The sequence below is a fragment of the Bufo gargarizans genome, chromosome 2 (genome assembly GCF_014858855.1).
Source record: "Bufo gargarizans isolate SCDJY-AF-19 chromosome 2, ASM1485885v1, whole genome shotgun sequence".
Taxonomy (NCBI): Eukaryota; Metazoa; Chordata; class Amphibia; order Anura; family Bufonidae; genus Bufo; species Bufo gargarizans.
In genome coordinates this window covers 722389076-722659130 of record NC_058081.1, presented here as the reverse complement: position 1 = coordinate 722659130, position 270055 = coordinate 722389076, and the positions used below count along the sequence as shown (strand labels likewise).

The 270055-nt window shown below is 44.7% G+C and overlaps 2 protein-coding genes across 2 annotated transcripts; both read left to right on the top strand.

Annotated features, from left to right (window-relative positions):
* Positions 1–100440: 100440 nt before the first annotated feature.
* LOC122929143 (sialic acid-binding Ig-like lectin 12) lies at positions 100441–251937 on the top strand. The gene is made up of 10 exons (XM_044282637.1): positions 100441–100552; positions 105830–105934; positions 129307–129681; positions 153178–153474; positions 186009–186038; positions 186504–186758; positions 219616–219724; positions 220011–220041; positions 220361–220432; positions 250793–251937. Exons 2-10 carry the CDS (start codon positions 105859–105861, stop codon positions 250883–250885), a joined length of 1338 nt encoding a protein of 445 aa, XP_044138572.1. The 5' UTR covers positions 100441–100552; positions 105830–105858; the 3' UTR covers positions 250886–251937.
* An 11565-nt stretch (positions 251938–263502) lies between these two features.
* LOC122926366 lies at positions 263503–269114 on the top strand (the record flags this gene model as incomplete). Its single annotated transcript, XM_044277741.1, has 4 exons — positions 263503–263686; positions 265244–266157; positions 266382–267683; positions 267984–269114. Coding segments are annotated over exons 1-4 (3531 nt in total), but the record flags the coding sequence as incomplete, so codon positions are not given.
* Between the last annotated feature and the right edge of the window lie 941 nt (positions 269115–270055).

The following is a 270055-nucleotide window of genomic DNA, read 5'->3' as shown; positions in this document are numbered from 1 at the left end:
TTATACAATTGTCTATTAAAGGGAATGTGTCATCAGAAAAAAAGACCAGAAGAAGTAGGACAGACTCGTTCTGGATGGGATGCTGGCCAGTTTGTATTTTCCAACAGGATCCAGTGATGCCACCTCTTGTTTGTGTTTGAACACTTGCGGCTTATTTTAATCCTGCAGATATTGTACATGGCTGTGGGTTTTCTGTGCTTGCATTGTGGATACAAAAAAATGCAAGCCCATGTACCATGTTAGCTACTAGTACGATGTCTTGATGCTATATAAAATATTGATGCTAAAGTAAAAATATTGTGGTTTTATACCTCTTAATGGCTAACTAAAATAAATGATGTTATAAGGCAAGCCTTCAAAACTCTCAGATCTCTTCTTCTTGCCAGAAAATGGTATCAAACTAAAATATTGTATATTGTTTTCTCTTTTTGAGAGCATCAAGACTCCTTGTGGAGAAAAAGCACTACATGGGAGTTGCTCGCACAGCGCTAGAGGCAGCCACATTGGCGTAGGGCTGGCACATTTTGAGCCTGCATCCACAGTATCAGTGGAATCACCATTTCCCGAGCTTACCACGATAGAAGCAGATCTGGCCTTACCAGTTCTTCTGGAGTTTTTGGCTGTACATTGCATCTGCTCTTTAGTGCCACCACGGTCACCACCCTCTCCCTTTTGATTTGTGTTCACCTCCTCAGCACCCAGTTTCACCCTCCCCAAAACTTTTATGAAACTGTGATCTATGAAGGCGGGCTCCTTCCCAACTACCTGCTCTGTATTTGTAGTACCCCAGAGTGACCCTATCATTCCCACTCCCTGCTTCTGTCTCTAATAGGCTAACCAATACTGTCATCTGTGTATTTATTCCAGGTCCTTTGATATTGTGCTTTAATAACATTGCAATGTAACTTATGTATTTTATAACTATAATATGCCTGGTTGTCTAGCACGTGGCAGTGTATCTGGCAGAGTACCTTTGCATAGAATGGAACTTACCATTACATTCTCCCCCCTTTTGGGCAGAAGTGAGCTAGTCATGCTTCCTACCAAGGGAGGGTTTCATGAAGCTACAGATAGTCGAGAGTGAAATTGAGAGTGGAAAGGAGATGAGGAGTACCCTGACTCCTTACAGTTTAAGAGACATAGTATCACGAGGGGTTTCAAAAGCCAAAGGCACCCCACCAAAGGTACCAGAACTGTGATAAAGTCCATCTAACCAGACCAAAGCCAGAGTGTAGCACAGCAGAGAAAAAAAAGCAAGGTATTCAAGTTTGCCTGCCAGTTTACCCCAAAACCTGCTGGAGCCAAGAGAAAGATCCCTTATGTCTGGATGCAAGTTTATTCAAGTAAAGTTGTGGAACTGTTACCCGGTCTGGACTCTTACTCCACCAACAATCACTCTCCCCTTTATTGCTACAGAGCCCAACCCTGGGGAGCAAGGGTATCCAGGTAAGATAACCATGACACACACAAAAACTAATAAGGCCACATCACTACACAGAATTCCTAAAAACCTGGGACACGATATTTAAACTATTCGCCCAATTTGATTTGTTCCAAATTAATTTGTTAGAAATCTCGATAAATATGGTATACCCTGGACACTCACACTAATCACATGCACCCCGTTATCGAATTTGCGATATGTCACGAATATTTTGCCGAATATTCGTCATATATTCGTGAATTCACAAATTCGAGATTATTTTCTTAATTGTGAAGAATTGGCAATGTAATATTCGGGTAATACAGGTATGGGGCACTTTTTCTACATTTTTCAAGCTGCTAGAAGTTTCCTGAGACTGGAGAAAATGGTTGGCACGGCAGAACATTAAAAATGGCTTTATATGCAGTTAGAATGCTCCACTATATTCGCAAATGTGCTAATCGGCACTAATGATGCAAATATTTTGGCGGAATACGTGACACCACATTTGTCTGTATGGATTGAAAGCAGAACCTATCACACTACCTAACACACTGCACTGCAACATCTACACTATATCAGGATATGACCCACACTGACTATCTCCCACTAACTATCTGTACTATACATCGTCAGATGACGTGATGACGTAGAGGACGTCACGCTCTCCGCCTCCCCACGGCTCAGCTGTCCCGCTGCCTTGAGCGTTCTGGCGTTCTCGTGCCGAACTTTCCCCGCATCCTCTCTATGACCGTGGGTTAAGCGCTACCGCGCTATAGCGCTATTGCCCTTCGTTTACTGCCTACTATGCTACTGTCCCGACTCCTGAGTTCGGACGTGGGGGCCTGCTTCTAGTTTTTGCTGATCCTGCCGTTCCTGCCGCTTCCTCCTCTCCTACTCACCGTGCCGTCGCGATCAGCTCGGTAATGCGGAGCTCTTCCGTGGAGTGCGTCTCCGGTTCCTGTTGATCCGCTGCTCTCCTCCTGGTGTCAGTGTGAGTAGCACCCTTGTGTTTCCCTTACCCGACGGTTTTGCTGGACAAGCTGACAAGTTGATGAAGCATACTTATGACTGCTGCCGATTCTCCTTGCTCTCTCCTCATGTTATTGTGCATGACCTGACCCTCTCCTCGTGTCTTCAGCTTTTCCCGATTTGTTCCCTCTCCTCTTTGATGTCGTGGTGACTAATCTCCCTATGATTGCTAACTCTAATTAACCCTGAGTGGAGATCGTTAAGCTGCTGGAGGATTCTTCAGGGGGCTTGTATGAAGCCCATGATATATTTAACCCTGTTTTGTGCCTTTAGATTTTGTCCAGTATTTTTGATCATTATCTTCCCCTTTTTTCCTTTATACTGCTGGGACTAATTCTATTGATCCTACTCTGACAGGCTGCTGGTGTCAATATTTTTTGGAAAATAAAAAAAAGTGAGGTGCCTATGATTATAAAAGAAGTGAACTATAGAATATAAAGTATAAGGCGGAAAAAAGGAAAAAAAAAAAAAAAAAGGGGGAGAAAGAGTATAAGAAGAGCGGACAATTAAAAAAAAAAGAAGGAAGAGAGAGGGTGAGAGAGTGAAAAGAAAAAAAAAAAGGAAAGAAAAGGGGAAAAAGAGGAAAGAAAACAAGAATAAACAAGAAGGGAGTGAAAAAAAAAAAGAATGAAAATGAGAAGGAAAGAAGGAGAGTTGAAGAAGAAGAGATATATATTCAAAAGGAGAGAAAGATGCGGAACAAGGTGAAAGAAAGAAAAAAAAGGAAAAAAAAGAAAGAAAAAATAAATAAAAAAATTAAAAAAAAGCAGAAATAAGATATGGCCCCAATAGCTAGTAGGCGTTCGACTGATCTCTCAGGTCAGAAACACGGGTCTAAAACTTTTGAAGTAACAAAAATAGATCAGTTCCTGAGGTCTCCGAGGGTTAATACGAGGGGCGGACAAAAGGAACCTGTCACAAAAAAAAATGATGACTCAGAGATGACTGAGTTAGAAACACAAAAAGCCTCTAGATACCCCGAAGAAGAAGAAGGTATAATGGGGGAAGCTATCCCTAATGACAACTCCTCTCCGCTAGAAGAAATACTCCTAGCGGTTAAACAGAACGGGGATTTAATACAGGCGGTCACAACCCAACTTGGGTTTATTCAAGTTGATGTGGGACTAATAAAAGATGATTTGTCAAAAATGCGAGACAGAGTCAACATCCTTGAGAGTTCCGTCGCCCATATACAGAATGAATCCAAAAAAATAAACACGGAAGTCTCCACATTTAAATCAGAATATAATCTTCTGAAGAAAAAGGTAGCGGACCTTGAGGATAGGTCACGAAGATACAATGTGAGAATAATAGGGATTCCAGAGGGTGTGGAAGAGAAAAATCCAACCCAATTCATACAGAAGTTAATCCTTGAGAACTTTGGGAAAGAGTCGTTTTCTTCTCTTTTTATGATTGAAAGAGCTCATCGGGTCCCAGGGGGAAAACCAATTCCAGGGAGACAACCTCGGACATTCCTTGCTAAACTATTGACTACAGGGGACAGAGATATCCTCCTGAGAAGGGCGAGGGAATCCTCACCGGTTGTATATAACGGGATTAGATTGGCCTTTTTTCCCGATTTTTCGAAAGATATACAAGAAAAGAGACGCACATTTATGATTGTTAAAAAGAGGCTAAGAGAAAGGGATATTAAATATTCTCTCATATTCCCAGCCAAACTGCGGATTGTTTTTAATGATAAAACTCTTTTTTTTGACACCCCGGAAGAAGCCGTGGACTGGCTTGACCGAAATAATCGATAATTCAATTGGGTTATGATCTGGCGGGAATAATAATTACTATAAGGGGCTTATACCCCTAAATGTATTTTCCTTTGCTTCCTAATGGGGGTGGCTGAGTGGGGGGAGTGTGGGAGGGATGGTCATAGGAAAGAAATCTACTACAATATGTGGTGGATTGCCTGTAGGAGGGGGGTGAGGGGAGGGGGGGGGGGGGCGGGGTTGGGCTGTGGTGCGTCAAAGTGGGGTGGTTTCCCTTTTTTTTTAGTTTATTTTTTTTCTCTCTCCTTTTTTCTCCACTTAACCATTGTTGATGATGCTGACTAGAATTATTGCTTGGTATATACGTGGTTTGGGGGATAGAGGAAAGAGACAAGAGGTTTTTGATTTGACTCAGGCCCATTTACCAGCAATAGTATGCCTGTTGGAGACCCACCTCACTGAGGAGACCACTAGAGTGGTCGACAGGGGATGGGCTGCGCACACGTATCATTCTACCTTCTCCAATTACTCGAGAGGTGTTACGGTGTTGATACATAGACTTATTGATTTCGTTTGTGAAGCATCCTCTGTCGACCAACAGGGGAGATTTATTTTTTTATATTGTAGGCTTGGGGGGAAGATATGCATTTTGGCCTTTGTCTATATTCCACCGCCATTTTCCTTTTCGGTTCTTAACTCTCTGTTATTATTCATGGATAAATGGCCAGAATGTCCAACATTGATTTTTGGCGATTTTAACTGTGTCATCGATCCGCTACGTGACAGGGTTTCTACGAGTGTTAGGAGTGACAGTCCGGTCCAGGGGTCTCCCCTGGCACGGTTTTGCCTGGAGGCTGGATTTGAGGATGCTTGGGAACATCTGGGACAGGGGAAAAGGGTTTTTTCATGTTTTAGTAAAGCAGGTAAATCGATGTCCAGAATAGATCTTGTATTGATAAGTAGTAAACATGTGAAACTGATAAAGCGAATGAAATATGAAACGAGGTCAATATCGGATCACTCCCCGCTATTACTTGAATTTTGCTTATCTCAGGAAAGATATACATCAAAACCTCCCTTTAGATTAAATCCTTATTGGCTATCAGTTATAAAGACACATGAAATAATTCAAAATGAAATAGGCCGATTCTGGGATATTAACTATGGCTCAGCAAAAATTCAAGTGGTATGGGATACCTTTAAGGCATATATGAGGGGATTGATGGTTAGTAATATCGCGAACCTGAGAAGGGAATATGGAAAAAAAAACAGAAAAATCTAGAAGAACATGTAGTGTTGGCGACAGAATCCTTTTACATGAACAAGACGGAGAAGAACAGGGAAAATATGCAAAGGGCCACACAAATATATTCTAAGTTTTTATTGGATAAGGCCCAACAGAACCTTTTCTTTAAAGGGCAAAAATATTTTACTGAGTCAGGGCGACCTGGTAAACTCCTGTCCAGAGTAATCTCCAATCAACAACCCAAAAAACATATAGATAAGGTTCGATTGAGTGATGGTAGGATAGTCACCAGACAGGGCCCGGTGGAGAAGGCCTTTCTTGATTACTTCCTTGATCTGTATAAAGCTGACTCCAACATCACAGATGATAAGATAGATTTCTATCTAGACAGGATCAATTTTCCAACTATTACTGAGACGCAAAAGAAAGCACTAGAATTGGAGGTCTCAATTCAGGAACTTGAGGGAGCTATTAAACTATGTTCAGCTAACTCCACTCCTGGTTCAGACGGGCTTCCATATGAATTTTATAGTAAATATGGGGACTGTATTCTTCCCAGACTGTTGGAGGTCTTTGCTGAATCAATGGAGGATGGGATGCTGCCAGATTCAATGATGGAGGCTACAATAATATTAATTCCAAAAAAAGGCAAGGACCCTTTAGATTTAGAATCTTATAGACCAATTTCACTGCTCAATGCAGATGTAAAGCTTCTTGCGAGGGTCCTGGCTACAAGGCTTTCTAGGGTTATTTCCTCCATTGTCCATCCGGATCAGAGCGGTTTTATCCAAAACAAGGGTACACATCATAATTTACATCGGTTCTTTTCTAATATTCAGGCTCCTGGGGGGACCGCCCGCTCCATCCTCTGATTAGATGCCTCCAAGGCCTTTGACAGGGTGGAGTGGCGTTTCCTCTGGAAGGTTCTTGCCAGGATGGGCTTTGGAAAAAGGTTTATACGTACTCTTAAGCTACTGTATAGATCTCCAAGGGCAAAATTGAGTCTTAATGGAATTCTGAGTAGTAGTATTGATTTAAATAGAGGCACGCGGCAGGGCTGCCCATTATCTCCCTTGTTATTCGATATTTATATCGAACCCCTTGCGATGGCCATCAGGCAGGATGATCAGGTTAAAGGATTCGGTACGTTAGGAACACAAGACCGTATCTCATTATATGCAGATGATGTTTTGTTTTTTATAGACCATACGGAAATTACTCTTCCTAGGATTATTCAAATGGTTAAAGTATTTGGTGAGGTGTCTGGTCTTCTTATAAACTGGGCCAAGACCAGTCTGCTCCCAATAGACCCTCTGCCACAGAAAGAGGTTCTCGGGACACAGTTGGATATTGTTGATACTTTTCAATACTTGGGTTTGACTATATCGCCTCGGGTTGAAAATTTTGTACAACTTAATTTGATCCCCATAATGGTAAAGATTAGAGCTAAAATAGGGATCTGGCTGAAACTTCCCCTATCCAGAGCTGATCGAGTTTCACTAGTTAAAATGGTGATATTACCACAATTTCTTTATGTGCTCAGGAATACACCTATTTGGATACAAGATAAATATTTTAAACTTATGGAAAGAATAATTAATGATTTAATATGGGGAAGAAAGCGAGTTCGAATTAAGCTGGAATATTTGTATAAATCAGTGGAGTGTGGGGGTTTAAATCTCCCCTACTTTAAAGGGTATTTTATTGCAGCCCAGTTATTGAGGTGCTATGAATCAGAGAACAGCGCACTGCTGGGGAAGTTGGTAACTAGCCACGCCCACAATAATATCTTTACCTTGTTGGAATCTGGCCTATTGAAGAGCTATGAGCGAGGCTACAGAGAGACTATAAAATTACTCCTGAAAGTGTGGGCTATAACTAGGACATGGTTGAAGGTTAAGGGTTCACTTACATTTACGCCCCTCTGGCATAATTTGTATTTACAAAGGCTAGATGATATTGCAGCTGACACATTTTGGCAAAAGAATAAAATTTTATATATCTCACAGGTAGTTAAAGATAGAGAAATTAAATCTTTTATAGAAATGACACATAATATAAGAAACCTTTCATGGTTTAGGTATTTTCAATTGCGATCTGTACTATCCAGTTTGGATGATAAGCGGCTGCTGGATATAGATAATTTATCTTTTTTGAATGATTGGGTAGGGGGTACACTTTCTAGAACAAAAATTTCAAATATATATAAGTTATTACTTAAAGCACGGTTTAGTGATACACAGTCACCAGGACAAAAAGCGTGGGAGGCGGATTGTCCGAATTTACAAATAGAAGGGTGGGAGAATATTTTTGGGAATTTGGTTTCACTATCCCAGAACTTTAACCATGTTCTAATATAATTCTATATTTGCCATAGATTATATATCACTCCTTTATGGATGAATAAATGCGGGTTAAGAGACACGTCCAACTGCCCCAAATGTGACACTGTAGGAGCGGACTTTCTCCATATGATATGGACTTGTCCAGAACTTATAAACTACTGGAATAGTATTAATAATTGTATTATGTATAAGCTAAAAATTTGAATTCCTTTTGAACCACAAGTATTTGTGCTTAATGATCTTTCCAAACTAAAAAATTACAAGTATCAAAAGATCTTCCTGAGCAGAATACTGATGTTGGCTAGAGTTTTGATCAGTCGGACCTGGTTTGCCCGATCCACTCCAGACATAAATACATGGATAAATTTAACTGATAAGGTAAAAAATTATGAGAAAATTATATACAAACGGAGGGAAGGTGAGGACCAGTGGAATAGGATATGGGGTGGTTGGAGGATTGACTAGTTGAGGTCAAATTGTTTTATTTATAGGGGTCCTACTTTGACGCACCACAGACTAGGGGGGAGGGAGGGGAGGGTTTTCTAAATGTAACGAAAGGATGAGTTGAATATATAAAAAAAAAAAAAAAAAAAAAACTATCTGTACTATACAGGTGAAACTCGAAAAAATGTAATATTGTGCAAAGTTCATTTATTTCTGTAACTTAAAAAGTGAAACTAACATATGAGACTCATTACATGCAAAGTGAGATATTTCAAGCCTTTATTTGTTATAATTTGAATGATTATGGCTTAAAACTTATGAAACCCCAAAGTCACAATTTTGAGGTCCCCTTGCTCAGGGGGTATGGATTAATTAGCTGACTAGAGTGTGACACTTTGAGCCTAGAATATTGAACCTTTTCACTAAATTCTAATTTTAAGCTGCATTAATGCAATTCCTTTCAATTTGAATTACTGAAATAAATGGACTTTTGCACGATATTCTAATTTTTTCGAGTTTCACCTGTATATATCAGCTAACTAACTATCTAATGTAGTGTGCCCCTGTATTAACCCTAATTCCCTGCATTTCAATATCACCCCTGCATCCCCCTGGTACCCCCTGCACAGTTAACCCCTGCTCCCCTGGATTCTCCTCTGTTATTTGACCCCTGTAATACCTCCCCTGGTATCCCCTGCTATATCACACCATCATCTACCCCTGATCCCCTGGTATCCCTTGATACCCCTTCACTGCTGCCCTGCCTACCTCAGCAGCAGCTGAGTGTGTGTTTACCCCCTCGTTACTCCCTTAGGGACAGCTTAGAACCAGGTTGGGTGGGCTGCTATTGTGTATATGAGTATTATGAGTAGTTAGATTTTGGGGTTGAATATTGAAAGTGGGATTGTGTCTAATGTAGTTAGTACCGTAGTGCTGTGTTGTTATAGTGTGTTTACATATAATATTGTTGTGTGGTGCTATAAATATATATAATTATAAGCAAATATTAGACTGTAACATGTAGTGTGTTAATAAATACCTTTTATTTAAGAACAGTGTGCAGTCTTTTGTTGTAGTAGGCGCTGCAGTAATAGACACAGGTTTGCAGTATAGAGTAGGGTAATCAGTAGTGTTTGTTTATTAGGCATAAATAGGCGGAGTCATCACTAATTGACTCACGCCTATTTATGAACATTTATTATTGAGATTAGCATAAATATCAATAATTAATATTCCCTTTAACAGCTGCTTTGTCGAATTTTACCCAAAAATTAGCGTGGTGACAAATTACTGCGCATTTGTTTTGTAAGTAGCGGTGCAATGACAGGGAGCTGTGATAGCGACACCCCCATCATTGTACCCCACAGATGCCGTGTTCATACATGATAGCGTTATCTGAGTGTAAAATCAAGAATCATTTTTTTTAAAATCAAACTTACCGCCTCCAGCTGGCGTGGTAACATATGACGTCATCACGCCGGCCGGCGTGATGATGTAATCTTGCGCCGCACTGGATCTTCAAGCAAGATGTAGACTGGCCGCTCGTCGCAAGGAAGTGGAGGAGGTAAGTTAGATTTTTTTTTTTTTTTATACTATTTCAGGTTAAATCGATTCGCTGACACGAAGCACGAATAAATTCGGCTTATAGGCATTTTGAATTTATCCTGAAATTCATATTGAATTCCACTTAGTGGAATTTGATTCCCTCATCTCTATAAACTATGTAAATATCTAGGAGCCAGCGCCATATTGTAATGGCTTCACACTAACATCAGTACAGCATACGTCATATACAGTCATGTGAAAAAATTAGGACACCCTTTGAAAGCATGTGGTTTTTTGTAACATTTTTAATAAAAGGTTATTTCATCTCCGTTTTAACAATACAGAGAGATTAAAGTAATCCAACTAAACAAAGAAAACTGAAGAAAAGTCTTTTCAAGATCTTCTGTAAATGTCATTCTACAAAAATGCCTATTCTAACTGAGGAAAAAGATAGGACACCCTCACATGTATTCCCTCTTAAATTGGCTCAGATCTCACACAGGTATATCACACCAGGTGCACATAATTAGTAGATCGTTACTCTGCATGTTGAATGAGGCTTGCCCTATTTAAACCTCAGACATTTAGTTTGGTGTGCTCCTGACTGTTGAAGTGAGAGTGAGCACCATGGTGAGAGCAAAAGAGCTGTCAGAGGACTTCAGAAAAAAGATTGTAGCAGCCTATGAGTCTGGGAAGGGATTTAAAAAGATCTCAAAAGATTTTGAAATCAGCCATTCCACTGTCCGGAAGATAGTCTACAAGTGGAGGGCTTTCAAAACAACTGCCAACATGCCCAGGACTGGTCGCCCCAGCAAGTTCACCCCAAGAGCAGACCGCAAGATGCTAAAAGAGGTCTCCAAAAACCCTAAAGTGTCATCTCGAGAACTACAGCAGGCTCTGGCTACTGTTGATGTAGAAGTACATGCCTCTACAATCAGAAAGAGACTGTACAAGTTTAACTTGCATGGGAGGTGTGCAAGGAGGAAACCTTTGCTTTCCAAGAGAAACATCGAGGCCAGACTGACATTTCCCATTGATAAAGTTGATAAAGACCAGGACTTCTGGAATAATGTTCTTTGGACAGATGAGTCCAAAATTGAATTATTTGGACACAACAGCAGAGGACATGTTTGGCGTAAACCTAACACAGCATTCCAAGAAAAGAACCTCATACCAACTGTGAAGCATGGAGGTGGAAGTGTCATGGTTTGGGGCTGCTTTGCTGCAGCAGGACCTGGTCAGCTCACCATCATAGAATCCACGATGAATTCTACTGTGTATCAGAAGGTGCTTGAAGAACATGTGAGACCATCAGTTAGAAAATTAAAGCTGAAGCGGAACTGGACCATGCAACATGACAATGACCCAAAACATACTAGTAAATCAACCAAAGATTGGCTGAAAAAGAAGAAATGGAGAGTCCTGGAATGGCCAAGTCAAAGTCCAGATTTGAATCCCATTGAGATGCTGTGGGGTGACTTGAAAAGGGCTGTACGTGCAAGAAACCCCTCAAACATCTCACAGCTGAAAAAGTTATGCATTGAGGAGTGGGGTAAAATTTCCTCAGACCGATGTCGAAGACTGGTAGATGGCTACAAGAACCGTCTCACTGCAGTTATTTCAGCCAAAGGAGGTAACACATTCGCTATTAGGGGCAAGGGTGTCCTATCTTTTTCCTCAGTTAGAATAGGCATTTTTGTAGAATGACATTTACAGAAGATCTTGAAAAGACTTTTCTTCAGTTTTCTTTGTTTAGTCGGATTACTTTAATCTCTCTGTATTGTTGAAACGGAGATGAAATAACCTTTTATTAAAAATGTTACAAAAAACCACATGCTTTCAAAGGGTGTCCTAATTTTTTCACATGACTGTATATCACATCAAGGAGGAAGGTCCTCTTGGGTAGGGCAAAACCTTTGTGCTTTGGTCCCAACTCGAGTACATAAAGGCGTTGTCTGAGATCTGGAGTATATGGGGGCCATCTTAGTTGATCAAGAATTATATCCACATCTCTATCAGTACTATACAGTCAGTATTACAGACAGCTGCAATTTATTGCCATCTACATAACTGTGCAGGGAACCAAGATTGATAGATAATCCCTTCTGTTAGCTATGGAATTACTGTGCATCATTATTACAGTTCAATAAAAGCATCAGGTCTAATTTATCACCTTGGGCTTGATCGTGCAGTGCCCCAACAGTTAAGTAGTGGCCCCATGACCAATTGGGGAGTGTGGCAGCAGTGGCAGTAACAGTGACAATAGTGGCCCCATGACAGAGTGGAGGGGGGGGGGGCAGCAGCAGTGGCAGTAAGGCTGTTTTCACATCACTGTTTATGTTTCTGTTCTTCTGATTCATCAGAATTACAAAAAAGAAAAAACAACCCTGTATTTTAATCATCCAAAAAGGTTCTTACCGACATAAAATGTGATGGAATTATTTCCATCTCATCTGTGTTTTGGACCCACTCCTGCTTTTTGTTTTACGAATTATGATCAAATACTGATGCAAAACACTGACCAAACACTGACACTCTGACTAAAAGAACATATTAGCCTCAAAGAACATATTATGATGAATTTGGGTCCAGTTGGTGATTTGTGTAGTTCATTGCAATAACCAACGACACTCCTCCGTATGACAATAATAATTTCACTTCTTTGTCTGTTACATTTTCGGGTCAGATTCACCAATTTTTGGGTGTGATGTACCACTGCTATACCTAGTAGACAGGTAAAAAAAAAAATAATAATAATTGGTCTGTTACATTTTCCGGTGAAATACACCAATTTTTGGATGTGATGTACCACTGCTCTACCTAGTAAACAGGTAAAAAAATAAAATTAAAATTGTCAGTTACATTTTCAGGTAAAATTCACAGTTGACAGCTTAATAAATTTCAATAATTTTTCTTTTACATTTTCGGGTGACAATAAAAAAAAAATCAATCAAGTAGTTAAAAAATTTCTGTAGTTTTTATGTTACATTATTGGGTTGACATTTTACAATTTTGGACGTGAATAAACCCCTGCTCTGCATAGGTGACAGGGAATACAATTTCAGAAATTCTTCTTTAATTGATGCGCGCCACCTCCTTTCATTCAATGCTTAAACTTTAACAAGTTGTACCACATTTGCGCTTCAAAAATTTTTCCCACATTTGCGCTTTAATAACTTTTCCCACATTTGCGCTTCAGTAATTTGTCCCACATTTGCGCCTCAATAACTTTTCCCATATTTCCTCTCGATCCCAATTTTTCAATGTCACACGGCATGTCACACGGCAGCGTTCAGCTCTCCATCTCACAAACATTTGAGAGAAAGCGTAAATTCCCACCTAGCCACCCTCGATCCCTGGCCCTGAATGCCAGCATTTCTAAACTACTGGCCTATGAAATGCTGTCATTTAGGCTGGTGGACACAGACAGCTTCAAACAGCTCATGTCGCTTGCTGTCCCACAGTATGTTGTTCCCAGCTGGCACTACTTCTCCAAGAGAGCCGTGCCTTCCCTGCACAACCAAGTATCCGATAAAATCAAGTGTGCACTGCGCAACGCCATCTGTGGCAAGGTCCACCTAACCACAGATACGTGGACCAGTAAGCACGGCCAGGGACGCTATATCTCCCTAACTGCACACTGGGTAAATGTAGTGGCAGCTGGGCCCCAGGCGGAGAGCTGTTTGGCGCACGTCCTTCCGCCGCCAAGGATCGCAGGGCAACATTATTTGCCTCCTGTTGCCACCTCCTCCTACTCGGCTTCCTCCTCCTCTTCTTCCACCTGCTCATCCAGTCAGCCACACACCTTCACCACCAACTTCAGCACAGCCCGGGGCAAACGTCAGCAGGCCATTCTGAAACTCATATGTTTGGGGGACAGGCCCCACACCGCACAGGAGTTGTGGCGGGGTATAGAACAACAGACCGACAAGTGGTTGCTACCGGTGAGCCTCAAGCCCGGCCTGGTGGTGTGCGATAATGGGCGAAATCTCGTTGCAGCTCTGGGACTAGCTGGTTTGACGCACATCCCTTGCTTGGCGCATGTGCTGAATTTGGTGGTGCAGAAGTTCATTCACAACTACCCCGACATGTCAGAGCTGCTGCATAAAGTGCGGGCCGTCTGTTCGCGCTTCCGGCGTTCACATCCTGCCGCTGCTCTCCTGTCTGCGCTACAGCGTAACTTCGGCCTTCCCGCTCACCGCCTCATATGCGACGTGCCCACCAGGTGGAATTCCACCTTGCACATGCTGGACAGACTGTGCGAGCAGCAGCAGGCCATAGTGGAGTTTCAGCTGCAGCACGCACGGGTCAGATGCACTGCGGAACAGCACCACTTCACCACCAATGACTGGGCCTCCATGCGAGACCTGTGTGCCCTGTTGCGCTGTTTCGAGTACTCCACCAACATGGCCAGTGGCGATGATGCCGTTATCAGCGTTACAATACCACTTCTATGTCTCCTTGAGAAAACACTTAGGGTGATGATGGAAGAGGAGGTGGCCCAGGAGGAGGAGGAGGAAGAGGGGTCATTTTTAGCACTTTCAGGCCAGTCTTTTCAAAGTGAATCAGAGGGAGTTTTTTTGCAACAGCAGAGGCCAGGTACAAATGTGGCCAGCCAGGGCCCACTACTGGAGGACGAGGATGAGGAGGAGGTGGAGGAGGATGAGGATGAAGCATGTTCACAGCGGGGTGGCACCCAACGCAGCTCGGGCCCATCACTGGTGCGTGGCTGGGGGGAAACGCAGGACGATGACGATACGCCTCCCACAGAGGACAGCTTGTCCTTACCTCTGGGCAGCCTGGCACACATGAGCGACTACATGCTGCAGTGCCTGCGCAAAGACAGCAGAGTTGCCCACATTTTAACATGTGCGGACTACTGGGTTGCCACCCTGCTGGATCCCCGGTACAAAGACAATGTGCCCACCTTACTTCCTGCACTGGAGCGAGATAGGAAGATGCGCGAGTACAAGCACACATTGGTAGACGCGCTACTAAGAGCATTCCCAAATGTCACAGGGGAACAAGTGGAAGCCCAAGGGGAAGGTAGAGGAGGAACAAGAGGTCGCCAACGCAGCTGTGTCACGGCCAGCTCCTCTGAGGGCAGAGTTAGCATGGCAGAGATGTGGAAAAGTTTTGTCAACACGCCACAGCTAACTGCACCACCACCTGATACGGAACGTGTTAGCAGGAGGCAACATTTCACTAACGTGGTGGAACAGTACGTGTGCACACCCCTCCACGTACTGACTGATGGTTCGGCCCCATTCAACTTCTGGGTCTCCAAATTGTCCACGTGGCCAGAGCTAGCCTTTTATGCCTTGGATGTGCTGGCCTGCCCGGCGGCCAGCGTTTTGTCTGAACGTGTATTCAACACGGCAGGAGGCGTCATTACAGACAAACGCAGCCGCCTGTCTACAGCCAATGTGGACAAGCTGATGTTCATAATAATAAACCAGGCATGAATCCCACAGGACCTGTCCATTCCTTGTGCAGATTAGACATTTATAACTACCTCCCCTTAACCATATATTATTGTACTCCAGGGCACTTCCTCTTTCAATCCTATTTTTATTTTTATTTTACCATTATATTGCGGGGCAACCCAAAGTTGAATGAACCTCTCCTCTGTCTGGGTGCCGGGGCCTAAAAATATCTTACAGTGGCCTGTTCCAGTGTTGGGTGACATGAAGCCTGATTCTCTGCTATGACATGAAGCCTGATTCTCTGCTATGGGACCTCTCTCCTCTGTCTGGGTGCCGGGGCCTAAAAATATCTGACAGTGGCCTGTTCCAGTGTTGGGTGACATGAAGCATGATTCTCTGCTATGACATGAAGCCTGATTCTCTGCTATGGGACCTCTCTCCTCTGTCTGGGTGCCGGGGCCTAAAAATATCTGACAGTGGCCTGTTCCAGTGGTGGGTGACATGAAGCCTGATTCTCTGCTATGACATGAAGCCTGATTCTCTGCTATGACATGAAGCCTGATTCTCTGTTATGACATGAAGCCTGAATCTCTGCTATGGGACCCCTCTCCTCTGCCTGGGTGCCGGGGCCTAAAAATATCTGACAATGGCCTGTTCCAGTGGTGGGTGACATGAAGCATGATTCTCTGCCTTGACATGAAGCCTGATTCTCTGCTATGGGACCTCTCTCCTCTGTCTGGGTGCCGGGGCCTAAAAATATCTGACAATGGCCTGTTCCAGTGGTGGGTGACATAAATCCTAATTCTGTGCTATGACATGAAGCCTGATTCTGTGCTATGACATAAAGCCTGATTCTCTGCTATGACATGAAGCCTGATTCTCTGCTATGACATGAAGCATGATTCTCTGCTATGACATGAAGCCTGATTCTCTGCTATGGGACCTCTCTCTCCTCTGTCTGGGTGCCGGGGCCTAAAAATATCTGACAATGGCCTGTTCCAGTGGTGGGTGACATGAAGCCTGATTCTCTGCTATGACATGAAGCATGATTCTCTGCTATGACATGAAGCCTGATTCTCTGCTATGGGACCTCTCTCCTCTGTCTGGGTGCCGGGGCCTAAAAATATCTGACAGTGGCCTGTTCCAGTGTTGGGTGACATGAAGCCTGATTCTCTGCTATGACATGAAGCCTAATTCTCTGCTATGGGACCTCTCTCCTCTGTATGGGTGCCGGGGCCTAAAAATATCTGACAGTGGCCTGTTTCAGTGTTGGGTGACATGAAGCCTGATTGTTTGCTATGACATGAAGCCTGATTCTCTGCTATGGGACCTCTCTCCTCTGTCTGGGTGCCGGGGCCTAAAAATATCTGACAGTGGCCTGTTCCAGTGGTGGGTGACATGAAGCCTGATTCTCTGCTATTACATGAAGCATGATTCTCTGCTATGGCATGAAGCCTGATTCTCTGCTATGGGACCTCTCTCCTCTGTCTGGGTGCCGGGGCCTAAAAATATCTGACAGTGGCCTGTTCCAGTGTTGGGTGACATGAAGCCTGATTCTCTGCTATGACATGAAGCCTGATTCTCTGCTATGACATGAAGCCTGAATCTCTGCTATGGGACCTCTCTCCTCTGCCTGGGTGCCGGGGCCTAAAAATATCTGACAATGGCCTGTTCCAGTGGTGGGTGACATGAAGCCTGATTCTCTGCTATGACATGAAGCCTGATTCTCTGCTATGGGACCTCTCTCCTCTGTCTGGGTGCCGGGGCCTAAAAATATCTGACAATGGCCTGTTCCAGTGGTGAGTGACATAAAGCCTGATTCTTTGCTATGACATGAAGCCTGATTCTCTGCTATGACATAAAGCCTGATTCTCTGCTATGACATGAAGCCTGATTCTCTGCTATGACATGAAGCATGATTCTCTGCTATGACATGAAGCATGATTCTCTGCTATGACATGAAGCCTGATTCTCTGCTATGGGACCTCTCTACTCTGTCTGGGTGCCGGGGCCTAAAAATATCTTACAGTGGCCGGTTCCAGTGTTGGGTGACATGAAGCCTGATTCTCTGCTATGACATGAAGCCTGATTCTCTGCTATGGGACCTCTCTCCTCTGTCTGGGTGCCGGGGCCTAAAAATATCTGACAATGGCCTGTTCCAGTGGTGGGTGACATGAAGCCTGATTCTCTGCTATGACATGAAGCCTGATTCTCTGCTATGACATGAAGCCTGATTCTCTGCTATGGGACCTCTCTCCTCTGTCTGGGTGCCGGGGCCTAAAAATATCTGACAGTGGCCTGTTCCAGTGTTGGGTGACATGAAGCCTGATTCTCTGCTATGGCATGAAGCCTGATTCTCTGCTATGGGACCTCTCTCCTCTGTCTGGGTGCCGGGGACTAAAAATATCTGACAGTGGCCTGTTCCAGTGGTCGATGACATGAATCCTGATTCTCTGCTATGACATGATGCCTGATTCTCTGCTATGACATGAAGCCTGATTCTCTGCTATAGGACCTCTCTCCTCTGTCTGGGTGCCGGAGCCTAAAAATATCTGACAATGGCCTGTTCCAGTGGTGGGTGACATGAATCCTTATTCTCTGCTATGACATGAAGCCTGATTCTCTGCTATGGGACCTCTCTCCTCTGTCTGGATGCCGGGGCCTAAAAATATCTGACAATGGCCTGTTCCAGTGGTGGGTGACATGAAGCCTGATTCTCTGCTATGACATGAAGCCTGATTCTGTGCTATGACATAAAGCCTGATTCTCTGCTATGACATGAAGCCTGATTCTCTGCTATGACATGAAGCATGATTCTCTGCTATGACATGAAGCCTGATTCTCTGCTATGGGACCTCTCTCTCCTCTGTCCGCGTGCCGGGGCCTAAAAATATCTGACAATGGCCTGTTCCAGTGGTGGGTGACATGAAGCCTGATTCTCTGCTATGACATGAAGCATGATTCTCTGCTATGACATGAAGCCTGATTCTCTGCTATGGGACCTCTCTCCTCTGTCTGGGTGCCGGGGCCTAAAAATATCTGACAGTGGCCTGTTCCAGTGTTGGGTGACATGAAGCCTGATTCTCTGCTATGACATGAAGCCTGATTCTCTGCTATGGGACCTCTCTCCTCTGTATGGGTGCCGGGGCCTAAAAATATCTGACAGTGGCCTGTTTCAGTGTTGGGTGACATGAAGCCTGATTGTTTGCTATGACATGAAGCCTGATTCTCTGCTATGGGGACCTCTCTCCTCTGTCTGGGTGCCGGGGCCTAAAAATATCTGACAGTGGCCTGTTCCAGTGGTGGGTGACATGAAGCCTGATTCTCTGCTATTACATGAAGCATGATTCTCTGCTATGGCATGAAGCCTGATTCTCTGCTATGGGACCTCTCTCCTCTGTCTGGGTGCCGGGGCCTAAAAATATCTGACAGTGGCCTGTTCCAGTGTTGGGTGACATGAAGCCTGATTCTCTGCTATGACATGAAGCCTGATTCTCTGCTATGACATGAAGCCTGAATCTCTGCTATGGGACCTCTCTCCTCTGCCTGGGTGCCGGGGCCTAAAAATATCTGACAATGGCCTGTTCCAGTGGTGGGTGACATGAAGCCTGATTCTCTGCTATGACATGAAGCCTGATTCTCTGCTATGGGACCTCTCTCCTCTGTCTGGGTGCCGGGGCCTAAAATATCTGACAATGGCCTGTTCCAGTGGTGAGTGACATAAAGCCTGATTCTTTGCTATGACATGAAGCCTGATTCTCTGCTATGACATTAAGCCTGATTCTCTGCTATGACATGAAGCCTGATTCTCTGCTATGACATGAAGCATGATTCTCTGCTATGACATGAAGCATGATTCTCTGCTATGACATGAAGCCTGATTCTCTGCTATGGGACCTCTCTACTCTGTCTGGGTGCCGGGGCCTAAAAATATCTTACAGTGGCCGGTTCCAGTGTTGGGTGACATGAAGCCTGATTCTCTGCTATGACATGAAGCCTGATTCTCTGCTATGGGACCTCTCTCCTCTGTCTGGGTGCCGGGGCCTAAAAATATCTGACAATGGCCTGTTCCAGTGGTGGGTGACATGAAGCCTGATTCTCTGCTATGACATGAAGCCTGATTCTCTGCTATGACATGAAGCCTGATTCTCTGCTATGGGACCTCTCTCCTCTGTCTGGGTGCCGGGGCCTAAAAATATCTGACAGTGGCCTGTTCCAGTGTTGGGTGACATGAAGCCTGATTCTCTGCTATGGCATGAAGCCTGATTCTCTGCTATGGGACCTCTCTCCTCTGTCTGGGTGCCGGGGACTAAAAATATCTGACAGTGGCCTGTTCCAGTGGTCGATGACATGAATCCTGATTCTCTGCTATGACATGATGCCTGATTCTCTGCTATGACATGAAGCCTGATTCTCTGCTATAGGACCTCTCTCCTCTGTCTGGGTGCCGGAGCCTAAAATATCTGACAATGGCCTGTTCCAGTGGTGGGTGACATGAATCCTTATTCTCTGCTATGACATGAAGCCTGATTCTCTGCTATGGGACCTCTCTCCTCTGTCTGGATGCCGGGGCCTAAAAATATCTGACAATGGCCTGTTCCAGTGGTGGGTGACATGAAGCCTGATTCTCTGCTATGACATGAAGCCTGATTCTCTGCTATGACATGAAGCCTGATTCTCTGCTATGGGACTTCTCTCCTCTGTCTGGGTGCCGGGGCCTAAAAATATCTGACAGTGGCCTGTTCCAGTGTTGGGTGACATGAAGCCTGATTCTCTGCTATGACATGAAGCCTGATTCTCTGCTATGGGACCTCTCTCCTCTGTCTGGGTGCCGGGGCCTAAAAATATTTGACAGTGGCCTGTTCCAGTGTTGGGTGACATGAAGCCTGATTCTCTGCTATGGCATGAAGCCTGATTCTCTGCTATGGGACCTCTCTCCTCTGTCTGGGTGCCGGGGACTAAAAATATCTGACAGTGGCCTGTTCCAGTGGTCGGTGACATGAAGCCTGATTCTCTGCTATGACATGATGCCTGATTCTCTGCTATGACATGAAGCCTGATTCTCTGCTATAGGACCTCTCTCCTCTGTCTGGGTGCCGGAGCCTAAAAATATCTGACAATGGCCTGTTCCAGTGGTGGGTGACATGAATCCTTATTCTCTGCTATGACATGAAGCCTGATTCTCTGCTATGGGACCTCTCTCCTCTGTCTGGATGCCGGGGACTAAAAATATCTGACAGTGGCCTGTTCCAGTGGTCGGTGACATGAAGCCTGATTCTCTGCTATGACATGATGCCTGATTCTCTGCTATGACATGAAGCCTGATTCTCTGCTATAGGACCTCTCTCCTCTGTCTGGGTGCCGGGGACTAAAAATATCTGACAGTGGCCTGTTCCAGTGGTCGGTGACATGAAGCCTGATTCTCTGCTATGACATGATGCCTGATTCTCTGCTATGACATGAAGCCTGATTCTCTGCTATAGGACCTCTCTCCTCTGTCTGGGTGCCGGAGCCTAAAAATATCTGACAATGGCCTGTTCCAGTGGTGGGTGACATGAAGCCTGATTCTCTGCTATGGGACTTCTCTCCTCTGTCTGGGTGCCCGGGTCTAAAAATCTGACAGTGGCCTGTTCCAGTGGTGGGTGACATGAAGCCTGATTCTCTGCTATGGGACCTCTCTCCAATTGATATTGGTTAATTTTTATTTATTTTATTTTTATTTTATTAATTTCCCTATCCACATTTGTTTGCAGGGTATTTATCTACATTTTGCTTCCTTTTGCAGCCCTCTAGCCCTTTCCTGGGCTGTTTTACAGCCTTTTTAGTGCCGAAAAGTTTGGGTCCCTATTGACTTCAATGGGGTTCGAGTTCGGGACAAAGTTCGGGTCGGGTTCGGATCCTGAATCCGAACATTTCCGGGAAGTTCGGCCGAACTTCTCGAAATCGAACATCTAGGTGTTCGCTCAACTCTACTTTCAACCTCTCTCAGGTTGAATGGGGACCGTCTGCCCACAGTATCTCTCGAGCTCCTAACCTTTCTTACAGATGCCCTTCTCCCCTGAGGCAGCCAGCATTAAGTAAAGTACTGGTTATTCCAAACTTCTTCAATTTAATAATTAAGAAGGCCATTGTGGTCTTGGGAACATTCAGTGCAGCAGACATGTTTTTGTCCCCTTCTCAAGATCTGTCCACACAATCCTGTCTTTGAGCTCTACAGCTGTTAAATAGACAACAGGGCCGTCTTTAATATTGATTGGACCCTGGGCAAAAAATTTCTTGGGCCCCCTGGATCCCGCCTTCCCACACCTTAGCATGCAATCACGCCCTCCACCACAACACACACACAAAAAATCCACACACCTGGTAGAGTACAGTGAATGACTGTAAATGCTTCCAGTTCTAAAGACTCCAGCGGCTCAGGATCAGTGCTCTGGGCAGCTGGGCTCAGGCTAGAAGTGGGCACCGCTCTGCAGCAAGGAGACCAGGGCTCGGCTCACCCCAGTGTTACAGTGCACCCCAGCACCCCACAGTATGCAGTATAGCACTCTATAGTATACAGCACCCCACAGTATGCAGTATAGCACCCCACACTATACAGTACATAGTAGAGCAGTATAGAAGCCCACAGTATACAGCACCCCACAGTATACAACACCTCACAGTATACAGTAGAGCAGTATAGCACCTCACAGTATACAGCACCCCAAACTATACACAATACAGCACCCCACACTATACAGCCCCCCACACTATACAGTACAGCAGTATAGCACTCCACACTATACAGCACCCACAGTATACTGTATACAGCCCCCCACAGTATACAGTACAGCAGTATAGCACTCCACAATAAACAGCACCCACAGTATACAGTATACAGCCCCCCACAGTATAAAGTACAGCTGTATAGCACTCCACAATATACAGCACCCACAGTATACACTATACAGACCCCCACACTATACAGCCCCCTCTACTATACAGCCCCCACACTATACAGGCCCCCACACTAGACAGGCCCCCACACTAGACAGGCCCCCCACACTATACAGCCCCCCCCCACAGTATACAGGCCCCCCACAGTATACCGGCCCCCCACAAAGTATACAGACCCTCACACAGTATACAGCCCCTCACACAGTATACAGCCCCCCACAGTATACAGCCCCCCAACAGTATACAGGCCCCCCACAGTATACAGGCCCCCACAGTATGCAGCCACCTACAGTATACAGCCCCCCACAGTATACAGGCCCCCCACAGTATACAGTCCCACACAGTATACACTCCCACACAGTATACAGTCCCACACAGTATACAGGCCCCCACAGTATACAGGCCCCCCACACAGTATACAGACCCTCACACAGTATACAGCCCTCACACAGTATACAGCCCCCCACAGTATACAGCCCCCCAACAGTATACAGGCCCCCCACAGTATAAAGGCCCCCACAGTATGCAGCCACCTACAGTATACAGCCCCCCACAGTATACAGGCCCCCCACAGTATACAGTCCCACACAGTATACACTCCCACACAGTATACAGTCCCACACAGTATACAGGCCCCCACAGTATACAGGCCCCCCACAGTATACAGGCCCCCACACAGTATACAGCACCCACTATACAGTAGTTTACAGTATATTAGCATAACAGCCCTGTCATCTTTTTCGGATGTAATCTTCACAAAAAAAGCTCCACAGTTAAGGCAAACTTCTCCTGCAACACTAGTGGTAGGACCTCTGATGACCTCATAGCCATGTGACCAGTAATATTGCTAGGTTACTGGTCACATTGTGATGATGTCATCTAAGGTCCTAGATCACATTCACAGCTCTAACAGCACGATGCCTGGACTCAGTGCCGGCAGGCATGGCATGGCAGCACCCCCTGTGAAGCTGACAGCCAGACACCAGGGCCAGTGGCTAGCAGGGCTCAAGAGGCAGCTGCCTTGGGGCCCAGTTGCCCCCCTTTTGTCCCTTGGTAAAGATGGCCCTGATAGACAGGGCTGTGTCTTTCATGCTCAATGAGCTGAATTTACCACGGGTGACTCCATTAAAAGGTGTATAAACATCTCAGAGGTTCCAAAGAAATGAGAAGCCCCAGATATAACTGTCAAATGTCAAAAAAAAGGGTCTGAATACTGGGACCGTGTAAAATACTAGTTTTTCCTTAAATTAGCCAAATTGTTTAATATTCTCTATTCACTTTCTAATTATGGGGCATTGAATGCAGAATGGTGGTAGAAAACTGGAATTTATTTTTATTTTAGCACATGGAGCAACATAACACCTTGTGAAAAAAGTGAAAGGGTCTAAAGGTAAATGCACTGTATTTATACAGTAGTGTACGGTATGTTCATAAAATGCCAAGAGTACTGATTCTTATGGGAATGTTATGTGCACTGGACTTGAATGAAGTGGACTTTTTTAAATGTCCGACAATATGGGATTCAGATGTTGGTTTTCATGCTGATTACTGGTAATAATTATCCTGTTTTATATTACAGCAGACAATGAAGTTCTAGGATCAGATGTAGGAGCAGCTCATGGAAATGTAAAAAAAATATATATTCTCTGCTAACTTTAAAGTGTTCCTTTTTGATCTCTCAGTATTCAATGTCCTAAGGACTGTTATACATGTTTTGCAAGTCTCCAATACATGAAATTCCAATAAATGAAGCTTAGACCCATATTGCTCAAGTAGCCAAGGAGAGGTAGACAGGTACAAACAATTGTCTGAGTTATGTAGCATCATGGTGCCAAAATCAAGTTTCAGTAAGTAATGTATAGTGTTGAGCGTGAATATTCGAAGAGCAAATTTTTTTCTCAAATATCGCGATTTCGAGATTTCGCGAATATTTAGAATATAGTGCTATATATTCGCGAAATCGAATATTCTTTTTTTTTTTTTTTTTAATGCTCCAGTCAGTGCCCGTTGCCGCTTCTGCTGACTTCCGTGCTCATGGAGCGTCCCCATCACCATGGAAATGTCTCCATATACTAGAATGTACTGTCGGATTTGAGAATTACGTTGAAATCGCAATTCTATTATTTCAAGTTATAATAATCGAATTGCGATTTCATCTTAACACTGCTATATTCCATATTCGTTAATTCTAGCCTAATATGGAATAAAGCAGTGCTAATTTGAAATCGCAATTCGATTATTATAACTTGAAATAATCGAATTGCGATGTCAACGTAATTCTCAAATCCGACAGTACATTCTAGTATATGGAGACGTTCCCATGGTGATGGGGACGCTCCATGAGCACGGAATATAGCATTACTAAGTTGAAATCGCCATGCGATTACTACGAGTTATATTAATCGCATTGCGATTTCAACTTGGACCTGGTTTACTATGGTTGGCTTCAATGACTTGGTAGAATTAGCGAATATGACGAATGTATTCATCATATTCCACAAAACGAATATACGAATGTATTTGTCATATTCCACAAAACGAAGATATTCTCCATCTTCGTTTTAGCTAACTATTCATCAACTTCGCGAATTCCAGCAATCATATAGGAAAGTTTACTATAGAGACAGCTAAGTTTAATTCGCTGTGCGATTATATTACTTAGCTTTTTTTTATAAATAGAATAACTATAATAATTATCAGGTATTATAATTATTCTATTTATTAAAAAAAAAAAAGATAAGTAATATAATCGCATAGCGAATTAAACTTAGCTGTCGCTATAGTCAACTTTCCTATATGATTGCTAGAATTCGCGAAGTTGATGAATTGTTAGCTAAAACGAAGATGGAGAATATCTTCGTTTTGTGGAATATGACAAATACATTCGTCATATTCGCTAATTCTACCAAGCCATTGAAGCCAACCATAGTAAACCAGGTCCAAGTTTAAATCGCAATGCGATTAATATAACTCGAAGTAATCGCATGGCGATTTCAACTTAGCACTGCTATATTCCATATTCGTTAATTCTAGCCTAATATGGAATATAGCAGTGCTAAGTTGAAATCGGAATGCGATTAATATAACTTGAAGTAATCGCATGGCGATTTCAACTTAGCACTGCTATATTCCATATTAGGCTAGAATTAACGAATATGGAATATAGCAGCAACCATAGTAAAACAGGTCCAAGTTGAAATCGCAATTCGATTAATTCAAGTTATAATAATCGAATTGCGATTTCAACTTTTTACGTATATTCTTAATATTGCTATAACTTCGTCTTTTAGAATATGACGAATATTCTAAAAGACAAAGTTGAAATCGCAATTCGATTATTATAACTTGAATTAATCGAATTGCCATTTCAACTTGGACCTGTTTTACTATGGTTGCTGCTATATTCCATATTCCATGAAATTTCGCAAAATACACATATAGACTGTAATTTAGCTAATATAGTGCTATAGTAATTTTTTTTAACAGTGTACATATTTTACAAAACTTAAGTTCAGAAGAGGCAAAAAAATTAGAGAAAAAAAAATTATTATAGCACTATATTAGCTAAATTACAATCTATATGTGTATTTTACGAAATTTCGTAATATTGCTCTAACTTCGTCTTTTAGAATATTCGTCATATTCTAAAAGACGAAGTTAGAGCAATATTACGAAATTTCGTAAAATACCGTTGCCTTATACTATTAAAAGAAAAAAATCGCAATACGCGATTAATTAAATCACATATTATTCGCGATAATTGGAAAAATTACAAATATTCGATTTCGACGAATATAACACGAATATTCAATCGAATATTCGCAAAATATCGCAAAATATGGCACCTCCCGCTCATCACTAGTAATGTAGTTTGTAGCACTTTCATGTCTACACTGTTTATATACACTCACCTAAAGAATTATTAGGAACACCTGTTCTATTTCTCATTAATGTGATTATCTAGTCTGCCTTTATGTAAAGTCCGGTCTAAAGACCACACTCCGTGAAGATATAAGTGAGGGACATGAACATGTGGAGTCACTGTGGGTAGAGATACATGGCGCTAAAAACAATAATAAATTACTAATAGGAGTTTACTATAAACCACCTAATATACCAGAGTCCACAGAAAATCTACTACTAAACAAGATAGACGAGGCGGCAAACCATAATGAGGTGGTTATTATGGGGGACTTCAACTACCCAGATATAGACTGGGAAACTGAGACCTGTACATCTCATAAAGGAAACAGGTTCTTGGCAATAACCAAAGACAATTACCTCTCCCAACTGGTTCAGGACCCAACTAGAGGGACGGCCATACTGGACTTAGTATTAACCAATAGGCCTGACAGAACAACAGACGTGCAGGATGGGGGACACCTGGGAAATAGTGACCACAAAGTAATAACCTTCCAATTATCATTCAAAAGAGCGTTTCTACAGGGAGGAATAAAAATACCAAACTTCAAAAAAGCTAAATTTAGCCAACTAAGAGAGGCCATAGGCCTAACTAAATGGGATAAAGTCCTCACAAATAAAAATACAGCCACAAAATGGGATATCTTTAAAAGCATCCTAAAATCTCAATGTGAGAGGTACATACCGTATGGGAATAAAAGGTTAAGGAATAAAAAGAAACCAATGTGGATAAACAGAACTGTAAAGAAAGCAATAAATGACAAAAAGAAAGCATATAAAACACTAAAACAGGAAGGTAGCACGGAAGCACTGAAAAACTATAAGGAAAAAAATAGAACATGTAAAAAACTAATAAAAGCGGCCAAACTAGAGACTGAGAGATTAATTGCCAAAGAGAGTAAAACTAACCCTAAAATGTTCTTCAATTATATAAATGTTAAAAAGTATAAATCTGAAGGTGTCGGCCCGTTAAAGAGTAATGAGGGGGGGAGTCGCAGAGAGCGACGAGGAGAAAGCAAAGCTGTTAAATATTTTTTCTCCAATGTATTCACTGAGGAAAATAAACTGTCAGATGACATGCCGAATGTTGAAATAAATTCCCCATTAAAAGTGTCCTGTCTGGGGGCGGAGCTAGCGCCGGAAGGGAATGGTCGCAAGCGCCTGAGCTCCGTTACATCGAGTCTCTCCTTACACAGCTAACGCTAGCATACCTGACGAATAATGGTGAAAATCGGGAATCCTAGAACTGGGGAAGCTACCCGCCACCAAAAGAACGTATCCGGTGAAGGAGATATGGATAAATTTATAAAGAAAGCGGCGGCGATATGCGCCGCTAAAGAATCCAAGATGGCGCCCGCACCTCAAGCTGAAGAAGCTACGAGCGACCATGAGGCTTCCGAAGCTGACAGTGATGCCGAAGAAACGAGAGGGTCTCAAAGCTTGCCGATCTCCAGGAAATTCCTAAAAAAGACGCTGGCAAAAGCCCTGGAACCAGTCGCACACGAACTGGCATCCTTCAGACAGGAAATGAGAAATATTGGAGGCAGAGTGGAGAATCTGGAAACAGCACAAACCTCCATGCAAGAGTGGCAAATGGCGGCGGCAGACAACTTCAGGAAATGCCAAGACCAATTGAACGCGGTTCATATAGCACTAGAAGATCAGGAAAACCGCGGCCGGAGGAATAACCTCCGGTTTCGAGGAATTCCAGAAACCATTACCGCCTCAGAAGTGCCATCAGCGGTCCTGGCTATATGCTCAGACCTACTAGGTCCTGAATACCCGACGCATATCATTCTTGAGAGGGCTCATAGAGCTCTGAGGCCCCCACCAACGGCCTCTGATCCGCCAAGAGATATAATTTGCCGCTTTCTTAGTTACCAAGATAAAGAAGCAGTCCTCTTTAAGTCACGCAACACTGCTGAGATAAGCTACAACGGGGCCCCTATAAGCGTTTTTCAAGACCTAGCCCCAGTGACCCTAAAGAAAAGGAAGATCCTTAAACCCTTGACGGACTGGCTTAGGGCTCACAAAGTTCCTTACCGCTGGACCTTCCCGTTTGGTCTCTCCTTCGCCGTAGAGGGCCGCAGGCATAACATCCACTCTCATGCAGACCTGGCCCCGATGTTCGACTGTCTGGAGATACAGCCTCTGAGAATTGAGAATTGGGACAACATTCAAGATCTAACAGCGCTCCCGAAAATCCAATACTCGGCACCATTCGAACCCAGAAGAACTCCTAAAGCGCAGCGTCATAAGAGAAAGAACTCCCCTCTAACACCCAGGAGGATCAACACGGACTACTTCTGATCCGGAACCATCTGCTCTTCAAGAAGACAGGAATCCATACTCCTAGATGTTTCGTCCATCAAGAAATTAAAGGACTGGTAGTATGACTTAGATGTCAAGTTTTCTGAGTTTTTCTGAGTTTTAGTATAGTCCCTATATGTTTGCTCAGAGTGGCATACTCCCAGGCCCATTAATGGGCCCTACTTTGGGTGGATAAAAGGGGAATGTTTTGTATGTTAACCCCTAGGTTTTGTTATATAGCTAGCTTCTCTAGTGGACCTAAAACTTTGTTAGCAGATATATAACTGGTAGCGGATCCACTACAGTACCCCTGCCGATAGCTAACCCTTTACCTCTGCCCTTTTCCCCCTTTAGTTGGCTATTGTATTTCATATATAATATTATCATAATCCTCCTACGATTTTACCTGCTTCCAACTTAGGTTTCCATTATTGGCAGGCGGCTTACCCAAATTTCTTGGCACATTATTTTCTAAGCTATTTGTTGATATAGCTTCAGGTGCAATATGTTTGTGATCCTTTCCTGATTTCTGATCGCTTAACTATGTAGAGTCGGGTACCTGGAGGAGGGGATGTCTGTATATTTACGGACTGCCCCTACCGACAGATATCTTATACTTCGTAGGGAGAGATTCCTAAACGAGTGGAATTCTCATCCCCCTCCCCTCAGATGACAATTGATTTTGCTTACTATTCTGTTTTTGTTTATGTTATTTATGTTGTTTTTTGTGTTCAATATGATCCTAGATCGCAGGGAAAATCTCAAGAGAGAATCAAGCAGTACTATATCAACCTTGTCACCACAGCCTGGTCAGTAATTTATCTTGTTCTATTTCAGACGTTACTTCATACATATGCTAAATTAGACGCCTCGGCTCTCCTCCACTCCCCTAATGGCAGACTTACGGATAGCATCATATAACGTACATGGCTTTAACTCGCCATCAAAGAGACGCCATATATTTGGGGTGCTGAGGAGAGACAGAGCTAACGTCTTATTCCTTCAAGAAACACATCTTAAGATTAACAAATTTCCCAACTTATCATTCTCTCAATACCCTCACTGGTACCATTGTGGATCCCCCTCCTCTAACTCGAAAGGTGTGAGTATAGGTTTCAATAGAAATATCCCCTTTCTCTTTAGTGACCAGATTAGCGACCCTGAAGGTAGATATCTAATGATTAAAGGGAAAATAGGACAGCAGTCTTATACATTCATCAATGTTTATGCACCCAATATTAAACAAACCGTTTGGATCAAAAAAGTCTTGTCCTTAGCTACTCCCTTTCAGGAAGGCATTACCATACTGGGGGGTGACTTCAATTTAGCAATTAACCCTTTATTAGACTCTTCTTCACGCAAATCGGCACACTCCCAAAAAGCTCTTAGCTCTTTAACAAACAAGCTTTGGAATTCGCATTTCATAGACTCCTGGCGCACACTACACCCTGAGACCTTGGAATACACTTTCTATTCTTCTGCCCACAACTCCTATCAACGCCTGGACTACTTATTTATTACAAAAAATCACATTGAGCTATGCTCTGAAGCAGAGATGGGACCTATCTTATGGTCGGATCACGCCCCGATCTACTTGTCAGTGTCGGCACCCCAACAAAGGAGCTATAACAAACCTTGGCGGCTGAATGAATCCCTACTGGGAACCCCAGAGACCAAAGAGCGCCTTCATCTCCTTTTAGAGGAATACTTCAATTTAAATAACACTCAGGATATATCACCTCAGATTCTCTGGGACGCCCACAAGGCTTTTATCAGAGGCCAATGTATTAACTTAAGCGCCTATCTTAAAAAGAAACGGGAAAATCAACTGGAATCACTATATGTACAAATTAGAAAGTTAGAGGGTTTACATAAGAATTCTCTTCTTAACTCGCACTTAGAGGAACTTAATAAACTTAGAACATCTCTTAAAAATCTTCTAAACACAGCCTCAGCTAAATACTACCTGCATTCCCAACAAAAGGTATTCGCACATGGCGATAAAGCTTCGAAGTATGTCTCCCAGAGGATTAAAAAAAGAAAACTAGATAACTATGTGCATAAATTAAAAGAGGCCTCAGGATCCCTGATCTTTGACCCCTCAAAAATTGCATCCCAATTTAGGAACTATTATGAAGCCCTATACAATTTAGACCCCCCCCCCAACCAACCGCTAACGCCACACAGGGAAGGCACCCGGGAGAGGATTTTCTGAAAGATCTATCATTATCAAAATTGTCAGAAGAAGCCAAAACTTCTCTCCAAGCCCCATTCACCAAAGACGAACTGAGAGAAGTCATAAAGAACTCACCTAAAGGGAAAAGCCCAGGCCCGGACGGGCTCCCAACCCCTTACTATCTAACCTTCCTCGACACTCTGATCCCATATATGCTTCCAATTTATAATGCGTCCCTAGAGAACAAACCTCTTTCGGCTGACATGACCAAAGCAAACATCATCCTTATCCCCAAAGAAGGCAAAGACCATACTCAGTGTCCTAATTTCAGGCCCATTTCCCTTCTTAACCTAGATCTCAAATTTCTCGCAAAGCTACTGGCTAATAGATTGGCGAAATTTCTCCCTTCGCTTATTCATAGGGACCAGGTTGGCTTTGTCAAGGGCAGAGAAGGTAAAGACAATACGGCTAGAGTCCTAAATATCTTACATTATACAAAGACAAAATCATCGCCAGTGGCACTTCTCAGTACGGACGCCGAAAAAGCCTTTGCCAGAGTCAACTGGTCCTTCATGAAGCAGGTCCTCACTTTCCAGAATTTCCCACTTGCCTTTTTACATGCCATTGATGCCATGTACTTTAACGCTTCCGCTTCCATTTCAGTTAATAGCACAATATCACGCCCGTTCAGGATAAAAAATGGCACCAGACAAGGATGTCCATTGTCCCCCCTGCTATTTGTTCTGACGCTTGAACCCCTTCTTCAAAAAATCAGAAACGATCCCACTATCAAAGGCATAATCCTCGGAGAACACAAAATTGCAGCCTTCGCGGATGACATGCTTGTTATGATCAGCAATCCAAAATCCGCGCTGCCCAGTATCTACCAACACCTGGAGAATTATGGAATTTGCTCCAATTTTAAAGTGAACCATAGCAAATCATTCATCATTTGCTCAGGACTATCAGCCTCAACAAAAAATAAATTGGCACAAACATCCCCCTTTAATTGGACAGCTCCTTTTCTGACATATTTAGGGGTCAAAATTAGCATAGATCCATCTCAGTGGTTTGCGCTGAATTATGATCCTCTGTTGGCGGAAATAACCAAGATAATTAAAAATCTTGAAATACCACTACTTTCGTGGTTTGGAAGGAAAAATATCTTGGCCTCATTTATTCTTCCGAAACTGACTTACTTACAACAGACCCTTCCTATTCAAGCCCCCTCCGCCTTCTATAGCAAGGTAAGATCCCTTTTTAGCTCATTCATCTGGTTTAACAAAAAACCCAGACTGTCTTACAAGGCATTGAACAGGGCAAAAAAATGGGGAGGCATTGCTCTACCGGACCCCGAAATTTATGGTAAAGCCGTCCTCCTAGCCAGAGCAATAGACTGGATGAGAGAACCCCCTAACAAGTCTTGGGTTTCTATGGAACAGGATTTGGTGGGTTGCAACCTTAGAGCCTTCTTATTAGGTCACAGAACGATTCAAACACTGCCCCCATCAGCTTCCTCCTTAATAAGAGCAACATTCTCTGCCTGGAAAAGGTTTAAAGATTCTCAACACGGTATACCCTTTCCCTCCATAACCCTACAAATTAGAGATATTATGAATTTGGCACCTAAAGCTTTGCTGGACAGTGTGATAGGCTCACTTAAAAATTCCACTACCCGTGTAAGGGACATAATAAACGAATCCCATCTTTACTCTTTAATAGACTTGAAAACTAGACTTGGTTATAACCACACAAATACCTCCCCTCTTCTTTTCCTGAAGGCATATCTTCAACAAAATATAACTGATAAGGAGCTCTCCCGCACACCGGTCTGGCTAGAAAACCTTTTAGACAGCACACAATATCCAACCAGACTAATTTCCCAGATATACGAGAAATTAAGATTGCCTAATGCTCTCTTTACACCGGCGTATATTAGATTATGGGAAGGGGATCTGAATAAAACATTCTCCAGACAAGAAATAGACAAGATATTGATCTCTCCACATAGAGCATCAAGATGTGTTAGAATTCAAGAGAATTGTTATAAAGTGGTGACAAGGTGGTATAAAACACCTGACAAAACCTGTCTGTATTCCGCATCAGCGTCTGATACATGTTGGAGATGTTTAAAAGCCCGAGGATCCTACATGCACATATGGTGGGATTGTCCTCCGTTAAAGGAGTGGTGGAAACAGATATTTGTAATTTGCAACAAAGTCTGTTCTTCTTCACTAGCACCTCAACCGGAGCTGGCGCTGTTAAACCTATTTCCTAAAACCAGTGGAAACCAGAATACCGGTTTATATAAACAACTGATTAACGCAGCTAGATACTTGATCCCGCTCCATTGGCTGTCATCTGAAGTTCCTTCTATTGATCAATGGTGCTCCAGAGTAGACCAGATTTATAGACTTGAGGAAATATCTAACTGGGAATGCAGAACTATTCAAAAGTTTAGATCTCAATGGTTAGCCTGGGAATCGTACAGAGGATTCAAGAAAGCGTAATCATAGATAGATCTCAATTAGATGGCAAATTTATTATTTCTCTCTCCTGACCCGATTAATATATGTCGTGTTGTATTTGTTCATAGTGGGTACATATATATTCTGTATGAGTAGCTTAGCCCATTTAGTGAAGCTTCTCTCTTGAAATTTGGCTGTCTGCTAGAATTTTGGCTACCTATTATTATACTGACGATAGTTATTTAAACAAATACTGCGCTGACTCTTCCTTAATCTGCGATCATACATGTATCATATTAATGTTGATTGTTTGTGTCTCTTGAGGTACAGGGAGAAATGTCATAACTCTCTTCTGTGCCGTGTTTATTTGTATTTATGCTTTTACAAATAAAAAAATATTAATAAAAAAAAAAAAAAAAAAAAAGTGTCCTGTCTGACCCAGGAAGAAGTGCAACAGCGACTTAAAAATATTAAAATAGACAAATTGCCAGGACCGGATGGCATACACCCCCGTATCCTAAGGGAATTAAGTAATGTCATAGCCAGACCCTTATTTCTGATATTTGCAGACTCTATACTGACAGGGAATGTCCCACAGGATTGGTGCATGGCAAATGTGGTGCCAATATTCAAAAAGGGTCCAAAAACAGAGCCTAGAAACTATAGGCCGGTAAGTTTAACATCTGTTGTGGGTAAACTGTTTGAAGGTTTTCTGAGAGATGTTATGTTAGAGCATCTCAACGGAAATAGGCAAATAACACCATATCAGCATGGCTTCATGAGGGATCGGTCATGTCAAACAAATTTAATCAGTTTCTATGAGGAGGTAAGTTCTAGACTTGACAGCGGCGAATCAATGGATGTCATGTATCTGGACTTCTCCAAAGCATTTGACACTGTGCCACATAAAAGGTTAGTATATAAAATGAGAATGCTCGGACTGGGAGAAAACGTCTGTAAGTGGGTAAGTAACTGGCTCAATGATAGAAAACAGAGGGTGGTTATTAATGGTAAATACTCAGATTGGGTCACTGTAACTAGTGGAGTACCTCAGGGGTCAGTATTGGGCCCTATTCTCTTTAATATATTTATTAATGATCTTGTAGAAGGCTTGCATAGTAAAATATTAATTTTCGCAGATGACACTAAACTGTGTAAAGTAATTAACACTGAAGAGGACAGTATACTACTACAGAGCGATCTGGATAGATTGGAGGCTTGGGCAGATAAGTGGCAGATGAGGTTTAACACTGACAAATGTAAAGTTATGCACATGGGAAGGAATAATGCAAGTCACCCGTACATACTAAATGGTAAAACACTCGGTAGCACTGACATGGAAAAAGATCTAGGAATTTTAATAAACAGCAAACTAAGTTGCAAAAAACAGTGTCAGGCAGCTGCTGCCAAGGCCAATAAGATAATGGGTTGCATCAAAAGGGGCATAGATGCCCGTGATGAGAACATAGTCTTACCACTTTACAAATCATTAGTCAGACCACACATGGAGTACTGTGTACAGTTCTGGGCTCCAGTGAACAAAGCAGACATAGCAGAGCTGGAGAGGGTCCAGAGGAGGGCAACTAAAGTAATAACTGGAATGGGGCAACTACAGTACCCTGAAAGATTATCAAAATTAGGGTTATTAACTTTAGAAAAAAGACGACTGAGAGGAGATCTAATTCATATGTATAAATATATCAGGGGTCAGTACAGAGATCTATCTCATCATCTATTCATTCCCAGGACGGTGACTGTGACGAGGGGACATCCTCTGCGTCTGGAGGAAAGAAGGTTTGTACACAAACATAGAAGAGGATTATTTACGGTAAGAGCAGTGAGACTATGGAACTCTCTGCCTGAGGAGGTGGTGATGGTGAGTACAATAAAGGAATTCAAGAGGGGCCTGGATGTATTTCTGGAGCGTAATAATATTACAGGCTATAGCTACTAGAGAGAGATCGTTGATCCAGGGATTTATTCTGATTGCCTGATTGGAGTTGGGAAGGAATTTTTATTCCCCTAAAGTGAGGAAAATTGGGGCGGAGCTAGCGCCGGAGCCGAGCGGACATGTGAAGCGCTGCTCTCCTGTGGATTATACCCTCAAAGCCTGGTTTAACAGCACTACTGGCCTCTAAAAATTGTCAAACTAGGTAGCCAAAAGTCTTCTGAACAAGCAGGTCAAGCCCGCTCCTCCAGCCAGCCCGGCGAAATGGATCGATTTATTAAAAAAGCTGCTGCTGCGGCAGTGAACAGAGATCCCAAGATGGCGCCTGGCACTCTGAGAAGCGGCAACTCCAGACCAGCCAGAGAGACCGCCGAAGCTGAAGGGGTAAGAGATGCTTCTCCTGACCCTGATAGCTTCCCTATCTCCCGATCCTACCTCAAAGAGGCACTTATAGACGCCCTGGGTCCTCTCAGCCAGGATCTAGCTCCATTAAAGAAGATGTCCGACACATAGGTAGGCGGGTGGAGGCCCTGGAAGAGAACCAGGCAGCCATCATTACCCATCAAACCGAAGCTGTTAACAGCCTCACTGAATACCAGAAACACCTTAACTCCCTATATACAGCAATTGAGGAACAGGAAAACAGAGGCAGGAGAAACAACCTGCGGTTCCGTGGGATACCTGAATCTGTGTCCCCGGTAGATGTCCCTCATACCGTTATACAAATCTGCCTTCAAATCCTGGGGCCAGAGTCGGTCCATGAAGTGATCATAGAAAGGGCACACAGGGCCCTTCGCCCTAAACCGCAGGCTTCAGAACCCCCACGGGACGTTATCTACAAGTTCCTACATTTTCCGGTCAAGGAAGCCATATTATCTGGAGCCAGACAAGCGGAACCTCTGAAATGGGAAGGAAGCACTATTGCCGTTTATCAGGATCTTGCACAGTCTACTCTGAAAAAAACGCAGATTTTTGAAACCATTAACGGAGTGGCTGCGCCAACATAACATAGCTTATCGTTGGTCTTTTCCGTTTGGACTGTCGTTCCTCCATGATGGTCGCCGCGTCAACATCTCGTCCTATGGGGACTTAGAGAAAGCTTACGCCCACCTAAAAATCTCCCCTCTAGACATAGAGAATTGGGAGATAGTCCAGAATCTATCATTTCTACCATCTCTCCCTGCTGTCGCGCATTGGGAAACCTTGCGCACCCCAAGAGCACAGAGAAACAAGAAGGTGTATATGGCATCTACCCCCAAGAGACTTTCTCTACCAGATAAATGAATACCCTGACCTCCCTAGGTCCCTGGCCTATTATATCCAGTAGTATTAGCTACTGAGGGTTATTTCTACCTTACAGTATAATGTTATACTTACAACCCCCCCCCCCCCCCCCCCCACACTGTCAGTGTGCCTAGTACTATATTGTATGCACAGTAATTCTACTTTTGAGTTTGATTATAAACTCTTGTTGAGTTTTTTGTTACATGTTCTTACCTTTTTTCATTGTCACAGGTATACCTCATCCACACTTAAGATGTCGCTCTCTCTCCTTACCAGTTATGACAGTAAGACTTTTTTTATGAATATTTTGCTTTTCCTTCCTACAGGACAGGCTACTTATGTAGGACTTATTCATCCACTCGCCCTCACCCTCCAAGGCAGCGCTTTCCTTGGGGAGACCAGATGGGCCCTCCGGCACTCCTCACCTTTCTCTACTTACATTAAATAATGGCGGATGTGCATCTGGTCTCCTACAACGTTAAAAGGCTTAGATCGCCTTCTAAAAGGTCCAGAATTTTTTCATTGCTGAAAAAGGAGAATAATTCTGTGATTTTCCTTCAGGAAACCCATTTCAAACATGGTCATTACCCTAATCTAACATACGCTAAATTCCCCACGTGGTATCACTGCGGAGCTGGTGGCACTGCCTCTAGAGGCGTGAGTATAGGATTCCGCAAAGATTTTCCCTTTACTTTCCAATCCCAAATTCTGGACCCAGAGGGCAGATACCTCATCCTAAAAGGTCTGATAGGTCAACAGGTTTTTACACTAGTAAATGTGTATGCCCCCAATTCCGGCCAAATAGACTGGTTTCTCTCCCTCCTGAATCTACTAGAGGAACATATAGAAGGCACATTAATATTAGGAGGTGACTTTAACCTGATCCTCAACCCTCTATTAGATTCATCCTCCTAAAAATCTTCAGTCTCCACTAGAGGCCTCAAAGCGCTCCAGGTTAAGCTGTTTACCTTGGGCCTAGTGGATGTATGGAGGTGTTTACATCCGGATGAACTAGACTTTTCCTATTATTCACTGGTTAATGACACATACACTAGGATTGACTATATATTTATCCCTAAAGACAAATTGCAATCTTGCAAATCAGCAAAAATTGGGGATATCACTCTTTCTGATCATGCCCCTATAACATGTGACCTACAATTATTGCCATCCTTCCCCAGAGCCCCTACTTGGCGCCTCAATGAATCCCTACTAGGCAACATTTCCCATAAGTCTCAGATAACCTCCCATTTAGAGGAATATTTTTCTCTCAATGATACCCCAGATATCTCTCCTCAAACCCTCTGTTCCTTTCTTAAAAGGGAATCAGAGAAAAAGCTGAACCACCTTTTGTCAAGGATACACTCCCTAGAGAAACAACATAAACAGTCCCACCTTGCTCTGCACCTGTCGGAACTCCTAAACCTCAGATGAGAATTGAAAAACCTCCTGAACGAACGTTCAGCAAAATACTTCTTGTCATCTCAACAGAAGTTTTATGCCCATGGAGATAAAGCCTCTAAGTTTATGATCCGGAAAATAAAACAGAGGAGGGAGGCCCAACATGTCCAGAGCATCAAATCCTCACAAGGTACCTTCCTTTTTAAGTCTGAGGACATTGCTGATCAATTTTAACTTTTTTTACAAGTCCTTGTATGATCTCCCCCCACAAGAGCTCCTTACCGAACCTTTTTCCTCCAAGGAATTGGAAGCAGCCATAAAAACACCCCCCTCAGGGAAATGCCTAGGTCCTGATGGCCTCCCGATTCTTTATTCCCTATTTACTCCCAATTTATAACTCCTCTCTGGAAGGTTCCCCCATCTCCGCTGACATGACAAGAGCTACCATCACTATAATCCCTAAAGAGGGGAAGGACCCCACTTCTTGCTCCAATTACCGCCCCATTTCCCTGCTCAATGTCGATCTAAAACTCCTTGCCAAGATGCTCGCCCTTTGCCTGAATACGCTCCTTCCCACTCTAATCCACCCGGACCAAGTGGGCTTTGTCAAGGGACGGGAAGGTAAAGATAATACCACTAAGGTCCTAAACTCCCTTTATTATGCCTCCCACAAACATATTCCCTTGACCTTGATTGGCACGGACGCCGAGAAAGCGTTTGATAGAATTGATTGGTTTTATATCTGCTACACTTTACAAAAATTCCAGATTCCAGACCCTTTCATCAAATCAATCTTCTCGATGTATGCCCATTCTTCGGCGTCCGTGTCAGTCAATGGGATCCTTTCTGCTAGTTTCCCAATCAAAAACGGAACCAGACAGGGCTGCCCTCTTTCCCCCCTCATTTTTGTCCTTGTTATGGAGACCCTTTTACAAGCATTGAGGCAGGAGGAAAACATACAGGGCTTACGAGTTGAAGGTATAGAATTTAAGCTAGCTGCTTTTGCAGATGATCTCTTAATAATCACGTCCAATCCCTATAAATCCATGCCCATCATCCTTTCATTATTGAATCAATTTGGATCTTTATCCAACTTTAAAGTTAATCCCACCAAATCTCAGGTTTTACACATGGGACTCCCACGCTCTACCCTTGCCTCTCTCAAGGCTTCCACCTCCTTCAACTGGGACACCCAACAATTGACATACTTGGGTGTTAAGCTTACTCCCTCTCTCACTAACCTTTACACCTTAAATTATAAACCTCTTTTATCTTCCATTATCACTCAATTGGACTCTCTAAATTTCCCCTTTTTATCCTGGTTTGGAAGGAAAAATCTACTAATGTCCCTAGTTATACCAAGACTCACGTACCTAATGCAGACTCTCCCTATAGAACTGCCTAACTCCTTTTTCAGTCTTTTAAATAAACATATCCGTAAATTTATTTGGCAAGGTAGGGCCCCTCGCATCTCCTTTTCTACCCTATTTAAGCCAAAGAAGAGAGGTGGGATAGGATTACCTGATCCTGAAGCATACATGAGGTCCATTCTTCTGGCTAGGATAGCCGACTGGATTAGGTCCCCCTCCACCAAGACGTGGATTAACCTAGAAAACTCTTTTCTGGATACTCCCCTCCGGGCCCTACTTCTGTCGGGTAAGCCCCTCCCTAACCTTTATACTATTCCTAACTCGATGATTAAGAACACCCTCAAAACCTGGAAGTGGTTTTCATCTTGGAAGAATTCCATTTCTATCCCTTCTCCTTTAGTGCTTACTAAAGATATAATCTCCCTAGCCCCTAGAGAGCTCAGAGATAGCTTCCCCCTATCTCTTCGTTCTTCTTCCATCCCTTTGGAGAAACTATTAAACTCAGAAGGGACATTACCCACAGACCAAAAATTACTGGAACTTCTCCAAATTACACAATGCAACCCCATCCCATTGAATTTCCTTAAGTCAGAAATCCTTTCATCCCTTCAAAACACTCCATCCCTCAAAGAACTCTATTGGTTCGAAAAGTTGCTGAGCACCACTTTACATCCTCCCAAACTCATCTCTACAATTTATAAGAACTTGAAGTCCGCAGCTTCTGTACCCAAACCTGCAATAGTAGGTCTATGGGAGAAGGATTTGCAACGGTCCCTGTCTGACTCGGAAATCTCCTTCATGCTGATTGCTCCGCACAGGATCTCCAGATGTACTCGAACACAGGAGAATAGTTACAAGATCCTGTCTCGATGGTACAAAACACCAGATAAAACGTGTCTTTACAACAAAAACTCTCCTGTAAAACAGCAAAAGGCTCCTATCTGCACATCTGGTGGTCCTGTAGCTTGATCAAACCATGGTGGGAGGAGATAGTTAAATGTATAAATAGGATCTGTCAGACTTCCATTACTTGTACACCGGAGTTGGTTCTCCTCTCCCTGGGGCTCCAGAAAATTCCAAAAAGTAAAGCCTCTCTTTTCTCCCTTATGATGGGAGCTGCTAGGCTACTTCTTCCGAGATTCTGGCTTTCCTCTGACACCCCTAGCCTCGAGAATTGGTATGCCAAGATTGACCAGATCTATAGAATGGAGGAAATTTCCCACTGGGAACTAAGAACGAGAGCTGTCTTTCTCGATGTTTGGGGCCCCTGGAAGAGGTTCAGAGGTTACTCCTGATCTTCTTAAGTATTCAGCTTTATCCCTTACCTTACCTGCTAACCCCTTCCCTTCCCCCCCCCCCTTTTTTCTCCCCTCTTGAAATTGATACGCCACTGTATTTCTGGAAGATGTAATGTGAGCAAGTCCTGTACCTGTACCTTTACAATTTGTAACAGTCATAATAATTATTATGCTCTACCATATATATGTCTATGCAATACTTGTGATACCTATACCTGTATTGTTCCTTGTTTTTGAAAATAAAATTATTAATTTAAAAAAAAAAAAAGTAAGGAAAATTGCCTTCTACCTCACAGTTTTTTTTTGCCTTCCTCTGGATCAACTTGCAGGATGACAGGCGAACTGGATGGACAAATGTCTTTTTTCGGCCTTATGTACTATGTTACTATGTTAACCAATCACATGGCAGTTGCTTCAATGCATATAGGGTTGTGGTCCTGGTCAAGACAATCTCCTGAACTCCAAACTGAATGTTAGAATGGGAAAGAAAGGTGATTTAAGCAATTTTGAGCGTGGCATGGTTGTTGGTGCCAGAAGGGCCGGTCTGAGTATTTCACAATCTGCTCAGTTACTGGGATTTTCACGCACAACCATTTCTAGGGTTTACAAAGAATGGTGTGAAAAGGGAAAAACATCCAGTATGCGGCAGTCCTGTGGGCGAAAAATGCCTTGTTGATGCTAGAGGTCAGAGGAGAATGGGCCGACTGATTCAAGCTGATAGAAGAGCAACGTTGACTGAAATAACCACTCGTTACAACCGAAGTATGCAGCAAAGCATTTATGAAGCCACAACACGCACAACCTTGAGGCGGAGCAGAAGACCCCACCGGGTACCACTCATCTCCACTACAAATTGGAAAAAGAGGCTACAATTTGCACAATCTCACCAAAATTGGACTGTAAACGACTGGAAAAATGGTTTCTTGAACATGACAATGAGTTCACTGTACTAAAATGGCCCCACAGTCACCAGATCTATTAGGACATTGTGAATTCATAGATGGAGGTTGCCTATTCAGGACACTAATTTTTTAAAGCAAAGATCAGTTACAAATGCTAAGTGTGCTATTATTTAACTTGTTCATTAATTACATAGAGGATGGGAGTAGTAGTGATGTTTCTATTTTTGTAGATGACACCAATAATACGGTCCAGTCTATGGAAGATGTTAACAAGTTATAAACCGAACTTACTATTTGGGCCTTCGCTTGGCAAATGAGGTTCAATATAGATAAATGCAAACTTCTGCACTTAAGGGCTATTAATCTGCATGCAGCATATGTCCTAATGGGAGTAACACTTAGAGAGTCACTTTTTCAGAAGGATCTGGGTGTACTAGTAGATAGTAGACTAAATAACAGTATGCCATGCGAGTCAGCTGCCTCCAAGGCCAACATAAATCTGTCTTGTATTAAAAGAGGTATGGACTCGCGGGACAGGGATGTAATATTGCTACTCCTACTCAGCTTCTTCATCCTCTACCGACTCCTGATTCGGTCAGCGTAACACCTTCATCACCAACTTCAGCACAGTCAGGGGTAAAGGACAGCTGGCAGTTTTAAAATGTATCTGTTTGGGGGACAAACCCTACACCGCGCAGGAGCTGTGGACGGGCCTTGAACAACAGACCGACGAGTGGTTGCTGCCGGTGAGCCTCAAACCCGGCCTGGCGGTGTGCGATAATGGGCGAAATCTCGTAGCAGCTCTGGGCCTGGCGTATGTGCTGAATTTGGTGGTGCAGAGATTCCGTAAAAATGACCCCGATATGTCAGAGCTGCTGCATAAAGTGCGGGCCGTCTGTGTGTGCTTTCTGCGTTCTCACCCTGCTGCTGCTCGCCTGTCAGCGCTGCAGCGTGCCCACAAGGTGGAACTCCACCTTCCACATGCTGGCCCGACTGTGCGACCAGCAGCAGGCAATAGTGGAGTTTCAGCTGCAGCACGCACGGGTGATTCACTCTGCGGAACAGCACCACTTCATCACCAATGACTGGGCCTCCATGCGAGACCTGTGTTCCTTGTTGCGCTGTTTCGATTACTCCACCAACATGGCCAGTGCAGATAACGCCGTTCTCAGCGTTAATATCCCACTTCTATGCCTCCAAAAAAACACTGCTGGCGACGATGGAAGAGGATGTGGCACAGGAGGAGGAAGAGGGATCATTTTGTAGGGTTTCCGGCCAGTCATTCACAAGTGGCTCAGAAGGTCGGTTCCTGCACCCACAAACGCCAGGTACACAATCGTCCAGCCAGGGCACAGTTCTGGAGGATGACGAGGTGGAGGATGAGGGGGAGGAGATGGAGGAAGAGGAACCTTGTTCACAGCAGGGTGGCACCCAGACCAGCTCATGGCCATCACTGGTGTGTGGCTGGGGGGATAGAGAGGACACAGACGATACACCTCCCACAGAGGACAGCTTTTCTGGGCAGCCTGGCACACATGAGTGATTACATGCTGCAGTGTCTCCGCAACGACCGCCGAGTTGCCCACATTCTAACTTATGCTGATTACTGGGTGGCCACGCTGCTGGATCCCTGTTACAAGGACAACGTACCGTCCTTAATTCCGTCACTGGAGCGTGATCGTAAGATGCGCAAGTACAAGTGCACGTTGGTAGACGCGCTGCTGGTGGCATTCCCACCTGACAGCAGGGGCACAGTGGAAGCACAAGGAGAAGGCAGAGGAGGAGGAAGAGGTTGCCACGCAGCCGGGGCACCACCAGCACCTTAGAAGGCAGGGTTAGCATGGCCGAAATGTGGAAAAGCTTTGCCAGCACACCACAACAACCAGCTTAACCAGCTGATATGGAACATCTTAGCAGGAGGCAGCATTTCACCAACATGGTGGAGCAGTATGTGTGCACACGCCTACACGTACTGAATGACGGGTCTGCCCCCTTCAACTTCTGGGTCTCCAAAGTGGGCACATGGCCTGAGCTTGCCCTTTACACCTTGGAGGTGCTGGCCTGCCCTGCAGCCAGTGTATTATCTGAACGTGTGTTTAGCACAGCAGAGGGAGTTTTCACAGACAAGCGCAGCCGCCTGTCCACAGCCAATGTGGACAAGCTGACGTTCATTAAAATGAACCAGGCATGGATCCCACAGGACTTGTGCAGAATTGACATGTTTACCGGCCTTACCCAGCCAATGTTATGCTGCAGCGCAATTGCTTATTCTTGTATTTTGGATATTTCCCACTCTTTTGGGGTGTACCCTAATTAAAAAATATATATTATAAATTAAAATCAAAAACCAGTATGGCTACCTCGTCTTCCTCCACCGCTGCTTCCACCTACACCGCTACGTCCACCGCCTCCTACTCCATATGGACCTCCACCTTATAAATCAAGTTGTTGTTTTTTTTATTTGTATTTATTTTATTTTATGTTAATTCACAAATTTGTCTGTTACATTACAGGGGGTGGAGGCAGGCAACTGGTGTTGAAATCTCGGTGGGGCCCGGTGCAGTCACTGTACTCTATTACAACGGGCCCCGCACACATGTAAACTGTAGGCAATCCATATGTAAACTGCAAGGTAGCGCTATTCACATAGTACTCACTATGAAACTCCCATACTAGCAGGCACTGCAGGCTGGCCGGTCACTCACTTCCTCACGCGCCTGTTCCACCTGCTATATTAATAAAGTGGGAGAAGCATGCGCGTGAGGAAGAGAGTGACTGGTCAGCCTGCCAGCTAGTACCAGCGTTTCATAGAGAGTACTATGTGGATTGCACTACCTTGCAGTTTACATATGGATTGCCTACAGTTTACATATCGATAGTCTACAGTTAACATTTGAATGCTGGTGTGTGCGGGGCTCGGTGTATTAGAGTTGTAGTAGAGTTGCCGGCCTCCAACCCCTTCTCGCTGAAATATCGCAGAAGGCTATGTATCAGTGTTAGCTGAGTAAAAATGTCAGCATTCGCCCCTTAAGACACAGGGGCACCCCCCCCCCCCCACCACTTTTGTGCGTCTTATGGGGCGAAAAAATACGGTATGTAATTTTTTTTATACAGTATATTTTAATTTTAGACACATTACTAATCAGGCACATTTATTGTAATTCACCTACAAATTGTTTTCATTGAATAATCACCTGAAATTGTATTTATATTTGTACTTGGCACCATTCACTTTTGTCATTGCTTGAGAAAAGTCCCATTGTGTTGACCGAAACGTCTCTTTTTGGTGAATAAACACACATTTTCTGGAGGAAGTGCCATGGCATTTGTTTATATATATATATATATATATATATATATATATATATACATATATATATAAATATATATATATATATATATATATATATATATATATATATATATAAACATTACAGACCAAAAGTTTGGACACACCTTCTCATTCAAAGAGTTTTCTATATTTTCATGACTATGAAAATTGTAGATTCACACTGAAGGCATCAAAACTATGAATTAACACATGTGGAATTATAAACTTATCAAAAAAGTATGAAACAACTGAAAATATGATCCAAAGAAGGTTGGCACTGCTCAAGAGGTGTAGCGGTGCATGTGTCTGCGGGCAGGGATACCAGTAGATAATTTGCAAACAAAGACCGGCACTCGCTGTTGATTATTCTTGTAGATTTATTCAGTCACATATTCCATAAACTGAAAATTTGTCATATTCTTGGTTCTTCAAAGTAGCCACCTTATGCTTTGATTACTGCTTTGCACACTCTTGGCATTCTCTTGATGAGCTTCAAGAGGTAGTCACTAGAGTTGAGCGAACACCTGGATGTTTGGGTTCGAGAAGTTCGGCCGAACTTCCCGAAAATGTTCGGGTTCGGGATCCGAACCCGATCCGAACTTCGTCCCGAACCCGAACCCCATTGAAGTCAATGGGGACCCGAACTTTTCGGCACTAAAACGGCTGTAAAACAGCCCAGGAAAGGGCTAGAGGGCTGCAAAAGGCAGCAACATGTAGGTAAATCCCCTGCAAACAAATGTGGATAGGGAAATGAATTAAAATAAAAATTAAATAAATAAAAATTAACCAAAATCAATTGGAGAGAGGTCCCAGTAGCAGAGAATCTGGCTTCCCGTCACCCACCACTGGAACAGTCCATTCTCAGATATTTAGGCCCCGGCACCCAGGCAGAGGAGAGAGGTCCCGTAACAGAGAATCTGGCTTCATGTCAGCAGAGAATCAGTCTGCATGTCATAGCAGAGAATCAGGCTTCACGTCACCCACCACTGCAACAGTCCATTTTCATAAATTAAGGCCCAGCACCCAGGCAGAGGAGAGAGGTCCCGTAACAGAGGATCTGGCTTCATGTCAGCAGAGAATCAGTCTGCATGTCATAGCAGAGAATCAGGCTTCACGTCACCCACCACTGCAACAGTCCATTGTCATAAATTTAGGCCCAGCACCCAGGCAGAGGAGAGAGGTCCTGTAACAGACAATCTGGCTTCATGTCAGCAGAGAATCAGTCTTCATGTCATAGCAGAGAATCAGGCTTCACGTCACCCACCACTGTAAGAGTCCATTTTCATAAATTTAGGCCCAGCACCCAGGCAGAGGAGAGAGGTCCCGTAACAGACAATCTGGCTTCATGTCAGCAGAGAATCAGTCTTCATGTCATAGCAGAGAATCAGGCTTCACGTCACCCACCACTGTAAGAGTCCATTTTCATAAATTTAGGCCCAGCACCGAGGCAGAGGAGAGAGGTCCCGTAACAGACAATCTGGCTTCATGTCAGCAGAGAATCAGTCTTCATGTCATAGCAGAGAATCAGGCTTCACGTCACCCACCACTGTAAGAGTCCATTTTCATAAATTTAGGCCTAGCACCCAGGCAGAGGAGAGAGGTCCCGTAACAGACAATCTGGCTTCATGTCAGCAGAGAATTAGTCTGCATGTCATAGCAGAGAATGAGGCTTCACGTCAGCCACCACTGCAACAGTCCATTGGCATATATTTAGGACCAGCACCCAGGCAGAGGAGAGAGGTCCCGTAACAGACAATCTGGCTTCATGTCAGCAGAGAATCAGTCTTCATGTCATAGCAGAGAATCAGGCTTCACGTCACCCACCACTGTAAGAGTCCATTTTCATACATTTAGGCCCAGCACCCAGGCAGAGGAGAGAGGTCCCGTAACAGACAATCTGGCTTCATGTCAGCAGAGAATTAGTCTGCATATCATAGCAGAGAATCAGGCTTCACGTCAGCCACCACTGCAACAGTCCATTGGCATATATTTAGGCCCAGCACCCAGGCAGAGGAGAGAGGTCCCGTAACAGACAATCTGGCTTCATGTCAGCAGAGAATCAGTCTTCATGTCATAGCAGAGAATCAGGCTTCACGTCACCCACCACTGTAAGAGTCCATTTTCATAAATTTAGGCCTAGCACCCAGGCAGAGGAGAGAGGTCCCGTAACAGACAATCTGGCTTCATGTCAGCAGAGAATTAGTCTGCATGTCATAGCAGAGAATGAGGCTTCACGTCAGCCACCACTGCAACAGTCCATTGGCATATATTTAGGACCAGCACCCAGGCAGAGGAGAGAGGTCCCGTAACAGACAATCTGGCTTCATGTCAGCAGAGAATCAGTCTTCATGTCATAGTAGAGAATCAGGCTTCACGTCACCCACCACTGTAAGAGTCCATTTTCATAAATTTAGGCCCAGCACCCAGGCAGAGGAGAGAGGTCCCGTAACAGACAATCTGGCTTCATGTCAGCAGAGAATTAGTCTGCATGTCATAGCAGAGAATGAGGCTTCACGTCAGCCACCACTGCAACAGTCCATTGGCATATATTTAGGCCCAGCACCCAGGCAGAGGAGAGAGGTCCCGTAACAGACAATCTGGCTTCATGTCAGCAGAGAATCAGTCTTCATGTCATAGCAGAGAATCAGGCTTCACGTCACCCACCACTGCAACAGTCCATTTTCATAAATTTAGGCCCAGCACCCAGGCAGAGGAGAGAGGTCCCGTAACAGAGAATCTGGCTTCATGTCAGCAGAGAATCAGTCTTCATATCATAGCAGAGAATAAGGCTTCACGTCACCCACCACTGCAACAGTCCATTTTCATAAATTTAGGCCCAGCACCCAGGCAGAGGAGAGAGGTCCCGTAACAGAGGATCTGGCTTCATGTCAGCAGAGAATCAGTCTGCATGTCATAGCAGAGAATCAGGCTTCACGTCACCCACCACTGCAACAGTCCATTGTCATAAATTTAGGCCCAGCACCCAGGCAGAGGAGAGAGGTCCCGTAACAGACAATCTGGCTTCATGTCAGCAGAGAATTAGTCTGCATGTCATAGCAGAGAATCAGGCTTCACGTCAGCCACCAATGCAACAGTCCATTGTCAGATATTTAGGCCCAGCACCCAGGCAGAGGAGAGAGGTCCCGTAACAGACAATCTGGCTTCATGTCAGCAGAGAATCAGTCTTCATGTCATAGCAGAGAATCAGGCTTCACGTCACCCACCACTGTAAGAGTCCATTTTCATAAATTTAGGCCCAGCACCCAGGCAGAGGAGAGAGGTCCCGTAACAGACAATCTGGCTTCATGTCAGCAGAAAATCAGTCTTCATGTCATAGCAGAGAATCAGGCTTCACGTCACCCACCACTGTAAGAGTCCATTTTCATAAATTTAGGCCCAGCACCCAGGCAGAGGAGAGAGGTCCCGTAACAGACAATCTGGCTTCATGTCAGCAGCGAATCAGTCTTCATGTCATAGCAGAGAATCAGGCTTTACGTCACCCACCACTGTAAGAGTCAATTTTCATAAATTTAGGCCCAGCACCCAGGCAGAGGAGAGAGGTCCCGTAACAGACAATCTGGCTTCATGTCAGCAGAGAATTAGTCTGCATGTCATAGCAGAGAATGAGGCTTCACGTCAGCCACCAATGCAACAGTCCATTGGCATATATTTAGGCCCAGCACCCAGGCAGAGGAGAGAGGTCCCGTAACAGACAATCTGGCTTCATGTCAGCAGAGAATCAGTCTTCATGTCATAGCAGAGAATCAGGCTTCACGTCACCCACCACTGTAACAGTCCATTTTCATAAATTTAGGCCCAGCACCCAGGCAGAGGAGAGAGGTCCCGTAACAGAGGATCTGGCTTCATGTCAGCAGAGAATCAGTCTTCATATCATAGCAGAGAATCAGGCTTCACGTCACCCACCACTGCAACAGTCCATTTTCATAAATTTAGGCCCAGCACCCAGGCAGAGGAGAGAGGTCCCGTAACAGAGGATCTGGCTTCATGTCAGCAGAGAATCAGTCTTCATGTCATAGCAGAGAATCAGGCTTCACGTCAGCCACCACTGCAACAGTCCATTGTCATTGTCATAAATTTAGGCCCAGCACCCAGGCAGAGGAGAGAGGTCCCGTAACAGACAATCTGGCTTCATGTCAGCAGAGAATCAGTCTTCATATCATAGCAGAGAATCAGGCTTCACGTCACCCACCACTGCAACAGTCCATTGTCATAAATTTAGGCCCAGCACCCAGGCAGAGGAGAGAGGTCCCGTAACAGACAATCTGGCTTCATGTCAGCAGAGAATTAGTCTGCATGTCATAGCAGAGAATCAGGCTTCACGTCAGCCACCAATGCAACAGTCCATTGTCAGATATTTAGGCCCAGCACCCAGGCAGAGGAGAGAGGTCCCGTAACAGACAATCTGGCTTCATGTCAGCAGAGAATCAGTCTTCATGTCATAGCAGAGAATCAGGCTTCACGTCACCCACCACTGTAAGAGTCCATTTTCATAAATTTAGGCCCAGCACCCAGGCAGAGGAGAGAGGTCCCGTAACAGACAATCTGGCTTCATGTCAGCAGAGAATCAGTCTTCATATCATAGCAGAGAATCAGGCTTCACGTCACCCACCACTGCAACAGTCCATTTTCATAAATTTAGGCCCAGCACCCAGGCAGAGGAGAGAGGTCCCGTAACAGAGGATCTGGTTTCATGTCAGCAGAGAATCAGTCTTCATGTCATAGCAGAGAATCAGGCTTCACGTCAGCCACCACTGCAACAGTCCATTGTCATTGTCATAAATTTAGGCCCAGCACCCAGGCAGAGGAGAGAGGTCCCGTAACAGACAATCTGGCTTCATGTCAGCAGAGAATTAGTCTGCATGTCATAGCAGAGAATGAGGCTTCACGTCAGCCACCAATGCAACAGTCCATTGGCATATATTTAGGCCCAGCACCCAGGCAGAGGAGAGAGGTCCCGTAACAGACAATCTGGCTTCATGTCAGCAGAGAATCAGTCTTCATGTCATAGCAGAGAATCAGGCTTCACGTCACCCACCACTGTAAGAGTCCATTTTCATAAATTTAGGCCCAGCACCCAGGCAGAGGAGAGAGGTCCCGTAACAGACAATCTGGCTTCATGTCAGCAGAGAATCAGTCTTCATATCATAGCAGAGAATCAGGCTTCACGTCACCCACCACTGCAACAGTCCATTTTCATAAATTTAGGCCCAGCACCCAGGCAGAGGAGAGAGGTCCCGTAACAGAGGATCTGGTTTCATGTCAGCAGAGAATCAGTCTTCATGTCATAGCAGAGAATCAGGCTTCACGTCAGCCACCACTGCAACAGTCCATTGTCATTGTCATAAATTTAGGCCCAGCACCCAGGCAGAGGAGAGAGGTCCCGTAACAGACAATCTGGCTTCATGTCAGCAGAGAATTAGTCTGCATGTCATAGCAGAGAATGAGGCTTCACGTCAGCCACCACTGCAACAGTCCATTGGCATATATTTAGGACCAGCACCCAGGCAGAGGAGAGAGGTCCCGTAACAGACAATCTGGCTTCATGTCAGCAGAGAATCAGTCTTCATGTCATAGCAGAGAATCAGGCTTCACGTCACCCACCACTGTAAGAGTCCATTTTCATACATTTAGGCCCAGCACCCAGGCAGAGGAGAGAGGTCCCGTAACAGACAATCTGGCTTCATGTCAGCAGAGAATTAGTCTGCATATCATAGCAGAGAATCAGGCTTCACGTCAGCCACCACTGCAACAGTCCATTGGCATATATTTAGGCCCAGCACCCAGGCAGAGGAGAGAGGTCCCGTAACAGACAATCTGGCTTCATGTCAGCAGAGAATCAGTCTTCATGTCATAGCAGAGAATCAGGCTTCACGTCACCCACCACTGTAAGAGTCCATTTTCATAAATTTAGGCCTAGCACCCAGGCAGAGGAGAGAGGTCCCGTAACAGACAATCTGGCTTCATGTCAGCAGAGAATTAGTCTGCATGTCATAGCAGAGAATGAGGCTTCACGTCAGCCACCACTGCAACAGTCCATTGGCATATATTTAGGACCAGCACCCAGGCAGAGGAGAGAGGTCCCGTAACAGACAATCTGGCTTCATGTCAGCAGAGAATCAGTCTTCATGTCATAGTAGAGAATCAGGCTTCACGTCACCCACCACTGTAAGAGTCCATTTTCATAAATTTAGGCCCAGCACCCAGGCAGAGGAGAGAGGTCCCGTAACAGACAATCTGGCTTCATGTCAGCAGAGAATTAGTCTGCATGTCATAGCAGAGAATGAGGCTTCACGTCAGCCACCACTGCAACAGTCCATTGGCATATATTTAGGCCCAGCACCCAGGCAGAGGAGAGAGGTCCCGTAACAGACAATCTGGCTTCATGTCAGCAGAGAATCAGTCTTCATGTCATAGCAGAGAATCAGGCTTCACGTCACCCACCACTGCAACAGTCCATTTTCATAAATTTAGGCCCAGCACCCAGGCAGAGGAGAGAGGTCCCGTAACAGAGAATCTGGCTTCATGTCAGCAGAGAATCAGTCTTCATATCATAGCAGAGAATAAGGCTTCACGTCACCCACCACTGCAACAGTCCATTTTCATAAATTTAGGCCCAGCACCCAGGCAGAGGAGAGAGGTCCCGTAACAGAGGATCTGGCTTCATGTCAGCAGAGAATCAGTCTGCATGTCATAGCAGAGAATCAGGCTTCACGTCACCCACCACTGCAACAGTCCATTGTCATAAATTTAGGCCCAGCACCCAGGCAGAGGAGAGAGGTCCCGTAACAGACAATCTGGCTTCATGTCAGCAGAGAATTAGTCTGCATGTCATAGCAGAGAATCAGGCTTCACGTCAGCCACCAATGCAACAGTCCATTGTCAGATATTTAGGCCCAGCACCCAGGCAGAGGAGAGAGGTCCCGTAACAGACAATCTGGCTTCATGTCAGCAGAGAATCAGTCTTCATGTCATAGCAGAGAATCAGGCTTCACGTCACCCACCACTGTAAGAGTCCATTTTCATAAATTTAGGCCCAGCACCCAGGCAGAGGAGAGAGGTCCCGTAACAGACAATCTGGCTTCATGTCAGCAGAAAATCAGTCTTCATGTCATAGCAGAGAATCAGGCTTCACGTCACCCACCACTGTAAGAGTCCATTTTCATAAATTTAGGCCCAGCACCCAGGCAGAGGAGAGAGGTCCCGTAACAGACAATCTGGCTTCATGTCAGCAGCGAATCAGTCTTCATGTCATAGCAGAGAATCAGGCTTTACGTCACCCACCACTGTAAGAGTCAATTTTCATAAATTTAGGCCCAGCACCCAGGCAGAGGAGAGAGGTCCCGTAACAGACAATCTGGCTTCATGTCAGCAGAGAATTAGTCTGCATGTCATAGCAGAGAATGAGGCTTCACGTCAGCCACCAATGCAACAGTCCATTGGCATATATTTAGGCCCAGCACCCAGGCAGAGGAGAGAGGTCCCGTAACAGACAATCTGGCTTCATGTCAGCAGAGAATCAGTCTTCATGTCATAGCAGAGAATCAGGCTTCACGTCACCCACCACTGTAACAGTCCATTTTCATAAATTTAGGCCCAGCACCCAGGCAGAGGAGAGAGGTCCCGTAACAGAGGATCTGGCTTCATGTCAGCAGAGAATCAGTCTTCATATCATAGCAGAGAATCAGGCTTCACGTCACCCACCACTGCAACAGTCCATTTTCATAAATTTAGGCCCAGCACCCAGGCAGAGGAGAGAGGTCCCGTAACAGAGGATCTGGCTTCATGTCAGCAGAGAATCAGTCTTCATGTCATAGCAGAGAATCAGGCTTCACGTCAGCCACCACTGCAACAGTCCATTGTCATTGTCATAAATTTAGGCCCAGCACCCAGGCAGAGGAGAGAGGTCCCGTAACAGACAATCTGGCTTCATGTCAGCAGAGAATCAGTCTTCATATCATAGCAGAGAATCAGGCTTCACGTCACCCACCACTGCAACAGTCCATTGTCATAAATTTAGGCCCAGCACCCAGGCAGAGGAGAGAGGTCCCGTAACAGACAATCTGGCTTCATGTCAGCAGAGAATTAGTCTGCATGTCATAGCAGAGAATCAGGCTTCACGTCAGCCACCAATGCAACAGTCCATTGTCAGATATTTAGGCCCAGCACCCAGGCAGAGGAGAGAGGTCCCGTAACAGACAATCTGGCTTCATGTCAGCAGAGAATCAGTCTTCATGTCATAGCAGAGAATCAGGCTTCACGTCACCCACCACTGTAAGAGTCCATTTTCATAAATTTAGGCCCAGCACCCAGGCAGAGGAGAGAGGTCCCGTAACAGACAATCTGGCTTCATGTCAGCAGAGAATCAGTCTTCATATCATAGCAGAGAATCAGGCTTCACGTCACCCACCACTGCAACAGTCCATTTTCATAAATTTAGGCCCAGCACCCAGGCAGAGGAGAGAGGTCCCGTAACAGAGGATCTGGTTTCATGTCAGCAGAGAATCAGTCTTCATGTCATAGCAGAGAATCAGGCTTCACGTCAGCCACCACTGCAACAGTCCATTGTCATTGTCATAAATTTAGGCCCAGCACCCAGGCAGAGGAGAGAGGTCCCGTAACAGACAATCTGGCTTCATGTCAGCAGAGAATTAGTCTGCATGTCATAGCAGAGAATGAGGCTTCACGTCAGCCACCAATGCAACAGTCCATTGGCATATATTTAGGCCCAGCACCCAGGCAGAGGAGAGAGGTCCCGTAACAGACAATCTGGCTTCATGTCAGCAGAGAATCAGTCTTCATGTCATAGCAGAGAATCAGGCTTCACGTCACCCACCACTGTAAGAGTCCATTTTCATAAATTTAGGCCCAGCACCCAGGCAGAGGAGAGAGGTCCCGTAACAGACAATCTGGCTTCATGTCAGCAGAGAATCAGTCTTCATATCATAGCAGAGAATCAGGCTTCACGTCACCCACCACTGCAACAGTCCATTTTCATAAATTTAGGCCCAGCACCCAGGCAGAGGAGAGAGGTCCCGTAACAGAGGATCTGGTTTCATGTCAGCAGAGAATCAGTCTTCATGTCATAGCAGAGAATCAGGCTTCACGTCAGCCACCACTGCAACAGTCCATTGTCATTGTCATAAATTTAGGCCCAGCACCCAGGCAGAGGAGAGAGGTCCCGTAACAGACAATCTGGCTTCATGTCAGCAGAGAATTAGTCTGCATGTCATAGCAGAGAATGAGGCTTCACGTCAGCCACCAATGCAACAGTCCATTGGCATATATTTAGGCCCAGCACCCAGGCAGAGGAGAGAGGTCCCGTAACAGACAATCTGGCTTCATGTCAGCAGAGAATCAGTCTTCATGTCATAGCAGAGAATCAGGCTTCACGTCACCCACCACTGCAACAGTCAATTTTCATAAATTTAGGCCCAGCACCCAGGCAGAGAAGAGAGGTCCCGTAACAGAGAATCTGTCTTCATGTCAGCAGAGAATTAGTCTGCATGTCATAGCAGAGAAACAGGCTTCACGTCACCCACCACTGTAAGAGTCCATTTTCATAAATTTAGGCCCAGCACCCAGGCAGAGGAGAGAGGTCCCGTAACAGACAATCTGGCTTCATGTCAGCAGAGAATTAGTCTGCATGTCATAGCAGAGAATGAGGCTTCACGTCAGCCACCACTGCAACAGTCCATTGGCATATATTTAGGCCCAGCACACAGGCAGAGGAGAGAGGTCCCGTAACAGAGGATCTGTCTTCATGTCAGCAGAGAATTAGTCTGCATGTCATAGCAGAGAATCAGGCTTCACGGCACCCAGACAGAGGAGAGGTTCATTCAACTTTGGGTAGCCTCGCAATATAATGGTAAAATGAAAATAAAAATAGGATTGAATGAGGAAGTGCCCTGGAGTCCAATAATATATGGTTAAGGGGAGGTAGTTAATGTCTAATCTGGACAAGGGACGGACAGGTCCTGTGGGATCCATGCCTGGTTCATTTTTATGAACGTCAGCTTGTCCACATTGGCTGTAGACAGGCGGCTGCGTTTGTTTGTAATGACGCCCCCTGCCGTGCTGAATACACGTTCAGACAAAACGCTGGCCGCCGGGCAGGCCAGCACCTCCAAGGCATAAAAGGCTAGCTCTGGCCACGTGGACAATTTAGAGACCCAGAAGTTGAATGGGGCCGAACCATCAGTCAGTACGTGGAGGGGTGTGCACACGTACTGTTCCACCATGTTAGTAAATGTTGCCTCCTGCTAACACGTTGCATATCAGGTGGTGGTGCAGTTAGCTGTGGCGTGTTGACAAAACTTTTCCACATCTCTGCCATGCTAACCCTGCCCTCAGAGGAGCTGGCCGTGACACAGCTGCCTTGGCGACCTCTTGCTCCTCCTCTGCCTTGGCCTTGGGCTTCCACTTGTTCCCCTGTGACATTTGGGAATGCTCTCAGTAGCGCGTCTACCAACGTGCGCTTGTACTCGCGCATCTTCCTATCACGCTCCAGTGCAGGAAGTAAGGTGGGCACATTGTCTTTGTAGCGTGGATCCAGCAGGGTGGCAATCCCAGTAGTCCGCACAGGTTAAAATGTGGGCAACTCTGCTGTCGTTGCGCAGGCACTGCAGCATGTAGTCGCTCATGTGTGCCAGGCTGCCCAGGGGTAAGGACAAGCTGTCCTCTGTGGGAGGCGTATCGTCATTGTCCTGCCTTTCCCCCCAGCCACGCACCAGTGATGGACCCGAGCTGCGTTGGGTGCCACCCCGCTGTGACCATGCTTCATCCTCATCCTCCTCCACCTCCTCCTCATCCTCGTCCTCCTCGTCCTCCAGTAGTGGGCCCTGGCTGGCCACATTTGTACCTGGCCTCTGCTGTTGCCAAAAACCTCCCTCTGAGTCACTTCGAAGAGACTGGCCTGAAAGTGCTAAAAATGACCCCTCTTCCTCCTCCTCCTCCTCCTCCTCCTGGGCCACCTCCTCTTCCATCATCGCCCTAAGTGTTTTCTCAAGGAGACATAGAAGTGGTATTGTAACGCTGATAACGGCGTCATCGCCACTGGCCATGTTGGTGGAGTACTCGAAACAGCGCAACAGGGCACACAGGTCTTGCATGGTGGCCCAGTCATTGGTGGTGAAGTGGTGCTGTTCTGTAGTGCGACTGACCCGTGCGTGCTGCAGCTGAAACTCCACTATGGCCTGCTGCTGCTCGCACAGTCTGTCCAGCATGTGCAAGGTGGAGTTCCACCTGGTGGGCACGTCACATATGAGGCGGTGAGCGGGAAGGCCGAAGTTACGCTGTAGCGCAGACAGGCGAGCAGCAGCAGGATGTGAACGCCGGAAGAGCGAACAGACGGCCCGCACTTTATGCAGCAGCTCTGACATGTCGGGGTAGTTGTGAATGAACTTCTGCACCACCAAATTCAGCACATGCGCCAAGCAAGGGATGTGCGTCAAATTGGCTAGTCCCAGAGCTGCAACGAGATTTCGCCCATTATCACACACCACCAGGCCGGGCTTGAGGCTCACCGGCAGCAACAACTCGTCGGTCTGTTGTTCTATACCACGCCACAACTCCTGTGCGGTGTGGGGCCTGTCCCCCAAACATATGAGTTTCAGAATGGCCTGCTGACGTTTACCCCGGGCTGTGCTGAAGTTGGTGGTGAAGGTGTGTGGCTGACTGGATGAGCAGGTGGAAGAAGAGGAGGAGGAAGCCGAGAAGGAGGAGGTGGCAACAGGAGGCAAAGAATGTTGCCCTGCGATCCTTGGCGGCGGAAGGACGTGCGCTAAACAGCTCTCCACCTGGGGCCCAGCTGCCACTACATTTACCCAGTGTAGAGTTAGGGAGATATAGCGTCCCTGGCCGTGCTTACTGGTCCACGTATCTGTGGTTAGGTGGACCTTGCTACAGATGGCGTTGCGCAGTGCACACTTGATTTTATCGGATACTTGGTTGTGCAGGGAAGGCACGGTTCTCTTGGAGAAGTAGTGACGGCTGGGAACAACATACTGTGGGACAGCAAGCGACATGAGCTGTTTGAAGCTGTCTGTGTCCACCAGCCTAAATGACAGCATTTCATAGGCCAGTAGTTTAGAAATGCTGGCATTCAGGGCCAGGGATCGAGGGTGGCTAGGTGGGAATTTACGCTTTCTCTCAAATGTTTGTGAGATGGAGAGCTGAACGCTGCCGTGTGACATTGTTGAGACGCTTGGTGACGGAGGTGGTGGTGGTGTTGGTGGTACATCCCCTGTTTGCTGGGCGGCAGGTGCCAACGTTTCTCCAGAGGCGGAAGAAGAGGCCAAGGCGGCAGCAGTAGAAGAGGCCGAGGCGGCAGCAGCAGAAGAGGTAGCAGGGGGAGCCTGAGTGACTTCCTTGGTTTTAATGTGTTTACTCCACTGCAGTTCATGCTTTGCATGCAGGTGCCTGGTCATGCAGGTTGTGCTCAGGTTCAGAACGTTAATGCCTCGCTTCAGGCTCTGATGGCACAGCGTGCAAACCACTCGGGTCTTGTCGTCAGCACATTGTTTGAAGAAGTGCCATGCCAGGGAACTCCTTGAAGCTGCCTTTGGGGTGCTCGGTCCCAGATGGCGGCGGTCAGTAGCAGGCGGAGTCTCTTGGCGGCGGGTGTTCTGCTTTTGCCCACTGCTCCCTCTTTTGCTACGCTGTTTGCTCGGTCTCACTTCTGCCTCTTTCTTCTGAACTGTGAAAGTCAGTGGCACGACCTTCATTCCATGTGGGGTCTAGGACCTCATCGTCCCCTGCATCGTCTTCCACCCAGTCTTGATCCCTGACCTCCTGTTCAGTCTGCACACTGCAGAAAGACGCAGCAGTTGGCACCTGTGTTTCGTCATCATCAGAGACATGCTGAGGTGGTATTCCCATGTCCTCATCATCAGGAAACATAAGTGGTTGTGCGTCAGTGCATTCTATGTCTTTCACCGCTGGGGAAGGGCTAGGTGGATGCCCTTGGGAAACCCTGCCAGCGGAGTCTTCAAACAGCATAAGAGACTGCTGCATAACTTGAGGCTTAGACAGTTTCCCTGGTATGCATGGGGGTGATGTGACAGACTGATGGGGTTGGTTTTCAGGCGCCATCTGTGCGCTTTCTGCAGAAGACTGGGTGGGAGATAATGTGAACGTGCTGGATCCACTGTCGGCCACCCAATTGACTAATGCCTGTACCTGCTCAGGCCTTACCATCCTTAGAACGGCATTGGGCCCCACCATATATCGCTGTAAATTCTGGCGGCTACTGGGACCTGAGGTAGTTGGTACACTAGGATGTGTGGATGTGGCAGAACGGCCACATCCTCTCCCAGCACCAGAGGGTCCACTAACACCACCACGACCATGTCCACGTCCGCGTCCCTTACTAGATGTTTTCCTCATTGTTATGGTTCACCACAACAACAAAAATATTATTTGGCCCAATGTATTGTATTCAAATACAGCGGGATATAAATTTGAGGCCTAGTATTTAGGCGCTGGGTGACCGGTATGGATTTAGTGACAGAATTAGACTTGGAAATGCACAGTAGCGTGTGTGTGAAGTTATTCTGAATGACCCTATGTGCACCTTGAATATTATATACCCTTTTAGGGATAGATTTCAAATAGCTCTGATATAGCAGAAACCACTAAATTATGAAATTGCTAAATTGGGAATTGTATTTCAACCCTGAACAAAAAATGTGCTTTAACGGACACTAAATAACTTGCCCAGCCACAACAGTACAGCGGTAACGACAGATTTAGCGGGATATAAATTTGAGGCCTAGTATTTAGGCGCTGGGTGACCGGTATGGATTTACTAACAGAATTAGACTTGGAAATGCACAGTAGCGTGTGTGTGAAGTTATTCTGAATGACCCTATGTGCACCTTGAATATTATATACCCTTTTAGGGATAGATTTCAAATAGCTCTGATATAGCAGAAACCACTAAATTATGAAATTGCTAAATTGGGAATTGTATTTCTACCCAGAACAAAAAATGTGCTTTGGCGGACACTAAATAACTTGCCCATCCACAACAGGACAGCGGTAACGACAGATTTAGCGGGATATAAATTTGAGGCCTACTATTTAGGCGCTGGGTGACCGGTATGGATTTAGTGACAGAATTAGACTTGGAAATGCACAGTAGCGTGTGTGTGAAGTTATTCTGAATGACCCTATGTGCACCTTGAATATTATATACCCTTTTAGGGATAGATTTCAAATAGCTCTGATATAGCAGAAACCACTAAATTATGAAATTGCTAAATTGGGAATTGTATTTCAACCCTGAACAAAAAATGTGCTTTGACGGACACTAAATAACTTGCCCAGCCACAACAGTACAGCGGTAACGACAGATTTAGCGGGATATAAATTTGAGGCCTAGTATTTAGGCGCTGGGTGACCGGTATGGATTTAGTGACAGAATTAGACTGGGATATGGCCAAAAAATAACCACACTATTGCTGGTTAAATGCACTTGGTGTGACAGCTTGACCAACCACACTACTGAGGGTTAAATGCACTTCGTGACGGGCGCAGCTTGCCCCTGATGTAGTATATGGTCAAAAAATGAACAGACTATTGCTGGTTAAATGCACTTGGTGTGACAGCTTCACCCTGATGTAGGCTTTAGCCAAAAAACAACCACACCATTGAGGGTTAAATGCACTTGGTGACAGGCGCAGCTTGCCCCTGATGTAGTATATGGCCAAAAAATGAACAGACTATTTCTGGTTAAATGCACTTGGTGTGACAGCTTGACCAACCACACTACTGAGGGTTATATGCACTTGGTGACGGGCGCAGCTTGCCCCTGATGTAGTATATGGCCAAAAAATGAACAGACTATTGCTGGTTAAATGCACTTGGTGTGACAGCTTGACCAACCACACTACTGAGGGTTAAATGCACTTGGTGACGGGCGCAGCTTGCCCCTGATGTAGTATATGGCCAAAAAATAAACAGACTATTGCTGGTTAAATGCACTTGGTGTGACAGCTTCATCCTGATGTAGGCTTTAGCCAAAAAACAACCACACCATTGAGGGTTAAATGCACTTGGTGACAGGCGCAGCTTGCCCCTGATGTAGTATATGGCCAAAAAATAAACAGACTATTGCTGGTTAAATGCACTTGGTGTGACAGCTTCACCCTGATGTAGGCTTTGGCCAAAAAACAACCACACGATTGAGGGTTAAATGCACTTGGTGACAGGCGCAGCTTGCCCCTGATGTAGTATATGGCCAAAAAATAAACAGACTATTGCTGGTTAAATGCACTTGGTGTGACAGCTTCACCCTGAAGTAGGCTTTAGCCAAAAAACAACCACACCATTGAGGGTTAAATGCACTTGGTCGCAGCTTGTGCTGGCGCACCACAAGACACAAAATGGCCGCCGATCACCCCAGAAAAAATTGACTGACAAACGGTCTGGGCAGCCTCAGTGAGCAATTGAGGATCAGCAGCTCAATGACCCACAGCTGCAGATCGATCAATAATCAAGTCCTTTGGAGGAGTTAATCTGCCTAATCTCGCCCTACTGTCGCAGCCGCAACCTCTCCCTACGCTAATTAGAGCAGAGTGACGGGCGGCGCTATGTGACTCCAGCTTAAATAGAGGCTGGGTCACATGGTGCTCTGGCCAATCACAGCCATGCCAATAGTAGGCATGGCTGTGACGGCCTCTTGGGGCAAGTAGTATGACGCTTGTTGATTGGCTGCTTTGCAGCCTTTCAAAAAGCGCCAAGAAAGCGTCACAAAAGCGCCAAGAAAGCGACGAACACCGAACCTGAACCCGGACTTTTACAAAAATGTCCGGGTTCGGGTCCGTGTCACGGACACCCCAAAATTCGGTACGAACCCGAACTATACAGTTCGAGTTCGCTCATCCCTAGTAGTCACCTGAAATGGTCTTCACTTCACAGGTGTGCCCTGTCAGGTTTAATAAGTGAGATTTCTTGCCTTATTAATGGGTTTGGGACCATCAGTTGCGTTGTGGAGAAGTTAGGTGGATACACAGCTGATAGTCCTACTGAATAGACTGTTAGAATTTGTATTATGGCAAGAAAAAAGCAACTAAGTAAAGAAAAACGAGTGACCATCATTACTTTAAGAAATTAAGGTCAGTCAGTCCGAAAAATTTTAAAAACTTTGAAAGTGTCCCCAAGTGCAATCACAAAAACCATCAAGCGCTACAAAGAAACTGGCTCACATGCGGACTGCCCCAGGAAAGGAAGACCAAGAGTCACCTCTGCTGTGGAGCATAAGTTCATCAGAGCCAGCAGCCTCAGAAATCGCAGGTTAATAGCAGCTCAGATTAGAGACCAGGTCAATGCCACACAGAGTTCTAGCAGCAGACACATCTCTAGAACAACTGTAAAGAGGAGACTGTATGAATCAGGCCTTCATAGTAGAATATCTGCTAGGAAACCACTGCTAAGGACAGGCAACAAGCAGAAGAGACTTGTTTGGGCTAAAGAACACAAGGAATGGACATTAGACCAGTGGAAATCTGTGCTTTGGTCTGATGAGTCAAAATTTGAGATATTTGGTTCCAACCACTGTGTCTTTGTGCGACGCAGAAAAGGTGAACGGATGGACTCTACATGCCTGGTTCCCACAGTGAGGCATGGAGGAGGAGGTGTGATGGTGTGGGGGTGCTTTGCTGGTGACAATGTTGGGGATTTATTCAAAATTAAAGGCATACTGAAGCAGCATGGCTACCACAGCATCTTGCAGCGGCATGCTATTCCATCCGGTTTGCGTTTAGTTGGACCATCATTTATTTTTCAACAGGACAATTACCACAAACACACCTCCAGGCTGTGTAAGGGCTATTTGACCATGAAGGAGAGTGATGGGGTGCATATTCATAGTTTTGATGCCTTCAGTGTGAATCTACAATTTTCATAGTCATGAAAATAAAGAAAACCCTTTGAATGAGAAGGTGTGTCAAACTTTTGGTCTGTACTGTACATATATATATATATATATATATATATATAGAGAGAGAGAGAGAGAGAGAGAGAGAGTTGCAACAAAAAGTATGTGAATCCTTTGGAATGATATGGACTTCTGTACAAATTGGTCATAAAATGTGATCTGATCTTCATCTATGTCACAACAATAGACTATCACAGTCTGCTAAAACTAATAACACACAAAGAATTAAATGTAACCATGTTTTTATTGAACACACCATGTAAACATTCACAGTGCACGTGGTAAAAGTATGTGAACCCCTAGACTAATGACATCTCCAAGAGCTAATTGGAGTGAGGTGTCAGCTAACTGGAGTCCAATCAATGAGATGAGATTGGAGGTGTTGTTTAAAGCTGCCCTGTCCTATAAAAAAACACACACTAGTTCTGGGTTTGCTTTTCACAAGAAGCATTGCCTGATGTGAATGATGCCTCGCACAAAAGAGCTTTTAGAAGACCTACGATTAAGAATTGTTGACTTGCATAAAGCTGGAAAGGGTTATAAAAGTATCTCCAAAAGCCTTGCTGTTCATCAGTCCACGGTAAGTCAAATTGTCTATAAATGGAGAAAGTTCAGCACTGCTGCTACTCTCCCTAGGAGTGGCCGTCCTGTAAAGATGACTGCGAGAGCACAGCGCAGACTGCTCAATGTGGTGAACAACAATCCTAGAATGTCAGCTAAAGACTTACAAAAGTCTCTGGCATATGCTAACATCCCTGTTAGCAAATCTACTATACGTAAAACACTAAACAAGAATGGATTTCATGGTAGGATATCACAGAGGAAGCCACTGCTGTCCAAAAAAAACATTGCTGTACGTTTACAGTTTGCACAAGAGCACCTGGATGTTCCACAGCAGTACTGGCAAAATATTCTGTGGACAGATAAAACCAAAGTTGAGTTCTTTGGAAGAAACACACAACACTATTTGTGGAGAAAAAGAGGCACAGCATACCAGCATCAAAACCTCATCCCAACTGTGAAGTATGGTGGTGGGGGCATCATGGTTTGGGGCTGCTTTGCTGTGTCAGGGCCTGGACGGATTGCTATCATCGAAGGAAAAATGATTTCCTAAGTTTATCAAGACATTTTGCAGAAGAACTTAAGGCCATCTGTCCACCAGCTGAAGCTCAACAGAAGATGGGTGTAGCAACAGGACAACGAGCCAAAGCATAGAAGTAAATCAACAACAGAATGGCTTAAACTGAAGAAAATACGACTTCTGGAGTGGCCCAGTCAGAGTCCTGACCTCAACCCGATTGAGATGCTGTGGCATGACCTCAAGAAAGCGATTCACACCAGACATCCCTAGAATATTGCTGAACTGAAACAGTTCTGTAAAGATAAATGGTCAAGAATTACTCCTGACCGTTGTGCACATCTGATCTGCATCTACAGGAAATGTTTGGTTGAAGTTATTGCTGCCAAAGGAGGTTCAACCAGTTATTAAATTCAAGGGTTCACATACTTTTTCCACCTGCACTGTGAATGTTTACATGGTGTTGTCAATAAAAACATGGTAACATTTAATTATTTGTGTGTTATTAGTTTAAGCAGACTGTGATTGTCTATTGTTGTGACTTAGATGAAGATCAGGTCACATTTTATGACCAATTTAGGCAGAAATCCATATCATTCCATAGGGTTCACATACTTTTTCTTGCAACTGTATATATATAAATATATATATATATATATATATATATATATATATATATATATTATTTATTTGTACAAATTTACTGTGTGCTTTACAATCTTAAAAAAAAACTTAAAATAAAAATTGTCATAGGAAAATATTGCATTTTGTATGCTTGGGAGTACGTTCCTGCTGTAGACGAAGAACCTGCTGGAGTCAGAGTTGTCTAAGCTTATTTTTTGTGTTGCCCCGGTCTGGCGGTGGCCCATTCCTGAGAACACATTCCTGCTGCAAACAAAAGAACATGCTGCTGTATGTTCCTGCTGTGTTTTGTGTAGGCTGAGCTATGTGTAGGCCTTATACTCAACGTAACCTTTACCTGCCTCTGCTGCTGTCTGTCCTGATCCTGCTCAGTTATGTGTAGGCCTTATACTCTACCAGTACCATTTACCTGCTGCTGTCTCTCCTGATCCTGCTGAGTTTGGCCAAGCTATGTGTAGGTCTTATAATACACCGTTACCAATTACCTTCTGCTGCTGCTGTCTGTCCTGATCCTGATGTTTTTGGCCAAGCTATAAGTCGCTTTTTTAATTGACCGTTACCATGTAAATGCTGCTGCTGCTACTATAATCGACTGTTACCATGTAACTGCTACTACTACACTATTACCAATTACCTGCTGCTACCTGTCCTGTTCCTGATGTTTTTGACTGAGCTATGTGTAGGCCTTAAACTCGACTGTTACCATGTACCTGCCTCTGTCTGTCCTGATCCTGCTGAGTTATTTGTAGGCCTTATACTCTAACATTACCATTTTTCTGCTACTATCTGACCTGATCCTGCTGAGTTGCCCGAGCTATGTGTAGGCCTTATACTACACCAATTACCTGCTGCTGCTGTATGTCCTGATCCTGATGAGTTTTCCCCTAGACTAAAGGGGCCTCACTGCAACCTTATCGGTTAAAATTGCACAAAAACATAAAAATATTAAAAAACGAAAGCACACATTAGAACTGAAAAAAAACTATGTATTAATAAGTTGGAGCAACAAATATAGCTCTTAATGGAACTGTTTGAGTTGGTTATGCAGGTCCAACAACTCCTGCATTCCATTACGGTGCAGCTCTTCCAACTGCTGCACATTCCTATCAAGATTCCACTGCTGCTCCTGTGTCTTCTGCTGCTGCTCCCTGTTCTCATGCTTGGCTTTCTTGTCCTCCTGCTGCAGCAATCTAATTTTTTGTTTTAATTTAACGAGTACTGTTAGGATTTAAAAAAAAGAAAATTATTTGCAATTCAGATTAAGTTGCAATTAGAGTATTGTGTGGAGTATTTGTTAAAGCATTGCTGATTTATATCTCAATTTGTTAGTTAATGATATTTATGATGATTATATAGTTGGTTAGTTAGTGATAGTTCAGTAGAGTATAATCTTATTTATTTGGTTAGTTAGTGATAGTTCAGTAGAGTATAATGTTATTTAGTTGGTTATTTAGCGATAGTTCAGTATAATGCACTAGAACACCTTCCCAATTAAAATATACCTTTTATTGGGGGGGCGGAGCCTGCGCCGGTCTGAGATGGCCGCACTTTGCTGAGCTCCTGCACTATCGCCGTCTAAACCACTAGCAATCTACAGCCATCAGCCTCACCATGGTGAAAATTGGCAACCCTAAACTAGGCGATCACCCGACTCTGCAAAAAACCCTGCCAGCGAGCGGTGAAATGGACAAGTTTATTAAAAAGGCAGCGGCCTCGCTTGTGGCGCGAGAACCCAAGATGGCGCCGACTCAGCCTACACAGCCTCACAGAGCCAGCGCGCAGGAGAAGTCCGACAATGAAAGTGACTCCGATGAGCCGCAAGGTAAGGGGACTCTCCCCATAACCCGGCACTACTTAAAACAGACCCTGTGCAAGGCCATGGAGCCTGTCCTGAGTGAGATAGCGGCAATGCGCCAAGACATGAGGCAAGTGGGGGACAGGGTGGAGGCCCTTGAGACCCAGCAGATCATGGTTCTGGAACATCAGAGAGCCACGTCTACCTCATTACAGAAGTGCAGCGTTTACCTCAACAAGCTGCATAATGCCCTGGAAGACCAGGAGAACAGGGGGCGCCGCAATAACCTCCGGATACGTGGGATTCCCGAAACTGTTGCCCCCGGAGACGTCCCAAATGCGGTCAAACATCTCTGCATATCACTCCTGGGCCCAAATTTCACCCCAGAAATAACACTGGAGAGAGCCCACAGGGCTCTACGCCCTAAGCCCAAAGCAGAAGATCCCCCCAGGGACATAATTTGTAAATTTCTGAATTTCCAAGTGAAAGCTGCGGTTCAAGAAGCGGCCAGAAACCGCCCTAATATCGTTTTTGAAGGAGCGCAAGTATCCATCTATCAAGACTTAGCTCCCTCCACACTCAGAAAGCGCCGGGTCATGAAACCCTTGACAGAATGGCTACGTGCTAATAGGATCCAATATAAATGGAACTTTCCGTTTGGCTTATCTTTTACTCAAGATGGACGTCGTTTTAACATTTCTTCACACTCGGATCTGGATGCAATGTACGACGTTCTGCAAATCCCTCCCTTCCAGATTGAGAATTGGGACTTATTTCAAGATGTTGCTGCACTCCCAGAGGTCCCAACCGTTACGCCTTTCACCTTGATGCATACTCCCAAAGCCCATAAAACGGGTAAGAGAGGGAAGCAACTGACTCCAAAGAGACTTACCCAAGACCGGTGAACTTTTTTCAGTCCATTCCTGTCTCTCGTTCGTTATATCCTGATTCTCAGAATTTCATACACCATCCTTTGAACGAACAACAACGGACATCTTACGGAACAGTCTTGTTTCAGCGAAACCCAGAGGAGTTTTGACCATTTGATGTAACCCAATGTCCGTTTGTCATCCCTTTTGTTTTTTCCACCCTCGCTTCCCCTGTGACCCTTCGTCACTGACTCACATCTGGTTCTCGCTCTCTTGTTTTCCACCTAACTGATCTGTCAGCTCTGTCCAATCTCTTAATGCAAATTTTGCTCAGTCCCTGCCACTAGTTAGCTGGCCTTTTTCATGAATACGCAACACCTTCTACCTTACTATAGGGACCTCTCATCTCATGTAGGCTGCTTATTATTGTGCTAGACGGCACACAATTTGGTCTATAGACCTTATTCCCCCCAAGATGAATAGCTTAGGGGTGACCCTATGCTTGAAATATTTTTTTCCTGTTCTAATGTTTTCTTTTTTTCCCCGGTTTGTTCTAAGGTACATGATTCTATTGTCACATCTCAGTAGAGGTTTCCACTCTAGCTTATGGATTTCATCCTTTTCTTCTGACCAGCTGACCGACGCCTCACCGGTAAGTGCTCTCCCCTGGGGGACTGACACATTGACGCGCCTCGATCCCCATTCACTAAACAACCATGACTGATCTACAAATTGCCACCTACAATGTGAGAGGATTTAACTCTCCTTCTAAGAGAAGTCAAATTTTGGCAATGCTACGCAAAGAGGGATCAGATGTGTTGCTTCTCCAGGAGACACACTTCCGGTTCAACCATTACCCCAACCTGGAATTTTCACATTATCCTGTATGGTTCCACTGTGGGGGTAATTCGTCTGCTTCCGGAGGTGTCGGCATCGGTTTTAAAAGAAAAATTCCTTTCAAATACTCAGAACATACTCAAGACCCAGAGGGGAGATATCTCTTAGTGAAAGGGAATATAGGCCCTCAGATATACACATTTATTAATTTGTACGCTCCCAACAACAAACAATTATCCTGCTTTACCAGCTTGTATAAACTAATTGAGTCCTTTAAAGAAGGTATTGTTGTGCTGGGAGGTGACTTCAATATTGCGCTCGACCCTCTGGTAGATATATCTTCCCATAAGTCAGCTCACTCCCTGAACTCACTGAGAAGGGTGAGAGAGGGTTTCTGGAATTTGCATTTGGTCGACTCTTGGCGTTCCCTCCATCCCAACGATGTAGACTATACCTTCTTTTCACATGTACACAACACGTACCATCGTATCGACTATTTATTTGTGTCCAAGGAGCACCTCCAGCACTGTTCAGAGGCCAAGATTGGATCTATCCATATATCCGATCACGCCCCTGTTTTCCTTACGGTCACGTCCCCTACACGCAACCCCTCAAGCTTTAACTGGCGTCTGAACGAATCCATCATAGGAGACCCCAAAATCATTGCAAAAATCTCTTCCCTATTAGAGGAGTACTTTAAACTGAATACTGACCCTTCTCTATCCCCTCAAACTCTTTGGGATGCACACAAACCTTTCATAAGGGGACATTTCATTAGTATTGGTTCATACATTAAGAAAATCAGGGAACAAAAGATAGCATCTCTTCTTACTAGAATTAAAAAACTAGAGACCCTGCATAAACGTTCCCTAGCCGATTCTCAGCGCCAAGACCTTTCTAGTCTCAGGGCAGAACTGAAAGCTTTATTGGATGCAAAATCCGCCAAATACTATTTAAACTCGCAGCATAAATTTTATGCCCATGGCGATAAGACTACCAAGTTTTTGATGAATAGAATTAAGGCGAGAAGAGACAGCAACTATATACATCAACTAAGATCCCCAAATGGTGATACCATTTTCGCCACAAACCAAATAGCCAATCAATTTAGAGCATTTTATGAAGAACTTTACAACATCCCACCCCCTCCATCATCTGAAACCCATCTATCTTTAATCTCCTCCTTTTTAGAGGCAAACACCCTCCCTCAGCTCACTGATAATCAGAGAACCTTACTGGCAGCTCCTTTCTCAATCGAGGAGCTTTCCGTAGCTCTCTCCCAACTACCCCTGGGGAAAAGCCCGGGCCCCGACGGCCTTCCGTCATCATATTATAAAGCTTTTAAGACCCAACTACTCCCACATCTTCTTAACGTATGCAACTCTGCACTACAGGGTAATGCCCTGTCTAGAGACATGACGTCTGCACACATAGCACTGATCCCCAAGGAGGGAAAGGATCCCAAACTCTGCGCTAATTACAGACCCATATCCCTTCTGAATTTGGATCTCAAACTGTTAGCCAAAATGTTGGCCAACCGATTGGCAAACTTCCTTCCCTCTTTGATACATGGGGACCAGGTGGGCTTTGTCCGCAATAGGGAAGGCAAAGATAACACTACGAGAGTTATCAACGCAATGTGTCATGCTAAACACACCTCTTCCCCTCTCCTTCTACTTAGCACCGACGCAGAAAAGGCGTTCGACAGGATCAACTGGATATATTTGAGACAAACTCTACTGGGCTTTGGCCTACCTGGTCCCTATGTTCAAGCGATCTTTGCTATGTATGCACAGGCCACTGCCCTTGTAATGGTCAATGGCAGTCTTTCATTACCCTTTCGTATACACAATGGCACCCGCCAAGGTTGTCCCCTGTCACCCCTTCTTTTTGTGTTGGCAATGGAACCCCTCTTATCCACGTTTAGGAAAGACCGTAATATCAGAGGCTTTACTTTGGGAGGTAGGGACCACAAAATTGCGGCATTTGCCGATGATGTTATGATCATGACAACAAACCCCACCACTTCCCTGTCTCATATACAAAATCGCCTACAACAATATGGCTCTATCTCAAACTTTAAGATAAATACTAGCAAATCGTTGATCCTTACGCTGGGAATATCCACTCACATCAAGTCCCTACTGATGAAGAACTCCCCCTTTAATTGGTCTTCCCCAACTATCACCTATCTAGGAGTCAAGATCAGCCCCCAAATTTCAGATCTCTTCTCCCTAAATTACATCCCCCTTAAAAATTCTCTAATTACAGCCATAGACGATTTACAATCCAGAGCGCCTATGCTATCTTGGTTTGGGCGTAAAAATCTTCATTGATCTTACCGCGCCTGACATACCTGCAACAGGTCTTCCCAATCCCAATACCCAACTCCTTTTACACATCCCTGAAACAGAAGTTTAGAAACTTCATATGGAATGGCAAAAAGGCTAGACTCTCCTACAAACTTTTGACCCACTCACGCCAGCTAGGCGGCATTGGCCTCCCAGACCCCGAACTGTATGGGAAAGCGATACTATTAGCTAGAGCAGTTGACTGGCTCCGCAACCCTGCTGACAAACCTTGGGTTAGTCTAGAACAATGCATACTAGACGTTCCTTTTCGGACAGCTTTACTAGGTCACCAATTTCCCCCACATATACCACTGCCTAACTACCCAATTCTAAAAGCAACACTGGACGCCTGGAGATGGCTAAACTCCTCCCATTGCTCAATTCCCTTCCCTTCCCCTATCCTGACGGTTGCAGATATCTTAGGTACATCCTCTCTGACACTGATGCAATCTTCCTCTAAACGTATCAAATCCTCCTCTTTGCCCATTAGAAACCTCCTGGACCTCCCGGGAAAGCTATTAGAGACTGAGGCTATACATACCTTACTTAACCCAAGCCCATGTGACCTTACCTTGATCCCTCACATTAAGTCTTTTCTAATAAGAAATAATGCGGGTGGTGAACTCCTACGTCCAATAGGTTGGTTTGAAGCCCTCATCACCAATCCTAAACCCCCGAGGAAAATAATATCGCAAATACATGGCAAACTGCGTTCCCCACCACTTATCGCCAAACCATCTTTTATACACAACTGGGAAAGAGAAACTGGGTTAACTATATCTTTTAATGACCTTCCCGACCTATTTAACACCCCCATAAGGTTTCCCGATGCGTGCGCATCCAGGAAAATGGATACAAATTACTGACACAATGGTATATTACCCCATCTAGATCTGCACACTTTGCCGTGTCTTCCTCGGACGAGTGCTGGAGGTGCTCCGAGGGGACTGGGACCTTCCTCCATATTTGGTGGAATTGTCCAGTTATTAGCAAATGGTGGGCGGACATCTTTCGCTTAAGCAACCAAATATGCCGTGAATCTGTAAAGATATCTCTACTTGGCGCATTGCTGTCTCACTATAAAGACGCTAATCAACCCCCTCCAAGTTATCTCTTCAAACAGCTCCTGATTGCAGCGCGTCTACTTATCCCCAAACACTGGCTTCAGACCTCATTGCCAACAATTGAACAGTGGAAGCTTAAGGTGGACCAGCTCTATCGTTTTGAAGAATTATCTGCCTGGGAATCTCGCACACACCCAGCTTTCTTGAAGCGTTGGTCACTCTGGTCCACCTTCAGGTTTTCCAATAGCTCATAGGCACTTTTCCCCACCTGGCCGCCTATACCTCCTATTCCAGATGCTCTGTTGTTATACCTCACATACAGCTCGAGTTTTTAAGCCTAGACTGACCCTTACGTTTAGGTTTGCGTCCGGCACCTTGACCCGAACAACATCTAAGCTAGTCAGGACTAGACAGGTCCGCGCATAGTCATAGGCCTTTGAACCTGATGGGAGAGCTTTCTCCACACACAAGTTGTTACTATGGCCAGAATAAACACACAATGTACCTGGTCTGCATCTGTTGGTCACTTAAATACGTGCTTCCTCTACATTGATGCCTGAATCTTATGCTACTGTAGATTATGTACCTTTTCCATGTTACATTCTACCCTGCAACCTACTGTCATGCTATACGGCTTTGAAAATAAAATAAATATGTTTAAAAAAAAATATATATATATACCTTTTATTAATAATGAACTAAAATCTGGCCTACAGCCGGACTACATATAACAGGAGAGTCAGCAAGACATACAATACATTACTATAATCAATGAGACAAGGGGTATACTGGTAGAACATGTGACAACATCCAATAAGGGAATCCTTGACATGTATATAGGAGACACCTGAGGAATCAATTGCGATACGATAAACAACAATTATAGCTCAATGATGACCTGATATTGGTGGGACCATCATAAAACAAACAGTAATGCAATATGGTCAATTGACTCAACATATATTTCACAGTTAGACACGGTTTGCTGAATTACTATGCATATATTCCGTGAAAATTCACGCTTTGACGAAATACACCCAGCCGCCACCCAGACCGCTGGGTGGCGGCCGTTGCTACTTCCTCTTCCTGATCCGATGCCAAGAATGGCTGCACATCGGTAAGGTCTGGGAATGGATGGGAAAATAATTCCTCTGACTCGAGTGGAGGGGCTATAGTGAGGAGGGTGCAGATAGAGAGGATGAGGAGGATGCAGAAGCAGAAGGCTGAGTGAGCCACTCAACCAACTCTGATGCGTCCTTTGACGTAATCACACGCACCTTCTCCCACTTAGGCCTGGTGCACCTGCCCGACCACTACCACTCCTGCGGAATGGCCTGCCTCTTCCTCTGCCTTTCATTTTTAAAATGACCCTGTGACAAAGTCCCTATAAAAAAGCAGTATTTGTGGAAGTGGGTATATTGCAGGCCTCAATCAATATTTGGTGGAAGACGATATATCAATCCTCTCTATCAGTATTTTGTGTGAACAGGTATATAGAACCCCTAATGAGTATTTGCTGGAAGCTGGTATAGAAAACCCTTTAATCAATATTTGGTGGAAGCTGGTGTATCGCAGGCCTCAATTCATATTTTGTGGAAGCCGGTATATCAATCCCCTTTATCAGTATTTTGTGGAAACAGGTACTGTATATAGAACCTCTTAATGACTATTTGCTGGAAGCCAGTATATCAAACCCCTTAATCAATGTTTGGTGGAAGCTGGTGTATCGCAGGCCCCAATCATTATTTGGTGGAAGCCGGTGTATCACACCCCTCAATCAGTATTTTGTGGAAGCAGGTATATCAAGCCCCTTAATCAGTTTTTTGGGGGGCAACAGGTATATCAAATCAGTTGCAATTAGTTATTCCAATAGCGTTTGTCCCTCTATCTAGCTGTGGTATCTCAGCAGAACCGAACACAACTGCTGCACAATACAAATGCACTATAATATACTTTCTATGTTAGATGGTATATTATAGGTACAGTATATCATACCACTCAATCAGTTTTTTTTATGGGGGGGCAACAGGTATATCACACCAGTTGCAATTAGTTATTCCAATAGCGTTTGTCCCGCACACAACTGCTGCACTATGTTAGAAAGTATATTATAAGTATATCACACCCCTCATTATGTCACACCTATCAATAGCACACCTATACCACTCCTTTTCTTTTCTTTTTTTTTTCTTTTTCAATATCTTTTTATTGATTTCAAGATAGAAAGGAGGGGGTACAAACAGTTTGCAGATCAAGTTTACAATAGCCATGGGGGGGCGGAGCTAGCGCCGGATGAAGATGGTGGTGTGTGTCTGAGCTCCGTCTGCAAGCATTGCTTTACTGTAGCCTACACAAGCTAAACCGACCAGAACATGGTGAAAATTGGCAACCAGAGACAAGGGGACACATTACAGCACCAGAAGCCTTCCGTTGCTTCGGGAGAAATGGACAAATTCATTAAAAAAGCGGCGGCAGTGCACGTCGCTAAAGAATCTAAAATGGCGCTCGCGGCTGCTCCTGTGGAAGAGTTCCAGAACTCAGAAGGAAAAGACAGCGACTCAGAAGACATAGGAGGACGTCAGAACCTTCCTATCTCAAGAAAATATCTGAAATCGGTTCTCACCAAAGCCCTGGAACCGCTGGTGAGTGAAGTCTCCTCCATGCGACAAGACATCAGGCATATTGGAGGGAGGGTTGAAGACCTAGAGACCGCTCACATCGCCGCACTAGACTTTCAGGCGGCTGCTTCAAACAGCCTTCAAGCGGTGCAAAATCACCTGAACTATATGCATGCTGCTCTTGAAGACCAAGAAAACCGGGGCAGAAGGAATAATCTGAGGTTCCGAGGTATGCCCGAATCTATTCTCAACTCAGAAGTGCCGGAAGCAGTGAAGGCCCTTTGCGAACAGCTACTGGGTCCCGATACCCCCAGCCCGATCATTGAAAGGGCTCATAGGGCTCTCCGCCCTAAACCGAAACCAGCCGAGCCGCCCAGAGACGTAATCTGTCGCTTTTTAAACTTCCAGGACAAGGAAGCTATCCTTGAATGCGCCAGAAAAAAATCGGAAATATTGTTCAGGGACTATCGCATCCACGTTTACCAGGACCTAGCACCGATTACCCTGAAAAAGCGCAAGATACTTAAGCCTCTGACAGAATGGCTTATTCAAAGGAAGATCGTCTACAGATGGACTTTCCCCTTTGGTATTTCGTTCCTTTATAATGGGAGCAGGTTCACAATCAGATCTCATGCCGACTTGGAACAAGTGTTTCAGCACCTGGAGATTCCCAGTATGGAGATTGAAGACTGGGACTTCATTCAAGATGTCGCCTCCCTGCCTGCTGTTCCTAAACCGCAACCCTTTGAACCTAAGAGGACCCCCAAAGCTCACCGTCAGAGGAAGAAGGCCAACGCGACTACGCCGAGACGCCTCTCCATAGACTCCTTTTGACTCACACAGAATACACCCTATCGGTGATTGTCAGTCCGAAAGCTACTCTTCCTGGGAAGAACTTGAAGAAAGACTCCGACCCTCTTCTCACAAGTATTCTTTAATGGACGGTTTGTTCTGATTTCCAGATCTGAGTTCCCCCCCCCCCACCCCACATTGTATAGAATCTTATAACAAGATAGATCCTGAAAGGAGAGTAATCCGTAGCTGTTACTCTTAGCTGTTACTTTATTGAACCCGGGGTCACCCTTCCTCCCCTCTCCCCATGCCCCAAGTCTCTCGATGCCCCCTACTGTTTTGGTCGGTAGACTCAGAGCGGGTAGTGACCCCTCGGTTCGCTCCCATCCTCTGGGGTTATATCATTCACCTCCCTGGTAAAGCTTTGCTATTATGAGGGTTCACCCAATTTCCCCCCTTATTGAGTGATGACTTTGCAGGTTTACTGCTTACGTTTTTTGTTTCTCTCTCTCTTTTATTACTTTAGTTACTATGTTCTTTTTGTTTACACGTCACCAGAAGGTTTCAGAAGAATGGATCTGGTATGGGCTGCATCTCAAAGGTCAGACCTCTCTTTCTCACTGGATATTATGGTCTCTTACCAGACGCTTACAGATCACTACTTTTCCATAACCGGTAAGACATCTGCCTTGCTCTGTGTCCCAAATGACTGACCTTAAAATAGCCTCTTATAATGTTAGAGGTTTTAATTCTCCATCTAAGAGAGGTCAGGTATTTGGGATGCTGAAGAGAGAAGGGGTCTCAGTGGTGTTCCTCCAGGAAACACACCTGAAGCTTGGCCATTTCCCTAACCTAACACACTCATACTTTCCCCAATGGTTCCACAGTGGCTCCAATACGTCTAACTCTAGAGGTGTTAGCATAGGGTTACAGAAATGTGTTCAGTTTCAACTTATGGACCAATGTTTAGACCCGGAAGGGAGATTTTTAATGTTGAAAGGCAAAATCTCCCAACATATTTATACCTTTGTCAACGTCTACGTTCCTAACAAGAAACAAATCCCCTGGTTAAAAAACATTATAGATAGAATTAGTAACTTCAGGGAAGGTTCCTTAGTGCTGGGTGGTGACTTTAACCTGGTATTGAATCCCCTATTGGATTCTTCCTCAGGAAAGTCTCCACACTCTCAGTCAGCTATTCGCTCCCTGACTTCTAAATTGTGGAAGGCTCAACTTATCGATGCTTGGCGCACGTTCCACCCAGACACTAAGGACTACTCTTTCTACTCAACTGTCCATGGCTCATACCAGCGTCTGGACTACCTCTTTGTATCTAAAGATCATTTGCAGTACTGTAAAGACACTAGCATAGGTAACATCCTCTTATCCGACCACTCCCCTATATACCTGACCCTCACCCCTCTGCAGAAGAATAAGACCTTTCTATCATGGAGGCTAAACGAGCAACTCCTAGGGAATAATGACTCTAGGCTGAAAATAGAAAAAGTCCTAAATGACTATTTTTATCTAAATGCCTCACCAGAAATATCTCTGCAGACCCTATGGGATGCCCACAAGGCTGTAGTCAGAGGGCAATGCATTAGCATAGGGGCTCATCTTAAAAAATCCAGGAACCAACAAATAGATGAACTACATGAGAAAATTAATAGACTAGAACAATCTCATAAAATATCCCTTCTCAGGGCCCACTTAGAAGAATTGAACGGTTATAGGAGGACCCTTAAGGACCTGCTTAATACCCTTTCAGCAAAATATTACCTTAACTCACAGCATAACATTTTTGCCCACGGTAACAAGGCGTCCAAATTTGTCATGAACAGGGTCAAGATGAGGAAGTCAAGAAACTTTGTTCACAAACTCACAACTGTGACAGGTTCACACATTTTTGATTCAGATTTAATTGCCTCGCAATTTAGAAGCTACTATGAATCCCTATACAATCTAGAAACTCCCACCTCTCCCCATCCTTCCCTTGAGATCTCAGCCCCTCTTTCTGCGTACCTGGAAAAATTACAACTTCCTTCTTTATCTGAGGAAGATAGAATACTACTGGCCTCCCCATTCACTGCATCAGAACTCCTAAAGGTTATCCGCAGTTCCCCCAAAGGGAAAAGCCCTGGCCCAGATGGCCTACCTATCTCCTATTACTCTACATTCCACGATATCCTTACTCGTCATCTTGTCCCACTTTACAACCTAACCTTGTCATACTCCCCTTTGTCCACTGACATGACCAAAGCACATATCGTTTTAATTCCTAAAGAGGGCAAAGATCCCACACTCTGCCCCAGCTACAGGCCCATCTCTCTCCTTAACATTGATCTTAAACTGCTAGCCAAAATGCTGGCAAATCGCTTAGCTTCCATTCTGCCTTCTCTAATTCACAGAGACCAGACTGGCTTTGTTAGGGGGAGAGAGGGCAAGGACAATACTGCGAGAGTCCTTAATATTCTATTCCATGTTAAGAAAAAAGCAATGCCTTTAGTCCTACTCAGCACAGATGCTGAGAAGGCTTTCGATAGGGTTAAATGGTCCTTCATGAAATCGGTCCTCTCCTCACAACACTTTCCAACCCCCTTCCTATCAGCTATAGAAGCTATGTACTTTAGGGCCTCCGCCTCTATATCAGTCAATGACACTATTTCCCCCCCCTTTCGGATTAGTAATGGCACTCGGCAAGGCTGTCCCCTTTCCCCCCTTCTCTTTGTTTTAACTATGGAACCCCTCCTGCAATCCATCAGAGCGGATAAAGATATCAAAGGGGTGAACCTTGGGGATCAGGATCACAAGACGGCGGCCTTTGCTGACGATTTGCTGGTAATGATTAGTAACCCTTCCATTGCCCTCCCCAAGATCTATCACCACTTAGAAACATTTGGCGAATTCTCAAACTTTAAGGTCAACCATAGTAAATCTCTAATTATACACACCGGCCTTTCTGCATCTCTGTCAAAACGTCTAGAACGAGAATCCCCCTTTAATTGGTCAAGCCCTCACCTAACATACTTAGGCGTGAAAATTAGCAACGACCCCTCCCAACTGTTTTCTCTAAACTATACACCCCTCTTGAACCACATCTCTACTACTTTAAAAAGCCTTGACCTACCAATCTTATCCTGGTTCGGCAGAAAGAACCTACTTATGTCATTAATCTTACCTAAGCTGACGTATATACTCCAGGTTCTTCCTATCCCCATCCCCTCTTCCTATTACGCCTCTCTTCGGTCATTATTTAGTTCCTTCATTTGGAATAAGAAAAAAGCCAGACTCTCATATAAAACCCTAAATAGACCCAAAGCACTAGGAGGTATTGCCCTCCCAGATCCGGAGTTGTATGGGAAAGCTGTCCTCCTTTCTAGACTTGTGGATTGGCTGAGAGCTCCTCCCCATAAATCCTGGGTCCAGATTGAACAGTCACTAACCAAATCCTCTTTTAAAGCCTTTTTGCTAGGTCACAAATGCTCTCCTCCCATTCTCTCAGATGTAACTCCCCTAATAAAAGCTACGTACAACGCCTGGAAATGGTTCCAATCTACTCACCTTCAAGTCCCATTCCCTTCGCCACTCCTCCGAGTTCGTGACATCTTACAAACCGCCCCTAAAGTGCTGCAAAACAGTTTACCTACATACCTTAGAGAATCGGATATTAGCCTGAGAGCCTTACTCATTGATAATACCTTCCTATCACTGCGGAGTTTGAATGAAAGCCTCGCAATCCCTCCTTCTCTTACGCTTAACAATCCAGTATATTTCATCAAATCTTACTTATCCATGCACGTCTCTCTGGGTGATCTTACAAGACCACTAACCTGGTTTGAGAGTTTGATAGATAGCCCGCAAGAGCCTAACAGGGTGATATCACAACTGTACAGTAGATTTAGGACCCATAGCTCTCCTGTCCTACCTTCTTTCCTAGGCTTATGGGAGAAAGATTTAAAGCACACCTTCACAGTCAATGAGATTGACACTATCCTAAAATCACCACACTTATCGTCCAGATGTGTACGTATCCAAGAGAACGGGTACAAAGTTATCACTAGGTGGTATAAAACGCCGGATATTGTCTCTAAGTACTCGTCATCAGGATGTGATAGATGCTGGAGATGCCTATCAGGCAGAGGTTCCTTCATACATGTATGGTGGGATTGTCCCATTCTCTCTTTGTGGTGGGAGAAGATATTTCAAATGACCAACCTTATCTGTGGGTCGGATTTAGATCCCTCCCCAAAAATCGCACTTCTGAATGTTTTCCCATCTGCTCGAAAAATCCCTAACAAGGGCCTTTTTAAACATTTGATAGCTGCAGCCAGATTTCTCATACCGAGACTTTGGTTATCTACAGAAACCCCTTCTATTGCACAATGGCTTTCAAAAGTAGATCAGATTTACAGATTCGAAGAACTATCCGCCTGGGAAATGAGAAATTTTAATAATTTCACGAAATTGTGGAGGGACTGGAAAACATTCAGAAACCTAAACCCCATATTCCAAACTCCTCTTCAAGTTTGAGGCCCTTACCCTCTAGACTTGAGGTCAGAAATTTTACCCTTTAGGGGCCCCCCCCTTTTTCAGCTTGGGTTTTTCGCCCCCAACCTCGACAGATGTTTGCCTCTGCACCCATGCCAGACCATTCCCTGGAGCTTCACCTTCCTGCTTTGGCCACCTGACCATTGACGGAGGGTGCCATTCTGTAATTTTATTATTTCTATTGCTCATACTTGAAAATGTATACATGGTGACGTAACTGTTACTGTTATTTGTTATTTTTATCTGGAGGCTGCGTCCTCCTATTGTAATGTCTTACTGATCTTCCAATAAATATTTTAAATCAAAAAAAAAAAAAAAAAAAAAAAAAAAAAAAAGTTTACAATAGCCATATACAAATACATGCAGGCAGTAATAGTAGCATATTAGCATAGTAGTGTGTAGTCAGGAATAGATCATACCCTGAAAATTTAAAACAGAGGTAACATGGGACTTTTACGCCCTCCAAAATTAGAAGAACTGGGATATCAGTCCAATGGCTTAAGATATTGCAGCAGGGAAAGTAAGGCAAAGAGGGTTATAAAGAGACTTCATGCCCTGGTATCTCCACCGTCCTCCCCTGTTTATGATTACCAAAGGTAACCATAGCTCAAGGTGATACTAGACTGTTAGGTGGGGATGTCGGCGGGGGTAGTCGGGATGCCCTGCTACCTTCTACACATGCGATGGTGGTTACAATCAAAAGAATAGGATATCATAACCTATAACGATTAAAGAGAACAAAGAAACAAAACAGGTGGGGGGGAAGAGGAGGGAAAGAGGGGGGGGGGAGAGGAGGGATAGAGGGGGGGGGGAATAAGGTACCTAGTTCAGGAGTTATATAGCAAGATATGTGAGTGTTATATATTGAAGTGGAGGAAATATGCTGGGATTGTGTCATTCAAGATAATCGTCTGTATATAGAAAGTTAATATTTATGGGTTAGTAACTTGCCCAAGCAGTAAAGTAGGGGTTAAGGTGTTGAGGATCTCCAGTTGTGCCAGGGGGACCAGATTTTCCTATATTTGTGGTGTGATCTCAATTCCCAATGAGACAATTCTTCCAATCTGGAAATAGATGATACCTTGTGAATCCAGAATGTCTCTGACAAAGGACAATGGTGTCTGTGTTTGAGAAATTAAATTTTCAAACCAAGAAGATTCTCTGGATTGGCATTCTTGCGTTAAGGCTAATCTTAGAGACTTCAATATGATATTGTGCTGAAGGTAGCTCAGTTTGGGTGTATCAAAATAATTTCTCATATCTTGGAGGTTCAATATAGCTCCATCTGAGTCTAGTAGGTCTGAGGGAGCAATATTACTGTTTCGTATTTGTGCTGGAAGAGTTGTGTAGCCTTCACCAATTGTAATGAGAAAATCATTGAGTTTACTTAAATGAGAAGGGGATTTTGAGCAAATGTCTCTTATATGTTTCATTTTCCAGACTGATAGGGTGGCATGAACTAACAAATTGTCCTTATTTACAAGGGGGGTTTTGAGGGGATCTGAAAACACTAGCCCTTTTAAAGGATACCTTGTTAGTTCTTTTTCTAGCGAAATCCAAGTTTTATGTGTAGAGTATCTCAACCAATCTATAATTCTGCTTAAGTGAACAGCATAAATGTACTTGTTTAGAGAGGGGGCGCCAATTCCTCCTTTGGTTATGGGCAATTTTCGAATATCGTGTGAAATCCTCGGTTTTATGTTGCCCCATATGTAATTAGAGCAAATTTTCTTGAAGTAGGTTAAGAAGTGTTTTGGTATTTTGATTGGGAGAACCTGTATGAGGTATGTTAGTTTAGGTAGGATTAAGGTGTTGAACATATTCTTTCGTCCAAGCCAAGAGATAAACGTAGGTTTCCAGGAGTTCAGAATATTTGGTATGGTTTTAATAAGAGGAGTGAAATTTAAGGTGAATAACCTATTAAGGTCAGGGGGGATGTTAACACCTAGGAATTTCAGAGATTTTTGGGTCCATTGGAAAGGTGACTCTTTCTCTAGAGATTTTAGAGCGTTGTGGGAATAAAGTATACCCATCGCTTGTGATTTGGTGATATTTATTTTGAAGTTGGATATTTCTCCGAATTTGTCTAGAATATCAATTATAAGAGGGAAAGCTTGTTTAGGATTTGGAATTACTAGTAATAGGTCGTCTGCATATGCGGCTTGTTTTATTTCAATGGTGCCGCATCTTAAGCCTTTAATACCAGGATTTTGTCTAATGGCTTGTAGCAAGGGTTCCATTGACAAAATAAATAGTAGAGGGGATAAAGAGCATCCCTGTCTAGTTCCGTTGTTTATGTGTACTGCCCGGGACAGAATTTCATTTACCTTTATATAAGCGCAAGGGGATGCATACATAGAGAAAATAGCCTTAATGAATGAGGTGGGGAATCCAAATTTCTCCAGGGTGCTGTTAATAAAGGGCCAAGCCACTCTATCAAAGGCTTTCTCAGCGTCTGTCCCAAACAGTACAATAGGAGTTTTATTCTTTTTAGCTAGGGAGATAGTGTTGATAATTTTGTACATGCCATCTTTACCCTCTCTGCCTAAAACAAACCCTGTTTGATCAGGATTGATTAAATCCGGGAGTAAGGGTTTAATTCTGGCCGCTAGAATTGTAGCATATATTTTCAGATCAAGGTTTAATAAGGATATGGGTCTGTAGCTGGAGCAGAGCGTGTGATCTTTTTGGGGTTTAGGAATTAACGTTATATGAGCACTTAATGTTTGAGGTGTGAAGGGTAAGCCTTTTAGAGTTGCATTGTATACCTGGACCATATGGGGGACTAGAATATATTTAAATGTTGCGTAGTATAGTGCTGGTAGTCCGTCTGGTCCTGGGTAGGGATGAGCGAACTCGAACTGTATAGTTCGGGTTCGTACCGAATTTTGGGGTGTCCGTGACACGGACCCGAACCCGGACATTTTCGTAAAAGTCCGGGTTCGGGTTCGGTGTTCGTCGCTTTCTTCGCGCTTTTGTGACGCTTTCTTGGCGCTTTTTGAAAGGCTGCAAAGCAGCCAATCAACAAGCGTCATACTACTTGCCCCAAGAGGCCATCACAGCCATGCCTACTATTGGCATGGCTGTGATTGGCCAGAGCACCATGTGACCCAGCCTCTATTTAAGCTGGAGTCACATAGCGCCGCCCGTCACTCTGCTCTGATTAGCGTAGGGAGAGGTTGCGGCTGCGACAGTAGGGCGAGATTAGGCAGATTAACTCCTCCAAAGGACTTGATTAACTGATCGATCTGCAGCTGTGGATCATTGAGCTGCTGATCCTCAATTGCTCACTGTTTTTAGGCTGCCCAGACCGTTTGTCAGTCACATTTTTCTGGGGTGATCGGCGGCCATTTTGTGTCTTGTGGTGCGCCAGCACAAGCTGCGACCAAGTGCATTTAACCCTCAATGGTGTGGTTGTTTTTTGGCTAAAGCCTACATCAGGGTGAAGCTGTCACACCAAGTGCATTTAACCCTCAGTAGTGTGGTTGGTCAAGCTATCACACCAAGTGCATTTAACCAGCAATAGTCTGTTCATTTTTTGGCCATATACTAAATCAGGGGCAAGCTGCGCCCGTCACCAAGTGCATTTAACCCTCAGTAGTGTGGTTGGTCAAGCTGTGACACCAAGTGCATTTAACCAGCAATAGTCTGTTCATTTTTTGGCCATATACTACATCAGGGGCAAGCTGCGCCCATCACCAAGTGCATTTAACCAGCAATAGTGTGGTTATTTTTTGGCCATATCCCAGTCTAATTCTGTCACTAAATCCATACCGGTCACCCAGCGCCTAAATACTAGGCCTCAAATTTATATCCCGCTAAATCTCTCGTTACCGCTGTCCTGTTGTGGCTGGGAAAGTTATTTAGTGTCCGTCAAAGCACATTTTTTGTTCTGGGTTGAAATACAATTCCCAATTTAGCAATTTAAAAATTTAGTGGTTTCTGCTGTATCAGAGCTATTTGAAATCTATCCCTAAAAGGGTATATAATATTCAAGGTGCACATAGGGTCATTCAGAATAACTTCACACACCCGCTACTGTGCATTTCCAAGTCTAATTCTGTCACTAAACCCATACCTGTCACCCAGCGCCTAAATACTAGGCCTCAAATTTATATCCAGCTAAATCTCTCGTTAGTGCTGTAGCTGGGCGAGTTATTTAGTGTCCGTTCAAGCACATTTCTTGTTCTGGGTTGAAATACAATTCCCAATTTAGCAATTTCATAATTTAGTGGTTTCTGCTATATCAGAGCTATTTGAAATCTATCCCTAAAAGGGTAGATCATATTGAAGGTGCACATAGGGACATTCAGAATAACTTCACACACCCGCTACTGTGCATTTCCAAGTCTAATTCTGTCACTAAACCAATACCTGTCACCCAGCGCCTAAATACTAGGCCTCAAATTTATATCCTGCTAAATCTCTCGTTAGTGCTGTAGCTGGGCGAGTTATTTAGTGTCCGTTCAAGCACATTTCTTGTTCTGGGTTGAAATACAATTCCCAATTTAGCAATTTCATAATTTAGTGGTTTCTGCTATATCAGAGCTATTTGAAATCTATCCCTAAAAGGGTATATAATATTCAAGGTGCACATTGGGTCATTCAGAATAACTTCACACACCCGCTACTGTGCATTTCCAAGTCTAATTCTGTCACTAAACCCATACCTGTCACCCAGCGCCTAAATACTAGGCCTCAAATTTATATCCTGCTAAATCTCTCGTTAGTGCTGTAGCTGGGCGAGTTATTTAGTGTCCGTTCAAGCACATTTCTTGTTCTGGGTTGAAATACAATTCCCAATTTAGCAATTTCATAATTTAGTGGTTTCTGCTATATCAGAGCTATTTGAAATCTATCCCTAAAAGGGTATATAATATTCAAGGTGCACATTGGGTCATTCAGAATAACTTCACACACACACCCGCTACTGTGTATTTCCAAGTCTAATTCTGTCACTAAACCCATACCTGTCACCCAGCGCCTAAATACTAGGCCTCAAATTTATATCCTGCTAAATCTCTCGTTAGTGCTGTAGCTGGGCGAGTTATTTAGTGTCCGTTCAAGCACATTTCTTGTTCTGGGTTGAAATACAATTCCCAATTTAGCAATTTCATAATTTAGTGGTTTCTGCTATATCAGAGCTATTTGAAATCTATCCCTAAAAGGGTATATAATATTCAAGGTGCACATTGGGTCATTCAGAATAACTTCACACACACGCTACTGTGCATTTCCAAGTCTAATTCTGTCACTAAACCCATACCTGTCACCCAGCGCCTAAATACTAGGCCTCAAATTTATATCCTGCTAAATCTCTCGTTAGTGCTGTAGCTGGGCGAGTTATTTAGTGTCCGTTCAAGCACATTTCTTGTTCTGGGTTGAAATACAATTCCCAATTTAGCAATTTCATAATTTAGTGGTTTCTGCTATATCAGAGCTATTTGAAATCTATCCCTAAAAGGGTATATAATATTCAAGGTGCACATTGGGTCATTCAGAATAACTTCACACACACGCTACTGTGTATTTCCAAGTCTAATTCTGTCACTAAATCCATACCGGTCACCCAGCGCCTAAATACTAGGCCTCAAATTTATATCCCGCTGAATTTGAATACAATACATTGGGCCAAATAATATATTTGTTGTTGTGGTGAACCATAACAATGAGAAAAACATCTAGTAAGGGACGCGGACGTGGACATGGTCGTGGTGGTGTTAGTGGACCCTCTGGTGCTGGGAGAGGACGTGGCCGTTCTGCCACATCCACACGTCCTAGTGTACCAACTACCTCAGATCCCAGTAGCCGCCAGAATTTACAGCGATATATGGTGGGGCCCAATGCCGTTCTAAGGATGGTAAGGCCTGAGCAGGTACAGGCATTAGTCAATTGGGTGGCCGACAGTGGATCCAGCACGTTCACATTATCTCCCACCCAGTCTTCTGCAGAAAGCGCACAGATGGCGCCTGAAAACCAACCCCATCAGTCTGTCACATCACCCCCATGCATACCAGGGAAACTGTCTCAGCCTCAAGTTATGCAGCAGTCTCTTATGCTGTTTGAAGACTCCGCTGGCAGGGTTTCCCAAGGGCATCCACCTAGCCCTTCCCCAGCGGTGAAAGACATAGAATGCACTGACGCACAACCACTTATGTTTCCTGATGATGAGGACATGGGAATACCACCTCAGCATGTCTCTGATGATGACGAAACACAGGTGCCAACTGCTGCGTCTTTCTGCAGTGTGCAGACTGAACAGGAGGTCAGGGATCAAGACTGGGTGGAAGACGATGCAGGGGACGATGAGGTCCTAGACCCCACATGGAATGAAGGTCGTGCCACTGACTTTCACAGTTCGGAGGAAGAGGCAGTGGTGAGACCGAGCCAACAGCGTAGCAAAAGAGGGAGCAGTGGGCAAAAGCAGAACACCCGCCGCCAAGAGACTCCGCCTGCTACTGACCGCAGCCATCTGGGACCGAGCACCCCAAAGGCAGCTTCAAGGAGTTCCCTGGCATGGCACTTCTTCAAACAATGTGCTGACGACAAGACCCGAGTGGTTTGCACGCTGTGCCATCAGAGCCTGAAGCGAGGCATTAACGTTCTGAACCTGAGCACAACCTGCATGACCAGGCACCTGCATGCAAAGCATGAACTGCAGTGGAGTAAACACCTTAAAACCAAGGAAGTCACTCAGGCTCCCCCTGCTACCTCTTCTGCTGCTGCCGCCTCGGCCTATTCTGCTGCTGCCGCCTCGGCCTCTTCCTCCGCCTCTGGAGGAACGTTGGCACCTGCCGCCCAGCAAACAGGGGATGTACCACCAACACCACCACCACCACCTCCGTCACCAAGCGTCTCAACCATGTCACACGCCAGCGTTCAGCTCTCCATCTCACAAACATTTGATAGAAAGCGTAAATTCCCACCTAGCCACCCTCGATCCCTGGCCCTGAATGCCAGCATTTCTAAACTACTGGCCTATGAAATGCTGTCATTTAGGCTGGTGGACACAGACAGCTTCAAACAGCTCATGTCGCTTGCTGTCCCACAGTATGTTGTTCCCAGCCGGCACTACTTCTCCAAGAGAGCCGTGCCTTCCCTGCACAACCAAGTATCCGATAAAATCAAGTGTGCACTGCGCAACGCCATCTGTAGCAAGGTCCACCTAACCACAGATACGTGGACCAGTAAGCACGGCCAGGGACGCTATATCTCCCTAACTGCACACTGGGTAAATGTAGTGGCAGCTGGGCCCCAGGCGGAGAGCTGTTTGGCGCACGTCCTTCCGCCGCCAAGGATCGCAGGGCAACATTCTTTGCCTCCTGTTGCCACCTCCTCCTTCTCGGCTTCCTCCTCCTCTTCTTCCACCTGCTCATCCAGTCAGCCACACACCTTCACCACCAACTTCAGCACAGCCCGGGGTAAACGTCAGCAGGCCATTCTGAAACTCATATGTTTGGGGGACAGGCCCCACACCGCACAGGAGTTGTGGCGGGGTATTGAACAACAGACCGACGAGTGGTTGCTGCCGGTGAGCCTCAAGCCCGGCCTGGTGGTGTGTGATAATGGGCGAAATCTCGTTGCAGCTCTGGGACTAGCCAATTTGACGCACATCCCTTGCTTGGCGCATGTGCTGAATTTGGTGGTGCAGAAGTTCATTCACAACTACCCCGACATGTCAGAGCTGCTGCATAAAGTGCGGGCCGTCTGTTCGCGCTTCCGGCGTTCACATCCTGCTGCTGCTCGCCTGTCTGCGCTACAGCGTAACTTCGGCCTTCCCGCTCACCGCCTCATATGCGACGTGCCCACCAGGTGGAACTCCACCTTGCACATGCTGGACAGACTGTGCGAGCAGCAGCAGGCCATAGTGGAGTTTCAGCTGCAGCACGCACGGGTCAGTCGCACTACAGAACAGCACCACTTCACCACCAATGACTGGGCCTCCATGCGAGACCTGTGTGCCCTGTTGCGCTGTTTCGAGTACTCCACCAACATGGCCAGTGGCGATGACACCGTTATCAGCGTTACAATACCACTTCTATGTCTCCTTGAGAAAACACTTAGGGCGATGATGGAAGAGGAGGTGGCCCAGGAGGAGGAGGAGGAGGAGGAAGAGGGGTCATTTTTAGCACTTTCAGGCCAGTCTCTTCGAAGTGACTCAGAGGGAGGTTTTTGGCAACAGCAGAGGCCAGGTACAAATGTGGCCAGCCAGGGCCCACTACTGGAGGACGAGGAGGACGAGGATGAGGAGGAGGTGGAGGAGGATGAGGATGAAGCATGGTCACAGCGGGGTGGCACCCAACGCAGCTCGGGTCCATCACTGGTGCGTGGCTGGGGGGAAAGGCAGGACGATGACGATACGCCTCCCACAGAGGACAGCTTGTCCTTACCCCTGGGCAGCCTGGCACACATGAGCGACTACATGCTGCAGTGCCTGCGCAACGACAGCAGAGTTGCCCACATTTTAACCTGTGCGGACTACTGGGTTGCCACCCTGCTGGATCCACGCTACAAAGACAATGTGCCCACCTTACTTCCTGCACTGGAGCGTGATAGGAAGATGCGCGAGTACAAGCGCACGTTGGTAGACGCGCTACTGAGAGCATTCCCAAATGTCACAGGGGAACAAGTGGAAGCCCAAGGCCAAGGCAGAGGAGGAGCAAGAGGTCGCCAAGGCAGCTGTGTCACGGCCAGCTCCTCTGAGGGCAGGGTTAGCATGGCAGAGATGTGGAAAACTTTTGTCAACACGCCACAGCTAACTGCACCACCACCTGATATGCAACGTGTTAGCAGGAGGCAACATTTCACTAACATGGTGGAACAGTACGTGTGCACACCCCTCCACGTACTGACTGATGGTTCGGCCCCATTCAACTTCTGGGTCTCTAAATTGTCCACGTGGCCAGAGCTAGCCTTTTATGCCTTGGAGGTGCTGGCCTGCCCGGCAGCCAGCGTTTTGTCTGAACGTGTATTCAGCACGGCAGGGGGCGTCATTACAGACAAACGCAGCCGCCTGTCTACAGCCAATGTGGACAAGCTGACGTTCATAAAAAGGAACCAGGCATGGATCCCACAGGACCTGTCCGTCCCTTGTCCAGATTAGACATTAACTACCTCCCCATAACCATATATTATTGGACTCCAGGGCACTTCCTCATTCAATCCTATTTTTATTTTCATTTTACCATTATATTGCGAGGCTACCCAAAGTTGAATGAACCTCTCCTCTGCCTGTGTGCTAGGCCTAAATATATGCCAATGGACTGTTGCAGTGGTGGGTGACGTGAAGCCTCATTCTCTGCTATGACATGCAGACTGATTCTCTGCTGACATGAAGCCAGATTCTCTGTTACGGGACCTCTCTCCTCTGCCTGTGTGCTAGGCCTAAATATATGCCAATGGACTGTTGCAGTGGTGGCTGACGTGAAGCCTCATTCTCTGCTATGACATGCAGACTGATTCTCTGCTGACATGAAGCCAGATTCTCTGTTACGGGACCTCTCTCCTCTGCCTGTGTGTGTGCTGGGCCTAAATATATGCCAATGGACTGTTGCAGTGGTGGCTGACGTGAAGCCTCATTCTCTGCTATGACATGCAGACTGATTCTCTGCTGACATGAAGCCAGATTCTCTGTTACGGGACCTCTCTCCTCTGCCTGTGTGTGTGCTGGGCCTAAATATATGCCAATGGACTGTTGCAGTGGTGGCTGACGTGAAGCCTCATTCTCTGCTATGACATGCAGACTAATTCTCTGCTGACATGAAGACAGATTCTCTGTTACGGGACCTCCCTCCTCTGCCTGGGTGCTGGGCCTAAATATATGCCAATGGACTGTTGCAGTGGTGGCTGACGTGAAGCCTCATTCTCTGCTATGACATGCAGACTAATTCTCTGCTGACATGAAGACAGATTCTCTGTTACGGGACCTCTCTCCTCTGCCTGTGTGTGTGCTGGGCCTAAATATATGCCAATGGACTGTTGCAGTGGTGGCTGACGTGAAGCCTCATTCTCTGCTATGACATGCAGACTAATTCTCTGCTGAAATGAAGACAGATTCTCTGTTACGGGACCTCCCTCCTCTGCCTGGGTGCTGGGCCTAAATATATGCCAATGGACTGTTGCAGTGGTGGCTGACGTGAAGCCTCATTCTCTGCTATGACATGCAGACTAATTCTCTGCTGACATGAAGACAGATTCTCTGTTACGGGACCTTCCTCCTCTGCCTGGGTGCTGGGCCTAAATATATGCCAATGGACTGTTGCAGTGGTGGGTGACGTGAAGCCTCATTCTCTGCTATGACATGCAGACTGATTCTCTGCTGACATGAAGCCAGATTGTCTGTTACGGGACCTCCCTCCTCTGCCTGGGTGCTGGGCCTAAATATATGCCAATGGACTGTTGCAGTGGTGGCTGACGTGAAGCCTCATTCTCTGCTATGACATGCAGACTAATTCTCTGCTGACATGAAGACAGATTCTCTGTTACGGGACCTCCCTCCTCTGCCTGGGTGCTGGGCCTAAATATATGCCAATGGACTGTTGCAGTGGTGGCTGACGTGAAGCCTCATTCTCTGCTATGACATGCAGACTAATTCTCTGCTGACATGAAGACAGATTCTCTGTTACGGGACCTCCCTCCTCTGCCTGGGTGCTGGGCCTAAATATATGCCAATGGACTGTTGCAGTGGTGGGTGACGTGAAGCCTCATTCTCTGCTATGACATGCAGACTGATTCTCTGCTGACATGAAGCCAGATTGTCTGTTACGGGACCTCTCTCCTCTGCCTGTGTGCTAGGCCTAAATATATGCCAATGGACTGTTGCAGTGGTGGCTGACGTGAAGCCTCATTCTCTGCTATGACATGCAGACTGATTCTCTGCTGACATGAAGACAGATTCTCTGTTACGGGACCTCTCTGCTCTGCCTGTGTGCTAGGCCTAAATATATGCCAATGGACTGTTGCAGTGGTGGGTGACGTGAAGCCTCATTCTCTGCTATGACATGCAGACTAATTCTCTGCTGACATGAAGACAGATTCTCTGTTACGGGACCTCTCTCCTCTGCCTGGGTGCCGGGGCCTAAATATCTGAGAATGGACTGTTCCAGTGGTGGGTGACGGGAAGCCAGATTCTCTGCTATGGAACCTCTCTCCAATTGATTTTGGTTAATTTTTATTTATTTAATTTTTATTTTAATTCATTTCCCTATCCACATTTGTTTGCAGGGGATTTACCTACATGTTGCTGCCTTTTGCAGCCCTCTAGCTCTTTCCTGGGCTGTTTTACAGCCTTTTTAGTGCCGAAAAGTTCGGGTCCCCATTGACTTCAATGGGGTTCGGGTTCGGGACGAAGTTCGGATCGGGTTCGGATCCCGAACCCGAACATTTCCGGGATGTTCGGCCGAACTTCTCGAACCCGAACATCCAGGTGTTCGCTCAACTCTAGTCCTGGGGATTTCCCTTTAGCAATTGTTTTCAGAACTTCCATGACTTCTACCTCAGAGATCGGTGCACATAAACTCAGCTTATGCTCATCACTGATTTTGGGTAGATTAAGCTTGTCCAAGAAGTCAGAAGCAAGTCTGCTTTTGTCCTGTTTGGTTATATCAGAGTCTGATGTATTAATATTATAAAGTTCAGAGTAGAAATCATGGAAGGCCTGGGCAATTGTTGGATTGTCTTTGTGTAGTAACTGATCACTCGATTTGATGGCTGAAATCCTAGATTTGCGTTTTTGTTGGCGGAGCACAGATAACATAAATTTAGAGGATCTATTGCCATGTGCGAAGAATTTTTGTTTTAAGGCTAGGTATAGTTTTGCTGTTTGTGCGTTAAGGTGAGTTTTCAACTCTTCTCTGGCTTCATTAAGTTTATCCAGGATATCATTTTTCTTGAGGTGTTTATGACAGCATTCAAGTTTGGATATTTTAGAGAACAGTTCATTGGTCTTTTTCTGCCTAGCTTTGTTTAAGTTTGAGGCCAGAGAGATAAACTCTCCTCTGATAACAGCTTTGTGTGCTTCCCAAATGTACTGTGGGGGAGTATTATCTTGGAAGTAATCTATTAATTTCTTGTTTATGGAGTCCTGTATATCTGAGGAACTAAGCAGGGTTTCATTTAGGCGCCAGCTAAAAAATGTTGGCATGGAGTTAGGCGTTTTAGAAGTGAGGAAAACTGGTGCGTGGTCTGAATGAATAATAGAACCTATCTTGGTTTCAGTGCAGAACTGTAGAATGTTAGTTGGTACGAAGATGTAATCAAGCCTTTGGTATGAGTTGTGCGGTGCAGAATAATGTGTGTAGTCTTTTACTTTTGGATTAAGAGCTCTCCAGACATCAATCAAGAGGCTTTTGTGTAGGGATCTTTTTATGAGTCTTAGGGATCTGTTTGGAAGAGCTGATTTGCCTGTTGAGGAGTCAGAGTGGGGGTTGATTGTTACGTTGAAATCTCCGGCTACTATGACTAACCCTTCTCGGAAAGTTTCAAATTCGGGCCAGAATTTATCTAGCCATTTCTTTTGAGCAGTGTTAGGGGCATATATATTAACCAAAGTGAACAACTTGGAGTTGATTTCTCCTTTGATCATTATATATCTCCCTTCCTCATCTGATTTGGTAGATTTGTGTAAGAAATCAGTATTTCTGTGTATTCCTATGCTAGTTCCGGATTTGTTGGAGGATGGGGAAGTGTTATGGAACCAAAGATTAAATTTTGTCTTGGATAAGTCTGGAATTTTGTTATGTTTATAGTGTTTCCTGTAAAAATATTATATTAACCTTTTCCCTATGTAATTGGTTAATGATTTGGCTTCTTTTCACGGGGGACTTGAAGCCTCTAACGTTATAAGTAGCAACTTTAAGTTCTGCCATGAAGAGAAGTATGTGTGATGTTTAGTGCATATAATTTACTCACTGATGTGATGCTCCGTTCTGCTTCTGCTGGATGTTCATATCCTCCAAGGACACTCATTGGTACTTTAGGTACAGGTGTGGGAAGGGATAGGTATGGGGAGGGGGATAAAGCCATTCTAAGAACATAAACAGTAGAAAGGGGGTTAAGTTTAAACATACAATTAGTAAACTTTCCCAAAAAGATATTTCGGTGTGGAGGATGGGTGAGAACAAACGTACAATAGGTCTTTAAAAGACCTAAGAGAAGGTGATGTAACAGGTATTGGAAAATCTTATTAAAAAACATATCATATTATATTCGACACAGGTATCAATATGTAGTGAGTACTAATTACTGTTAAGTATAATATCAACAGATTATACAATAATATAAAAGCATACAAAGGGTAGAAGGGTTTGCTGAGTGGCTCTGAGTATTGGTCCCGGGTTGCAGCGCAGGCGCCTCCTGGGGGTAGGAGGGGGAGGATGGAGGGAGGGGTTAGAGAGGAGGGAGAGAGGAAAGGAGGGAGTCCCACGCTTCACCCCTTGACCAGTACATGAGTATGCCTCCCTTTGGAGGTAACAGTGTATGTGATTGGGTGAGCTCAGCCAGCAACCATAATAACTATGAAATGACAAGATATTAATCTATCATAGCTTCAATCTTCGTCTGCCATAAGACGTCTGGGGGTCATCCTCCCTTGTCTTCTTTTATTCTTCAAAGCCTTGCTGGAGAGGACGGTTTCCCACGAGGATGAAGGTGTAACTTCAGGTGGTATAAGGACATCTGTTGTGATAGACCAATCTGGAATGTCTATATCTGTAATTTCCAGTGCAGCTAAGACATCTGGTAGGTCTTTCGGTGTTCTTATGCTGTATCTTCTTTCCCTCCAAGTGATCATCATCCCAAAAGGGAACAGCCATCTGAATGCAATTTTCTTGTATCTTAAATGGTCTGTTAATGGTTTCAGTAAACGTCTCTTGTTCAGAGTTACTGGTGCGATGTCATAGAATGTGTCGGCAGATAAGAACCATTTGGCCCATCTAGTCTGCCCAATATACTAAGTACTATGGATAGCCCCTGGCCCTATATTATATGAAGGATGGCCTTATGCCTATCCCATGCATGCTTAAACTCCTTCACTGTATTTGCAGCTACCACTTCTGCAGGAAGGCTATTCCATGCATCCACTACTCTCTCAGTAAAGTAATACTTCCTGGTATTACTTTTAAACCTTTGCCCCTCTAATTTAAAACGATGTCCTCTTGTAGCAGTTTTTCTTCTTTTAAATATTCTTTCCTCTTTTACCTTGTTGATTCCCTTTATGTATTTAGCAGTCTCTCTCATATCCCCTCTGTCTCGTCTTTCTTCCAAGCTCTACATGTTAAGGTCCTTTAATCTTTCCTGGTAAGTTTTATCCTGCAATCCATGTATCAGTTTAGTAGCTCTTCTCTGAACTCTCTCCAAAGTATCAATATCCTTCCGGAGATATGGTCTCCAGTACTGAGCACAATACTCCAAATGAGGTCTCACTAGTGCTCTGTAGAGCGGCATGAGCACCTCCCTCTTTCTACTAGTAATGCCTCTCCCTATACACCCAAGCATTCTGCTAGCATTTCCTGCTGCTCTGTGACATTATCTGCCTACCTTTAAGTCTTCTGAAATAATGACCCCTAAATCCCTTTCCTCAGATACTGAGGTTAGGACTGTATCACGGATTTTATATTCTGCTCTTGGGTTTTTACGCCCCAGGTGCATTATTTTGCACTTATCCACATTAAATTTTAGTTGCCAGATTTTTGACCATTCCTCTAGTTTTCCTAAATCCTTCTTCATTTGGTGTATGCCTCCAGGAACATCAACCCTGTTACAAATCTTTGTGTCATCAGCAAAAAGACACACCTTACCATCGAGGCCTTCTGCAATTTCGCTGATAAAGATATTAAACAATATGGGTCCCAGAACAGATTCCTGAGGTACCCCACTGGTAACAAGACCTTGGTCTAAATATACTCCATTGACTACAACCCTCTGTTGCCTGTCCCTCAGCCACTGCCTAATCCATTCAACAATATGGGAGTCCAAGCCCAAAGACTGCACTTTATTGATAAGCCTTCTGTGTGGGACAGTATCAAAAGCCTTACTGAAGTCTAGATAAGCGATGTCTACTGCACCTCCGCCATCTATTGTTTTAGTCACCCAATCAAAAAAATCAATAAGATTAGTTTGACATGATCTCCCTGAAGTAAACATGCTGTTTTTCATCTTTCAATCCATGGGATTTTAGATGTGCCACAATCCTCTCCTTAAGTATGGTTTCCATTAATTTCCCCACTATTGATGTCAGGCTTACTGGCCTATAGTTGCCCGATTCCTCCCTACTACCTTTCTTGTGAATCAGCACAACATTTGCTAATTTCCAATCTTCTAGGACGCTGCCAGTCATTGGTTAAATAAATCTGTTAATGGTTTTGCTAGTTCACCGCTGAGCTCTTTTAATAGCTTTGGGTGTATCCCATCAGGCCCCTGTGACTTATTTGTATTGATTTTAGACAGCTGACTTAGAACCTCTTCCTCTGTAAAGACACAATTGAATCAAAAGATTCATTAGTCTTCTTTCCTAACTAAGGTCCTTTTCCTTCATTTTCCTTCGTAAAGACTGAACAGAAGTATTCATTGAGGCAGTCAGCTAGTTCTTTATCTTCTTCCATATACCTTCCTTCTTTTGTTTTTAATTTTGTAATTCCTTGTTTTAGTTTCCTTTTTTCATTTATGTATCTGAAGAATGCCTTATCGCCTTTTTTCCCTGACTGAGCTAATTTCTCTTCTGCCTGTGCTTTAGAAGCTCTTATAACTTGTTTGGCCTCTCTCTGCCTAATCTTGTAAATTAGCCTGTCATCCTCGTTTGTTTTTTTTTATAATTCCTAAATGCTATCTTTTTGTTTTTAATGATTTTGGCCACTTCTGCTGAATAGTTGAATTGAGGCTTCTTCATATTCAATGCTTTCCATTTCCCTCGCTTTTTTTATTATTTCTTCTTTCTGAGCGAAGTTCAAGAGTTTACAAATTACGTCTCTGGGGGGATCACCCGGTTTTGGTTTGGGGCGTAAGGCCCTATGGGCTCTTTCTATGATAACTGGGTTTGGAGGATCCTCTGCTAGTAGAGATTTGCAAATTTCCTCAACTGCTTTGGGGATTGCTTCATTTGCCACTGATTCCGGAATTCCTCTAAAACTGATATTATTCCTCCTGCCTCTGTTATCTTGATCTTCAATGTATTCGTGGAGATGATTAATGTGTTGTTGATATTTAGAAAAGGCTTCGGAAACTTGTTTGGTGAAATTAGTAATAGCTGTTTGCGTGGTTTCCAGTGTTTCAACTCTATTACCAATCTGCCTCATTTCTCTTTTTATTTCTGAAAGTTTATCAAGCACCGGATTTAAGGCATCTGATAAGGCTTTTGATATGAATGATCTGGAGAAAGGTAGCTCAGTAGTAGGTTCTGTGAAGTCTTCATATTCACTGTCTCCATCAGTGGGGCGTATTATAGATTTCTGTGTGGCTCCTTTAGGAGTTGAGACTTGTGCCCCAGAGGAGGTCTGCGTCTTCTTCATTATGAATTTGTCCAGACCTGGTTGTGATAAATGTGAAGTTTTGGTAGGAATAAGGGAGTCTTGGCTAGTGCCTCTGAATCTTCCCACTTTTACCATATGTGCTTAGGATGGAACCACTTTGTGGAAGCAAATTACCTGTACCTGTGTCTGTATCGATTTTGCTAGGGAATTAATACATGGTCGGGATTCCCTGGTCAGTTACTTGAAAATACAAAGGAAAGCAAAGGTTGGAAGTATAGAACTGCTATGGAGGTTGTTCCGCTGGTGATTTGTGAGAAGTGCGGCTTGTTATGGAAGTTATAGTGTCCTCGTTCTGATGTAGAAAAGGAGCAGTTCGTATGGGGTCGCACAGTGAATTTGATGATAGATGCTATAAATAAGATGTTGTTCCTTTAAATATGCGACAAGAGAAGGTTTTCCTTAGGCACCTTTTAATTGCCAGGATAGATAATGGTTGGGGGGGGGGGGGGGCAAAGAAGAGTGATTGTCAAATCTAAATGAACCAGGTTATGATCAGGTTTCTATAAACATTCACTCTCAGTACTTTGCGGTGGAGCTCTCAGGGGATAAGATTTAGAAGCATGTTGCCCCAGATATTACCGTAAACGCATCGGATCAATTTCGCTAACTGAATTGCGATCTTGTTTCGGTGAGTATAGACCTCGATAGATTAAAGCGAGTGCTGAGCAGATCTGAGGTGTCTTTATGAGGTATTTCTCAGACTGAATGAAAACAGGCCAGTTTAGCTCTGTGACGCTAGTTTGCTTAAGCGCCGCTATGCAGAAATGACCCCAGGGCCCGGAGATAGAGTACTGCCTGTATCGGCAGGGTAAGAAGGAGCAGATCTTCTTACCGGTAGTTGATCTCCGATGATGTCGGGAGTTCTCCTTATGTTAGGCCCTGTTATCGGGTTGGTACTGGCTGATGTATGAGCGGGAGCTGTAGCGTGGGTCCGAGGCTCAGTGTCTCAGCTAGGCCGCAGATGGGTTTCGGCTCTCGATCCTCTTACAGGACCTATAAAAGACTTAAAATGATCCGGCTGGTATATGTAGTCCAGAGGGACAGGTTTGGTGTGTCTTCAAATCTTTATATTGCCTGGATGTCTCAGGATTGGGATTCCATCACAGGAGCTCTGGGTAGACGCTTCCTCCCTGTTCGGCTGTTGGCCACGCCCCATCTATACCACTCCTTAAAAGGACTTTTGTGGCCCTATTAGCTAGCATTTGGTGTCCCTAACAGTCTGTCCCTGCTCCACACAGCAACCTCTCCCTACACTGGCAAAAAACTGAATGTAAAATGGCTGCCAGATCAGGTTTATTTATAGGGTGGGTGTGTGTCCATGTGCTGAGACGTCTCAATTGGCTGTCCTGTTCCACCTGATGGATGTGTCATGGGTTAAAGTTTGGCGCTATGCAAAAAATTTGACGCATGTGAATAATGTTTGCATGTTCTACGAATAGCGAACAAGCAAAGTTTACCGTGAAAGGACCGCCGGGGAAACCGCAAGGCCATCTCTACTGCTCTGATGTTTCCTTCTCCTCAGCACCCCAATCCAGTGCCCAGGTAATGTCCAGCATGCAATTGTCATCAGAGTCCTCACCCTCCCTGCCACTTCTATCAGACTATGAAATTATGGTGGGTTCTTTGGCCCCACTCCCCTGCTCTGCATTTGCCTTAACTGCCACTGTCGCTGGAGTTTTCTTGCCACATCTTAGGAAAAAGAAAGGTGCTGTCACGGATGGTGTACAGGAAACACGGCAAAGCAACAAGTATAAACGACTCGCTGGATCCAAAAACTAAGGAACCAAGGGAGACCCATGCAGAAGACCTGGCACTTTCCCTGGCTGCTCAGCCTATGCAAAGATCCGAATGGTGGAGGTTTGCATATCCACGAACCTTGACTATAAAGCGAGGGGACACGACCACCGACTCCCTACACAAGATACGGAGGGAGTCAGGGTCACCTGGGATCCAGCAAACAGATAATAACAGATAAAGGTACAATACTTAGCTTTGAAGCAAACAGGAGGACAGAGTCAGCGTGCACACACACTCCAGGAAGTAGTATAAGCCGCCCAGAAAAGCCTTCTGGGGAAGAATTTAAAGGGAAGCAATTAGTCCAACCCATGACAGCTGAGAGAGGCTGATGAGAGGAGGAGCTGAATACCACAACACAGAAACTCAAGGAGGAGGTTCTGAAAGGCCTCTGTCAGAGCCTCTCAGCTGTCTGGTTGTGACAGGTGCCTCACTAGGAAGGGGCAGTGAAGACTGAGAGGCTTCTCTATGGCTGCAAGGTGAAAGAAGCAGGACAAATGGTGTGATTCCTGGCTCCACGGCATGCTGTCAGACTCTGAAGTCAACTCTATGTACTGTTGTGACTGAATGGAGGAGAAAGCCATCCAATCCACAATTTCATCCTCTTTATCCTTAATTATAATGTTACACCTTCTTGAAGCCAGCAGGGATAACTGCGGCCTACTTCTACTACTTCTGGCCACATAGCTGGTGCTGCTACTATCCCCAATCTGGCTCTGGGTTTTTTATTTTGAACCCTCCAGTAGCCCTGGCATATTTGGGCCTCTCAGATAATATTGTGCGCTCCCCTATGTATTGATGTAGTAATCACGTATATGCTGGTTTGAATATAATAAATAAATTTGATTGGAAATATCTGGAGACAGAAATATAGGCTGTGACGAAACCAACCTCGCCACGGTGTTTTGGAGGGGGCTGGTTGCTAGCCTCCTGCCTCAGGATTATGGCCCATACTAACTTTAAAGAAAACAGGCCGGCCGCACAGCTTAAATCTGTCTTTGGAATTGTGTTTTATGTTATTATGCGTTCGGTTAAATTGTATGTTATGTGAGGCACCCAGATAGCTAATATTATTGTATTCGTGTATTCTGAGTGCCATTCACCTAATGATATGCACTCAGACTTGAGCTATCTGGGGATATGTTAAATGTCTGTGTTTGCTGGGAGGGTGTGCCATTGTGTGTTTGGGTGGTGATTCCTGTCCTGTTGTCTCCACGTGTGTATTGGTGTTTTCCCTTTGTCCTGAGACATAATTGGATTGCTCCTCGGGTGTCGCCAGGCAGAGAGGAGGAAACCATGATGCATTGTGGGGATGTGTTGTGTCTGTGTATCCTGAATTTCTGCATATCTGTCCTGTGTCGCAGTCTCCATTCTGGTCCCCTAAGGGCGTGGCCACCAGATGGGGACCTGCATAAATACGGGCGGGTAGCCCTTAATAAAGTGTTCCTGTTTTATCCTTCATCATGCTGAGACTGGTGTTTGGATAACTGATCAAACTGGGGGATTGCTATACGCTGAAGATTTGCTATACTCCCCTGGCATAACTACTAGCTCTTGTAAGAGCTGTTCCTGCTCTCTGGCTGTAGGAGAGGTTCACCCACTGGAGCCTGGAGCCTTGTCGTAGGTCCAGCGTGGGTTGAGGACGGTGAGACCCCAACCAAGCTGCGGCGGTTCGTGGGGTCTGCAGGGCGTACGGTGTCAAGTGGAGTGCTTGGAGTCCTCGGAAAGCACTAGGAGCATCTATCGACGGAGGTACCCGGTCGGGGTGCTAGGAGATCCGTTACATAGGCCTAAATTCATTATCACTCACATGTACACATTTGGTGCACTACCCTATGTATTGGGGTACTGATCACCTATATGCTGGTTTAATTACAAAAAAATTGCAATTTTTTTTAATTACAATCATATGAAGATACAATATGGATGATTGAGGCCAGACACATAATATCACGTTATCACTCACCCTGTGTTTTCATGTAGTGATCACCTACTCACTTTTGTTGCCAGCAGTTTAGACATTAATGGCTGTGTGTTGAGTGATTTTGAGAGCACGTCAAATTTACATTGTTACACAAGTTGTACACTGACTACTTTACATTGTATCAAAGTGTCAGATCTTCAGTGTTGTTCATTGAAAATATATAATCAAATATTTACAAAAATGTGAGGGGTGTAATCACTTTTGTGAGATACTTGTTTATGCTGGTTTATTTAAATTGAAAAAAAAAAAAAAAATTACAGCAGTGTGTAGATACAATAAACAAAAACAGATGATTGAGGCTGACGCTTAATTTCACATTATCACTCAGAGGCAAATTGTTGCACTACCCTGGGTATTTGTGTACTAATCAGCTATATGCTACTTTAATTAAATTAAACAAGTCACAATTTTTTTTAATTACAACCGTGTGTCAATATAGAATAAATGGAAATGGGTGATTAAGGGTCGAACCTGACTCTTAATATCACATTTTTACTCACAGATAATTTGGTATACTACCCTGTCTATTGTTTACCCATTACCTATATGCTGGTTTAATTGAATTCAATAACCGTCCTCAAAAAAAAAAATGGATTTAGCCCTAATATTACATTATCAATCACTGAATAAGTCTACTTTTACAAATGTGCTTTCCATTTCCGCTATTGACATCGGAGGAAAACGATTAAGTTTTGTCCCCATTCATTGTCAGTGGGGACAAAACTGAACTGAATGGAGTGCACCAGAATGCATTCTGTTCTGTTGTGTTGTGTTCCCATGACGCACACAAAACCGCTGTAAGCAGCGTTTTTGAGTGCGTCATGGGATACTGATAAAGACGGATCCGTCAAGAAACACAATGTAAGTCAATGGTGACGGATCCGTTTTTTCGGACAAAGCCAGTCTCAGCTCCTTTTTCTCACTCCCTGGCTTACAACTTTCCCTGCCTGTCCCTATTCTACACACATTGGGGCACATTTATTAAGACCGGCGTTTAAGATGTCAGTCTTAATAAAGCCCTAAGCCGGCAGTGGCTCGCCAAATATTTGAAGAGGCAAAGGCATCTCCATAATTTCGGCGCATCCAGCTTCAGTCTAAATGTAAGACAGTTTCCGAGCTGTCTTAGATTTAGAGTTTTTCTACGCCTAAAAATGGCATAGAAAATGGTGAATGAGACGCGCCTGCCGGCCTGTCCCCTTCCCCATCCACGCCCATAATTTTAGAGCTGGTGTGAGCAGGGCGCAGTTGCAGATAGCACCACAACTAACCTTTGCGCCGCCATCTGCTACTGAAATACGTCTAATTTAGGCTTATTTCAGCATAGTAAATGACCCCCATAATTCTTCCTCTTCTTTATAATTCTATCCTTTCCCTTCACTGTCTCTGTCAGCAGATTACAAGCTTGATGGATTTCTGATGTCCCTGACTCCCTAAGATGGTTTTTCTGGCAGACACTGTAAGACCCATTCACCCTCATTCATAGCCCGGCACAGAATGGCGTTCTGCTCATTCTGCTAGGGCACCTCCCTGCCGGCTGCAGCATGGATCGGCTCATCCCGGATGTCTGTCAGCCTGGGAGCCAATCAGGACAAGCCCTCCCCCACACTTCCCCTCAGGGTCATGTGAGTACCCTTCTTCTGCCTCCCTACTGCTTTATTCCCACTGACATGTGCAGTAAAATAGACCTCCACGCCGTTGTACTGGATTCGTAAAACCTGAAAAGCTTCAAGTTTGGATGTGCTAAAGAAAAATTTGGAAAGTTTGCAATGAACCCGGTTTGTTACGAACTGGTTCACTAATCCCATTTCATTGCACTAATCCTCATGTAATAACTCACTGCATTCTTTTCCCTGCCTTCTTGCGGGATAACAGGCCGAACTGGATGGACAAATGTCTTTTTTCGGCCTTATGTACTATATTACTATGTTACTATGTTCTTGTCTTTCTTTAGTAGAGTGACATTAACATAGATCTTGTGAAGATGGGATGAAAATAAACATGACTCTCAATTTCCTTCTGCATTTTAGTTCACTGGTAACTCCCCAGTTCCTGCATAGACTTAGTAGAGATCAGAGCAGAGGTCAGAGAACAGCATATTGTATATAGCCGTGGAAGCTGGTGGACAATAAAGAGAGGGGACTATAAGAGGAGGCACCACATAGGAGAATTCGAGGTGAGAAACCAACGACCCTGAGGACACGGGGTATAGAGGCATTGTTCATAGCACTGCTTATTGCACTGGTCAGGACAGAATGGGTTAAAGATGATTTCCCAATATAGACACTTATTGTATTGGCAATGAGAGACTAGATGTACATGTGCTCCCTGTGCTGGGTGCCAGTGGGAATGCTGCATCCCTCTCTGCCATGGCCAGGACATGAAGACAGTAGCGAAGGGATCTGTTAATGAAGAAAATCCTAGTTTTGACTTTCGGTTCAGTACGGATGCTGAGGATACTTGTGCCTCAGCCCTGATTCCTGGCATACGTGGAGTCACTTTTTATTATAGTGGATGGGAGTTGGAGAAAAAGCTGTGTCAGCGCTCATTCGCAAATATCCATCTTACATATCGTGTACTGATCCACAGATAAGGAATATAAATTACCAGACACTATGGCTGCACTTACTATTCGGCTGTGAAGTGTCTGAGGGACATTTATCAAACTTTTCACACCCATATTGTGGCATGAAAAAGTTGCAAATTGTAGCACATGCTATAATTGCACAGTAGTTTGTGAGTTTTCACTTCTCTCACCACTTTTAAAAGCTGCACTCACTATTCTGCTGGTGGAGTCACTGTGTACATACATTACATTACTTATCCTGTACTGATCCTGAGTTACATCCTGTATTATACTCCAGAGCTGCACTCACTATTCTGCTGGTGCAGTCACTGTGTACATACATTACATTACTTATCCTGTACTGATCCTGAGTTACATCCTGTATTATACTCCAGAGCCGCACTCGCTATTCTGCTGGTGAAGTCACTGTGTACATACATTACTTATCCTGTACTGATCCTGAGTTACATCCTGTATTATACTCCAGAGCTGCACTCACTATTCTGCTGGTGCAGTCACTGTGTACATACATTACATTACTGATCCCGAGTTATATCCTGTATTATACTCCAGAGCTGCACTCGCTATTCTGCTGGTGCTGTCACTGTGTACATACATTACTTATCCTGTACTGATCCTGAGTTACATCCTGTATTATACTCCAGAGCTGCACTCGCTATTCTGCCAGTGGAGTCACAGTGTACACACATTACTGATCCTGAGTTATATTCTGCATTATACTCCAGAGCTGCACTCACTATTCTGCTGATAAAATTACTGTGTACATACATTACATTATTGATCCCGAGTTATATCCTGTATTATACTCCAGAGCTGCACTCGCTATTCTGCTGGTGCAGTCACTGTGTACATACATTACTTATTCTGTACTGATCCTGAGTTACATCCTGTATTATACTCCAGAGCTGCACTCACTATTCTGCTGGTGCAGTCACTGTGTACATACATTACTTATCCTGTACTGATCCTGAGTTACATCCTGTATTATACTCCAGAGCTGCACTCGCTATTCTGCTGGAAGAGTCACTGTGTACATACAATGCATTACTGATCCTGAGTACATACAATGCATTACTGATCCTGAGTTACATCGTGTATTATTCTCCAGAGCTGCACTCACTATTCTGCTGGAGGAGACACTGTGTGCCTGCAAAACATTATTTATCCTGTACTGATCCTCAGTTAGGGTACTTTCTCACTTGCGTTTAGTAATCCGGCAGGCAGTTCCGTTGCTGTAACTGCCTGCCGGATTCGGAAAAACATTTGCAAACGTAAAACATTTGTTTCCGGATCCGTTTGACAAATGCATTGAAATACCGGATCCGTCTTTCCGGTGTCATCCGGAAAAATGGATCCGGTATGTATTATTTTCACATTTTCAAAGGTGCGCAGACCGGAAGACTGGATCCGTCAATGCGGCAACTAATACATTTTAATATAAATATATATATATATATATATATATATACAGTACAGACCAAACGTTTGGACACACCTTCTCTCACCTTTTCTTTATTTTCATGACTATGAAAATTGTAGATTCACACTGAAGGCATCAAAACTATGAATTAACACATGTGGAATTATATACATAACAAAAAAGTGTGAAACAACTGAAAATATGTCTTATTCTAGGTTCTTCAAAGTAGCCACCTTTTGCTTTGATTACTGCTTTGCACACTCTTGGCATTCACTTGATGAGCTTCAAGAGGTAGTCATCTGAAATGGTTTCACTTCACAGGTGTGCCCTGTCAGGTTTAATAAGTGGGATTTCTTGCCTCATAAATGGGGTTCGGACCATCAGTTGCGTTGTGGAGAAGTCAGGTGGATACACAGCTGATAGTCCTACTGAATAGACTGTTCGAATTTGTATTATGGCGAGAAAAAAGCAGCTAAGTAAAGAAAAACGAGTGGCCATTATTATTTTAAGAAATGAAGGTCAGTCAGTCTGAAAAATTGGGAAAACTTTGAAAGTGTCCCCAAGTGTAGTCACAAAAACCATCAAGCGCTACAAAGAAACTGGCTCACATGCGGACCGCCCCAGGAAAGGAAGACCAAGAGTCACCTCTGCTGCGAAGGATAAGTTCATCCGAGTCACCAGCCTCAGAAATCGCAGGTTAACAGCAGCTCAGATTAGAGACCAGGTCAATGCCACACAGAGTTCTAGCAGCAGACACATCTCTAGAACAACTGTTAGGAGGAGACTGTGTGAATCAGGCCTTTATGGTAGAATATCTGCTAGGAAACCACTGTTAAGGACAGGCAACAAGCAGAAGAGACTTGTTTGGGCTAAAGAACACAAGGAATGGACATTAGACCAGTGGAAATCTGTGCTTTGGTCTGATGAGTCCAAATTTGAGATCTTTGGTTTCAACCACCGTGTCTTTGTGCGACGCAGAAAAGGTGAACGGATGGACTCTACATGCCTGGTTCCCACCGTGAAGCATGGAGGAGGAGGTGTGATGGTGTGGGGGTGCTTTGCTGGTGACACTGTTGGGGATTTATTCAAAATTGAAGGCATACTGAACCAGCATGGCTACCACAGCCTCTTGCAGCGGCATGCTATTCCATACCAATGACCCCAAACCTCCAGGCTGTGTAAGGGCTATTTGACCATGAAGGAGAATAATGGGGTGCTGCGCCAGATGACCTGGCCTCCACAGTCACCGGACCTGAACCCAATCGAGATTGTTTAGGGTGAGCTGGACCGCAGAGTGAAGGCAAAAGGGCCAACAAGTGCTAAGCATCTATGGGAACTCCTTCAAGACTGTTGGAAGACCATATCAGGTGACTACCTCTTGAAGCTCATCAAGAGAATGCCAAGAGTGTGCAAAGCAGTAATCAAAGCAAAAGGTGGCTACTTTGAAGAACCTAGAATATGACATATTTTCAGTTGTTTCACACTTTTTTGTTATGTATATAATTCCACATGTGTTAATTCATAGTTTTGATACCTTCAGTGTGAATCTACAATTTTAATAGTCATGAAAATAAAGAAAACTCTTTGAATGAGAAGGTGTGTCCAAACTTTTGGTCTGTACTGTATATATTGTAAGTGATCGTCTTTCTCACAAGGGTTTTCAAGCACAGATTTCTTCTTCAGACAAGGGTTTTAGTGTCCAAACAGTGCTTTATTGTGGCACACCAGCATAAACACAGCAAACAAAACAAACAGCTGCCCGTCTAGGCACTACCTAATACATAATATTTTCCCTGACTCACCTACAGAGCACCGTTCACACCCTGTCTCAGGTGCGGCTTTCCCAGCCCCAAGTCCATGAGCCTCCTGGCTGTACAAACACAGTTCACATACTGTCTCAAGTCCAATTTCTCTTGTGAGGGATTAAGGCTCAGTAGTCCGCCTGACTATGGCTCTGCGACCCTCCCAGGCGCCACTTCGTCCCCCAACTCTAGGCTATATCCAAGCCTTGTTGTCCCTCAGCCTAGTCCGGCTGAGACCAAACTCACAGAGCCACCCCAGTCCTCTGCTTCCAAGTCTCCACCCCCTCTCACTCTGAGGATTCCTTTATCCCCAGGTGATTACTGCACCTGGTCTTGCTTCAGACTTGGTGATTGTGGGGTTTAGGTCATACTAACATGATTGCAATTCAAAAGCAAACATTGCATCAACCGCCATCAGACAGATATGCTCCTTAGATGTTCCCATTTCACCCTCATTAGCACTCCTTAATCTACCAGACCACCACTGTTCTCTTAATAGATTCTCCCGACCTGCCCACCTACTCGCGGCTGCTATACTACTTATCCCTTTATATTGGTTATCTGAACAAGTAGCCCCTTTTAGTGATTGGATCAGTAAGGTACATGAAATATGTAGGCTTGAAGAATTATCCAGTTGGGAAAACTATTCTCACAATAAGTTTCTCAAATTATGGGGTCTATGGATTCAGTGGAGTAAGAAGACTACCTCAACCCACAGAAATGTGTAACGCATCAGCATCCATCACTAGCCCATATATCATTTTGCTCTTTTCCTGCACCTATTTTGTGGTCATGTACAGGATAGGCCTTTACAATATTGAGTTTTCTACCTCTTGCCACCTATTATAATATGACAACCACTATGTAAAATGTCTGTAATACTTGCATGACCATTCAGCAATGTTGCCACCCTTCTATAATTTTATGTCACATTTCTTGATTGATGTATGTTTGCCAGAAATGAAAATAAAGATTTGTTAAAAAAAATCAAACATTGCAAAAGTAATAACAAAAAGTAGCAGCACACTGTTACTGTATATGTGCAAAGACACATGCAAACAGTGGAAACATTAATAAATGTAAACTGATTTATTGCTATACTTTATACAATATGAAAATTAGAAGCCCCTTGCACAGATTTTTGGTCAGAATTGTGCCAAGCCCATCTACCAAAGACAAGGTGGCTTCCAACAGATTGGACCTCTTCCAGCAATGTATAATCCAGCTATATCACCCTCTGATTAATAGACCCGGGCAAATGGGCGGCAGTACAAAGTCCAAAAGGGGACAGCTACTCCCTCAAATGTACGAGAGGCATATTTGTTAGTGTAGGTTCCCTCTATTAGAAGTCACCTTGTCGCTGGTAGATGGGCCAAGCACAATTTCGATCAAACGTGTGTAAATAGCTTCTAAATTTTCAAAGAGTAAATATATCAGTAATATAGTCTACATGTATTCATGTTTCCAGTCTTTGCATGTGTCTTTATGCATAGATCAGTGAGCTCTTACTTGTAGTGTATATACAGTATTTAATTCACAAGTGTAACTGTATCATGTATTGCTTACCTATATAATCATGTTTACAGTATATCTGTTTCCTCTAATTTTATTCTTAGTAGTTACTCTGACATATTTTTCCTTTAGATCCTAGAGAATACAGTGCAACAAAGAATATGGAGAATAAAAAACATGTCTTTTCCATGTATTATGTTTTGGCTTTAGTTTTGATTGATTCCCAGCTGTGGAGCAGTAAGTATCTTATAGTCACTGTATGTGGTATATTACTCTGTATGTTATTATGTAACTTCCCTCATTAAAATATTAGTAACTTAGAGACAAAGGAGTGAGACAGATGGTAATGCTCTATGTAGAGAAATTCTCCCACATCTCCATTTTTTTATGCAAAAAGTGCTAGGATTGACTCTGAAGACAACCCAGGTCTACATGCCCTATTACAGCATCTGGACCTCATAGGGGGTGTCCCATTCTTGGGACTCCATGCCTCTGTAACAGAACACAGTCATTCTGACTCCAACCATCTGTGCACTACTACTACCATCTGTCTGGCTGTATGAAAGGTCCGGAGATATTCCCTGTGACAGCAGTAAATTGAAAGGGTTGAAGGATGTTAGTAAATAATAATCCATCACCTAATTCTAACTGGCTTGTGGTTTTGTGCTCCTTTTAATTGGGTGCAAAGTAGAGATGACGAAACAGTTCGTAACAAACTTTTTTTAAATTTTGGGCGGCAGAAGAATCCGAACCTTTTTCAGGTTTGTTTTGAACAAACGCACCATTTTAGTACATATGTCAGCAGGAAAAAAACAGTAGGGAGTAGTGATGGACTAACAAGCTCATATTTGCAGCCAAAAAATAATTACTAGAAGTGCACAAATAGTCCCACAACATGGACAGTGACACCAGATGTATTATTCGGATTTGCAATCTCCATTCATTATTATTTTTTCAATGCAAAATATCGGCAATATAATTTTTGCGTATGCGCAAATGCACTATACTGTACCCAAATGCACTATAAAGAAAGTATATTGGTATATAACACCCTGCTTCAATCAGTTTTTTCGGGGGGGGGGCGCCTGGTATATCACACCAGTAGAAATTATTTGTTCCAATAACGCTTGTCCCTCTATATAGCTGCAGTATCGCAGCAGAACCGCACACAACTGCCGCACAATACAAATGCACCATAATATACTGTCTAACATAGAAAGTATATTATAACATTGTACAAGGAAGGCAATCCACTAGAATATACATAAAGATAAAACGTAACCTATAATAATGTTACTATGAGGGGCCATTCAATGTCCGTAAGTGTTTTGCGGATCCGCAAAACACGGACACTGGCAATGTGCATTCCGCAATTTGCGGACCGCACATCGCCGGCACTATAATAGAAAATGCCTAATCTTGTCTGCAATTTTTTTGCGGAAACGGAAACACATTCCAGCCCCATTGAAAATGAATGGATCTATACCCGTTTCGTAAAATTGTGGAACAGATGCGGACCCATTTTGCGGACGTATGAATGGAAAGATATCCCTCAAAATGAAAATAAATTAAATTATTAAAGTTAAGCAAAAAGCATTGATGTGGTCGGCAATAACAAGTGCTCGGCGGCACCAAATCAGAAACCATATGTCCTACCACAATCCGGGGGGATCCAGTGCACATCCATGAATCCCGGAGGGAAAGCAAAAAACATCTATCTCTGGGCTAGATGATGATGTGGTATTGAAGGACAGGGTGGGCAAAGAACTGTTCCTGATATTGCCCTACAGGGGGGTGCTATTCTGACCCTGATAGCCTAACCACAGACCACCCGCCCTGATAAGAGCAACCCCATCTGGAAACGTACCCTATATAAATATGGCCCTAGTAGGCCTCTAGTCCCTAGGACCCTGATCACTATTTAGATCAGTGTTTTTTGTTTTTTTTATTATTTATTTTATTTTCATAGTCAATAAAGCGTAACAATAGGTTACAAAGTATAATGTAACATGGAGTAAGGTACATAATATCTGTAAAAGTAGAAGTATCCTGCATATATAGAGGATGGCAGACAAATAATTGGCAGATATCTACGAGTTAAATGTATCATGAGATAAAGCTGACTATACTTGTTAAAGCTTGTAAGCAGGAAGCGCTTTTCAACCAGGTTCAAGAGCGTATACAGGTATTTGAGAATGTATGAGCATAAAAGAAAGACAGGAGTAATAATAGGGACTATGATAATAATGCATCAGGAATATAACTAGGGGATTTTAGCCTATTCCACCTGGATGAAGCAACAACAAGTAGAGCGGCCACTATCAATGAGGTCTTAGAGGTCTTTGAAGTAGTAATGTGACTAACTGCATTAGCCTAGTTGTCAAGAGCTGGAAAATCTAAAATTAGACCAGAGTGACCAGCGCTTCAGGAAAGCAGGGTGTGTACGAGATTCCCAAGAGGACAGCTCCTCAAAACGATAGAGCTGGTCAACCTTGAGCTTCCATTGTTCAATGGTTGGTAATGAGGTCTGGAGCCAATGTTTAGGGACTAATAAGCGCGCTGCGCTCAAGAGTTGTTTAAAGAGGTAGTTGGAGGGGGAGTGGTTTGCCTCCGTAAAGTGGGACAGTAATGCTCCATATGGGGACATCTTTACTGACTCTTGACAAATTTGGTTACTTAAATGAAAAATGTCCGACCACCATTTGTTAATTGCTGGGTGTGATGAATACCACCCCTCGTGCCCGCTGATGTCAACCACGTCGAGCTCACGAGACCTGGTATGATCACAGGGTTTACCAAAAACGTGAAGTTACGCCCTCCAGAGGAGCACGTAAGGTCAGGCTGGTATAGTTTACACACACACCTCCTGTCCACGAGGGCACAGAGAGGCAACAAGCTGAGAGAGCCTTTTCACTGCCGCAGTGAAAACAGCACACACTCAGCCCGGGTAACTGCCACCAGTTTCTCGTTTGATATAAGCCCGGTCCGCTAACGGGATTATATAGGGTCAGAAACCAACCCGCAGTAGCTTATAACTAGGCCAAAACATGGACGTGGGGATTCGTGATCGAGATACAAGATAGCACAAGATTAAATTATAGATTTAATCGCTGTAAGAGCACACTAGATATGACACAATATACACAGACAATATATACAGTGGTCTGAGGTTACATATTACAGGTTATATGGTTACAACAGGGTTAAGCAGTGTGAAAGTCAGTTACCGAGTATGATGAAAGTTCCTTTGAGATGTTCTTTTGCTGGAGTCCACATGAAGGGCCGTGGTCTCCTGCTATTTCCTGGGTCCCTCTAAACACATGTGTAGGATGTGACCCCTCTTCAGAGAAAGACCCGCCTACTTGCTGGCACTATACTTTTAACCTATAGCTGGCCCATCCCCTCCCTGCCTCAGGGAGGGGTCAACTCCTCCTCTTCTGGGCTGGCAGCAAATGACCCACAAAACCCATTAGGGTTCATAGCTCCAGACCAGAGGGTCACAGGGAGATGGTTCTGGGACTAATGGAACTGCCTGGGTTCCGGCTACAAGTAGAGCCCAAACCCGGTACCGTTATGTGGTTTCTATGGGGAGATATGGGTATCTCCCTACCCCAACTGTGTACCAGCAAACAAAGACCATGGGAACGTACCTCGTGGCCACCGGGACACAAATATGTATCTGGTTTGCGCCTGCGATGGCCAGGCGTTTCATAATTCCTTATGAACGGTAGGTGCCAACATGTCTGGGAAGTCTCATTGATCCTGGGGAAGAGCAGATACCCACAGCAGGGGGTTTTCCTGCAGATTCAGGTGGCTCCAAACTGGTGCACAGAGGTGTGACCTTCTCCTTGAAGCCTGGACCCCCTGAGGGGTGTCTTCCTGGCCAAATGACACTCAGATGGCTGGGGGGGTGGAAACTTATTTTGCATGTACACTGAATCATGCCAAGAGGTGCATCACATTACAATCAGGGCTGGGGGCTTTGAAGCAGGGAAATCCTGTGGATTTCCCTACCTCTGCTGTCTGTCAGCAAATGGGGGTGTGAGGACATCGCTGAGAGTAAATATTAATCCATATTCCTCACACTGGGCAATTCCACCAGATATGGAGGAAGGATTCAGTAAAGTGAGAAGATCTAGCTGGAGTAATATACCATTGGGTTAAAATTTTGTATCCATTTTCCTGGATGCGTACGCATCTAGAGGCCTTGTGGGGGAGGCTGAATATATCTGGCAGTACAGTCATAGGTATGGTTATCCCTGTTTCTCTTTCCCAATTACGTATGAAAGGCGGTTTAGAAATGAGGGGTGTAGCACGCAGTTTGCTATGTATTTGTGAAATTAGCTTTTTTGGAGGTTTGGGAGTGATAATGAGAGCTTCAAACCAACCTATTGGACGAAGAAGTTCCCCTTTAGCATTGTTTTTTGTTAGAAATGATTTGATGTGTGGGATTAGGGTAAGGTCACATGGGTGAGGGTTAAGTAAGGCATGTAGGGCATCTGTCTTTAACAGCTTTCCTGGAAAATCCAGGAAACTGCTGATAGGTAAGGAGGAAGATCTGATCAGCTTGGAAGAGGATTGTAATAAAGTTGGAGAGGATGTGCCTAGAACGTCTGCAACTGTCATAATAGGGGAGGGGAAGGGACTTGAACAGTGGAAGGAGTTCAGCCACCTCCAGGCGTCCAATGTTGATTTTAAAATTGGGTAATTAGGCAGTGGTGTATGTGGGGGGGTGTGGTGACCCAGAAGGACAGTCTGAAACGGTAAGCCTAGTATGCTTTATTCTAGGTCTACCCATGGTTTATGGTTAGTGTTGCGGAGCCAGTCCACCACTGTAGCCAATAATATAGCTTTCCCATACAATTCCGGGTCGGGAAGACCAATGCCCCCTAGCTGACGTGGATAGGCTAAACGTTTGTAGGAGAGTCAAGCTTTGTTACCGTTCCAGATGAAGGATCTAAATTTTTGTTTCAAGGATGTGTAGAAGGATTTAGGTATAGGGATTGGAAGGACTTGTTGGAGGTATGTTAGGCGCGGCAGGATTAATGAGGTAAGAAGATTTTTACGCCCAAACCAGGAGAGCATGGGTGCCCTAGCCTGTAAGTTGTCTATAGCTTTAAATAGGGAATTTTTAAGGGGAGTGTAGTTTAGTGAGAAAAGGTCTGGGATATGTGAGCTAATTTTAACTCCTAGGTAAGTGATAGTGGAGGAGGACCAATTAAAAGGAGAATTTTCCATCAATAGAGATTTAGTTTGAGTAGGCAGCCCTGAAGATAGAATCAGTGATTTACTTGCGTTGATCTTAAAGTTAGAGATGGAGCTATATTGTTGTAGATGGTTTTGTATGCTAATTAGGGAGGTTTTGGGATTTGTCGTCATAATCATCACATCATCGGCAAATGCCGCAATTTTATGTTCCTTTCCTCCCAGATGGATACCCTTAATGTTGCGGTCATTTCGAAGTGTAGCTAGGAGGGGTTCCATTGCCAAAACAAATAGGAGAGGGGATAGGGAACAACCCTGTCGGGTATTGTTGTGGATGTGGAAAGGTGTAGAGAGATTTCCATTAACCATTACTAGGGCTGTGGCCTGTGCATACATAGCAAAGACTGCTTGGACAAAGGGACCAGGTAGGCCAAAGCCCACCAATACTTGCCTCATATATGTCCAGTTAATTCTGTCGAACGCTTTTTCAGCGTCGGTGCTAAGTAAAAAGTGAGGAGAGGAAGTATGTTTGGCATGGCATAATGCATTGATAACCCTTGTCGTGTTGTCCTTGCCCTCTCTATTGCGGACGAAGCCCACCTGGTCCCCATGTACCAATAAGGGAAGGAAGTTTGCAAGGCGGTTAGCCAGCATTTTAGCTAAGAGTTTGAGGTCAATATTTAAAAGGGGAAATGGGTCTATAATTAGGGCATAATTTAGGGTCTCTCCCTTCTTTGGGAATCAGTGCTATGTGTGCTGTTGTCATATCTCTAGATAGAGATTTACCCTGGAGTGCTAGATTACAGACACTAAGAAGATGCGGGAGTAATTGGTTCTTGAATGTTTTATAATATGATGATGGGAGACCATCGGGGCCAGGGCTTTTACCTAAGGGCTTTTGGGAGAGAGCTACAGATAGCTCCTCAATAGAGAAGGGTATTGCAAGAGATTTTTTTGTGGTTCAGTAACCGTGAGGAGAGTGTTCGCCTCAAGAAGAAAGGAGGAGATTAAAGACAGATGGGATTCAGAGGATGGGGGAGGGGGGGGGGGGTGTTGTATAGCTCCTCATAAAAAGCTCTAAATTGATTGGCAATTTGATTTGTAGAGAAAAGTATCTCTCCATTGGGTGAGCTTATCTGATGTATATAGTTGTCATCTCTTCTCGCCTTAATTCTACTCATCAGGAACTTGGTAGTCTTACCTCCGTGAGCAAAAAATTTATTCTGCGAGTTTAGGTAGTATTTAGCGGATTTAGCTTCCATAGTAACATAGTACATAAGGCCAAAAAAAGACATTTGTCCATCCAGTTCGGCCTGTCATCCTGCAAGTTGATCCAGAGGAAGGCAAAAAAACCCTGTGAGGTAGAAGCCAATTTTCCTCACTTTAGGAGAATAAAAATTCCTTCCCGACTCCAATCAGGCATCAGAATAACTCCCTGGATCAACGATATCTCTCTAGTAGCTATAGCCTGTAATATTATTACGCTCCAGAAATACATCCAGGCCCCTCTTGAATTCCTTTATTGTACTCACCATCACCACCTCCTCAGGCAGAGAGTTCCATAGTCTCACTGCTCTTACCATAAAGAATCCTCTTCTATGTTTGTGTACAAACCTTCTTTCCTCCAGACGCAGAGGATGTCCCCTCGTCACAGTCACCGTCCTGGGGATAAATTGATTATGGGAGAGATCTCTGTACTGACCCCTGATATATTTATACATATTAATTAGATCTCCTCTCAGTCGTCTTTTTTCTAAAGTGAATAACCCTAATTTTGATAATCTTTCAGGGCACTGTAGTTGCCCCATTCCAGTTATTACTTTAGTTGCCCTCCTCTGGACCCTTTCCAGCTCTGCTATGTCTGCTTTGTTCACTGGAGCCCAGAACTGTACACAGTCCTCCATGTGTGGTCTGACTAATGATTTGTAAAGTGGTAGGACTATGTTCTCATCATGGGCATCTATGCCCCTTCTGATGCAACCCATTATCTTATTGGCCTTGGCAGCAGCTGCCTGACACTGGTTTTTGCAGCTTAGTTTGCTGTTTATTAAAATTCCTAGATCCTTTTCCATGTCAGTGTTACCGAGTGTTTTACCATTTAATAAGTACGGGTGACTTGCATTATTCCTTCCCATGTGCATAACTTTACATTTGTCAGTGTTAAACCTCATCTGCCACTTATCTGACCAAGCCTCCAATCTATCCAGATCCCTCTGTAGTAGTATACTGTCCTCTTCAGTGTTAATTACTTTACACAGTTTAGTGTCATCTGCGAAAATTGATATTTTACTATGCAAGTCTTCTACAAGATCATTGATAAATAGGGCCCAATACTGACCCCTGAGGTACCCCACTAGTGACATTGACCCAATCTGAGTGTGTACCATTAATAACCACCCTCTGTTTTCTATCATTGAGCCAGTTACTTACCCACTTACAGACGTTTTCTCCCAGTCCAAGCATTCTCATTTTATATACTAACCTTTTATGTGGCACAGTGTCAAATGTTTTGGAGAAGTCCAGATACACGACATCCATTGATTCGCCGCAGTCAAGTCTAGAACTTACCACCTCATAGAAACTGATTAAATTAGTTTGACATGACCGATCCCTCACGAAGCCATGCTGATATGGCGTTATTTGCTTATTTCCGTTAAGATGCTCTAACTTAGCATCTCTCAGAAAACCTTCAAACAGTTTACCCACAACAGATGTTAAACTTACCGGCCTATAGTTTCCAGGCTCTGCTTTTGGACCCTTTTTGAATATTGGCACCACATTTGCCATGCGCCAATCCTGTGGGACATTCCCTGTCAACATAGAATCTGCAAATATCAGAAATAAGGGTCTGGCTATGACATTACTTAATTCCCTTAGGATACGGGGGTGTATGCCATCCGGTCCTGGCGATTTGTCTATTTTAATCTTTTTAAGTCGCTGTTGCACTTCTTCCTGGGTCAGACAGGACACTTTTAATGGGGAATTTATTTCAACATTCGGCATGTCATCTGATTGGAGAAAAAAATATTTAACAGCTTTGCTTTCTCCTCGTTGCTCTCTGCGACTCCCCCCCTCATTACTCTGTAACGGGCCGATACCTTCAGATTTATACTTTTTAACATTTATATAATTGAAGAACATTTTAGGGTTAGTTTTACTCTCTTTGGCAATTAATCTCTCGGTCTCTAGTTTGCCCGCTTTTATTTGTTTTTTACATGTTCTATTTTTTTCCTTATAGTTTTTCAGTGCTTCCGTGCTCCCCTCCTGTTTTAGTGTTTTATATGCTTTCTTTTTGTCATTTATTACTTTCTTTACAGTTCTGTTTATCCACATTTGTTTCTTTTTGTTCCTTAACCTTTTATTCCCATACGGTATGTACCTCTCACAATGAGATTTTAGGATGCTTTTAAAGATATCCCATTTTGTGGCTGTATTTTTATTTGTGAGGACTTTATCCCATTTAGTTAGGCCTATGGCCTCTCTTAGTTGGCTAAATTTAGCTTTTTTGAAGTTTGGTATTTTTATTCCTCCCTGTAGAAACGCTCTTTTGAATGATAATTGGAAGGTTATTACTTTGTGGTCACTATTTCCCAGGTGTCCCCCAACCTGCACGTCTGTTGTTCTGTCAGGCCTATTGGTTAATACTAAGTCCAGTATGGCCGTCCCTCTAGTCGGGTCCTGAACCAATTGGGAGAGGTAATTGTCTTTGGTTATTGCCAAGAATCTGTTTCCTTTATGAGATATACAAGTTTCAGTTTCCCAGTCTATATCTGGGTAGTTGAAGTCCCCCATAATAACCACCTCATTATGATTTGCCGCCTCGTCTATCTCGTTTAGTAGTAGATTTTCTGTGGACTCTGGTATATTAGGTGGTTTATAGTAAACTCCTATTAGTAATTTATTATTGTTTTTAGCGCCATGTATCTCTACCCACAGTGACTCCACATGTTCATGTCCCTCACTTATATCTTCCCGGAGTGTGGTCTTTAAACAGGACTTTACATGAAGGCAGACCCCTCCCCCTCTCCGGTTTTGACGATCCTTTCTAAACAGGCTGTAACCCTGTACATTACATGCCCAGTCATAGCTATCATCCAGCCATGTCTCAGTTATTCCCACTATGTCATAGTCCTCCTCACACATCACTAATTCCAGTTCACCAGTTTTATTAGTCAGGCTTCTGGCATTAGTATACATACATTTGAGAGGTTTATGTATATTTTTTACTCTACACCTTTCCTTCTGAACTGTTCTAGTCCCTCCTTCCATTCCTCCCCCAGTCTCACTACCTTGCCCCCGGTCTCTATCTGCACTATCTTCCCATTCTATAACATAATTACCCTCCCCCCAGTCCCTAGTTTAAACACTCCTCCAACCTTCTAGCCATCTTCTTCCCCAACACAGCTGCCCCTTCCCCATTGAGGTGCAGCCCGTCTCTACGATAGAGCCTGTAGCCGATAGAGAAGTCGGCCCAGTTCTCCAGGAACCCAAACCCCTCCTTCCTACACCAGTTCTTGAGACACTTGTTAATTTCCCTAATCTCCCGCTGCCTTTCTTGTGTGGCCCGTGGTACAGGTAGTATTTCGGAAAATACTACCTTATGAGGTCCTTGCCCTCAGCTTTTGACCTAAATCCCTGAAATCATTTTTAAGGACTCTCCACCTACCCCTAACTTTGTCATTGGTTCCGATATGGACCATGACCGCTGGATCTTCTCCAGCCCCTCCCAGTAATCTGTCAACCCGATCCGCGATGTGTCGAACTCTAGCGCCAGGAAGACAGCACACTGTTCGGAGATCACGGTCTTTGTGACAGATTTCCCTATCTGTTCCCCTAATAATTGAGTCTCCCACTACCAGCACCTGTCTGGCCTGCCCTGCTCTCCTGGTCCCCTGCTTACCGGAGCTGGCATTTCCCTGACTGGCAGAGGAAGTGTCTGGCTGCGGCAGTGCCATCCGTGGACTGACATCCCCCTCATCTGCCAAACGTGCAAACTTGTTGGGATGTGTCAGATCAGGGCTAGCCTCCCTCCGTTCCAATAACGCTTTCAGTTCCGCTCTAAGATTAGAAAGGTCCTGACGATGTGAATTAGCTAAAGAACGTTTGTGTAGGGGCTCCAGGTTTTTAATTTTGGAAAGGAGGGTTTCTATATTTTTTTCTCTAAGTTTCTTAACGTGCGATCCTATGCTAATAAAGTGTCCCCTTATAAAGGGTTTATGAGTGTCCCAAAGGGTCTGATGAGAAAGAGAAGAGTGATTATTCAACTTGAAATATTCATCTAATAGAGAGGAAATTTTAGTAATAGTATTGGGATCTCCTATAATTGACTCATTGAGGCGCCAGTTAAAAAATTTGGTATTGCGTGCGGGGGCTGTAATTGAAAGGAAAACAGGCGCAAGGTCAGATATATGGATAGAACCAATTCTGGCGGTTGGACAGTGCTGGAGGTGCTCCTTGGAAATAAACAAATAGTCAATGCGATGGTATGTATTATGGACGTGTGAGAAAAAGGTGAAATCTACATCACTTGGATGCAGAGTACGCCAGGAATCTACCAGGTGCAAGCCCCATAAGATATCTCTTATCCGTCTTAATGAGCTCAGTGAATGAACTGATTTATGAGAGGATGAGTCCAATTGTGGATCAAGCGCAATATTAAAATCGCCTCCCAGTACCACAATACCGTCTTTGAAAGACTCAATGGTCTGGGAAATGCTAGAAAACCAGGAGGCCTGTTTGGTGTTGGGGGCATACAGGTTCACAAAAGTGTAGATCGGCGAATCAAGGTTCCACACTGGAGAGGAAAGAGAGACCACATCCAAGGGAGATAAATGGATTAAATTTTTTATTGATCGAGCGGAAATATGGTAAAAGTTATTGAAGCGAAAATGTGGGACAAATTTTTGAACCAGAAGAATTGAACGAAAGGAGGGAGCGAGCAGCAATTACCCACTCCCGACTCGGGGAGGTAGTGACGATAAATAATAATACAGGACTCTTGAGATACCCTGTTATTGGAATGATTAATTAAGAATTATAGGGAATGTCACTGGGGTATTTTGGATTTGAAACCGTTAGACAGGAGAAGCCCTGCTGACGCTTTGTTAACTCTAGATAACTTCTGCCTAATCGCACATCCCCGTGACATCCACAATCCAATTGGATATCTTCTCTTCAACTTTCGATGTTCTTTTCTGTGCCTACCATGTTGTTCACGGTTAGAGGTGAATCAGGGTTCCACGCCGGAGACGGAGCGTGAGAAAGGGAGACCACTTCCAAGGGAGGTCAATGGCTGCAATGTGATGGAGCGGAAATGTGGGACAAGTTATTACAGCAGAAAGATCGAATGAAAAGGCCAGTTAAATTTTTGAAATTTAAGTAACTGTCACCTATGCAAAGCAAGGGTTTTTCATTGCCAGAAATAGGTTAATGTCACCCACCAATGGAACAGATGATTTTTTAAAAATTTTGTCCTTGTCACCTTTAGTCAAAAATTGTAAAATGTCAACCAAAGAATGTAACAGAAAAATTAGTAAAATTTATTAACCTGTCTACTAGGTAGAGCAGGGGTCCATCACAGCCAAAAATTGTTGAATGTCACCCGAAAATTTCAAAGAAAAATTAGTAGAATTTATTAACCTGTCTACTAGGTAGAGCAGGGGTATATCACAGCCAAAAATTGGCGTATGTCACCCGAAAATGTAACAGACAAATTAGTGAAATTTATTTACCTGTCTACTAGGTAGAGCAGGGGTAAATTGCTGCCAAAAATTTGTGAATTTCACCCAAAAATTTAACAGGCAAATTAGTCAAATGACATTAAAAAAAATACGTACAAATTAAAAAATATATATCTTCATGTACAGACGTGGACAAAATTGTTGGTACCCTTTGGTCAATGAAAGAAAAAGTCACAATGGTCACAGAAATAACTTTAATCTGACAAAAGTAATAATAAATTAAAATTCTATAAATGTTAACCAATGAAAGTCAGACATTGTTTTTCAACCATGCTTCAACAGAATTATGTAAAAAAATAAACTCATGAAACAGGCATGGACAAAAATGATGGTACCCCTAGAAAACACAGAACATAATGTGACCAAAGGGACATGTTAATTCAAGGTGTGTCCACTAATTAGCATCACAGGTGTCTACAACCTTGTAATCAGCCATTGGGCCTATATATATGGCTCCAGGTAATCACTGTGTTGTTTGGTGATATGGTGTGTACCACACTCGACATGGACCAGAGGAAGCAAAGGAAAGAGCTGTCTCAAGAGATCAGAAAGAAAATTATAGACAAGCATGTTAAAGGTAAAGGCTATAAGACCATCTCCAAGCAACTAGATGTTCCTGTGAGTACAGTTGCACATATTATTCATAAGTTTAAGATCCATGGGACTGTAGCCAACCTCCCTGGACGTGGCCGCAGGAGGAAAATTGATGACAAATCTAAGAGACGGATAATCCGAATGGTAACAAAAGAGCCTAGAAAGACTTCTAAAGAGATTCAAGGTGAACTTCATGCTCAAGGAACATCAGTGTCAGATCGCACCATCCGTCGTTGTTTGAGCCAAAGTGGACTACATGGGAGACGACCAAGGAGGACACCATTGTTGAAAACGAATCATAAAAAAGCAAGACTGGAATATGCCAAACTACATGTTGACAAGCCACAAAGCTTCTGGGAGAATGTCCTGTGGACAGATGAGACAAAAATCGAAGTTTTTGCCAAGGCACATCAGCTGTATGTTCACAGACGAAAAAATGAAGCATATCAAGAAAAGAACACTGTCCCTACTGTGAAACATGGAGGAGGCTCTGTTATGTTCTGGGGCTGCTTTGCTGCGTCTGGCACAGGGTGTCTTGAATCTGTGCAGGGTACAATGAAATCTCAAGACTATCAAGGAATTCTAGAGAGAAATGTACTAGCCAGTGTCAGAAAGCTTGGTCTCAGTCGCAGGTCATGGGTCTTGCAACAGGACAATGACCCAAAACACACCGCTAAAAACACCCAAGAATGGCTAAGAGGAAAAAATTGGACTATTCTAAAGTGGCCTTCTATGAGCCCTGACCTCAATCCTATTGAGCATCTTTGGAAGGAGCTGAAACATGCAGTCTGGAAAAGGCACCCTTCAAACCGGACACAACTGGAGCAGTTTGCTCATGAGGAGTGGGCCAAAATACCTGCTGAGAGGTGCAGATGTCTCATTGACAGTTACAGGAAGCGTTTGATTGCAGTGATTGCCTCAAAAGGTTGCGCAACAAAATATTAAGTTAGGGGTACCATCATTTTTGTCCATGCCTGTTTCATGAGTTTATTTTTTTACATAATTCTGTTGAAGCATGGTTGAAAAACAATGTCTGACTTTCATTGGTTAACATTTATAGAATTTTAATTTATTATTACTTTTGTCAGATTAAAGTTATTTCTGTGACCATTGTGACTTTTTCTTTCATTGACCAAAGGGTACCAACAATTTTGTCCACGTCTGTATGAGGTGGAGGTCCATATGGAGTAGGAGGTTAAGGAGGAAGTGGACGTAGCGGTGAGATGGAAGCGGTGGTGGAGGAGGACAAGGTAGCCAACACTGGTTTTTGGTTTTAATTGAATTTTTTTATTTTCATTTTTAAATTAGGGTACACCCCAAAAGAGTGTGAAATATCAAAAATACAACAATGAGCAATTGCGCTGCAGTATAACAATGGCTGGGTAAGGCCGATATACATGTCTATTCTGCACAAGGTACAGACAAGTCCTGTGGGATACATGCCTGATTCATTTTAATGAACGTGAGCTTGTCCACATTGGCTGTGGACAGGCGGCTGTGCTTGTCTGTGATAACGCCCCCTGCCGTGCTAAACACATGTTCAGACAATACCTCCAAGACGTAAAGGGCAAGCTCAGGCCATGTGCCCAATTTGAAGACCCAGAAATTGAAGGGGGCAGACCTGTAATTCAGTATGTGTAGGCGTGTGCACACATACTGCTCCACCATGTTGCTGAAATACTGCCTCAAACTAAGATGTTCCATATCAGCTGGTGGTGCTGGTTGTTGTGGTGTGCTGACAAAGCTTTTCCACATTTCGGCCATGCTAACCCTACCTTCTGAGGTGCTGGTGGTGCCCCAGCTGCGTTGGAGACCTCTTCCTCCTCCTCTGCCTTCACCTTGTGCTTCCACTGTGCCCCCGCTGTCAGGTGGGAATGCCACTAGCAGCGCGTCTACCAGCATACGCTTGTACTCGAGCATCTTACGATCATGCTCCAGTGATGGAATTAAGGACGGTACGTTGTCCTTGTAACAGGGATTCAGCAGCATGGCCACCCAGTAATCAGCACAAGTTAGAATGTGGGCAACTTGGCAGTCGTTGCAGAGACACTGCAGCATGTAATCGCTTATGTGTGCCAGGCTGCCCAGAGGCACCAAAAATCTGTCCTCTGTATCCCCCCAGCGACGCACCAGTGATGGCCATGAGCTGGTTTGTGTGCCACCCTGCTGTGAACACGGTTCCTCCTTCATGTCCTCCTCCTCATCCTCCACCTCGTCATCCTCCAGAACTTTGCCATGGCTTGACAATTGTGTACCTGGAGATTGTGGGTGCAGGAACCCACCCTCGGAGCCACTTGTGAATGAACCTAAGAAATTATCCCTCTTCCTCCTCCTGTGCCACATCAACTTCCATCATCGCCAGCAGTGTTTTTTCAAGGAGGCATAGAAGTGGGATAGTAACGCTGAGAACGGCGTTATCTGCACTGGCCATGTTGGTGGAGTACTCAAAACAGTGCAACAAGGAACACAAGTCTTGCATAGAGGCCCAGTCATTGGTGGTGAAGTGTTACTGTTCTGCAGAACCTCCACCATCGCCTGCTGCTGCTCGCACAGTCTGGCCAGCATGTGCAAGGTGGAGTTTTACCTTGTGGGCACGTCGCATATGAGGCGGCGAGCGGGAAGGCCGAAGTTACGCTGCAGAGTTGACAGGTGAGCAGCAGACGGCCTGCACTTTCTGCAGCAGCTCTGATATATCGTGGTAATTTTTAAGGAACCTCTGCACCACCAAATTCAGCACATGCGCCAGGCAAGGGATGTGCGTCAAACCGGCTAGTTCCAGAGATGCTACGAGATTTCGCCCATTATTGCACACCACCAGGCCGGGCTTGAGACTGACTGGCACCAATCACTCATCGGTCTGCTGTTCCACATCCCCCAAAAAGATAAGTTTTAAAACTGCTGTCGTTTACCCCTGGCTGTGCTGAAATTGGTGGTGAAGTTGTTACACTGACTGGATCAGGAGGCGGTAGAGGATGAGGAAGCAGAGTAGGAGGAGAAAGCAACAGGAGGAAAAGAGAAGCGCTCTGCAATCCTCGGTGGTGGAAGGACATGCGCCAAACTGCTATCTGCCTCAGGCCCAGCCGCTACTGCATTTACCCAGTGTGCTGTTAGGGAGATATAACATCACTGACCGTGCTTACTGGTCCACGTATCCATAGTTAGGTGGACCATGCCACAGATGGCTTTGCGCAGTGCACACCCAATTTTGTCCCCCACTTGGATGCGCAGGGAAGGGATGGCTAGCTGGGAAAAGTAGTGGCGGCTGGGCACGACGTACTGTGGGAGAGCCACCGCCATAAGGCTTTTAAAACTCTCAGTCTCCACCAGACAGAATGACAGCATTTCAAAGGCCAGTAATTTTGAAATTATGGCATTTAGGGCCAGCGATTGCGGGTGGGTAGGGGGGTGCTTCCTCTTCCAGGTGGTGGTGTTGCTGGCAGATCCTCTGTTTGCAGGGTGGCAGGTGGCACTGTCACTCCAGAGGTGAATGAAGAGGCCGAGACTGCAGCAGAAGAGGAAGCAGGAGGAGCCAGAGACCTTTCTTGTTTTTTGAGGTGTCTACTCCACTGCAGCTCGTGTTTTGCACTTAGATGCCTTGTCATGCAGGTTGTGCTCAGGTTGAGAACGTTTATGCCTCGCTTCAGGCTCTGATGGCACAGCGTGCAAACCACTTGTGTCTTGTAGTCAGCACATTGTCTGAAGAACTGCCATGCCAGGGAACTCCTTGGAGCTTGCTTTGGTGTGCTCCATCCCTTGCTGCAGTGGGAAGTAGAAGGCGTACTGTCTAGGGGACAGTCGCTCTGCTTTTGCACCCTGCTCCCTCTTCTGCTGTGCTGGTGGCTCTGTGCGACCGCCGACCACTGCCTCTTATTCTGAACTACACAGGTCACTCACATGACCTTGATTCCATGTGGGGTCGAGGACCTCATCGCCCTCCACATCATCTTCCACCCAGTCTTCACACCTGCCCTCCTTTTCCGTCGGCACATTTTTGAAAGCCACAGCAGTTGGCACCTGTGTTTCGTCATCATCTGAGACGTGCTGCGGTGGTCCTCCCATGTACTTATCTTGAAACATAAGTGGTTGGGCATCAGTGCACTCAATCTCTTTTACTTCTGGGGTAGGGCTATGTGGATGGCCCTGGGAAACCCTGCTAGTAGAGTTATCAAAAAGCAGAAGAAGCTGCTGCATGACTTGGGGCTCAAACTGCTTTGCTGATTTGCAAAGGGGTGAGGTGAAAGACTGATGGCAAACTCTGATCTTTCAGCAGGAGACTGGGTGGGAGACAATGTGAAGGAACTGGAGGCACTGTCAGCAACCCAATATACTATCACCTGTACTTGTTCTGGCCTCACCATTCGTAGAGCCGCATTAGGTCCGACCAAATAACGCTGAAGGTTCTGTCGCCTACTCGCACCTGAGGAAGGGGTTTCACTTGTGCGTGTAGCTGTCACAGATCGACCACATTCTCTCCCTGCAACAGGCGCTCCACCAGCAGCACCACGACCTGTGCCACGTCCCTTATTTGATGCTCTCCTCATTCTCTGTTAATTTTGGATCTTGCCCAAAATGTTTTTTTTTTTTTTTAAACAGAATAGAAAAACAGTATCTAACGCATGTATTTCACACTGACAGATGCATCCAAGGCTGCAAATTTTGTATTTGGCCCAAAATAGGTGTTTTTTTTTTATAACAGAATGTAACAGCAGTATCTAACGCATGTATTTCACACTGACAGATACAGCCAAGGCTTTACATTTTGTATTTGGCCCATAATTGGTGTTTTTTTAATAGCAGAATAGAACACCAGTATATAACGCTTGCATTTTACACTGACAGATGTAGCAAGGGCTGTAAAATTTAGTATTTTGCCCAAAAAGTATTTAGTATTTTTCCTCTAATGCAGCAGAGGCCCCAGATGTAGGATATTGCCAAAAATGGGTGTTTTTTTTAAACCCAGAATATTATTGCAGTATTTCAAGCTTGTATGCCACACTAACAAATGCAGCATAGGCCCCATATGTAGGGTGATGCCCAATATGGGTGTTTTTTAATAACAAAATATTACAGTAGTATCTAACGCTTGTATTTCACACTGACAGATGCAGCAAGGGCTGTAAAATTTAGTATTTTGCCCAAAAAGGGTGTTTTTTAAAACCAAGAAATTTATTGCAGTATTTCAAGCTTTTATTTCACACTGACTAATGCTGCATATGCCCCAGATGGAGGGTATTGCCAAAAAGTGGTGCTTTTTTAAACCCATAAAATAATTGTATTTCAAGCTTGTATGTAACAATGACAGATTCAGTAAATGTTGCAAAATTAGGATTTTGCCCAAAAATTTTGTTTTTTTAATAACAGAATATGACAGCAGTATCTAAAGCTTGTATTTCACACTGACAGATGCAGAAAGGGCTGTAAAATTTAGTATTTTGCCCAAAAAGGGTGTTTTTTAAAAAACCCTGAAAATTATGGCTGTATTTCAAGCTTAAATTGCACACTGACAAATGCTGCAAAGGCCACTGATGTAGGGTATTGCCAGGGCAGGGTAAGAAGATTGTGCACTGCAACCACAAAACAAAATCTAAGTAGATCGCTGAGTTAATAAGTACTTCAGATTAAAGATTCTGTCCTATTCTCTCCCTCACAGCAGCAGCATCCTATCCCTACACTAATCAGAGCAGAGTGACGTGCAGTGCTACGTGACTCCATCTTATATAGAGGCTGGGTCACATGCTGCACTGGTGGCTTCTAAGGGCACAAGAGTAAAACGCTTGTTGATTGGGTGCTTTGCAGCCTTTCAAAAAGCGCCATTAACTCGACGAACACCGAACTTTTGCTGAAAAGTTTGGGTTCGGGCCCGGGGCCCGAAATTTTTTGGAAGCTTTGGAATATGAAAAAGTATAACATGTGCTGGCGCAGTGTATTTTTAACCTCTTAGTGACTAATCACATACTGTGCATGTCATGATGTGGTGTTACCGCATCATGATGTGCACAATACGTCATGAGATGAAAGTGTCACTGCAAGTACACTTGCTGTGACACCGGCATATAACAGGTTCTACGGACAGCTGAGCTGTCTGGGCACCAGGCAGGGTACCAATCACAGTGGTCCCTGCCTTTAGATTGCTGTGATTGGTCAGTCAGATTTGACTGACCAATCACAGTGTTCAGCAGTGCAGCTCCGATCTCCTCAGTGAGTGTTGAGGAGATAAGGGCTGTGCTGCTGTGTGTATTGTGCCCCGATCTCCCCCCTTCAGGATGACCGAGCGACCAGGTACTAATGAGGGGACCGACACCCCACCCCTTCCCGCCCCACAATGCTTCAGGGTGGTCGAGTGGTAGAAAATTGTCAGCTGTAACAGACATCTGACATCTAGTGTAATGGCCGACATCGGTGCTGGCACTGATGTTAGCTGTTTAACCCCTTCAATACCACAGTCTGTAGGGACCGCTGTATGGAAGGGGTTAACAGGGAGGAAGCTCCCTCCTCCCATCAGGCCGTTGCTCTGCTGTGGCAGCGTCCCGATGGTTACCTAGGCAACTTGATGCCTTACACAGGCATCTAGGCTTGTCAGATGTAGGATATTGCCAAAAATTGGTGTTTTTTTAAACACCCAGCCTGCTCAAGCTTTCTGTGAATGAAAATACACTGCAGTATACTATACAGTGTACTGCAGTGTATTGTAGAGCCATCAGTCCCACTAGATCTTCAAGAACCAAGTGGATCTGAGTCAAAAAAGTATAAAAAAAGTGTAGACAAATGAAAAAAGTAAAAAATAAAATAAATTACATTTTCCCATATACACACATTTGTAAATGGGTAAAAATGACTAAAATAAAATATCCTAAACATATTTGGTATTGCTGTGTCTGTAACTACTATCTCTATAAAAATATCACATGACCTAACCCCTCAGCTGAACACCGGGAAAAAATAAACAAAATAAAAATAGTGCCAAAAAATAAATTCTTGGTCACCTACCTTCACAAAAAGTGCAACATCAAGCAATCAAAAGGGCATATGCCCCCCAAAATAGAACCAATCATACCATCACCTCATCCCACAAAAAATTTGACCCTACCTAAGACACTTTGCCAAAAAAATAAAAAAAGCTATGGTTTTCAGACTATGGAGACGCTAAAACATTTTTTTGTTTCAAAAATGCTATTACTGTGTAAAACTTAAATAAATAAGAAAAAATTATACATATTAGGTATTGCCATGTCCGTAAAAACCTTCTCTATAAAAATATCACACAACCTGGTTGAACGCCGTAAAAATAAATTTATAAAAACTGCCAAAATTACCAATTTTTGGGTCACCTTGCCCCCAAAAGTGTAATTATGAATTATCAAAAAATCATATGTGCCCAAAAATGGTACCAATAAAAACGGCAACTCTTGCTGCAAAAAACGAGCCACTGCTGTTTCTAAAATTCAAAGCCTTCTAATGTCACAAAAAATTTTTATTTTAATATTTTCATGCCATCATGAAGTTGACATATGGGGAATGTTAAGTAATAAATATTTTATGAGGTATCACTTTTTGGGGAAATTTGGGATTTTTTCATAAATAAAGGTGAAATATATTGACTCAACTTTATGACTGACATGAAGTACACTGTGTCAAGAGAAAACAATCTCAGAATGAATTGGATAAGTAAAAGTGTTCCAAATTTATTACCAGATAAAGTGATACATGCCAGATTTTCAAAAATAAGTCTGTCACGAAGGTGCAAAATGTCATCAAGGTGTTAAACAAGCTGTATGTTAACATTGTCAAATGTGTGTTTACCCACAGCTATGTATGTCAGTGTCATCCAGACATCATTTACTATTGTTGTCATTGCGTTCCAGAGCTTGGGGAGGGGGAAAGAATAAATTCATAAAAAATAAACTAAAATAGAAAAGTTTTCCTAGGAGACTAGAGAGGGTTTTATACCAATTTTCAGGACAATTGGAGCAACTTCTGTTTGGTCCAAATTGATTCAGGTCCAAACTGTACTTTTTCAAAAAACTTCAGAGAACCATAACCAAACAAAATCTCGAGTGGTTCCCTTATTTCTACTTCCCACCATCTTACAGTAATATGCAACATTTTTAATATTATGGGCGAAAAATTGAGTTATTGCAGCATTGCTTTTGCTGTGACTACTCGTTGTCTTGTAGCAATACACAACACCTTTAAAAACCCGGGTATAAAACTGGTGTTTGGGCAGTTTTGCTTTTGGTGTAAATACCTGTTATTTTGTAGTAATATAGAACACATTCAGCAACACAAATATAATGCACTGAAATGCTCAATTACAAATGGTAACTTGAAACTTTTTTATTTATTTGTAATGCACAATTGCTCAGTGTTTGGAGCAGAATGTATGCTAGAGTGCTGGCAATAAGTTATGAACTGTAGGAACTTTTTTACAAAAATAAAAAGCTGTCTGGCTGCTCATAAAGAAAACTATGAGCTTTTTGCAGGATTCTGTGATATAGAACTAGTTGGCAGCAAGCTGCATGAAGGACCGGGCTGAATTCTGCTCCCTGACTGATCAGGCTGTCTTTCTGCCTCTAAACCTTCCTCCCACTTCCTCCTAGTACCATATGATCCTCCATCTTTTTCCTCCTTCCTGGTTTTCCTATTTCCCTCCCGGTTTGTGCCAACCCAAAGAATTAAGTTACCCTGTTATTTTTTACTGTACACTGAACAGCAGGGAAAAAAATATGCAAAAAAACAATGCAGAATTGCTGATTTTTAGGCATTCTCCCAAAACAATAATAAAAGCTTATCAAAAATGATCTCAAAATACTAGCACTAGAAAACACAAGTCACCCTGTGAAAAAACAAGCTACATCGATAGACAAAGTAAACTAGACGCTATGAGGGAAAAAAATAATAATTGCTTAAGCCTTAAGGCCATTTTTCCATGCCAACTTTCCACAACAAATAACAACCAGCTTAGGCTACTTTCACACTTGCGTTCAGAGCGGATCCGTCTGGTGTCTGCACAGACGGATCCGCTCCTATAATGCAAATGCTTAGATCCGTTCAGAACGGATCCGTTTGCATTACCATGAAAAAAATAAATAAAATATATATATATTTTTTTTTGTTCATGATAGTGCAAACGGATCAGTTTTGACTTTACATTGAAAGTCAATGGGGGACGGATCCGTTTGAAAATTGAGCCATACTGTGTCAACTTCAAACGGATCCGTCCCCATTGACTTACATTGTAAGTCTGGACGGATCCGTTTGCCTCCGCACGGCCAGACGGACACCCGAACGCTGCAAGCTGCGTTCAGGTGTCCGCCTGCTGAGCGGAGCGGGGGACAAACGGTGCCAGACTGATGCATTCTGAGCGGATCCGCATCCACTCAGAATGCATTAGGGCTGGACGGATCCGTTCGGGGCCGCTTGTGAGAGCCTTCAAACGGAACTCGCAAGCGGAGACCCGAACGCAAGTGTGAAAGTAGCCTAAGCGGGTGAGATTTTCATCGACATCAGTGTGGAAATTTTTATAGCTGAATTTGACCTGCAGTGTGTTTTTTCCAGAGCAGATTTCAACTATGCAATGCAAAGGGTAAGATCTGGGGCAAATCTTTGACTAAATCTCCAAGTATCACATGTGCAGCCCCCCTTCCCCTCAGTGTCCAAACAGCTATTTTGGTTGCATTAAGTTATCTCCTAGTTAAAGGAAAGAGGATAACTTTTAGTTCCTCAAGCCTTTCTGTTGCCTGCGTCAAAAATTTAAACAGCACCCCCCCATGCCAAACTCTCAACGTAATCCCTTTCCTCCAGCCCTACCGTACAAGACAGACTTGGAAAACATTACATACAGCGCTACAAAACTTACAGGATAATACAGCGCCGCTTACCTCTTACATCCAGTGAAGTCTTCTCTGATGTTCTCTTTCCTCATATTCTCCGTACAGACCAGACCGCCATGATGAATTATTTCAGCTGCTTCTCATCTCTGCAGAGTCTGACAGACATTCCTACTTTTCCATCATACTCGCACCTTCTGAACACCCTGTCCTGCCACCCCCAATACTGTGCCCATTGTGCTCTCCAAAAGTATACAGCAGAAACAGTATCGTATTGATAGGGGATCACTTAATGTAATCGGAATACTCCTCTAACCAAGAAAGAAGAAACCTCCTTGTTAACCATATGAGTGTTGTGTTTATACAAAAACAGAATCAATATAAAGAATTACAATAATTTCTGGTATTAAGTGTTAATATCCTAAATGCCTCCCAATATCTCAGTTTGGTTTCCCAATCCCTTTCTCCCACGTACGGGTTTGGAAACTTGTTTAAAAATTATGGATGACGTCCATGTTTTGTGGAACGGAACAGCCGGCCCCTAATAGATCAGTACTATCCTTGTCCATAATGCGGACATGTTCTATTTTTTTTGCAGAATGGACTTACGGAAATGGAATGCACACGGAGTAACTTCCGTTTTTTTTGTGGACCCATTAAGGTTCAGCTATATGTTGCTCCAGACTGTATGTCCGCAAACCCCCCTTCCCGACACGGAACTGACACGGAAAGAAAAGACATTCATGTGCATGAGCCCTTAGGCTGAGTTCACATAACCGGTTAGCTTTCCGTTATTCTAATCCGTCAAAAGAAGAGAAAAAAAAAAAGAAAGAAAGAAAAAACAGGATCCTGTAAACAAACGGATCCTGTTGCCTTGGCTGTCATCTGTTTGAGCCATTTCTGTCTGAGATCCATTTTTTTAGACAGAAAAAAGTCCTGCGTGCAGATATTTTTTACATTTTACTGCCAAATGGAATAACTTTCCAGCTTTCTGCTACATTGTATGCAATAGTAAATGACGCCATTAGAAAGTAAAACGTGTCCTGCAAAAGACAACCCTCGTATGGCTATGTGAATGGAAAAATTAAAAAAAGTGTGGCTCTGGGAAGGCAGAGAGAAAAACTAAAAATACAATAAATGAAAATCGTAAGATCCTGAAGGGGTTAAAGCATTTTGATTTCTTTTACAGTACATGCATCTAATTGGACAATTCTTCTTCTAATCCCGGTCTCTTCTTATACAGGTTCTGTCTGTGAACTGCTCCCTGGATATAATATATATACAAGTCCATCGGTGACGGTGCAGCGAGGTCTCTGTGTCCATGTTCCATGCTCATTTACCGTGCCCAGTGATGTACAGTTATCTATATCTACCACTGGTACATGGTTTAAAATCTTCAATGAATATGGAGCTACTGGAACTGCTGTTACTTCTAAAAATAATCTTAAACATCAGTCATATAATAGACGCTTCTTTCTGACCGGAAATGTGTCCAGCGGAGACTGCTCATATTCCATAGAAGACCCATTGCCTGCAGATGAGGGAAGATATTATTTTAGAGTTGAAGATGGTCCCGTAAAGTTCACCTATCAGGATATCCAGCCTGTGAATGTAACCGGTGAGTACAAAATATTGTCCAGAGGTGACCACTCAGAATCCTTACAGCTGATATTTTTTGGGGATAGTGGAACAGCTTTTTAGGCCTCATGCACACGACCCTTTCTTTTTTTCTGTCCGCAAACCGCAGATCCGAAAAAAATGGAAGCCGCCCCTGTGCCTTCCTCAATTTGTGGAACGGAACGGGTGGCCCATTGTAGAAATGCCTATTCTTGTCCGCAAAACGGACAAGAATAGGACATGTTATATATTTTTTTTGCGGTGCTACGGAATGGAGCAACGGATGCGGACAGCAAACGGAGTGCTGTCCGCATCTTTGCGGCCCCATTGAAGTGAATGGGTCCGCATCTGAGCCGCAAAAACTGCGGCTCGGATGCGGACCAAAACAACAGTTGTGTGCATGAGGCCTTAAAGACATTTTCCCATCTTCTCTTGCTCTGGTCTATCGTTAGAATATGCCATAATGTTCAGAATGGTGGGCTCTGGCCAGGGGGACGCTCACCAATCCTGAGGTCGGGAGCTCTGCTATAAAACAGAAAGGGTTCCTGCACACAGCGTGGATTTGTGGGCATGAAATCTGCAAGAAATCTGCACCAAACTGCACAAAAAACACATAACTCTGCACTAGTTATAGCGGTTTTGATGTGTTTTTTACGGCAGATTTATGTAAATAAACCCCCATTGAAGTCTATGGGGGAAACCATCTACAGAAGGAGCGGAATCGCACAAACAATAGACATGCTGCAGATTTAAACATCTGCACAACAGGTCAAAGTAAAGCAGAGAGTACATGAGATTTGTCAGTACTGTGCTGTATTAAGCCTCATTCACATGTCCGTGCTCAAATCCGTGACCAGGTGGTCAGTGATGCATCCGTGAAGCTGTCCATGAAGGATCCGTGTTGGGTCCGTGTGTCTGTTTTTGCTGTCCGTGTTGCATCTGTGTTTCACTGACACTGAACAGCTGAAATATCATTTTCAAATAATCTCTTCTTAATGATCCATGAAACACGGATGCAACATGGATGGCATCCGTGGTTTTCTTGGACCAATAGAATATAATGGGCGTGATGGACGGACAAAATAGAGCATGCATCCATGCTAAAAAAAACAGACCCACGGACCGTGATAAAACACTGACTACACACATTAAAATGAACAGGGACTAGGGTTGAGCGAACCCAAACTGTAAAGTTTGGGTTCGTACCGAACTTTAGGATTTTTGGATTCCGGACCCGAACCCTAACTTTTCAGTAAAAGTTCGGGTTTGGGTTCGGTGTTCGGCGAGTTAATGGTGCTTTTTGAAAGGCTGCAGAACAGCCAATCAACAAGCTTTAAGTTTGTGTGCCTTTAGAAGCCATCACAGCCATGCACATTAATGGCATGGCTGTGATTGGGCAGTGCAGCATGTGACCCAGCCTCTATATAAGCTGGAGTCACGTAGCGCCGCACATCACTCTGCTCTGATCAGTGTAGGGAGAGGATGCTGCTGCTGTGAGGGAGAGAATAGGAGAGAACCTTTAATCAGAACTCCAATTGAACCCAGCAATCTACATACATTTAGTTTTGTGGGTGCAGGGCACAATCTTTTTACCCTGCCCTGAGCCCAGTGACAGAGAAAAATAACTTTTATCCATCTGTTAGTTAGGTGGTGGGCGGCGGTGGCCATTTAATGCAAGTTCAGTCCACCAGCACAGCATATGTGCATTTGTGACAGTTAAATACAAGCTTGAAATACTGCAAATATATTCTGGGTTTAAAGAAATCACCCATTTTTTGCAAGACCCTACATCTGTGGCCTTTGCACCATTTGTCAGTGTGAAATACAATCTTGAAATTTTGCAATAATTTTCTGGGTTTAAAAAAGCACCCATTTTTGGCAATACCCTAAATCTGGGGCCTATGCTGCATCTGTCAGTGTGAAATATACGCTCGAAATACTGGGTTTTCTGGGTTTTAAAAAACAACTTTTGGGGGCAAAATAGTAAATTTGCAGCCTTTGCTGCATCTGTCAGTATGAAATACACGCGTTAGATACTGCTGTTATATTCTGCTACTAAAAAAACACAATTTTTGGACAAGATTCTAAATTTGCTGAGAATGAGGAGAGCGTTGAATAAGGGACGTGGCCCTGGTCGTGGTGAGGCTGGTGGAGCTCCTGTTGCAGGGAGAGGACGTGGTCGATCTGTGCCAGCTACACGCACAAGTGAAACACCTTCCTCAGGTGCGAGTAGGCGACAGAACCTGCAGCGGTATTTGGTCGGGCCTAATGCGGCTCTCCGAATGGTGAGGCCAGAACAAGTACAGGCGATAGTAGATTGGGTTGCTGACAGTGCCTCCAGTTCCTTCACATTGTCTCCCACCCAGTCTCCTGCTGAAAAATCTGAGTTGGCACCTGCAGCCGATGTCCATCAGTCTTTCACCTCACCCCCTTGCAAATCAGCCAAGCAGTCTGAGTCCCAAGTCATGCAGCAGTCTCTTCTGCTTTTTGATGACTCTGCAAGAAGGGTTTCCCAGGGCCATCCACCTAGCCCTGCCCCAGAAGTGGAAGAGATTGAGTGCACCGATGCGCAACCACTTATGTTTCAAGATGAGTTCATGGGAGGACCACCGCAGCATGTCTCGGATGATGACGAAACACAGGTGCCAACTGCTGTGGCTTTCTGCAGTGTGCAGACCGACAAGGAGGGCAGGGGTGAAGACTGGGTGAAGTATGATGAGGTGTCACTACCAGAGCTTTGAGACGTTCTCACAGCTCTGTTTCCACACCCCTGTGATGATGTCACTACTAGAGCTTGGAGGAGTTCTCTTCCCTGTTTCTCCGCCTCTGTGATGAGGTCTTTACTTTCGGTTTCCTTCCTCCCAGCTGTCCCTCCTGTGTTTGATTTCGCTGCCTTTAAATCACCCCTCCTCCTTTGTAGAGGTGCGGATTATACTCTTCATTTTGAGCTGTATCTCTCGTTTGAGTGTCTTCACCTGTGTGACTTCTCTTCACTGGATCTGTGTTCTACTGATGCAAGTACTTCGGATATTGTCTGCTGACTTTGGATCTGTTTTCACTGCGGCTGCAGCACCACAGTTAAGTGTTCAGACATTGTGTGCTTCTGTGTCACTTGCTGACTGGATCCGAGGCGACCCCGGTTCCGTCCATATACTGAGCAGGGCACCGGTGGCCGTGCCCCTTCCACCATTGTAGGGGTTTCAGCGGTCTTCAGCCTCAGGTACGCGGGCATGTCTCGATCCACCATTTGGATCCGGACTTGGGCATAGCAGCTTAGGGAGAGCTTTTAGGGTCTGGCAGGGGTCACCCTTTATCCTCCCTAGTTTGGGTCCGGTCAGTTGCTATTCTCTGTTTACGCTCTTGTTGCTCACTTACAGCCGTGACATGAGGAGGACGATGAGGTCCTTGACCCCACATGGAATCAAGGTCATGTGACTGACCTGTGTAGTTTGGAGGAAGAGGAGGTGGTCGCACAGAGCCACCAGCACAACAGAAGAGGGAGTAGGGTGCAAAAGTGGAGCAGCCGTCCCCTAGACAGTACGCCTGCTACTGCCCAATTCAGCAAGGGACCAAGCACACCAAAACCAGCTCCAAGGAGTTACCTGGCGTGGCAGTTCTTCAGACAATGTGCTGACGAAAAGACATGAGTGGTTTGCACGCTGTGCAATCAGAGCCTGAAGCGAGGCATAAACGTTCTCAACCTGAGCACAACCTGCATGAACAGGCATTTAAGTGCAAAGCACAAGCTGCAGTGCAATAGACACCTCAAAAACAAAGAAAGGTATCTGGCTCCTGCTGCTTCCTCTTCTGTTTCAGTCTCGGCCTCTTCATCCACCTCTGGAGCGACAGTGGCACCTGCCACCCCGCAAACAGAGGATCTGCCAGCAACACCACCACCAGGGTAACCAAGCATCTCCACAATGTCCCACGGAAGCGTTCAGCTCTCCATCTCCCAAACAATGGAGCGGAAGAGGAAGTACCCACCTACCCACCAGCGATCCCTGGCCCTGAATGCCAGCATTTCAAAATTACTGGCCTTTGAAATGCTGTCATTCCGTCTGTTGGAGACTGAGAATTTTAAAGGCCTTATGGCGGTGGCTGTCCCACAGTATGTCGTGCCCAGCCGCCACTACTTTTCCAGGCGAGCCATCCCTTCCCTGCACAACCAAGTGTGGGACAAAATCAGGTGTGCACTACGCAACGCCATCTGTGCCAAGGTCCACCTACCTACAGATATGTGGACCAGTAAGCACGGTCAGGGACGTTATATCTCCCAAACAGCACACTGGGTAAATGCAGTGGCGGCTGGACCTGAGGCGGATAGCAGTTTGGCGCATGTCCATCCACCACCGAGGATTGCAGGGCGCTTCTCTTTGCCTCCTGTTGCCTCCTCCTCCTCCTACTCCGCTTCCTCATCCTCTACCGCCTCCTCATCCGGTCAGCGTAACACCTTCACCACCAACTTCAGCACAGCCAGGGGAAAACAACAGCAGGCAGTTTTAAAACTTATATGTTTGGGGGACAAACCCCACACCACGCAGGAGCTGTGGACGGGCCTTGAACAACAGACAGATGAGTGGTTTGTGCCAGTGAGCCTCAAGCCCAGCCTGGTGGTGTGCGATAATGGGCGAAATCTCGTAGCAGCTCTGGGACTAGCCGGTTTGCCACACATCCCTTGCCTGTTGCATGTGCTGAATTTGGTGGTGCAGAATTACCCTGATATGTCAGAGCTGCTGCATAAAGTGTGGGCCGTCTGTGCGCGCTTTCGGCGTTCTCACCCTGCTGCTGCTCGCCTGTCAGCGCTGCAGCGAAACTTCGGCCTTCCCGCTCACCGCCTCATATGCGACGTGCCCACAAGGTGGAACTCCACCTTGCACATGCTGGCCAGACTGTGCGACCAGCAGCAGGCGATAGTGGAGTTTCAGCTGCAGCACGCACGGGTGATTTGCTCTGCGGAACAGCACCACTTCACCACCAATGACTGGGCCTCCATGCGAGACCTGTGTTCCTTGTTGCGCTGTTTCGAGTACTCCACCAACATGGCCAGTGCTGATAAAGCCGTTTTCAGTGTAACTATCCCACTTCTATGCCTCCTTGAAAAAACGCTGCTGGCGATGATGGAAGAGGATGTGGCACAGGAGGAGGAGGAGGAGGAAGAGGGATCATTTCATAGGTTTTCAGTTCAGTCATTCACAAGTGGCTCCGCGGGTGGGTTCCTGCACCAACAAACGCCAGGTAAACAATTGTCCAGCCAGGGCACAGTTCTGGAGGATGAGGAGGTGGAGGATGAAGAGGAGGAGATGGAGGAGGAGGAACCGTGTTCACAGCAGGGTGGCACCCAAACCAGCTTATAGCCATCACTGGTGTGTGGCTGGGGGGATACAGAGGACACAGACATTACACCTCCGACAGAGGACAGCTTTTCATTGCCTCTGGGCAGCCTGGCACCCATGAGCGATTGCATGCTGCAGTGTCTCCGCAACGACCGCCGAGTTGCCCACATTCTAACTTTTGATGATTACTGGGTGGCCACGCTGCTGAATCTCCGTTACAAGGACAACGTACCATCCTTAATTCCCTCATGGAGCGTGACCGTAAGATGCGTGAGTACAAGCGCACTCTGGTAGACGCGCTGCTGTTGGCATTCCCACCTGACAGCGGGGGCACAGTGGAAGCACATGGCGAAGGCAGAGGATGAGGAAGAGGTCGCCAAAGCAGCTGTGGCACCACCAGCACCTCAGAAGGCAGGGTTAGCATGGCCGAAATGTAGAAAAGCTTTGTCAGCCCGCCAAAACAACCAGCACCACCAGCTGATATGGAACGTCTTAGCAGGAGGCAGCATTTCACCAACATGGTGGAGCAGTATGTGTGCACACGCCTACACGTACTGAATGACGGGTCTGCCCCCTTCAACTTCTGGGTCTCCAAATTGGGCACATGGCCTGAGCTTGCCCTTTACGCCTTGGAGGTGCTGGCCTGCCCTGCAGCCAGTGTATTATCTGAACGTGTGTTTAGCACGGCAGGGGGCGTCATCACAGACAAGCGCAGCCGCCTGTCCAAAGCCAACGTGGACAAGCTCACGTTCATTAAAATGAACCAGGCATGGATCCCACAGGACTTGTCTGTACCTTTTGCAGAATAGACATGTATACGAGCCTCACCCAGCCATTATTATACTTCAGCGCAATTGCTTATTGTTTTATTTCCCACTCTTTTGGAGTGTACCCTAATAAAAAAAACTAAATTTAAACAAAAAAACTGTGTTGCCTACCTTGTCCTCCTCCACCGCCGCTTCCACCTACACCGCTATGTCCACCGACTCCTCAACCTCCTACTCCATATGGACCTTTATCCCATACATAGAGATGTCGCAAACATAAAATTTTCCGTTCGCGAACGGCGAACGCGAATTTTCGCAAATGTTCGCGGACGGGCGAATCGGGCGATCCGCCATTGACTTCAATAGGCAGGAGAATTTTAAAACCCACAGGGACTCTTTCTGGCCACAATAGTGAATGAAAAGTTGTTTCAAGGGGACTAACACCTGGACTGTGGCATGCCTGAGGGGGATCCATGGCAAAACTCCCATGGAAAATTACGCAGTTGACGAAGAGTCGGGTTTTAATCCATAAAGGGCATAAATCACCTAACATTCCTAAATTGTTTGGAATAACGTGCTTTAAAACATCCAGTGTGTGTATACGATCAGGTATGATGTTGTATCGATCAGGTAGTGCAAGGGTTGCGCTCGGTTTACAGTGACAGACCAAACTCTGATAGACCAAACTCCCCGTTTAACGCACCACAAACAACCGCAAACAGTTGTTTTCCAGAACCGCAAACTCCCCATTTCCACAAGGTTGGATACCAAGCTAGCCATGTCCAGTTCCTTGTCCTCACTAACGTCATTGAAGGTCTCTTCCTCCACCCAGCCACGTACAACACCAAGGGTCCCCGAAAGGTGACAGCAAGCCCCCTGGTACGCCTGCTGTGGTTGGTCTTCCACCTTCCTCCTCTGACTCCTCTTCTTCAGACTCCTCTCTCTGCGTTGCCGCAGGTCCAGCAATCGACGACGACAAAGCTGCTTCTGGTGGTGATGGTGACCACAACTCTTCCTCTTCATGCTCATCCACGGCCTGATCCAGCACTCTTCGCAGGGCACGCTCCAAAAAAACCGCATATGGGAGTAGTGATGAGCGGCAGGGGTCATACTCGAATTCGTGATATTTTGCGAATATTTTTAGAATCTTCGTCGAATATTCAAAAATTCACGATTTTTTTTTTTTTACTTGAAAAATCGGCAAGGTAATGATTGTGTAATATGCGAATTTTCGGATTCTAATTTTTTTAGCAAATTTTTCAACTTACAACTATTAGACAAAAAAGATTATAGCACTATATTAGCTACATTGCTCTATATTCGATTTTTTTTCGAATATTCGCTATATTGCTATAACTTATATTGTTATTGCTATAACACTACTACTCCTAAAGTCAAGTATATTGCAGCCTTCTTATTGGCCCACAAGCTAGAAGCAGGGAGGGATCATGTGTACTGATTAAAAAAAAAAATCGAATAAAAAAATAAATAAAAGGATTTTTTTTCTCGAATATTCGAAATTACGAATGTATATAACTATATTCCAAATATTTGCAAATTTTCGAAGTACCTATATTCGCGATAAAAATTTGAAATTCGAATATTCGTGATCAACACTATATGTGATGAGGTCGATGATGTTGCCTTGGGTTTGACTGACCAGGTTTGTCACCTCCGCAAAAGGAAGCATGAGCCTACAGCCATTGAGCATGAGCGTTCGGTAACGCGGCCAAAAAATACCCAGCTCTGCAGAGGCTGTCCTCTTTTTTTTTTATAAAAAAAAATCTGTTCTTACCAGTTTAATCTCTGTTTTGTCCCCTATCAGGGGCCTGTGTATGGAGATGGAAAAAGATGCTTGGTCGGTCCTCTTACTTCCAATTTGGGGCACTGCGAGTGTGCCGTGCAATTTACTGTGCTACCAGATATGAGTGATATGTTAAGTAGTACTATTCCTATCAGTTTAATCCCTGTTACGTCCCCTATCAGGGGCCGGTCTATGGAATAGATTTTAGGAACCGGGAAATGGAAAAAGATGCTTAGTCGGTCCTCTTACTTCCAATTTGGGGCACTGCACGTACGCCTTGCAATGTACTGTGCCACCCTATATGAGTAGTGTGTTAAGTAGTACTATTCCTATCAGTTTAATTCCTGCTACGTCCCCTATTAGGGGACGTGTATCAAATAGATTTTAGACAACTGCAAAGAGTTGTCAATAGTTGGCACACTCATGACATAAATTTTATTCCTCTATGCGTCAATCTTGGTGTAGTGATGACTGTGCTCGTGCGCACGTTTGGGAGATTGCAGGCGATGGTGGTTTTTCAAAGCCTATGATCGTGCTGAAGTAGTTCAGTGACAGTTAAGTGACCCAGAAAACAATGATTCGGCGGTGTGGGCCCATTGTTGGCCTAGTAGGCTTTAATGATCACCTTAGATGATCGCAAAGAAAATTAATGTTTTTTCTTTGCAAAATTATCCAGCCGATCGCTTTTGGTCTGTTCACAATGAAGCAACGACCTTATCATCTGGGGTGTGCCAACATTACCATTGCCAACACACTCATAGAGATGATGATCGCTTCATTGTGATGCGCAAGCCCGTTCACCACAACAAGGTAACGATCACAAAGGGGAATTGACACATGTATGTGCCTTTTTTTTGTTTTGTTTTTGCAGCCACAGTGCAGCACCAGAGGCCAGAAAAATTAGGCATGTACACATGCCTGAAAAATTAGGTATTGCTGCAGCCACTAGCAGCGGCCAGAAAAATTTATGTTTTCCAGGCAGAAAGTGCCCTGAAACATTGCGGCTTGAACCCTAGTTGGTGGCAGATAAGTCACGCAAGTCATCCCGCATGCAGAGATAAAATACAGCAGCGTGTGGACCATTTTTACCCCAAGGCAGCTCATCTCATCAGGCCTTTTTTAGTCAAATGTATCGCCCACTGTCAGTCCCTTCGGGATCCATCCCTCATTCATCTTAATAAAGGTGAGGTAATCTAGACTGTTTTGACCTAGGCGACTTCTCTTCTCAGTGATAATACCTCCTGCTGCACTGAAGGTCCTTTCTGACAGGACGCTTAAATCGGGGCAGGCCAGAAGTTCTATTGCAAATTGGGATAGCTCAGGCCACAGGTCAAGCCTGCACACCCTGTAGTCAAGGGGTTCATCGCTCCTCAGAGTGTCGATATCTGCAGTTAAGGCGAGGTAGTCTGCTACGTGTCGGTCGAGTCGTTCTCTGAGGGTGGACCCCGAAGGACTGTGGCGATGCGTAGGACTTAAAAAGCTCTGTATGTCCTCCATCAACAACACATCTGTAAAGCGTCCTGTCCTTGCCGCCGTGGTCGTGGTAGGAGGAGGATTACTTTCACCTCTTCCCCTGTTAGATTCCCATTGTGCTGTGACATTACCCTTATACGCTGTGTAAAGCATACTTTTTAATTTATTTTGGAACTGCTGCATCCTTTCCGACTTCCGGTAATTCGGTAACATTTCAGGCATTTTCTGCTTATACCGGGGGTCTAGTAGTATGGCCACCCAGTACAGGTCATTCTCCTTCAGCCTTTTTATACGAGGGTCCCTCAACAGGCACGACAGCATGAAAGACCCCATTTGCACAAGGTTGGATGCCGAGCTCCTCATGTCACGTTCCTCTTCCTCACTGATCTCACTGGAGGTCTGTTCTTCCCGCCAGCCACATACAACACCACGGGTACCAGATAGGTGACAACGAGCACCCTGGGATGCCTGCTGTGGTTTGTCTTCCTCCTCCTCAAAGCCACATTCCTCCTCTGACTCCTCTTCCTCAGACTCCTCTTCCAGCATTGCCGCAGGTCCAGCAAGCGATGCTGATAAGGCTGGTTCTGGTGGTGATTATGGTGACCACAACTCTTCCTCTTCACGCTCATCTACGGCCTGATCCAGCACTCTTCGCAGGGCACGCTCCAGGAAGAAAACAAATGGGATGATGTTGCTGATGGTGCCTTCAGAGCGATTGACTAGGTTTGTCACCTCCTCAAAAGGACGCATGAGCCTACAGGCATTGAGCGTCCAGTAACGTGGCAAAAAAATTCCCAGCTCCGCAGAGGCTGTCCTAGCACCCCAGTCATACAAATACTCGTTGGCGGCTTTTTCTTGTTGGAGCAGGCGGTTGAACATTAGGAGTGTTGAATTCCAACGTGTCGGGCTGTCGCAAATCAAGCGCCTCACTGGCATGTTGTTTCGCCGCTGAATATCTGAAAAGTGCGCCTTGAGGACATCCTGTAAGCCTGGCTACTTATGCACAAAGCGTTGTACGATCAGATTACACACATGTGCCATGCACGGTACATGTGACAACTTGCCCAAATTCAATGCCGCCAACAAATTGCTTCCGTTGTCACACACCATTTTGCCGATCTCCAGTTGGTGCGGAGTCAGCCACTGATCCACCTGTGCGTTCAGGGCGGACAGGAGTGCTGGTCCGGTGTGACTCTCTGCTTTCAGGCAAGTCAACCCCAAGACGGCGTGACACTGTCGTATCCGGGATGTAGAATAGCCCCTGGGGAGCTGGGGGGTGCAGTTGATGTGGAGTAAGACGCAGCAGCAGAAGAGGACTCAGCCGAGAAGGTTAGCACAGAGGATGGAGTAGGAGGAGTAAAGGAGTTGGCAGCAGGCCTGCCTGCAAGTCGTGGCGGTGTCACCAACCCCTCTGCAGAGCCACGCATTCCATGCTTGGCAGCCGTCAGTGGCGCACCTACAGGGGGGGGGTCCAGCGGGTCTGGACCCCCCCAAGAACAACCAGCCAAAATTTTATTTTTTTTATTCTTCAGGGCCACACCGCCGATCGCCACAGGCGGCGCGGCCCTGGATGTAATTGTGGCGGCGGGGGGGGGGGTCGTAGGAGATGAGCGATACAGCTGCCTGTGCTGCGGGAGGGGAGGGAGAGGTGTGTCCCTCCCCTGTTCTTCTGATAGGCCGCAGGCACTAATGCCTGCAGCCTATCAGAGGCCGGCTCTGGTGGCACGATGACGTCATCATCGCGCCGCCTGAGCCGGGCAGCACACAGCCGGGACACGGGTCGGAAGAGGCCTGCATCGCATCGCTGCTGATGGAGGTAAGTATCAGTGTATTTTTTGTTTTGTTTTCTTTTTGAGGGGGTGAGCTGGCACTATGGGGGCACTAAAGGGGAGAACTGGCACTATGGGGGCACTAAAGGGGAGAACTGCACTATGGGGGCACTAAAGGGGAGAACTTCACTATGGGGGCACTAAAGGGGAGAACTGCACTATGGGGGCACTAAAGGGGAGAACGGCACTATGGGGGGCAGTAAAGGGGAGAACGGCACTATGGGGGGCAGTAAAGGGGAGAACGGCACTATGGGGGGCAGTAAAGGGGAGATCGGCACTATGGGGGCACTAAAGGGGAGAACAGCACTATGGGGGGCAGTAAAGGGGAGATCGGCGCTATGGGGGCACTAAAGGGGAGAACGGCACTATGGGGGCACTAAAAAGGAGAACGGCACTATGGGGGCATTATTTGGGGGGCACCATGGGGGAGAGGAGCACTATGGGGGGGGCTCTAAAGGGGCTTTTTTTTTTTTACACATTATGGGGGGCACTATAGGGGAGAACGGCACTAGGGGGCATCTGGTGGCACTATAGGGGCATTATTTGGGGGGCACCATGGGGGAGAGGAGCACTATGGGGGCTCTAAAGGGGCTTTTTTTTTTACACACTATGGGGGGCACTATAGGGGAGAATGGCACTATGGGGCATCTGGTGGCACTATAGGGGCATTATTTGGGGGCACTATGGGGAAGTGGGGTTCTAAACGGGCCTTTTTTTCTTATTGGCACATGGGGGCATTATGGCATCTGGTGGCACTAAGGGGGCATTTTTTACTGGCACATTATGGGAGGCACTATAGGGGAGGGCGGCACTATAGAGGAGTGGCGCACTATTGGGGCATATGGTGGCATTTTGAAGCAGCATTTTTTTACTGGCACATTATGGGGCGGCACCATGGGGGAGAAGAGCACTATGGGGGCATCTGGGGGTCTAAAGGGGCACTTTTTTTATTGACACATTATGGGGGCACTATAGGGGAGAATGGCACTATGGGGCATCTGGTGGCACTATGGGGCATCTGGTGGCACTATAGGGGCATTATTTGGGGGCACTAAGGGGAAGTGGGGGCTCTAAAGGGGCCTTTATTCTTATTGGCACATTATGGGGGCATTATGGCATCTGGTGGCACTAAGGGGGCATTTTTTTACTGGCACATTATGGTAGGCACTATGGGGGAGAGGAGCACTATTGGGGCATATGGTGGCACTTAGAAGGGGCATTTTTTACTGGCATATTATGGGCGACACTATGGGGAAGGGGAGAGGAGCACTATGAGAGCATTTACTAGGGCACTATATAGGGGTATTTTATACTGGAATACATTATGGGGACATTAGCTCAACAGCGGGCACTGAGCGGGGGTACAATAATTTTTGGGGGACATTATCTTTATACTATTAGTGTCTGGGAGCAGTTATTTTTTTAGAGCACTGTGTGCCAATAATTGTTGAAGGGGGCACTATCTGTGTGGTAGCAGTATTTCCAGGGGGACTGTTTCTGCAGTATAGTATTGGGGGCACAGCGGGCACAGTATTGGGGCACTATCTGTGTGGTAGCAGTATTTCCAGGGGGACTGTTTCTGCAGTATAGTATTGGGGGCACAGCGGGCACAGTATTGGGGCACTATCTGTGTGGTAGTGGTATTTCCAGGGGGACTGTTTCTGCAGTATAGTATTGGGGGCACAGCGGGCACAGTATTGGGGCACTATCTGTGTGGTAGCAGTATTTCCAGGGGGACTGTTTCTGCAGTATAGTATTGGGGGCACAGCGGGCACAGTATTGGGCGTGGCAGGAAAGGGTGTTCAGAAGATGTGAAGATGATGGAAATGTGGGAAACTAATGTCTGTTTGTTAATCTCTGCAGAGATGGGAGATGGCTGAAAAATCATCATGGCGGTCTGGTCTGAATGGAGAAGATGAGGAAAGAGAAAGTCTACAACAAAGGTGACATCACTGGATGTAAGAGGTAGGGGGCGCTATGTAGGAGAGGAGATGCTCCGGCTCCTCCCCCTGCCATTTGCAGAAGGAGGATTCAGAGCTGGGTGAGGACAGCCAAAGGGGGCAGCAGGCAGATGGTGGGGGGAACCACAGGCCTTGAGCAGGATCTGGGGAGGGAGGAGAGCGGAGGAGCTTCCTGGCTGCAGCCGGCTTTTTATTGTATGATTTGAAGCAGGCAGTGCAGCCAGGACAGGCCTCCCCTCTCCGGATGATGTGTAGAGACATGCCGCAACTATAGAATGTCAGCTGTACAGTGATTGTTGGGAGTGGCCTATTATATGTAGGAGGGGCTTTTAATAATGGGCGGGGCCCAAAAAAATGCTATTTTCCTACAGAGCTTTTAGAATCGCCAAGTAAAAGAAGCAGCAAAACACACTACACCCCTCCCTGCAGTTTTAAATATAAAGGGGGCTTGGAAAAATTGAATTAGCACAGCGCACTACACATGCCACATTTTTTTGCCTTTCGGGCCCCCCCTAGACAAAATTCCTGGGTGCTCCCCTGGCAGCCATCAACAGGTTTACCCAATGCGCAGTGTAGGTGATATACCTGCCCTGACCGTGCTTTGCAGACCAGGTATCAGTGGTCAGATGGAGCCTTGCCCCAACACTGTGTGCCAGACATGCCATGACTTCCTTTTCCACAATAGAGTTCAGGTTGGGGATTGCCTTTTGTGAAAATAAATTTTGTCCGGGTACCTTCCACTGCAGTGTCCCAATAGCTACAAATTGTTTGAAGGCCTCAGACTCCACCAGACTTGTATGGTAAAAGCTGGCGGGCTAAGAGTTCCGACAAGCCAGCTGTCAGACGCCAGGCAAGGGGGTGACTCTGTGACATTGACATTGGCTTCTTACGCTCAAACATGTCCTTGACAGACACCTGACTGTGGGCAGATGAGCAGGAACTGCTGAAGGTGAGAGGCGGAGTGGCGGGTGGTTGAGAGGGGGCAAGGAGGACAGCAGTGGTTGACGTGGCTGAAGATGCTGGACTAGGAGGAGGATGGTGGCTTTGAGTTTGTGTGCTGCTTGTACTCATGTGTTGATCCCATAGGCGTTTGTGATGTGAGATCATGTGCCTTCGCAAAGCAGTTGTACCTAGGTGGGTGTTGGACTTCCCACGACTCAGTTTCTTTTGGCACAGGTTGCAAATGGCATCGCTGTTATCAGAGGCAGACACACACAAAAAATGCCACACTGCTGAGCTTTGCAATGACGGCATTCTGGTGGTGGCAACAGCATGTGTTGATTGGCATGCTGTCTGGCTGACCCCGGGTGCCGATACATGCTGTCTGACTGTGCCACTAGCTCCTTGCGACGATCTCCCCCTGCTTCCAACTCATCTCCTCCTCCTCTCTGTCTCCCCATCTGAACTTTCCCCTTGTTCTTCTTCTCTTTGAGCGGGCACCCACGTGACATCCATGGACACATCGTCATTATCAACCACTTCACTTGTATCTGACAACTCAGCAAAGGAAGCAGCAGCGGGTACAACATCATCATCATCACACCGTACGTCCATCTGTGTAATGCTGCCTGACTGAGACATATCCCTGTTATCTACATCCCCTGGCAATAATGGTTGCGCATCCCTCATTACTTCCAACTGATGTGTAAATAACTCCTCTGACAGATCAAGTGAAGCGGCTGTGGTGCTAGTGTTGGTGGTGGCGGCAGGCGGGGGAGTGGTAGCTTGAGAGGTGCCCGAAGCTGAGCTGGAGGAGGATGGTGCGTCAAGGTTCCGAGCGGAAGCTGTAGAAGATTGGGTGTCCTGTGTTAGCCAGTCAACTATGTCCTCAGAACTTTTCGAGTTCAGGGTATGTGGCCTCTGAACACTGGGCATTATTCTAGGGCCAAAGGTAATCACAGCACCACGACCACGACGGCCCCTGCGGGGTGGCCTGCCTCTGCCTGTCATTTTTTTAGATTAGTTTAGTTGTACTATGCGTGCAAGCTACTGTGACACCAGATATGAGTAGCACTGTGCACTGGCAGTAGTTGGCAGAGTAGACGCTGTAGGCCTGACACACAAATTATCTACTATTATATTACAGTCAAAATAGTTTTTTGTTTTTTAAATGCAAGCTACTCTGACACTGGCAGAAGTTGGCAGAGTAGATGCTGTAGGCCTAACACACACGCTTGCAGACAACTAACTGCTATTATATTACAGTCAATTTTTTATTTTATTTTTTAATGCAAGCTACTGTGTGTGACACCAGATATGAGTGGCACTGGTGGTACTGTGCACTGGCAGTAGTTGGCACAGTACACGCTGTAGGCCTGACACACATGCTTGCAGGCAACTAACTGCAATTATATTACAGTCAAAAAAGTATGTTTTTTTTCAAATGCAAGCTACTGTGACACCAGATATGAGTGGTGGCACTGGGCAAGTGGGCACAGTATACGCTGTGAGCCTGACACACACACTGGCAGGCAACTGCAATTAGATTACCGAGGGAAAAAAAAGCAGACTGATGTTCTAGCCCTAAAAAGGGCTGTTTGTGGTGCTGTCAGGACGCTGTCCTTACAGCAGAGATCAGAAGAGTCTTTCAGGACTGCAGTGGACACAGAACACTGGCCTAGCTATCGATTTCCCTATTGAATCAGCAGCAGCAGCACTGTCCCTCCTCTCACTGAGAATGCAGCTTCAGAATGAATCTAAAATGTATGCTGTCCAGGAGGTGGGAGGGTCTGGGAGGGAGGGTCTGCCGCTGATTGGCTGGAATGTGTCTGCTGACTGACTGTAGGTAAAGGGTCAAAGTTTGCTCAATGATGACGAATAGGGGGTGGACAAGGAAATACATTTCACTAATTCATCTGTTACATTCTTGGGTGACATTTTACCATTTTGCAGGTGTCAGTATTGGGCCCTATTCTCTTCTATATATATTTATTAATGATCTTGTAGAAGGCTTGCATAGTAAAGTATCAATTTTCGCAGATGACACTAAACTGTGTAAAGTAATTAACACTGAAGAGGACAGTATACTGTAAATATACTACAGAGGACAATATACTACTACAGAGGGATCTGGATAGATTGGAGGCTTGAGCAGATAAGTGGCAGATGAGGTTTAACACTGAGAAATGTAAAGTTATGCACATGGGAAGGAATAATGCAAGTCACCCGTACATACTAAATGGTAAAACACTCGTTAACACTGACATGGAAAAGGATCTAGGAATTTTAATAAACAGCAAACTAAGCTGCAAAAACCTGTGTCAGGCCAATAAGATAATGGGTCGCATCAGTAGGGCATAGATGCCAGTGATAAGTACATAGTCCTACCACTTTACAAATTCCCCAAAAGTTGAGACACTAAAAAAATTGTGAATAAAAACTGAATGCAATGATGTAGAGATGGCAAATGTCAATATTGTATTTGTAATAGAACGTAGATGACAGATCAAACGTTTAATCCGAGTAAATGTATAATTTTAAAGGAAAAATACGTGGATTCAAATCTTCACGGTGTCAAAAAATCCCCAAAAAGTTGGGACAAGTAGCAATAAGAGGCTGGAAAAAGTAAATTTGGGCATAACGAAGAGCTGGAAGACCAATTAACACTAATTAGGTCAATTGGCAACATGATTGGGTATAAAAAGAGCTTCTCAGAGTGGCAGTGTCTCTCAGAAGCCAAGATGGGTAGAGGATCACCAATTCCCACAATGTTGCGCAGAAAGATAGTGGAGCAATATCAGAAAGGTGTTACCCAGCGAAAAATTGCAAAGACTTTGCATCTATCATCATCAACTATGCATAACATCATCCGAAGATTCAGAGAATCTGGAACAATCTCTGTGCGTAAGGGTCAAGGCCGTAAAACCATACTGGATGCCCGTGATCTCCGGGCCCTTAAACGACACTGCACCACAATCAGGAATGTGTCACGGCCACAGTTATCGTCGTGACTCCTCAACCGCATGCATGGCATGAGGTTGCACCTAACAACCTTCTTGTTGGGTGTTGTGTTTGTTTGTCTGGTGTGCACTGCGTTTTGTGTTGTGTGTGCACTAGGACTCTTCCCTTCACTGTGGCTGCCCGTGGCAACGTTTAGTTGGATGTGTGCATGTGGTGGCAGTGTCCCGGCCTTCGGGCTGACTCCCAGGACATGGTTGCCACCCATGTCGTTGCCTGCGGCAACAGACACAGTGTGGTCTTGGTTTGGACACTTCCCCTTTAAGTGGTGTTTTCCCTTCCCTGGTGTTGGAAGGGTTAACTCCCTTTCTGTGTGTGTGAGACACTGGGTGTGTCTGTGTGGGTGTGGCCTCTTAGGCCTATAAAGCCTCAGTGATTGGCATGTGTCAGGGGGTTGCTTCAGCCATGCTTAGCTGGAGCAGCCTCCTGTGTATATCATCTGCCAGTGGGGGCCACCCTTGTGGTCATAGGTTTATCTGTGAAGTTTATGTCTTGATGTTCAGTTGATGTTTTCCTTTGTCTCTGTTTATTTGCAACTACGGATGTCCTGGTTACCTGTGTGTTATGTGTGCTGTGTCCTCTAGTTGTTCTGCGGACATTAGTAGTGCATGCATGGGTTCCAGTCAGCGTGGCTGTGACAGGTATGTGTGGAACTAGTAGTTCACCTGTCATATCTGTATGTTGTATGTGTTTCCCCATTCCTTGTAGCTTGGCCAGTGAGACCCCTGTTCCTCCGTGTCCAGAAGGAACAGGCCGTCTTACCTTGACTCCTAGTTCAGGGACCGGTCGGAGGGTGAGGTTCCTGAGTATGGGCCCTCCTACCTTCAAGGTCGGCCCATGCAGCTAGGAGTTAGGGTCAGGTTAGGGGCGCTTTAGGAGGTGAACTGCTCCCTAATCCTGCCGTCCTGGCCGGATACATGGATCGGATCCGCAAAACACATACGGACGTCTGAATGGAGCCTTACAGGGGGGTAATCAATGACAGGGGGGTGATCACCCATATACACTCCCTGAACACCCCCCTGTCATTGATCACCCCCCTGTCATTGATCACCCCCCTGTAAGGCTCCATTCAGACATCCGTATGATTTTTACGGATCCACAGATACATGGATTGGATCCTCAAAACACATACGGACGTCTGAATAGAGCCTTACAGGGGGGTGATCAATGACAGGGGGGTGATCACCCATATACACTCCCTGATCACGCCCCTGTCATTGATCACCCCCCTGTAAGGCTCCATTCAGACGTCCGTATGATTTTTACGGATCCACTGATACATGGATCGGATCCGCTAAACCCCCTGTAAGGCTCCATTCAGACATTTTTTTGGCCCAAGTTAGCGGAAATTTTTATTAATTTTTTTTCTTACAAAGTCTCATATTCCACTAACTTGTGTCAAAAAATAAAATCTCACATGAACTCACCATACCCCTCACGGAATCCAAATGCGTAATTTTTTTTAGACATTTATATTCCAGACTTCTTCTCACTCTTTAGGGCCCCTAAAAAGCCAGGGAAGTATAAATACCCCACATGTGACCCCATTTCGGAAAGAAGACACCCCAAGGTATTCCGTGAGGGGCATATTGAGTCCATGAAAGATTTAAATTTTCGTCCCAAGTTAGCGGAAAGTGAGACTTTGTGAGAAAAAAAAAAATAATAATCAATTTCCGCTAACTTGTTCCAAAAAAAAAAATTCTATAAACTCGCCATGCCCCTCATTGAATACCTTGGGGTGTCTTCTTTCCAAAATGGGGTCACATGTGGGGTATTTATACTTCCCTGGCTTTTTAGGGGCCCTAAAGCGTGAGAAGAAGTCTGAGATCCAAATGTCTAAAAATGCCCTCCCAAAAGGAATTTGGGCCGCTTTGCGCATCTAGGCTGCAAAAAAGTGTCACACATGTGGCATCGCCGTACTCAGTAGAAGTTGGGGAATGTGTTTTGGGGTGTCATTTTACATATACCCATGCTGGGTGAGATAAATATCTTGGTCAAGTGCCAACTTTGTATAAAAAAAATGGGAAAAGTTGTCTTTTGCCAAGATATTTCTCTCACCCAGCATGGGTATATGTAAAATGACACCCCAAAACACATTGCCCAACTTCTCCTGAGTACGGCGATACCACATGTGTGACACTTTTTTGCAGCCTAGGTGGGCAAAGGGGCCCACATTCCAAAGAGCACCTTTCGGATTTCACCGGTCAAACTTCTTCTCACGCATCTGGGCCCCTAAAATGCCAGGGCAGTATAACTACCCTACATGTGACCCCATTTTGGAAAGAAGACACCCCAAGGTATTTTGTGATGGGCATAGTGAGTTCATGGAAGTTTTTATTTTTTGTCACAAGTTAGTGGAATATGAGACTTTGTAAGGAAATAAATAAATAAATAAATCATCATTTTCCGCTAACTTGTGACAAAAAATAAAAAGTTCTATGAACTCACTATGCCCATCAGGGAATACCTTAGGGTGTCTACTTTCCGAAATGGGGTCATTTGTGGGGTTTTTCTACTGTCTGGGCATTGTAGAACCTTAGGAAACATGACAGGTGTTCAGAAAGTCAGAGCTGCTTCAAAAAGCGGAAATTCACATTTTTCTACCATAGTTTGTAAACGCTATAACTTTTACCCAAACCATTTTTTTTTGCCCAAACATTTTTTTTTATCAAAGACATGTAGAACAATAAATTTAGCGAAAAATTTATATATGGATGTCGTTTTTTTTGCAAAATTTTACAACTGAAAGTGAAAAATTTCATTTTTTTGCAAAAAAATCGTTAAATTTCGATTAATAACAAAAAAAGTTAAAATGTCAGCAGCAATGAAATACCACCAAATGAAAGCTCTATTAGTGAGAAGAAAAGGAGGTAAAATTCATTTGGGTGGTAAGTTGCATGACCGAGCAATAAACAGTGAAAATAGTGTAGTGCAGAAGTGTAAAAATTGGCCTGGTCATTAAGGGGGTTTCAGCAAGGGGGTTGAAGTGGTTAAAATGGAGTGTGGCAAAATGGAAGACTGTTCTGTGGTCAGACGAGTCACGATTCAAAGTTATTTTTGGAAATCTGGGACGCCATGTCATCCGGACCAAAGAGGACAAGGACAACCCAAGTTGTTATCAACGCTCAGTTCAGAAGCCTGCATCTCTGATGGTATGGGGTTGCATGAGTGTGTGTGTGGCATGGGCAGCTTGCATGTCTGGAAAGGCACCATCAATGCAGAAAAATATATTCAGGTTCTAGAACAACATATTCTCCCATCCAGACGTCATCTCTTTCAGGGAAGACCCTGCATTTTTCAACAAGATAATGCCAGACCACATTCTGCATCAATCACAACATCATGGCTGCGTAGGAGAAGGATCCGGGTACTGAAATGGCCAGTCTGCAGTCCAGATCTTTCACCTATAGAGAACATTTGGCGCATCATAAAGAGGAAGGTGCAACAAAGAAGGCCCAAGACGATTGAACAGTTAGAGGCCTGTATTAAACAAGAATGGGAGAGCATTCCTATTTCTAAACTTGAGAAACTGGTCTCCTCGGTCCCCAGACATCTGTTGAGTGTTGTAAGAAGAAGGGGAGATACCACACAGTGGTGAAAATGGCCTTGTCCCAACTTTTTGGGGATTTGTTGACACCATGAAATTCTGATTCAACACATTTTTCCCTTAAAATGGTACATTTTCTCAGTTTAAACTTTTGTTCCGTGATTTATGTTCTATTCTGAATAAAATATTAGAAGTTGGCACCTCCACATCATTGCATTCAGTTTTTATTCACGATTTGTATAGTGTCCCAACCTTTTTGGATTCCGGTTTGTACACATAATGGCCCCATAGTGGCTCCCAGCAGGAATAATGTCCCCTATAGTTTCCCCAGCATTAATAATGTCCCCTTTAGTGGCCCCAAACAGTAATTATGTCCTCCAGAGTGGCCACCAGCAGTAATAATGCCCCCCCCATAGTGGCCCCCAACAGTAATAATGTCGCCCATTGTAGCCCACAGCAGTAAAAATGTCCCCCATTGTAGCCCACTGCAGTAATAATGTCCCCTTAGTGGCCGCCAGCAGTAATAATGTTCCCAATAGTGGCCCCCCACAGTCATGATTTCCCCCATTGTAGCACCCAACAGTAATAATGTCCCAATAGTGGCCCCCAGCAATAATATAATCCCCCATAGTAGCCCCCAGCATTAATAATGTCCCCCATAGTGGCCCCCAGCAGTAATAATGTCCCTCAAAGTAGACCCCAGCAGTAATAATGTCCCCCATAGTGGTCCCCAACAGAAATAATGTCCCCATAGTGTCCCCCATCAGTAATAATGTCCCCCATAGTGTCCCCCAACAGTAATAATGTCCCCATAGTGGCCCCCAGTAGTAATAATGTTCACCATAGTGGCCCCCAACAGTAATAATGTCCCCTATTGTAGACCCTAGCAGTAATAATGTCCCCATAGTGGCCTCCAGCAGTAATAAAACCCCCATAGTGGCCCCCAGTGGTAATTATGTCTCCATAGTTGCCCCCAGCAGTAATAATGGCTCCATAATGGCCCCCCAGCAGTAATAATGTCTGCATATTGGGACCCAACTGTAATTATTTCACCAGCATTGGCCCCTAGCAGTAATAATGTCCGCCATAGTAGCCTCCAGCAGTAATAATGTCTCCATAGTGGCCCCCAGCAGTAATAAAATCCCCCATAGTGGCCCGCAGTGGTAATAATGTCCCCCATATGCCCCCCAGCAGTATTAATGCTCTCATAGTGGAGAATTTATTTCATTGACAAATAGAAGAGTCAATCCGCTGAATGCATTATGTCAGACCCTTGAGGCCTAAACAAAAGTTTTAAAAACTATATAAAAAAAAATATATAAAATATAAATATAAAAAGTCAAATCACCCCCATTCCCCAAAATAAAAATAAAAACAAACGATCAAAAAAATAAGCGGACTACTGGTGACATGGGCCAGGGTTCCCTTTAAGGGGAAGTGTTTTCCGTGATGCCACTTGGTTTGCAGTGGCCCACCTCCAGCATCTGGGGGATCTTTTGCCCCTCAAGAGGTATCTACGATTATATGTCCCTCTATTAAAGTAGTTGTGACGCCAGTTGCAGTTAAGCAACGAGGACTTGGAGTCCCCTTTGTAGATGGTATTGATAGAACCCTGGGTAGGAATGCCACATTGGTGTAGAGTGGCCTACAGTGTCTCTGTAGATGTTGTATGCACGTGTCACGGTGCTCCTACCTGGATATCCATGGATCCAGATGTTGTGTAGTTCGAAGCAAGTGGAAAAGGGGGTTATCGAACTTGGGTGATTAATAAGTAGAATAAATGGAGTCCAGAGTTTGTAGTAACGTTGAACACAGCTTTACTTTGCATAAACGGTAAGCCAAACAGTTTCCAAACGGTATCTTGGTCATCAGCAGGTATTGTCTTAACTTTGGCAGGCAAAACTCTTCTGCAACAATCTCAGCTCTGCTATGCTGTAGCTCTCTCAGCTCTGCTATGCTTGGCTGGCTTAAATAGGAACTCTTCCTCTTCTGCTGGAACTTAGGCTAGCTGTAGTCTGTCTCTTACTTTATCTTTAATCCTAGGAACTTCTTTCCTGGCTTTGAGTACCTTAAGCTCCTGCAAGTCCAGGAGGAGTCAAGCAAGCATATGGACTTCATAGGTCGGGCCTTTAAAAATATAAAGAATTAAAAAATATATAAAAAGTCAAATCACCCCCCATTCCCTAAAATAAAAATAAAAAAGAACAATCAAAAAAATAAACTTCATAGACAGTGCATCTGAAAATAGACACATAGACCTCGATGTCCCCGATAGTGGCCCCCAGCAGTTAAAATGCCCCCCATAGTAGCCTCCAGCTGTAATAATGTCTCCATAGTTGCCCTTAGCAATAATAATGTCTTAAAAGTGGGCCTCTAGCCGTAATAAAGTCCCCCGTAGTGGCCCCCAGCACTAATAATATTCCCATATTGGGTCCCAGCAGTTATAATGTCCCCAGTAGTAGCCCCCAGCAGTAAAAATATCTACTTAGTGGCCCCCAGCAATAATAATGTTCCTCATAGTGGCCCCCAGTATTAATAATGTCCCCCATATTAGCCCCCAGCAGTTAAATGTCCTCCAGCAGTAAAATGTCCTCCAGCAGTAATAATGTCTCCATACTGGCCCCCAGCAGTAATATTGTCCCTCATAGTTGCCCCAGCAGTAATAATGTCCCCACTGGTGGCCCACAATGTGCTCCATAGTGGTTCTCAGCAGTAAAAATGTTTGGTTTTTTTAACCCCTAAAAAGGACATTTTACACTAGTCTACCCATTTTTACGTCCTCCTTCCTTCTTTCTATTTTCATATAATGTTTTATTCTTACAGATCTTACAGATAAACCTACCATCTCCTCTACAAGGCTGGTGGAGGGGGAGAAGGTGATATTGACCTGTACAAGTCCTGGTAGATGCCGGATGATAACACCACAGATTACATGGGAAGGACCCATGACTGGTATAAGACAGAGGATGTATGATGTCACCTATGGAGATGGCAGCAGAACCTTCCATTCCAGTATCACATTCACCCCAAGGAAGTCACACAACAATTCTACATTATTCTGTAGAGTGACCTTCAAATCCAACTTTACCACAGTGGAGAAGAGAACGCTGAATGTTAAACGTAAGTGAGTCTGCTCAGTGATGAGCAGCATAGGCAATATACATTTTCACAATATCTCACAAATTTTTGGCCTAATAATCACCATAAATTTGCAAATTCGACAATTTGTGATCTTGTCATTATTTTCTTGATTGCGAAAATCGGCAATGTAATATGCGCGTATTGTGCGCGCAATACAGGCGTGGGTCACTTTGCAACATTTTTCAAGCTGCTAGAAGTTTCCTGAGACTGGAGAAAATGGTCGGCAGCAACTTTCGTGACTGTGAGGAAGAACTCCTGATCACTGTAAGTCATTTTACATTACAGCACTGTTTTTTTTTTATTACGTTTTGCATGCATGGCAGAACAATAGCTTTTTTTATGCAGATAGAATGCTCCAATATATTCGCGATTGCGCAAATCGGCACTAATGATGCGCATATTTTTGGCGCAATACATGCAACTTCACATTTTATCAGGTCTGAATGGATATTACTGATTGGTGCACTAAGTATTGTTGTGACATCACAGCACTATGTCTGTAGTATGCAGGGGAGCACCCAGGAATTTTGTCTAGGGGGGGTCCGAAAGGCAAAAAAATGTGGCATGTGTAGTGCGCTGTGCTAATTAAAATTTTCAAAGCCCCCTTTATATTTAAAAATGCAAGGAAGGGGTGTAGTGTGTTGCGCTGATTCTTTTACTTGGCGATTCTAAAAGCTCTGTAGGAAAATAACAATGCGGCGCGCGAAGTGCTAAGCTGATACTGTGGCAGGGTGCCCCCCAAAGTAACAGGGCTCCCCAAAATAGAAATAATTCTCTGCCAGAGAACACTTAGTAGTAATAATGCCCCTATAGTGCCCATACTAAAAATCATGTTCCTCATAGCCCCCCAGTATTAGCAAAGCTCCGCATAATACCTCCTAGTACTAATAATTCTCCCTACAATATGACAGTACATGAAATACCCCCGCTTAGTGCCCGCTGTTTAGCTAATGTACCCATAATGTATGCCAGTATAAAATACCCTTATATAGTGCCCCAGTAAATGCCCTCATAGTGCTCCTCTCCCCCTTCCCCATAGTGTCCCCCATAATCTGCCAGTAAAAAAATGCCCCTTCTAAGTGCCACCATATTCCCCAATAGTGCTCCTCTCCCCCATAGTGCCGCTCTCCCCTATAGTGCCTACCATAATGTGCCAGTAAAAAAATGCCCCCTTAGTGCTACCAGATGCCATAATGCCCCCATAATGTGCCAATAAGAATAAAGGCCTCTTTAGAGCCACCACTTCCCCTTAGTGCCCCCAAATAATGCCCCTATAGTGCCACCAGATGCCCCATAGTGCCATTCTCCCCTATAGTGCCCCCATAATATGTCAATAAAAAAAAGCCCCTTTAGACCCCCCAGATGCCCCCATAGTGCTTCTCTCCCCCATGGTGCCGCCCCATAATGTGCCAGTAAAAAATGCCCCTTCAAAGTGCCACCATATGCCCCAATAGTGCTCCACTTCTCCATAGTGCCGCCCTCCCCTATAGTGCCTCCCATAATGTACCAGTAAAAAATGCCCCCTTAGTGCCACCAGATGCCATAATGCCCCCATGTGCCAATAAGAAAAAAAGGCCCCTTTAGAACCCCCACTTCCCCATAGTGCCCACAAATAATGCCCCTATAGTGCCACCAGATGCCCCATAGTGCCGTTCTCCCCTATTGTGCCCCCCATAATGTGTAAAAGAAAAAAAAGCCCCTTTAGAGCCCCCATAGTGCTCCTCTCCCCCATGGTGTCCCCCAAATAATGCCCCTATAGTGCCACCAGATGCCCCATAGTGCCGTTCTCCCCTATAGTGCCCCCCATAGTGTGTAAAAAAAAAAAGCCCCTTTAGAGCCCCCATAGTGATCCTCTCCCCCATGGTGCCCCCCGCATAATGTGCCAGTAAGAAGTGCCACCCAAAAAAATAAAGTACCACCAGATGCCCCATAGTGCCGTTCTCCCCTTTAGTGCCCCCATAGTGCCAGTTCCCCCCCTCCAAAAAAAATAAAAAATACACTGATACTTACCTCCATCAGCAGCGATGCGATGCAGGCCTCTTCCGGCCTGTGTCCCTGCTGTGTGCTGCCCTGCTCAGGCGGCGCGATGATGATGTCATTGCGCTGCCTGAGCCGGCCTCTGATAGGCTGCAGGCATTTGTGCCTGCGGCCTATCAGAAGAACAGGGGAGGGACACACCTCTCCCTCCCCTGCTCTGCCGCAGCACAGGCATCTGTATCGCTGTCCTAAGGACGGCGATACAGATGGATTAGATATGGAGATGAGCGCTTCCACAATGGAAGCGCTCATCTCCTACTGCCCCTCCGGCTCCCCCACCACCGCCGCAATTACATCCAGGGCCGCGCCGCCTGTGGTGATCAGCGGTGAGGCCCTGAAGGATAAAAAAATATATATATTTTGTCTGGTTGTTCTAGGGGGGGTCCAGACCCGCTGGACCCCCCCCCCCCCGTAGGTGCGCCACTGGTAGCATGTATGTATGGACAGCCAGTGGCATACCGCCAATAGAGGCAGGGTACGCCACTGCTATGGGGCCCGCGGCACCAGGGGGCCCGGAGCGCTCGGAAGGCCCCGCCCCCTGCAACTGCGCTCACTGCAGGCTCAGAGGCTGCCCACTTATAATTGGCTCCCAGCGCCGCCGGGGGGGGGGCAGAAAATCTGTCAGTATCTGGTGTGGTCACCGTTTGCCTCACGCAGTGCAACACATCTCCGTTGCATAGAGTTGATCAGGTTGTTGATTGTGGCCTGTGGAATGCTGTCCACTCCTCTTCAATAGCTGTGCTAAGTTATTGGCAGGAACTGGAACACACTGCCGATCGAGAGCATCCTAAACATGCTCAATGGGTGACATGTCCGGTGAGTATGCTGGCCATGCAAAAAATTGGATGTTTTCAGCTTCCCGGAATTGTGTACGGATCCTTGCAATATGGGGCCGTGCATTTTTTTGCTGCAACATGAGGTGATGGTCGTGGATGAATGACACAAGACTGGGCCTCAGGATCTGTTCATGGTATCTCTGTGCATTCAAAATGCCATCAATAAAATGCACCTGTGTTTGTTGTCCATAACATACCCCTGCCTATACCATAACCACACCACCACCATGGGCCACTTGATCCACAACGTTTGACGTCTGCAATAGCGATGGACGAACATCGGCCGGGACGGTTTGTGAAGGCAATAGCACGAACGTGATCAAATGTTCGCGAACCGCAAGTTCGCGGTGGGCCTATTCACTTTAATGGCAGACGAGCCTGAAAAACCTTCAGCTCATATTTTCAGCCACCAAATACTTAGTAGAATTGTACAAATAGGCCCACAACATGGACAGTGACATACTAGAGGGGGATCAATGACAAAAATTCCATAAAAAAATATGTATCTTAATCAGGGGAAATTTTTATGCGTCTTAAAGGGAAATTCTCTGAAATGTGCCCTGTTGGAGCCTAGAAAAGTTTTACTTTAGGCCACGGGAGTATGGGCCTTAAAAATTAGGCATTCACCTAACATAAAATAAATTCTGATTATGAGGCTCGAGATACATTATGCAGTCAATGGATAAAATTTTTACTGTAGGCCACTGAACTACAGGCCCCAAACATTAGGCATTCACCGGACAGAAAAGATCAAGCGATTATGTGGCCGGAGGTATATTACACTGTCAATGGATATCAATTTTACTGCAGGCCAGTACAAATAAAAAGTTTAAAAGAACAAAAAATATAAAATTGAATTAGAAACATGGCTAATGGAATTTCCTCTCTTGAAAACACCCCTAATGATAATAGTTGAAAGTCGATAACACGTGGTCGTCACTGGTGTTGAATTCCTCCGAGGCCGCAACAATTGATCATTCAGCATACATAAAAGAACAAGTAAGTAAGTAGCTGAAGGTAGATTACACGGTCATTAGATATCAATTTTCCAGCAGGCCAGTGTACTACAGGCCCCAAAAATTATGCATTCAGCATACATAAAAGAGCAAGTACGTATGTGGCAGGAGGTCTATTATATGGTCAATGGATATCAATTTTACTGAAGGCCAGTACAAATACAGATCAAAACAATATGTTTAAAAGAACAAAAAATATAAAATTGGATTAAAAACATGGCTAAAGAATTCCCCTCCTCTTGAAAAAAACCCTAATGATAATAGTTGAAACATATGGTCGTCACAGGTGTTGAATTCCTCCGAGGCCCAAAACATTATGCATTCAACGGACAGAAAAGTCCTTTTATGCCTCTGTATTTACCTAAGACAGGGACCAATATTTGTTCTGAGTGGTCACGGATATTTGTGGGCTTGCATGAGAAAATTCATGAGGAAATTCAATTAAACGTGGTCGTCACAGGTGTTGAATTCCTCCGAGATCCATACCTCATTCATTTTTATAAATGTGATGTAGTCCACACTGTCGTGAGCTAAGCAAGTGCGCTTATCGTTCTTGATCCCCCCGCTGTGCTGAACGTCCTTTCGGACAGGACACTGGACGAGGGGCAAGCCAAGAGTTCCATGGCAAATTGTGCCAGCTCTGGCCGTAGGTCAAGCCTGCACACCCAGTAGTCCAGGGGTTCCTCGCTTCTCAGAGCGTCCACATCGGCCGTTATCCTGATGTAGTCGGACACCTGTCGGTCTAGGCGTTCTGTGAGGCTGAATCCGGAAGGGGGCTGTCGATGGGTTGGCTGCAAGAATGATCTCATATCCAAAGTGACCAACACATGTTCAAACTGTCCTCTTCTTGCATGCGCTGTTGGATTGGTACCCACAACTGTTTCTCTGTGAGTGGAAATTCCTCTGCCAGCGCCCGCAAAAGCAGAATGCTGCGTTTCTCGAAGCTAGGCCTGGAAGTGCTGCATTCTGACAGCCCTCTGTGATAATGGTAACATGTCCGTCATTTTGTGTTTGTACCGGGGGTCTAAGTACGTTGCCACCCAGTACTGGTCCTTGCCCTTTATGCTTTTTATACAGGGGTCCCTTTTCAAACACTGAAGCATGAAGGCCCCCATTTGCACTAAACTGGAAGAGGTGGAGTGGCCTGGCTCCTGCTCATCGTCCAGGATAATGTCGTCCTCGGTCTCCTCCCCCCAGCCACGGACAACCATGGATACCAGAAAAGTTTAAAGCATGTACTTCTTGCGCCTCCTCTGCTCCTCCTCTGCTCCTCCTCTTGCTCCTTGCTCCAACACCATCCTCCTCTGACTCTTCAGACTCTTGTTGACTTGTCTCCGATGGAGTAGCCCCCCCTGGGAATTCATCCAGCATTGCAACTTCCTCAACTGCCAGCTCCTGCTCCTCAACGGCTTGATCAATGACACGATGCAATGCATGCTCCAGAAAGAAGGCGTAAGGTACGATGTCACTGATGGTGTCCTGGATGAGACTGACCAGTTTGGTGATCTCATCAAATGGCCGCAGAAGTCTGCATGCGTCGCGCATGAGCAGTCACTGGTGCGGTGAAAAAAAATCAAGCTTCCCAGAACCTGTCCTGCCGCAGAGTTCGTACAAGTAGTCGTTGACTGCACATTTCTGCTGGAGCAGCCTATCAAGCATATACTAGGTGGAGTTCCATCGCACCGGGCAGTCACAAATCAGAGGTCTGACGGGCAGGTGGTGTCACCGCTAAACGTCAGCAAGGCGAGCCATGGCCGTGTAAGATCTTCTAAAATGGCCAGAGATTTTCCTGGCCTGCCGCAAGATGTCTTGGACCCAGGGATATTTGGCAACGAATCGCTGCATGACTAAGTTCAGGACGTGTGCCATGCTTGGCACGTGTGTCATTTTGCCCTGTTTCAGCACGCTCAGCAGATTGTCACCGTTGTTGCACACCACTTTACCAACTGTCAAATTGAGCAGGGTTAGCCACTGATCGGCCTGTGACCGCAAAGCAGAAAGGAGTGCAGGACCGGTGCGGGTCTTGGCATCCAGGCACAACAGACACAGCACAGCATGGCAACGTCTCACCTGGCACGTCAAATAGGTTCTGGGGAGCTGGGGGGGGTGCAGTGGAAGAGGCGGTAGCAGTGGAAAAGGAGGAGTCAGCCGAGGAAGAGACTGAGGATGGAGTAGGAGGAAGAGAAGAAGAGGCAGGCCTGCATGCAATCCGTGGTGGTAACGCCAAATCCACACGGCTGCCATGAATTGCATGCTTGACGGCCGTCAGAAGGTTTACACAGTGGGCAGTAAAATTATGTATCTTCTCTGCCCGTGTTTGCTTGACCAAGTGTCTATGGTCAGATGTATCTTGGCACTGACACTGTGTGCCAGAGATACATTCACTTGCCGCTGAACGTGGCCATATAGCACTGGGATGCCCTTCTGGGAGAAATATTTCCTTCCGGGGACCTTCCATTGTGGTGCGCCAATGGCTACAAATTTTCCACCAGTTTATATGGCAGTAGTTGGCGGGCTAGCAGTTCTGACAAGCCAGCGGTCAGTCATTGGGCAAGAGGGTTATCCAGCATCATCATCTTTTTTTGCTTGAACATTTGGGCCAATGAAGGCTGTCTTTTGCCAGATGTACGCAACAACGGCACGGTGGAAGGTGGAGTAAAGGACAAATGGGAGGAGAGAGGAAAAATAGAAAGAAAAGAGGCAGGACGTGGAGCACCTGGAGTGTGGCTTTGTGGGTTCTGATGGCGTTGCTTCCACTGGCGTTGCCAGGTGTCTTCTTAACCCCTTAAGGACCAGGCTCATTTTCACCTTAAGGACCAGGCCATTTTTTGCAAATCTGACCAGTGTCACTTTAAGTGCTGATAACTTTAAAACGCTTTTACTTATACAGGCCATTCTGAGATTGTTTTTTCGTCACATATTGTACTTCATGACACTGGTAAAATAAAGTCAAAAAAATTAATTTTTTTGCATAATAAAATACTTAATTTACCAAAAATTTGGAAAAATTTGCAAATTTCAAAGTTTCAGTTTCTCTACTTCTGTAATACATAGTAATACCCCCAACAATTGTGATGACTTAACATTCCCCATGATATTTTATTTTTTGGGGATGTTACAAGGCTTAGAAGTTTAGAAGCAAATCTTTTCAGAAATTTACAAAAACCCAATTTTTAGGGACCACTACAGCTCTGAAGTCACTTTGCGAGGCTTACATAATAGAAACCGCCCAAAAATGACCCCATTCTATAAACTACACCCCTCAAGGTATTCAAAACTGATTTTACAAACTCCGTTAACCCTTTAGGTGTTGCACAAGAGTTATTGGCAAATGGGGATAAATTTGAGAATTTCATTTTTTTGCCTAATTTTCCATTTTAACCCATTTTTTCCACTAACAAAGCAAGGGTTAACAGCCAAACAAGACTGTATCTTTATTGCCCTGACTCTGCCGTTTACAGAAACACCCCATATGTGGCCGTAAACTACTGTACGGCCACACAGCGGGGCGTAGAGTGAAAGGTACGCCGTATGGTTTTTGGAAGCCAGATTTTGCTGGACAGTTTTTTTGACACCATGTCCCATTTGAAGCCCCCTGATGCACCCCTAGAGTAGAAACTCCATAAAAGTGAACCCATCTAAGAAACTACACCCCTCAAGGTATTCAAAACTGATTTTACAAACTTCGTTAACCCTTTAGGTGTTGCACAAGAGTTATTGGCAAATGGGGATGAAATTTGAGAATTTCATTTTTTTGCCTAATTTTCCATTTTAACCCATTTTTTCCACTAACAAAGCAAGGGTTAACAGCCAAACAAGACTGTATCTTTATTGCCCTGACTCTGCCGTTTACAGAAACACCCCATATGTGGCCGTAAACTACTGTACGGCCACACAGCGGGGCGTAGAGTGAAAGGTGCGCCGTATGGTTTTTGGAAGCCAGATTTTGCTGGACAGTTTTTTTGACACCATGTCCCATTTGAAGCCCCCCTGATGCACCCCTAGAGTAGAAACTCCATAAAAGTGACCCCCATCTAAGAAACTACACCCCTCAAGGTATTCAAAACTGATTTACAAACTTTGTTAACCCTTTAGGTGTTGCACAAGATTTAATGGAAAATAGAGATACAATTTCAAAATTTCACTTTTTTGGCAGATTTTCCATTTTAATATTTTTTTTCCAGTTACAAAGCAAGGGTTAACAGCCAAACAAAACTCATTATTTATGGCCCTGATTCTGTAGTTTACAGAAACACCCCATATGTGGTCGTAAACCACTGTACGGGCACAAGGCAGGGCGCAGAAGGAAAGGAATGCCATACGGTTTTTGGAAGGCAGATTTTGCTGGACTGGTTTTTTGACACCATGTCCCATTTGAAGCCCCCCTGATGCACCCCTAGAGTAGAAACTCCAAAAAAGTGACCCCATTTTAGAAAGTACGGAATAGGGTGGCAGTATTGTTGGTACTAGTTCAGGGTAGATATGATTTTTGGTTGCTCTATATTACACTTTTTGTGCGGCAAGGTAACAAGAAATAGCTTTTTTGGCAAGTTTTTTTTTTTTGTTATTTACAACATTCATCTGACAGGTTAGATCATGTGGTAATTTTATAGAGCAGGTTGTCACGGACGCAGCGATACCTAATATGTATACAATTTTTTTTTTATTTATGTAAGTTTTATACAATAACTTCATTTTTAAAACCAAAAAATTGTTTAGTGTCTCCATAGTCTGAGAGCCATAGTTTTTTCAGTTTTTGGGCGATTATCTTGAGTAGGGTCTAATTTTTTGCGGGATGAGATGACAGTTTGATTGGCACTATTTTGGGGTGCATATGACTTTTTGATCGCTTGCTATTACACTTTTTGTGACGTAAGATGGCAAAAAATAGCTTTTTTTACACCGTTTTTTTTTTTTTTTCTTACGGTGGTCACCTGAGGGGTTAGGTCATGTGATACTTATATAGAGCCGGTCGATACGGACGCGGCAATACCTAATATGTATACTTTATTTTTATTTATGTAGGTTTTACACAATGATTTTATTTTTGAAACAAAAAAAATGATGTTTTAGTGTTTCCATAGTCTAAGAGCCATAGTTTTTTCAGTTTTTGGGCGATTATCTTGAGTAGGGTCTCATTTTTTGCGGGATGAGATGACGGTTTGATTGGTACTATTTTGGCGTACATGCGACTTTTTTGATCACTTTTATTACCTTTTTTGGGAAGTAAGGTGGGCAAAATTTCAATTTTCTCATAGTTTTTATTTTTTTATTTTTATGGCGTTCACTGTGTGGGGAAAGTAACATGGCCGTTTTATAGATCAGGTCGTTACGGACGCGGCGATACCTAATATGTGTAGTTTATTTTATTTTTTTAATTTTTATTCAGTGATAAATGTTTTTTTTTTTATCTTAACGTTTTTCACTTATTCTTTTTATTTTTTGACCCAGACCCACTTGGTTCTTGAAGATCCAGTGGGTCTGATGTCTGTAAAATACAGTACAGAACCTATATAGGTTTCTGTACTGTATTTTACTTACACTGAACAGATCTATGCTTTCAGCACAGATCTGTTCAGCACCATGGACAGCAGGACGCCTGAGCAGGCGTCCTGTTGCCATGGGAACCTTCCCCGTCTGCTCAGTTATGGTCAGAACTTCGCAGACGGGGAAGGGTGAGGACGGGGCTTCGGGGGGCTCTCTGGGGGCTCTCTCCCTCTCCATCGGGGGGCTGCAAAGGCACAGCAGCCCCCCGATCGGAGAGGGAGGGAGCTCCCTTTTACTGTTAACCTTTTCCATACAGCGGTCCGTACGGACCGCTGTATGGAAAGGGTTAAACGGCTGACATCGCATCAACGATGTCAGCCGTTTATACCAGGGTGCCAGCAATGTGCTGGCACCCTGGTATACCCACTGTACACCAACGATTACGCAATAGGAGGCGGGCGGGGGATCGCGATCCCGCCTGCCGCACCGCCCGCCTCCCGCAACGCCCCCACCGCCTGCGACACCCCCCCTGCACCACCCGCCGCCATCAAATCATGCAGGGGTGCAGGGGGGGTGTACTATATTGATTTTAGGCACTCTAAAGTTTCTGATCCCCGCGGTCAGGGACCGCGGGGATCAGAAACTGCAAAAAGCGCAGCAAACCGCAGGTCTGAATTTACCTGCGGTTTTCTGCGATCGTCGATGCGGGGGGGTCAAATGACCCCCCCTGCATTGTTACAGGATGCCGGCTGAATGATTTCAGCCGGCATCCCGTTCCGATTAACCCCCGCGGCGCCGGCATCGCTATTTAAAGCCATGACGTACCGGTACGTCATGTGTCCTTAAGGACTCGGGAAACATGCCGTACCGGTACGTCATGTGTCCTTAAGGGGTTAAAGTGGTCGTCCCTAGGTGAGTGTTGGGCTTACAGCTACTTATGCGTTGACAGCCCAGGCTGCAGATGGCAACACTATTGTCAGCTGTGGACACGTTAAAAAAAGCCCACACTGCAGAGCCATGTGCCGGCGTCCTGGGAGAGCCAGATGTGACCGTGCATGGTGGATGGCTCATTCCAGATACATTAGTAGTCTGCTTTTTGCCTCCTATGCACTGTAAGTTATGCCTGCTTCTTCTCCTTCTCCTCCCTATCTGCTGCTCCATCTCTCCCTCTGAACTCCCCTCCTCTTCCTCTCTTGTGGGCACCCACGTGACGTCCATCGACACATCATCATCATCACCTTTACCAACACTGACATTAGAGATCTCGGAGTAGGCAGCAACAGCGGGGACCACCCTTCTTGGGCTGATCTGGGTACTGTCGCCAGACTGCTGGGTGGCGACAGTTGAAACCTCCTTTTACTGATCCGATGTCAAGAATGGCTGCGCATCGATAAGGTCTTGTATTGGATGGGAAAATAATTCCTCTGACTCGAGCGGAAGGGGATTTGGTTGTGGTGGTGGTGGTGTCTTTGGTGGTGCACACAGCAGAGAGTGAAAAGGGTGCAGATAGAGAGGATGAGGAGGGTGCAGAAGCGGAAGGCTGAGTGAGCCACTCAACCAAGTCTGGTGCATCCTTTGACATAATCGCACACACCTTCTGCAACTTCACACTTAGGCTCCGGTCTGTTGTACCTGTCCGACCCCTACCACCCCTGCGGAATGGCCTGCCTCTTCCTTTGCCTGTCATTTTCAAAATGACCCTGTGACAAACGTCCCTATAGAAGAGCAGTATTTGTGGAAGAAGGTATATCACACACCTGCCTCAATCAGTTTTTTGGGGGGCAACTGGTAAATCACACCAGTAGAAATTATTTGTTCCAATGGCGTTTGTCAGCTGTGTAGCTGTGGTATCGCAGCAGAACCGCACACAACTGCGGCACAACACAAATCCACTATAATATGCTTTCTATGTTAGAAAGTATATCACACCCCTCAGTAAGTCACACCTATCGATAGCACACCTATACTAGTCCTTAAAAGGACTTTTGTGGCCCTATTAGCTAGCGTTTGGTGTCCCTAACAGTCTGTCCCTGCTCCACACAGCAACCTCTCCCTACACTGGCAAAAGACTGAATGTAAAATGGCGGCAGGTCGGGTTTATTTATAAGGTAGGGGGTATGTCCATGTGCTGAAACGTCTCAATTGGCTGTCTTGTACCACCTGATGGATGTATCATGGGTCAAAGTTCTTCACAATGTAAAAGAATGTGGCGCCGGCGGACATCGCCATATGTTCACCCTTTCTACGAATCACGAACGAGCAAAGTTTGCTGCAAAACTACCGCCGGGCGAACCGCAAGGCCATCTCTACTGAGCAGTATATTGGAGAGAACAGTCACAGGAGTCAGACATGGAGTCCTCCTGACTTACAGCAGTTCTCTGCTTGTAGCAGATATCAAGCTTTATTTATACTGCTAGTCATGTAACAAGTTACCTGAGAGCAACCTGAGGAACAGGATCTGGTAGAATGATCGTGTCTAACACATGGAGAACAGGATCTGGCACAGTGATATTATCTTAACCCTTGGAGATCAAGATTTTATTACCCAGAGTCAACAGAAGAAACATCTGATGTACAATAATCCTTTAGGCTCATTCCACACATTACATCATGAAGGATCCTTAAAATATACCTTAAACTTTATTTTTTATAATGTAATTGTGGCAAAACCAACCTCGCCACAGTGTTTTGGAGGGGGCTGTTTGCCAGCCTCCTGCCCCAGGATTACGGCCCTTTAAGATACTTTTACTAACTTTTAAACCCCTGAACCTATTCAAGTGAATTTTGGATAGGTTTGTACCCAAGTTATACTTTTTAAATTGATATAAGTTACATGTATGGACAATGTAAACTCACAAAGTTGCAAAAATGTATAAGAAGTGTAACTTTTCAGCTTAGGATATAGTTGAGTAGATACAGAAATTGACTCAATTATCTCCTAGACAGAGGGGAGGAATATGCTGGGTGTGTTTCTATTGTCCCATTGTGCCATTGTCCCATTGTGTCCGATTGGTTGCTGTACTTACATTGTATGTGTTGTAATATATTGATTGGTTGTATTTCAAAACCCTGTGGGTAGTACTATGTTTGTGGATTGAGAATAAAAGAGGCTGTACGTGCAAGTACAGTCTGAGGCTGCTTTTATACCTTCATGAAGTTTTGGCTCATGTTTAGGGAATGCGATAACTACACTCTTGGGGATTGCTATATCACAATACTCCCCTGAGTATAAGCTCTTGTAAGAGCTTGTTCAAGGTTCCTGCTCTCTGGATGTAGGAAAGGTTCACCCACTGGAAGCTGGAGCCCGGTCTTGGGTCCAGCGTGGGTGGAGGACGGTGAGACCCCAACCAAGCTGCGGCGGTTCGTGGGGTCTGCAGTGCGTACGGTGTCAGGTGGAGTGCTTGGAGTCCTCGGAAACCACAAGGAGCATCTATCGACAGAGGTACCCGGTCGGGGTGCCAGGCGTTCCGTTACAGTAATAGTATAAGTATTTATGCGAATGGATAAGAGGGGCACACCTACATCTAATTCACACGACCACTGACCAGTAATATTAAAAATGTATTAAATATACATACGGTACCTAATTAATCACTCTAAAATGCATAGAATACAAATTAAAATATAGCCATGCTAAGGGTTAATGTGTTCATGGACTAGAATCTCAGTAGTGAATGTCTCTTACGATAGCGCTGAGACTCAGCCTATAAGGTAATAGATGCAGTCTCTGCATTGGTCCGCGGTTTGTCTGTGATTCTTTCAGTATAGGAAGAGATAGATGTATTATCCTTTACGTTTAATTACATATATTCTTTTCACAGTTGTGGCTTTATCTCACAGTTGTAGCTTCGCTAGTACGCTGTGATAAGATATGACAGGTTACTCACTGTTTTAGAAGCGGTGGAGTGTTCGGATTATTGCGCTTAGCGTGGCGTCCCACGTGTTCTCAGCGCAGATGATCGTAACCCCAGTCAGCTTTATAGTGAGTAGTGAGCTTGCAAAGAAAGAAACAGTCCGTTTAGATGCCGGGGTCAGTAGAGAATCGGACCCTACTTGAGATTTGCCGTAGCTTGATGTCCCTTTTACAGGGCAAGGCAGGACTTTTGTTTCTTTACGAAATATATTTCGATGTTATTGCAGATTCAATGAAGATGCGCAGATGATATGCTGCGGTTTCCTTCTTTCTGTAGAGACTTGTGTACACCATACGCGTTTCGGAGTTAACACAACCCTTCCTCAGTGGTCAAGTCTCGTCTGCTGTTTGACTGTTTATATAGGACTGAATCCATTTGCCCATTTTGTAAAAAGCCTTTAGAAGATAAAAATATAAACACATAGTTGATATATAATATAATTTATATTTTTATCTTCTAAAGGCTTTTTACAAAATACAATATGGATTAAGACCTTTCTAATATATTATATGGAACATATCGTAAACCCAATGAACACATATGAAAACCACAGGAGCATGTGCACACCTGACGGCATCAAAAAATATCAATAAATATAGTAAGATACGATCTAAGTAAACTTTAACTTTTACAGTTTTTAACTATAAGTTCCCACATATACATATAGTCACAATATATGGACACTACCTTTTTTTACATACATAGGGCTTAAAAAAGGATTACTTAAAGGATTTATATTATTTATTTCCTTGAAACATTAATACATTTAAATTAAACGCATTAAAAACCGCAACAAAATAAAAATGAATAAACAAATAGCATTTAAATATTTGGATATGTAGTTTGATCTTAAGTATATACATTAAAGATATTATCTTACAATAAAACTGCACGATTAGATTGTTTTAAAATATAATTGTTTTAGAATATAGTTGTTTAAGAATATAAGATGTAATATAAGATACATAAAGTTGCTATTTATTTATCTTTACAAAGACTTGTCAAAAAAACTGCATGCTTAGGAATTATTGCTATCATTGTCACTATTCTCAATTTTAGATACTTATTATGTGTTCTTGCATAGCAAGACCACATACTATTATCTCACATATATATTATTATGTGTTCTTGCATAGCAAGACCACATAATGTTATCTCACATATATATTATTATGTGTTCTTGCATAGCAAGACCACATAATGTTATCTCACATATATATTATTCTTATTATTCTTATTATAGCCAAATTTGCCACCCTAACTCCTCCCACAGTTTTTACACTACATAGACAAAAATTTACCAAAACGTGCAGATTGTTCCCGATCGGATTGCTATTACTTTGTGGAGCGATCCCACCCCCGGGGCCCCCGTGGCGGGCCCCGGAAGCCCCCTTTTTTCCCATAGACTTTGACACGGTAAATTTTCAAATCGCTCCCACTCGCCAGGCTTTGACGCTAAAGTCACCAAACTTGGGTCACTTAGTCATGGAGTCAACCCGAAAATTTTGGGCACATTTCGGGGACCCCAAAAAGTGGGCGGGGCCACACAGAACCAATCAAAATCTCCCCATTGACTTTAATGAGACCTTCAAATTGCTACTTCTCCCACATTTTTAGGAGTACAAATTCCAAACTTTGCAGACTTGGTCGGCACCCACCCGAGTACCTTGCTTGTGCTTTGTTACCCGATCCCACCCTCCGGGCCCCTGGGACAGGGCCCCCAAAATCCACGTTTTTCCCATTGACTTTGACAGGGACAATTTTCAAATCTCTCCCAGTCGCACAGATTTTAAACTAAAGTCACCAAACTTGGGTCACTTAGTCATGGGGTCAACCTGAAAATTTCTGTCACATTTTGGGGGACATTAAAAAGTGGGCGGAGCTACAAACCACCAATCAGATTTTCCCTATTGACTTCAATGAGAAACTTTTAAATTGCTGTCATTCTCACAGTATTTAAGCCAGAATACCCAAACTAGGCACCGTAGGTCATTGGGTGACTGGGGTCAAAAAAAAATTAAAAAGTGGGCGGGGTCTACAACGGCCAATCAAATTTCAGCCATTTGTTTAAATGGGAAAAATTCAAACTGCCGCTGCTCTTAGACTGTTAATGGCAGGGTTCCGAAACTTGGCACAGTTGGTCACTGGAGGACTGTGCCAATGTATATCTCATTTTGGGGATGCTAAAAAGTGGGCGGAGCCACAAACAACCAATCAGATTTTCCCTATTGACTTCAATAAGAAACCTTTAAACAGCTGTCATTCTCACAGCACCCAAACTCGGCAGGGTGGGTCAGTGTGAGACAAAGGTCAAAATTTATAAAAGTGGGCGGAGTCTACACTCCACCCAGTTACTCCGCCCACTCCAGTTGTAAGCTACTGGTGGAGGCAAGAACACATCACACAATTTCCCCAGAAATTGTACCTTTTCTAGTTATGTGTTCTTGCATAGCAAGACCACATACTGTTATCTCACATATATATTATTCTTATTATTCTTCTTATTCTTATTATAGCCAAATTTGCCACCCTAACTCCTCCCACAGTTTTTACACTACATAGACAAAAATTTACCAAAACGTGCAGATTGTGCCCGATCGGATTGCTATTACTTTGTGGAGCGATCCCACCCCCGGGGCCCCCGTGGCGGGCCCCGGAAGCCCCCTTTTTTCCCATAGACTTTGACAGGGTAAATTTTCAAATCGCTCCCACTCGCCAGGCTTTGACGCTAAAGTCACCAAACTTGGGTCACTTAGTCATGGAGTCAACCCGAAAACTTTGGGCACATTTCGGGGACCCCAAAAAGTGGGCGGGGCCACACAGAACCAATCAAAATCTCCCCATTGACTTTAATGAGACCTTCAAATTGCTACTTCTCCCACATTTTTAGGAGTACAAATTCCAAACTTTGCAGACTTGGTCGGCACCCACCCAAGTACCTTGCTTTTGCTTTGTTACCCGATCCCACCCTCCGGGCCCCTGGGACAGGGCCCCCAAAATCCACGTTTTTCCCATTGACTTTGACAGGGACAATTTTCAAATCTCTCCCAGTCGCACAGATTTTAAACTAAAGTCACCAAACTTGGGTCACTTAGTCATGGGGTCAACCTGAAAATTTCTGTCACATTTTGGGGGACATTAAAAAGTGGGCGGAGCTACAAACCACCAATCAGATTTTCCCTATTGACTTCAATGAGAAACTTTTAAATTGCTGTCATTCTCACAGTATTTAAGCCAGAATACCCAAACTAGGCACCGTAGGTCATTGGGTGACTGGGGTCAAAAAAAATTAAAAAGTGGGCGGGGTCTACAACGGCCAATCAAATTTCAGCCATTTGTTTAAATGGGAAAAATTCAAACTGCCGCTGCTCTTAGACTGTTAATGGCAGGGTTCCCGAAACTTGGCACAGTTGGTCACTGGAGGACTGTGCCAATGTATATCTCATTTTGGGGATGCTAAAAAGTGGGCGGAGCCACAAACAACCAATCAGATTTTCCCTATTGACTTCTATAAGAAACCTTTAAACAGCTGTCATTCTCACAGCACCCAAACTCGGCAGGGTGGGTCAGTGTGAGACAAAGGTCAAAATTTATAAAAGTGGGCGGAGTCTACACTCCACCCAGTTACTCCGCCCACTCCAGTTGTAAGCTACTGGTGGAGGCAAGAACACATCACACAATTTCCCCAGAAATTGTACCTTTTCTAGTTATTCTTATTCTTCTTATTCTTATTATAGCCAAATTTGCCACCCTAACTCCTCCCACAGTTTTTACACTACATAGACAAAAATTTACCAAAACGTGCAGATTGTGCCCGATCGGATTGCTATTACTTTGTGGAGCGATCCCACCCCCGGGGCCCCCGTGGCGGGCCCCGGAAGCCCCCTTTTTTCCCATAGACTTTGACAGGGTAAATTTTCAAATCGCTCCCACTCGCCAGGCTTTGACGCTAAAGTCACCAAACTTGGGTCACTTAGTCATGGAGTCAACCCGAAAACTTTGGGCACATTTCGGGGACCCCAAAAAGTGGGCGGGGCCACACAGAACCAATCAAAATCTCCCCATTGATTTTAATGAGACCTTCAAATTGCTACTTCTCCCACATTTTTAGGAGTACAAATTCCAAACTTTGCAGACTTGGTCGGCACCCACCCGAGTACCTTGCTTTTGCTTTGTTACCCGATCCCACCCTCCGGGCCCCTGGGACAGGGCCCCCAAAATCCACGTTTTTCCCATTGACTTTGACAGGGACAATTTTCAAATCTCTCCCAGTCGCACAGATTTTAAACTAAAGTCACCAAACTTGGGTCACTTAGTCATGGGGTCAACCTGAAAATTTCTGTCACATTTTGGGGGACATTAAAAAGTGGGCGGAGCTACAAACCACCAATCAGATTTTCCCTATTGACTTCAATGAGAAACTTTTAAATTGCTGTCATTCTCACAGTATTTAAGCCAGAATACCCAAACTAGGCACCGTAGGTCATTGGGTGACTGGGGTCAAAAAAAATTAAAAAGTGGGCGGGGTCTACAACGGCCAATCAAATTTCAGCCATTTGTTTAAATGGGAAAAATTCAAACTGCCGCTGCTCTTAGACTGTTAATGGCAGGGTTCCCGAAACTTGGCACAGTTGGTCACTGGAGGACTGTGCCAATGTATATCTCATTTTGGGGATGCTAAAAAGTGGGCGGAGCCACAAACAACCAATCAGATTTTCCCTATTGACTTCAATAAGAAACCTTTAAACAGCTGTCATTCTCACAGCACCCAAACTCGGCAGGGTGGGTCAGTGTGAGACAAAGGTCAAAATTTATAAAAGTGGGCGGAGTCTACACTCCACCCAGTTACTCCGCCCACTCCAGTTGTAAGCTACTGGTGGAGGCAAGAACACATCACACAATTTCCCCAGAAATTGTACCTTTTCTAGTTCTTATTCTTATTCTTATTATTATAGCCAAATTTGCCACCCTAACTCCTCCCACAGTTTTTACACTACATAGACAAAAATTTACCAAAACGTGCAGATTGTACCCGATCGGATTGCTATTACTTTGTGGAGCGATCCCACCCCCGGGGCCCCCGTGGCGGGCCCCGGAAGCCCCCTTTTTTCCCATAGACTTTGACAGGGTAAATTTTCAAATCGCTCCCAGTCGCACAGATTTTAAACTAAAGTCACCAAACTTGGGTCACTTAGTCATGGAGTCAACCCGAAAACTTTGGGCACATTTCGGGGACCCCAAAAAGTGGGCGGGGCCACACAGAACCAATCAAAATCTCCCCATTGACTTTAATGAGACCTTCAAATTGCTACTTCTCCCACATTTTTAGGAGTACAAATTCCAAACTTTGCAGACTTGGTCGGCACCCACCCAAGTACCTTGCTTTTGCTTTGTTACCCGATCCCACCCTCCGGGCCCCTGGGACAGGGCCCCCAAAATCCACGTTTTTCCCATTGACTTTGACAGGGACAATTTTCAAATCTCTCCCAGTCGCACAGATTTTAAACTAAAGTCACCAAACTTGGGTCACTTAGTCATGGGGTCAACCTGAAAATTTCTGTCACATTTTGGGGGACATTAAAAAGTGGGCGGAGCTACAAACCACCAATCAGATTTTCCCTATTGACTTCAATGAGAAACTTTTAAATTGCTGTCATTCTCACAGTATTTAAGCCAGAATACCCAAACTAGGCACCGTAGGTCATTGGGTGACTGGGGTCAAAAAAAATTAAAAAGTGGGCGGGGTCTACAACGGCCAATCAAATTTCAGCCATTTGTTTAAATGGGAAAAATTCAAACTGCCGCTGCTCTTAGACTGTTAATGGCAGGGTTCCCGAAACTTGGCACAGTTGGTCACTGGAGGACTGTGCCAATGTATATCTCATTTTGGGGATGCTAAAAAGTGGGCGGAGCCACAAACAACCAATCAGATTTTCCCTATTGACTTCAATAAGAAACCTTTAAACAGCTGTCATTCTCACAGCACCCAAACTCGGCAGGGTGGGTCAGTGTGAGACAAAGGTCAAAATTTATAAAAGTGGGCGGAGTCTACACTCCACCCAGTTACTCCGCCCACTCCAGTTGTAAGCTACTGGTGGAGGCAAGAACACATCACACAATTTCCCCAGAAATTGTACCTTTTCTAGTTCTTATTATTCTTATTATAGCCAAATTTGCCACCCTAACTCCTCCCACAGTTTTTACACTACATAGACAAAAATTTACCAAAACGTGCAGATTGTTCCCGATCGGATTGCTATTACTTTGTGGAGCGATCCCACCCCCGGGGCCCCCGTGGCGGGCCCCGGAAGCCCCCTTTTTTCCCATAGACTTTGACACGGTAAATTTTCAAATCGCTCCCACTCGCCAGGCTTTGACGCTAAAGTCACCAAACTTGGGTCACTTAGTCATGGAGTCAACCCGAAAATTTTGGGCACATTTCGGGGACCCCAAAAAGTGGGCGGGGCCACACAGAACCAATCAAAATCTCCCCATTGACTTTAATGAGACCTTCAAATTGCTACTTCTCCCACATTTTTAGGAGTACAAATTCCAAACTTTGCAGACTTGGTCGGCACCCACCCGAGTACCTTGCTTGTGCTTTGTTACCCGATCCCACCCTCCGGGCCCCTGGGACAGGGCCCCCAAAATCCACGTTTTTCCCATTGACTTTGACAGGGACAATTTTCAAATCTCTCCCAGTCGCACAGATTTTAAACTAAAGTCACCAAACTTGGGTCACTTAGTCATGGGGTCAACCTGAAAATTTCTGTCACATTTTGGGGGACATTAAAAAGTGGGCGGAGCTACAAACCACCAATCAGATTTTCCCTATTGACTTCAATGAGAAACTTTTAAATTGCTGTCATTCTCACAGTATTTAAGCCAGAATACCCAAACTAGGCACCGTAGGTCATTGGGTGACTGGGGTCAAAAAAAAATAAAAAGTGGGCGGGGTCTACAACGGCCAATCAAATTTCAGCCATTTGTTTAAATGGGAAAAATTCAATCTGCCGCTGCTCTTAGACTGTTAATGGCAGGGTTCCGAAACTTGGCACAGTTGGTCACTGGAGGACTGTGCCAATGTATATCTCATTTTGGGGATGCTAAAAAGTGGGCGGAGCCACAAACAACCAATCAGATTTTCCCTATTGACTTCAATAAGAAACCTTTAAACAGCTGTAATTCTCACAGCACCCAAACTCGGCAGGGTGGGTCAGTGTGAGACAAAGGTCAAAATTTATAAAAGTGGGCGGAGTCTACACTCCACCCAGTTACTCCGCCCACTCCAGTTGTAAGCTACTGGTGGAGGCAAGAACACATCACACAATTTCCCCAGAAATTGTACCTTTTCTAGTTATTATTATGTGTTCTTGCATAGCAAGACCACATACTATTATCTCACATATATATTATTATTATTATTATTATTATTATAGCCAAATTTGCCACCCTAACTCCTCCCACAGTTTTTACACTACATAGACAAAAATTTACCAAAACGTGCAGATTGTACCCGATCGGATTGCTATTACTTTGTGGAGCGATCCCACCCCCGGGGCCCCCGTGGCGGGCCCCGGAAGCCCCCTTTTTTCCCATAGACTTTGACAGGGTAAATTTTCAAATCGCTCCCACTCGCCAGGCTTTGACGCTAAAGTCACCAAACTTGGGTCACTTAGTCATGGAGTCAACCCGAAAATTTTGGGCACATTTCGGGGACCCCAAAAAGTGGGCGGGGCCATACAGAACCAATCAAAATCTCCCCATTGACTTTAATGAGAACTTCAAATTGCTACTCCTCCCACATTTTTAGGAGTACAAATTCCAGACTTTGCAGACTTGGTCGGCACCCACCCGAGTACCTTGCTTTTGCTTTGTTACCCGATCCCACCCTCCGGGCCCCTGGGACAGGGCCCCCAAAATCCACGTTTTTCCCATTGACTTTGACAGGGACAATTTTCAAATCTCTCCCAGTCGCACAGATTTTAAACTAAAGTCACCAAACTTGGGTCACTTAGTCATGGGGTCAACCTGAAAATTTCTGTCACATTTTGGGGGACATTAAAAAGTGGGCGGAGCTACAAACCACCAATCAGATTTTCCCTATTGACTTCAATGAGAAACTTTTAAATTGCTGTCATTCTCACAGTATTTAAGCCAGAATACCCAAACTAGGCACCGTAGGTCATTGGGTGACTGGGGTCAAAAAAAATTAAAAAGTGGGCGGGGTCTACAACGGCCAATCAAATTTCAGCCATTTGTTTAAATGGGAAAAATTCAAACTGCCGCTGCTCTTAGACTTTTAATGGCAGGGTTCCCGAAACTTGGCACAGTTGGTCACTGGAGGACTGTGCCAATGTATATCTCATTTTGGGGATGCTAAAAAGTGGGCGGAGCCACAAACAACCAATCAGATTTTCCCTATTGACTTCAATAAGAAACCTTTAAACAGCTGTCATTCTCACAGCACCCAAACTCGGCAGGGTGGGTCAGTGTTAGACAAAGGTCAAAATTTATAAAAGTGGGCGGAGTCTACACTCCACCCAGTTACTCCGCCCACTCCAGTTGTAAGCTACTGGTGGAGGCAAGAACACATCACACAATTTCCCCAGAAATTGTACCTTTTCTAGTTATTATTATTATTATTATAGCCAAATTTGCCACCCTAACTCCTCCCACAGTTTTTACACTACATAGACAAAAATTTACCAAAACGTGCAGATTGTACCCGATCGGATTGCTATTACTTTGTGGAGCGATCCCACCCCCGGGGCCCCCGTGGCGGGCCCCGGAAGCCCCCTTTTTTCCCATAGACTTTGACAGGGTAAATTTTCAAATCGCTCCCACTCGCCAGGCTTTGACGCTAAAGTCACCAAACTTGGGTCACTTAGTCATGGAGTCAACCCGAAAATTTTGGGCACATTTCGGGGACCCCAAAAAGTGGGCGGGGCCATACAGAACCAATCAAAATCTCCCCATTGACTTTAATGAGAACTTCAAATTGCTACTCCTCCCACATTTTTAGGAGTACAAATTCCAGACTTTGCAGACTTGGTCGGCACCCACCCGAGTACCTTGCTTTTGCTTTGTTACCCGATCCCACCCTCCGGGCCCCTGGGACAGGGCCCCCAAAAGCCACGTTTTTCCCATTGACTTTGACAGGGACAATTTTCAAATCTCTCCCAGTCGCACAGATTTTAAACTAAAGTCACCAAACTTGGGTCACTTAGTCATGGAGTCAACCCGAAAATTTTGGGCACATTTCGGGGACCCCAAAAAGTGGGCGGGGCCATACAGAACCAATCAAAATCTCCCCATTGACTTTAATGAGAACTTCAAATTGCTACTCCTCCCACATTTTTAGGAGTACAAATTCCAGACTTTGCAGACTTGGTCGGCACCCACCCGAGTACCTTGCTTTTGCTTTGTTACCCGATCCCACCCTCCGGGCCCCTGGGACAGGGCCCCCAAAAGCCACGTTTTTCCCATTGACTTTGACAGGGACAATTTTCAAATCTCTCCCAGTCGCACAGATTTTAAACTAAAGTCACCAAACTTGGGTCACTTAGTCATGGGGTCAACCTGAAAATTTCTGTCACATTTTGGGGGACATTAAAAAGTGGGCGGAGCTACAAACCACCAATCAGATTTTCCCTATTGACTTCAATGAGAAACTTTTAAATTGCTGTCATTCTCACAGTATTTAAGCCAGAATACCCAAACTAGGCACCGTAGGTCATTGGGTGACTGGGGTCAAAAAAAATTAAAAAGTGGGCGGGGTCTACAACGGCCAATCAAATTTCAGCCATTTGTTTAAATGGGAAAAATTCAAACTGCCGCTGCTCTTAGACTGTTAATGGCAGGGTTCCCGAAACTTGGCACAGTTGGTCACTGGAGGACTGTGCCAATGTATATCTCATTTTGGGGATGCTAAAAAGTGGGCGGAGCCACAAACAACCAATCAGATTTTCCCTATTGACTTCAATAAGAAACATTTAAACAGCTGACATTCTCACAGTATTTAAGCCACAGCACCCAAACTCGGCAGGGTGGGTCAGTGTGAGACAAAGGTCAAAATTTATAAAAGTGGGCGGAGTCTACACTCCACCCAGTTACTCCGCCCACTCCAGTTGTAAGCTACTGGTGGAGGCAAGAACACATCACACAATTTCCCCAGAAATTGTACCTTTTCTAGTTTTATATATATTTACTTTTATATCATAGAATAGTTTCAAGTAATTTTATATGCAAAAATACCGTGACTAAGAGGTTAAATGATCAGCCAAGCCAGACTAACTCTCAGGTGTTTCATTAAATGACGTAATAGCCCTAAATGGGCAAATGGATTCAGTCCTATATAAACAGTCAAACAGCAGACGAGACTTGACCACTGAGGAAGGGTCGTGTTAACTCCGAAACACGTATGGTGTACACAAGTCTCTACAGAAAGAAGGAAACCGCAGCATATCATCTGCGCATCTTCATTGAATCTGCAATAACATCGAAATATATTTCGTAAAGAAACGAAAGTCCTGCCTTGCCCTGTAAAAGGGACATCAAGCTACGGCAAATCTCAAGTAGGGTCCGATTCTCTACTGACCCCGGCATTTAAACGGACTGTTTCTTTCTTTGCAAGCTCACTACTCACTATAAAGCTGACTGGAGGTACGATCATCTGCGCTAAGAACACGTGGGACGCCACGCTAAGCGCAATAATCTGAACACTCCACCGCTTCTAAAACAGTGAGTAACCTGTCATATCTTATCACAGCGTACTAGCGAAGCTACAACTGTGAGACAAAGCCACAACTGTGAAAAGAATATATGTAATTAAACGTAAAGGATAATACATCTATCTCTTCCTATACTGAAAGAATCGCAGACAAACCGCGGACCAATACAGAGACTGCATCTATTACCTTATAGGCTGAGTCTCAGCGCTATCGTAAGAGACATTCACTACTGAGATTCTAGTCCATGAACACATTAACCCTTAGCATGGCTATATTTTAATTTGTATTCTATGCATTTTAGAGTGATTAATTAGGTACCGTATGTATATTTAATACATTTTTAATATTACTGGTCAGTGGTCGGTGTGAATTAGATGTAGGTGTGCCCCTCTTATCTATTTGCATATTTGATTTCCCTTAAAGGTTTGGGGTAACCTTTTTAGGGGGAGCACCCTTTTCGTTGCAACTTGGAGGGTGAGCCATCCCGATACACTTCAAGTATAAGTATTTACTCTTACACTACACATATACCGTGTACTATATATCAAGTCACTGTATAATACTATTGTGGGGGCCCTGACAATAAAATATTTGCATTTAGAGATTCCTTAGGGAAAGGCAAATAAGGCTACTTTCACACTAGCGTTTTCGTTTTTCGTCATTGAGATCCATCATAGGGGCTGAAAACACTTCCATTTTGTCCCAATTCATTGTCAATTGGGACAAAATGTAACTGAACAGAATGGAGTAGTCCAGAATGCATTCCGTTACGTTCTTATACCGGAGAGCAAACCGCAGCATGCTGTGGTTTGCTTTCCGTCCTGGGATGCGGAGCAAAACGGATCAGTCATGACCCACAATGCAAGTCAATGGGGACGTATCCATTTTCTCTGACACTATCTGACACAATAGAAAACTGATCCGTCCCCCATTGACTTTCAATAGAGATTATCTTGGGTATGTTAAACAACCGGATCCATTCATAACAGATGCAGATGGTTGTATTATCAGTAACTGAAGCGTTTTTGCTGAACCCTGTCGGATACAGCAACAACGCTAGTGTGAAAGTAGCCTAATCACAGCCAATGAGTCTCTTACCCTGGCTCTGTAGCTACAAATGATGTGGGAATGCAATAACAGTTAATCCTGGTACCGGGCAGGTGGTTTTTCCTTGGTAGGCCGGTCGGATCTCTGAAGTGGCTGTGACTCTACAGGCCTTGGCTCCAGGTTACCTGGTTCATCTTGAGCCAAGAAATCAAGAAAGTTAGGCAACGGTGTAAGGAACCAGTGTAGAGGATCTGAGTCTAATAATAGTTTTCCAATAGAAGGTGTTGGTTGCACTGGATCAGGTGACTTTTTGGACGATTGTTCTGTGGCTGGAGCTTCTTCTTGGACAATTTCTTTTGAACACAACACGAATTGTGGTGCTCTGTTCTCTTTGGTGATTTCGTAGATATCAGTCTCAGTATTAGGAATAGCTGTGATAATGTAGGGTTCTCTTTCTCATTTTCTATCCAGCTTACTAGCGCGAAGATTATTTCTCAGCTACACATGGTTACCAATTTTTAAGGGTTCTACTTTTGCAGACTGATCACAGTCCTTCTGTTGCTTTTGGCGTGCATTCACCATGCGGATTAGGACAAGCTCTTGGGCATTAGTGTTGATCATGAATATTCAAATTGCAAATTTATATCTTGAATATTGGCACTTCGAGAATTCGAGAATATTTAGAATATAGTGATATATATTTTCGTAATTTTAAATATTCGAGATTTTTTTTTAATCAGTACACATGATCCCTCACTGCTTCTAGCTTGTGGGCCAATGAGAAGGCTGCAATATCTTTGACTTTAGGAGTAGTGTTGATTGCGAATTTTCGTTATACAAATTTTTGTAATGAGAATTTTTGTGATGCGAATTTTCGTAATGAGAATCAATGAGATTATGAAAACTCAGATCCGATGGTATATTCTAACACCGAGGCATTCCCATGGTGACGGGGACTCTTGTCAGGGGGGAGTATGCCAAAGTGGAACAACTGTACAGATTAAAAAAAAAAAAAGACAAATATTCTAAAAAACTAATATATTCATTTTTTAGAATATTTGTAATATTCAAAAACAAGAATATGTAGCAATAGAGCGAATATTCGAAGAAAAAAAAATGAAAATATAGCAATTTAGCTAATATAGTGCTATAATCTTCTTTGTCTAATAGTTGTAATTTTTTTCTCATCTGAAGTTCAGATTGGAAAAAAATTACAACTATTAATTTGAATATGACCACTGCAGCTCATCACTATTGGGCATCAGCTAGGTGTTTTTGATGTTCGCTTACCCAATCTGTTTGTGGTAAGGGATTGATGGAATCTGGAACTTGTACATCCAAGGTGAGATCTGTGGGTAATCGGCCTTGACGGCCAAACATAAGGTAATATGGAGTGTATCCAGTAGAACAATGAATAGTGTTATTGTAAAGATACATCAGTTGAGGTAGTAGAGTTGGCCAATCAATTATTTTAGCAGGTCGTACAGCTCTCAACATTTCGATCAAGGTTTGGTTCATTTTCTCAGAAAATCTGTTACCTTGAGGATGGCAAGCTGTTGTTCTCATCTTCTGACAATTGTGAAGTGAACATAGTTCATGGAATAGTTGGCATTCAAAGATGGATCCTTGATCTGTGAAAATCTTTTCGGGGCATCCATAGGGCAACAGGAAATTCTTCCAGAAAATGTTTGTGGTGGTTTTGGCTGTCAAGTCTTTAACAGGTACAGCTATTACGAATTTGGTGTAGTCAACAAATATTGTCATGCCGTAGATATATCTTGAAAGACTTGGTTCTAGCTTTATGTGATCAATGGACAGGTGTGTCTAGTCAATACAGAACTGCCCTACACTGTGTGAATGATACAGTGACAAGTCCATACTACTTGAATAACATCATTAATCCAGTCATTGTGCCTCTGCATAAAGTGTTTGAGATGAGGAAATCACCATTGCATGCTTTTACTTAACCCCTTAAGGACACAGCCTTATTTCACCTTAAGGACCAGGCCATTTTTTGCAAATCTGACTAGTGTCACTTTATGTAGTGATAACTATAAAACGCTTTTACTTATCCAGGCCATTCTTTTTTCATCACATATTGTACTTCATAACACTGGTAAAATGGAGACAAAAAGATTCATTTTTATTTATAAAAAAATACCAAATTTACCAAAATTTACCAAAATTTCAATTTCTCTACTTCTATAATACATAGTATTAACTCCAAAAATAGTTATTAGTTTACATTCCCCATATGTCTACTTCATGTTTGGATCATTTTGGGAATGCCATTTTATTTTTTGGGGACGTTACAAGGCTTAGAAGTTTAGATGCAAAAAACCCACTTTTTAGGGACCAGTTCAGGTCTGAAGTCACTTTGTGAGGCTTACATAATAGAAACCACCCAAAAGTGACCCCATCCTAGAAACTACACCCCTCAAGGTATTCAAAACTGATTTTTATAAACATCATTAACCCTTTAGGTGTGCTACAAGAATTGATGGCAAATGGAGATTAAATTTCAGAATTTCAAATTTTCCGTTTTAATCCTTTTTTTCCACTAACAAAGCAAGGGTTAACAGCCAAAAAAAACTCTATATTTATTGCCCTGACTCTGCAGTTTACAGAAACACCCGATATGTGGTCGTACACCACTGTACGGTCCCACATCAGGGCGTAGAGGGAAAGGAGCGCCGTGTGGTTTTTGGAAGGCAGATTTTGCTGGACTGGTTTATTTACACCATGTCCCATTTGAAGCCCCCCTGATGCACCTCTACAGTATAAACTCCCTAAAAGTGACCCTATCTAAGAAACTACACCCCTCAAGGTATTCAAAACTGATTTTACAAGCTTAACCCTTTAGGTGTCCCATAAGATTTAATGGAAAATGGAGATAACATTTCGGAATTTGACTTTTTTGGAAGATTTTCCATTTTAATAATTTTTTTCCAGTAACAAAGCAAGGGTTAACAGCCAAACAAAACTCAATATTTATTGCCCTGATTCTGTAGTTTGTATAAACACCCCATATGTGGGCGTAAACTACTATACGGGCACACAGTAGGGCGTAGAGGGAAAGGAGAGCCGTGTGGTTTTTGGAAGGCAGATTTCGCTGGACTGGTTTATTTACACCATGTCCCATTTGAAGCCCCCTGATGCACCCCTAGAGTAGAAACTCCAAAAAAGTGACCCCATTTTTGAAACTACGGGATAAGGTGGCAGTTTTTTGGGTACTATTTTAGGGTACATATGATATTTGGTTGCTCTATATTACACTTTTTGTGAAGCAAAGTAACAAAAAATTGTTGCCATTAACTCTTGTGGAACACTTAAAGGGTTAACAAAGTTTGTAAAATCAGTTTTGAATACCTTGAGGGGTGTAGTTTCTTAAATGGGTTAACTTTTTGGAGTTTCTACTCTAGGTGTGCATCAGGGGGGCTTCAAATGGGACATGGTGTCAAAACACAAGTCCAGCAAAAACTGTCTTCCAAAATCGATATGGCATTCCTTTCCTTCTGCGCCCTGCCGTGTGTCCATACAGCAGTCTACGACCACATATGGGGTGTTTCTGTAAACTAGAGAATCAGGGCAATAAATATTGAGTTTTATTTGGCTGTTAACCCTTGCTTTGTTACGGGAGAAAATTGATTAAAATTGAAAATTTGCCAAAAAATACCTGTTTTGGCATTGTTTTTATTTTTTGATTATTTACAACGTTCATCTGACAGATTAGATCATGTGCTATTTTTATAGAGCAGGTTGTTACGGACGCAGGGATATCTACTATGTTTACTTTTTTAAATTTATTTAAGTTTTACACAATAATATCATTTTTGAAACAAAAAAAATCATATTTTTTTTTTTGGGGGCAATTGTCTTAGTTAAGGTCTCATTCTTTGCAGGATGAGATGATTGTTTTAATGGTATGATTTTGGGGTGCATATACCTTTTTGATCGCTTGCTATTACACTTTTTGTGTTTTAAGGTGACAAAATTATGGCTTTTTTGACACCATTTTAATTTTTAATTTTTACATTGTTCACCTGATACCTAATATGTATACCTTTTTTATTTATTAAGGTTTTACATAATAATATCATTTTTGAAACCAAAGAAATTTGTTTTAGTGTCTCCATAATCTGAGAGCCATATATTATTTTTTTTGGGGCAATTGTTTTATGTAGGATATCAGTTTGTGCGAATTGAGATGATGGTTAGATTGGGACCATTGTGGGGGGCATACGCCTTTTTGATCGCTTGGTGTTGCACTTTTAGTGACATAAGGTGACAAAACAAATGTTTTTTAGCACAGTTTTTATTTTATTATTTTGACAGTGTTCATCTGAGGGGTTAGGTCATATGATATTTTTATAGAGCCGGTCGTTACGGACGTGGTGATACCTAATATGTGTATTTTATTTGATTTTTTTTAAGTTTTACACAATAATATTATTTTTGAAACAAAAAAAAGAACATGTTTTAGTGTCTCCATAGTCTGAGAGTCATAGTTTTTTCAGTTTTTAGGCAATTTTCTCAGGTTGGGTACCATTTTTGCGGGATGAGATGACGGTTAGATTGGCACTATTTTGGGGAGCATACAACTTTTTGATCGCTTGCTATTACACTTTTTGTGATGTAAGGTGACAAAAAATTGCTTTTTTGACACCGTTTTTATTTTTATTTTTTTACGGTGTTCACCTCAGGGTTTAGGTTATGTGGTATTTTAATAGAGCAGGGTCTTCCGGATGCGACGATACCTAAAACATGTCAATTTTTTTTAATTTTTTTTAATGTTTACCATAAATAAAGTATTTTTGAAACAAAAAAATCAAGTTTTAGTCTGAGAGCCATATTTTTTAAATTTTTTGTGCCATTGTCTCATGTAGGAGCTCATTTTTTGAGGGATGAGGCGGCGGTTTGAATGGTACTATTTTGCTGTACATACGGGTAGTAAGGTGGGCAAAATTTCAATTTCATCATAGTTTTTATTTTTTTATCTTTATGGCGTTCACCGAGTGGGAAGATCAGGTCGTTACAGACGCGGTGATATATAACATGTGTAGGGAATTTAATTTTTTTTATTTTTAATCAGGGATAAATGTTTTTTTTTTATTTTTACTTTTTTCACTTTTAATTTTTTTTTTTACCCAGACCCACTTGGTTCTTGAAGATCCAGTGGGTCTGATGTCTGTATAATACAGTACAGTACACTATATAGTGTACTGTACTGTATTTTACTCATACTTTGTCTGAACAGATCTATGCCTTTAGCACAGATCTGTTCAGCATCATGGACAGCAGGATGCCTGAGAAGGCGTCCTGTTGCCATGGGAACCTTCCCCGTCTGCCACAACTGAGCAGACAGGGAAGGGGAGGGAGGGGGGCTCCCTCCCTCTGTGACCCCATCCTGTCCGGGGGCTGGAAAGGCACAGCAGCCCCCCGATGGGAGAGGGAGGGAGCTCCCTCCCTGTTCACCACTTCCATACAGCGTTCTGCACAGATGTCAGCCGTTTGAATCAGAGTGTCAGCAATGAGCTGACACTCTGATTCAACCACTCGGCCATCCTGAGAATAAATGGGGGCGGGCGGAAGATCGCGCGCACGCCCCCACACTGCCGCCCGCCTCCCGCACCGCCCGCAATCCTCCCTCCCGCTGTGCCCGCAGGCACAAAAACACAGAGGGCTGCTGGGGGGAAGGGGGGGTAACTTTAAAATACAGGCACTTTGAGGTTTCTGTTCCCTGCGGTCACGGATCCCCCTAGGCATTGGCACAGGGTGCCTGCTGAATGATTTTAGCAGGCACCCCGTTCTGATCACTGCCGGTTGTGCGGCAGTGAACATAACTACACAGGACGTACAGGTACGCCCTGTGTCCTTAAGTACCGTGACATCAGGGCGTACCTGTACACCCTGTGTCCTTAAGGGGTTAAATGTCCTACTTTTATAATATAATATTACTGTAGTGTGAACTTTTTACGTTTTACATAAATTTCACCCAAAAGCCAAATATTCCTAACTTTGAGTAGTGTATGTGACTTGACTGTCATTCTGACGCACAGTAACTGTTCCACTACCAGAAAAGACTAACTATGCATGTTGCTGCACTACACAGTGATGTACAACAGGAGAGATTCTCCCTAAAGTTTAACTGCAGGGGGGGATCGACATGAATTAATGCACTTTGTGACAAATTAATTCGGATCAAAGCAATCTGTTGGGAAAAAGTCGGCAAAGTGACCTGTGACGAAACCAACCTCGCCACTGGGTTTTGGAGAGGCCTGTTTAAACGCCTCGTGCCTCAGGATAATGGCCCATACTAACTTTTAAACCCCTGAACCTATTCCAGGGAATTTTGGATAGGTTTGTCCCCAAGTTATACTGTTTAAATTGATGTAAGTTATATGTATGGACAATGTAACCTCACAAAGTTGTAACAACTTATAATAAGTGTAACTTGTCAGCTTGGGAGGAATATGCTGGGTGTGTTTCTATTATCCCATTGTGCCATTGTCCCATTGTGTTTTTAAATGGTGATGTCTGTCCTTTTGTCTCCACATGTGTATTGGCGATCTCCCTTTGTCCTGAGAGAAAATTGGATTGCCCTCGGTTGTCTCCGGGACAGAGAGGAGGAAACCATGATGCATTGTGGGGATGTGTTGTATCTGTTCTGTGTCGCAGTCTCCCTTCTGGTCCTCTAGGGGGCGTGAACGATTGGTTTCTGTACTTGCATTGTGTGTGTTGTAAGATATTGATTGGTTGGATTTCAAAACCCTGTGGGCAGTACTATGTTTGTTTTTTATGAATAAAAGAGGCTGTACTTGAAGTACAGTCAGACCACTGCTTGACCCTAAACACGGAGCCTTGTCTCGTTATTGGGGGGATTCCCTGTATGCTGTTAGAGACTGATTGCCAGGAGTGTAAGCTGATTGTATGCTTTTCCTGTTCGTCTGCTGGCAGCTATTCGTGAGGTTCCAGTTTGGAGTGCTATTTTGTATCCAGTTCGGGAGTTTTGTGTTCTGCAGTAGCCGTGCCTGTCTCTCAGAAAGGGGCATATTGCCTAAACGGATTTTAACCCCTTGTCTGCTGAAACGGTCCGTTACATGACCGAATCTAATTTTTGAAAACGTTGCATAGTTGACAGCATAGAGACATCACTATGATTGCGCCCAGCATTTGATCAGGTGGCCTGTCTGCTACTCTTCAGTGTCCTAGGGTAGGATAAGCTGTTTTCTATTGCACCTCTGGTTAGTTCCTGGTCTGGAGAGCCCTTGTCTCTGGTGGTGAAGCTGTTGCCCAGGACATGAGATGTGCAACAATGTTACAGTGTGAGTAATCTGATCGTCCCACTGACATATATTGTATAGAGAGCAGCAGTTTGTGTCAGACAAATATAAAATACACTTTATAGACATCTTAAATATATTTTTCACATTTTTTTTCCAGATTCCCTATCTATGAAAATCACCATGGAAGGTAATAATAATAGAACGTTAGGTCTAAAAATGTACAATATAGAAACAGGAATATAAGAAGAAACAATGGGGCACATTTACTAAAACTGTGCAACATATAGGCAACATAAAAGGGAACAGTAAACAGAAAGATTTGAAGATAGATAGAATGATACAAATAAAATAGATATATTAGATAGATTGTAAGCTCTTGCGGGCCGGGTCCTCTACCCCTCTGTACCAGTCTGTTAATAGTTTCTTGTTTATTGTATTTTTATATTTGTGTAACCTCGGCTGGATGTACAGCACCATGGAATTAATGGCACTTTAAAATTAATAAATAATATAATAATAATTTTAATAATATTAATAATAATAACAATAATAGATAGATATATATATATATGGATTTAGCAGAGTTAAAAGTCACAGTCATAATGTAGATAGAAGATATTTCTATCTATGATTTCATACCTCGCTCTCTTAGGTGCTGATACTGATAATATCACTGCTGTGAATGTGAAGGACGGGGATTCTATAACTATGAAGTGCATTGTAGACAGTAACCCGGAGGCTTCCATTACTTGGTATAAAGAAGACATTGAGGTCCAGCGGACTATAAGTGACCGGACTGTCACCCTTACACTCAGCAACATTACCCAGAGTGATGCTGGGAGATATCGGTGTTCTGCAGAGAATGATCATGGGGCCGCACACAGGACGGTAGAAATCATATATCACAGTAAGTATAAAGCATCCCTATTACATATATAGTACGCTATCCGTTCATTTATCTGCTCCTTTCTGTAGTAATTCTCGAGGTCAGATACGTTCTACATTTAGGACCTGTGCCACTTTTCAATGTAGTCTATGTTTAGAGCAGTAAATAGGATTAGACCTGGATTATAGCACGTTTACCATCTGGGAAATACTTGAAATATCACAGAAAAGTCGCCACAAAAGTTGCATCTTCTGCCAAGCAGTCCCTGGTGTATTCTTTAAGCTGTCATACAACACAATGCAGTTAACCAGACGTAAAAGTAACATGAAAACGATCTTAGATGATAAATGACCCCCCAGTATCTCTCTGGTGAAAATCTTGGCCTCTAATCCTGAGAAATGCTTCTTCTTTTATTTATTTTTATGCAAATAATGTTTTTGCTAGTTCAAGAGTGGGAAGGCGCCGTTCAGTGCCCCCTGCATCCCCAGAATCATCACTACTCGGTCTGAAATGTCAGGGGCTGTCAGGCAAACAAAAGCGGGAGGCTTAGGCGGTGTTACTGGAGGAATAATGCTGCACCAAATGGAACACCACTGCCTATGGTGCACCGAAAAACATATTGCATAAAAGTATAAAAATCATTTATCAGGATCAGATGACCAGAATTTCACTAGAAAGGTAAAGTTATGTTATGGAGCTCCTACTGTGCATGGCAGTATGCTTACTCTGAGACCCATTTTACAGGTGACAGACTTGCTTTGGAGGTGCGTGAATTTCTTAAAAGTTGTAGTGGGTCGGATTTCAACAAATCATTTGTAAGAATCTGTATTTTCAGGCAGTGTGCATCCGTTTGCTGATGTGCGTCAGGTTGGTTTGGTGCTTGAGAAAAACTGTTTAATCTTCGTTGACAAACTATCTTGTCTGCTCCTGGTGCTGCTTGATGCTAAAGATAACACCTGTCAGCTAGTGATGTCCCGAACTATTCGCAGGCGAACAGTTCCCGGCGAACATCGCTTGTTCGCGTCCCCCGCGGCGAACATATGCAATGTTCGGTCCGCCCCCTATACATCATCATTGAGCAAACTTTGACCCTCTACCTCACAGTCAGCAGACACATTCCAGCCAATCAGCAGCAGACCCTCTCTCCCAGACCCTCCCACCGCCTATCAAAAAGCAGGGACAGCATCCATCTTAGATTCATTCTGATGCTGCAGTGTTAGTGAGAGCAGGGAGAGTGCTACTGCTGCTGCTGAATTAATAGGGAAATCATTAGCTAGGCCAGAGTTCTGTGTCCACTCCAGTCCTCAAAGACTCATCTGCTGTAAGGACAGCGTCCTGACAGCACCCCAAAAAGCCCTTTTTAGGGCTATTACATCAGTCTGCTTTTTTTCTTTCTACATATATATTGCATTTGCCTGCCAGTGTGTGTCAGGCCGACAAAGTGTACTGTGCCCACTGCCAGTGCCCACCACTCATATCTGGTGGCACAGTACCTTGCAGATAAAAAAGCAGTACAATTTTTTCTCTGCAATATAATTGCAGTTGCCTGCCAGTGTGTGTCAGGCCTACAGACTGTACTCTGCCCACTGCCCACCACTCATATCGGGTGGCACAGTACCTTGCATGCATAGTGCCACTAATCTAAAAAAAAATGACAGGCAGAGGCAGTCCACCCCGCAGGGGCCGTCGTGGTCGTGGTGCTGTGATTTCCTTTGGCCCTAGAATAATGCCCAGTGTTCAGAGGCCACGTACCCTGAACTCAAAAAGTTCTGAGGACATAGTTGACTGGCTTACACAGGACACCCAATCTTCTACAGCTTCCGGAACCTTGACACACCATCCGCCTCCAGCTCAGCTTCTGGCACCTCTCAAGTTACCACTCGCCCGCCTGCCGCCACCACCAACACTAGCACCAAAGCCGCTTCACTTGATCTGTCAGAGGAGTTATTTTCACATTAGTTTGAAGAAATGAGTGATGCTCAACCATTATTGCCATAGGATGTAGATAACAGGGATATGTCTCAATCAGGCAGCATTACACACATGGACGTACGGTGTGATGATGATGATGTTGTACCCGCTGCTGTTTCCTTTGCTGAGATGTCAGATACAAGTGAAGCCGTTGATGATGACGATGTGTCCGTAGATGTCACGTGGGTGCCCGCTCGAAGAGAAGAAGAACAGGGGGAAAGTTCAGATGGGGAGACAGAGAGGAGGAGGAGACGAGTTGGAAGTATGGGGAGGTCGTCGCAAGGAGCTAGTGGGAGTCAGACAGCATGTATCGGCACCCGGGGTCAGCCAGACAGCACGCCAATCAACGCATGCTGTTGCCACCACCAGAATGCCGTCATTGCAAAGCTCAGCAGTGTGGCATTTTTTTTTTTGTGTGTCTGCCTCTGATAACAGCGATGCCATTTCCAACCTGTGCCAAAAGAAACGGAGTCGTGGGAAGTCCAACACCCACCTAGGTACAACTGCTTTGCGAAGGCACATGATCTCACATCACAAATGCCTATGAGAGCAACACATGATGAGTACAAACAGCACACAAACTCAAAGCCACCATCCTCCTCCTGGTCCAGCATCTTCAGCCACGTCAACCACTGCTGTCCTCCTTGCCCCCTCTCAACCACCCGCCACTCCGCCTCTCACCTTCAGCAGTTCCTGCTCATCTGCCCACAGTCAGGTGTCTGTCAAGGAAATGTTTGAGCGTAAGAAGCCAATGTCACAGAGTCACCCCCTTGCCCGGCGTCTGACAGATGGCTTGTCGGAACTCTTAGCCCGCCAGCTTTTACCATACAAGCTTGTGGAATCTGAGGCCTTCAAAAAATTTGTAACTATTGGGACACCGCAGTGGATGTCACCCGTCTGAATTTTTTTTTCACAAAAGGCAATACCTAACCTGCACTCTATTGTGGAAAAGGAAGTCATGGCATGTCTGGCATACAGTGTTGGGGCAAGGGTCCATCTGACCACTGATAACTGATCTACAAAGCACAGTCAAGGCAGGTATATCACGTACACTGCGCATTGGGTAAACCTGCTGACGGCTGCCAAGCATGGAATGCGTGGCTCTGCAGAGGAGTTGGTGACACCACCACGACTTGCAGGCAGGCCTACTGCCACCTTCTCTACTCCTCCTACTCCATCCTCTTCGCTAACCTCCTCGGCTGAGTCCTCTTCTGCTGCTGCGTCTTGTTCCATATCAACTGCACCCCCCATCTCCCCAGGGGCTATTCCACATCCCGGATACGACAGTGTCACACCGTCTTGGGGTTGACTTGCCTGAAAGCAGAGAGTCACACCGGACCAGCACTCCTGTCCGCCCTGAACGCACAGGTGGATCAGTGGCTGACTCCACCCCAACTGGAGATCGGCAAAGTGGTGTGTGACAACGGAAGCAATTTGTTGGCGGCATTGAATTTGGGCAAGTTGACACATGTGCCGTGCATGGCACATGTGTTGAATCTGATCGTACAACGCTTTGTGCATAAGTACCCAGGCTTACCGGACGTCCTCAAGCAGGCCAGGAAGGTGTGTGGACATTTCAGGAGTTCCTTCACGGCCATGACGCACTTTTAAGATATTCAGCGGTGAAACAACATGCCAGTGAGGCGCTTGATTTGCGACAGCCCGACACATTGGAATTCAACACTCCTAATGTTCGACCACCTGCTCCAACAAGAAAAAGCCATCAATGAGTATTTGTATGACGGGGTGATAGGACAGCCTCTGCTGGGTATTTTTATGCCACATTACTGGACGCTCATGCGAAATGCCTGTAGGCTCATGCATCCTTTTGAGGAGGTGACAAACCTAGTCAGTCGCACCGAAGGCACCATCAACGACATCTTCCTATTTGTGTTCTTCCTAGAGAGTGCCCTGCGAAGAGTGCTGGATCAGGCTGTAGATGAGCGTGAAGAGGGAGAGGAAGAGTTGTGGTCACCATCACCACCAGAAACAGCCTTATCAGCATCGCTTGCTGGACCTGCGGCAACGCTGGAAGAGGAGTCTAAGGAAGAGGAGTCAGAGGAGGAATGTGGCTTTGAGGAGGAGGAAGACCAACCACAGCAGTCATCCCAGGGTGCTCGTTGTCACCTATCTGGTACTGGTACCCGTGGTGTTGTACGTGGCTGGGTGGAAGAACAGACCTTCAATGAGATCAGTGAGGACGAGGAACGGGACATGATTAGCTCAGCATCCAACCTTGTGCAAATGGGGTCTTTCATGCTGTCATGCCTGTTGAGGGACCCTTGTATAAAAAAAGGCTAAAGGAGAACGACCTGTACTGGGTGGCCACGCTACTAGACCCCCGGTATAAGCAGAAAGTGGCTGAAATGTTACCGAATTACCAGAAGTCGGAAAGGATGCAGCAGTTCCAAAACAAGTTAAAAAGTATGCTTTACACAGCGTATAAGGGTGATGTCACAGCACAATGGGAATCTAACAGGGGAAGAGGTGAAAGTAATCCTCCTCCTACCACGACCACGCCGGCAAGGACAGGATGCTTTACAGACATGTTGTTGATGGAGGACATGCAGAGCTTTTTCAGTCCTACAAATCGCCACAGCCCTTCGGGGTCCACCCTCAGAGACCGACAGGTAGCAGACTACCTCGCCTTAACTGCAGATATTGACACTCTGAGGAGCGATTAACCCCTTGACTACTGAGTGTGCAGGCTTGACCTGTGGCCTGAGCTATCCCAATTTGCTATACAACTTCTGGCCTGTCCCGCTTCAAGTGGCCTGTCAGAAAGGACCTTCAGCTCAGCAGGAGGTATTGTCACTGAGAAGAGAAGTTGCCTAGGTCAAAAAAGTCTAGATTACCTCACCTTTATTAAGATGAATGAGGCATAGATCCCGAAGGGACTGACAGTGGGCGATTAATTTGACTAAAAAAGGCCTGATGAGATGCCTTGGGCTAAAAATGGTCCACACGCTGCTGTATTTAATCTCTGCATGCCAGATGACTTGCGTGACTTCTCCACCACCAACTAGGGTTCAAGCCGCAATGTTTTAGTGCACTTTCTGCCTGGAAAACATCAATTTGTCCCAATACCAAATTTTTCAGGCATGTGTACATGCCTAGTTTTTCTGGCCTCTGGTGCTGCACTGTGGCTGCAAAATCAAAACAAAAAATAAGGCACATACATGTGTCAATTCCCCTTCATGATCGTTACCTTGTTGTTGTGAAGGGGCTTGCGTATCACAATGAAGCGACCACCTCTATGAGTGTGTTGGCAATGGCAATGTTGGCACACCCCAGATGATAAGGTCATTGCTTCATTGTGAACAGACCAAAAACAATCGGCTGGATAATTTTGCATAAAAAAAAAACATTACTTTCTTTGTGATCATCTAAGGTGATCATTAAAGCCTACTAGGCCAACAATGGGCCCACACCGCCGAATCATTGTTTTCTGGGTCACTTAACTGTCACTGAACTACTTCAGCACGACCATAGGCTTTGAAAAACCGCCATCGCCTGCAATCTCCCAAACGTGCGCACGAGCACAGTCATCACTACACCAAGATTGACGCATAGAGGAATAAAATTTATGTCATGCCACTCTTTGCGGTTGTCTAAAATCTATTCGATACATGTCCCCTGATAGAGGGTGTAACAGGGATTAAACTGATAAGAATAGTACTACTTAACACACCACTCATATAGGGTGGCACAGTACATTGCACAGCGCATGCGCAGTGCCCCAAATTGGAAGTAGCAGGACCAACCAAGCATCTTTTTCCATTTCCCAGTTCCTAAAATCTATTCCATAGACCGGCCCCTGATAGGGGACGTAACGGGAATTAAAATGATAGGAATAGTACTACTTAACACACCACTCAGATCGGGTAGCACAGTACATTGCACGGCGCATGCACAGTGCCCCAAATTGGAAGTAAGAGGACCAACCAAGCATCTTTTTCCATCTCCCGGTTCCTAAAATCTATTCCATACACCGGCCCCTGATAGGGGACGTAACAGGGATTAAACTGATAGGAATAGTACTACTTAACACACCACTCATATAGGGTGGCACAGTACATTGCACGGCGCACGCGCAGTGCCCCAAATTGGAAGTAAGAGGACCGACCAACCTTCTTTTTCCATCTCCCGGTTCCTAAAATCTATTTCATACACAGGCCCCTGATAGGGGACAAAACAGAGATTAAACTGGTAAGAACAGATTTAAAAAAAAAAAGAGGACAGCCTCTGCAGAGCTGGGTATTTTTTGGCCGCATTACTGAACGCTCATGCACAATGGCTGTAGGCTCATGCGTCCTTTTGCGGAGGTGACAAACCTGGTCAGTCAAACCCAAGGCAACATCATCGACCTCATCCCATATGTGTTTTTTCTGGAGCGTGCCCTGCGAAGAGTGCTGGATCAGGCCGTAGATGAGAATGAAGAGGAAGAGTTGTGGTCACCATCACCACCAGAAGCAGCCTTGTCGTCGTCGATTGCTGGACCTGCGGCAACGCAGAGAGAGGAGTCTGAAGAAGAGGAGTCAGAGGAGGAAGGTGGCTTTGGGGGCGTACCAGGGGGCTTGTTGTCACCTTTCGGGGACCCTTGGTATTGTACGTGGCTGGGTGGAGGAAGAGACCTTCAATTACGTCAGGGAGGACAAGGAACGGGACATGGCTAGCTTGGTATCCAACCTTGTGCAAATGGGGAGTTTGCAGTTATGCAAATGGACTGTTTGCGGTTGTTTGCGGTTGTTTGCGGTGCGTTAAACGGGGAGTTTGGTCTGTCATAGTTTGGTCTGTCACTGTGAAGCTGGCGTAACCCTTACACTACCTGATCGATACAACATCATACCTGATGTTTTAAAGCACCTTATTCCAAACAATTTAGGAATGTTAGGTGATTTATGCCCTTTATGGATTAAAACCCGACTCTTCGTCAACTACGTAATTTTCCATGGGAGTTTTGCCATGGATCCCCCTCCGGCATGCCACAGTCCAGGTGTTAGACCCCTTGAAACAACTTTTCCATCACTATTGTGGCTAGAAAGAGTCCCTGTGGGTTTAAAAATTAGAACCAAAAAAGAAGGCCTCACTATAAAGCCGTAAAGTAGGGCAAACAGAGAACCAATCATACAAACCTAAAAATGTTGCTAAAAACAACCATAGAATGCCCAGTATATTTAAGAATATATATACTTTATTATATCATAAATTGATCAAAATTCACAGATATAAAACATTATTACACAGAATTTATTGGAAAAAGTCAGCAAACAACCTGGATGTCTCAATAACCTGCCAAACAGGTAGAACACATGTCTGGTGTATGTGTGATATGCAGTGGGGTGATTTACAAGTAAGTAGTATCTAGTACAAAACCACTACAAGTAACTGTGATCATCACTCCATTGCATAGCCATGAAGCGAGTCTATATAGGTGTAGGGCCCTAAGTAATACATAAATAGTAGCAAAACAAGTTTCACAATATCTATCTGAAGTACTCAAATAGATAAGTCCCCATACACCAAACCATCTCGTAGAGGCTATAAGCAAAAACTCGCCCACAGGCACCTGCTAGAAAATCAAAACATACCCAAAGACATGAGGGAGGGCAGAGACAACGGACACAGGACAGACTGGAACCCTGACGCGCGTTTCGCCTCAGCTTCGTCAGTAGGTTAATGAAATGTGGTCATGGCTCCCTCTTTATACCCCCCATGTAGCTTCAGGGTGTGGGCTAATGGTATAACACAGCTGATACCTATTTATCGAGCGCTTGTGCCCGATGATGTGTGCCGAGTACATCATGGAGGCGCCGCATTCGTCAGGAGAAGGGGTGGAACGCAAGCCATGCGTTCCAGCCCGCCTCCCAAGGAAGCGTAGCGGCGTCCCCACGTGACCCGGCGCACAGCGCATCACGGCCAAACGCTGTATCAGCCAATCCAGCGTGAGTACTATACGACTGTGACAATATCAGGACCTGTTTATACATATCAAACAAATCAATTCACACTAGAACAGCCCTAAACGAAGTCTACATAGGGTTTTTGGCAATATGAGGTACCGAAAGACAGCTGAATACATACTATTATCACGGGGAGGGGGACGGAAGCATAACACCATGATTTCTGAGAGATATAGTAGGTTTACATACCTATAAATACATGATTCCATAAAAATACATAATCATAAATGCAGCACTGGATATATCCTGATCTATCCCAGATACATTAAATCCCACAGTATACATCGCCGAAGGATACCATACCTGGTTATATAAACATAATAAATAAACTCCATCCAATCATAGTATACATTCACCAAAAAATACCATACATGATTTTATAAGCGTACATTAAAAGAAAAGTGATGTAAATGATAATACATGAACAATGTGAAGTCCTGATCTCATACCAATATTTTCAGGATATATGCTATAGATAAGTGGCATACGTGATAGTGAAAGAATTTTTAATTGTTTTTAAAAATAATGACGCATAGGGACAACACATAACAATATAGTCCAAATGCTCATTATAAATGAATACAAAACCTCATTATGGAAGAATCCATAAATACAACTACATGTATAGTGAATATCTCCCAGAGTACCTAAACCATAAATTAATATAGGGGGGATGAAAAATATTCCATATAACCCCTCTATCACCAAATAGAAATTATATCAAGTATGGACAAACATTTCCAATAATATCACACTAAGTCTGTCATAATCCATGATAAAGGGTGATCAATGTGCCCAGGTGTGTCTGGGCAACGTAAACTGTGGTTGACACATTGCCACCCATCTAATGTGCTGGATACATAAACAATTGCCATATTTAAATCACAATTGCAATGGCGTAATGCCAGTATCTTAGCTGACCTAGAAGACTATGACAGTCGGGCCAATATATTGTGACAAGTGCTATACCAAATTGTTACAGAACAGTACATAAGGTGACACCTCGTACAGTTAAAAATTCTGAGAAGTATATTGAGTGCAAATCCCATGTATCAATCCATTCCGATGTATACATAATGGTCCATCTTCATATTCGCATTATGTTTTAATTTCTGTCACCGTATTCCCGGCATGCACAAAAATTGTTCCTCTCCTCGCAATCCTCCAACCCTCATGACATGACCACACGAAAACTAAGTAAAATAAAAAGCTGTTAAAATCACTGAAAAATTCAGTAACGACGCTAACCTAAATAAAGGATTTCAAACTCAGAGCCTGATTCAGTCCATGAGGGGTCACAGTGTTGAGCAGAACCATCCACTTTGTTTCCTTTTGGAGGAGACAACATTTTATGTTGCCCCCCCCCCCCCAATTCCTAAACGTACCCGATCTATCCCTTTAAATAGAATGCCTCTAGGATTGCAGTTATGTACCTCCTAAAAGTGTTTTGCCACTGGTTTTAGTTTCCTGAGCTTGTCACACTCAGTAATCTCGGCAGCCGCCTTAATATCCTGGATGTGCTCCAGAACTCTCGTCCTGAGTGCCCTTGTGGTCATCCCAATATAGATTGGGCACTCAGCACGATAGACCACCGCCTCTGATTTACAGGAGATATGGTGCACAATTTTGTACTCCTTCTCCCTGTTGGTATTAGTGAATTTGTCTGATCTGGTCATATATTTACATGCGGTACAGTCCCCACAGGGGAAGTATCCCCACTGTGGGCCCCTATCTCCAAACATTCCCCCCTTTGTGGGGGCTACATAGTGGCTCCTGGTCACTATGTCTCTCAGGTTTTTGGCTCTCTTCCAGGTAACTAACGGTCTCTCCGAGATAACCTTCTTCAGGTCCCTGTCTGTTCAAAGAACCTGCCAGTGCCTTTGGAGAATGTCCTGCAATTGTCTCCATTGGGCATTGAAATTAGTGATAAACCTAGGAAAGCCATACTCTTTTTCTTTTTCTTTCTTACGGGAAGGATGATTTAACAGACTATCCCTAGAGGAATTTTTGGCCCTGATGTAGCCCTTTCTGATGACTTTATTACTATAGCCGCTCTCCCGGAGTCTCCTAGATAGATCTGCTGCCTCCCGCTCAAAACTCGCTTCACTGGAACATATCCGCCTGGCCCTGCAGAATTGTCCAATGGGTATGGCATGGGAGACCTGTGGATGATGCGAGGAAGAGGAGAACACTAGTGAATTTGTCGCCGTGGGCTTCCTATGTATATCGAAGCCCAACAGGCCTTTATTCTCCACAGTGATCGCAAGATCCAGAAAATCAACACGTTCCCCACTATAGAGCCACGTGAGTTTGATGTTCTGATCATTAGAGTTGAGGTCGTGCAGGAACTTCTCCAAGTGCGACGTCGAGCCCTGCCAGATGAACAGCACATCATCTATATATCTCGACCACAAGACCACGGCGTCATGACCTTCCAAATTCAGGACAATCTCCCTTTCCCACAGCCCCAGGAAAAGGTTGGCGTATGAGGGCGCACAAGTCGCCCCCATCGCCGTTCCCCGAAGCTGTAGGAAATAGCGATCCTTAAAAGTGAACGCATTGTGTTTCAATGCAAATTCTAACAGTGTCATGATTAAATCAATCAAGTCACTGTCCAAGTTAGTTGTATTTAAAAAGAATCGTGATGCTCGTAGCCCGTGGTCGTGGCAGATAGAGGTATACAGGGACTCGACGTTGCACGTGACCAGAACCATACCACTGTCCAAATGCATACCACTAAGTCTCTGAAGGACATCAGTGGTATCACGTACAAAAGAGGGCAAAGTCTCTACACATTTTTGCAGGTAGAAGTCCACAAAGCGGCAGACAGTCTCACACAAACTCCCAATCCCAGATACTATGGGTCTACCTGGGGGTGTTTTAGGATCCTTATGCACTTTTGGAAGTAAATAAAATGTGGGGAGCACTGGAAACTCAGTAGTAAGGCCCTCCCACATTTTCATGCTGATAATACCCTTCTCATATGCATACCTATACCATCCAGCTCACTCTTATATTGTGTCATGGGATTGAAGTCCAATTTCCGGTAACAGGATGCGTCCCCCAATTGCCAGAACGCCTCCTTCTCATACATTCGCACTGGCCAGACCACAACATTGCCCCCCTTGTCCGCAGGTTTTATAACAATGTTTTTCATATTTTTAAGTTCTTTTAAGACAAGCTGTAACTCCTTACTAAGATTATCATGTGATCTAATGTCACATAATTTTTCCAGATCTTGTTTAACTAATTTTACAAATATATCAACTGCTGGACAAGAAGCTGTGGGGGGCCAATGTTGTGATCGGCGGTGCAAGTGGATGGGGAACCTAGATACATCGGTTTCCTGTTTGTCTAATAGTGATTGTAGGTCATTTAGAGTTTGTACCTCTATAGGGGAGAGATCAGAATGATCCCCACCTCTACTAAAATATTTTTTAAAACACAGTTTTCTTGCGAAGAGTTCCAAGTCCTTCACCGACAGGAAAAAATCTAATTTCCCCAGTCGGTGAAAAAGTCAGACCCCTCCTGCAAGACAGATAACTGGGGTTGTGTGAGGGCAATGTCTGACAGGTTTATTATCTTTAATATTTCTTTGCTCGCTTCCCCAAGGAGTAATTCTGCCTTGTCTTTCGCTTTGTGGATGGGGTTCTTAGGCAGGAGGTCCAATTCTCCTCGCCGCCTCCCTCGCCGGGACGCTCCTCTAAAAAATGCTCTCCACATCCTTGACTATTTGTGGAAGATGTGGACAAGGAAAGTGATGTATTCCGTGTACGGCTTCTTGTCATGTGCCAGCGATACACCTTGTTGTTCTGGAAATCAACCAGATCTCTCAGAAATTTTTTCACCTTAAGACCTTGAACTTCTTTTTCCCATCTCAACAGGTCCTCCTCCAATTCACCATCAAACGATTCGCAAGCCTCAGCTGGTACAGCCCGCTGTATCTGTTCCCGCATTTTATCAATTTCTTTCTCTACCACTTCCAGTGATTTTCTATCTGCCTCAATTAAGAGCTCAATCAAAGTGCGGGAACACCGGGTTAGGGTATCCTCCCACTTTCCTACAAAAGATGGATCATCCACCTCAAATGCGGGAAATAACTGCAATCTTAGGCCACGTGGGATAATTTCCTTCTGGGGGTACTGCTCAAGTTTTAAAATTTGGCTGCCTATTGAAGGGTTCTCATTGTCATCATTATCAGCAACATGCCTGCCATAACAAGCGTCCTCCTCACCCCCTAGCTGAGCCTCAGAATACTATATGTCCCCTACACCACTAACATCTTGTTCTCCTGCTCCAGTTGTAGTTCTTCATCCTCATCCTCCACTTTCTCCTCCATGCAACTTTGTCTATGCAGGTCCCCAACAGCTACAGGGTGTCTAACAAGATGTTTAACCTGTCCTTCTTCTACCATCCCTTGGTGCATCAGCCCTGAGCATTTCATCTAATATAAATATGTCACCAGTAGGGATGAGCTCCCTGTTAAGGGAGTTTTGTACTGTCGAAGTTACTATTAAAGGGGTGGGTGCTGTGGATGTCTCTGTTAAGGGGTAGAGAAGATCGGATTTTTAAAAAATTTGATTCAGACGGTCTGCCGAATTTCCCAAAAAGATTCAGTTCGATCTGGATATATTTGTGGCAAATCAAGTAAAAAAACTGCTATTTCCGGGCAGCAGAGAGCCTTTATAGTGGTGTAGAACACTGTTCCATGCAGTAACACACATAGGGAGTCTGCTGTGGTTGTGGAACAATGCTGTGAGTCCATATGACATGCAGATGACAGGCGTAGCTCTTAGTATCACTGCACACTTCACTTATTTGGGCAATTACGGGGCCAAAACTGACCAAATAACTCAAGTGTGAACTCAGCCTTACAGGTCGATGTTAGTTAATTGAATATTTGCTTGCTCCGTCCAGCTCCATCCGGACGTGCTCCTAGATGCCGCCATCACGTGCGCTATGTCTATACAGTAGTGAGGCGAGGACGCGCTGAAGGATGGAGTTGACAATCATGGCGGACTCGCTCCGATATAAGTGTTCTCTCAGGTGATTCAATTTACTGTTATGTGATCCCACCACATCCTACATATACCCCGCATTGTCTATTGTAATCACCTCGTGACGAAGCTTTTAAGGTGAAATGCGCGTTAAGGTGTCTGCTAGAGATGGCCTTGCGGTTCGCCCGGCGGTTGTTTCGCGGCGAACTTTGCGTGTTCGCGATTCGCCGAACATGCAAACATATGGAGATATTCACGCCCGCCATATTCTTTCACATTGTGAAGAACTTTGACCCATGACACATCCATCAGGTGGTACAGGACAGCCAATTGAGAAATTTCAGCACATGGACACCCCCCCTACCTTATAAATAAACCCGATCTGGCAGCCATTTTACATCAGTGTTTTGCCAGTGTAGGGAGAGGTTGCTGTGTGGAGCAGGGACAGGACTGTTAGGGACACCAAACGCTAGCTAATTAGGCCACAAAAGTCCTTTTAAGGACTGGTATAGGTGTGCTATAGATAGGTGTGATACACAGAGGGGTGCGATATACTTATAATATACTTTTATAATGAGTCAAAAACACATAGATCTACTGTATATAGTGATCACCTGGAAGTCAGGGGCCTAGGAGCTGGGGGCTTACTAGGGCCATTTTTATATAGGGTAAGGTTCCGGACGGGGTCACTTTTATCAGGGCGGGTGGTCTGTGGTTAGGCTATCAGGGACAGAATAGCACCCCCTGTAGGGCAATATCAGGGACAGTTCTTTGCCCACCCTGTCCTTCAATACCACATCATCATCTACCCCAGGGATAGATGTTTTTTGCTTTCCCTCCGGGATTCATGGATGTGCGCTGGAACCCCCCGGATTGTGGTAGGACATATGGTTTCTGATTTGGTGCCGGCGAGCACCTGATTTAGTGCCGCCGAGCGCTTTTTATTGCCGACCACATCTATGCTTTTTGCTTAACCTTAATAATTTAATTAATTTTCATTTTGAGGGATATCTTTTCCATTCACACGTCCGCAAAATGGGTCCGCAGCCGTTCCGCAATTTGGGGCCGGAATGTGCTGTCCGCATCCGCAATTGCAGACAAGATTAGGCATTTTATATTATAGTGCCGGCGATGTGCGGTCCGCAAATTGCATAATGCACATTGCCGGTGTCCGTGTTTTCCGGATCCACAAAACACTTACGGACGTGTGAATGGACCCTCATGGTAACATTATTAAAGGTTACGTTTTATCTTTATGTACAGTACAGACCAAAAGTTTGGATACACCTTCTCATTCAAAGAGTTTTCTTTATTTTCATGACTATGAAAATTGTAGATTCACACTGAAGGCATCAAAACTATGAATTAACACATGTGGAATTATATACATAACAAAAAAGTGTGAAACAACAGAAAATATGTTATATTCTAGGTTCTTCAAAGTAGCCACCTTTTGCTTTGATTACTGCTTTGCACACTCTTGGCATTCTCTTGATGAGCTTCAAGAGGTAGTCACCTGAAATGGTTTTCACTTCACAGGTGTGCCCTGTAAGGTTTAATAAGTGGGATTTCGTGCCTTATAAATGGGGTTGGGACCATCAGTTGCATTGTGGAGAAGTCAGGTGGATACACAGCTGATAGTCCTACTGAATAGACTGTTAGAATTTGTATTATGGCAAGAAAAAACCAGCTAAGTAAAGAAAAACGAGTGGCCATCATTACTTTAAGAAATGAAGGTCAGTCAGTCAGAAAAATTGGGAAAACTTTGAAAGTGTCCCCAAGTGCAGTCACAAAAACCATCAAGCGCTACATAGAAACTGGCTCACATGCGGACCGCCCCAGGAAAGGAAGACCAAGAGTCACCTCTGCTGCGGAGGATAAGTTCATCCGAGTCACCAGCCTCAGAAATCGCAGGTTAACAGCAGCTCAGATTAGAGACCAGGTCAATGCCACACAGAGGTCTAGCAGCAGACACATCTCTAGAACAACTGTTAAGAGGAGACTGTGTGAATCAGGCCTTCATGGTAGAATATCTGCTAGGAAACCACTGCTAAGGACAGGCAACAAGCAGAAGAGACTTGTTTGGGCTAAAGAACACAAGGAATGGACATTAGACCAGTGGAAATCTGTGCTTTGGTCTGATGAGTCCAAATTTGAAATCTTTGGTTCCAACCACCGTGTCTTTGTGCGACGCAGAAAAGGTGAACGGATGGACTCTACATGCCTGGTTCCCACCGTGAAGCATGGAGGAGGAGGTGTGATGGTGTGGGGGGGCTTTGCTGGTGACACTGTTGGGGATTTATTCAAAATTGAAGGCATACTGAACCAGCATGGCTACCACAGTATCTTGCAGCGGCGCCGGCATGCTATTCTATCCGGTTTGCGTTTAGTTGGACCATCATTTATTTTTCAACAGGACAATGACCCCAAACACACCTCCAGGCTGTGTAAGGGCTATTTGACCATGAAGGAGAGTGATGGGGTGCAGCGCCAGATGACCTGGCCTCCACAGTCACCGGACCTGAACCCAATCGAGATGGTTTGGGGTGAGCTGGACCGCAGAGTGAAGGCAAAAGGGCCAACAAGTGCTAAGCATCTCTGGGAACTCCTTCAAGACTGTTGGAAGACCATTTCAGGTGACTACCTCTTGAAGCTCATCAAGAGAATGCCAAGAGTGTGCAAAGCAGTAATCAAAGCAAAAGGTGGCTACTTTGAAGAACCTAGAATATGACATATTTTCAGTTGTTTCACACTTGTTTGTTATGTATATAATTCCACATGTGTTAATTCATAATTTTGATGCCTTCAGTGTGAATCTACAATTTGCATAGTCATGAAAATAAAGAAAACTCTTTGAATGAGAAGGTGTGTCCAAACTTTTGGTCTGTACTGTATATTCTAATGGATTGCCTTCCTTGTACAATGTCATAATATACTTTCTATGTTAGACAGTATATTATAGTGCATTTGTATTGTGCGGCAGTTGTGTGCGGTTCTGCTGCGATACCACAGGTATATAGAGGGACAAGCGTTATTGGAACAAATAATTTCTACTGGTGTGATATACCAGTCGCCCCCCAAAAAACTGATTGAAGCGGGGTGTTATATTCCAATATACTTTCTTTATAGTGCATTTGGGTACTGTACAGTGCTTTTGCGCATACGCGTACGCGAAAATTATATTGCCAATATTTTGCATTGAAAAAAATTATGAATGGAGATCGCAAATTCGAATAATACATCCGGTGTCACTGTCCGTGTTGTGGGACTATTTGTGCACTTCTAGTAATTATTTCTTCGCTGCAAATATGAGCTGAAGGTTTTTCAGGTTCGCCTGCCATTAAAATGAATGGGACCCGCCGTGAACTTGTGGTTCGCAAACATTTGATCGCGTTTGCACGATTGCATTCGCAAACCGTCCCGGCAGATGTTCATCCATCACTAGTGTCTGCGCTTGTGGCGGCATTCCAGTTTTTCAGTTAACGATGTCACAGGGCATACCTTATTAGAATTATATATGCTATCTTTTTATTCTTAGGACATATCCTCTTCTATCTGTAGGTGCCTGACTTGTCATTAATATATTAGCTATTTTGTGTTTGTGATGTTGCTGCATAACCATAAATATTTAGCATAATCATGTAAATCGGCTATCCTCCACTTTTTTGAGATATTATTTATTCTGGACCCTTTTTGAGCATTATATAGCGACAATGCCAAAATGACATAGTCAGTATATCTGCTACTTACATTATATATATCCTTGGTGTTTGTGGTCCCTTGGTATATTTATCAATCTATATCCCTTCTGTGGGATCAGCAGATTCTAATACTATTGTACACTGAACAAAAATATAAACACAACACTTTCGGTTTTGCTTCCATTCTGCATGAGCTGAACTCAAAGATCTGAAACATTTTCTACAGACACAAAAGACTCATTACTCTCAAATATTGTTCACAAATCTGTCTGAATCTGTGTTAGTGAGTGCTTCTCCTTTGCCGAGATAATCCATCCCACCTCACAGGTGTGGCATATCATAGACTGCCCACAATAAAAGCCCACTCTGAAATGTGCACAGTTTTGCCTTACTGGGGGTCAGAAAACCAGTCAGTATCTGGTGTGGCCACCAGGGGCGTTCCTAGGGTCTGAAAACATCCAGGGCACAAGCCCATTGTATCACGCCCCTGTGAAGCCACGCCCACAACCCATGAAGCCACACCCCATGTGCCTTCACAGTAGTTATTAACCCCTTTCAGCAGTCCCCCCTTCACAGTAGTTATTAACCCCTTCCAGCAGTCCCCCCTTCAGTGAATGGAGGACTGCTGAAAGGGGTTAATAACTACTGTGAAGGGCCTAGCCATCTGGGCAACCACACAGATCATCCCCTCAGTAATCCGTATCCTGCAGTAACTGAACTTTAAATCAGCGCTCATCTCATTACTATCTTGACTTTAGACACTCAGCTCCAGTAACATGCAGTGCGGGCGGCGCTCACTCACTGACATCACGTGCCTGCGCCACCTAGTGGGAGGAGCAGGCGCGTGACATCAGTGAGCGAGCGCCGCCAGCACTGCATGTTTCCGGATCTGAGTGTGTAAGATAGTTATGAGATCATAAGCACTGTTTTAAAGTTTTGTTACTGCAGGATACAGATTAGGATGGCGGGACTGCGCAGCGCAAGAGAGTTAGAGCGGCCGGCCAGGGGCGCAGCTAGAACTGACTGGGCACACTACGCTTTTGTATCCTGCAAAGTCTGTTAAAAAAAAACCATATACATTAACGTATAATTTTTTTTTATGGTGTCAGTCTGAGTCACCTGTTAACAGATACATTTTATGTATACATTACCAGGGGTCAGAAACCTTCGGCACTCTAGCTGTTGTGAAACCACAATTCCCAGCATGTTCTATTAATTTCTATGGGAGTTATGAGAAGAGCAGAGCAATAATGCATTCTGGGAGTTGTAGTTTCACAACAGCTGGAGTGCCGTAGGTTGCCTACTCCTGCATTAGACGAATGGCAAAACGTGATGTGAAACCGGCCTTAGTGTGCCATGATAGTGCCAAGTGGCAAGCACTAGAGACAAATAAGGAAGGCTGCAATGTACAGGGCACAGTATAGTATAAGGGGTACAGTACAGGGCAAGGGGGGGAACGCACAGTGCAGCATAGGGGGGTACAATGCACCATAGGGGGCACACTAAAGGGCAGGGGGGACAGTACAACATAGCAGGCAAAATACAGGGCAGGGGGCACACACAGTGCAGCATAGGGGGCACAGTGCATTATAGGGGGTACAGTACAAGGCAGGGGGCACACACAGTGCAGCATAGGGGGCACAGTACAGGTCAGGAGTAGGGATGAGCGAACTCGAACTGTATAGTTCGGGTTCGTACCGAATTTTGGGGTGTCCGTGACACGGACCCGAACCCGGACATTTTCGTAAAAGTCCGGGTTCGGGTTCGGTGTTCGTCGCTTTCTTGGCGCTTTTGTGACGCTTTCTTGGCGCTTTTTGAAAGGCTGCAAAGCAGCCAATCAACAAGCGTCATACTACTTGCCCCAAGAGGCCATCACAGCCATGCCTACTATTGGCATGGCTGTGATTGGCCAGAGCACCATGTGACCCAGCCTCTATTTAAGCTGGAGTCACATAGCGCCGCCCGTCACTCTGCTCTGATTAGCGTAGGGAGAGGTTGCGGCTGCGACAGTAGGGCGAGATTAGGCAGATTAACTCCTCCAAAGGACTTGATTAACTGATCGATCTGCAGCTGTGGATCATTGAGCTGCTGATCCTCAATTGCTCACTGTTTTTAGGCTGCACAGACCGTTTGTCAGTCTCATTTTTCTGGGGTGATCGGCGGCCATTTTGTGTCTTGTGGTGCGCCAGCACAAGCTGCGACCAAGTGCATTTAACCCTCAATGGTGTGGTTGTTTTTTGGCTAAAGCCTACATCAGGGTGAAGCTGTCACACCAAGTGCATTTAACCAGCAATAGTCTGTTCATTTTTTGGCCATATACAAAATCAGGGGCAAGCTGCGCCTGTCACCAAGTGCATTTAACCCTCAATGGTGTGGTTGTTTTTTGGCTAAAGCCTACATCAGGGTGAAGCTGTGACACCAAGTGCATTTAACCAGCAATAGTCTGTTCATTTTTTGGCCATATACAAAATCAGGGGCAAGCTGCGCCTGTCACCAAGTGCATTTAACCCTCAATGGTGTGGTTGTTTTTTGGCTAAAGCCTACATCAGGGTGAAGCTGTCACACCAAGTGCATTTAACCAGCAATAGTCTGTTCATTTTTTGGCCATATACAAAATCAGGGGCAAGCTGCGCCTGTCACCAAGTGCATTTAACCCTCAATGGTGTGGTTGTTTTTTGGCTAAAGCCTACATCAGGGTGAAGCTGTCACACCAAGTGCATTTAACCAGCAATAGTCTGTTTATTTTTTGGCCATATCCCAGTCTAATTCTGTCACTAAATCCATACCGGTCACCCAGCGCCTAAATACTAGGCCTCAAATTTATATCCAGCTAAATCTGTCCCTAGTGCTGTAGCTGGGCGAGTTATTTAGTGTCCGTTCAAGCACATTTCTTGTTCTGGGTTGAAATACAATTCCCAATTTAGCAATTTCATAATTTAGTGGTTCCTGCTATATCAGAGCTATTTGAAATCTATCCCAAAAAGGGTATATAATATTGAAGGTGCACATTGGGTCATTCAGAATAACTTCACACACACCCGCTACTGTGTATTTCCAAGTCTAATTCTGTCACTAAACCCATACCTGTCACCCAGCGCCTAAATACTAGGCCTCAAATTTAAATCCCTCTAAATCTCTCGTTACCGCTGTACTGTTGTTGCTGGGCAAGATATTTAGTGTCCGTCAAAGCACATTTTTTGTTCTGGGTTGAAGTACAATTCCCAATTTAGCAATTTCATAATTTAGTGGTTCCTGCTATATCAGAGCTATTTGGAATCTATCCCTAAAAGGGTATATAATATTGAAGGTGCACATTGGGTCATTCAGAATAACTTCACACACACCCGCTACTGTGTATTTCCAAGTCTAATTCTGTCACTAAACCCATACCTGTCACCCAGCGCCTAAATACTAGGCCTCAAATTTAAATCCCTCTAAATCTCTCGTTACCCACCGCTGTACTGTTGTTGCTGGGCAAGATATTTAGTGTCCGTCAAAGCACATTTTTTGTTCTGGGTTGAAGTACAATTCCCAATTTAGCAATTTCATAATTTAGTGGTTTCTGCTATATCAGAGCTATTTGAAATCTATCCCTAAAAGGGTATATAATATTGAAGGTGCACATTGGGTCATTCAGAATAACTTCACACACACGCTTCTGTGCATTTCCAAGTCTAATTCTGTCACTAAACCCATACCTGTCACCCAGCGCCTAAATACTAGGCCTCAAATTTAAATCCCTCTAAATCTCTCGTTACCCACCGCTGTACTGTTGTTGCTGGGCAAGATATTTAGTGTCCGTCAAAGCACATTTTTTGTTCTGGGTTGAAGTACAATTCCCAATTTAGCAATTTCATAATTTAGTGGTTTCTGCTATATCAGAGCTATTTGAAATCTATCCCTAAAAGGGTATATAATATTGAAGGTGCACATAGGGTCATTCAGAATAACTTCACACACACGCTTCTGTGCATTTCCAAGTCTAATTCTGTCACTAAATCCATACCGGTGACCCAGCGCCTAAATACTAGGCCTCAAATTTAAATCCCTCTAAATCTCTCGTTACCCACCGCTGTACTGTTGTTGCTGGGCAAGATATTTAGTGTCCGTCAAAGCACATTTTTTGTTCTGGGTTGAAGTACAATTCCCAATTTAGCAATTTCATAATTTAGTGGTTTCTGCTATATCAGAGCTATTTGAAATCTATCCCTAAAAGGGTATATAATATTGAAGGTGCACATTGGGTCATTCAGAATAACTTCACACACACGCTTCTGTGCATTTCCAAGTCTAATTCTGTCACTAAACCCATACCGGTCACCCAGCGCCTAAATACTAGGCCTCAAATTTAAATCCCTCTAAATCTCTCGTTACCCACCGCTGTACTGTTGTTGCTGGGCAAGATATTTAGTGTCCGTCAAAGCACATTTTTTGTTCTGGGTTGAAGTACAATTCCCAATTTAGCAATTTCATAATTTAGTGGTTTCTGCTATATCAGAGCTATTTGGAATCTATCCCTAAAAGGGTATATAATATTGAAGGTGCACATAGGGTCATTCAGAATAACTTCACACACACGCTTCTGTGCATTTCCAAGTCTAATTCTGTCACTAAATCCATACCGGTGACCCAGCGCCTAAATACTAGGCCTCAAATTTAAATCCCTCTAAATCTCTCGTTACCCACCGCTGTACTGTTGTTGCTGGGCAAGATATTTAGTGTCCGTCAAAGCACATTTTTTGTTCTGGGTTGAAGTACAATTCCCAATTTAGCAATTTCATAATTTAGTGGTTTCTGCTATATCAGAGCTATTTGAAATCTATCCCTAAAAGGGTATATAATATTCAAGGTGCACATTGGGTCATTCAGAATAACTTCACACACACGCTTCTGTGCATTTCCAAGTCTAATTCTGTCATTAAATCCATACCTGTCACCCAGCGCCTAAATACTAGGCCTCAAATTTAAATCCCTCTAAATCTCTCGTTACCCACCGCTGTACTGTTGTTGCTGGGCAAGATATTTAGTGTCCGTCAAAGCACATTTTTTGTTCTGGGTTGAAGTACAATTCCCAATTTAGCAATTTCATAATTTAGTGGTTTCTGCTATATCAGAGCTATTTGAAATCTATCCCTAAAAGGGTATATAATATTGAAGGTGCACATTGGGTCATTCAGAATAACTTCACACACACGCTTCTGTGCATTTCCAAGTCTAATTCTGTCACTAAACCCATACCTGTCACCCAGCGCCTAAATACTAGGCCTCAAATTTAAATCCCTCTAAATCTCTCGTTACCCACCGCTGTACTGTTGTTGCTGGGCAAGATATTTAGTGTCCGTCAAAGCACATTTTTTGTTCTGGGTTGAAGTACAATTCCCAATTTAGCAATTTCATAATTTAGTGGTTTCTGCTATATCAGAGCTATTTGAAATCTATCCCTAAAAGGGTATATAATATTCAAGGTGCACATTGGGTCATTCAGAATAACTTCACACACACGCTTCTGTGCATTTCCAAGTCTAATTCTGTCACTAAATCCATACCGGTCACCCAGCGCCTAAATACTAGGCCTCAAATTTATATCCCGCTGAATTTGAATACAATACATTGGGCCAAATAATATATTTGTTGTTGTGGTGAACCATAACAATGAGAAAAACATCTAGTAAGGGACGCGGACGTGGACATGGTCGTGGTGGTGTTAGTGGACCCTCTGGTGCTGGGAGAGGACGTGGCCGTTCTGCCACATCCACACGTCCTAGTGTACCAACTACCTCAGGTCCCAGTAGCCGCCAGAATTTACAGCGATATATGGTGGGGCCCAATGCCGTTCTAAGGATGGTAAGGCCTGAGCAGGTACAGGCATTAGTCAATTGGGTGGCCGACAGTGGATCCAGCACGTTCACATTATCTCCCACCCAGTCTTCTGCAGAAAGCGCACAGATGGCGCCTGAAAACCAACCCCATCAGTCTGTCACATCACCCCCATGCATACCAGGGAAACTGTCTCAGCCTCAAGTTATGCAGCAGTCTCTTATGCTGTTTGCAGACTCCGCTGGCAGGGTTTCCCAAGGGCATCCACCTAGCCCTTCCCCAGCGGTGAAAGACATAGAATGCACTGACGCACAACCACTTATGTTTCCTGATGATGAGGACATGGGAATACCACCTCAGCATGTCTCTGATGATGACGAAACACAGGAGCCAACTGCTGCGTCTTTCTGCAGTGTGCAGACTGAACAGGAGGTCAGGGATCAAGACTGGGTGGAAGACGATGCAGGGGACGATGAGGTCCTAGACCCCACATGGAATGAAGGTCGTGCCACTGACTTTCACAGTTCGGAGGAAGAGGCAGTGGTGAGACCGAGCCAACAGCGTAGCAAAAGAGGGAGCAGTGGGCAAAAGCAGAACACCCGCCGCCAAGAGACTCCGCCTGCTACTGACCGCCGCCATCTGGGACCGAGCACCCCAAAGGCAGCTTCAAGGAGTTCCCTGGCATGGCACTTCTTCAAACAATGTGCTGACGACAAGACCCGAGTGGTTTGCACGCTGTGCCATCAGAGCCTGAAGCGAGGCATTAACGTTCTGAACCTGAGCACAACCTGCATGACCAGGCACCTGCATGCAAAGCATGAACTGCAGTGGAGTAAACACCTTAAAACCAAGGAAGTCACTCAGGCTCCCCCTGCTACCTTTTCTGCTGCTGCCGCCTCGGCCTATTCTGCTGCTGCCGCCTCGGCCTCTTCCTCCGCCTCTGGAGGAACGTTGGCACCTGCCGCCCAGCAAACAGGGGATGTACCACCAACACCACCACCACCACCTCCGTCACCAAGCGTCTCAACCATGTCACACGCCAGCGTTCAGCTCTCCATCTCACAAACATTTGATAGAAAGCGTAAATTCCCACCTAGCCACCCTCGATCCCTGGCCCTGAATGCCAGCATTTCTAAACTACTGGCCTATGAAATGCTGTCATTTAGGCTGGTGGACACAGACAGCTTCAAACAGCTCATGTCGCTTGCTGTCCCACAGTATGTTGTTCCCAGCCGGCACTACTTCTCCAAGAGAGCCGTGCCTTCCCTGCACAACCAAGTATCCGATAAAATCAAGTGTGCACTGCGCAACGCCATCTGTGGCAAGGTCCACCTAACCACAGATACGTGGACCAGTAAGCACGGCCAGGGACGCTATATCTCCCTAACTGCACACTGGGTAAATGTAGTGGCAGCTGGGCCCCAGGCGGAGAGCTGTTTGGCGCACGTCCTGCCGCCGCCAAGGATCGCAGGGCAACATTCTTTGCCTCCTGTTGCCACCTCCTCCTTCTCGGCTTCCTCCTCCTCTTCTTCCACCTGCTCATCCAGTCAGCCACACACCTTCACCACCAACTTCAGCACAGCCCGGGGTAAACGTCAGCAGGCCATTCTGAAACTCATATGTTTGGGGGACAGGCCCCACACCGCACAGGAGTTGTGGCGGGGTATTGAACAACAGACCGACGAGTGGTTGCTGCCGGTGAGCCTCAAGCCCGGCCTGGTGGTGTGTGATAATGGGCGAAATCTCGTTGCAGCTCTGGGACTAGCCAATTTGACGCACATCCCTTGCTTGGCGCATGTGCTGAATTTGGTGGTGCAGAAGTTCATTCACAACTACCCCGACATGTCAGAGCTGCTGCATAAAGTGCGGGCCGTCTGTTCGCGCTTCCGGCGTTCACATCCTGCCGCTGCTCGCCTGTCTGCGCTACAGCGTAACTTCGGCCTTCCCGCTCACCGCCTCATATGCGACGTGCCCACCAGGTGGAACTCCACCTTGCACATGCTGGACAGACTGTGCGAGCAGCAGCAGGCCATAGTGGAGTTTCAGCTGCAGCACGCACGGGTCAGTCGCACTACAGAACAGCACCACTTCACCACCAATGACTGGGCCTCCATGCGAGACCTGTGTGCCCTGTTGCGCTGTTTCGAGTACTCCACCAACATGGCCAGTGGCGATGACACCGTTATCAGCGTTACAATACCACTTCTATGTCTCCTTGAGAAAACACTTAGGGCGATGATGGAACAGGAGGTGGCCCAGGAGGAGGAGGAGGAGGATGAGGAAGAGGGGTCATTTTTAGCACTTTCAGGCCAGTCTCTTCGAAGTGACTCAGAGGGAGGTTTTTTGCAACAGCAGAGGCCAGGTACAAATGTGGCCAGCCAGGGCCCACTACTGGAGGACGAGGAGGACGAGGATGAGGAGGAGGTGGAGGAGGATGAGGATGAAGCATGGTCACAGCGGGGTGGCACCCAACGCAGCTCGGGTCCATCACTGGTGCGTGGCTGGGGGGAAAGGCAGGACGATGACGATACGCCTCCCACAGAGGACAGCTTGTCCTTACCCCTGGGCAGCCTGGCACACATGAGCGACTACATGCTGCAGTGCCTGCGCAACGACAGCAGAGTTGCCCACATTTTAACCTGTGCGGACTACTGGGTTGCCACCCTGCTGGATCCACGCTACAAAGACAATGTGCCCACCTTACTTCCTGCACTGGAGCGTGATAGGAAGATGCGCGAGTACAAGCGCACGTTGGTAGACGCGCTACTGAGAGCATTCCCAAATGTCACAGGGGAACAAGTGGAAGCCCAAGGCCAAGGCAGAGGAGGAGCAAGAGGTCGCCAAGGCAGCTGTGTCACGGCCAGCTCCTCTGAGGGCAGGGTTAGCATGGCAGAGATGTGGAAAACTTTTGTCAACACGCCACAGCTAACTGCACCACCACCTGATACGCAACGTGTTAGCAGGAGGCAACATTTCACTAACATGGTGGAACAGTACGTGTGCACACCCCTCCACGTACTGACTGATGGTTCGGCCCCATTCAACTTCTGGGTCTCTAAATTGTCCACGTGGCCAGAGCTAGCCTTTTATGCCTTGGAGGTGCTGGCCTGCCCGGCAGCCAGCGTTTTGTCTGAACGTGTATTCAGCACGGCAGGGGGCGTCATTACAGACAAACGCAGCCGCCTGTCTACAGCCAATGTGGACAAGCTGACGTTCATAAAAATGAACCAGGCATGGATCCCACAGGACCTGTCCGTCCCTTGTCCAGATTAGACATTAACTACCTCCCCATAACCATATATTATTGGACTCCAGGGCACTTCCTCATTCAATCCTATTTTTATTTTCATTTTACCATTATATTGCGATGCTACCCAAAGTTGAATGAACCACTCCTCTGCCTGTGTGCTAGGCCTAAATATATGCCAATGGACTGTTGCAGTGGTGGCTGACATGAAGCCTGATTCTCTGCTATGACATGCAGACTAATTCTCTGCTGACATGAAGCCAGATTGTCTGTTACGGGACCTCTCTCCTCTGCCTGGGTGCTGGGCCTAAATTTATGACAATGGACTGTTGCAGTGGTGGCTGACGTGAAGCCTGATTCTCTGCTATGACATGCAGACTGATTCTCTGCTGACATGAAGCCAGATCCTCTGTTACGGGACCTCTCTCCTCTGCCTGGGTGCTGGGCCTAAATTTATGACAATGGACTGTTGCAGTGGTGGCTGACGTGAAGCCTCATTCTCTGCTATGACATGCAGACTGATTCTCTGCTGACATGAAGCCAGATCCTCTGTTACGGGACCTCTCTCCTCTGCCTGGGTGCTGGGCCTGAATATATGCCAATGGACTGTTGCAGTGGTGGGTGACGTGAAGCCTCATTCTCTGCTATGACATGCAGACTAATTCTCTGCTGACATGAAGCCAGATTGTCTGTTACGGGACCTCTCTCCTCTGCCTGTGTGTGTGCTGGGCCTAAATATATGCCAATGGACTGTTGCAGTGGTGGCTGACGTGAAGCCTCATTCTCTGCTATGACATGCAGACTGATTCTCTGCTGACATGAAGCCAGATCCTCTGTTACGGGACCTCTCTCCTCTGCCTGGGTGCTGGGCCTAAATTTATGACAATGGACTGTTGCAGTGGTGGCTGACGTGAAGCCTCATTCTCTGCTATGACATGCAGACTGATTCTCTGCTGACATGAAGCCAGATCCTCTGTTACGGGACCTCTCTCCTCTGCCTGGGTGCTGGGCCTAAATTTATGACAATGGACTGTTGCAGTGGTGGCTGACGTGAAGCCTGATTCTCTGCTATGACATGCAGACTGATTCTCTGCTGTCATGAAGCCAGATTGTCTGTTACGGGACCTTTCTCCTCTACCTGGGTTCTGGGCCTAAATTTATGAAAATTGACTCTTACAGTGGTGGGTGACGTGAAGCCTGATTCTCTGCTATGATATGAAGACTGATTCTCTGCTGACATGAAGCCAGATTGTCTGTTACGGGACCTTTCTCCTCTGCCTGGGTTCTGGGCCTAAATTTATGAAAATTGACTCTTACAGTGGTGGGTGACGTGAAGCCTGATTCTCTGCTATGATATGAAGACTGATTCTCTGCTGACATGAAGCCAGATTGTCTGTTACGGGACCTTTCTCCTCTGCCTGGGTTCTGGGCCTAAATTTATGAAAATTGACTCTTACAGTGGTGGGTGACGTGAAGCCTGATTCTCTGCTATGATATGAAGACTGATTCTCTGCTGACATGAAGCCAGATTGTCTGTTACGGGACCTTTCTCCTCTGCCTGGGTTCTGGGCCTAAATTTATGAAAATTGACTCTTACAGTGGTGGGTGACGTGAAGCCTGATTCTCTGCTATGATATGAAGACTGATTCTCTGCTGACATGAAGCCAGATTGTCTGTTACGGGACCTTTCTCCTCTGCCTGGGTTCTGGGCCTAAATTTATGAAAATTGACTCTTACAGTGGTGGGTGACGTGAAGCCTGATTCTCTGCTATGATATGAAGACTGATTCTCTGCTGACATGAAGCCAGATTGTCTGTTACGGGACCTTTCTCCTCTGCCTGGGTTCTGGGCCTAAATTTATGAAAATTGACTCTTACAGTGGTGGGTGACGTGAAGCCTGATTCTCTGCTATGATATGAAGACTGATTCTCTGCTGACATGAAGCCAGATTCTCTGTTACGGGACCTCTCTCCTCTGCCTGGGTGCTGGGCCTAAATTTATGACAATGGACTGTTGCAGTGGTGGCTGACGTGAAGCCTGATTCTCTGCTATGACATGCAGACTGATTCTCTGCTGACATGAAGCCAGATTCTCTGTTACGGGACCTCTCTCCTCTGCCTGTGTGTGTGCTGGGCCTAAATATATGCCAATGGACTGTTGCAGTGGTGGCTGACGTGAAGCCTGATTCTCTGCTATGACATGCAGACTAATTCTCTGCTGACATGAAGACAGATTCTCTGTTACGGGACCTCTCTCCTCTGCCTGGGTGCCGGGGCCTAAATATCTGAGAATGGACTGTTCCAGTGGTGGGTGACGGGAAGCCAGATTCTCTGCTATGGAACCTCTCTCCAATTGATTTTGGTTAATTTTTATTTATTTAATTTTTATTTTAATTCATTTCCCTATCCACATTTGTTTGCAGGGGATTTACCTACATGTTGCTGCCTTTTGCAGCCCTCTAGCTCTTTCCTGGGCTGTTTTACAGCCTTTTTAGTGCCGAAAAGTTCGGGTCCCCATTGACTTCAATGGGGTTCGGGTTCGGGACGAAGTTCGGATCGGGTTCGGATCCCGAACCCGAACATTTCCGGGATGTTCGGCCGAACTTCTCGAACCCGAACATCCAGGTGTTCGCTCAACTCTAGTCAGGAGCCACACACACAGTGCAGCATGGGGCAGGGGGCAGAATACAGCATGGGGGGCACAAGGCAGGGGGCAAAATACAGCATAGTAGGTACAGTTCAGGGTTTGGGGTATACACAGTGCAGCATGGGGGGTACAGGGCAGGAGGCACACACAGTGCAGCATAGGGGGGACAGTACAGGGCAGGCAGCAGAATACAGCCAAAACATGCACCTAGAAATGCTCCATTCACATGTCCTACTTTAGGAGATGATAGTTCCTAGTGGGCAAAAGGGCCTTTCATGATGTCAGGAGCACATGATCAGTCACATGAGTGGGCGGAGTCAGGCTCCAAGCTGTGCAGGAGATTGTGTGGCAATGACTGCACTGGCATGAAAAACTACATTAAATAATCAAGACACTTGGTGTCAGGCTGCCGGGCCCCTTGTCAGCCCGGGCCCCAAAGCAGCCGCTTCTCTGGTAGTTACGCCACTGCTGCCAGCATAACATTTGGGGCACTGGTCAAAACATCCAGGGCTCAAGCCCCGAATGTTTTGACCTAACGACGCCCCTGGTGGCCACCATTTGCCTCACGCAGTGCAACACATCTCTGTCGCATAGAGTTGATCAGGTTGTTGATTGTGGCCTGTGGACTGTTGGTCCACTCCTCTTCAATAGCTGTGCGAAGTTGCTGAATATTGGCAGGAACTGGAACACGCTGTTGTATACGCGGATCGAGAGCATTCCAAACATGCTCAATGGGTGACATGTCCGGTCAGTATGCTGGCCATGCAAGAGCTGGGATGTTTTCAGCTTCCAGGAATTGTGTACAGATCCTTGCAATATGGGGCCATGCATTATCATGCTGCAACATGAGGTGATGGTCGGGATGAATGGCACAACAATGGGCCTCAGGATCTCGTCACGGTATCTCTGTGCATTCAAAATGCCATCAATAAAATGCACCTGTGTTCGTTGTCCATAACATACACCTGCCCATACCACTGCAACTAAGGGCCACTCGATCCACAACGCTGACGTCAGCAATAGTGATGAGCGGCAGTGGCAATATTCAAATTTGCGATATTTTGTGAATATTTAGTAGAATATTCGTTGAATATTCGTTATATTCTACATTCTTTTTTTTTACAAAAAAATCGGCAAGGTAATGATCGCGTAATATGCGAATATTACGCGATCAATACAGGCGTGGGTCAAAAATGAATATATAGCACTATAGAATATAGTGCTATATATTCGTTTTTAGAATATTCATCATTTTTCCCATCTGAACACAAAAGCAATTTAAGTAGGGAGGAATCATGACTTCGGATGGAAAAAAATGACAAATATTCTAAAAACGAATATACGGTATAGCACTATATTTATTCGTCATTTTTTCCATCTGAAGTCATGATTCCTACCTGCTTCTTGCTTGTGGGCCAATGAGTCATTGGCCCACAAGCAAGAAGCAGGGAGGAATCATGACTTCAGGTGGAAAAAATGACGAATATTAAAAAAACTGATATATAGCACTATATTTGAAATATTTGCGAATTCTCAAAGTTGCGATATTCGAGATAAAAATTTGCTTTTCGAATATTTGCAAACCGCTCACCCACATGACACCACACACGCTGTCTGCCATCTGCCCTGAACCATGAAAACTGGGACTCATCCGTGAACAGATCGCCTCTCCAACATGCCAGACGCCATAGAATGTGAGCATTTGCCCACTCAAGTTGGTTACGACGATGAACTGCAGTCAGGTCCAGACCCCGATGAGGACGACGAGCATGCAGATGAGCTTCCCTGAGACGGTTTCTGACAGTTTGCAAACCAATTGTTGCTGCAGCTGTCCGGGTGGCTGGTCTCAGACGATCATGGAAGTGAACATGCTGGATATGGAGGTCTTGGGCTGGTGTGGTTCCACGTGGTCTGCGGTTGTGAGGCTGGTTGGATGTACTGCCAAATTCTCTGAAACGCCTTTGGAGACGGCTTATGGTAGAGAAATGAACATTCATTGCACGACCAACAGCTCTGGTAGACATTCCTCAAACATTGCGACATCTGTGGCATTGTGCTGTGGGATCAAACTGCACATTTCAGAGTGGTCTTTTATTGTGGGAAGTCTAAGGCACACCTGTGCAATGTTCATGCTGTCTAATCCGCACCTTGATATGCCACACCTGTGAGGTAGGATGGATTATCTCGGCATAGGAGAAGTGCTCACTAACACAGATTTAGGCTACATGCACACAACCTTGCCGTTTTTTGCGGTCCGCAAACCGCGGATCTGCAAAAAACAGAAGCCGCCCATGTGCCTTCCGCAATTTGCGGAACGGAACGGGCGGCCCATTGTAGAAATGCCTATTCTTGTCCGCAAAACGGACAAGAATAGGACATGCTATATTTTTTTTGTGGGTCCACGGAACGGTGCAACGGATGTGGCTAGCACACGGAGTGCTGTCTGCATCTTTTGCGGCCCCATTGAAGTGAATAGGTTCGCATCCGAGCCGCCAAAACTGCGGCTCGGATGCAGACCTGAAAAACGGTCGTGTGCATGAGGCCTTAGACAGATTTGTGAACAGTATTTGCGAGTAATGGGTCTTTTGTGTATGTAGAACATGTTTCAGATCTTTGAGTTCAGCTCTTGCAAAATGGGAGCAAAACTGAAAGTGTTGTGTTTATATTTTTGTTGAATGTACAGTATTTGTCAGTATTGTGATTTTTCCAGTAGCCCCACTTACACAATAGACATTTCAAGACACGGATCACCTTATCTGGTATTACGCCCCTCGCTATGCTCTCTGTATCTTTTCCCATCATGTCATTTTTAGTGATGAGTGGCATAGGCAATATTCAAATTTGTGATATTTCGCAAATTTTTGGCCGAATATTCGCCATAAATTAGCAAATTAAAAAATTTGGGATCTCCAGTCATTGTTTACTTGATTGCGAAAATCAGCAATGTAATATATTTGCGATAAATTTGCAATAAATTTGCGATTAGAATATTTAACCTTATTCACGAATATGAATATATAGCACTATATTCTAAATATTCGCAAATTCTCGAAGTGGCGATATTTGCGATTAAAATTCGCGATTCGAATATTCATGCTCAACACTGGTCATTTTCTGTCCTCTGATTCATTATTTATTTTTGATGAATAAAGCTTGTAATACTTTTGCTTTAGTCCCATTGGGTTTCCTGTGTATGTAGAAGCTGTTTTTGATTCATTGGCTTTTTTTGCTGCTGTTTGATAGAAATGGTGACGTTATTGTAGATTATTTATAAAGCTATAGTGTACCGGCCCTGTTCTACTGTCAGCCTGCTGTATAACGGTATTACTATACTGATACCTATTACGGAATGTTTTATGGGTAGTCATTCTGCTAAATATTATGTGCAGCTAAGTATTTGCTATGTAGGAATTAATATCATTTTATCAAGGACAGTAAATACTGTAAAAAAATAAATAAAAAAAATGGAGATTCAGTTGTAGATTTGTCGTCTCCCTTGCGCATAAAAAGTGACGATAAGAAGTCGCAAAATATAGGTTTTCAATAATTTAACTGAGATTTTTTAGAAAAAAAGTTGCATCTCCTGTGTTATTACTCCACCCTAGCCACATTTGCTAAAGGAGACGTGACAATGGTGGGACGGAGGCCTAGCCAGCAGCAGGTACAAATCTATCTTTATTTACGTTAGTTTTTTGGTACAAGTGCAGCCAGAAATCTACGGCAGATCTGAGCTGTCCCAGACTTCTGTTTAGGAGCACAAACTGCCGGAGGATGAGCCTCATTTATGACAAGGCACGCACCTCATTGTATATTAGACAAATCCTCCAGCGGCGCAGGCGATATCTAGACCGATGCAGAAAGCGCCGGTCTTGTTAAATCTCCCCCTCATTTATTCCCCCCCCCCCATTATAGCATTCAATGTGCAGTTTATATATTTTCATATTCTAAGACTTCAGACATTTTCAGATGCCTTATTTGTTCTGCAAAATGTTTATTAAGTTAAAATATTTTCTATATTTTGCAAAGCTCCCTTCTTTTGTCTTTCTTTCTTCCTTCTTTCTTTCTTTTTCTTTCTTTCTTCTTTCTAAATAACTTGTCAGGTTGGTGATTTAATTTGTATTAATTTATATTTATAGTTTAAAAAATTTTCTTCTTCCTTCCTCTTCTTTTCTTTTTTCTTCTTCCTCCTTCTTCTTTCTAAGTAACTTGTCAGATATCGTAGTTGTAATTGACTGCAGTATCTGAAGGGTTAAATATCTAGAGAGTTATCTTCAATCTCAGTCATTGTTGGATGGCGTCAGCTGTATTATAAAGAAGGCACTGGCAGTTTATGGAACAGGATCACCTTATGAGTCTGCTCCATACAACCCTTCAGATTGCTCAGACCTGCAGTTACATCAAGATACACAAAGGGTTAATATTGTTTTTAGAAGACTTTTACATGATGATACATACAATCCTGAGTATACAAGCCTCGGGTATGATTATGTCTGATTATTTTCTCTTTAAGGCTCACATTTTTATCTATTATATTAGGTATTGATTCACATCATTTTGGAGGATCCAAACTCCTTATCCCTCTTGCAACGATCGGACCAATCTGCTTCCTGCTGGTGCTTGCATTGCTGGTGTTTGCTTGCTGGAGGTGATGCATATTAATGTCTTCACGCTTTACTTATATTTTCACTGAGCTGCCGTAACTTCCCGAAAGCTTCACAAATGACATAGACAACAGAATGATATCATGAACGCAGTGTAATACTTCATTTACCCTGTGGGGGCACTGGAGAAAGAATGAACACTTTCTGCCAGCTTACAGATTAATGGTGATTTATCCAAAACTTTAGGAAACATTTAACTGTAATTGTAACATTTCCTAATGTTTTGTTTAATGTTGATTAATAATTATGACACATGTATTTTTTCCATAGAAAAAGACAGAAGAAGCCGACAAACGCTGAGGTATGTGACTAGCTAATGAAGACAATCCTTTTCCACTTGCTCTATTAGGCGATATGGATGTCATTGAGTTGGGTCCTGGGATTGCAGAATGGAGAACTACCAAAAAGCATCAATGCTGCAGAAAATAGAAGATAAGCAGTATACAAAGTAAATGATGGAAATGGAGATTGGCTCTGGATAAGGGGAGATCTTTCTAGTTCAGGACTTTAGAAATTGCATTTTATATTTCTAATAACAACACATAAAAGTTTCCTCTCGCATGCAAAGTTTTAATTATTACTTGTACAGTTTAATTAAGTTGCATTTTTTGTTCCTGCAGACTGATGACACACATGCTGATCTGAGGTTGTCGGGTATTACAAGTATATATGAACAGCTGAAGGTAACTGAGGTAAGAAGCCTGAGAACGTGATATGACCCATAATGCTGTGCAGCCAGCCAATCTGCAGATAGCCATCCCCTGTGATGTCACAGCCCTATGAAAGCCTTATCTCATGCAGTCTCTTCATTTCACTGTGAGCTGAGCTTTGGGAGAAATGTGACAAGCGCTCATGCACTAGGGCTGTGATGACTAACCTCCGGCACTCCAGCTGTGGTAAAACTACAACTCCCAAGAATTACACTTGCTTGGCTGTTCTTATAACTCTATAGAAATGAATGGAGCATGTTGGGAGTCTTACTTTCACCACAGCTGGAGTGCTGAAGTTTAGCCATCACTGGGTTAGGGACAGTGTTGAAGAAAGCTATTATCAGAGGAATATTTGATAGGGAGAGTGCAAGGAGAGTGCAGGGAGATTGTAGGGAGAGTTTTTTGAGACTGCAGGGAGCATAGAGAGACAGCACTGTGAAAGCAGTAAGAGATCTGCAGCCAAACGTGGGAGGGGTACACAGTCTGCTACTAGGGAGACTGTTTGTGAGGAACACACTAGTAGTGCATGGGTTCATAAAAGCAGGGGCAGGCAGGCATCACGCAGAGGTGGTGAGAAAATACCATACTTACCTGTGAGGGAATTTTTCACCAAGTCGCTGAGGGACGTTAAAGTGGCGGCAGGCAGGATATGTGGGCAGAAGCTGAGGCATGGCCAGGGAGCTAATGTCACAACAGCCCTGTGTCAACACATAAAGTGTCACTATTAGTGTTACAGCCTAATGCACCAACCGATGCATCTCCCACCAGCCTGCACCCCATATTCAGCAGTCAGGGCAAGACATCAGCAAGAGGAAGCTGTAGTTCCTTCCCATAAATTTCTCTTGCTCCTGATGCTCATCCTTCTCCTTCACCTCTTCACTTGTTTCGACACCAATCGATCACCGGGGTTATTGCAAAAAGACAATGGTACATGCACCTGGCCAAGTTTCTGCACCTGGCTATGTTTTCCTGCACACTAATGTTGAGCAGAAGGTGGGCCAGTACTTAAGCCTCTCTGTGTCTATTAGAGGTCACACCAGCGCTGACATATGAAATTGCAACTATGGTCAAGGACAATATATGTCATTCACAGACCACAGGGTAAATGTTGTTCCGGACCAGGCACACCAGCGACTTGGCCAGGTGGTGGCAATGCCGCCTCTGCATTGTAATGCTGGGATTTTTGTGAGAATGTCCTCCTCTGTCTCCTCATCCTCCACCTCCTCTCTAGACACACTTCAAAGTTGTCATGCAGTTCTGCACCTGGACAGCCTTGGTGAACAGAGCACACTGGGATGAACTGCTTGGCGTCATCAATAAAGAAATTGAACACTGGCTGTCTCCTCGCCGAATGGAGATATGAAACATGGTTACTGATAATGGGAACTACATTTTGTCTGCACTGCATCAGGGATGGTGGACCCATGTGCCCTACATGGTGTACGTCTTCTATTTCATTGTCACCTGGTTCCTCAAGTCTTCCTATTGAACTGCAAAAGCTGTTAAAACTGTGCATGCACTTCAGCCATTCTTACCATGCAAAACATGCCCTCCTAAATCTGCAAAGGCAAAATGCTCTTTCCTAAAATCACCTGAAAAGCAATGTTTCCACCCATTGGAACTCCACACTCCATATATTTGACCCACTTTACGAGCAGAAGAAGGCGGTCAATGATTTCTTAATGCTACAGACAGACAGGTCTCCTCCCCGTGGTAACTTCAACATTAGTCAATGGCAGCTCATTTGTGACACATGCCGTTTGCTTAGGTCATTTGAGGATGACACTTTGTCAGTCGGCAGAACTATAGGATGAATGATGTCATTCCACTTCACATCCTGGAGAGGATGCTGACAAATCTGATTGGCGAGGGGACAGAAGGCATGGCACCTCCATTTCATGGCCACCTGAGCCCTAAATAGGATAAACTACCAGAGGAGGAGGAAATAAAACCCAGGAATCTTATACATAGCTAGGTGGTTTATCTGCTCAAGCAACAGGAGAGAAGCAGGAGGAGCATGAAAAGCTGGAGAATGAAGACGACAAAGATGACCCTGACTGGACCGTGGCAGTATGCAGTGGAAATGGAAGCAGGGAGTCCATCCTAGTCTCTTGTGCAAATGGACAGATATATGCTGTCATGTTTGTGTAGTGACAGCCGCATTGTCAGAATTTGGCAGATGACTAGTGGCTATCCACATTGTTAGACCCTTGCTACCGGTCAAAAATGGGGGCATATTTAAGACCTTCTGAAAGGGATGCAAAAATGGACTTCTATAGAGACATGCTGTGTAGTCAGTTGGTTGCTTCCTATGAGCGCCATCACTCATCCTCAGGAAGGTTTGCACTCATGCTCCAATGCTATGACTGGGTGGGGGCAGGAGCATCAATTCCATTTGCACCAACTTCAGTCTGGAGTACTTGGACGGCACCCTGTCATCCATGATACAAGATCCCCTGGATTAATGGGTTTGCAAGCTTGAAGTGTGGCTGCAACTGGCCGAGTTTGCCATTGGCATGCTTTCCTGCCTGGCCAGTAGTGTAGCATCAGAGCGAGTGTTCAGTGTGGCCGTGGGCATAGTTACCCCTAAGATGACTCGCCTTTCCTCACAAAACATTGAGAGAATACCTCTCAATTATGCAAGGCAAGGATCAACCCAGATTTCCAAACACCGTTGACTGATACAACAGATGAGATCAGTCTGCCACTCACGATCATACTGTAGTGTGCTGCCATACCGGAATATTCTGCAAAATGGGCCATTACTACTAGCCATGTGCTGCTGCCACCATTCTGATACCACCCACCTGCTGCCTCTTCTGCAATACCTACAACAGGGCTTCTTGGCCAACTGATATATACAGTCGTGGCCAAAAGTTTTGAGAATTACATAAATATTGGAAATTGGAAAAGTTGCTGTTTAAGTTTTTATAATAGCAATTTGCATATACTCCAGAATGTTATGAAGAGTGATCAGATGAATTGCATAGTCCTTCTTTGCCATGAAAATTAACTTAATCCCCAAAAAAACTATTCCACTGCATTTCATTGCTGTTATTAAAGGACCTGCTGAGATCATTTCAGTAATCGTCTTGTTAACTCAGGTGAGAATGTTGACGAGCACAAGGCTGGAGATCCTTATGTTAGGCTGATTGGGTTAAAATGGCAGACTTGACCTGTTAAAAGGAGGGTGATGCTTGAAATCATTGTTCTTCCATTGTTAACCATGGTGACCTGCAAAGAAACGCATGCAGCCATCATTGTGTTGCATAAAAATGGCTTCACAGGCAAGGATATTGTGGCTACTAAGATTGCACCTCAATCAACAATTTATAGGATCATCAAGAACTTCAAGGAAAGAGGTTCAATTCTTGTTAAGAAGGCTTCAGGGTGTCCAAGAAAGTCCAGGAAGTGCCAGGATAGTCTCCTAAAAAGGATTCAGCTGCGGGATCGGAGTGCCACCATTGCAGAGCTTGCTCAGGAATGGCAGCAGGCAGGTGTGAGCGCATCTGCACGCACAGTGAGGAAAAGACTTTTGGAAGATGGCCTGGTGTCAAGAAGCCACTTCTCTAAAAAAAAAAAACATCAGGGACAGATTGATCTTCTGCAGAAAATATGGTGAATGGACTGCTGAGGACTGGGGCAAAGTCATATTCTCAGATGAAGCCTCTTTCCGATTGTTTGGGGCATCAGGAAAAAGGCTTGTCCGAAGAAGAAAAGGTGAGCGCTACCATCAGTCCTATGTCATGCCAACAGTAAAGCATTCTGAGACCATTCATGTGTGGGGTTTCTTCTCATACAAGGGAGTGGGCTCACTCACAATTTTGCCCAAAAACACAGCCATGAATAAAGAATGGTACCAAAACACCCTCCAACAGCAACTTCTTCCAACAATCCAACAACAGTTTGGTGAAGAACAATGCATTTTTCAGCACGATGGAGCACCGTGCCATAAGGCAAAAGTGATAACTAAGTGGCTCGGAGACCAAAACTTTGACATTTTGGGTCCATGGTCTGGAAACTCCCCAGATCTTAATCCCATTGAGAACTTGTGGTCAATCCTCAAGAGGCGGGTGGACAAACAAAAACCCACTAATTCTGACAAACTCCAAGAAGTGATTATGAAAGAATGGGTTGCTATCAGTCAGGAATTGGCCAGGAAGTTGATTGAGAGCATGCCCAGTCGGATTGCAGAGGTCCTGAAAAAGAAGGGCCAACACTGCAAATACTGACTCTTTGCATAAATGTCATGTAATTGTCGATAAAAGCCTTTGAAACGTATGAAGTGCGTTTAATTATATTTCACTACATCACAGAAACAACTGAAACAAAGATCTAAAAGCAGTTTAGCAGCAAACTTTGTGAAAACTAATATTTGTGTCATTCTCAAAACTTTTGGCCACGACTGTACATGTTCAATTTTTGAAAAGGGCATGTATGCCACTTCTCTTGCCCCCCCCCCCCCAACTCTCTTATGGGGCCACTATTGTCCCTGCTTGTCCGTGTTGACATCACAGTTTATTTTTCCATTCTTCTTATTGGTTAGAAGAATATTATTTTTGAGCATCTGTATTATCAGTATTTGTTGAGCCAGAAGCAGCAGTGGATTCAAACCACAGAAGAGATCTGTTTTGGACCCACTCCCAATTTTTGGCTTACAAATACTGATCACTAGTGATGAGCAGCATAGGCAATATTGGTTTCCCGATATGTAGCAAATTTTTGGCCTAATATTCGCCATAAATTTCCAATTCGAGAATTTGTAATCTACAGTCAATATTTTCTTGATTGCAAAAATCGGCAATGTAATATGCGCGTATTGTGCGCGCAATACAGGCGTGGGTCACTTTTGCTACATTTTTCAAGCTGCTAGAAGTTTCCTGAGACTGGAGAAAATGGTTGGCAGCAACTTTTGTGACTGAGGAAGAACTCCTGATCACCGTAAGTAATTTTACAATACAGCACTGTTTTTTATTACATTTCGCATGCATGGCAAAACAATAGCTTTATATGCAGATAGAGTGCTCCAATATATTCCCGAATGCACAAATCGGCACTAATGATGTGCATATTTTTTGTGCAATACATGCAATTTCACATTTTATCAGGTGAATAGTTGTGACAGCTACACTATATCATTATATAACCTACACTGACTATCTCCCACTACCTATCTGTATTATACTGTATATGTGAGCTAACTAACTATCTAATGAAATTGAATAAGGATCCAGATGACTCAGCAAAGCACAGAGCACAGCTCTCTCTCTCTCTCAGAACTGCAAAAAACAGCTGGAAATTGCTGCTGGGGAGGTTCTTATAAAGTAAAGGGGTCGGCAACTTTCCTATTAGTTGCTGGGGATGTTACTAAGTTGAGACAAAGATATTGCAGCCTTCTCATTGGCCCACAATTGAACCACTAACGTTAATATTTTCCGGTATTGAGATCCGTCATAGGTTCTCAATACTGAAAAAAAAAAAAAAACACTTTAGTTTTGTCCCCACTAGGGTTCAGCGAACCCGAACTGTAAAGTTTGAGTTTGTAGCGAACATTAGGAATTTTGGACCCCGGACCCGAACCTGAACATTTCTGTAAAAGTTTGGGTTTGGGTTCGGTGTTCGGGGATTTCTTGGCGCATTTTGAAAGGCTGCAGAGCAGCCAATCAACAAGCGTTTAACCGTTTGCCCTTAGAAGCCATCACAGCCATGCCTACTAATGGCATGGCTGTGATTGGCCAGTGCAGCATGTGACCCAGCCTCTATATAAGCTGGAGTCACGTAGCGCCGCACGTCACTCTGCTGTTACTAGTGTAGGGAGAGGATGCTGCTGCTGTGAGGGAGAGAATAAAACAGAATCTGTTATCAGAACTCCAATTGAACTCAGCAATCTACAAAGATTTTGTTTGTGGGTGCAGTGCACAATCTTTTTACCCTGCCCTGAGCCCAGTGACAGAGAAAAATAACTTTTATCTGTCTGCTAGTTAGGTCGGCGGTGGCGGCCATTTTATGCAAGCTCAGTGCCAGTGGCGTTGCAAGGGGGGTGCGGGGGGTGCGGGCCGCACCGGGTGACACCAGTCTGATGGGGTGTCACCCGCCCCCACCGGCCGCCGGACTGACTTACTATGTGTATTCTGACTGAGCTGATCGAGTGAAACAGCTCAGTCAGATAGCCGGCAGCAGCAGGCAGTGTAATAGGAGCCTACAGTGGAAGCTAGCCCCGCCCCTCCCCGCCCTCCAACCAATCAGAGGCAGCCAGCAGTCCAGCACTGACTCACAGCACAGGGTGAGTCGCAGGGACTCAGAGAATCGTCTGAGTTTATTAGTTAAAAGAATCGTGTCACTGAGTCCCTGCCAGGCTCCCTGCTCTGCGGCTCCCTGTCTCCTGACAAGGAAGGGGGGGGGGGGGTGTATTGCATGTAGCAGAGCTGTGTGTGTAACTGTGTGTGTATAGGGTGCTATAGGGGGGTATAGATTGCATGTAGCAGAGCTGTGTGTGTAACTGTGTGTGTATAGGGTGCTTGTAGCAGAGTAGGAAGCCTGGCAGGGACTCGGTGACAGGATTCTTTTAACTAATAAACTCTCAGACAATTATCTAAATCCCTGCAATAACTATACAGTGTAATTACATCAGTCTGCTCCACTGCATTCACTGCAGCAGAGCTGTGTTTGCCAGGAGCGAGTCCCTCCAGACCTTCGGTTCACTTGAGAGCCGACTCAGCAAGTGAACCGAAGATTCGATGAGCTGAGCCTGCGCATTGATCTTCAGTTCACTTGCTTCTGCTGGCTCAGGAAGTGAACCGAAAATCCGATTCATGAAAAAGATCCGAACTTCCCATCTCTAAATTGTGTAAGCCTACGTGTGTGCCGTGCGGTGCGTGCGGTGCTCAGGCCCAAGGAGGCGTGACTGAGTCCGTCAGTGGGGCCGCGGCGGATGGCAGCGCCTGTGCAGCTGTCTGGAGGACTCTGGATGGAGGGAGGCGAGGAGGTGGAGCTGCTCTGCTGTGGCCTGTAAAGCTGCCTCTCCAGGCTGGCAGCAGAAGAACACAGAGAAGACTGAGTGAGGCACAACTTGTTGGCCGACCCTGCTGGACTGGAGAAGACAACTTAAAGGGAACCTGTCACCAGGATTTTGTGTATAGAGCTGAGGACATGGGCTGCTAGATGACCGCTAGCACATCCGCAATACCCAGTACCCATAGCTCTGTGTGCTTTTATTGTGTATAAACACCAATTTGATACCTATGCAAATTAACCTGAGATGAGTCCTGTTCCTGACTCATCTCACGTACAGGACTCATCTCAGGTTAATTTGCATATGTATCAAATCGTTTTTTTTTACACAATAAAAGCACACAGAGCTATGGGGACTGGGTATTGCGGATGTGCTAGCGGTCATCTAGCAACCCATGTCCTCAGCTCTATACACAAAATCCCGGTGACAGGTTCCCTTTAAGGCTGAGACTGGAGCCAGGACCCGACCCCACTCCAGCCAGACCCCAGTGATATATCAGGTACAGTACTACTGATCATTCTCAGCCCAGAGGAGCTGCTGAGTTGATTGGAGGGGGGGGGGGGCGGGGGGGGGGGGGGCTGTATTGTAAAAGAGGGGGAGAGAAGAGATGGGGGACAAAATGTACAACGTGTCCATGCTATGGAGCCTGGAGGGGAAGAAAAGAAGTGTGCCACCCCCCTCCAACATTGTCGGTCATCATGTCACCGCACCTGATGGTGCAGACTCCAACATTGTCCCCCATTAGGGAGCATAATGGACAGGGGGGCTGACAGCTGACATGGGGGGGCATGATGGATGGGGGCTGACGGCTGACATGGGGGGCATGATGGATGGGGTCTGGGGGGGTCGCTGAGATGTAGCTTCGCTTGTGTTGCCAAAAAATTCTTTCACCTGCCCTGGTCACGTCCGCGTGACAGCAGTGACTCACTCACACAGGCGGCCTGCCCAGTGTCTTCAGCTTGTCGTCCTCCTCCAGTGGCCAAATCCTGCGCCTGTGCCGAGGATCTGGGTGTTCGCGCCTGCGCACTGGTTTTCCGATTACTAGCAGAAGCATCGGAATATCCAGTGCGCAGGCCCGTACAGTGACACTCCTGCAAGCGCCGCATCGGAGGGCTGTTGGAGGTGCCAGCCTGCCTACCTCCTGACTTTGGCAATAGCAATATTTTTACTGCACAGTACGTGTCCCCTATATTTATATATAATAAACAGAGAGTCCCACAGTACATAATGTGGGCAAAATATACCTAATTACATAACATTCCCAATAAATAAACTTATTTTTATGTGAAAAAGGGCTATTTTACATTTTTATTAGTGATACTCTTTGGTGCCAGGGGGTGTACCCTGGCATTTTTATTATGGTACACCACCTGGCACCAAAGTGTATCACTTTTTTTTTCACATAAAAATAAGTTTATGTATTGGGAATGGTATGTAATTAGGTATATTTTGCCCACATTATGTACCACATTATATAACTAAATTATTATTAACTAAGGCTACTTTCACACTTGCGTTCAGAGCGGATCCGTCTGAGACGGATCCGCTCATATAATGCAGATGGCGGCTCCGTTCAGTATGGATCCGTCTGCATTATATTGTTAAAATATTTCTAAGTGTGAAAATAGCCTCAGACGGATCCGTCCAGACTTTTAATGTAAAGTCAATGGGGGACGGATCCGTTTGAAGATTGAGCCATATTGTGTCATCTTCAAACGGATCCGTCCCCATTGACTTACATTGTAAGTCTGGACGGATCCGCATGCCTCCGCACGGCCAGGCGGACACCCGAACGCTGCAAGCAGCGTTCAGGTGTCCGCCTGCTGAGCGGAGCGGAGGACAGACGGTGCCAGACTGATGCATTCTGAGCAGATCCGCGTCCACTCAGAATGCATTAGGGCAGTACGGATGCGTTCGGGGCCGCTTGTGAGAGCCTTCAAACCGAACTCACAAGCGGAGCCCCGAACGCTAGTGTGAAAGTAGCCTAAATTATTGTACCACATTATATAACTAAATCATTATATAACTAAATTATTGGTTATATGACTAAAAAATTATTGCTTCCGGGGGTGACACCATTTTCTACCGCACTGGGTGACACCAGCCCTAGCAACGCCACTGCTCAGTGCACCAGCACAGCATATCTGCTTTACTGACATTAAAATCCAAGCTTGAAATACTGCAATAATAATCTGGTTTTAAAAAAACACCCTTTTTGGCAATATCCTACATCTGGTGCCTTTGCAGCATTAGTCAGGGTGCTATTTAAGCTAGAAATACAGCTATAATTTTCTGGGTTTTAAAAAACAAAATTTTTAGGCAAAATATACAATTTTACAGCCCTTGCTGCATCTGCAAGTGTGAAATTCAAGCGTTATATACAACTGTCATATTCTGTAAAAAGACACCTTTTTGTGCAAAAATACTTAATATTGCAGCCTTTGCTGCATCTGTTATTGTTAAAAACAAGCTTGAAATACTTCAATAATTTTCCGGCTTAGAAAAAACACCCACTTTTGGCAATAACCTCCATCTTGGGACTCTGTCGCTTTAGTCAGTGTGCAATTTAAGCTAGAAATACAGCTATAATTTTTGGGGTTTTAAAAAACACCCTTTTTGGGCAAATGTCTTTAATTGCAGCCTTGTCTGCATCTGTACGTGTGAGATACACCCTTTAGATACTGTAGTTCTATTCTGCTATTAACACCCATTTAGGGCAAAAAACACCCATTTAGGGCAAAAAACTAATTTTTTAAGCCTTTGCTGCATATGTCATAGTGAGTTACACACTTAAGATACTGTTGTTCTATTCTGCTATTAAAAAAAACAACTGCCATTTTGAGCAAAAATCTTAAATTGCGGCCTAGTCTGCATCTGTACGAGTGAGATACACCCTTTAGATACTGTGATTCTATTCTGCTATTGGAAAAACACCCATTTTGGGCAAAAATCTTAAATTGCGGCCTAGTCTGCACCTGTACGTGTGAGATACACCCTATAGATACTGTGGTTCTATTCTGCTATAAAAAAATCACCCATTTAGGGCAAGACATTTGAGAAATATGAGGAAAGCGTCAAATAAGGGACGTGGCCCTGGTCATGGTGCTGCTGGTGGAGCTCCTGTTGCAGGGAGAGGATGTGGTCGATCTGTGCCAGCTACACGCACAAGTGAAACCCCTTCCTCAGGTGCGAGTAGGCGACAGAACCTGCAGCGGTATTTGGTCGGGCCTAATGCGGCTCTACGAATGGTGAGGTCAGAACAAGTACAGGCGATAGTAGATTGGGTTGCTATCAGTGCCTCCAGTTCCTCCACATTGTCTCCCACCCAGTCTCCTGCTGAAATATCAGAGTTGGCATCTGCAGCCGATGTCCATCAACCTTTCACCTCACCGCCTTGCAAATCAGCCAAGCAGTCTGAGCCCAAAAGTCATGCAGCAGTCTCTTCTGCTTTTTGATGACTCTGTTAGCAGGGTTTCCCAGGGCCATCCACCTAGCCCTGCCCCAGAAGTGGAAGCGATTGAGTGCACCGATGCCCAACCACTTATGTTTCAGGATGAGTACATGGGAGGACCATCGCAGCACGTCTCGGATGATGACGAAACACAGGTGTCAACTGCTGTGGATTTCGAAAGTGTGCAGACCGACAAAGAGGGCAGGGGTGAAGACTGGGTGGAAGATGATGTGGAGGATGATGATGTCCTCGACCTCACATGAAATCAAAGTCGCACAGAGCCACCAGCACAGCAGATGAGGAAGCAGGGTGCAAAAACGGAGCGGCCGTCCTCTAGACAGTACGTCTGCTTCTGCCCACTGCAGCAAGGGACCAAGCACACCAAAGCCAGCTCCAAGGAGTTCCCTGGTGTGGCAGTTCTTCAGACAATGTGCTGACGACAAGAGTGGTTTGCACGCTGTGCAATCAGAGCCTGAAGCGAGGCTTAAACGTTTTCAACCTGAGCACAACCTGCATGACCAGGCATCTAAGTGCAAAGCACAAGCTGCAGTGGAGTAGACACCTCAAAAACCTGCTTCCTCTTCTGCTGCAGTCTCGGCCTCTTCTTCCACTTCTGGAGTGACAGTGCCACCTGCCACCCCGCAAACAGAGGATCTGCCAGCAACACCACCATCTGGGTCACCAAGCATCTCCACAATGTCCCACGGAAGCGTTCAGCTCTCCATCTCCCAAACATTGGAGCGGAAGACAAAGTACCCCCCTACCACCCGCGATCCCTGGCCCTGAAAGCCAGCATTTAAAAATGACTGGCCTTTGAAATGCTGTCATTCCGTCTGGTGGAGACGGAGAGTTTTAAAAGCCTTATGGTGGTGGCTGTCCCACAGTACGTCGTGCCCAGCCGCCACTATTTTTCCAGGCGTGCCATCCCTTCCCTGCACAACCAAGTGGGGGACAAAATCAGGTGTGCACTGCGCAACGCCATCTGTGGCAAGGTGCACCTGACTACAGATACATGGACCAGTAAGCACGGTCAGGGACGTTATATCTCCATAACAGCACACTGGGTAAATGCAGTGGCGGCTGGGCCTGAGGCAGATAGCAGTTTGCCGCATGTTCTTCCACCACCGAGGATTGCAGGGCGCTTCAGTTTGCCTCCTGTTGCTTCCTCCTCCTACTCCGCTTCCTCATCCTCTACCGGCTCCTCATCCGGTCAGCGTAACACCTTCACCACCAACATCAGCACAGCTAGGGGTAAACGACAGCAGGCAGTTTTAAAACTTATCTGTTTGGGGGACAAACCCCACACCGCGCAGGAGCTGTGGATGAGCCTTGAACAACAGACCGATGAGTTGTTGGTGCCAGGGAGTCTTAAGCCCGGCCTGGTGGTATGCAATAATGGGTGAAATCTCATAGCAGCTCTGAGACTAGGCGGTTAGACGCACATCCCTTGCCTGGCGCATGTGCTGAATTTGGTGGTGCAGAGGTTCCTAAAAAATTACCCCGATATGTCAGAACTAGTTGAGCGGACACCTGGATGTTCGGGTTTGGCCGGTTCGGAAAAAAAAAATCGGGTTCGGGACCCGACCCGAACTTGACCCCGAACCCGAACCCAAACCCCATTGAAGTCAATAGGGACCCGAACTTTTAAGCACTAAAATGGCTGTAAAAATGTCATGGAAAGAGCTAGAGGGCTGCAAAAGGCAGAAAAATGTGCTTAAGAGCATGGCAAATGCTCTGCAAACAAATGTGGATAGGGAAATGAATTAAAAAAACATAAAAGACCTTAAAAAAATTAGTAATGATGTAGGAGGAAGAGGTTGAGGAGGCGGTGAATGGGTGGATGTGGCCGTGTAGGCTCACGTGGTGGTCTAGGTGGAAGCGGCGGCGAAGGAGGAAAAGGTAGCCAACACAGATGTGTGTTATTTTACATTTTTACTTAGGGGTATCCCCCAAACTATTGGGACATATAAAATAAATATAAAAAAGGAATAAGTGCAATTGAGTACAAGGATGGATGGTTGAGGCTAATAGAACTGTCTATTCTGCACAAGGTACAGATAAGTCTTGTGGGATCCAGGCCTGGTTCATTTTAATAAACGTGAGCTTGTCCACGTTGGCTGTGGGCAGGCGGCTGCGTCTGTCTGTAATGACGCCTCCTGCCGTGCTAAATACACGTTCAGAGAGTACACTGGCTGCAGGGCAGGCCAGCACCTCCAAATCATACAGGGCAAGCTCTGGCCTTGTGGACAATTTGGAGACCCAGAAGTTGAATGGGGCAGAACCATCAGTCAATACTTGTAGGCGTTTGCACAGGTACTGTTCCACCATGTTGTTCAAATGCTGCCTCCTGCTAACACGCTCCATATCAGCAGTTGGGGCCTGTTGTTGCGGCAAGGTGACAAACTTTTCCACATGTCGGCCATGCTAACCCTGCCTTCTGAGGTGCTGGTGCTGACACAGCTGCATTGGCGACCTCTTCCTCCTCCCCTGCCTTCGCCTTGTGCTTCCACTTGTCAACCGGCGTCAGTCGGAAATGCTCTCATGAGCGCGTCTACCAGCGTGCGCCTGTAGTCGTGCATCTTCCGATCACGCTCCAGTGAGGGAATTAAGGACGGCACATTGTCTTTGTAACGAGGATCCAGCAGGGTGGCCACCCAGTAGTCAGCACACGTTAAAATGTGGGCAACTCTGCTGTCATTGCGCAGGCTCTGCAGCATGTAGTCGCTCATGTGTGCCAGGCTGCCCAGAGGTAAGGACAAGCTGTCTTCTGTGGGAGGCGTATCGTCTGCATCCTCCGTATCCCCCCAGCCACGCACCAGTGATGGGCCCGAGCTGCGTTGGATGCCAACCTGCTGTGAACATGCTTTATCCCCATCCTCCTCCTCATCCTCCAATAGTGGGCCCTGGCTGGCCAAATTTGTACCTGGCCTCTGCTGTTGCAAAAATCCTTTTTCTGAGCCACTTCTAAAAGACTGGCCTGAAAGTGTTAGAGATGACCCCTCTTCCTACTCCTGGTCCTGAGCCACATCCTCTTCCATCATCGCCCTAAGTGTTTTCTAAAGGAGACATAGAAGTGGTATTGTAACGCTGATAACGGCGTCATCGCAACTGGCCATGTTGGTGGAGTAGTCGAAACAGGGCACACAGGCCTCGCATGCAGGCCCAGTCATTGGTGGTGAAGTGGTGCTGTTCCGCAGTGCGACTGACCCGTGCGTGCTGCAGCTGAAACTCCACTATGGCCTGCTGCTGCTCGCACAGTCTCTCCAGCATGTGCAAGGTGGAGTTCCCCCTGGTGGCCACGTCGCATATGAGGCGGTGAGCGGGAAGGCCGAAATTCAGCACATGCGCCAGGCAAGGGATGTGCATCAAACCGGCTAGTCCCAGAGCTGTAACGAGATTTTGCCCATTATCGCACACCACCAGGTCGAGCTTGAGGCTCACTGGCAGCAACCACTCGTCGGTCTGTTGTTCTATGCCCCGCCACAACTCCCGCACGGTGTGGGGCCTGTCCCCCAAACACATCAGTTTCAGAACGGCCTGCTGACGTTTACCCCTGGCTGTGCTGAAGTTGGTGGTGAAGGTCTGTCGCTGACCAGATGAGGAGGTGGTGGAAGAGGAGGAGGAAGCCGAGTAGGAAGAGGAGGCAACAGAAGGGAAAGAATGATGCCCTGTGATCCTTGGCGGCGGAAGGACGTGTGCCAAACAGCTCTCTGCCTGGGGCCCAGCCGCCAATACATTTGCCCAGTGTGCAGTTAGGGAGATATAGCGTCCCTGGCCATGCTTACTAGTCCACGTATCTGTGGTTAGGTGGACCTTGCCACAGATGGCGTTGCGCAGTGCACACTTGATTTTATCCGATACTTGGTTGTGCAGGGAAGGCACGGCTCTCTTGGAGAAGTAGTGCCGGCTGGGAACGACGTAGTGTGGGACAGAAAGCGACATGAGCTGTTTGAAGCTGTCTGTGTCCACCAGACTGAATGACAGCATTTCAAATCCAGTAGTTTAGAAATGCTGGCATTCAGGGCCAGGGATCGAGGGTGGCTAGGTGGGAATTTACGCTTTCTCTCAAATGTTTGTGAGATGGAGAGCTGAACGCTGCCATGTGACTTGGTTGAGATGCTTGGTGACGGAGGTGGTGGTGTTGGTGGTACATCCCCTGTTTGCTGGGCGGCAGGTGCCAACGTTCCTCCAGAGGCGGAGGAAGAGGCCGAGGCGGCAGCAGCAGAAGAGGCCGAGGCGGCAGCAGCAGAAGAGGTAGCAGGGGGAGCCTGAGTGACTTCCTTGTTTTTAAGGTGTTTACTCCACTGCAGTTCATGCTTTGCATGCAGGTGCCTGGTCATGCAGGTTGTGCTAAGGTTCAGAACGTTAATGCCTCGCTTCAGGCTCTGATGGCACAGCGTGCAAACCACTCGGGTCTTGTCATCAGCACATTGTTTGAAGAAGTGCCATGCCAGGGAACTCCTTAAAGCTGCCTTTGGGGTGCTCGGTCCCAGAAGGCGGCGGTCAGTAGCAGGCGGAGTCTCTTGGCCCACTATTCCCTCTTTTGCTACGCTGTTGGCTCGGTCTCACCACTGCCTCTTCCTCCGAACTGTGAAAGTCAGTGGCACGACCTTCATTCCATGTGGGGTCTAGGACCTCATTGTCCCCTGCATCGTCTTCCACCCAGTCTTGATCCCTGACCTCCTGTTCAGTCTGCACACTGCAGAAAGACGTAGCAGTTGGCATCTGTGTTTCGTCATCATCAGAGACATGCTGAGGTGGTATTCCCATGTCCTCATCATCAGGAAACATAAGTGGTTGTGCGTCAGTGCATTCTACAGTCATGTGAAAAAATTAGGACACCCTTTGAAAGCATGTGGTTTTTTGTAACATTTTTAATAAAAGGTTATTTCATCTCCGTTTCAACAATACAGAGAGATTAAAGTAATCCGACTAAACAAAGAAAACTGAAGAAAAGTCTTTTCAAGATCTTCTGTAAATGTCATTCTACAAAAATGCCTATTCTAACTGAGGAAAAAGATAGGACACCTTTGCCCCTAATAGCGAGTGTTACCTCCTTTGGCTGAAATAACTGCAGTGAGACGGTTCTTGTAGCCATCTACCAGTCTTCGACATCGGTCTGAGGAAATTTTACCCCACTCCTCAATGCAGAACTTTTTCAGCTGTGAGATGTTTGAGGGGTTTCTTGCACGTACAGCCCTTTTCAAGTCACCCCACAGCATCTCAATGGGATTCAAATCTGGACTTTGACTTGGCCATTCCAGGACTCTCCATTTCTTCTTTTTCAGCCAATCTTTGGTTGATTTACTAGTATGTTTTGGGTCATTGTCATGTTGCATGGTCCAGTTCCGCTTCAGCTTTAATTTTCTAACTGATGGTCTCACATGTTCTTCAAGCACCTTCTGATACACAGTAGAATTCATCGTGGATTCTATGATGGTGAGCTGACCAGGTCCTGCTGCAGCAAAGCAGCCCCAAACCATGACACTTCCACCTCCATGCTTCACAGTTGGTATGAGGTTCTTTTCTTGGAATGCTGTGTTTGGTTTACGCCAAACATGTCCTCTGCTGTTGTGTCCAAATAATTCAATTTTGGACTCATCTGTCCAAAGAACATTATTCCAGAAGTCCTGGTCTTTGTCAACTTTATCTCTGGCAAATGTCAGTCTGGCCTCGATGTTTCTCTTGGAAAGCAAAGGTTTCCTCCTTGCACACCTCCCATGCAAGTTAAACTTGTACAGTCTCTTTCTGATTGTAGAGGCATGTACTTCTACATCAACAGTAGCCAGAGCCTGCTGTAGTTCTCGAGATGACACTTTAGGGTTTTTGGAGACCTCTTTTAGCATCTTGCGGTCTGCTCTTGGGGTGAACTTGCTGGGGCGACCAGTCCTGGGCATGTTGGCAGTTGTTTTGAAAGCCCTCCACTTGTAGACTATCTTCCGGACAGTGGAATGGCTGATTTCAAAATCTTTTGAGATCTTTTTAAATCCCTTCCCAGACTCATAGGCTGCTACAATCTTTTTTCTGAAGTCCTCTGACAGCTCTTTTGCTCTCACCATGGTGCTCACTCTAACTTCAACAGTCAGGAGCACACCAAACTAAATGTCTGAGGTTTAAATAGGGCAAGCCTCATTCAACATGCAGAGTAACGATCTACTAATTATGTGCACCTGGTGTGATATACCTGTGTGAGATCTGAGCCAATTTAAGAGGGAATACATGTGAGGGTGTCCTATCTTTTTCCTCAGTTAGAATAGGCATTTTTGTAGAATGACATTTACAGAAGATCTTGAAAAGACTTTTCTTCAGTTTTCTTTGTTTAGTTGGATTACTTTAATCTCTCTGTATTGTTGAAACGGAGATGAAATAACCTTTTATTAAAAATGTTACAAAAAACCACATGCTTTCAAAGGGTGTCCTAATTTTTTCACATGACTGTATGTCTTCCACCGCTGGGGAAGGGCTAGGTGGATGCCCTTGGGAAACCCTGCCAGCGGAGTCTTCAAACAGCATAAGAGACTGCTGCATAACTTGAGGCTCAGACAGTTTCCCTGGTATGCATGGGGGTGATGTGACAGACTGATGGGCTTGGTTTTCAGGCGCCATCTGTGCGCTTTCTGCAGAAGACTGGGTGGGAGATAATGTGAACGTGCTGGATCCACTGTCGGCCACCCAATTGACTAATGCCTGTACCTGCTCAGGCCTTACCATCCTTAGAACGGCATTGGGCCCCACCAAATATCGCTGTAAATTATGGCGGCTACTGGGACCTGAGGTAGTTGGTACACTAGGACGTGTGACTGTGGCAGAACGGCCACGTCCTCTCCCAGCACCAGAGGGTCCACTAACACCACCACGACCATGTCCACATCCGCGTCCCTTACTAGATGTTTTCCTCATTGTTACCGTTTACCACAATAAGAAAAATATTATTTGGCCCAATGTATTGAATTCAAATTCAGGCCTTTTTTTTACAGACACCTAACACTATCTGGCTATCTATTTAGGTACCGTATTACACTAATACAGGCACAGCAGTAACGACAGATTTAGCTGAATATAAATTTGAGGCCTAGTATTTAGGCGCTGGATGACAGGTATACGTTTACGGACAGAATTAGACTTGGGAATGCACAGTAGCGTGTGTGTGAAGTTATTCAGAATGACCCTATGTGCACCTTGAATCTTATATACCCTTTTAGGGATAGATTTAAAATAGCTCTGATACAGCAGAAACCACTAAATTAGGAAATTGCTAAATTGGGAATTGTATTTCAACCCAGAACAAAAACTGTGCTTTGACGGACACTAAATAACTTGACCAGCCACAGCAGTAATGACAGATTTAGCTGACTATAAATTTGAGGCCTAGTATTTAGGCGCTGGGTGACAGGTATACGTTTACTGACAGAATTAGACTGGGATATGGCCAAAAAATAACCCACTATTGATGGTTAAATGCACTTGGTGACAGGCTCAGCTTGCCCCTGATGTAGTATATGGTCAAAAAATAACCAGACTATTGATGGTTAAATGCACTTGGTGTGACAGCTTGACCCTGATGTAGGATTTAGCCAAAAAACAACCACACCATTGAGGGTTAAATGCACTTGGTGGCAGCTTGTGCTTGCACACGACAAGACACAAAATGGCCGCCGATCACGACAGAAAAAAGTGACTGAAAAACGCTCTGGGCAGCCTAAAAACAGTGAGCAATTCAATAGCAGCAGTTCAATAATCCACAGCTGCAGATCGATCTCTGAATGAAATCTTTTGGAGGAGTTAATCACTGCCTAATCTCGCCCTAACGTCACAGCTGCAACCTCTCCCTATGCTGATCAGAGCAGAGTGACAGGCGGCGCTATGTGACTCCAGCTTAAATAGAGGCTGGGTCACATGTTGCTCTGGCCAATCACAGCCATGCCAATAGTAGGCATGGCTGTGACGGCCTCTTGGGACAAGTAGTATGACGCTTGTTCATTGGCTGCTTTGCAGCCTTTCAAAAAGCGCCAAGAAAGCGACGAACACCGAACCCGAACCCGGACTTTTACGAAAATGTTCGGGTCCGTGTCACGGACACCCCAAAATTCGGTACGAACCCAGTTCGGGTTCGCTCATCCCTACTCATAAAGACTTCATTAGGTTTACATAATATATCTGCACTGGTTTCCTTTTACCTGGCTAATGGACTCAAAAAGTCCCTGCCATTCAGCCAAGAACTTGCTCTGAACCGTAGGAACCAAAATTAATAACCGATCGCCCAGCTTGAACTCTCTAATTCGGGCAGAGCGTTTGTAAACAGTGATCAATTACACTTCTATATGGTGTGGCTACAGTCTCCCATGTCTTCTTAGCTACATCAAGCAAACCCCGGGGGTGTCTAACATAGAGAAACTCAAAATGTGCGAACCCTGTAGAGGCTTGAGGAACTTCCTGGACTGAGAACAATAAATATGGCAACAAACAATACCAACCCTTACCATCTTTTTCAATGGCCTTTTTCAGTATTGCCTTCAAGGTTTTATTGAAATCTCTCTACAAGGCCATGGGTTTGTGGATGGTATACTGAAGTTTTTATCGGTTTAATCTTCAGTATTTTGCATAGCTCGTTCATAAACCATGGACATAAATGGGGTCCCTTGGTCAGTCAAGATTTCTTTGGGGAGTCCCACTCTAGTGCATATATAAAACAACTACATAGCAATAGACTTAGCGGATGAGTTTCTTAAAGGCACTGCCTCTGGGTATGGGATAGCATAATCCAGTAGCACTAAAATATACTGGTGTCCTCTAGCCGACTTGTCTATTGGTCCCACTAAGTCCATGGCGATCCGTTCAAATGGCACCTCAGTAATGGGAAGGGGCACCAAAGGACTTTTGAAATAAGACACTAGGCCTTTAACTGGCATGTAGGGCAGGGTTTACAGTAGTCTTCTATTTCCTTTTAACACCCCAGCCAATAGAACCTATGAAATATCCACATTCAGTGGTTATGGTGACTTGATCAATAGGATTGTTTTTAACATCCCCATGTACACACATCACCCCCATGACCTGTCCAGGTCTCGGAGAAGCGTTACCAGGCTTCCTGAGTCTAGTAGTGCAGTCAGAGGCTACCATTGACAGTCACTTGGCACATCTGAGGACCTGGTATGGTATGGTATTTCCTGGTATGGTATGGCACTGGAGGTGGGGTGTGCAAACAAGGAGCACAGTCGTGCCATATCACATTCCATAGGTTGTCATCATTAGACAGTGTGCTGCAACGTGCTCCGGGTTATATGACACCTTCAACAAACAAAATTACTGGGTTAGGTGTCACGGCTGAGGATGGGGAAAACCCTCAACCGTGCGATGCCAGAAGATGTAAACCACTGCTCGGCCAGGACGAGAGAATTAGGGAGCAGGTCACCTCCTAACGCATCCCTAATCCGTCCCTAACTCCTAGCTGCATGGGCCGACCTTGAAGGTAGGAGGGCCCATGCTCAGGAACCTCGGATCCCTACATACCCTCCGCCAGTCCCTGAACTAGGAGCGAAGGGTAAGACGACCTGTTCCTTCTGGACACGGAGGAACAGGAGTCTCACTGGCCAAGCTGCAGGAAAAAGGGGAACAGAAACAGGCCTATGGATATGGCAGGTGAACTGCACTAGTTCCAGCCACCTGCCACAGCCTTGCTGACTGGATCCCTGTGCTGGCAAGCTGAAGTCCACACAATACAAATTGAACTCAGCACTCACACATCCACACACAGGAACCCAGATCCATAGCTGCACCAAATAACAAAGGAAAACATCAACTTAAACATCACACATAAACTTAAACTTAAACTTATGACCACAAGGGTGGCCCCCACTGGCAGGTGATATAACATAGGAGGCTACTCCAGCTAGCCATGGCTGAAGCACCCCTCAGACTGGAGATTAACACTGAGGCTTTATAGGCCCAAGAAGTCACACCCACACAGACACACCCTCACACACACACAGAAGGGAATTAACCCTTCCAACACCAGGAAGTGTAGTGAGACCACATAAAGGGAAATACACACAAAAACTCACTGCACCTGTTACCGATGACAACGACATGTGCGGCAAACATGTCCTGGGAGCCGGCCAAAAGGCCGAGACACTGCCACCACATGTACTAACACTAAACGTTGCCACGGGCAGCTACAGTGAAGGGAAAATGTCACAGTGCACACCAAACATAAAACAGAGTGCACACCAGACATACAGAGTGTATACATACACACACACACCAACAGGTGTAACTGCATGCACTTGACAGTAAGCAACCTAGCACCAGCTCCGGCTGCTATACTGCCAAGTACAATCACATGTTGCCAGCGGCCCTCACCTGTGGCTGAACAACAACAACCAAACCGCAGGCAACAGCATGCGGACACAGGAGTCACGACCATGACCATGGCTTTAGAACCAGTTTCTAGTGGTTCTCTTTTCTTGCCCACTAGCACTTCCACCCGCTCTCCCTCAGGTTTAATCAACCTCTTACTGGGCTCAGCATAGACCTTAGGGTTACATGGAGCTGCCTTTACTTTATCTGCCCTAGCAATAAGGTTCTCCGCTGTGTTATACCTCTCCACCGGGTTTATCAGCTTGTCAGCATTCTGGGGATCTCTTTGGGTAACCCAGGGCTGTACTGGCACAGGAAGAGAGTGAAGATATCGATCCATCACCACTTTTTCCACCATCTGCTCTGAGGAAGACTACTCCAATTGCAACCACTTCCGAACTAAGCTGAATAGGTCAAACATCTGAGACCTTGGCGGCTTGTCTTTCGCGAATTCGGTAATCGCGAATAAGATTTTTTTTTTCTCCATCAGTAACCTCCCTTCTTACTTGTGGGCCAATGAGAAGACTACAATATCTTTTTCTGAGCTTAGCAACATCCCTAGCAATCAAAAGGAAAGTTACCGACCCCTTACTATATAAGAGCATAAAAGAGAATAGAAGGAAATCAGGCGGCACTGCTTCCACTGATGTTGCCGTAATAATGAACCAGACTGTGATGCGGTACAGTGTACTTCGTAACGTGGTGCTCAGCAAAGAGAGTATGCAGACAGAAGATCGCAACATGAGAGAGAAACGTGACAAAGTTGCGGCACTCACCGGAGTATGAAAATCTTCTTTATTGAAACTTCTCAGAAGGTAGCTGGAGGATCCAGGGGCGGACACAAAGTTGCGAGCGGCGGCGGCCGTTTCGCGTGCGGGATCGCGCTTCCTCAGGCCACTGCTGTGTGGCCTGAGGAAGCGCGATCCCGCGCGCGAAACGGCCGCCGCCGCTCGCAACTATATAAGAACCTCCCCAGCAGCCATTTTCTGCAGTTCTGAGAGAGAGAGCAGTGTCATTGCTGTGCTCTGTGCTTTCATCTGGATCCTATTCCTTATCCAATTACATTAGTTAGCTTATATATATATATATTACAGATAGTTAGGGGGAGATAGTCAGTGTAGGTTATATCCTGATATAGTGTAGCTGATAGGTTCCAGTGCAGGGTGTTAGGTAGTGTGATAGGGATTACTGTTTCTATGCTGTCCATACATACATGATACAGACATAGTTCTGAGAGAGAGAGCAGTGACATTGCTGTGCTCTGTGCTTTGCTGAGTCCTCTGGATTCTTATTCAATTACATTAGATAGTTAGTTAGCTCATATATATTACAGATAGTTAGTGGGAGATAGTCAGTGTAGGTAGGTAGATAGTGATATAGTGTAGCTAATCGTCTGTTGTACATACATGCTACAGACATAGTGCTTTGATGTCACAACAATACTTAGTGCACCAATCAGTAATATCTACTCAGACCTGATAAAATGTCAAGTTGCATGTAAGGCACCAATAATATGCGCATCATTAGTGCCAACTCCAAATTTATTGGAGCACTCTATCTGCATATAAGCTATTGTTCTGCTATGCAGGCAAAATGTAATCAAAAACAGTGCTGTATTGTAAAATACTTACAGTGATCAGGAGTTCTTCCTCACAGTCAGAGTCACGAAAGTTGCTGCCAACCATTTTCTCCAGTCTCAGGAAACTTCTAGCAGCTTGAAAAATGTAGCAAAAGTGACCCACGCCTGTATTGCGCATTCAATACGCGCATATTACATTGCCGATTTTCGCAATCAAGAAAATAATGACTGGAGATCACGAATTCTCAAATGTGCGAATTTATGGCGAATTAGGCCAAGAATTTGCAAAATGTTGCGAAAACGAATATTGCCTATGCTGCTCATCACTACTAGCAACCAACATTGCACGCATCCTCCACCATGTGTGAGACGGAACCATTCAGACAGTCTCTTTTCCCAGGGTTTTTTGGGCATACACAGCAAAACTATACAGACTTGCTTCAGAAAACAAAACAACATTTCATGGAAATAAAAAAAAAGATGCGGTGATAGACTTGTCACCAACTTCTCTGTTTTCACCTAGAGATTCCACTTTGCAAAGTGGCCATGTCCATGGGTCTTCCTCTCAGACCAGCACACACACTGCTCTCTGGCAGCCTTTTAATTATTTTTCCACCTGGTTGAGGTAGGAACACCCGGGATGGAGCATGGGAGTGACCTTCCCACCCAAACTCTTCAGTCTCTCCTAAATCCTGGACCCAAACTCCAGCTACCACAAACTCAGTGATCTAGCATCACTGGACACAACCTACCTCTGAGAGAAGCAGCCTCAGTGATACATACCTGCCATCTATGACCTCACCAATTGAATGTTTACAGGGTCATAGTGAAAAAATATTAATCACCTGTTCGGAGGCGCGATATTATGTGAAAGAGGTGTGATGGAATGTCGGCATCCCCGGCATTCAAGGAGCAACACTGCGCACGCGCAGATAGCGCAAAACAATAAATACATTCCAGAATCCATTTTATAGACTGGATGTACGTAAAATGGTATAATACCGTAAACACGTTCCAGCCTGCGTTCTATAGACCGGATATAGAAAAGATATAAACATCCAAAATGATCATTACGTACTCAATCCAAAACATAGCTATAAAGCTGAATAATAGTTTTATCCTAATGCATTCTGAATGGAGAGCATTCCGTTCAGGATGTATTAGTTCAGTCCCTCTTATGTTTTTTGGATGGAGAAAATACCGCAGTAGTTTTCTCTTCAGCCAAAAATACTGAACACTTGCCGGAATGCCGGCATTAATTTACATTGAAATGTATTAGTGCTGTATCCGGCATTAAGTGTTCCGGCAAAACGGATCCTGCTTTCATGGCTGGATCTTAACAAGGTTTCAAGTAGAGCTTCAACATGCAACAAGAAGAAATGGGAGTGAGACAAAACATTTTTTGAGAATTCAATTTAATGAAAACAACAAATAAACTGAAACAGGCTGTTTTTCAGCTGATCAAAAGTTTAGGACCACACCTCCAAAAAAAAACTAAACCCCCCCCCAAAACAGAAATCCAACTTGCAAACATGAACTCAGTAATGAGTAGCTCTGCCTTTATTGTTGATCACTTCAAAAATGTGTTTCGGCATGCTTGATGCAAGCGTTTCCATGAGGTGAGTGGGAACATTTCTCCAAGTGGTGAAGACGGCCGCACGAAGGCCATCTACTGGAACTGTTGTCCATTTTTGTAAACTTCCCTTGCCATCCATCCCCAAAGGTTCTCAATTGGATTTAGATCAGGACATAGCCAGCGGCCGTTTGACGCCCCTGCACTTCCTGAAGCTCCATTGTTCCACTGAAGGAAAAAGCACCCAGACCATTATGGCGCCCCCTTCACTGTGGCACGTAGAAAACATCTCAGGTGGGATCTGCTTGTCATGCCAGTAACGTTGGAAACCATCAGGACCATCAAGGTTCAATTTTTTCTCATCAGAGAATAAAACTTTCTTCCACCTTTGAATGTCCCATGTTTGGTGCTCTCTTGCAAAGTCCAAACGAGCAGTTCTGTGGCGTTAAAGGAGACAAGGTCTTTGAAGAAGTTTTTTTTTGTTTTTGAAGCCCTTCAGTCTCAGATGCCTTCTGATGGTTATAGGGCTGCAGTCAGCACCAGTAAGGGCCTTAATTTGGGTCGAGGATTGTCTAGTGCCTTGACGGACAGCCAATTGGATCCTCCGGCTCAGTGCTGGTGACATTTTTTTGGGTCTTCTGCTTGACTTTTTTGTTCCATAACCCTCAGGATCATTTAAGAAATTCCAAATTACTGTCTTACTGCGTCCCACCTCAGCAGCGATGGCGCGCTGTGAGAGACCCTGCTTATGCAGTTCAACAACCCGACCACGTTCAAAAAGGGAGAATTTTTTTGCCTTTGCCATCACAATGTGACAGAAAATGACAATGAATCCACATCTTTGCACAGATTTGGCCTTTTAAAGGCATGTGGTCCTAAACTTTTGATCAGCTGAAAAACAGCCTGTTTCAGTTTATTCGTTGTTTTCATTAAATTGAATGCTCAAAAAATGTTCTGTCTCACTCCCATTTCTTCTTGTTGCATGTTGAAGCTACTTGGAACCTTGTTAAGATCCAGCCGTGCTAAATAGGATTTTTTGCCATTTTTTAAGTGGTCTTAAACTTTTGATCAGGATTGTATATTGGCGATTGTAATAATCAGCAATTAATAATGCACATATATTTGCGCAGTACGTGCAACTTCACATTTTAGCAGGTCTGAGTAGATATTACTGATTGGTGCACTAAAAAATGTTGTGACATCACAGCACTATGTCTGTATCATGTATGTATGGACAGCAGAACCTATCAGCTACACAATATCAGGATATAACCTACACTGACTATCTCCCACTAACTATCTGTATTGTATATATATGAACTAACTAACTAACTATCTATCTAATGTAATGACACAGCAAAGCACAGAGCACAGCAATGTCACTGCTCTCTCTCTCTCAGTACTGCAAAAAACTGCAGAAAAATGGCTGCTGGGGAGTTTCTTATATAGTAAGGGGTAGGAAACTTTCCTATTGGTTGCTAGGGATGTTGCTAAGCTCAGACAAATACATTGCAGCCTTCTCATTGGCCCACAAGCAAGAAGCAGGGAGGGATCATAGTTTCAGAATAAAAAAAAAGGTGAATATTCACGAATATGAATATATAGCACTATATTCTAAATACGCGCAAATTCTTAAAGTGGCAATATTCAGGATTAAAATTTGCCGATTCGAATATTCACGCCCAACAATAATGTCCATGCTTATCTTGGCTCAAATTTGGTTAAATACTCTACTTTCTCACTATACTATAGTGAATAATATCAGAACATGCTAGGAAAAAACTGTCTGCAATTTTCATCACAACCACTTGGTGGCCTCATATAGTCAGATATAGGATAGACATCTCATGACCCAGTATCACCAAATCTTGTTTTTTTTTCAAAGCTGATCATCTCACACCACAAACTAGTATATTGTCATTTTTATATTTAGCTTTTTAAAAAATCTAATAACCATAGAAGAATCGGACATCAAACACTGAACTTGTAGTGCGCCGGGGATGCATGTTCAGAAAAATGTTTACAAAAATATATAAATAAAAAATAATTAAAATAATATTTGCCAACAGTCCTGATTTTTATGGGAATCTTCTGTGCACTGGATTTCAAATGGGGTGGAGTGTATGTTAAAGGGAACATGTCAGACTGAAACTTGCGTCTGAGCTGCAGGCAGCAGGTTATAGAGCAGGAGGAGCTGAGCAGATTGAGGCAAATCATTGAGCAGGCACCTTGGATCAATGCGTGAGGGGGTCCCCCCGTGTCGGCGATCGCCGCAAACCGCAGGTCAATTCAGACCTACTGTTTGCGGCTTTTACATGTTGCGGGCGGTGGTGCCATTGGGTCCCCATGCAGCTGTAGGGGGTACCCGATGGCATGGAAGGCAGCGGCGATGCCTTCCGGTGATGAGCCTGTGAGATCCAGCCCCCTGGATCTCACAGGCAGGAAGCTGTATGAGTAATACACATTGTATTACTCATACAGCCAATGCATTCCAATACAGAAGTATTGGAATGCATTGTAAAAGGGATTAAACCCCCAAAAGTTAAAATCCTAAAGTGGAATAAAAAATAAAGTGAAAAAACGTTGAAAAAATAAAGTTTTCCCCCCAAAAAATAAAAAGTTTCAAGTAAAACTAAACAAAAACATAATTTTCCCCAAATAAAATTTAAAAAAAATTGTAAAAATTAGGTATCACCGCGTCCGTATCAACCGGCTCTATAAATATATCACATGAACTAACCCCTCAGATGAACACCGTAAAAAATAAAAATATAAACTGTGCTAAATAAACAATTTTTTGTCACCTTACATCACAAAAAGTACAACAGCAAGCGATCAAAAAGGTGTATGCCCACCAAAATAGTACCAATCTAATCGTCACCTCATCCTGCAAAAAATAAGGCCCTACCTAAGACAAAAAAAAAAAAAAACTGTGGCTCAGAATATGGAGACACTAAAACATCATTTTTTTTGTTTTAAATAAGCTGTTATTGTGTAAAACTTACATAAATAAAAGAAAAGTATACATATTAGGTCCGTAATAACCTGCTCTATAGGAATATCACATGATCTAACCCCTCTGGTGAACACCTTACATCACAAAAAGTGTAATAGCAAGCAATTAAAAAGTCATATGCACCCCAAAATAGTGCCAATCAAACCGTCATCTCATCTCGCAAAAATCATACCCTACCTAAGATAATCGCCCAAAAAACTGAAAAAAAACTATGGCGCTCAGACTATGGAAACACTAAAACAATCTGCCATTTAAATGGCTCTCTGGAAGCGAGAGTTCTTACTCGCTGTTGTAACTGGATCCAGGCAGCAGCTCTGTCAGAACTGACAGGAGAGGGAGGGGGACGGAATGTAAGAGCAGCTCAGGCAGATAACAGGGTCCTCTCCGCTGCTGGGATCTGATAGGTATCTGCTGTACAGCTAAAAATGGTTGAAGGTTTTTTCAGTGCTTCGATATTAGCGACCTATAATTAGGATAGGTTATTAATATAAAATTAGTGGGGGTCTGATGCCCATCACCCAACCAATCAGCAGCTAGCAGGAGCTGTGTCCACGAGAACTGACAGCGTACAGAGCCGGTGTAGACATCTCTGTACCCTGTGTAGTAGCTGTGACTACTCATCAGCCCCCTATTCTAGTCAAATCTAGGACTAGGAGCTTAACTGCAGTAACCTGGCATGACTAGTACGAGGTTGCGGGCAAATCTGGCATGGGAGTGCCAGCTAGCTGTGGCAGAAAAGGATTAGCTGGAGAAGAGGTTAGGCTTGCGCATGCGGCAAGGAGAGAAGTGTATGTTTGCTTTGAGGGTCCTTTAGGGGCTCACTTGAAGCCTGAGGTTAGGGAGAGGATTTGGAGGGACGAATATGTTGAGATATGTTCATTGCTTCTGTTAGAAAAGTTCCTATTTGGATAGGGTTTAGCCGGATGAGAGCAAAAAGGAGGAAGATGAAGAAACGGCGGTATCGGCTTATTCCGCGCACGTTCATGAACTGGTTACAGGCGTTCGCTATTTTAGCTAGTGTGGTAGGGGAGAAAGGGTCAGAGCATTGTTTGGCTTTATTTTGTCATATGGACGCAATTGGGGAGGCTTATCGGGTGTATAATGCTTGCCCTGTAGCACCAATGGATTGGGGCGCAGCCATAGCGAAGTGAGGCTTGACTTAGGGGGAAGTTAGAAAGCAGGAATGGGTTAAAGGGCTTAGGCCAAGGTTAGAGGTCTGCTTGGTGGTTAGGGGGGTGGGTCAGTGGAAGGTTTGGCGGGCTATATATAAGCTAAGCATGTTTGGTCAGGGCAGTCGTACCTGAGAATTGTGGGCAGAATGGAGTCCTTGGAGAACTTATTGGCGGCGGTTAGGGCGACAGCTGAGCAGCACAGGACAGAATGGTTGCAGCGGACCATCCAGGTAGCGGTGGGCGAGCCTTCGGTGTCCCGTGTAGTCCCTCATGGAAGGGTACGTGCTAGGAGGTCCATCCCTCCCGAGTGCTTTAGTTCAGAAGTCACCCCCAAGGTTCGGTGGCGTTTAGGGAGCCCCAGCAGGGACCCTCTGCTGTGGTAGGCAGGGCTAAGATAATCACCCAAAAACTGAAAAAACTATGGCTCTCAGAATATGGAGACACTAAAACATGATTTTTTTTTGTTTCAAAAATGAAATCGTGTAAAACTTACATAAATAAAAAAATAGCATACATATTAGGTATCTGCCGCATCCGTGACAACCTGGTCTAATAAAATACCACATGATCTAACCTGTCAGATGTATGTTGTAAATAACAAAAAATTTAAACGGTGCCAAAACAGCTATTTCTTGTCTACCATGCCTCACAAAAAGTGTAATATAGAGCAACCACAAATCATATGTACCCTAAAATAGTACCAAAAAAACTGCCACCCTATCCCGTAGTTTCTAAAATGGGGTCATTTTTTTTTGAGTTTCTACTCTAGGGGTGCATCAGGGGGGCTTTATATGGGACACAGGTGTCAAAAAACCAGTCCAGCCAAATCCGCCTTCCAAAAACCGTATGGCATTCCTTTCCTTCTGCGCCCTGCCTGTGTGCCCGTACAGCAGTTTACAACCACATATGGGGTGTTTCTGTAAACTACAGAATCAGAGTCATAAATATAAAGTTTAGTTTGGCTGTTAACTCATGCTTTGTAACTGGAAAAAAATTATTAAAATGGAAAATCTGCCAAAAAAGTGAAATTTTGAAATGTTATCCCTATTTTCCATTAATTCTTGTAAAATCAGTTTTGAATACCTTGAGGGCGTAGTTTCTAAAATGGGGTCACTTTTTTTGAGTTTCTACTCTAGGGGTGCATCAGGGGGGCTTCAAATGGGACATGGTGTCAAAAAACCAGACCAGCAAAATCTGCATTCCAAAAACCGTATGGCATTCCTTTCATTCTTTGCCCTGCTATGTGCCCGTATAGCGGTTTACGACCACATATGAGATGTTTCTGTAAACTACCGAATCAGAGCCATAAATATTGAGTTTTGTTTGGCTGTTAACCCTTGCTTTGTACCTGGAAAAAAATGATTAAAATGGAAAATCTGCCAAAAATGTGAAATTTTTAAATTGTGTCTCTATTTTCCATTAATTCTTGTGGAACACCTAAAGGGTTAACAGAGTTTGTAAAATCAGTTTTGAATACCTTGAGGGGTGTAGTTTCTAGAATGGGGTAATTTTTGGGTGGTTTATATTATGTAAGCCTCACAAAGTGACTTGAGACCTGAACTGGTCCTTAAAAAGTTGTTTTTTGAAAATTTCAGAGAAATTTCAAGATTTGCTTCTAAACTTTTAAGCCTTGTAACGTCCCCAAAAATAAAATGTCATTCCCAAAATGATCCTAACATAAAGTAGACATATGGGGAATGTAAAGTAATAACTGTTTTTGTAGGTATTACTATGTATTATAGAAGTAGAGAAATTTAAACTTGGAAATTTGCTTAATTTTTCCAAATTTTGGCAAATTTAGTATTTTTTTAATAAATAAAAATGTTTTTTGTTTTTTTTTTACTCCATTTTACCAGTGTCATGAAGTCCAATATGTGATGAAAAAACAATCTCAGAATGGCCTGGATAAGTCAAAACGTTTTAAAGTTATAACCACATAAAGCGACACTGGTCATATTTGCAAAAAATGGCCTGGTCCTTAAGGTGAAAATGAGCCCGTCTCTAAGGGGTTAATTTGCCCTGTATGGATGGTTCTGGGAATTTTTTTTATTGTTGGATTCAGATGTTGTTTTTTATGCTGATTATGGGAATTGTAATTCTTCTGATGTCTTCTCTGTGTATTTTTTTTATAATTTCTCCATATTCAGATAATATCATTGACTGTATCTTGTTTTATCTTACAGCCCGAGATCCCTACAGACGCCAATGTTTTAGGACCTGATGTAGGTGCAGCTCATGAATATGAAAACTTCAGACCGAATAAATTTTTAAAATAAGAAGAAATCTGTGATAACGTTGAAATGGTCTTTTTACACTTTTGTAGAGTTCATAAAATATATCTGCACTTGTTCTTGGCATCATTGAATTATCTCTGCTGGACCTCTCCTTGCGTATTCTTGGTCGTAATGACTGTTATCCACATTAAAATGTTTTGAAAGCCTCCAAATTCTAAATTAAGCTAAACCCCATAGAGCTCAAGAGTCTTTTTGGTCTAGGAAAGGTAGACAGGTACAAACTATGGGCCAAGTTATATAATCATGTAAATGTGATCACACTTTCATGTTTGTCCTGTTGACATATGACATCTGTGATGTGAAACTCTGCTCAATTATTGTTATTCTACAACCAGTTATATCACAGCTCTCCTTAAAGGGATCGACCTCTGGGTGGGATGGTTCTGTGCTAGTGACAGCCCATTGCATCAGCTCTTCTGTTTGGTTTTAGTTTGTTTTGAGTGTTATTCTGTTTCTTTTGTACCCTATATAAAAAAAAATTACTTTTTATGTTGAACTTTTAGCTTCTTTGAAACATTTTTACCTCTGCTATTTGTACTGCTATATGTTGGTAGCCATGACTTTACAGCTTTTTTTCTGGTGGATGCAGGCAATTTATTAAATGAAGTGATTTAGAGATTTGCTAGTTATACAATTGTCTATTAAAGGGAATGTGTCATCAGAAAAAAAAAAACAGGAGAAGGAGGATAGACTTGTGCTGGCTGGGATGCTGGCCAGTTGTATTTTCCAACAGGATCCAGTGATGCCACCTCTTAAGCTGCAATAGAGCCCTTGTACCTACTGTATGTTTGTGTTTGAACACTTGCGGCTTATTTTAATCCTGCAGATATTGTACATGGCTGTAGTTTTCTGTGCTTGCATTGTGGATGCAAAAAAATTCAAGCACGTGTACCATGTTAGCTACTAGTATGATGTCTTGATGCTATATAAAATATTGATGCTAAAGTAAAATATTGTGGTTTTATACCTCTTAATGGCTAACTAAAATAAATGATGTTATAAGGCAAGCCTTCAAAACTCTCAGATCTCTTCTTCTTGACAGAAAATGGTATCAAACTAAAATATTGTATATTGTTTCTCTTTTTGAGAGCATCAAGACTCCTTGTGGAGAAAAAGCACTACATGGGAGTTGCTCGCACAGCGCTAGAGGCAGCCAGCATTGATGCAGGGCTGGTACATTTTGAGCCTGCATCCACAGTATCAGTGGAATCACCATTTCCCGAGCTTACCACGATATAAGCAGATCTGGCCCTACCAGTTCTTGTGGAGATTTTGGCTGTACATTGCATCTGCTCTTTAGTGCCACCATGGTCACCACCCTTCTCCTCGATTTTTTTCACCTCCTCAGCACCCAGTTTCACCCTCCCCAAAACTTTAATGAAACTGTGATCTATGAAGGCGGGCTCCTTCCCAACTACCTGCTCTGTATTTGTAGTACCCCAGAGTAGACACTATCATTCCTACTCCCTGCAACTGTCTCTAATAGGCTAACCAATACTGTCATCTGTGTATTTATTCCAGGTCCTTTGATATTGTGCTTTAATAACATTGCAATGTAACTTATGTATTTTATAACATGCAATATGCCTGGTTGTCTAGCACGTGGCAGTGTATCTGGCAGAGTACCTTTGGATAGAATGGAACTTACCATTACATTCTCCCCCCTTTTGGGCAGAAGTGAGCTAGTCATGCTTCCTACCAAGGGAGGGGTTGCAGGAAGCTATAGATAGTCGAGAGTGAAATTGAGAGTGGAAAGGATATGAGGAGTACCCTGACTGCTTACAGTTTAACCACCTCAGCTCCCCTAGCTTAACCCCCCTTAGTGACCAGACCACTTTTTACAATTCTGCACTACACTACTTTCACCGTTTATTGCTCGGTCATGCAACTTACCACCCAAATTAATTTTACCTCCTTTTCTTCTCACTAATAGAGCTTCATTTGGTGGTATTTCATGGCTGCTGACATTTTAACTTTTTTTGTTATTAATCTAATTTTACCGAAATTTTTGCCAAAAAATGACATTTTTCACTTTCAGTTGTAAAATTTTTTTAAAAAAACGACATCTATATATAATTTTTTCTCTAAATTTATTGTTCTACATGTCTTTGATAAAAAAAAAATGTTTGGGTAAAAAAAAATGGTTTGGGTAAAAGTTATAGCGTTTACAAACTATGGTACAAAAATGTGAATTTCCGCTTTTTGAAGCAGCTCTGACTTTCTGAGCACCTGTCATGTTTCCTGAGGTTCTACAATGCCCAGACAGTAGAAAAACCCCACAAATGACCCCATTTCGCAAAGTAGACACCCTAAGGTATTCACTGATGGGCATAGTGAGTTCACAGAACTTTTTATTTTTTGTCACAAGTTAGCAGAAAATGATGATTTTTTTATTTTTTTTTCCTTACAAAGTCTCATATTCCACTAACTTGTGACAAAAAATAAAAACTTCCATGAACTCACTATGTCCATCACGAAAATACCTTGGGGTGTCTTCTTTTCAAATGGGGTCACTTGTGGGGTAGTTATACTGCCCTGGCATTTTAGGGGCCCTAATGCGTGAGAAGAAGTCTGGAATCCAAATGTGTAAAAAATGCCCTGTAAAATCCTAAAAGTACTCATTGGAATTTGGGCCCCTTTGCCCACCTAGGCTGCAAAAAAGTGTCACACATGTGGTATCGCCGTACTCAGGAGAAGTTGGGCAATGTGTTTTGGGGTGTATTTTTACATATACCCATGCTGGGTGAGAGAAATATTTCTCTAAAAGTCATTTTTTCCCATTTTTTTATACAAAGTTGTCATTATAGAGAGATATTTCTCTCACCCAGCATGGGTATATGTAAAGAGACACCCCAAAACACATTGCCCAACTTCTCCTGAGTACGGCGATACCACATGTGTGACACTTTTTTGCAGCCTAGGTGCGCAAAGGGGCCCAAATTCCAATGAGTATCTTTTAGGAGGGCATTTGGATTCCAGACTTCTTCTCACGCTGTAGGGCCCCTAAAATGCCAGGGCAGTATGAATACCCCACATATGACCCCATTTTGGAAAAGAGACACCCCAAGGTATTCCGTGAGGGGCATGGCGAGTTCATAGAATTTTTTTTTTCTTGGCACAAGTTAGCGGAAATTGATTTATTTATTTTTTCTCACAAAGTCTCCCTTTCCGCTTGTGACAAAAAATTAAAATTTACATGAACTCGCCATGCCCCTCACAAAATACCTTGGGGTGTCTTCTTTCCAAAATGGGGTCACATGTGAGGTTTTTATACTGCCCTGGCATTTTAGGGGCCCTAAAGCGTGAGAAGAAGTCTGGAATATAAATGTCAAAAAAATGTTACGCATTTGGATTCCGTGAGGGGTATGGAGAGTTCATGTGAGATTTTTTTTTTTTTTCACAAGTTAGTGGAATATGAGACTTTGTAAGAAAAAAAAAAAAATTTCCGCTGACTTGTGCCAAAAAATATGTCTGAATGGAGCCTTACAGGGGGGTAATCAATGACAGGGGGGTGATCAGGGAGTCTATATGGGGTGATCACCCCCCTGTCATTGATCACCCCCCTGTAAGGCTCCATTCAGACGTCCGTATGTGTTTTACGGATCCATGGATCCATGGATCGGATCCGCAAAAAACACATACGGACGTCTGAATGGAGCCTTACAGGGGGGTGATCAATTACAGGGGGGTGATCAGGGAGTCTATATGGGGTGACAGGGGGTGTCATTGATCACCCCCCTGTAGGGCTCCATTCAGACGTCCGTATGTGTTTTGCGGATCCGATCCATGGATCCATGAATCCGTGGATCCGCAAAACACATACGGACCTCTGAATGGAGCCAGCCTTACAGGTGGGTGATCAATGACAGGGGGGTGATCAGGGGGTGATCCATGGATCCATGGATCCGCAAACACATATGGACCTCTGAATGGAGACTTACAGGTGGGTGATCAATGACAGGGGGGTGATCAGGGAGTCTATATGGGCTATATGTCATTGATCACCCCCCTGTAAGGCTCCATTCAGACGTCCGTATGTGTTTTGCGGATCCGATCCATGGATCCGTGTATCCGCAAAACACATACGGACCTCTGAATGGAGCCAGCCTTACAGGGGGGTGATCAATGACAGGGGGGTGATCAGGGAGTCTATATGGGATATATGTCATTGATCACCCCCCTGTAAGGCTCCATTCAGACGTCCGTATATGTTTTGCGGATCCGATCCATGGATCCGTGGATCTGCAAAACACATATGGACCTCTGAATGGAGCCAGCCTTACAGGGGGGTGATCAATGACAGGGGGTGATCAGGGAATCTAATAAGGGGTGATCAGGGGTTAATAAGGGGTTAATAAGTGACGGGGGGGTGTAGTGTAGTGGTGTTTGGTGCTACTTATTACAGAGCTGCCTGTGTCCTATGGTGGTCAATCCAAGCAAAAGGGACCATCAGAGGACCAGGTAGCAGGTATATTAGACGCTGTTATCAAAACAGCGTCTAATATACCTTTTTAGGGGTTAAAAAAATTGCATTTACAGCCTGCCAGCGAACGATCGCCGCTGGCAGGCTGTAGATCAGCTAGTTTACCTCCCGTTCCTGTGAACGCGCGCCTGTGTGCGCGTGTTCACAGGAAATCTCGCGTCTCGCAAGATGATGCCCCGGCGCGTCCACTCGGAATAACAGGGCCTCCGCAAAGACGCAATCCTGCGTACGGCGGTCCTGTAGTGGTTAAGAGACATAGTATCATGAGGGGTTTCAAAAACCAAAGGCACCCCATCAAAGGTACCAGAACTGTGATAAAGTCCATCTAACCAGACCAAAGCCAGAGTGTAGCACAGCAGAGAAAGAAAAAGCAAGGTATTAAAGTTTGCCTGCCAGTTTACCCCAAAACCTGCTGGAGCCAAGAGAAAGATCACTTATTGTCTGGATGCAAGTTTATTCAAGTAAAGCTGTGGAACTTTTACCAAGTCTGGACTCTTACTCCACCAACAATCACTCTCCCCTTATTTGCTACAGAGCCCAACCCTGGGGAGCAAGGGTATCCAGGTAAGATCACCATGACACACACAAAACTAATAAGGCCACATCACCACTCAGAATTCCTAAAAACCTGGGACACGATGTTTAAACTATTCGCCCAATTTGATTTGTTCCAAATTAATTTGTTACAAACCTTGATAAATATGGTATACCCTGGACACTCTGTCTAATCACATGCATCCCGCTATCGAATTTGCGATATGTCACGGATATTTTGCCGAATATTCGTCATATATTTGTGAATTCACAAATTCGAGATTATTTTCTTAATTGCGAAAAATCTGCTGCTAGAAGTTTCCTGAGACTGGAGAAAATGGTTGGCACGGCAGAACATTAAAAATGGCTTTATATGCAGTTAGAGTGCTCCAATATATTTGCAAATGTGCTAATCGGCACTAATGATGCAAATATTTTGGCGCAATACGTGACACCACATTTGTCTGTATGGATTGACAGCAGAAGCTATCACACTACCTAACACACTGCACTGCAACAGCTACACTATATCAGGATATAACCTACACTGACTATCTCCCACTAACTATCTGTACTATACAGGTGAAACTCGATAAAATTTAATATTGTGCAAAGTTCATTTATTTCTGTAATTTAAAAAGTGAAACTAACATATGAGACTCATTACAGGCAAAGTGAGATATTTCAAGCCTTTATTTGTAATAATTTGAATGATTATGGCTTAAAACTTATGAAACCCCAAAGTCACAATCTTGTGGTACCCCTTGCTCATGGAGTATGGATTAATTAGCTGACTAGAGTCTGACACTTTAAGCCTAGAATATTGAGCCTTTTCACTAAATTCTAATTTTAACCTGCATTAATGCAATTCCTTTCAATTTGAATTACTGAAATAAATGGACTTTTGCATGATATTCTAATTTTTTCGAGTTTCACCTGTATATATAAGCTAACTAACTATCTAATGTAGTGTGGAAAGCACAGAGCATATCAATGACACTGCTCTCTCTCTCTCTCTCTCTCTCTCTCTCTCAGAACGTTAAAAAACTGTAGAAAATGGCTGCTGGGGAGGTTCTTATATAGTAAGGGGTAGGCAACTTTCCTATTGGTTGCTAGGGATGTTGCTAAGCACAGACAAAGACATTGCAGCCTTCTCATTGGCCCACAAGCAAGAAGGGAGGTCACTGATGAAAAAAAAAATCTGGAATATTTGAAATTACGAATATATATCACTATATTCAAAATATTTGCAAATTCTCGAAGTGCCAATATTCGCAATTAATATTCACGATTCGAATTTCCGCACCCAACACTACTACTGAGGCTGATACAATTGTTTCATTGGCTAAATACAAAAATAAGAAAATAAATAACACTTGGTATCTGCGCATTGTGCATTATTTGACTAACTTTGGTATGTAAACTATTAGAGATGAGCAAATTTCTTGAAGATTCGATTTGGCTGCTGTTGAGGGAAGTGTTTGATTTAAATATATATATATATATATATATATATATATGTATATATGCCATGACTATGCATCTATATTGTCCCTTTTATATGGGCCTGTCTAGGTAGGGTGGATATATACATAGAGATGTATGTATGCCCCCTTGGCAGCATGCATCTCTATGTGTATAATATATTACATGGATGGGCTTATTGGTGTGTATATATATATATATATATATATATATTTATGCATGTGCCCCAAACATCTATGAATATATATATATATATATATATATATATATACAGTACAGACCAAAAGTTTGGACACACCTTCTCATTCAAAGAGTTTTCTTTATTTTCATGACTATGAAGGCATCAAAACTATGAATTAAAACCTGTGGAATTATATACATAACAAAAAAGTGTGAAACAACTGAAAATATGTCATATTCTAGGTTCTTCAAAGTAGCCACCTTTTGCTTTGATTACTGCTTTGCACACTCTTGGCATTCTCTTAATGAGCTTCAAGAGGTAGTCACCTGAAATGGTTTTCACTTCACAGGTGTGCCCTGTCAGGTTTAATAAGTGGGATTTCTTGCCTTATAAATGGGGTTGGGACCATCAGTTGCGTTGAGGAGAAGTCAGGTGGATACACAGCTGATAGTCCTACTGAACAGACTGTTAGAATTTGTATTATGGCAAGAAAAAAGCAGCTAAGTAAAGAAAAACGAGTGGCCATCATTACTTTAAGAAATTAAGGTCAGTCAGTCAGCCAAAAAATTGGGAAAACTTTGAAAGTAAGGGGTATTTGACCATGAAGGAGAGTGATGGGGTGTTGCGCCAGATGACCTGGCCTCCACAGTCACCGGACCTGAACCCAATCGAGATGGTTTGGGGTGAGCTGGACCGCAGAGTGAAGGCAAAAGGGCCAACAAGTGCTAAGCATCTCTGGGAACTCCTTCAAGACTGTTGGAAGACCATTTCAGGTGACTACCTCTTGAAGCTCATCAAGAGAATGCCAAAAGTGTGCAAAGCAGTAATCAAAGCAAAAGGTGGCTACTTTGAAGAACCTAGAATATGACATATTTTCAGTTGTTTCACACTTTTTTGTTATGTATATAATTCCACAGGTTTTAATTCATAGTTTTGATGCCTTCATAGTCATGAAAATAAAGAAAACTCTTTGAATGAGAAGGTGTGTCCAACTGTATATATGTATATCTATGTATATATTCCCCCAGAAGATGTGTGTATATATATGTGTATGGATGTGCCCCAAGCATCTATACACATATCCTATACAAATGTGGCTGCCTGCAGGAGATGAGAATGTCACCAGATGGCTGGACAATTATGTCCAGCTTCTGGTGACTTCAAAAGGCATGGGATCAATAGAGATCCCATGCCTTTTGTTTAACTATCTCCAGCTCTGCTGGGGATAGTTAACATAACAGAGAGAGGGAAACAAACGTCCTTCCCTCTGTTATCTGCATACCTCCGGCGCACCAATTCTCGCACCACAGGGTATGCAGATGCGCTACAGGCGGAGGATCAAAGGATCCCCCCGCCTGGAAGCGCGCTCCGGGATGCGCGGGCTGTCACGATGATGGAGCGAGCGCCGCCGAACTTAAATAGTCTGGCGGCGCTACGCTCAGGCAGATTTCGCCAAGCAGCCAGAGAGGATCATCCCCTGGAGGAACGAGCACCCGCTGGACAACGAGCTGAGTATCATTAACCCTTCCCTATACCATCAACGATTCCCTATACCACCAATGATTATTCCCCTGCACTAACCCTTATTATTCCCCTGCATTCCCTATACCACCAACGATTCCCTATACCACCAACGATTAACCCTTATTATTCCCCTGCATTAACCCTTATTATTTCCCTGCATTAACCCTTATTATTTCCCTGCATTAACCCTTATTATTCCCCTGCATTAACCCTTTAGTATTCCCTATACCACCAATGCCCCTGTATTAACCCTAATTCCCCTGCATTTCAATATCACCCCTGCATTTCCCTGGTACCCCCTGCACAGTTAACCCCTGCTCCCCTGGATTCTCCTCTGTTATTTGACCCCTGTAATACCTCCCCTGGTATATCACGCCATCATCTACCCCTGATCCCCTGGTATCCCTTGATACCCCTTCACTGCTGCCCTGCCTACCTCAGCAGCAGCTGAGTGTGTGTTTACCCCTCGTTACTCCCTTAGGGACAGCTTAGAACCAGGTTGGGTGGGCTGCTATTGTGTATATGAGTATTATGAGTAGTTAGATTTTGGGGTTGAATATTGAAAGTGGGATTGTGTCTAATGTAGTTAGTACCGTAGTGTTGTGTTGTTATAGTGTGTTTACATATAATATTGTTGTGTGGTGCTATAAATATATATATATAATTATAAGCAAATATTAGACTGTAACATGTAGTGTGTTAATAAATACCTTTTATTTAAGAACAGTGTGTAGTCTGAGTGTAAAATCAAGAATCATTTTTTTTTTTTTATCAAACTTACCGCCTCCAGCCGGCGTGGTAACATATGACATCATCACGCCAGCCGGCGTGATGATGTAATCTTGCGCCGCACTGGATCTTCAAGCAAGATGTAGACTGGCTGCTCGTCGCAAGGAAGTGGAGGAGGTAAGTTAGATTTTTTTGTTTTTTTATACTATTTCAGGTTAAATCGATTCGCTGACACGAAGCACGAATAAATTCGGCTTATAGGCAATTTGAATTTATCCTGAAATTCATATTGAATTCCACTTAGTGGAATTTGATTCGCTCATCTCTAAACTATGTAAATATCTCGGTGCCAGCGCCATATTGTAATGGCTTCACACTAACATCAGTACAGCATACGTCATATATATCACATCAAGGAGGAGGGTCCTCTTGGATAGGGCGAAACCTTTGTGCTTTGGTCCCAACTCGAGTACATAAGGCGTTGTCTGAGATCTGGAGTATATGGGGGCCATCTTAGTTGATCAAGAATTATATCCACATCTCTATCAGTACTATACAGTCAGTATTACAGACAGTTGCAATTTATTGCCATCTACATAACTGTGCAGGGAACCAAGATTGATAGATAATCCCTTCTGTTAGCTATGGAATTACTGTGCATCAGTATTACAGTTCAATAAAAGCATCAGGTCTAATTTATCACCTTGGGCTTGATCGTGCAGTGCCCCAACATTTAAGTAGTGGCCCCATGACCGATTGGGGAGTGTGGCAGCAGCAGCAGTGGCAGTAACAGTGACAATAGTGGCCCCATGACAGAGTGGAGAGGGGGGGGGGGCAGCAGCAGTGGCAGTAAGGCTGTTTTCACATCACTGTTTATGTTTCTGTTCTTCTGATTCATCAGAATTACAAAAAAGAAAAAAGAAAAAACAACCCTGTATTTTAATCATCCAAAAAGGTTCTTACCGACATAAAATGTGATGGAATTATTTCCATCTCATCTGTGTTTTGGACCCACTCCTGCTTTTTGTTTTACGAATTATGATCAAATACTGATGCAAAACACTGACCAAACACTGACACTCTGACTAAAAGAACATATTAGCTTCAAAGAACATATTATGATGAATTTGGGTCCAGTTGGTGATTTGTGTAGTTCATTGCAATAACCAACGACACTCCTCCGTATGACAATAATAATTTCACTTCTTTGTCTGTTACAATTCGGGTCAGATTCACCAATTTTTGGGTGTGATGTACCACTGCTATACCTAGTAGACAGGTAAAAAAAATAATAATAAAAATTGTCAGTTACATTTTCCGGTGAAATACACCAATTTTTGGGTGTAATATACCCCTCCTCTACCTAGTTGACCGCTTAATAAATTTCAATAATTTTTCTTTTACATTTTCGGGTGACAATAAACAATTTTTTTCTGTCAGACCCCTGCTCTATCAAGTAGTTAAAAAATTCTGTAATTTTTATGTTACATTATTGGGTTGACATTTTACAATTTTGGACGTGAATAAACCCCTGCTCTGCATAGGTGACAGGGAATACAATTTCAGAAATTCTTCTTTAATTGATGCGCGCCACCTCCTTTCATTCAATGCTTAAACTTTAACAAGTTGTACCACATTTTCACTTCAATAATTTTCCCCACATTAGCGCTTTAATAACTTTTCCCACATTTGCACTTCAGTAATTTGTCCCACATTTGCGCCTCAATAACTTTTCCCATATTTCCGCTCGATCCCTATTTTTTTTTTGTACTTGCATCTCCCTTGGATGAGGTCTCTCTTTCTCACACTCCATCTCCGGCGTGAAACCCTGATTCGCCGATAACCGTGATCAACATGGTAGGCTCAGAAAAGAACATTGAAAATTTATAGAGAAGATATCCAAATGGATGGTGGATGTCACTGGGGCACCTCTACATAGGTGACAGGAACATAAATGTAAAAAAATCGTCTGTTACATTGTCAGATGACATTTTTGAAATTTTGATGGATATGCTCTGCATAGTTGACAGGGAATCAAATTTAATAAATTCTTGATTAATTGATGCGCACCTCCTCCTTTCATTTAATGCTTAAACTTTACAAAGTTATCCCACATTTGCGCTTTAATACTTTGTCCCATATTTTTGCTCTATCATATTTAATTTGAAACAATTAACCTCCCTTGGATCTGGTCTCCCTTTCCCACACTCCCTCTCCGGCGTGGAACCCTGATTCGCTGATAACCGTGATCAACATGGTAGGCTCAGAAAAGAACAATCGAAAGTTGATAGAGAAGATATCCAAATGGATGGTGGACGTCACAGGGACGTGCGATCAGGCAGAAGTTATCTAGAGTCAACAAAGCGGCAGCAGGACCTCTCCTGGCTAACGTTTCCAAATCCTAAATACCTCAATGACATTCCCTATAATTTTTTATTATTCATTCCAATAAGAGGGCATCTTAAGAGTCCTGTATTGTTATTTATCGTCACTTCCTCCCCGAGTCGGGAGTGGGTAATTGCCACGCACCCCCTAAATTTTTCCGTTTTAATAACTTCTCCCACATTTTTGCTCGATCACAATTACATTTCATCCATTGATCTCCATTGGATGTGGTCTCTCTTTCTCACGTTCCCTCTCTGGGGTGGACCCTTATTCGCCGATAACAGTGATCACCATGGTAGGTGCAGAAAAGAACATCAAAAGTTGATAGAGCAGATATCCAATTGGATCGTGAACATCACAGGGACATGCGACATGGTAGGCAGTATGCTTGCACACTCCTACACAAACTGACTGATGGTTATGCTCCCTGCAAGTTCTGGGTCTCCAAATTAGGCACATAGCCTGAGCTTGCACTTTACGCCTTGGAGGTGCTGGCCTGCCCTGCAGCCAGTGTATTGTCGTGTGTTTAGCATGACTGGAGGGGGTTATCACAGGTTATATTTCCCAATGTTTTGGGATGTACTCTAATTTAAAAAAATATAAATAAATTTAAAACCAAAAAACAGTGTAGGCTACCTCCTCCTCCTTCACCGCCGCTTCCACCTACACCGCCACATCCACCGCCTCCTCAACCTCCTACTCCATATGGACCTCATTATTTAAAGTCATTTCCCTATCCACTTTTGTTTGCAGAGCACTTGCCATGCTCTTAACCACATTTTCTCTGCCATTTGCAGCCCTCTAGCCCTTTTCATGACATTTTTACAGCAATTTTAATGCTCAAAAGTTCAGGTCCCCGAGGGGGCGGAGCTAGCCATGAGCCGAGATGGCCGCTTAGTCTCATAGCGCCTCACAGACGCTGCTGCCTTTCTAGCATAACGGGTGCTATATTCCCTTGTCATGGTGAAAACTAACAAGGACAGAAGCGACTCTGCCTCAGGCATGCAGAAACCGAGTCATACCCAAGTGGAGATGGATCGTTTTCTTAAAAAGAGAAGTTTCTCCCCGGCACACAGATCTAAGATGGCGCCGGAGGGTGCCAGAGCTGCCGCGCAGACTGAAGACTCGGACGGAGAAAGTTCATGCGCCATGTCGGAAGGGGCAGAGAATGTGGATCTCACGCTGTCCAGAGCCGTCTTCAAGAAGACATTATACAAAGCGCTGCAATCCCTGCACAAAGACATCTCGGACTGAGGTAAAACAAATTGGGGGCGAGTCATGGCATTAGAAGAAACGCAGGCGGCGATTGTCTCCCACGGAGAAGCTGTCCGAAAGGTCCTACAAGGCCATAACTCCTATATTACTTCTGCTCTTCTCCACTTAGAAGACCAGGAGAATAGAAGCAGGCGGAAGAATGTCCGCATAAGGGGGGTTCCTGAGACCGTGCCCCCTGGGGAGATCTGTAATGCGGTTGCGGCCATTTTCACTACTCTAGTGGGAGAGGAAAAAGCCTCCCAGATTATAATTGAGAGAGCCCACAGGGCCTTGAGGTCAAAACCGCCTGAAAATGGTCCCCCAAGGGATATAATCTGCGGACTTTTGAATTATCTGGACACTGCTGCTATACTACGGGCCGCAAGAGAATCGAAGGAGACTTTATACAATGGAGCCCGCATACAGTTCTACCAAGATTTAGCTTCCAGCACATTGGCGAAAAGAAGAGCACTAAAACCCGTAACGGAAGCGCTCAGATCGCATAAGCTCCCAGTAAGGTGGTTGTTTCCCTTCAGCCTGGCCACTTCTAAAGCGGGACAACAGATTATTATAAGAACACCGCAGGACTTAGTGGATGCATGGGAAAAGCTTGGGATTGATCCTGTGGAGGTACAACCCTGGATGCCGGTACCAGAAGACCTGGGTATTCCTGACCTGCCGGAGATTCCTAAAGTCTCCAAAGAATAGGAGGATCACTTGAGGAACTGTGAAGCATTCCTTAGTGTGAAGGACTTTGATGCAATTGCCTATATGCTTCAGTTTAATTCTCTCCCTGCTATTTTAAGGTCTATATTATACGGTTCCAAATTTCAAGAATTAATGTATTCATGTACCAAACAGGGAGGTTGAAATTATGTTTGTATGTGGGATAGAAAGTACTTTTCTGAAAGTGTTAAAAGTTGTAAATGTTCTGGCCAGCAGACAATTGAGCTGTGTGTATTCTGAAAGTGTTAAAAGTTGTAAATGTTCTGGCCAGCAGACAATTGAGCTGTGTGTATTGTTAAAACTCAATTATCTAGCCTGGCCCAGAGGAGGAGTTTTATGCTGCATAAATTGTGAGTTCTGGGGGCCAGTAAAGTCAGTCTCGTGTTTCCAACATTAAGTTTTGACTCATGTGTGGATTACTCGGCAATTCCAGGGATATTCCTACTCGTGGAATATTGGGTGATTTTCTTTCATGGGAAGAAGGGATATTTTCTACTACCGTCACAACTGGTTGGCAGCAGCGGGATTTTCCCTTCTACGTTCCTTTACACCAGGATTCCAAGCAGACACTGGGAACAGTGAATGGAAGGCTGGTACACCCTGCTTAAAAGAAATACACTGAAAGAACTACTGGAAGTCCGTGGAAGGATTGCTAGCAACAAAACCAAGCGGGTCATTATAGCAGAATTAATGGAGCTAGACCAGGAGAACTTGGTTGCAGCGACGCCAGCAGTACAAGAGATGGGGACACCAGTGATTCCGGAGGAGGAATCACCAGCCAACAAGGCAATGAGAGAGAAGCTAGCATGGTTCGGTCCGAACCCAACGGCGGATGTGGTGCTGAAAGTGATGAACCTGTTAGCGGAGGAGGCTAAACAAATAAGAGACGCAGAGCTACAGTTAAAACTGGCAGCAGTCCAACAAGCAGCCGCACATTCTCCAAACAGTGAGTACAGTACAGCAGACACAAGGAAGATTCCGTTTAGCGCTTTTAAAGCTTTTGATGAAAAAGACTGTGAAATTGATAATTACCTGGCAGATTTTGAGCGACAATGTAACCTGCACCGAATAGATAGAGGAGAGTGGGTCGCAATATTGTCAGGCAAACTGTCAGGCAAAGCTTCTGATGCTTTCCGGACCGTGCCAGAGCAGGAGATCCATAGCTACGCCAGGGTTAAAGAAGTGCTCCTGGCTCGTTATGCAGTAACCCCGGAGTCCTACCGACAAAAATTCAGGGACTCACGCAAAACCGCAAAAGACTCTTACGTGGAATGGGCATGCCAGTTATCCCTGTCGGCCTCTAACTGGGTCAACAGCAGCCAGGCCACCACCGCAGAGAACATTTTGCAACTAATGCTCCTGGAACAATTTTACGATCACATCCTGACGGATGTCAAAGACTGGGTAAGAGATCACCGGCCCATGACTCTACCAGAGGCCGCTAAGTTGGCGGATGAATATGCGGATACTCGCAAGACGAACCCGGTCACACCACAGGTACAACCTCCACAACCAACGGTGCCCTCATACCCACCCGCCGCTAGATACCAACCTCCTAACAGACCGGTGACATCTAGCCCTCGCTATCCACGCCAGGAGGACAATGAACAACGCTGCTTCCGGTGCAAACAGCTGGGTCACTACAAGCAGAATTGCCCCATGGACAACAACACCAGGTCAAATTGGTCTCGACCTGGGTACCGCCCCCCAGCAGCAGCCCATTGTGTAGACTCGGCTTGGGATCCCCAGGAACTGGGTCAGGAAGAACCATTGGGCACCCTTTACGAAGCCCTCATGGTACAATCTGTTATTACGGACAACAGGAAACACCATTGTCAGCTGGTCATGGTTAACGGAAAAACCGCCCGGGGATTGAGAGACAGTGGGGCAACCATCACGTTGGTACAAAGACACCTTATTAAGGCATCAGAGAAACCGGGGAAATCAATTGCTGTGAGAGTGGCAGGGGGGGCAGTATACCTTATCCCTACTGCACAGGTACACCTAGACTGGGGGGCGGGAGCTGGCAATGTTCATGTGGGCGTCATGAAAGACTTACCTTCTGAAGTCATCTTGGGCAACGACATTGGCCCCCTGACTTCGGCGTTCGCCTCTACCCCCGCTCAGGAGCACAAAGTCGCGCTGCCGAGAGCCATCCACTTCCTACTGAGACCCAGGTAAGCCAACCCAACCTACCCTTGACTGTAGAACCCCTACCCTGGGACACCCCAGAGGACTTTGGGCGGGAGGCGACCGGAGACCCTTCCCTCAGAAAGTATCGAGAGAAAGCCAGGAGGGGCCAAGGGGGATTAGAGAAGGAGCAATTTATCTGGGAGAACGGCCGCTTGTACAGGCTCACCGAGACCCGGGGTAATGCACCAGGGCCTAAGCAAAAACGCCAGCTGGTAGTTCCCCGGAAATACCGGCAGGACTTATTGAGGATTGGGCACGACGTACCCTTGGCAGGCCATTTGGGAATACGCAAGACAGGGTATCGGGTAACCCAGAACTTCTTCTGGCCTGGGGTATCCGACGACGTCAGGGCGTATTGTCAAACGTGCGAGGTATGCCAACGTATAGGTAAAAAGGGAGACCACCCAAAGGCTAAACTAGTTTCCATGCCCATTATTGAAGAACCGTTCACAAGGGTAGCCGTGGACATTATAGGGCCCCTGGCCCAACCTAGCCGTTCCGGCAAGCGGTATATACTCACCATAGTAGACTACGCCACCCGTTACCCCGAAGCGGTAGCTCTCTCTAACATACAGGCTGAGACCGTAGCAGAGGCCCTAGTTAAAGTATTTTCCCGAGTAGGCTTTCCCAAGGAGGTTCTGTCCGACCAAGGTACCCAATTCACAGCCGAGGTAACCCAGCAGATATGGAAAACCTGTGGAGTTAAATCCCTGACTAGCTCCCCATACCATCCCCAGACTAACAGCCTGTGCGAACGCTTCAACGGAACGCTAAAGCAAATGTTGAAGTCGTTCACGGGGGCATACAAGGATTGGGAGCGATTCCTGCCACACCTTCTCTTTGCCTACCGAGAGGTGCCGCAGGAATCGACCGGATTCTCACCCTTCGAACTTCTCTATGGGAGGCGGGTGAGGGGGCCCTTAGATCTCATCAAGGATCACTGGGAGGGGCAGACAGAGATTGAGGGGACCCCGGTTGTACCTTATGTCCTGGAGCTGAGGGACCGCATGGAGGAATTAGCCCAGACAGTGCGAGAGAACCTCCGGGCGGCCCAGCAGCGCCAGAGGGTATGGTATGACCGACGGGCTAGGCACCGGAGCTTTCAGATAGGCCAAAAGGTCATGGTATTAAGACCGGTCCGAACAGACAAGCTCCAGGCCGCCTGGCAGGGCCCCTATAAAGTTATAGGACAGATATGCGACACGACCTACACGATAGCCAGCTGCGAGGATGAAGATGTGAAACGAACCTTTCACATCAACATGCTCAAGGCCTATCAGGAACGGGCAGAGGAGGTAGCCGCTATCTGTGCACCAGCAGGAGAAGACACAGAGACCCTACCCCTTCCCGACCTATTGGGCAGTAACGAAGGGATGACCCAGATAAAGAAAGTCCAGCTAGGTGAACAGCTGGAGCCACAAGAGCGGGCTCAAGCTGTCCGCTTAATAGAAACAAAACAGGCCACATTCTCTCAGGACCCTGGATACACACTCCTAGCCATACACAAGGTAGAGACTCCAGGACAGGCACCCCTGAGACAGCCCCCTTACCGTATCCCCGAAGCAGTCTGGGAAGGGATGCGGAAGGAAATAGATGAGATGCTTCAGCTAGGCGTAATCGAGCCCTCAGAAAGTCCTTGGGCCTCGCCGGTAGTGTTAGTGCCAAAGAAGGATGGGACAACCCGCTTCTGTGTAGATTACCGGCGCCTCAACGACAAGACAGTTACAGACGCCTATCCGATGCCACGGATGGATGAGCTGCTTGACCGTATCTCTGCAGGAAAGTATCTGACCACAATAGACCTATGCAAGGGATATTGGCAGATTCCCCTAGCAGAAGATGCCATACCCAAGTCGGCCTTCATCACCCCGTTCGGCCTATACCAATTCCGGGTTATGCCGTTCGGGATGAAGAACGCCCCGGCCACCTTCCAACGGATGGTGGATCAGTTACTTGGGGGTCTCCAGAGCTTTGCATGCGCTTACCTGGATGACATCGCCATCCACAGCGATACCTGGGAAGCGCACCTAGAGCACATAGGGGTAGTATTAGATAGGATCAGGGGGGCCGGGCTGACCCTGAAACCCGACAAATGTCACTTGGGTATGGCGGAGGTACAATATTTGGGCCACCGAGTAGGATGTGGTAAGCAACGGCCGGAGCCGGCTAAGATCGAGGCCGTTGCCAATTGGCCCACTCCCCACACCAAGACACAAGTCATGGCTTTCTTAGGCACAGCCGGCTATTACAGACGCTTTGTACCCGACTATAGCGCCCTGGCCAAACCCCTGACCGACTTGACCAAAAAGAAGCTACCCCGACAAGTCCTGTGGTCCCCGGAATGCGAGGTGGCTTTCCAAGCACTAAAGACTGCTCTGGTTAATGCTCCGGTGTTGGTTACCCCAGATCCTAACAAAAGATTTATTGTCCACACGGACGCTTCAATGTTTGGACTGGGGGCAGTACTAAGCCAGATCGGGGAGGATGGAGGTGAGCACCCGGTGGCATACCTGAGTCGGAAGCTGTTGCCAAGGGAGGTCAGCTATGCCACCATTGAAAAAGAGTGTTTGGCCTTGGTGTGGGCACTCAAAAAGCTCACACCTTACCTTTATGGCCGGGCGTTCACTCTCATCACCGATCACAACCCCTTGGTGTGGCTTAACCGGGTTTCAGGGGACAACGCCCGTTTGCTACGCTGGAGCTTGGCCTTACAGCCCTATGACTTTACGATTCATTATCGCCCAGGCAAGCAAAACGGGAATGCCGATGGATTGTCACGCCAAACGGATTTAACCTCGGACTAAAAGCTCTGAACCCGTCAACCCTACTGGACCAGGAAAGGTCCAACCGAGTTGCCGGAGCAGGGAGAAAAAGGGGGGGCCATTGTGAAGGACTTTGATGCAATTGCCTATATGCTTCAGTTTAATTCTCTCCCTGCTATTTTAAGGTCTATATTATACGGTTCCAAATGTCAAGAATTAATGTATTCGTGTACCGAACAGGGAGGTTGAAATTATGTTTGTATGTGGGATAGAAAGTACTTTTCTGAAAGTGTTAAAAGTTGTAAATGTTCTGGCCAGCAGACAATTGAGCTGTGTGTATTCTGAAAGTGTTAAAAGTTGTAAATGTTCTGGCCAGCAGACAATTGAGCTGTGTGTATTGTTAAAACTCAATTATCTAGCCTGGCCCAGAGGAGAAGTTTTATGCTGCATAAATTGTGAGTTCTGGGGGCCAGTAAAGTCAGTCTCGTGTTTCCAACATTAAGTTTTGAATCATGTGTGGATTACTCGGCGATTCCAGGGATATTCCTACTCGTGGAATATTGGGTGATTTTCTTTCATGGGAAGAAGGGAATGCTTGACGGGGATATTTTCTACTACCGTCACACTTAGCATCTCCTCCTCAATCCCATGGTCACCTAGCTCTGTTGACCGTAGAGGGTCATTTGGAGACCCTCTAATAATAACTGTTTTAAGGTTCCATACGTTATGGTCTAACGGTTATACATAAATGTTTTTTCTATGATCACCATATGACACTGTTGACAGGTCACTTTTGTAAGCCTGTGATTAGGCCGGACTCACTAGCCATCAATTTAAGGTGGTAGGTGGGTCTGAGTCCGCATCCGCACTCTCTCTTCAGTGTCATATCTTATCTT

Bases quoted from the DNA above. Each gene is read 5' to 3' on its own strand.
- LOC122929143 (XM_044282637.1), top strand. From the start codon at position 105,859: ATGGAGAATAAAAAACATGTCTTTTCCATGTATTATGTTTTGGCTTTA. The intron at 129,682-153,177 runs GTGAGTACAAAA...TTATTCTTACAG, and splicing joins CCAGCCTGTGAATGTAACCG to ATCTTACAGATAAACCTACC. The intron at 186,759-219,615 runs GTAAGTATAAAG...CTATTATATTAG, and splicing joins GGTAGAAATCATATATCACA to GTATTGATTCACATCATTTT.